The sequence below is a fragment of the Ranitomeya variabilis genome, chromosome 2 (genome assembly GCF_051348905.1).
Source record: "Ranitomeya variabilis isolate aRanVar5 chromosome 2, aRanVar5.hap1, whole genome shotgun sequence".
NCBI classification, from domain to species: Eukaryota; Metazoa; Chordata; class Amphibia; order Anura; family Dendrobatidae; genus Ranitomeya; species Ranitomeya variabilis.
In genome coordinates this window covers 111,973,162-112,261,519 of record NC_135233.1, presented here as the reverse complement: position 1 = coordinate 112,261,519, position 288,358 = coordinate 111,973,162, and the positions used below count along the sequence as shown (strand labels likewise).

The 288,358-nt window shown below is 44.8% G+C and overlaps 3 protein-coding genes and 1 long non-coding RNA gene across 8 annotated transcripts in view; 2 read left to right on the top strand and 2 right to left on the bottom strand.

Moving 5' to 3' along the window:
• Nucleotides 1-3,789, top strand: part of LOC143809159 (cystatin-like) — a 14,959-nt gene extending 11,170 nt beyond the window's left edge. Inside the window, exons 3-4 of the mRNA XM_077292299.1 lie at nt 824-940; nt 3,689-3,789. Coding sequence (XP_077148414.1) covers nt 824-940; nt 3,689-3,775 — 204 coding nt within the window. The 3' untranslated portion in view covers nt 3,776-3,789. The remainder of the gene's footprint in view (nt 1-823; nt 941-3,688) is intronic.
• Nucleotides 3,790-57,359: 53,570 nt separating this feature from the next.
• On the bottom strand, nt 57,360-167,745 carry DSTN (destrin, actin depolymerizing factor). The gene is made up of 4 exons (XM_077282840.1): nt 167,573-167,745; nt 109,270-109,541; nt 61,279-61,355; nt 57,360-58,006 (listed from the first exon to the last, which is right to left on the bottom strand). Exons 1-4 carry the CDS (start codon nt 167,573-167,575, stop codon nt 57,897-57,899), a joined length of 462 nt encoding a protein of 153 aa, XP_077138955.1. The 5' UTR covers nt 167,576-167,745; the 3' UTR covers nt 57,360-57,896.
• Nucleotides 167,223-182,559, top strand: LOC143804598 (uncharacterized). The gene is made up of 3 exons (XR_013221065.1): nt 167,223-167,310; nt 167,605-167,647; nt 181,701-182,559. It is a non-coding gene; the product is annotated as an uncharacterized LOC143804598 (long non-coding RNA).
• A 14,504-nt stretch (nt 182,560-197,063) lies between these two features.
• RRBP1 (ribosome binding protein 1) lies at nt 197,064-276,156 on the bottom strand. Of its 5 annotated transcripts, XM_077282836.1 has the most exons (26): nt 276,038-276,156; nt 249,801-251,282; nt 249,494-249,758; nt 240,697-240,845; nt 239,049-239,171; nt 237,862-238,014; nt 235,870-235,988; nt 234,454-234,607; nt 232,592-232,730; nt 229,829-230,016; nt 228,542-228,579; nt 227,435-227,525; nt 226,002-226,094; nt 224,947-225,039; nt 224,345-224,434; nt 222,528-222,617; nt 206,488-206,580; nt 205,063-205,134; nt 204,369-204,464; nt 203,609-203,692; nt 203,337-203,402; nt 202,628-202,696; nt 201,769-201,858; nt 200,055-200,198; nt 199,133-199,180; nt 197,064-197,548 (listed from the first exon to the last, which is right to left on the bottom strand). In XM_077282836.1, exons 2-25 carry the CDS (start codon nt 251,259-251,261, stop codon nt 199,136-199,138), a joined length of 4,005 nt encoding a protein of 1,334 aa, XP_077138951.1. In that variant the 5' UTR covers nt 251,262-251,282; nt 276,038-276,156; the 3' UTR covers nt 197,064-197,548; nt 199,133-199,135. The 5 variants fall into 5 exon arrangements, with proteins under 5 accessions (XP_077138951.1, XP_077138949.1, XP_077138952.1 ...); XM_077282834.1 differs by having other exon boundaries at nt 249,494-251,282; XM_077282837.1 differs by lacking the exon at nt 200,055-200,198 and having other exon boundaries at nt 249,494-251,282.
• Between the last annotated feature and the right edge of the window lie 12,202 nt (nt 276,157-288,358).

Genomic DNA, 288,358 nt, shown 5'->3' with positions numbered 1-288,358 from the left:
GGTTCCTGGCAGCTTCACATGACTGACAAGTCTCTCTATATGCTCACACAGGGTGAGACCTGTCACTCTACGGCATTTGGAGGGAGAAGCCACCAAAAACCGCCTGTCCGATTAGTTTCCCATTAGGGGCTTTTAAAGTATGTGTTTTTTTTCTGAAACTCAGCAGCGTCAAACATACCAGTCTAAAATTGTGCAGCTAGTGCCTGATACATGCTGCCTGAGGATTAGGCAGCTTCTATTAGATATCAAGCTCCCTTTTTTTTTAAAGTATCCCTCTCTCTGCATATCAATTAAAGGAGTTTTCCAGTTTTGGAAAACTCTTGTCCCTTATCTGTGTTTCGATTTTGAAAAACAAACTGCCCTTCACACCCCTTCTCCAGGTCCAGCGCTGTGTTTCCGTCACTGTTCTCATTGTTTTTTTGCCTCCAGTCTTGATATCATGTTGACTGCTCTGTAGCCAATAAGTGAGTTCAGCGGCTCGTGCCGTTCACTGCAGCGCTGGAGACTTAGCGCTGGACCCAGGGAGGCTGTGTAAAGTTTGTTTTTTATATATATAAACTACAGCCAAGGGGCAGGGGTATTTCCAAATAGGAAAGCCATTGAAACAGTTAATGTCTAGCATTAATATGTATTTCTGTGCTGTGAGCTGTAATTCACTGGAACAGTAAAGAACATAGATACAGTAGGGGATTGGAAGGCAGAAAGAAAGAAAATAAAGTTATAGGTTTACATGGGAATGCAATGATCTGGTGATCTAAACATATCAGGCTCAATATACTCATTTTTATTTAAACTTTTAAACCTGTAAGTTTTCATTTTCCAGATCGTCGCTGGTGTTCGCTATGTTTTGAATGTAGAAATTGGTAGAACAGCGTGCAACAGCGTCTCAACAAGCGAGAAGGGTTCCTGCGACTTCTTACAAGACTCAAACCTGTTCAAGGTCATTACTTTTGTATACTTATTTTTCAATTTTAATTGGGTTCATTGTTTTACTTTTGTTTATGTTATAGGGGGGAAGGTACCAAAATTATATAAATGAGAATGGTTCATGAATGCGCTGTTAAGATCTGATGTTCCTCCTTATAACTTGGGGAGTGTAACTTCTGCCAATGCTGATACACTCTCTCTGTCCCTCCTCACCGCACTTCTTCCTCCCGAAAAAGTGATCACTTATGGCTGTGTCTGCTGCAGTGGCTTTGTTAAGATTTAGCCCCAGCGGAGGCATAGCTAGGGGTTCAGCTCAGGGGGGCCAATCATCCTGATTACAACTATGGTGACGCAGCCTAATGATAGGTATGGGGTAAAAAAAACACCGACCAACACTGATATTACCGCCATAAGGTGATCATTTAATGGTAGATACCAGTCCTGCAGAACATGTAAGAGATTATAGTACAGTTATATTCAGTATAGTGATTTATAGTTTATGTTCTGTATGATGGAGTCGTTCATTTTTCTGGCCTTTTCCATCTTGCCAAGACCGGTATGACAAGTTTTCCGACCACGACTTGTCTGCAAAAATTACAACAAAGACACATTTGACTTCTCATAATTCCAGCACCGTCCCCATCTATCCACAACCTGCACAAACTCGTCATCCTGCTGCTGCCGTATGTGTCACTAATCATTGCACCTTCTGTATTGTGCAAAATCAGGGATCCTCTTACTGTCCCGCATAGTAATGCCACCACTGTGCACCTTGCATAGTAATAATGCCTCCTTTGTGCCCTCTAGATGGTAAAATTGCCTCCTAGAAAATGTTAATGCCCTGTGCAAGTGCACTAGAAAACAATGCCCTCATTTTCACCCTTTGAAGGCCACAATACTCTGACTGCCCCTATAACAATTATGCTTCTTAAGAGCCCACTTAACATTTAATAATGTCTGCTGAGTTCGCCAATGTACAACTCCCCTATACACGGTATGTTAGACTCACAGTTCCCTTATACACAGTATGGTGGGCCCATAGCTCCCCTACACACAGCATGGTGGACCAACAGCTCTGCTATAAGCAGTATACTAACCCCCCACACAGTATGATTGCCCCCACAGTAAACCCCAAACTGTATAATGGGCCCCCATATTAGTTCTCATACTGTATAATGGCCTCCACAGTAGTCCACACAGTCTTTGATTGCCCCCACAGTAGACCCCAAAATGTATAATTGCCCCCATTTTGGGTCCCACACTGTATAATGGCCTCCACAGTAGTCCCCTCACTGTATAATTGCCCCATGATAGAACTCAAACTGTATAATTGCCCCCACATTAGCCTCAAAGCTCTATACTAGCCACAGCATTAGCCCCCAGACTATAATAGCCACTGTATTCACCCCCCAAACTGCATAATGGCCCCTGCATTAGCCCCCAAACTGTATAATGGTCCCCACATTAGCTCCTAAACTGTATAGTGGCCCCCCATTAGCCCCCAAACTTTATATTGGTCCCTGCATTAGTGCCCAAACTGGGAAAATTGTTATGACCTGGTGGTTAAGAGGCCACACTGATATGACCTGGTGGCTAAAACGCAACATGGGACGAGCTCTGAGGAGGGGGTATCTCTACTGACCGCAGTTCCTAATCCTAACAACAACACTAGTAATAGCCGTGGGATGTTCCTGACTCTCCCTAGACACCTTGTCACAGCCTAAGAGCTAACTACCCCTAAAGTAGGAAATAGAAAGCTATCTTGCCTCAGAGAAAACCCCCAAAGGAAAGACAGCCCCCCACAAATATTGACGGTGAGTGGAGAGGGAAATGACGTACACAGAAATGAAATCAGATTTCAGCAAAGGAGGCCAATACTAAACTTGATAGACAGAGAGAAAAGGATACTGTGCGGTCAGTATTAAAAACTACAAAATCCACGCAGAGTTTACAAAAATGAACTCCACACCGACTCACGGTGTGGAGGGGCAAATCTGCTTCCCCAGAGCTTCCAGCTAGCCTGAATATGACATAGTGACAAGCTGGACAAAAAGAGACATATTTGCAGAGCAAAAGAGTCCAAACAAATGGACAAACAAGAACTAGCAAAAACTTATCTTTTGCTGACAAGGACAGGCCATATGAGAAATCCAAGGAGAGAACCAAATCCAACCAAGAATATTGACAGCTGGCATGAACTAAAGCCCAGAGCAGGTTTAAATAACAAACCCAGGCAAGGCGATCAGTGGAGGCAGCTGCTACAGCTACCTAAAGGAGCAGCAGTTCCACTCGAAACCACCAGAGGGAGCCCAAGGGCAAAACTCGCAAAAATACCATTAGCAACCACAGGAGGGAGCTCCAGAACGGAATTCACAACAGAAAATATCCTGGGTATTTTGCTCAATGTCATGGGTCTCTTAGCAAATTAACACATTAAGCTGTATATTTATATGCTGTAAGTGCCAATAGTGCCCCAGAGATTTTCCGGGTATACAGAATATTTGAGTGATTAAAATATAGGTTTCATGTTTGTAGGTTAATGGTAGGGGAGGTATAGTTTGGCCCATTGAAAACAACATCTCTTTGTCCATGAAAACTAATACCCTGTAATTCCCGTTTCTATTTGTCCAGGACTTGAGAATAAATAATGTAGATGTTAAATATAGTGAAGGATGCTTCAGGAATATAGAAAGGGCCACTTGTGAATTCTTTAAACAATATGTAAGTTCCACAGAGCTAATGAATTTCTGTTACTTTGCAGACATTGCTGTGCACGTTTACAGTTCTGGATGTGCCCTGGGAGAATGAGGAAAGCCTTCTGTCATGGTCCTGCAGAGTCATACAATAAACATGCTAAGAATACTTTCTTGTCCTTTATTGCCTATAAAAAATATAACCACAAAACCACTAGATACGGAAAGATCTGTGACAAGACAACCTGTGTGTCTAACCCAATATTGGCTATGCTTAAAGGGAGTCTGATCACCTCGAAAACAATATTTAAAGTGAACCTGATTAACCCTTTAAGGACCATGCAACTTTGTAGGTTAATGACTGAGCCTCATTTTTTAAATCTGACCAGTGTCACTTATTGAGGTAATAACTCTGTAATGCTTCAACAGGTCCCACTGATTTTGAGATAGGTTTTTTTAGTGACATATTGTACTTCATGATAGTTTTAAAAATTTGCTCGATATGACTTGCGTTTATTTGTAAAATTATCAGAAATTTAGCGGAAAATTTTCAAAATTTTAATTCTTATGTCAATAGTTCGACCATACTTAGAATACTGTGCACAGTTCTGGTCTCCGGTGTATAAGAAAGACGTAGCTGAACTAGAGCGGGTGCAGAGAAGAGCGACCAAGGTTATTAGAGGACTGGGGGGTCTGCAATACCAAGATAGATTATTACACTTGGGGCTATTTAGTTTGGAAAAACGAAGACTAAGGGGTGATCTTATTTTAATGTATAAATATGAGGGGACAGTACAAAGACCTTTCTGATGATCTTTTTAATCATAGACCGGTGACAGGGACAAGGGGGCATCCTCTACGTCTGGAGGAAAGAAGGTTTAAGCATAATAACAGATGCGGATTCTTTACTGTAAGAGCAGTGAGACTATGGAACTCTCTGCCGTATGATGTTGTAATGAGTGATTCATTACTTAAATTTAAGAGGGGACTGGATACCTTTCTGGAAAAGTATAATGTTACAGGGTATATACACTAGATTCCTTGATAGGGCGTTGATCCAGGGAACTAGTCTGACTGCCGTATGTGGAGTCGGGAAGGAATTTTTTTCCCCAATGTGGAGCTTACTCTTTGCCACATGGTTTTTTTTTGCCTTCCTCTGGATCAACATGTTAGGGCATGTTAGGTTAGGCTATGGGTTGAACTAGATGGACTTAAAGTCTTCCTTCAACCTTAATAACTATGTTACTATGTTATGTCCCACAAAATAGTTAATAAATAACATTTGCCACATGTCTACTTTACATCACCACAATTTTTGAAACTTTTCTTTGTTAGTAAGTTAGAAAGGTTAAAAGTTGATCAAGATTTCTCATTTTTACAATAAAACTTACAAAACCATTTTTTTTAGTGACCACATCACATTTCAAGTGACTTTGGGGGGCCTATATGACAGAAAATACCCCAAATGTCACCACTCTAAAAACTGCACACCTCAAACACTTTAAAAGCACATTCAAGAAGTTTATTAACCCTTCAGGTGCTACATTGGAACTAATGGAATGTGGAAGGAAAAAAATGAACATTTAACTTTTTTTGACAAAAAATTTGTTTTTGCCCCCAATATTTTATTTTCACAAGGGTAACAGGAGAAAATGAACCTCAAAATTCGTTGTGCAATTCCTCCTAAGTATGCCGATACCCCAAATGTGGGTTAAAACTAGTGTTTGGGTGGATGGTAGGCCTAGAAAGGAAGGGAAGGACCATCTTTTGACTTTTTGAACAAAAAAATGGATGGAATCGAGAGCAGATGCCATGTCGCATTTGAAGATCTCCTGATGTTCCTAAACAATGAAAAACCCCCACAGGTGACCATATTTTGGAAACTAGACATCGTAAGGACCATATCCAGATGTGTGGTGAGCACCTTGAATCCCCAGGTGCTTCACAGAAGTTTATAATGTAGAGCCAAGAAAATAAAAAATCTAATTTTTCACAAAAATAATCGTTTAGCCCCATATTTTTTATTTTCACAAGGGTAACACAAAGAAATGGACCATTTAATTTGTTGTGCAATTGCTCCTGAGTAAGCTGATACCCCATATGTGGGTGAATACTATTGTTTGGGTGCATGGCAGGGCTCGGAAGGGAAGAAGCAACTTTTGACTTTTTGAACCCAAAAATCGATGGAATCGTTAGCAGATGCCCCGTTGCGTTTAAAAAGCCCCTGATGTGCCTCAACAGTGGAAACCCCCATAAGTGACTCCATTTTAGAAACTAGACCCCTTAAGGAATATATCTAGATGTGTGGTGAGCACCTTGAACCCCAGGATAAATGGACCCCAAAATTTGTTGTGCAATTTCTCCTGAGTACGCCAGTACCCCATATGTGGTCAAAAACTACTTTTGAGGCACAGTGCCAAGCTCAGAAGGGAAGAAGCTCAATATTCAGATATTGCTGGAATGGTTTGAGGGTGCCATGTCACATTGGTAGAGCCCCTGGGGAACCAGAATAACCATATGTGACCTCATTGTACAAACTACACTTTTCAATGATTTCATCTAGGGGTGCAGTGAGCATATTGACACAATCTGTGCCTCACATAAATTTATACAATTGGGAGGAGAAGAAAGCATAATTAAAAATTTTACAGCTAAAATTATATTTTAGCCATACATTTTTAAGTTTTATAAGGGCTAAAATGAAAAAATGGACCTAACAGTGTGTTGTGAAATTTCTCATGATTGAGACAATACCCTGCATGTAATCGGGAACTACTTTTGAGACACAGTGGAAAGTACAGAAGGGTATGAGTGCAATATGATAGTGCAGATTTTACTGTTGTGGTTCCATGACCCACCGGGAGAGCCCCTGAGGTGCCATAACCAAAAAACCCCCATAAGTGATCACATTTTACAAACTACACCTGTCAGTAAATTCACCTAAGGGTGCAGTGATCATATTGACACCACAGGTGTGTCACAGAAATTGATACCATTGAGCAATGAAGAAAACAATAATTGCATTTTATCCAAGAAAAATTTGATTTAGCACCAGATTTTACATCGCAACGATTTTATGCTCGCACCGACGTCATGTAGGTGAAGTGAGTTCATTAGCCGTGAATTCACGGGACCTGTCAGACCGCACCGCAAGCAGGAGAACTTTCTCACACTCGCGGTGCCATCAGACAGGGAATAGCAGTTCACATAGAGACACTGAGCACAAGGTGCTCAGTAGGGTGCCAAGGAAATGCATGGTAAAAATTAAGTAGCAAGTTTTTGAAGGTCTTACCTCCTAATTTTGTTCCTTTTTGGTCATAGATATTTTGTAATTTTCTTTTTTTAAGATTAGTTATCATTTACTGGTTGCTCAATGGCACATCATATTGCAGTTTTAAATGTTTATTTAGTATTTATCGTCATGCATACGTTATGTATGGTATGTTATGCCGTTTACCGATCAGATTAATTGATTTTATATTTTGATAGATCGGGCGTTTCTGAATGCGACGATACCAAATGTGTGTTTTGGTTTTTTTTTAACCCTTTAATTTTCAATGGGGTGAAAGGGGGGTGATTTGAAATTTTAGGTTTTTTTTAGTTTTTTTTTATATCCAGTATATCCAGTTAAAGATATGATGACAAACTGAGTGGTTATTGTGTGTACAATATTGTGGATCATGAGAAACATGGAATAATTCACATGCCTTGAGCAAGGGGTAAATCTAAATTTAATGTCAACATATTTTACATGGTGAATCCTTATGCCAAAAGGAACAAATCTGAGGGGTAAGGCTTACCAATTTGCAAAGTTCATTTTTCCTTGGCATTCTAGTGCTCAGTGTGTCTGCTGGATGACAGGCTGCATGGTCGCATCATGCAGCCTGCCATCTAGATGTGGCAGAGTTGGACCCGTCATGGGACAAATGGATTAAAAGTATCTCTGCGGAAAGGTGAGGAATACTGTTGTTTGTTTTTTTATCTCTTTTGCAGATGATGAGGGCATTGGGGGAATGGGCGAGGTCGTAAGTATGGTTTACCGTATATACTCGAGTATAAGCCGACCCGAGTATAAGCCGACCCCCCTAATTTTGCCACAAAAAACTGGGAAAACTTAATGACTCGAGTATAAGCCTAGGGTGGAAAATGCAGCAGCTACCGGTAAATTTCAAAAGTAACAATAGATACCAATAAAAGTAAAATTAATTGAGACATCAGTAGGTTAAGTGTTTTTGAATATCCATATTGAATCAGGAGCCCCATATAATGCTCCATAAAGTTTGATGGGCCCCATTAGATGCTCCATATTAAAATATGCCCCATATAATCCTGCATAAAGGGTAATAAGGGCCCCATAAGATGCTCCATACAGACACTTGCCCCATATAATGCTGCACAAACGTTATGGCCCCATAAGATCATCCATACAGTCACTTGCCCCATATAATGCTGCACAAGCGTTATGGCCCCAAAAGATGCTCCATACAGTCACTTGCCCCATATAGTGCTGCACAATGGTTATGGCCCCATAAGATGCTCCATACAGTCACTTGCCCCATATAGTGCTGCACAATGGTTATGGCCCCATAAGATGCTCCGTACAGTCGCTTGCCCCATATAGTGCTGCACAATGGTTATGGCCCCATAAGATGCTCCGTACAGTCACTGCCCCTTATAGTGCTGCACAATCGTTATGGCCCCATAAGATGCTCCGTACAGTCACTGCCCCATATGCTTTTGCTGCGATAAAAAAAATCACATACTCACCTCTCTTCTCTCAGGACCCCCGGCACTTTCAATATTTACCTGCTCCTCATGCGGCTCCGTCTTCAGCACTGACGTTGAGCAGAGGGCGCGCACTGACTAGGTCACCGCGCCCTCTGACCTGAGCGTCACAGCCAGAGGACGCTGATGACGGAGCCGCACCGGAATGAGGAGCGGTAAATATCGCGCAGCGCTGTATACTCACCTACTGCTGGCGCGGTCCCTGCGCATCCCTGCTTCTTCCAGCGCTGCATCTTCTTCCTGTATTGAACAGTCACAGTTACCGCTCATTACCGAAATGAATATGCGGCTCCACCTCTATGGGAGGTGGAGCCGCATATTCATTTCGGTAATGAGCGGAACCATGTGACCACTCAGTACAGGAAGAATATGCAGCGCTGGAAGAAGCAGGGACGCGCAGGGACCGCGCCAGCAGTAGGTGAGTATAATTAGATAGCCCCCGCCCCCCTCCCCTGCCGACCCCAGGGTATGACTCGAGTATAAGCCAAGAGGGGGACTTTCAGCCCCAAAAAATGGGCTGAAAATCTCGGCTTATACTCGAGTATATACGGTAATTAAGAATATTAAAGAGTCTGTGTCATTCTTTCATTAAATTACTTTTTTCTGGGTGTCTGTGTTTTCTTACAATGTGACTATGGGGTTAGTAATGGGGCGTCTCATTGACGCCTCTCCATTACAAATCTCGGGGCTTGATGTCACCTGACGGTGACATCAACCCCCCAACTATCACCCCACTTGCCACCGCTACAGGGCTACTAGCAGCCACCGCTACTAGACCTCAAGCAGCTTGGATTGTGTGCCTCTCCACTCTATCTTCAGACTCTGGTACCTTGATTTCCAAGGTCTAGTTTGAAGTATCCACAGTCAGTGATGGTTTGGGGAGCCATGTCCTCTGCTGGTGTAGGTCCACTGTGTTTTATCAAGACCAAAGTCAGTGCAGCCGTCTACCAGTAAATTTTACAGCGCTTCATGATTCCCTCTGCCAACAAGCTTTTTGGAGATGGAAATTTCATTCTCCAGCAGGACTTGGCACCTGTCCACACTGCCAAAAGTACCAACACCTGGTTTAAAAACAACAGTATCATTGTGCTTGATTGACCAGCAAACTCGCATGACCTTAACTCCATAGAGAATCTCTGGGGTATTGTCAAGAGGAAGATGAAGATGAGAGACAACAGACTCAGCAATAACGGGCGATCAAAAGATCGTATCTGCACAAAAATTGTATAATTAAAAACGTCATCTCTGCATGCAAAAAATAAGCTATTACCCACCCCGAGATCACAAAAAAATTGAGACGCTACGGGTATAGGAAAATTGCACAATTTGGGTTATTTTTAGCAAACTTTGGAATTTTTTTCACCACTTAGATAAAAAAGACCTATACATGTTTGATGTCTATGAACTCATAATGACCTGGAGAATCATAATGGCTGGTAAGTTTTAGCATTTAGTGAGCCTAGCAAAAAAGCCAAACAAAAAACATGTGTGAGATTGCACTTTTATTGCATTTTCACCGCACTTGGAATTTTTTTCTTGTTTTCTGTTACATGACATTGTAAAACTAATGATATCGTTCAAAAGTACAACTTGTCCCGCAAAAAATAAGACCTCTCATGGCCATATTGACGGAAAAAAAAAAAAGTTATGGCTCTGGGAATAAGGGGAGAGCAAAAAGAAAACACAAAACCGAAAAAAGCTCCGTTCATGAAGGGGTTAACAGAAATAAACACTTGAAATACGTCACTCTGTTTGTAATGACTAGTGTTGAGCATTCCGATACTGCAAGTATCGGGTATCGGCCGATATTTGCTGTATCGGAATTCCGATACCGAGTTCCGATATTTTTGCGATATTCTAATTTTGTGATATGCACCTGTGTATGTGTGTGTCACTGACATCTATTTATCTATGTATTCTATGTGTATATATCCATTCTATCTATTCTATTCTAACCTGTCAGTGGACAGGTTTTACTGTTCGTGGACATGAATTGATGACTTTTCAAAGGACATTAATGCATAAAAATCGGACAGCACTCACTTGGTCCGAGTGCTGTGCGATTTTTTTTCTCTCACTCATAGGCTTGCATTGGCGAGTCTCGAACGATATAAGCATAAAATCGCAGCATGCTGCGATTTTACACTCAGGTCGCATACGCCTGAGAAAAATACGGTGATGTGAGCTGCCCCTATTAACACTGGTTCGAGTGCTATGCGATGTTTTCTCGCATAGCACTCGTCCATATTCTATGCTAGTGTGACCCCGGCCTAACACTGTTAAAAAAAAATCTACTGAAACTCGGACCATTTTTGCATACAAGAAAAATCACTGACACCATAAGGCCTGAGGCCTTAGGCTGCCGTCACACTAGCAGTATTTGGTCAGTATTTTACATCAGTATTTGTAAGCCAAAACCAGGAGAGGAACAATTAGAGGAAAAGTATAACAGAAACATATGCACCACTTCTGCATTTATCACCCACTCCTGGTTTTGGCTTACAAATACTGATGTAAAATACTGACCAAATACTACTAGCGTGACGGCAGCCTTATTCTTATTTATACTTTTCCATCCCCTTATGTTATGAATAGTGATGAGCGAGTATACTCGTTGCACGGGCAACGGGTTTTCCCGAGCACGCTCGAGTGATCTCTGAGTATTTGTTATTGCTCGGAGATTTAGTTTTCATCGCCTCAGTTGCATGATTTACGGCTGCCAGGTAAGATGAATACATGTGAGGAATGCTTGTTTGTTAGGGAATTCCCACATGTATTCAGCCTGTCCAGCAGTCGTAAATCATGCTGCTGAGGTGATGAAAATTAAATCAATAACAAATACTTGGAGATCACCCGAGCAACGAGTACTCTCGCTCATCACTAGTTATGAACCATAAAAGCTTCATTAAACCTACAGTATTCAAGAGACTTTTCTTTTGTTATAGCAGGATGATAAATTAGCTTAAATACTGGAACCAGGTGTCAGATACGTGGCAAAAAAATCAAGTTTCTAGCCAATATGTCAGGAACATCACTTGGTTCGGATTACGATCACCGAATTTACAATATTCGCCGATGAATTCGTCAAATATTCGCCGAACATAACCGAATGCCATTCATGTCAATGGGAGGCAAAAATAAACGCATGCACTACACCTTATAATGGCCCTAAATACTGCCAAAACACATTAAATGAGGGACAGACACCTGGAAAGTGGCCTCAATTCACCCACAGTACAAATTGTAGCACTGCAGCAATCAGTCAGGCATGAGATATCGGGGTCTGGGACAGCATTTACAGCTTTCAATTGAAAGTCATAGTAAGACGAGGTGGGTGAGGGATCGATGTAGGCCTCCTTTGCTGGGAGCCCTGATAACACATGCAACACCTCTGCTTTCATGCTGAGCCACAGCCAAATATCAGTTTTGTAGACTACCATTGTCAGAAAAATTTAAGGATAGTAACACAGGTAGTTGAACCCAAGGAAGTGGAGGCCTGACGGTCTCAAAGGCCTACTGCTACAGCCAACACGCATGAAGGAGACCCAACCAGGAGTGGTCACATTTCCAAAAATTATTGGCAGGCACCACCAAGGTGGCATCAATTTCCCCACAGTAGAAATAGTATAATAGGGACTGACAGCTCTTCCACTGCGCACAATCCAGCAGATGGACACCCAACCAGAAGTGTTCACATTTCCAAAAATTATTAGCAGACAGTACCAAAGTGGCATCAATTTCACCACAGTAAAAATAGTATAATATTGACCGACGGGTCTTCCACTACGCCCAATCCAGCAGATGGACATCCAACCAGGAGTGTTCACATTTAAACAAATGAGGGCCTTACACCACATAAGTGGCATGCATTTCACGAGAGTAGAAGTAGTATAATAGGGACCGACAGGTCTTCCACTACACCCAATCCAGCAGATGGACACCCAACCAGGAGTATTCACATATCCAAACATTATTGGCAGGCACCACCAAAATGGCATCAATTTCACCACAGTATAGATAGCATAATAGGCACCGACAGGTTTTCCACTACACCCAATCCAACAGATGGACACCCAACCAGGAGTGTTCACATTTAAACAAATGAAGGCCTTACACCACAGAAGTAGCATAAATTACATGAGAGTAGAAATAGTATAATAGGGACCAACAGGTCTTCTACTACACCAAATCCAGAAGATGGACACCCAACCTGGAGTTTTCACATAAAAAAAAGGGCCCGACATCATTGAAGTAGAATAAATGTCATGAGAATAGAAACAGTATAATTGGGTCTTCCATACCAGCTAACCCAGCAGATGTATACTAACCATGACAGTTCATATTTCCACAAATTTGTGTTAACATCAGCAGCAGCAGCCACAGCAGGCATAGAAGCCACACTGAAGATATCACAGAGTGCAGTTATGTGACATTAATGCATCACACTAAAAAATACAATATCACCTAGTCTGTACAGTCTTCGATTGGGGTGCAAAAGTCCTTGGAGATCAATGACTTGTTCATCTTGATGACAGTTAGGCGGTCTACACTTTCAGGGGACAGCCGGCTGCGCTTATCCATCAGGACACCACCAGCAGCACTGAAGTCACTCTTCGCAAGGAGAAACTATACTTCTTGGATCCCGGTCAGACGCCTCTCAATCAGCCAAACCAGATCTCCACTGTGCACTGATGAGGGGCAGTACCCTGAAACACAGTGTCTGCAAATTGAGATTCTGGTTTGGCTATTATCCTAAGTCATGTGACAAGGCTCGTTAAAGGGTCGACATTGACTGTTACAATTGCTACTTCCAATAGGTGGCACTAGAGTTCTAGTCCTCTTCCTCTCTGAAGAGACAATTTGCATATTTCCCAGAGGAGCATTGCGGCTTTAAGTCTCCTCACCTCGACATGCTTATCATGTCACTCTCCACAAGGAGAAACGATACTTCTTGGATCCCGGTCAGACGCCTCTCAATCAGCCAAACCAGATCTCCACTTTGTACTGACGAGGGGCAGTACCCCGAAACACAGTGTCTGCAAATTGAGATTCTGATTTGGCTATTATCCTAAGTCATGTGACAAGGCTTGTTAAAGGGTCGACATTTACTGTTACAATTGCTACTTCCAATAGGTGGCACTAGAGTTCTAGTCCTCTTCCTCTCTGAAGAGACAATTTGCATATTTCCCAGAGGAGCATTGCGGCTTTAAGTCTCCTCACCTCGACATGCTTATCAAGTCACTCTCCGCAAGGAGAAACAAAACTTCTTGGATCACTATTAGCAGAAGAATTTTTTGGTGGCCTCTGGATCAGGCCTCTGTAACACTCTAGATGCTACAAACTATTTGAAAATCAGGTTCCCTACTGTATGACACTAGGAACAGAACAATTTTTTGTGGCCTCTAGATCAGGCCTTTATTACACACTAGATGCAACAAACTATTTGAATGTGAGATGTCCCCTACTGTATGACATTAGGAGCAGAAGAATATTTTGGTGGCCTCTGGATCAGGCCTCTATAACACACTAGATGCTACAAACTATTTGAGTGTGAGATGTTCCCTATTGTATGACACTAAGAACAGAATAATTTTTGGTGGCCTCTAGATCAGACCTCTATAACACACTAGATGCTACAAAATATTTGAAAGTCAGGTCCCCTACTTTATGACACTAGTGACAGAAGAATTTTTTGGTGGCCTCTGTATCAGGCCTCTATAACACACTAGATGCTACAAACTATTTGAATGTGAGATGTCCTCTACTGTATGACATTAGGAACAGAATAATTTTTTGGTGGCCTCTGGATCAGGCCTCTATAACACACTAGATGCTACAAACTATTTGAATGTGAGATGTCCTCTACTGTATGACATTAGGAACAGAAGAATTTTTTGGTGGCCTCTGGATCAGGCCTCTATAACACACTAGATGCTAAAAGCTAATTGAATGTGAGATGTCCCCTACTGTATGACACTAGGAACAGAATAATTTTTTGGTGGCCTCTGTATCAGACCTCTATGACACACTAGAAGCTACAAACTATTTCAATGTGAGATGTCCCCTACTGTATGACACAAGGAAGAGAATAATGTTTTGGTGGCCTCTGGATCAGGCCTCTATAACACACTAGATGCTACAAACTATTTAAAAGTCAGGTCTTCTACTGTATGACGTATAGCAACAGAAAACATTTTTTGTTTGGTTATGTGCGTGAGATCTGCAGACAGCTTAATTTCAACCCAACAAAATGACAAAGTTTGATACGACGGGCTGTCTAACTTTTTGCAACTGAAAAATTAGAATTATTTTTAATGTGTGTTAGGTCTGCAGACAGTTTCATATCACCACAGCACTAAATGACAAGGTGGGACACAGCAGGCTGTTTCACATTTAGCTAGTGAAAAAATATTATTTTGAATGCTATAGTCGTGCATGGAGCACAATAGAAGCAGTGCACAACACACTGGCTTTGCCTGGCCAAAATAAAATGCTGGAAGGTAAATTTAATAGCCACACTGGACACTAGCTAGTTACACTATCTGACTGATATATAACCGCCTAGCTAACTAGCTAAAATCTTGCTGCTAACAGTGCCAGTGTCAGGAGCACACTATCTGCGCTTACAGAGTGAAAATGGTGCTAAAACAAGATGTCCGCTCTTTATATGGAGAGGGACATGTGATTTCAGCAGCCAATGACATAAGCCGTTGTGTCAGGACATTGTGGATGTTTTCTGCGTCCTGATTGGCCAGCCGCAATATGAACACATAAAGTTAGGGGGAAAAAAATGCTGGTTACAAGAATGCCCCTCCTCTGAGGTCTGCAAACCCCCTCCCCTCATCAAACATGTACCAAACGCTCATAATATACCACTATTATTGTTCCTAAAGTGATGAAAATACTTTTGTGGTAACGCTAATATTTTCCCGCACTTATTACCGAATGTTGCCAATTTTTCCCAAATTTATAAAATTTTGCTAGTGTTTCTGATCAGAAATCCAAATGTGCCCATATCCGTGCTAAATTTATGTTTGGCAGTCATTTTCCAAACAAATTCGCTCATCACTACGACGCATGCGCCTTGGATGCCACCATAAAGTGGTACACTCACCTATCACAATATTCATGCAACACTTTATGCTGCCATCACTCGCAGGTTTACCAGTCAAGCAAGATGCCTGCACTGGGAAACACACTAGTACACCCACACACTCAGTTTTCACAAGCTCTTGAATGGTTTACTACTTGCACTCCATCTGCCCCAGCATCTACTGTCATGGACATGGCCCTAGCATCTACAGCGATGTATATATGAAGCCCTTGCCCCTCCTGTACTGCTTATATGTCCCCAAACAAAAACTTTAGTAATCTGAAGGACATTGTCAGTGTTCCTCAGGAAACCAGATACTCTCTAGACCAAAGGCTGAAGAAGACATTCAAGCCACACCCCCAGCCTCTCGAATACCAGAGACAATGGACTGCATAGGAGGAAGGGAAAGATTTTTTGGGATTTTTGTAAGGGCATACTGAATCAATGTAGTTAAATTATCTATTCTAAGTTACCCCGCATCCTTAGTGGAAAAGAAACTTAATGCCAAACCATCATCTATGAACGTGTAAAGGGACATTTTGCATAAATCAGTAGGGTTATTTCGCAATGGTTTTTAAATAGTCCTATCAAACAGTATATGTGTTACTCATTCAATATAATCATCAGTATGCATCATGACAACTGAACCTCCCTTATTAGACTTTTTTATAACAATTCTGTCATTATTTTTTTAGTTGGTATCAAGAATTATGTAACGAGTGAGTCATGTTGCCATGATGACGAGTATTTTTTGGAAAAGCCTCAGAGAGCATTTTGAGATCACTTTCCATTTTGTTTTGACAGATGTCCATGGCTTCATTGCAAGCCTGCACAGGATAAAACCGTGGGTTAGTAACTCTAGTTACTCGTGTCACTGTGTTTACAGCACAGATGGCCTTTTTTACCCTGTATTACTTTTGCATGTCTTTGTATCTATTTTTGTTAGCAACATGCATGCCCAGTCAGAGTTCAGAGTCAGTGCCCAGCTGCTTCTCCCTCTTTCACTTCCTTCTGGATTGCTGGGGGATGACGTATGTGGCAATGTTTTTCCTCTCAGTGTCTGAGGCGTAGCTATAAGCTGCTGATTCCTGAATAACCAGTTCTGCTTGCACACTGAGCACCTGATTCACATACAGCTACCTGCAGTTTGGAAACAAACCCCGGTGACACAAGAAGCGGTGGCTGTTGATGTGCGATCAGTAAGTAACAATTTCTATCTGAATGTAAATTGAAGCAAAATAATGTCATGTAGGCCCAAACTGCGGATGATATCAAACATGGTAACCAAAATGGAACAGTAGCAGATGGGATTCGTCTAGCCCCAGTAGAGTAACATAAGACCTGTTAATGGGTCTTGATCATACTGCAGTATAATCACAATGCATTAGCTTGCTGTGGAGAATAAACCCACATTTGCGAATAATAATGCTGTCATTGATGGCTGATCCCATTGTTCTATATTGGATGTTCATTTCATTGTACTCCTTGTGTTGTGATCTGGTCTATAGAAAAAATCAGTGCCAGTGATGAGCGAGCGTGCTTGCTGATACTCGATCGAGCATCGGGGTGCTTGGGTACGCTTGTTACTCGATCGACCGCCACACTCGAATCCTTGCCCCACATATTTTGCAGTTTTTAGAAAGCCAATAAATATATGTGGATTACCTGCCATACACAGTAATGCCGTAGCCATGATGACTACTGGCATTACTGTGATTGGCGAGCCACATTGTTTCACTGGGACTTATATAAGACTCGTTGACGTGATGCTCGGCGCACTGTCCTCTAGAATCAGTTCAGGGAGAGTTGTTAAAGGAGGGAGAGCTTATTTTAGAGTAGGCATATAGGCAGGGTTTAACCCCTTCACGAACTTTGACATATCCACACGTCCAAGTTGGGAATTACTTCTCGCCCTTGGGCATATAAATACAGCATGGCGATTGTCGATGGGTGTTCAGCGATTCTGACAGCTGACACCCAGCACTCACTGCCAGCTCACTGCCCACTAAATGCTGTGATCGATATCGAACGCATCATTTAGAAGGCAGATAGATGGAGGGGGCTCCCATCCAATAGGCGCCCCCTCAATGTCACTGTGAGGGGCCGATCGATGCCATGGTGATGAAATCCAGGTCAACAGTCCTAGCAAAATTAGTTAGATCATGCGCAGTGCATAATCTAACAAGCTTGTGTCAGTGCAGCACTGACAGTTTATAGAGCACTTCAATGCTCATGCATTGTAATGCTTTATAAAGTGATCAGACTGCAAAAAGTGAAAGTCCTGTCTAGAGGGACTAAGTGAAAAATGAAAAACAATTGGCGTACTCAGGAGAAATTGCTCATTAAACTGAGAGGTCCATTTTTATCTATTATAAAAATTTAGAGCTACAACAACATTTTAGCAGTAAAATTGTAATTTATTCTTTCTTCACCTCCCAATGTTATACATTTCTGTGAGGCACATGTGGTGCCAACATGCTCACTGCACCCCTAAATGAATTCACCAAGTGGTGTAGTTTGTAAAATGGTGTCATACATGGGGGAGTTTGTGCTGTTCTGGCACCTCAGGGGCTCTGCCAATATGACATGACATCCTTAAACCATTCCAGCAAAATCTGAACTCCAATATGGCGCTTCTTCCCTTCTGAGCTTTGCGCTGTACCACAAAAGTAGGTTTTGACCACATATGTTGTATTATATGGTGAAATTTCTCCTGTTACCCTTGCGAAAATAAAAAAAATGGGGCTAAAAGAACATTTTTGTGGGAAAATGTAATTTTTATTATATTCCTAGGCTAATGTTATAAACTTCTGTGAAGTACATGTGGGTTCAAGGTGCTCACCACACATCTACATACATTCCTTGAATGCACCTGGGCCACACATCACTTATCCCAATTGACTCATCACTTGCTGTAAGTCCAATATTTGATTTTGCTAGTACAGTCTCTTCTTCAAAATCATAGGGATATACAGTACCTTAGAGAGATTAGGATTTCTGTACTCAATTCACTTTTATATTATGTCTTTATATACAGTACTTGCTGGTTGTGGCCCTCCATATGGTACTCTGCTATATTTGTTATTTATTGTTGTTAAATTATATATTTTCTTTAATAACGCATATTATTATTGAAACCTTATAACACAATTTTTATCTGGAGGCATTTACATTCTTTGAGTATTCTAGTTTCCAAAATGGGGTAACTTATGGGGGGTTTCCTCTGTTTAGGCACATCAGGGCCTCTCCAAACGTCCAAATGTGATATGTTGTCTGTTAATGATTCCAGCCAATTTTGTACTTAAAGTCATATGGCAGTCTTTCCCTTCCAAGCCCTGCCATGCGCCTAAACAGCAGTTTTCACCCACATATGGGGTATCAACGTACTCAGGTACTCAGGAGAAATTGCATAACAAATTGTATGGTGCAATTTCTCTTGTTACCCTTGTGAAATAAAAAAAATTGGGGCTAAAAGAAGGTTTTTGTGGAAAAAATGTGATTTCTTTTTATTTTCATGGGTTTACGTTATAAAATTTTGCAAATCACCTGGGGAGTCAAGGTGCTCGCCATATAGCTAGATACACTCCTTCAGGGGTCTAATTTCCAAAATGGCATCACTTGTGAGGGATTTACATTGTTTAGGCACATCAACGGCTCTCCATTGCGTTCAAAAATTCAGATAGCACTCCTTCCCTTCTGAGCCCTGCCGTGCACCCAAACAGTAGTTTTCGCCAAAATATGGGGTATCAGCATTCTCAGAAGAAATTGTTCAACAATTTTTGGGGTCCATTTTGCCCTGTTACCCTTGTAAAAATAAAAAAATTGGGTCTAAAGTAACATTTTTATGAAAAAAAGTTAAATGTTCACTTTTTCCTTGCACATTCCATTAATTCCTGGCAAGCACCTGAAGGGTTAATACATTTCTTGAATGTGGTTTTGTGCACCTTGAGGGGTGCAGTTTTTAGAATGGTGTCTATTTTGGACATTTTCGGTTATATAGGCCCTCCTAAGATCTCCTTATACTTTGCCTAACAATGGTGCCGGCTGGATGTGCTGGGTTACTGAGGACGTGCTTGCCACTGCAAGGGTCTTCTAAAGACATCTTGGCTTTTAGAAAATACCCCCTGATGAACCCACCATGTGGAGGGAGAAACGCGTTGGGCTGATAATATAACCCTAGGGGCATTAACTAGGTTTACACTAGGGGAGCGCCTTTATTAGGGCGGCAGCCAAGCAGGGGCATGACAATGAGTGGTAATGATAGAATATACCCCCCTTGCTTGCATAATTTTGTTCCTTTCCCCCTCATTGTTTGACTATCTGGGAGAAGGGATCCTTTAACCCTATGGCAAGCTAGCTAACAGAGATAAAGGAAGGACAAATTTGGTGAGATCATACCAGTTTTCTATCTTGAACACTGTTTATTTGGAGCACTTGCACTTTAACTGTTGGTTTGATTGTATGCATTATGGCCTGTGGCCTTTTATTTATGTAATATTATTAAAGGTTACGTCTTATTCTAATTGCCTACCCTGCTGCTACTGCTGAAATATATTTGGGAAGGTGCTGAGGCTCAGATCATATCTGAGCACAGGTTGCTATTATTCTGGTATATAGGCCCCTCAAAGTGAGTGACTTCAAATGTGATGTGGTCCCTAAAAAATGGTTTTGTAAATTTTGTTGGAAAAATGAGAAATTGCTGGTCAACTTTTAACTCTATTAACGTCCTAACAAAAAAATGTTTCAAAAATTGTGCTGATGTAAAGTGGACATGTGGTAAATATTATTTATTAACTATTGTGTGTGACATAATTCTCTGGTTTAAGGGCATAAAAATTGAAAGTTTGAAAATTGCAAAAATTTCAAAATTGTCCAATTTTTTCCCAAACAAACGCAAGTCATATCTAACAAACTATCATTACATACAATATGTCATGAAAAAGCAATTTCAGAATTACTGTGATCCATTGAAGCGTTCCAGGGTTATTACCACATAAAATGATACTGGTCAGAATTGTAAAGTTTGGCTTTGTCATGAAAGTGAAAACTGGCTTGAGGGGGTGAAGGGATTAATATTGCTATTGCAGTACTTGTTTACCGTTGTTGCACCATTAAAAGAAGAGTCCTTTTCAATGCTACATACTGTCCTTTCTCTATTAAAACCGCTGTGACCTGCATTCAGTGTAGGGATAGCGGGTGGAGGAGGGATAGTTTTGGAGTAGAGGCATATAGGTAGGGTTTAATATTGCTATTGCAGTACTTGTGTACTGCCTCATCATTAACCCCTTCCCGACATGTGACGGAATAGTACGTCACATGTCGGGACCCCCGCTTTGATGTGCGCTCCGGCGGTGAGCGCACATCAAAGTCGCGACATGTCAGCTGTTTTTTACAGCTGACATGTGCGCGCAATAGCGGCGGGTGAAATCGCGATCACCCGCCGCTATTAACTAGTTAAATGCCGCTGTCAAACACAGACAGCGGCATTTAACTACCGCATCCGGCCGTGCGGCCGGATATGAGCGCATCGCCGACCCCCGTCACATGATCGGGGGTCGGCGATGCTTGTGCATTGTAACCATAGAGGTCCTGGAGACCTCTATGGTTACTGATCGCCGGTGGCTGTGAGCGCCCCCCTGTGGTCGGCGCTCACAGCACACCTGCAAATCTGCTGTGTAACAGCGATCTTATGATCGCTGCTGCATAGCAGAGGCGATCGAGTTGTGCCTGCTTCTAGCCTCCCATGGAGGCTATAGAAGCATGGCAAAAGTAAAAAAAAAAAGTAAAAAAAAATGTGAAAAAAATAAAAAAAATATAAAAGTTTAAATCACCCCCCTTTCGCCCCAATCAAAATAAATCAATAAAAAAAAAACCCAACCTACACATATTTGGTATCGCCGCGTTCAGAATCGCCCGATCTATCAATAAAAAAAAAGCATTAACCTGATCGCTAAACGGCGTAATGAGAAAAAAAATCGAAACGCCAGATTTACGTTTTTTTGGTCGCCACGACATTGCATTAAAATGCAATAACGGGCGATCAAAAGAACGTATCTGCACCAAAATGCTATCATTAAAAATGCCAGCTCGACATGCAAAAAATAAGCCCTCACCTGACCCCAGATCACGAAAAATGGAGACGCTGCGAATATCGGAAAATGGCGCAATTTTGTTTTGTTTCGTTTTTTGCAAAGTTTGGAATTTTTTTTCACCACTTAGGTGAAAAATAACCTAGTCATGTTAGGTGTCTATGAACTCGTAGTGACCTGGAGAATCATAATGGCAGGTCAGTTTTAGCATTTAGTGAACCTAGCAAAAAAGCCAAACAAAAAACCAGTGTGGGATTGCACTTTTTTTGCAATTTCACTGCACTTGGAATTTTTTTCCCGTTTTCTAGTACACGACATGCTAAAACCAATGATGTCGTTCAAAAGTACAACTCGTCCCGCAAAAAATAAGCCCTCACATGGCCAAATTGACGGAAAAATAAAAAAGTTATGGCTCTGGGAAGGAGGGGAGCGAAAAACGAAAACTGAAAAACGGAAAAAGCTCCGGGGGTGAAGGGGTTAAAAGAAAAGTCCTTTTTAATTATACATACTATCCTCTCTTTAGTATAACCGCTGTTACCTGCATTCAGTGTAGGGATAGCTGGTGGAGGTAAGTACATATCAGAAAACTTTTCAAAACATTCCGAACTGAAGTCTTGTTCTAGACGTCTTCCACTCGCTGGATGCCCGGCCTGTCTCGGTTAAGGGCCCTGGAACAATAAATGACGCAGTCCATAACCTTTTCTTAAAATTCCCACAGCATCCCTCCTTCTTGGTAAGTTAGTTGATCTGGTTAGTTGTGCATTGTATCTTTTCTACCAGTCATGCCAGGAGGACCCATTAAGAACGCCACATAGAACAGTAAAACAGGCTCAGCAAGTAGGAGAGGGAAGCTTCCCACTTGATTCCAGAGAGATGGTCTGTGGAGCAGAGACAGCCTGCAGGGAAAGTGATGCCTCGGACTGTGGACCCCCAAACTCAGGGGTAGAACCATGACTTTGGAGTAATCCTAGGCCCAAATTTGTGTTTGTAAGCAGAGTCTTTTGAGGGGGAACATTAGGTGGAGAAAGGCAAAGAATGGGGTTATAGGGCTTTGATTGGTGGCTAGGCGAGTCTAATCTGAGGATATATATGAAGGGTCACCCAAAAGGTCATCCATCTTCTGTTGGCGGACTTTGTATCCACAACAAACTAGCTGTGAAGCTAGCCAGCGTGTTTCACACTTAGAAAGAGGGATTGGATATAATCACCAGGTGCAATGCCATTTTAGGCATTTGTGCTGGTGTTATGTGCAACCCTCTATTTGAGGTATGCTCATGGTCCACTGCATGTGGCACAGCCAAGAAATCTAACAAACTGCTTTCAAGAGTCCTTGTTGGCAAGTGATGAATTTCCTGACTGTTGATGTGAATCAGGTGTCCTACACCCGTCAAGCTGGGATGACCTTTCAAGCAGAGGCCCAGCATGTAAGAGAGGCAGGTTCCCACTTGATGTCTGAGAAACTGATGCTGAGATGGGTAAGCTAGTAGCTTGATGAAGTTGCTTTGTTTGCCCTGTTCTGTGCATCCTTCCCACTGTGAGATGAGCTAAGTAATGGCTGGAGAGTTAAAAGTAAGTGATGCAAAAATAACAGAAGTGATATGTGCTGTGGTCGCACTATGCTTGTAGACATGAAAATAATAAGGAACGTGTATGATCTCTATGGTGGCTGCAGCCATATACCGGGCCAAAAAACACATTGTCCATTCCTACAATGCATAACATTGATGAAGTGAAGCAACAAGGGACTGTTACAGGAAACTACTATGTGAATTTTGCCTCCTTTTTGGCTAAAGGTCAAAATGGATTGTTGACTTGAAGTGCCCTCACATTGAGAGATTGTGACTACATGTGTTGTGCTCTGTAAAAATGTTTTCATGGAAGTACCATGTGTAGTGCCTTGCAAATATCAAATGGGCTGCATTACACTACATGGGGGTTGCATTATACTATTTGGGGGCTGCATTATACTATATGGGGTGTGCATTATATTATATTATATGGGGATGCATTATACTATACAGTATGTACTATATGGGGGCTGTATTATACCATATGGGGGCTACATAATACTATCTGGGGGCTGCATTATACTATATGTACTATATGGGGGCTGCATTATAATATATGGGGGCTGCATTATACCACATGGGGTCTGCATTATACTCTATGAAGGACTATGGGGAGTGCATTATACTATATGTACTAAATGAGGGCTGCATTATACTCTATGGAGGGCTATGAGGTGCATTATACTGTATGGAGGACTAGGGGGTGTGCATTATACTATGTGTACTGTATGAGGGCTGCATTATACTCTATTGAAGACTACAGGGTGCATTATACTGCATGGAGGACTATGGGGTGTGCATTATACTATGTGTATTGTATGAGGGCAGCATTATACCCTATTGAGGACTATGGGGTACATTATACTGTATGGAGGACTATGAGCTGTGCATTATGCTACATGGAGGAGTATGGGTGTATTATACAATGTGGAGGACTATGGGGTGTGCATTATGCTATGTGGAGGACTATGGGGTGCATTATGCTAAACAAGTAAAATGCTGCCTGCTCATCAAGTGATTGGATTTTTTATGTCGGAACAAAAATCATTGTTTTCAGCAGCACATGGCCCAATGTAAAATGCAGAAGTGCTGTTGATAGCATGGTACTGTATGGAGACAGATTGATCTACTAGTGATCGTTCTGTGCCCATCATTCTTCCTCAGCCGGGTTAAAGAGGCCAGGAAACAAGAGTCAAAGGACTTCAATATTGTCCATCACACTTGTTTAGCGGTCTGAACTAATCACATGTAAATACAACGGAAATGTTTCTGTGTGATGGTGCAATCTGTTGTTTAATCTGTTGGCTAAAATCGGCCTGACTAAACATACCGTATGGTTCACCCAATCCCCAAATTTTTTACTTTATTTCAATTTTCCTTTTTTAAAGCCTAACTATTAAGGACCCATTTCATATTGCATTTGCATCTGTTTTTAGTGTGTTGCACCTTTGTCTTTGTTTGTTTGCACCAAATTCATCTTTCTATTTAACCTTTTTTAAGTCTAATTTATATGTCCTCCTGTTTTGTTTTATTTGTTTGCTTTTTTCCAAACTTGCAAATGTTTCCTTTTCTATGTCACAAAAAAGTTAGAAAAATATTTAGAATTGAGAGTCCTCAGTGGTTGATACCTTTTAATACCACTGAGGACTCTCAATTCTAAATATTTTTCTATCTACTGGCTAACACGGTACCAAGATATATTTCTTTCCTGTAACAAAAAAGTTAAGGACAGGAAAAAAAAAGACCTTTTCACTTTGAGCAAATCATGATTTTGATGAATTTGGCACAAAAAAAGTGTGCTTATATCACAAGATGAAATAAGAAAGTGACTTTAAAAAAGCTCAAATGATTAATCTAGCCCCACTTCCGCTGCTGATCATGTTAAAGTGCAATCTAGATTTTATTAATCTACAATCCTCAGCATTGAAATTCTAGCACTTAGGCTGTGTGCACACGTAGCATATTTTTCGCGTTTTTTTCACGGTTTTTCGCTATAAAACTGCGAAAAAAACGCTACCATTAAGCATCCTATGTAATAGAATGCATTCCGCATTTTTTGTGCACATACTGCATTTTTTTCCTGAGCGGAATCGCATTCCAGAAAAAAACACAGCATGTTCATTAAAATTGCGGAATCGCGGCGATTCTGCACCCATAAGAGTGCATTGATCTGCTTACTTCCCGCACGGGGCTGTGCACACCATGCGGGAAGTAAGCAGATCATGTGCAGTTGGTACCCAGGGTGGAGGAGAGGAGACTCTCCTCCACGGACTGGGCACCATATAATTGGTAAAAAATAAAGAATTAAAATAAAAAATAGTCCTATACTCACCCTCTGATGGCCCCCGAAGTGTTCCCGCCTCTCCGGTGCATGATCTTTCTTCCGTTCCTATAGATGATGTGGTTCAGGACCTGTGATGACGTCACTGTCTTGTGATTGGTCGCGTGACCGCTCATGTGACTCACGCGACCAATCACAAAACAGTGACATCATCGCAGGCCCTTCACTGCACTCCAGCTATAGGAACGGACGCCGCTGAGGTCTGCAGGTGAGTATAACCATGTTTTTTATTTTTTTTATTATTTTTAAACATTCGATCTTTTACTATAGATGCTGCATAAGCTGCATCTATAGTAAAAAGTTGGTCACACTTGTCAAACACTATGTTTGACAAGTGTGACCAACCTGTCAGTCAGTTTTCCAAGCGATGCTACAGATCGCTTGGAAAACTCTAGCATTCTGCAAGCTAATTATGCTTGCAAAACGCTAGTTTTCTGCGGGTATATGCATGCTAATTCTACATGCGATATACCCGCGGCAGGAGGCGCAGAATTGCCGCGGAAATTTCTGCCGCAATTCTGCAACGTGTGAACTTAGCCTAAGAAGGAAAAGTTGTGCAAATAAGAAAATCACTGGATTGCTAGACATGATAATAAAATGCTAATGATGGGAAAAATGGAGACAAAACTTTCTAAACATCTTGATTTATTCAGAACCAAGTATGAGTATCACTTGCAGAAATACATGTACAAACACATCTTGGTATGATATCAATGAGGTTATTAACTTCTTTACCCCCCAAGGTGGTTTGCAAATTAATGACAGGGCCAATTATTACAATTCTGACCACTGTCCCTTTATAAGGTAAGAACTCTAGAACGCTTCAACGGATTGCACTTCATCAAAGTGCTTAAATTTCTTCTATGTGACTTGCATTTATTTGTGGAAAAAAATGAAAATTTGGCTAAAATTTAAAATATTTTGCAATTTGCAAACTTTTAATTCTTATGCCTTTAAATCAGAAAGATATGTCAGACAAAGTAGTGAATAAATAACAGTTCCCACATGTCTACTTTACATCAGCACAATTTTTAAAACCATTTTTTTTCTTAGGAAGCTATAAGGGTTAAAAGTTGACCAGTGATTTCACACTTTTCGAACAAAATTTACAAAACCATTTTTTTAGGGATCACATTACATTTGAAGTGACTTTGAGGGGTCTATATGATATAAAATACCCAAAAGTGGCACTACTTTAAAAACTTGACCCCTTCAAGGTGCTCAAAACCATATTCTAGAAGTTTATTAAACCTTCAGGTGCTTCACAGGAATTTTTGGAATGTGGAAAAAAAATGAACATTTAACTTTTTTTAAAAATTTTTTACTTTAGAACTAAGTTTTTTTATTTTCGCAAAGGTAACAAGAAAAATGGACCCAAAAATTGGTTGTGCAATTTCTCCTGAGCATGCCTATACCCCATATATGGGTGAAAACCACAGTTTGGGCACACGGCAGAGCTTGGAATGGAGGGAGTGCCATTTGACTTTTTGAATGCAAAATTTGCTGGAACAATTAGTGGACTCCATGTCGCGTTTGGAAAGCCCCTGATGTGCCTAAAATCTCCTACAAGTGACACCATTTAGGAAGCTAGATGTCTCAGGGACCTAATCTAGATGTATGGTGAGCACATTGAACCCCCAGGTGTTTCACAAAAGTTTATACCACTGAGCCGTGAAAATAAAAAAAAATCACAGTTTCCTCACAAAAATGTTATTTTAGCCCTCCAATTTTTTTATTTTCACAAGGGTAACAGGAGAAATTGCACCATACAATTTGTAGTGCAATTTCTCCTAAGCCAAAATCCCATATTATGGCAAAACTACGTTTTATACCCAGTGCAAAGCTGAGAAGGGAAAAAGCACCATATTGGAGTTCAGATTTTGCTGGAATGGTTTGAGGGTGCCATGTCACATTGGCAGAGCCCCTGAGGCGCCAGATCAATAGAAACCCCCTATATGTGAACTTATTTTACAAACTACACTCCCCAATGAATTCATCTAGGAGTGCAATGATCATATTGATACCACATGTGCCTCACAGAATTTTATACCATTGAGCAGTGAAGAAAAAATTAATTACTTAATTAGTTGCTTTAGCCCCAAGTTTTTAGTTTTTCTAAGGGTTAATAGGATTTTTTTTTACAAAAAAATGGTCAATTTTTTCCTGAGTGTGCCCTACATGTAATTGAGAAATATTTTTCAGGCACAGTGCAAAGCTCAGAAGAGAAGAAGTGCCATATAGGAGTTCAGATTTTGCTGGAATGGTTTAAGGATGTCATGTCATATTGGCAGAGCCCCTGAGGTGCCAGAACAGCACAAACCCCCACATATGACATCATTTTACAAACTACAACCTCTTGATAAATTCATCTAGGGGTGCAGTGAGCATGTTGGCACCACATTTGCCTCACAGAAATGCATACCACTGGGAGGCGAAGAAAGAATAATTACATTTTTCCGCTAAAATGTTGTTGTAGCCCCAGATTTTACATTTTTATAAGGGCTAATAGACAAAAATGGACCTCTCAGTTTGTTCAGCAATTTCTCCTGAGTACGCCTATTGTTTTTCATTGTTCACTTAGTCCCTCTACGGGACTTTCACTTTTTGCAGTTTGATCGCTTTATAAAGCATTCTATAGTGCAGATTTTCCTGTTATGGTTTGCGGGTGCTATGACCAACTGGGAGAGCCCCTGATTTGCCAGAACAGCGAAATCCCCCCGTAAGTGACCCCATTTTACAAACTACACCTCTCAATGAATTGATATAGGGGTGCAGTGGTCATATTGACACTACAGGTATGTCACAGAAGTTTATACCACTGTGCAGTAAAGAAAAAATAATTACATTTCTACCACCAAAATTTTGTTTTAGCCTCAGATTTTATATTTTCACATAAGAAGTAGGTAAAAATGGCACTATGATTTGTCCCACAATTTATACTAAATGTGACAATGCCCCATATGTGGCTGTATAGTACTGCTTAGCCACACGGTGAGACTCGGGATGAACGAAGCGCTATTTGCCTCCTGGAGCTCAGCTTTTCCTAGAATAGTTTGCAGACTCCACATACAGAGCCCCTAAGTGCTAGAATTTCAAGTGACCCAATTTTGGAAATTATACAACTTTGGGAATTTATCTACAGGTGTAGTGACGATTTTGACTCCATGGGTGTTTTCCAGAAACAAGCAGCAGAAGATGTTGTTGAGTGAAAATTGCAAACTGCCATTGTAGTGACCAGTACGATGGAGTGACCATACATTGTAGTGACCAGTACCTTATAGTGACCAGTACATTATCCCCGTCTCATGCTTCTGGAGATACGCACCCGTAAATTAAGCTGGCTCTCATTGCTTCAGAAATGCCAAACATGTGGATGCATTTTGATTTGGGAGAGCAGAAATTGCTGAATTTCTTTTGGAGGATGAGGAGCCATTTTGCTTTTCCAGAGCCTTTGTGTCACTCGGTTACTGCGACAGAGAGGAGCCAGAAGACTGCAGCGTCTGATTGCTCCTACTCCTGTGCTTAAAAGTAGCACTTCACCTTCTTTTTAAATGGTGTAAATTTATTTTAGCAGTACAGGGGTTAATCGGTCATGTTGAGAGCTCTGGGAGCTAGAGCTCTCAGCTGAGCATGGTTAGCCACTTCTATCCCCTATATAATCAGGGTGCTGACTGACACACAATTGTCAGAGCAATTTTTTTCTGCTTGGCTGGGAGGATAGTTGTTAGTGATTATATGAGAAGGCATTTGGTGGATTTATCTGTGACTGTTGCTTGGCTTAGTAAATGTGATAATTCCCTTTCCTTTTCCTACTTTGTTTTTTCCCCAGTGCATTCCTCTGTTATATGTGGGTGAATATTTGTATGCCTGGTATTTCCATTGCTCCTGTTCGTGTTACCTTGTTCGTCTGGTTGGTGTGGTACAGTGCACAACTACTCCCCTCTTCCCTGGGTGGGGAAAGGGTACAGACAGAGGGCAGATTCAGGAGATAAGGCAGGGTGCTCCCTAGCATTAGGGTGTTGTGAATTCCGTTCTTGGGCTCCATCCTGTGGTTGCGAATGGTATTTTTGGGAGTTCTGCTCTTGGGCTCCCTCTGGTGGTTTCAAGTGGAACTTAGCAGCTGCGTTCACTAATCGGTTCCCTGGCCTTTGTTATTTAACTGGGCTTTTGGCTGTAGTGGATGCCAGCTGTCAATGTATTTCCTGTGGATTCAGTTCTTTCCTGGAAGTTCTCTGTTGGCCAGTCCATTTTCAGCTTAAGATAAGTCTGCTAGTTTTTGGGTGTTTCCCTGCTTATGACCTTCTGTTCAGTTTAATTTTGTCTCTTTTGTCCAGCTTGTCATTATGAAATATTCCGGCTAGTTGGAAGCTCTGGGGTCGCAGATTTGCCCCTCCACACCGTGAGTCGGTGTGGTGGTTATTTTTTGTAAACTCTGCGTGGACTTTTTAGTTTTTATACTGACCGCACAGTAGCCTTTCCTATCTCTGTCTATTTAGATAGTATTGGCCTCCTTTGCTAAAAAATCTAGTTTTATTTCTGAGTTTGTCATTTCCCTCTCCACTCACCGTCAATATTTGTGGGGGGCTGTCTTCCTTTGGGGGTTTCTCTGAGGCGAGATAGTTTTCTGTTTCCATCTTCAGGGATAGCTAGTTCTTAGGCTGTGCAGAGGCATCTAGGCAGAGTTAGGTACGCTCCACGGCTATTTCTAGTGTTGGTGTTAGGAGTAGGGATTGCGGTCAGTAGAGTTACCACCTCTTCAGAGCTAGTACATTATTTGTTTTACCCACCAGGTCATTTCAGTGCTGCTCCGTATTCACTAGGTCATATCAGTGATTACTGTCTGTGGAGCTGCTACCTCCTCTAAGTTTGTCCATGATTGGTTTTACCCACCAGGTCATCTCAGTACCGCTCCGTAACCACCAGGTCATAACATAGGGATAGTGAAAGTGCCCCTGGTCCCAGGTCACCCAACAACTGAGTTGTGACACTTTTTGCTACTAGGAACATGGAAGCCCCCTATATTTCTGTTAACAGATGATGGACCTGAGTGGGGACTTACTTTTTTTGTGGATTGATTTGGTTTCACATTTATCCTTTGCTCTATGCTGAGCACTTACATCTGGATTTTCATCTAAATCTCTGAGTGACGTGATTCAGATTAAACTCCTGAGAGATCCTTTCACTATAATGTAGCAGCAGAGTAACTCTGGACTCAGTTTGGCCTCTGTACAACTGTGTCCTTCTTTTCAGAAGTGCACAAAACTGTGGCCGACTGCACTTTTATGCTTGATTAAAAAGACGGACACCTCTGGATCACAGGTCCTATGGTGTCCACAGTCACTCCATCTGCCTCATAGGGAATCTTCCGACAAGGGTTCCATCTGAATCACATATTTCAAAGCTTTACACGGAATAAACAAATCAACAGCAGATGAAGAATTGGTTTTATTTATGTTTTATGCCGTTCCTCATGTGGTATAAGTAATTAGGCGATATTATTCTTCGGGTGGGTGCGATTACAGAGATAACAGATTTAATTCTTTTTTATGTTTGGCTACTGTCACTCACTAAAAGACGCTTTTTATTGTAAAAACTAGTTTTTACGTCACCATATTTTGAGAGCTATAATTTTCCCATATTTCAGCCGACAGAGTCATGTGAGGGCTTGTTTTTTGCAGGACGAGTTGATATTTTTATTGGCTCCATTTTCAGACACATGACATTTTTGGGGAGGCAGAATGAACAAAAACCAGCAATTCAGGAATTGTTTTGGGTTTTTTTATGTTGTTCCACTTGTGGTAAAATTGATAAGGCAGTTTTATTCTTCGGGTCAGTACGATTACAGCAATACCACATTTATTTTTTTTTCTGTTTTGGCACATTTTACACAATGAAAATTATTTTATAGGAAAAATAATTATTGCTTTATTCTGAGACCTATAACTTTTTTATTTTTCCGCTGATGGAGCTGAGTGTCAGCTTGTTTTTTGGGGGACAAGATGATGTTTTCAGCGGTACCATGTTTATTTATATTTGTTTTCTTGATTGCGTTTTATTCCACTTTTCTTCAGCGGTATAATGATAAAGCATTGGTTTTTGCCTTGTTTTTTATTTATTTTCATGATGTTCACTAAAGGGGTTAACTAGTGGGACAGTTTTATAGGTCGGGTTGTTCCAGATGTAGTGATACCAATGATGTGTACTTTTATTGTTTATATTTTTTTTCATAAAAATATTTATTTATGGGTACAATATATTTTTTTTATATATTTTTACAATTTTTTTTCTTTTTTCACCTTTATACTTTGTCCTACTATGGACTTTCATATTTTGCAGGCTGATCGCTTGTATAGCATAGCACATATGCTATGCAAGTTGTCATCGCTGCACTGACAGTTGAACTTGTTTCATCATGTTCTGAGCATGATCAAGCAATTTTTCTAGCTCTGGTGACCCGGAAATCATCATGACGACATTGGGTAACCATGGCAATGATCCGATCCAAGGGCAGAGGGGCTTTCTTCCCTCTACCTGCTTCCGCAATGCAGCAGCATTTTAAGGGTTAGCCCCTTACCGACCAGAGGTATTTTTGGTTTTGCATTTTCATTTTTTGCTCCTCTTCTTCCCAGAGCCATAACTTTGTTATTGTTTGGTCAAAATGGCCTTGTGAGGGCTTGTTTTTGCGGGACAAGTTGTACTTTTGAACTACATCATTGGTTTTAACATATCATGTACTGGAAAATGGGGAAAAAAATTCAAGTGCGGTGAAATTACAAAGAAAGTGCAATTCTACAATAGTTTTTTTGTTTTGCTTTTTTTACTATATTCACTAAATGCTAAAACCTGCCATTATGATTCTCCAGGTCATTACAAGTTCATAGACACCAAACATGTCTAGGTTCTTTTTTATCTAAGTGGTGAAGAAAATTCCAAAATTTGTTTAAAAAAAAATACGCCATTTTCCGATATCCGTAACGTCTCCATTTTTCATGATCTCGGGTTGGGTGAGGACTTATCTTTTGTGCTCCGAGCTGTCATTTGTAATTATACCATTTTGGTGAAGATATGATCTTTAGATTGCCCTTTATTGCATTTAAGGGAGGTGATTTGAACTTTTATATTTTTTTTACGTTTTTAATATTTTTAAAAACATTTTTTTACATTTGGCATGCTTCAATAGTCTCTATGGGAGACTTGAAGCTGCCATAACCCGATTGGCTCTGGTTGTTATGCCAACCCATCGGCGACCAGCGGTCATGTGACACTGGCGCCAATGGGCGAGATTTCCAGTGCGCTTGCCGGAAGCCTGTGTTAAATGCCGCTGTCAGAGTTTGACAGCAGCAGTTAACTAGTTCGCAATTCCACCTGCGGCTGTTAGAGGCACATGTCAGCTGTTCAAAACAGCTGACATGTGCTGGAAAAGATGTAGGCTTAATACCGGAGCCCACATCAAAGGGAGGGAGTCCGACATCGGCATACTATTACGCCCGATGTCAGAAAGGAGTTAAAGTGCCGGGAGCGGTGCAGGACAGTGCTGAGTGTCAGCTGTCAGAATCAGCTGACATCTGGCAATGATCAGGTGCGCAAAATTGCGTGGATGTATCCATATGTCAAAAGTCAGTAAGTACCAGGCAACCTGGACGTATGGATACGTCTAAAGTCAGAAAGAGGTTAATGGTTGTATGAGGAATGTTCTGCCACACTCAAAGCACACAAATCTGCTGCTAGTAGCTCCCTTTACAGTTGACCAATGACATCTCAGATGTGCTTGATGGGAGACTAGTTCAGAGATGCTGCAGGCCATGGTAGCACGTTTGAGCCACACATGATGCTCACAGTAGCACAAGTAACATGCAACATTCATTGTCATGTTGAAAAATGGCTGCTGGAACAGTTTGAGAAATGATCGTACCACTGGTGCCATGACCAAATTAATGTAATGCTGAATATAACAGGAAAGAAGGCTCGAGGGTTCTGAACATCCTCAAACCACCATTAATAACATCACGGATAGCAGCCAATGCATGTAAATGTGTGTATTTCTGCATGTGGTAATTATACTCGATACTGAATAAATAAAGACTTTTTTCCTCATATCCATATCATTACCATGCCTTTTGATCCTGTGATTTCTATAATTCCACTACTTTTCCTTCTTAGTGTGGGCCACACTACTCCTTGAAGATATGCAATGTTAAACATTATGATGTTTGTATGTTTAGTAATTTGTATTGCTAGTGATAAAATTGTGCTCAGCCCAGCAGGTTATATGACGGGTTATATGTTCCTACAAAAGAAGCAACAACGAGAAGGAAGTGACTAGTATCAGGAATTAGTTAAGAGTGAGAGGAAAGGAAGAAGTTTCCTGGGGAAAGAAGCCTACTGGGACAGTAATGAGTTGCCAGGCAACTGTTGCCTGTTAGTCAGGTAATGGGACAGAGAAGGGAGGATAAGTTAAACTAGGAGAAAATGCCCCGCATGGTACTCCAGAGGTGTCAATAAAGCGAAAAGCTAAGTAGCGTCCATATTCACATTTAAAACTCCCTTAAAGGGAGAAGGATGCGGAACCGCAGGTGGATGTATATGGCTCTTGCTTGCTGGGCTGTAGTGCCATTATTGGGGACGAGGAGGATAGTGTCTGGTCTGTGTTGAGGCAGAAGAGCTAAGCAAACTAGAAAGTGAGAGTGGCTTCTGGTAAGAGAAGGGAAAGTGCATGATAATGTTTCATGTCAAAACAGAATAGTCCACGAAGACGAATGCCTACTATCTGCTACTCATAAGTTATTCTTCGGTAAAAAATATGTTTATGGGCTATGGTCTCTCTCACTGAACACTGTATCATCTGGTCCTGGCGGGCCGAATACAACAGCACAATGCAGTTTGCAAGGGCATAGCGCCATCACAGATAAAGTCCACACGTCCAGCCTGGACTCCTATTTTCATGTAGCGTGCCACAGCAAGAAGCACGAGTAGGTCGCCACAATATGTTACACACGGAGTGTTTAATTGTCAAGGTTTGGGTGCTGTTTTCGGTGAAATGTGACTAAGCAATTAAGCAAAGTCTTTAGGCGATTACTGGATGACGTTGTATTATGTTATGCGGATGACTGATCCCTCAAGAAACGTTATGTGATTCATGTTAGCAAAAGGTTTCAGAGATAAATAGCAAAGAGTGATATTGTTCCATGTCAGAAAAGTAGACGATGCAGTTGCCAGAAGTTTTTGTTCTGTGGAAGTCTAATAGCTATTTAAAAAAAAATCCTGAATGCCAGTAAATAGCTGCAATAAAGTCTGGTTGCCCTAGATCCTGGGCTTTATCCTGGTAGTGCTGACATGAGCTAAACTGGACTGAATGCAGTAAACAGTGAAAGGGGTATAATAAGATAAGGGTCATCCATTGTATGTTCAGATTAGAGAAAAAATGTATTGTGAATTCAATTTGTGTCAAATTTTGGGGACTTTGCGGAACCTGACAAACTCAAATAATTTTCAGTTTGTTATGTTATCCATGAATACTAAAATGCCGGTCTCAATTTAAGGCAATATAGGAGAGTGCATGTCACAGACAACAGTACATAATTACAATGCTGATTTTAGATGTGAAGCTACCATGTCTTGTTCATTCTTCTTGAGAATGGGGAAATAACTATGTATAAAAAATGCTAAAGAGAATTATAAAAATACAGACCACAATTGTGCTCTCTACCCGATAAAGTGTTCATATCACAAACTACTTCTTTTTTTTGCACACCAATTTAATTTGTCAAATTTGACATCCATATACTTAAGCATACCTGCTGCTGTTTTGTTGGACGTGTACCTAGCATTTCTTGAGAGGGAGAATTTGGTTGAAGGCTGGAAACCGAAATCTCCAGGTAGCTAATTCTACATCCACAAATGAGTGCTGGAAGAAGTTAAAGGGGTTGTCCCCTTTCAGAAAATGTTCGGCATCAGCTGCAGTTTGTTATAAACCAATTCTCCGATGATTCTCCCAGTATTTGGTGTTGGCTGCGGCACTGACATCAAGTGTGAGTTCGTCAGTGCACCGGACCATAACACACAGTGGCCGCGTCAGGTATGTGATCGGAGACGCGGCCACTGTGTGTTATGGTCCGGTGCACTGACATTTTTTACTCTGCGATGTCTCCCAGGGTTCCACATGCTCTCTCCCTGCCTTGTGTATATTGGTAAAATCCGTCACTTTTTAGCCATGTGTTCTGCCATTCATCTTTTGTAAATTATTAATAAATACCTTTTGCATATATTTTTGCAACTCTTGTACTTTATTACACTGAATTATGTTTGTGGTGTTTTCCAGTTGGATTTCAGTGTGTCAGGATATGTCCTGAGATACACTATGGGTTATACATATATTTGTGGTTTTTAATTACAATATGCTGCAGCCCCATAGTTGTGTGTGTTTTTCCGTTTATTATTAAACTGAACATTTTGTAGTGGTCTCTTAATTTTTGCCAGAGCTGTATAATCAGTCACTAGTTATATGGTTATATCTTAAAATTAATAATAATAATAATAATAATAATAATACACCCATTCTTTCAAGGAGGAGCTGATAATTAAACTAGGGTGTTAAAAAGTTGAAAAATGACTTTGAAGCTTCCTTCTATAAGAATAGTCTGGCCAATTGCTACAAGTGTGGGCCTAGTATATACAGTAATTGAATTCTGATTTTCAGTAATCTTGGTTAGACTGATCCAGCAATGCTTGAAGATCTCTACGTCTGACCTATCATCTTTTCTGACTGTGGATGCGCCTGCTTGTATGCTTTGTATTGGAACGCCTTCTCAAGTACACGAGCTTAGATCCATGTGGGTCACTCTGTTACTGACATAGTGCCAGCAGGTCATTTAACAAATACTATTGTCAGTAAGAATTTTTTCAATTCAAATGAGCCTTTATATGTATTCTTCTGTCCATGAGTTGACGTTTATAGATTTACTCTTTCTTTCAGGTAAAACAATGGCTGTATACTTGTACCTGTGCGTTATTGCCATCTCGTTCCTCGCGATTGCTGTCACTGGTGGCGGTATGTTAGTGGGAGGTTATGCACCTATTGATCCCAATAGGGAAGATGTGCAAAAGGCTGCGAACTTTGCTGTTGGGGAGTACAATAAAGGAACGAATGATGCACACCACTACAAACTAATCCACGTTAGGTCAGCTCAAAGTCAGGTAATTGAAAGAAGTTAATATTACTATGAGAGATTCATGTAAATGTGCAAATCACACTACGAGAATAATGTCAATCTGTTCATTAGCACCAATAGATTTAGCTAGTTTGCATAGAATACATTCTCTTGATTCCCCATACAAAATAATGTATTTTCCTTCTCCATGCAAGATCTGAATAGCCTCCCGCATTTTAACTGAACCCAGTCTCCGATCACCATGGAGCCCAGTGTTGGTCTAGAGCCCCCATACACATTAGAATAATGTCTGCTAAACCCGCTAATATTGATGAGTTCAGATGACAGTCTACAGTGTAGAGGGGGCCTTGAACAACTGATCATCAGGGAATGTGTTGATTGAGCATGTCCGATTTCAGACCACCGATAGCTTTCTTGTCTAGCACAGAAGACACATCCAATGACAGTTTTCTCATAGAGAATGCATGCCAGCTTACGTTCAGCCTAATATAACTATAGGGTGACTGCAGAAGCCCCATAATGATCATGCGCCATAATAAAACTGGTGTCTGTTCTGAGGGGCTCAGTAGTGATTATGAATTCTGCACCCCCTATAATTATGTCGCTAGAGGTCTTGGTGTTATGTCTTTATTTCATTGTCTGTAAGAAGCCTATTGCCAGATTCATAGGTCACTAGTGATTGCAATCGTGCGTGACAGTGCTTGATACTCGATGGAGCATTGGGGTGGACAATCGAGTATTGAGCATTGCTGGTTAAATGGTGCTCGTGAGCTTGGGTCCCAGTAAGAAGCTCATATGAATCATCTGAGCCGCACTGAAGTGGAGTATTTCTCTGTCAGCCAGACTCTTATAGAGAGAGAGAGAAACCGACCATCCCCCAGAAAAATGCTCGAGTTTCACATTCCCTTCCATTATGATCGCTTTTCGAGTCAAACACGTCCAACGTGGTAAATTAGAGTACAGAGCACGCAAGCATTTCTGTGCTTGATCATCAATAAAGGTTATCTGTTAAGTTGCTAGTAATGTCTGGGAACTTTGAAGAAACCAAGACAATTATCCCTTAAAGGGTTAATCCATCTCAACCTTTCATAGCTGAGACTGGATTTCTTCAATACAGCTCCAATCGCTCAAATTGGAGCTACAGGATCTGACTAACTTGCAGTGCTACGCCACTGTTTCGGTAACTTCTGCTAAATTCAAGGGATTTATTGAACCAGAATAGCTTAAGATTTTTTTCAGCTTTTTCTGTAGCTGCAAAGTTAGTGGTTGGACTTTGATGGAGTATTTCCATCCTTGGAAAGACTAAAATAGGAACTCTTTCGGCTCTATTCATCATTTCCATTTTTTAAACACATTTTTGTCTTGTGGTATTAGTTCCTGTATTTAGTAGCAAAATCTTTCAGACATTTTTAAAATGGGCACACCATTCATAAATGAATGTAGAAAATGAAAAATGCTTTTTCTAGCAAAAAATATGTTCTGCTAAAATGTCACAAACATTTGGACCCAAGAAATTCAGAAGGCGGAAAAATCACTCTGGAGGAGGAGGATTGAGGGGGGGAGTTAGAGTACATGTTTGCAAAACTTTTTGCAACGTCTTAAAAATTCACAATTGATGAATCAGCAGAAAGCATCTGGAAACTCCAAACCTGGTCCACAATGAATAACATAGAGGAAAAATTAAAAATGAAGCTATAAAAGGCGCAATTGAAAACTGGCCAAAAAACACAGAGAACTAGACAAAAAAGTACAAATGCAATAATGAATTAACGGGCAGCATGTATACGACTCTGGCTGCATGATTCCAGAGACCAAGCTGCACTGCATAACAGATTAGTCAAAAAAGGGGGTCCTGGTGGAATCTCCCCGCCCACTCCCCTGGTATGACATGTCTCTCCCTACATGCACATACAGTGCCTACAAGTAGTATTCAACCCCCTGCAGATTTAGCAGGTTTACACATTTGGAATTAACTTGGCATTGTGACATTTGGACTGTAGATCAGCCTGGAAGTGTGAAATGCACTGCAGCAAAAAAGAATGTTATTTCTTTGCTTATTTTTTTTTTAAATTGTGAAAAGTTGTTTCAGAGGGTCATTTATTATTCAACCCCTCAACCCACCAGAATTCTGTTTGGTTCCCCTAAAGTATTAAGAAGTAGTTCAGGCACAAAGAACAATGAGCTTCACATGTTTGGATTAATTATCTCTTTTTCCAGCCTTTTCTGACTATTTAAGACCCTCCCCAAACTTGTGAACAGCACTCATACATGGTCAACATGAGAAAGACAAAGGAGCATTCAAAGGCCATCAGAGACAAGATTGTGGAGGGTCACAAGGCTGGCAAGGGGTACAAAACCCTTTCCAAGGAGTTGGGCCTACCTGTCTCCACTGTTGGGAGCATCATCCGGAAGTGGAAGGCTTATGGAACTACTGTTAGCCTTCCACGGCCTGGACAGCCTTTGAAAGTTTCCTCTCGTGCCGAGGCCAGGCTTGTCCGAAAAGGCAAGGCTAACCCAAGGACAAAAAGGAAGGAGCTCCGGGAAGATCTCATGGCAGTGGGGACATTGGTTTCAGTCAATACCATAAGTAACGTACTCCACCGCAATGGTCTCCGTTCCAGACGAGCTCGTAAGGTACCTTTACTTTCAAAGCGTCATGTCAAGGCTCGTCTACAGTTTGCTCATGATCAGTTGGAGGACTCTGAGACTGACTGGTTCAAGGTTCTCTGGTCTGATGAGACCAAGATCGAGATCTTTGGTGCCAACCACACACGTGACGTTTGGAGACTGGATGGCACTGCATACGACCCCAAGAATACCATCCCTACAGTCAAGCATGGTGGTGGCAGCATCATGCTGTGGGGCTGTTTCTCAGCCAAGGGGCCTGGCCATCTGGTCTGCATCCATGGGAAGATGGATAGCACGGCCTACCTGGAGATTTTGGCCAAGAACCTCCGCTCCTCCATCAAGGATCTTAAGATGGGTCATCATTTCATCTTCCAACAAGACAACGACCCAAAGCACACAGCCAAGAAAACCAAGGCCTGGTTCAAGAGGCAAAAAATCAAGGTGTTGCAGTGGCCTAGTCAGTCTCCTGACCTTAACCCAATTGAAAACTTGTGGAAGGAGCTCAAGATTAAAGTCCACATGAGACACCCAAAGAACCTAGATAACTTGGAGAAGATCTGCACGGAGGAGTGGGCCAAGATAACTCCAGAGACCTGTGCCGGCCTGATCAGGTCTTATAAAAGACGATTATTAGCTGTAATTGCAAACAAAGGTTATTCCACAAAATATTAAACCTAGGGGTTGAATAATAGTTGACCCACACTTTTATGTTTAAAATTTATAAAAATTTAACTGAGCAACAAAACGTTTTGGTTTGTAAGATTTATGCATCTGTTAATAAATCCTGCTCTTGTTTGAAGTTTGAAGGCTCTAACTTATTTGCATCTTATTAAACCTGCTAAATCTGCAGGGGGTTGAATACTACTTGTAGGCACTGTACAGGCAGAGACCAGTCCATCACTGGTAATGGGCAGGGAGAAGTCACCTGCTGGTTTTAAACTGTTTTGTCTCTTAAATACTGCAGCGTTTCAGAGTAAACCTACATAGGTGAAATCATGCAGCCAGTGTCTGATGCATGCTGCCCGTAGATCAGGCATCATGTATCAGCTGTCACATTCCCTTTAAAGTGAACCTGTCAGCAGTATTGCGCTCAATAAACTACATCAACTGTCAGGTGGGCGCCGTTATGCTGATTACAATGATACCTGGGTTGATGAAATCTGTCTTGTGGTTGTTGTTTAATCTTTATTGGCACTTTTCAGTTAATGATATGCTCGTGCTCTGGGGCGGCCTGTTGGCGGGGCTTTATGTGGTGCTCTGCTTACATATTCTTCTCTATGGCTTATGACAGGTCACTGATCCTTCAGTGACCTGCTCCCTATTTTACATACTGCATAGAATATTGTGTGGAAAAAAAATTAACATTCATCACTGCACAGGCGCTGCCAAAGCCATCTTGATGGAGCCAATTTTTTTTCTATAGCAGAATGGCACCGGTGGCAGTGCTTGTACAGTATCATCTATCGAAAAGTGATAGAAGCCACTGTGCAGCGGTGGCCGCCGGCCCCATTTTGACTAAAATATATATTTTTTACAACAAAACTACTGTATGTGACTAAATCAAATGAATACATGAATATCATCCACTGTATCAAAATGGAACGCCCGCCAGGGCCGTGGGGTACTCTCTACCGGGTCCGGTACTTAAAGGGATGTGTCACGGTGGCGGTGACCCAGTCCGTGACCCTGGGCACCCATGTTAAGGGAAAAGTTTTTAAAGGGGTTTGTGAAATAATAAATGTGTGGTATTCAGTCAGGCAGCCACAGTCCAGGGTACCGGATCACAGGTGCTGGTGGTGGTCCGGCTGGCTTGGAAGCGTCTCAGGAATCCCCCTAGCCAGGTGGAGTTGGAAGTCTTCCTTCTAGCGCTGTGTTGTAGTCCCTTGCTGCCTTAGGCCTCACACAAGTTCCTCACGTTCTCTCTCTGTCCCCCTTTAGGTAGGACACTAACCCGTACGACGGGTTACTCAAGGCTTTTTACAGGATCTCTATCACGACCCGGGCTGTATCTGTTACTGTGTCCTCGGGTGTTAATGGTGGACAGGTAACTTGAAATCTAGCTGTCCACTGGTTTCTGCCATGGGGCATGAAGTTACCCCCACAACCTCGGTCTTCCACCTACCAGCGTGGATGAAGTTCAGTCACAACTTCTCTCTCCAGCTCTTCACTTCGCCTTTGCTCCTTCCTCCTTTCAGTCTTTTTACAAGTTGCTCTGCTCTCTTTTTCCTTCCCAGGAGCTGCAGAAACACTCATCTGCATGACCCCAGCTTTCCTTCCTCACTCCTTGCTCTCCTCTCACCAACTGACTAACTCTCCCCAGCTGCCTAGCAACTGCCTAGCAATTGACTGCTCTTCCCGACCAGAGAGAGCAGCTCCCCTGATGTTGGGTGTAGAGCTCCACCTTCTGGCCTGGAGTCAGAACGGTGTTGTATGTGCTGAATACCTGTTAAAGGGATCCTTCCATGCTTCCAAGCATGATATCACTCTCCCCATGAGGAAAGCACTGCCTCTGTAACAACCGGTTACCTGGGGTGTTACATAGGTAAAATAGGGGCAGGTCAGGGAAGGATCAGTGACCTGTCATAAGCACATACAGATGAATATCTAAGCAGAGAACCACATAGAGCCCTGCCGGCAGTCCTACCCACAGACCGCCCCGGAGAACAAGAATCTCATTAACTGAAAACTGCAAATAAAGATTAAACAACAACCACAAGACGGCTTTAATCACCCAATGTATCATTTTAATAAGTATAATGGCACCATCCCAAGAGTATCTGTAGTTTACTAAGCATAATCCTGCTGACAGGTTCACTTTAAGTTTATTCTGACACCACTACCATACACAATATACAGTATCTATATAATAATAATAATAATAATTTTATTTATATAGCGCCAACATATTCCGCAGCGCTTTACACATTATAGAGGGGACTTGTACAGACAATAGACATTACAGCATAACAAATCACAGTTTGAAATAGATACCAGGAGGAGTGAGGGCCCTGCTTGCGAGCTTACAATCTATGAGGAAAAGGGGGAGACACGAGAGGTGGATGGTAACAATTGCTTTAGTTATTTGGTCCAGCCATAGTGTAAGGCTCGGGTGTTCATGTAAAGCTGCATGAACCAGTTAACTGCCTAAGTATGTAGCAGTACAGACACAGAGGCTATTAACTGCATAAAATGTATGAGAACATGATGCGAGGAACCTGATTATGTTTGTTTTTTTATTAATAGGCCACACAGAGATAATTAGGTTAATGCGTTGAGGCGGTAGGCCAATCTGAACAAATATATAAGAGGCATCGTGATTACTCGCTAATCCTGCCCCTGCACAGTAGCTCCGCCCCCCACCACATCAACACACATAATCCCGCCCCCCACCCCATTACCACACACAATCCCGCCCCCCACCCCATTACCACACACAATCCCGCCCCCCACCCCATTACCACACACAATCCCGCCCCCCACCCCATTACCACACACAATCCCGCCCCCCACCCCATTACCACACACAATCCCGCTCCCACCACATTACCACACACAATCCCGCCCCCCCACCACATTACCACACACAATCCCGCCCCAACCACATTACCACACACAATCCCGCCCCCCCACCGCATTACCACATGCAATCCCGCCCCCCACCACATTACCACACACAATCCCGCCCCCCACCATATTACCACACACAATCCCACCCCAACCACATTACCACACAAAATCCTGCCCCCCCACCACATTACCACACACAATCCCGCCCCCCACCACATTACCACACACAATCCCGCCCCTCCACCACATTACCACACACAATCCGCACCACATCACCACACATAATCCCGCCCCCCCACCACATCACCACACATAATCCCGCCTGCCCACCACATCACCACACATAATCCCACCCCCATCACATTACCACACACAATTCCGCCCCCACCACATTGCCACACATAATCCCGCCCCTCACCACATTACCACACATAATCCCGCCCCCCACCACATCACCACACATAACCCCGCCTGCACCACATTACCACATATAATCCTGCCCCCCACCACATTACCACACATAATCCCTCCCCCTCCACATTACCACACAAGGCTCCGTCCCCACACATTACCACACGAGGCTCCGTCCCCACACATTACCACACGAGGCTCCGTCCCCACAAATTACTACACGAGGCTCCGTCCCCACACATTACCACACGAGGCTCCGTCCTCACATATTACCACACGAGGCTGCGTCCCCACACATTACCACACAAGGCTACGTCCCCACACATTACCACACGAGGCTCTGTCCCCACACATTACCACACGAGGCTGTGTCCCCACACATTACCACACGAGGCTGCGTCCCCACACATTACCATACGAGGCTCCATCCTCACACATTACCACACGAGGCTCTGTCCCCACACATTACCACAAGAGGCTCCGTCCCCACACATTACCACACGAGGCTCCGTCCCCACACATTACCACACAAGGCTCCGTCCCCACACATTACCACACGAGGCTCCGTCCTCACACATTACCACACGAGACTCCGTCCCTCCACATTACCACATGAGGCTCCGTCCCCACACATTACCACACGAGGCTCCGTCCCCACACATTACCACACGAGGCTCCGTCCCCACACATTACCACACGAGGCTCCGTCCCCACACATTACCACACGAGGCTCCGTCCCCACACATTACCACCCGAGGCTCCGTCCCCACACATTACCACACGAGGTTCCGTCCCCACACATTACCACACGAGGCTTCGTCCCCACACATGATTATTATTGTTATTAACTTCATTTTAAGTTAGTTTACCACCTGCATAAGCGCTATTGAATGTTGTCATTATTTAATTTAGTTTAATCACTAGCAGCGTTAATTAGATAGCAATGAGCGTGCCGAGCGTTAGCTGGCTGGAAACATCTAGTTTATTACTAATGGAATTCTTGAATTTCTCATAATATGCACCAGCAGTATACATGTAATTACTTGTACATTTTTTTAATTGTAATTATTTTTTATGTAGGTTGTTGCTGGAACAAATTACAAACTTGGCTTAGATATTGGGAGGTCGTCATGCACAAAAAATCATGCTGGTAACTGTAATTTGGCCAACTCACCAGTATCACAGGTAAAATCTATTATAACCCTTAGCTTGTTCAGTATTTTCATTGTTTACTTCTACGAGATAAAATTAACTTACTGTCCCATCGCTTATGAATTTATTTTTAAAGAGGTTGTCCCACGAACAAAGTACACTATAATCAACAGATCTTGGAATAATAATACATTCCACAATTGGATGTGTTTAACCCATTAGTGACCAAGCCAATTATTGACAGTAATGGCCAAGCAGAATTTTATAATTCTGACCAGTGTCGCTTTATGGCCAGGGTCACACTTGCCAGTGTGATACGAGAAACTCGCGCGAGTCTCTCGCATCAATACCCAGCGCTGCCACCGGCACTCGGGATCGGAGTGTGCGGCTGCATAGAAATACATGCGGCGGCAGGGGCGGGTATTAATGCGAGAGACTCGCGCCACACTCGCAAGTGTGACCCCGGCCTATGTGGCAATAACTCTGGAATGCTTCAACGTATCCTACTGATTCTGAGAATTTTTTTTGTGACATATTGTACTTCATGATAGTGGTAAAATTTTGTCGATATAACTTGCGTTTATACATGAAAAACACAAAAATTTGGCAAACATTTTGAACATTTAGCATTTTTCAACCTTTAATTTTTGTGTCCTTAAATAGGAGAGTTATGTCAAACAAAATAGTTAATAAATAACATTTCTCACATATCTATTTTACATCAGCAAAATTTTGGAAACAGAATTTATTTTTGTTAGGAACTTAGAAGGGTTAAAAGTTGACCAGCGATTTCTCATTTTTCCAACAAAATTTACAAAACCATTTTTTTAGGGACCACATCACATTTGAAGTGACTTTGAGGGGCCTGCATGTGGTGGAAATCCACTGTTTGGCACAGGGCTCAAAAGGGAAGCAGCACCATTTGACTTTTTGAACACAAAATTGGCTGGAATCAAGAATGGTCGCGTTTGGAGAGCCCCTGATGTGCCTAAACAGTAGAAACCCCCCACAGGTGACCCCATTTTGAAAACCACACCCCTCAAGGATTTTATCAAGGTTTTTAGTGAGCATTTTGAACCCACAGATACGACACAGAATTTGATTACATTAGGCTGTCATATTGAATATGTTGTCATTAGTGTTCAGCTCAAGTGCTCGCTACTCCAGTTTGCACCGGGTGCTCGGGTATGCACCGAATTTCGCGGGTGTTCGAGTGACATGTTCAAGTCCCTGGCCCCCATGTTTTGTGACTGTTAGACATGTTTGCGACTGTTAGATATGTTTTGCAACTGTCAGTGATAAGACCATAAAAAATGTCCATGATCATGTTCTCCAAGGTCTCGGCTACCCACAGATTTTCCTACGCCTGGAGGCGCTAGACCCTTGTTTCTCAGTGCCACTGAGGAATAAGTACCCGAAACTGCCACCATTAAAAGGCGTATCGGCGGTCATTAAGGGATTAAATAAAATGTTCCTGTGCTGAGATAATCTTATGTATGTGTCCTTTCTGTGTGCTGTGTAATGGCTGTGTCTGACTGTGCGGGAACATGGTGTGATCATACCACAGCTCCCGGGCAGGGGAGGAAGCAAAAGAGAATATACAGACAGAACAGTATGGGATCGCAGTGGATTCTTTTTGTGAGTCAAAACATTTCACTGCTTGTTTTTAAGCAATGCTTTACCTCACAGAAAAACTTATTTGTGATCCTATTATGTCCTGTCTGTTTACTCTTTTGCTTCCTCCCCTGCCCAGGAGCTGTGGTGTGATCAGACCATATCCCTGCATGGTCAGACACAGCCATTACACAGAACACAGCAGGAGCACATGTATAAGATCATCTCAGCACAGGAACATTTTTTAAAACATATCCAATTGAGGAACTTTATTTGAAGATCCATTGATTAAAGTGTTCTTAGAAGACGGTTTAGTCCAGACCTAAGAATAAGTTCCCATGATATGTTTTTGGCACTGCGTATTTTCACTGTGCAAAAAAACACAGCACCTTACAGTTCCAGGAAAGTACATGTGATTTAAAGAAATCTCATACTCACTGTGTGTTGTTTTTTGCTAGTTTTTTTTTACTCCATGTATAAACTGACCTGCTGTGCGTTTTTGAAATCAGCACTTTTGTGAAGCACCTGTAGGTTCAAGATGGTCCTCACACCCATACATGAATTCCTTGCTGGGAGTAGATTTTAAAATGTGGTCACCTTCCATTTTGAGCCTTGTTATGTGCCCAAACTGAAGGTTCAAACCACATGTGCGGTATCTGTGTAGTCAGGAATAATTGCAAAACAAATCGTTGTCCATTTTTTCCTTTTATCCATGTGAAAAAAATTAGGTCTAAAGCAACATTTTAATTCTTGTTAAGCCCCTAAACATTTTAACTTAGGTTATGAATATGCTGAGAGGGTGAAGATTTTAAAATGAGGTCTTGTTTGTTGATTTTCTGATCTATAGACCCTTCAAAGTTACTTCAAAAGTGAAGTGATCCCTAAAAATGTTGGTTTTGTAAATTCCATTGAAAAAAATAAAAAATTGCTGCAAAACTTTTAACCCTTCGAACATCATTCTGTAAAAAAAATATTTCAAGTATGATGCTGATGTAAAATGGACGTGTGTTATTTATCAAATATTTTGTGTGGTGTAACTATCTGTTTTAAGGGCCTAAAAATCCATAGTTTTAAAATTGCAAAATTTTTCAAAATTTGTTCTATATATATTTTTATCATACTTTCATCATATCGCCCCAAATTTACCACTGTCATGAAGTACAAAATGTCGCAAAAAAACATTCTCAGATTCAGTGGGATCCATTGAAGCGTTCCAGAGTTATTACCACAAAAGTGACACTGGTCAGAATTGAAAAATTTGACCTCGTCAGGAAGGTGAAAAAGGGTTTCAGCATTTTATGTATAAAACATGACATACCAAGGAGAAAAAAACTAGAGTTAAAAAAGCACAAGTAAAAAACACAAGTAACCTAATCTAGCTAATATGTGCAGAAAATCCTCAACTTCAAAAACTCACCAAATACTCTTTATGGGAACATAGCCTGAATGGAACCTGACACCAGGAAAATGTAGTCAGATCTGTAGCCAATATGCTATAGAGCAGGGCGTGCTTAGCACATTGATATATGTATAGTTTTATGGGGCAAGAATCTGTAAATCGGGGTTACAAAATTCTGTAAAATCGCTTATGAGCTTTTCAGTCAAGGGACGAGAGTGAGATCTGCATTATACGAAGGAGTTGGTCAATCACTGACTATGACCAAATACGTAAATAAACACAGGTTATAGTGAATCGTTTCCCACAAAACTGTATATCAATCTGATCGGCTCCCCTGCTCTATGTCAAGCCGCCATCGGTTTGGGCTGGATTTTCATGGTGACTGATTTTTTTTTAGCGAGAGTTGTAAAAATCCCTGTGCAGCGGGCTCCCCCTAATGCCAGCTACATAGAGACATACTATATATATCACAAGACGGTGTGATCAAGACGTCACCGCTGTGCTGTGCTTTCATTTTACGGCCGGCAGTCAGTCAGTGCGGGAAGCAGACGGCAAGGGACCTGACGGACACCGGAATATGAGTATGTACTGTTTGTTTTTTTTACATTTACGACGGTAACCAGGGTAAACATCGGGTTACTAAGCGTGGCCCTGCGCTTAGTAACCCGATGTTTTCCCTGGTTACAAGCGAACGCATCGTTGGATCGGTGTCACACACACCGATCCAACGATGACAGCGGGAGATCCAGCGACGAAAGAAAGTTCCAAACGAGCTGCTACGACGTACGATTCTCAGCAGGGTCCCTGATCGCTGCTGCGTGTCAGACACAGCGATATCGTATGGATATCGCTGGAACGTCACGGATCGTACCGTCGTAGTGACAAAAGTGCCACTGTGAGACGGTACCCTAAGCTTCCACTGAAGATAAGGAGGTGCTTTGCAAATAGAGTAGATAATCCAAGTGTAAACATGAGAACAAAAGAATGCAGCACTCACCCGATTTCTTCAATTGTGTGAATATCCTTTATTCCACATAACAACTCATTCCAGACGTTGTGCGGCACAGGCGAGGGCATGAGAGGGGAGTGGGAGCATGCAGAGACAAGACAGACGACGGCCGTTTCGCGCACAGGCGCTTCTACGGGTCCATGTGAGTTGTGCAGGTGATGTCATTTCCTTTTGTAGGATTTAGACACACCACATGTAACACATACAAATGTAATCAATTAAAAACAACATCACTATCTCTGAATTTCATACGGATTAAATGAAAATTGCCATGTCAAGTTTGTCATTCAGATCCCATGGCCCTTGTGCATCTGTTTTAAGAATCCATCTAGCTTCGCATTGTAAAAGCAATTTATTATGATCGCCACCTTGCTGGGGAAATTTAACTACCTCTAGGCCGGCGTATCTCAATAAATTGGGATTGCCATGTGCATCTTGTATGTGCTTTACCAGGCGCACTCGCCCCTTACCTGTGAGCACAGAATTATAATGCTCGCGAAACCGGACCATAAGGGGTCTTATTGTTTTCCCAATGTAAAACCGATTACATGGACAAAAAATTACGTACACTAAGAATATGCTTTTACATGTCACAAAATCTCTCACAGTATGATACACCGTCCCACTCCCCACTTTTAACAGGTTGTCAATTTGATGGAGATGACACATACTGCAGCTGCCGCATTTAAAATTACCTTGCGGTAGGGATTTTTTTATCCAATTATTATTGTTTGCCGAAAGGCGATTTTTTTATCACCAAATCTCCTATATTCACCGAGCGTTTATACGCAAAACGCAGAATACAGACTGCTAGATTACGGAAATCCATATCATTTTTAAGCACATGCCAATTTTTACGTACGGCGGCATGAATGTCATCATCGAGTGGACTGTGTCTAAACGTGAAGGTAAATATACCGTTTTCATTACGGTTTTCTGTCCTATTTCCTCTTTTTAAATTTTTATTCATACCCTTTTTCAATAGATCCATCTGAGATAGACTAGCCGCCCGTAATTCAGCTCGTTGCAAGATGTGATTTGGGTAACCTCTGTTTTTAAAACGCGATTTTAATTCCTGCACTTGGTTTTTATAACTTTCATCACTATTATTAATTTTTCTCAACCGTACCATCTGGCTGTACGGTATACTGTTTTTAGTATGGTCAGGGTGGGCACTGTGGAAGTGTAAAACATTATTTGTCGCAGTGCTCTTTCTGTGGACACTAGTTTTTATTAATCCCTCTCTGATCTCTATCTTTACGTCTAAAAAATCTAGATCTTTTTCACCAAAGACAGACGTAAATCTCATATTCTCGTTATTTACACTATGGATGTATAAAGTAAACCAGGGGATTTTACAAAAATAATCTGTTTACTGTTTGCCCTCAGTAAAATAACAACACTAGTGATGAGCGAGTGTACTCCTTGCTCAGGTTTTCCCGAGCACGCTCGGGTGACCTCCGAGTATTTATGCCTTCTCGGAGATTTCGTTTTCATCGTAGCAGCTGAATGATTTACAGCTACTAGCCAGGCTGAGTACATGTGGGGGTTGCTTGGTTGCTAGGGAATCCTCACATGTAATCAAGCAGGTTAATAGCTGTAAATCATGCTGCTGCTACGATGAAAACTAAATCTCTGAGCAGTCATAAATACTCGGAGGTCACCCGAGCGTGCTCGGGAAAACCCAAGCAATGAGTATACTCGCTCATCACTAAGCAACACTTATCTGATGTCGGCGCTGTTTCAGTGGTGTTGGCACTCGCTCTCCCAGGGATCATGCCACACTGTAATGTCACGCGATCCCTACACCCAATTATGGCTGGCATCACTCTCCCCGCCTTTGAACGTATCAGACATCAAGAGAAAGTGAGTGGCCAACCTCTTGATGTCTGCTTCATCCAAAGGTGGGAGAGAGCTATGATTGGGCACAGGGCTCACGTGGCATAACAATCTCACGTAAGCCCCGGGACAGCAAGTGCTAACACCAGTGGAATGGCGCTGGCACAGGAGGTGAGATTGAGAAGGGGATGTCCCCATAGAGGACAACCCCGTTAACACTGTAATATTCTAGTACAATTGCAATGAATTGTTAAGGAGGACCTTTCACCACGTTTTCTCTTATAACCTGTACATTTATACTTTTTTATGCCACTTTATTATGGAGCTAAAGGGCAACAAATTTATTGGCATGGTCATTCGAGACACACTCTGCCTCCATCCTGGCTCTTCCTGTTGTTAAAGTATTGGGAGAGGAGGCGGACAGCAGCATCATAGTGAGGAGGGTCATGGGAGGACCGAGGGCAATTATTAGGCTATGCTTACACATTGCATTTTTGCAGCATGGGTTTTGTTTAATGCAAATTAGAAGCTGCTTTTTACAGTGCCAGTAATATCTATATGATTTCAGAAATCTCATACGCAGATTTTTTTTTTTTTGCTTTACTGAAATGGTAAACTGCACAGTCTTTGAAATTTGCGGAAGGTCAATTCTTTCAGCGTTTATTCAGCATTTTTCCACCTAAAGAAAGCAATGAAAGTGCAAAAAATGCAACCATGTGTTTTTGATGACTTTGCGGCATTTTTGGTGAATAAAACTAACTATAATAAACATGAACTGTAGAAAAACTGCACATATAATCTGCACCAAAAAAATCTGGAAAACCTGCTTTTTGTAAGCATCTTCTTTCCTGCCAAGAGAATAGGTTTTGCCTACATAAAATAGCACTTCAAAAACACAACGTGTGAAAATAGCCTTGACTTCCATTAGGAAGGACATGTTGGCACAATTCCTGTCCACATGGGCATTTTATTTAGGTCAAAACTGTGGGCGCCTATTTTATTCTCTCCACCCTGCTCCAAGCGATTCACAAATCTCTCTATGTACACAAATGAGAATAAATCACACAGAGCAAGGTAGGGAGAAGCCACCTCAGACTCATCGCATCTCTCCCGGAAGGGTTTTTAAACTGTGTCTCAGAGAAAAATATACCTGGCTGCAATCATGCACTTAGGCTCTGATTTATTCTGCTCACAGTTTGGTTTACAGAACTAAAAAAACCATGCTCCTGAACCAGCATTGCTCCTCCACACTCCATACCAGGTCCCTCACTGGTCTCTTGTCATCATCTGTTGGGGAATGTCACATGACTGACAGCTGCATCTAGTCAGTTGCCACTAATCAGCTGAAGCCTTACCATTTCATCCAAACAGGAAGAAACTGGCAGGATAGAATCAGATCATTGCCCACTGATTGGTTTCAGCAGTCATGTAATATCTAAGAGAATATGTCAACAAGTTTTTGCTATGTATTCTAAGGGCAGAATAAGGTAGGGGGCTACAAAACTGATTTCAGTTATGTGTCACTTATTAGGCTGTGTGCTGTAGTTTCAATACAATCAGTGATTTATTACCAGGAGATTAACGTTGCTGAACTGGTCCAACCACGCCCTCACCACTGATTAGCAGCTTACTGTCAATATACAATGTGCATAAAAGCTGTTAATCAGTGGTGGGGGTTAGCTTTCTGAGCACTGCTTTTTCTACAGCAGAGATTGTATCATTACTGCAGCACCCAGTAAACTAAGTGATACATCGCTGAAATCAGGGTCTCGTTCCCTACATTATGCTGCTTGCAGATGAAGTAGCAAAAACCTGGAGAAAAATTTCCTTTAATGCCAGGAGGCCGGCAGAAAAAAAAAATAAGTGTCAAGTTTTATAGTGTTTTGTTTTTTTTAATAGGCCCATTAAGGTAACCTTGTTTAATAGTGGGAAACTCCTTTTTTAAACTTTTGGAATTTATAAGGAACAGTTATATACAGTGTGGCTAGTGCTACATTAAAGAGTCAGAGTTTTCATAGCTATCACCCCCACTGATAATAAGCTTATATGTGGCTGAAGAACAATTGGATTGTCTTGCTTGGCACTGTTAGCTATAGGAATCAACAAGCGGGGGTGCAATCTGAGCTAGGATCCCCACAAAGACTAGGCACATAATGTCAGAACATAAAGATGATCTTACATTGCCATATTGAGCTATACAAATCTAAAAAAAGAGGGGCTAATTCTAACTTTGACCACACTAAGACCCCAAATATTCAGCGTCCCCTACTAATTTGATGGGTCATCCTTCTTGGCTATGACGAATTATACAGATATAGAACCTTTATCAAGATCAATTAAGCTCTGACGATATGTACCTAAAGTCAATATATCTCCATTCTAGGGTATGATGAGCTACTGAAAGCAAATAAGGGGCTAATCAGAGGTGAAGGGCCAGTGACCCGATACTAACACTTCATTCCAGAAGAATCTCTCAAAATGTTTTCAAGTGAAGATATTAATTATAAAATTACGTTCACTATACTTTTTTAGCTTTTGAGGTTGCATTTATCTAACATATCTTTTATGTTTGTTTTGCAGGTGAAGAATTGTGAATGTATAGTTTTTAAAAGCCTCCCACCTCATCCGACATGCAGTCTCACTAAGTTTTCCTGTCACCCTTAAAAACGCAATTCAGTGAGACCGGCTCCTGTTTCGTAATACTCCGCAGAAGAATAAAGTCTTACACTATAATTTGGGTTTACATTACTAAGGGTATTACAAATGGATTGATCTACTTCTATTTAAATGTGTCACTGTTATAGTAATGTACAAATAAACATGGGAAAAAAGTCTTCTACTGAACTTGCGCATTTAGTGACGTATTACCATTCACACAAGCACCTTTTTAATGAACAGAAATCCAACATTAAATCTTTATCTGTATTTGATTTAATCTCTTGTCCATTGTCGTTACTGCTCTTGTGTAAGTTATGTAGATGTGTTTTATGCAGAAGAAAAAAATAACCATATAGTATGCAATGTTTTGTTAAACTATTCTAGATAAAAGTTTGGGAAGCAATAACATTCAAAAAATGGACATTGTGTAAGATATGGAAGCAAAGATCAATCTTTAACCACGTCTAATAATTATGCTATTCTTACCTACTCAGTTTCTCTTTGGCTTTTTTTTTTAGGGGTTTCACTGTACTCTTGTGAAACAGTATTGCCGGCGACCCTGCGTGTTCCTCACCCTCTTCGATGTAGGGTGGCCAGAATTCTCATTGCTTCGGCCGTATGGTGTGCTCTATCCCTGCTTCCTGGTCTGTGCACAGGTTTCCGGTGGCGCACCTAGTGCACGCGTATGATCCCCTATTCTGAAAGGGGCTGTGTTCGCACTCTGAAAATGCCGCCAGCCATTAGCTGGGAGGCATCTTGTAAATGAAGCACCCTGCCCAATAGGGAGGTGCCTGAGCAATCCCTGTAGTTTCTTGTATTGTGTGTGTGCACCTGTATATTGCCAGGTTCCCATCCCAGTTTCCTGTGTAATTTATTTGTGTTCCCGTAAACCTGTTTAGTCTGAACATCACCCTGCATCCTGAGTTTTCTGAACCAGAACCTAGAGCTGCTCTAGTGGTACCTGAGCCTGAACCAGTTCCAGAAACCTTTGTTGGCTGAACTTGAACCTATCCCAGTATTCCATGTTAGCCATACTTTGATACCAGTATCCGAATCCTGCCTGTCAGTGACTCCGAGTCCTTGTACATGACTGATATCCTAACCCCTGGGTCAGCAGCTGCAGTGCCAAGGACTGGCCAGGAGTGGTACCTGGTGGCTACCTGCAACGCCAGTCTAACTCCACCATCAGGAGCTCTAGCAAAGGCAAGGTAGCTGCTTAGTCATGCCCCTCCTGGGTAAGCCCAACCTGTGGCACAGTAGGTCCATGATCCACTTGTGTGACAGCGTGACACCTGGTAATCTATAAAAGTCTACCACTAGCAGAATCTCGCTTCACTTTCCCAAAGTATGTGTTTCTATGATACTTGCTCCTCTGGTTTCATGATACTCTGCTGAATAATTCAAATCTCGCACTTTTTGGGTTAATGCTACTGAGGGGTTAGACTTTTCTACATTTCTATTCGCATGGAAAGTTTTTCTTTTGTTAGTATATTGTGTGGTTTTGACTACATAAAATATGTATCTAAAGATGAGAGTGAATATTTCCTCAGTGGATGAATAGACATTACCAAATAATGTGACACGTGTTTGGCTCAGTCTTCTTGTGTTATAGGATTTTTTTTTTTCATTGACTTAAGATTAACACACCAACACAGTTGTAACATAACAGAAATCTAAAATTGAATATTTTATTCTGTCTTTTATTCTACTTACAATCTTTCATCTTTTGACCATTGTCAGTAATATACATGTTCATATGGAGGCTGTAAATGGTAATATTATACATTATAAATAAGAAATTACAGTAAAACTGTTCTCTCTAGGACTGATTTAGAAGACTCTTAGCTGAAAATGTAAAGCTAGAAAATTCCAAAAGTGGATATTAGGAAAGGTATAAACTCATATCAAAGATCAATATCCAACCATATCCAATAACTACATAGTTTTTAATTTTTTTACCTACTTTGTTTGGCGTACATCGAAAAGGTGGTCCGCTACATTGTATAGTTCGTCCATCGAGTTTACGCTAGACATTTTTGCAGCATTTTTTATTGCATTTTCATGCTAATTTTCAGCTGCGTTTTACAGTACCGGCAAAGCCTATGAGATTTCTGAAATCTCATCCACACACATTGGTTTGTTTGTCATCAGTATTTTGTGCTTTCATGTTTTTTTTTTTTGTACATAGAGCATGGCACGTATTTAAGCATTCTCAGTGTTCTTTTCAGCGTTTTTTACCCATTGACTTGAATGGGTGGTGAAGAAACGCTGAAAAAAATGCAGGTATCATGTTTTGCTGCATTGTTTGTGCCAAAACCTGATTCTATGAAATAAGATTATTTTTTGCAACACTAAAATATCAGCATGCACAAGAGACAAAGCTAGCTTGTCTAAACCGCCGCAAAAAAACGCAAGAAAAACATTGAAAAAACGCCTAGTGTGAACTTACCCTTAGTCTTTTTGAAAATACCTTCTGTTATATATGTCTGTAAGCCGGACTGTTGCTGCTCACTCAGTCCGCATCACGTGACCCCGGCTGCAGCAGATGTCACATCAATTTCCGTATTCCCTGGATTCCCCCAGGAGTGACGCGCACCCCCTCTGATTGGCTGGCATTTCACCACATCTCACAGCCCATTATCCTCTCAGTGGCATGGTAGGAATAGACCTAAGAAGTCTCGAAAGCTTACATTGTAACATGTATTTTCCTTTTGTTAGCCAATAAAAGGTATAATAACTACAAGATTATCTTGTTTTTCCCACTGAGAGCATTTTTTTTGGCTAACACGGTACCAAACCCTTTTTTTCTTTTAGCCCAGTATCCAGCATGCACTTATAGCCAATGAAAACAGCGGAGAGAGGGAAAGCGCTGGATACTGGGCTGTCACGTGCGGTGAAACGTCGCCCACAGCTAAGTCAATCAGAGGGGGTGTGCATGACCGGGTCACTCCTGGATGGATCCAGAAAGTCTGGAAGTTGACTTGACATCAGCGGATGTCAGCGGCGGCTGCAGTCTGGGTCACGTGATACGGACTGAGCGAGCAGCAATAGCGCCACTCACAGGCACATATAACAACAGAAGGTATTCACAAACAGACTTATTTAGAAGATGTAAATCGATGGGTGAATTATACAAGGTAGTGGACCACCTCTTTAATTCAAGTGTAAATAAGTTTCCAGATTGTCTACACTACAAGACATCTACAGATGAGGGAACCAAAAAGCTAGGTATTTGCAAATGAATCACTTATTCTCAAGTTGCACACTACCATCATTACCATAAGAATTTAATTTGCATCCATTGTTTACCTGTATTACTAACAATTGTAAAATATAAAAATCTGTAAGATTTATAGGAAAATATCTGAACCAGCCTATAATACACAAGGCCTAATGTGGAGCTAAACCCTAAAATATTTTATATATATACTGAATAATAAGATCCATTCACCGTCTGCCTATGATATGCCTCAGCACATGGATCGATTGTCACTATATGGCTATGTGCAAACTAATCAGGAGATCTCAAGCAGTTGTTTCTACATCAAATAATGGTCATATGTTAGGGAGTCTGTCACCAGAAAATACCGTAAGTCTTAACACCAAGCATGGGCTCTGTGTACCGAATGGAGCCAAACAGTTGAGTGTACCTTCTCGAACAGTTGTTTTACATTCGTCTCCGCCATCCTCTTCCTTGATTGACAGCTCTGGCTTTACAGGACGCAAAGCAGGGCTTAGACAAATGGGTGGAAAAGTGCACAGAACTGTTCCGCCACACCAAGGGTACACTTATCATTTTTACAATCTATGGGCTACCATGATCTATCACATAGGTTCTCAAGCTGTGCTGCTGTATCACGCTTCATCCCCGAGGGATAGTAGCACTGTCCTTGTGTGGTCCCTTTTAAAGGTGAAGCAGGCAGTGTATATGTTTATGTGTATATAATATACAGATATACTAGAATAGTATTACAATTTGGCAGTATGTTTAAATATTGCCTGAGAACTTTATGGTACCAATCTCCTGGCTTTATTACATAGGATATCATGCAAAACTCCAATGATCTATGGAAGCTGAAGTAGTCAATAACATCATATTTTTGTAGACCCGGTTTGCATGAAAGTTTTACTCTAAACAATAAAAACAGAGGCTGTACTGTTCGGATGTAAGACCCTGTGCCCATATTACCCTACACACGTAACATATGTAATCACAGCTGTAGCAACATATACAGGGCAGCATAGTTGACACCTTTTTGCAGAAATGTCAGCCCATGCAAGCATTCTTTTAAAGCCGGGGTCACACTTGCAAGTGTGTTGCGAGAAACTCGCATCAATACCCAGCACTGCCACCGACACTCGGGATCGGAGTGTGTGGCTGCATAGAAATACATGCAGCCATACGCTCCGGCCCCGAGCGCCATGGTTGTGCCAGGTATTGATGCGAGAGACTCACATCACACTTGCAAATGTGACCCCGGCCTAAAGCTCATATCAGTTAGAAAAAAACTACTACCAATTCCCCAGGAAGACCCTGTAAAGAGGTTGTCTACTACTTTAATATTGATGACCTATCCTTAAAGATACATAATCAATGTCTGATTGGTGGGGGTGCAATCATTTGGAGATGGATGAGCAGTACACAACAGTGGACACTATCAGTAGATGGAGCAGCTCTGTAACTGAGTACCTCCAGTTGCCGCTGACACCCGGAACAGCTAATCAGTGGGGTGGCGGGTATCGCACCCCCCACTGATCAGACATTGTTGACATGGGTCATTTATGTTAAAGCAATGGACAACCTCTTTAACTATGGACGTGGTATGGCATTTAAACCATTAAGGAGACAAGTGTTCTGATATTTGTTGGGAAAAAAAATTGAGACTATTATTTATTTTTTGTCAATGGGACTCAGATCCACTTTAAGCAGCGAGTGTGTTACTGGCACTAATTATCTATAAAATATGTCCCTCCAAAGATTTAATTTTGCCACTAGTGAGTTTCTGCGCCAGCTGATCAACAGTCAGGTCATCTTGACAGTGAAGTTCCCACTGTTTATTGACTCCTAAAAAAAAATATAAGGAAAAGACTTGTCATTACTATGCAAAAATTCATTTTGTTTATCGTAACTATGCGGAATGTGGTAGAGTAACTAAACTATTACATTCTTTTTTGTTAATTTTCACAGTGTCCTTCATAAGCACTGCATCATCATGTGTGTCCTGCACAGTGCCATCAACAGTAACGCGTCCAGCACAGTTGTATATAGCACTAATGAGATTAGGCAGCATTGCTGTGCCCATTCATGAAACCCATAGAGTCGGAACGGCAGCAGCACTGACTAATTTGACTGGCAGTGTACAGTGGCAGACTGGGCAGCCAAGGGCCCAAAAGTAATATATATTACATTATCCTAATTCACAAATGTAACTATGTTTCTATAAAATTATAAATTAGTGGCTCTGTCTGTATACAGCAAATCAAGAGTTTTATACCAACTACTGTTTACACAATGTGTTGGAGGACTCAATCCAGCAGAGGGGCCATGAAAATCTGTTTTCCTGTGGGCCAGTCCGAGTCTGCTTATGTTGACCACACAGCACAATCCTCCTGAGCGAAGAGAGGAAGCTTCCTGCATTTAATACCTTGCAGGGGAGTGAGCACACTCTTAGGGTTCCCCCCTCTACTGCCAGACTTTGTATTCCCAGTGCATAGTAACGAATTGCAGAAAAGCCAGACAAGTGAACTAAAAATTAAGCAATGGTTTTGAGGCCACTTAGATGGAAGTTTTTCACAGGACCAAAGTTAAATCGCTAATAAAGTAATTTGCAAAATTAAATGACTTTCTATACTGCATATAATTAGCAGAGGAAATTAAAGTTTAGTTATTCTTTAAGTGTAAAATGTAACGTAAAAAAGTAAGACTTGAAGTAGAACTGATAAACTGTGTTATGCCTAGTGCAGTACCTGAGACGGTAATTATTACAGTAGGGAAAAAAGTTTTTCGTCAGCCACCAATTGTGCAAGTTCTCCCACTTAAAGGGAACCTGTCACCCCCAAAATCGAAGATGAGCTATGGCCACCAGCATCAGGGGCTTATCTACAGCATTCTGCTCCATGCCCAAGAATGCGGTCTCTGAGAATCTGCCCGGGGGCCTGATAAAAGGTCATTGAAGGCCGTAAATGGCCCTGGGGACTGAGGTTCCCCACCCCTGACCTAAAAACATGCAAGATTTCATGCTCTCATAGGCCTGTAACTTCCTCTTAAAGAGGCTCCTCTGTCCTCCACTCATTACCTGTAGTAATGGCTCCTGTTTGAACTTATCAGTATAAAAGACACCTGTCCACAACCTCAAACACTCACACTCCAAACTCCACTATGGTGAAGACCAAAGAGCTGCCGAAGGACACCAGAAACAAAATTGTAGCCCTGAACCAAGCTGGGAAGACTGAATCTGCTATAGGCAAGCAGCTTGGTGTGATGAAATCAACTGTGGGAGCCATAATAAGAAAAAGTAAGACATACAAGACCACTGATAATCTCCCTCGATCTGGGGCTCCATGCAAGATCTCACCCCGTGGGGTCAAAATGATCATAAGAACAGTGAGCAAAAGTCCCAGAACCACATGGGGGGACCTGGTGAATGACCTGCATAGAGCTGGGACCACCATAACAAAGGCTACCCTCAGTAACACACTATGCCACCAGGGACTCAAATCCTGCAATGCCAGATGTGTCCCCCTGCTTAAGCCAGCACATGTCCGGGCCTGTCTGAAGTTTGCTAGAGAGCATTTGGATTATTCAGAAGAGTATTGGGAGAATGTCATATGGTCTGATGAAACCAATGTAGAACTGTTTGGTAGAAACAAAACTCATTGTGTTTGGAGGAGACAGAATGCTGAGATGCATCCAAAGAACACCATACCTGTGAAGCATGGGGGTGGCAACATCATGTTTTGGGCATGTTTCTCTGCAAAGGGACCAGGATGACTGATCCGTGTACATGAAAGAATAAATGGGGCCATGTATTGTGAGATTTTAAGTGCAAACCTCCTTCCATCAACATGGGCATTGAAGATGAAACGTGGATTTGCCTTTCAGCATGATCATGATCCCAAGCACACCGCCAGGTCAATGAAGGAGTGGCTTCGTAAGAAGCATATGAAGGTCCTGGAGTGGCCTAGCCAGTCTCCAGATCTCAACCCCATAGAAAACCTTCGGAGGGAGTTGAAAGTCCATGTTGCCCAGTGACAGGCCAAAAACATCACTGCTCTAGAGGAGATCTGCATGGAGGAATGGGCCAACATACCACCAAATGTGTGTGCCAACCTTGTGAAGACTTACAGAAAACTTTGACCTCTGTCATTGCCAATAAAGGATATATAACAAAATATTGAGATGAACTTTGTTAATGACCAAATACTTATTTTCCACCATGATTTGCAAAATAAATCTTGCCAAATCAGACAAGGTGATTCTCTGGATTTGTTTTCTCATTTTGACTCTCATAGTTGTGGTCTACCTGTGATGTCAATTACAGGCCTCTGACATTTTTTTAAGTGGGAGAACTTGCACAATTGGTGGCTGACTAAATACTTTTTTTCCCCACTGTACATAAGAATTCACGGCCTGATTCATCAAGACTGGCGTTGTGGATACCAGGCTTCGTAATTGGCATGTGGGATTAAGGAGCGCTTAATTATTAATGGATTAGATAAAGCAAATCCAGCATCTCAATCCTCTAAAACAGGTATCTTTTGAAGCCAGAGAAACAAATACCAGTGAAATTGGCAAACGCATTTCAGACAAAGTTTTTAGTAATTGCAATGACTAAAGACTGAAACTCGTTTGCCAATTATTTTAGTGTTGGATTTCGTGGCTTTTTCTTATATCTTCAATAAATGTCTGAAAGAATCTGGATGCTGGATTTACTTTACCTATTCCTTCTAAGACTTGCAGTACTATGAGATCTCTAGGTATTTCTGATTACTGCTTGATGAGCTGACTGTTGCCGATTTACTAATTACTAAATTAATTAGGCGCCTCCACCAGAAAAACAAATGCTAAAAGTTGCAACATTTTTGTGCAACTTCATGTTGTGCATAAATTTTGCGACATTTGAAAGTGTTTTACACCAGAAAATGTGCAAAAACACTTTCAAGAACCAGACACTCTCTCTTTTCTATTATTAATCGAAATCCTGTTTCTTGCAGAATCATATGCAGACCACCCATTTATTTTAAGACATTCATCCATCTCTGAGTAGTATTTTTATATTTAGGTATAGTGCATTTTCTGTTCATACAGAACTTTTGACCCAATGACGCTAGGCATACCTGAAAATGCTTGCTTTAAGTATGGTTTTGAGCTTGCAAACAACAGCTTCTCTTTGATAGGTGCATCCTCTGGAGCCCTATGTAAAAAATATAACATGTTTATCACTTCATATCAAAAGCAAAAGTTCAGAAAAGATGTAAGACATCGGGAACCTAGATCAATATTTTCCATATCTATCATTAAGGAAACCAAACTTGTCATGATGTTTTCAGAATTTTGTGTAGAGCTGGGGACTGCCACCTGCAGCCTTGGGGGGAGGGAGAGGTAGCCCTCCATGTGTTCCACTATCTCCATTCTAGTTTTATGGTAGTAGTGAAATACAGAGCAGTTCCATCCATTCAGTGCAAGAGTCATATAAGAGCATCGTCTTTTGTTCTCTTTCTACAGCACAAATAAGAAAGAATATGAAATCCTCCCATTTCCCCCATTATTTCATTAGATGTGCGTTCGAGATAGGATCAGCACTAGTGATTAGCGGATGTACTCGTTGCTCAGGTGTCCTCCGACTATTTGTTAGTGTTCGGAGATTTAGTTTTCATCACAGCAGCTGAATGATTTACAGCTATTAGCCAGGCTGAGTACATGTGGAGGTTGTCTGGTTGCTAAGGAATCCCCACATGTAATCAAGCAGGCTAGTAGCTGTAAATCATACTGCTGAGGCGATGAAAACTAAATCTCTGAGCAGTCATAAATACTCGGAAACCTCCCGAGCGTGCTTGGGAAAACCCGAGCAACGAGTACACTCGCTCATCACTAATCAGCACCTATCATACATTTATGGCATATACTTTTTATATGGCATCAATGTTCCAAAGAAAATTGGATGAGTGCAAGACTTAGAATGATGAAAATAATATTATTTTAGAATATAATACATTTATTGATTAATTTAAAAAAGATGTGATAACAAAATAATAAGATAAATTCCACATACGAAATAAAACATATAAAAAAATCTAAAAGAGGAAAAATTAGAGGATGTAGGCTTCATGCATAGGGAGAATACTGTCCAGAAAAATTCTATGAAAGTAAGTATCTAGATGTCAGAGGAACAAGTCACAAAATTGACTGCTCAAAAAAATAAAGGGAACACTTAAACAACACAATGTAACTCCAAGTCATTCCACTTCTGTGAAATCAACCTATCCAGTTATGATTATGAAGCAACGCTGACCGTGAATTAATTATAGTGCTTTGGAACAAAGCACTATACTGTTATTCCACCGTGGATAACTTCTTCTTCTTATTATTCTTATTATAGTGCTTTGGAACAAAGCACTATACTGTTATTCCACCGTGGTAAACTTCTTCTTATTATTATAGTGCTTTGGAACAAAGCACTATACTGTTATTCCACCGTGGTAAACTTCTTCTTATTATTATAGTGCTTTGGAACAAAGCACTATACTGTTATTCCACCGTGGTAAACTTCTTCTTATTCTTATTATTCAGTCCGCACGTAATGCGGCCCGAACCGCTAAACTCACAGACTCCAGTGAGGTGTCATTTCGAAGCCAGCGTTCCTGAGAGGTGTGCTAAGTATTTTTCGTGTCGATCGGATTTGTAGTTTTTGCGCAATTTGTGTTTGAAAAAAGTCTTTCAATGCGTTTCAATGGAGAAATTTTCCTATACGTTTATAATGGGCTGGTTTCTGAGGCAATTTCTAAAAATAACTGCCACCTGGCTGATTAGCTCATTGATATGCGCAGTCAGACACAGTTACTATGCCAACGCCTATGAAATCTACATCAGCTCACCAGGTCACAAGTTTTGTCAGATAATATCAGCTCTTAAAGTGACAGTACAGCACAATTCCAAACCACTATCCGTAGTCTTATGATTATTAGACTGTGGCCCGATTCTAACTCATCGGGTATTCTAGAATATGCATGTCCACGTAGTATATTGCACAGCCACGCAGTATACAGTGCAGAGCCGTGCAGTACACAGCGCAGAGCCGCGCAGTACACAGCGCAGAGCCGCGCAGTACACAGCGCAGAGCCGCGCAGTATAAAGCGCAGAGCCGCGCAGTACACAGCGCAGAGCCGCGCAGTACACAGCGCAGAGCCGTGCAGTACACAGCGCAGAGCCGCGCAGTATAAAGCGCAGAGCCGTGCAGTACACAGCGCAGAGCCGCGCAGTACACAGTGCAGAGCCGTGCAGTACAGAGCGCAGAGCCGCGCAGTATAAAGCGCAGAGCCGTGCAGTACACAGCGCAGAGCCGCGCAGTACACAGCGCAGAGCCGCGCAGTACACAGCGCAGAGCTGCGCAGTATAAAGCGCAGAGCCGCGCAGTACACAGCGCAGAGCCACGCAGTACACAGCGCAGAGCCGCGCAGTATAAAGCGCAGAGCCGTGCAGTACACAGCGCAGAGCCGCGCAGTACACAGCGCAGAGCCGCGCAGTACACAGCGCAGAGCCGCGCAGTATAAAGCGCAGAGCCGCGCAGTATAAAGCGCAGAGCCGCGCAGTACACAGCGCAGAGCCGCGCAGTACACAGCGCAGAGCCGTGCAGTACACAGCGCAGAGCCGCGCAGTATAAAGCGCAGAGCCGTGCAGTACACAGCGCAGAGCCGTGCAGTACACAGCGCAGAGCCGCGCAGTACACAGCGCAGAGCCATGCAGTACACAGCGCAAAGCCGCGCAGTATAAAGCGCAGAGCCGCGCAGTATAAAGCGGAGAGCCGCGCAGAGCCGAGCAGTACACAGCGCAGAGCCGCGCAGTAGACAGCGCAGAGCCGTGCAGTACAGAGCGCAGAGCCGCACAGTATAAAGCGCAGAGCCGCGCAGTATACCGCGCAGAGCCGTGCAGTACACAGCGCAGAGCCGCGCAGTACACAGCGCAGAGCCGCGCAGTACACAGCGCAGAGCCGCGCAGTACACAGCGCAGAGCCGCGCAGTACACAGCGCAGAGCCGCGCAGTACACAGCGCAGAGCCGAGCAGTACACAGCGCAGAGCCGCGCAGTACACAGCGCAGAGCCGCGCAGTACACAGCGCAGAGCCGCGCAGTATACAGCGCAGAGCTGCGCAGTACACAGCGCAGAGCCGCGCAGTACAGAGCGCAGAGCCGCACAGTATAAAGCGCAGAGCCGCGCAGTACACAGCGCAGAGCCGCGCAGTACACAGCGCAGAGCCGCGCAGTACACAGTGCAGAGCCGCACAGTACACAGCACAGAGCCGCGCAGTACACAGCGCAGAGCCACCCAGTATACAGCGCAGAGCCGCGCAGTACGCAGCGTAGAGCCACGCAGTATGCAGCGCAGAGCCGCGCAGTATACAGCGCTGAGCCGCGTAGTATACAGCGCAGAGCCCCGCAGTATACAGTGCAGAGCCCCGCAGTATACAGCGCAGACACGCGCAGTACACAGCACGGACACGCGCAGTACACAGCGCAGAGCCACGCAGTACACAGCGCAGAGCCGCGTAGTATACAGCGAAGAGCCACGCAGTATATAGCGCAGAGCCGCGCAGTACAAAGCGCAGAGCTGCGCAGAGCTGCGCAGTATACAGCGCAGAGCCGCGCAGTATACAGCGCAGAACGCGCAGTACACAGTGCAGAGCCGCGCAGTACACAGCGCAGAGCCGTGCAGTACACAGCGCAGAGCCGCGCAGTACACAGCACAGAGCCACGCAGTATACAGCGCAGAGCCGCGTAGTATACAGCGCAGAGCCGCGTAGTATACAGCGCAGAGCCACGCAGTATACAGCACAGAGCCACGCAGTATACAGCGCAGAGCCACGTAGTTATACTGCCCAGTCACGTAGTATATTGTCCAGTCACATAGTATACTGCATATCCCTGTTAAAAAAAAAAAGAATTAAAATAAAAAAGTTACATACTCACCTCCTGGAGCGGCCGGTATCTGATGGTTGTTGCACCTCCTAGAGCGGCCGGTACACGATGCTTGTTGCACCTGGAGTGGCCGGTACCCGATGCTTGTTGCGCGCTCCGGTCCCAAGAGTGCATTGCGGTCTCACGAGATGATGACGTAGCGGTGTTGTGAGACAGAAAGACGGAAGTGCCCTTAGATAATTAGATAGTAGATTACCCCGCTCACCAATTCGGAACCCGAGAGGCCCGGCCCACCAAATCGGACCCCGAGGGGCCCGGCCCACCAAATCGGACCCAGAGTGACCCCGCCCCCTAAATCAGACCCAGAGTGACCCCGCCCACCAAATCGGACCCAGAGTGGCTCCGCCCACCAAATCGGACCCAGAGTGACCCCTTCCACCAAATCAGACCCAGAGTGACCCCTTCCACCAAATCGGACCCAGAGTGACCCCTTCCACCAAATCGGGCCCAGAGTGACCCCGCCCACCAAATCGGACCCAGAGTGACCCCACCCACCAAATCGGACCCTGAGGTGCCCAGCCCACCAAATCAGACCCTGAGGTGCCCAGCCCACCAAATCGGACCGAGTGACCCCACCCACCAAATTGGTCCCTAAGGTGCCCCGCCCACCAAATCGGACCCAGAGTGGCTCCGCCCACCGAATCGGACCCAGAGTGGCCGCGCTCACAGAATCGGACCAAAAGTGACCCCGCCCACCGAATCGGACCTAGATTTACCCCGCCCACAAAATCAGACCCAGATTGACCCAACCCACCAAATCGGACCGCCTGAGGGGCACCCAAGTGTGAAAGTCTTGCAGGGGCAGCCCGGGCACCATTCCAAAGCACTATCTGTATTTCCTTCAGGAAATACCCATCTAGTTATAGTGCTTTGGAACAAAGCACTATACTGTTATTCCACCGTGGTAAACTTCTTCTTATTCTTATTATTCAGTCCGCACGTAATGCGGCCCGAACCGCTAAACTCACAGACTCCAGTGAGGTGTCATTTCGAAGCCAGCGTTCCTGAGAGGTGTGCTAAGTATTTTTCGTGCCGATCGGATTTGTAGTTTTTGCGCAATTTGTGTTTGAAAAAAGTCTTTCAATGCGTTTCAATAGGGAAATTGTCCCATACGTTTATAATGGGCTGGTTTCTGAGGCAATTTCTAAAAATAACTGCCACCTGGCTGATTAGCTCATTGATATGCGCAGTCAGACACAGTTACTATGCCAACGCCTATGAAGTCTACATCAGCTCACCAGGTCACAAGTTTTGTCAGATAATATCAGCTCTTAAAGTGACAGTACAGCACAATTCCAAACCACTATCTGTAGTCTTATAATTATTAGACTGTGGCCCGATTCTAACTCATCGGGTATTCTAGAATATGCATGTCCACGTAGTATATTGCACAGCCACGCAGTATACAGTGCAGAGCCGCGCAGTACACAGCGCAGAGCCGCACAGTACACAGCGCAGAGCCGCGCAGTACACAGCGCAGAGCCGCGCAGTACACAGCGCAGAGCCGCACAGTACACAGCGCAGAGCCGCGCAGTACAAAGCGCAGAGTCGCGCAGTATAAAGCGCAGAGCCGCGCAGTACACAGCGCAGAGCCGCGCAGTACACAGCGCAGAGCCGCGCAGTACACAGCGCAGAGCCGCGCAGTACAAAGCGCAGAGTCGCGCAGTATAAAGCGCAGAGCCACGCAGTACACAGCGCAGAGCCGCGCAGTACACAGAGCAGAGCCGCGCAGTATACAGCGCAGAGCCGCGCAGTACACAGCGCAGAGCCGCGCAGTACACAGCGCAGAGCCGCGCAGTACACAGCGCAGAGCCGCGCAGTACAAAGCGCAGAGTCGCGCAGTAGAAAGCGCAGAGCCGCGCAGTACACAGCGCAGAGCCGCGCAGTACACAGCGCAGAGCCGCGCAGTACACAGCGCAGAGCCGCGCAGTACACAGCGCAGAGCCGCGCAGTACACAGCGCAGAGCCGCGCAGTACACAGCGCAGAGCCGCGCAGTACACAGCGCAGAGCCGCGCAGTATACAGCGCAGAGCCGCGCAGTACACAGCGCAGAGCCGCGCAGTACAGAGCGCAGAGCCGCGCAGTATACCGCGCAGAGCCGTGCAGTGCACAGCGCAGAGCCGCGCAGTACACAGCGCAGAGCCGCGCAGTATAAAGCGCAGAGCCGCGCAGTGTAAAGCGCAGAGCCGCGCAGTACACAGCGCAGAGCCGCGCAGTACACAGCGCAGAGCCGCGCAGTACACAGCGCAGAGCCGCGCAGTACACAGCGCAGAGCCGCGCAGCATACAGCGCAGAGCCGCGCAGTATACAGCGCAGAGCCCCGCAGTATACAGCGCAGAGCCCCGCAGTATACAGCGCCCACCAAATCGGCCCCTGAGGGGCCCCACCCACCAAATCGGACCCAGAGTGACCCGGGCCACCAAATCGGACCCAGAGTGACCCGGGCCACCAAATCGGACCCAGAGTGACCCGGGCCACCAAATCGGACCCAGAGTGACCCGGCCCACCAAATCGGACCCAGAGTGACCCAGCCCACCAAATCGGACCCAGAGTGACCCGGGCCACCAAATCGGACCCAGAGTGACCCGGGCCACCAAATCGGACCCAGAGTGACCCGGGCCACCAAATCGGACCCAGAGTGACCCAGGCCACCAAATCGGACCCAGAGTGACCCGGGCCACCAAATCGGACCCAGAGTGACCCGGGCCACCAAATCGGACCCAGAGTGACCCGGGCCACCAAATCGGACCCAGAGTGACCCGGCCCACCAAATCGGACCCAGAGTGACCCGGGCCACCAAAACGGACCCAGAGTGACCCGGGCCACCAAATCGGACCCAGAGTGACCCAGCCCACCAAATCGGACCCAGAGTGGCTCCACCCCCCAAATCGGACCCAGAGTTGCCCCGCCCACCAAATCCTCAACCCTGAGGGGCTACAACTACCAAACCAGCATCTGAGGGGCACCCAAGTGTGAAAGTCTTGCAGGGGCAGCCCGGGCACCATTCCAAAGCACTATCTGTAGTTCCTTCAGGAAATACCCATCTAGTTATTATTATTATTCAGTCCGCACGTAATGCGGCCCGAACCGCTTCACTCACAGACTCCAGTGAGGTGGCATTTCGAAGCCAGCGTCCCCAAGAGGTGTGCTAAGTATTTTTCGTGTCGATCGGATTTGTAGTTTTGGCGCAATTTGCGTTTGAAAATGTTTTTTCCCCTCATTGTAATGCATTTCAATAGGGAAATTTTCCCATAGATTATAATGGCCGGGTTTCTGAGGCAATTTGAAATGTACCTGCCACCTGGCTGATTAGCTCATTGATATGTGCAGTCAGGCCCAGTTACTATGCCAACGCCTGCGAACTGTACATGACCCCAGCACAGTTTTGCCAGATAATATCAGCTCTTAAAGTGATAGCACAGCACAATTTCAAAGCACTATCTGTAGTCTTATTATAATTATTGCCCCGCTCACGAAATCGGACCCAGAGTGGCGCCGCCTGCCAAATCGGACCCAGAGTGGCGCCGCCCGCAAAATCGGACCCAGAGTGGCGCCGCCCGCAAAATCGGACTCAGAGTGGCGCCGCCCGCCAAATCGGACCCAGAGTGGCGCCGAACGCCAAATCGGACCCAGAGTGGCGCCGCCCGCCAAATCGGACCCAGAGTGGCGCCGCCCGCCAAATCGGACCCAGAGTGGTGCCGCCCGCCAAATCGGACCCAGAGTGGCGCCGCCCGCCAAATCGGACCCAGAGTGGCGCCGCCCGCCAAATCGGACCCAGAGTGGCGCCGCCCGCCAAATCGGACCCAGAGTGGCGCCGCCCGCCAAATCGGACCCAGAGTGGCGCCGCCCGCCAAATCGGACCCAGAGTGGCGCCGCCCGCCAAATCGGACCCAGAGTGGCGCCGCCCGCCAAATCGGACCCAGAGTGACCCGGGCCACCAACTCGGACCCAGAGTGACCCGGGCCACCAAATCGGACCTAGAGTGACCCGAGCCACCAAATCGGACCCAGAGTGACCCGGCCCACCAAATCGGACCCAGAGTGACCCGGGCCACCAAATCGGACCCAGAGTGACCCGGGCCACCAAATCGGACCCAGAGTGACCCGGGCCACCAAATCGGACCCAGAGTGACCCGGGCCACCAAATCGGACCCAGAGTGACCCGGCCCACCAAATCGGACCCAGAGTGACCCGGCCCACCAAATCGGACCCAGAGTGACCCGGCCCACCAAATCGGACCCAGAGTGACCCGGCCCACCAAATCGGATCCAGAGTGACCCGGCCCACCAAATCGGACCCAGAGTGACCCGGCCCACCAAATCGGACCCAGAGTGACCCGGCCCACCAAATCGGACCCAGAGTGACTCGGGCCCACCAAATCGGACCCAGAGTGACCCGGGCCACCAAATCGGACCCAGAGTGACCCGGGCCACCAAATCGGACCCAGAGTGACCCGGGCCACCAAATCGGACCCAGAGTGGTGCCGCCCGCAAAATCGGACCCAGAGTGGCGCCGCCCGCCAAATCGGACCCAGAGTGGCGCCGCCCGCCAAATCGGACCCAGAGTGGCGCCGCCCGCCAAATCGGACCCAGTGTGGCGCCGCCCGCCAAATCGGACCCAGAGTGGTGCCGCCCGCCAAATCGGACCCAGAGTGGCGCCGCCCGCCAAATCGGACCCAGAGTGGCGCCGCCCACCAAATCGGACCCAGAGTGGCGCCGCCCGCCAATTGGGACCCAGAGTGGCGCCGCCCGCCAAATCGGACCCAGAGTGGCGCCGCCCGCCAAATCGGACCCAGAGTGGCGCCGCCCGCCAAATCGGACCCAGAGTGACCCGGGCCACCAACTCGGACCCAGAGTGACCCGGGCCACCAACTCGAACCCAGAGTGACCCGGGCCACCAAATCGGACCCAGAGTGACCCGGGCCACCAAATCGGACCCAGAGTGACCCGGGCCACCAAATCGGACCCAGAGTGACCCGGCCCACCAAATCGGACCCAGAGTGACCCGGCCCACCAAATCGGACCCAGAGTGACCCGGCCCAGCAAATCGGACCCAGAGTGGTGCCGCCCGCCAAATCGGACCCAGAGTGGCGCCGCCCACCAAATCGGACCCAGAGTGGCGCCGCCCGCCAAATCGGACCCAGAGTGGCGCCGCCCGCCAAATCGGACCCAGAGTGGCGCCGCCCGCCAATTTGGACCCAGAGTGGCGCCGCCCGCCAAATCGGACCCAGAGTGGCGCCGCCCGCCAAATCGGACCCAGAGTGGCGCCGCCCGCCAAATCGGACCCAGAGTGGCGCCGCCCGCCAAATCGGACCCAGAGTGACCCGGGCCACCAACTCGGACCCAGAGTGACCCGGGCCACCAAATCGGACCCAGAGTGACCCGGGCCACCAAATCGGACCCAGAGTGACCCGGGCCACCAAATCGGACCCAGAGTGACCCGGGCCACCAAATCGGACCCAGAGTGACCTGGCCCACCAAATCGGACCCAGAGTGACCCGGGCCACCAAATCGGACCCAGAGTGACCCGGCCCACCAAATCGGACCCAGAGTGACCCGGCCCACCAAATCGGACCCAGAGTGACCCGGCCCACCAAATCGGACCCAGAGTGACCCGGCCCACCAAATCGGACCCAGAGTGACCCGGCCCACCAAATCGGACCCAGAGTGACCCGGCCCACCAAATCGGACCCAGAGTGACCCGGGCCACCAAATCGGACCCAGAGTGACCCGGGCCACCAAATCGGACCCAGAGTGACCCGGGCCACCAAATCGGACCCAGAGTGACCCGGGCCACCAAGTCGGACCCAGAGTGACCCGGGCCACCAAATCGGACCCAGAGTGACCCGGGCCACCAAATCGGACCCAGAGTGACCCGGGCCACCAAATCGGACCCAGAGTGACCCGGGCCACCAAATCGGACCCAGAGTGACCCGGGCCACCAAATCGGACCCAGAGTGACCCGGGCCACCAAATCGGACCCAGAGTGACCCGGGCCACCAAATCGGACCCAGAGTGGCCTCAACCCTGAGGGGCTACAACTACCAAACCAGCGCCTGAGGGGCACCCAAGTGTGAAAGTCTTGCAGGGGCAGCCCGGGCACCATTCCAAAGCACTATCTGTAGTTCCTTCAGGAAATACCCATCTAGTTATTATTATTATTCAGTCCGCACGTAATGCGGCCCGAACCGCTTCACTCACAGACTCCAGTGAGGTGTCATTTCGAAGCCAGCGTCCCCAAGAGGTGTGCTAAGTATTTTTCATGTCGATCGGATTTGTAGTTTTGGCGCAATTTGCGTTTGAAAATGTTTTTTCCCCTCATTGTAATGCATTTCAATAGGGAAATTTTCCCATAGGATATAATGGCCGGGTTTCTGAGGCAATTTGAAATGTACCTGCCACTTGCCACCTGGCTGATTAGCTTATTGATATGTGCAGTCAGGCCCAGTTACTATGCCAACGCCTGCGAACTGTACATGACCCCAGCACAGTTTTGCCAGATAATATCAGCTCTTAAAGTGATAGCACAGCACAATTTCAAAGCGCTATCTGTAGTCTTATTATAATTATTGCCCCGCTCACCAAATCGGACCCAGAGTGGCGCCGCCCGCCAAATCGGACCCAGAGTGGCGCCGCCCGCCAAATCGGACCCAGAGTGGCGCCGCCCGCCCAATCGGACCCAGAGTGGCGCCGCCCGCCAAATCGGACCCAGAGTGGCGCCGCCCGCCAAATCGGACCCAGAGTGGCGCCGCCCGCCAAATCGGACCCAGAGTGGCGCCGCCCGCCAAATCGGACCCAGAGTGGCGCCGCCCGCCAAATCGGACCCAGAGTGGCGCCGCCCGCCAAATCGGACCCAGAGTGGCGCCGCCCGCCAAATCGGACCCAGAGTGGCGCCGCCCGCCAAATCGGACCCAGAGTGGCGCCGCCCACCAAATCGGACCCAGAGTGGCGCCGCCCGCCAAATCGGACCCAGTGTGGCGCCGCCCGCCAAATCGGACCCAGAGTGGCGCCGCCCGCCAAATCGGACCCAGAGTGGCGTCGCCCGCCAAATCGGACCCAGAGTGGCTCCGCCCGCCAAATCGGACCCAGAGTGGCGTCGCCCGCCAAATCGGACCCAGAGTGGCGCCGCCCACCAAATCGGACCCAGAGTGGCGCCGCCCGCCAAATCGGACCCAGAGTGGCGCCGCCCGCCAAATCGGACCCAGAGTGGCGCCGCCCGCCAAATCGGACCCAGAGTGGCGCCGCCCGCCAAATCGGACCCGGAGTGGCACCGCCCGCCAAATCGGACCCGGAGTGGCGCCGCCCGCCAGGGTGGTGCCGCCCGCCAAATCGGACCCAGAGTGGCGCCGCCCGCCAAATCGGACCCAGAGTGGCGCCGCCCGCCAAATCGGACCCAGAGTGGCGCCGCCCGCCAAATCGGACCCAGAGTCGCGCCGCCCGCCAAATCGGACCCAGAGTGGCGCCGCCCACCAAATCGGACCCAGAGTGGCGCCGCCCGCCAAATCGGACCCAGTGTGGCGCCGCCCGCCAAATCGGACCCAGTGTGGCGCCGCCCGCCAAATCGGACCCAGAGTGGCGCCGCCCGCCAAATCGGACCCAGAGTGGAGCCGCCCCCCAAATCGGACCCAGAGTGGCGCCGCCCGCCAAATCGGACCCAGAGTGGCGCCGCCCGCCAAATCGGACCCAGAGTGGCGCCGCCCGCCAAATCGGACCCAGAGTGGCGCCGCCCACCGAATCGGACCCAGAGTGGCGCCGAACGCCAAATCGGACCCAGAGTGGCGCCGCCCGCCAAATCGGACCCAGAGTGGCGCCGCCCGCCAAATCGGACCCAGAGTGACCCAGTCCACCAAATCGGACCCAGAGTGGCTCCACCCACCAAATCGGACCCAGAGTGGCCCCGCCCACCAAATCCTCAACCCTGAGGGGCTACAACTACCAAACCAGCATCTGAGGGGCACCCAAGTGTGAAAGTCTTGCAGGGGCAGCCCGGGCACCATTCCAAAGCACTATCTGTAGTTCCTTCAGGAAATACCCATCTAGTTATAGTGCTTTGGAACAAAGCACTATACTGTTATTCCACCGTGGTAAACTTCTTCTTATTCTTATTATTCAGTCCGCACGTAATGCGGCCCGAACCGCTAAACTCACAGACTCCAGTGAGGTGTCATTTCGAAGCCAGCGTTCCTGAGAGGTGTGCTAAGTATTTTTCGTGTCGATCGGATTTGTAGTTTTTGCGCAATTTGTGTTTGAAAAAAGTCTTTCAATGCGTTTCAATGGAGAAATTTTCCTATACGTTTATAATGGGCTGGTTTCTGAGGCAATTTCTAAAAATAACTGCCACCTGGCTGATTAGCTCATTGATATGCGCAGTCAGACACAGTTACTATGCCAACGCCTATGAAGTCTACATCAGCTCACCAGGTCACAAGTTTTGTCAGATAATATCAGCTCTTAAAGTGACAGTACAGCACAATTCCAAACCACTATCCGTAGTCTTATGATTATTAGACTGTGGCCCGATTCTAACTCATCGGGTATTCTAGAATATGCATGTCCACGTAGTATATTGCACAGCCACGCAGTATACAGTGCAGAGCCGTGCAGTACACAGCGCAGAGCCGCGCAGTACACAGCGCAGAGCCGCGCAGTACACAGCGCAGAGCCGCGCAGTATACAGCGCAGAGCCGCGCAGTACACAGCGCAGAGCCGGGTAGTACACAGCGCAGAGCCGCGCAGTATAAAGCGCAGAGCCGCGCAGTACACAGCGCAGAGCCGCGCAGTACACAGCGCAGAGCCGCGCAGTACACAGCGCAGAGCCGCGCAGTACACAGCGCAGAGCCGCACAGTATAAAGAGCAGAGCCGCGCAGTACACAGTGCAGAGCCGCACAGTACACAGCGCAGAGCCGCGCAGTACACAGCGCAGAGCCGCGCAGTACACAGCGCAGAGCGGCGCAGTGCAAAGCGCAGAGCCGCGCAGTACACAGCGCAGAGCCGCGCAGTACACAGCGCAGAGTCACGCAGTACACAGCGCAGAGCCGTGCAGTACACAGCGCAGAGCCGCGCAGTACACAGCGCAGAGCCGCGCAGTACACAGCGCAGAGCCGCGCAGTATAAAGTGCAGAGCCGTGCAGTACACAGCGCAGAGCCGCGCAGTATACCGCGCAGAGCCGCGCAGTACACAGCGCAGAGCCGCGCAGTACACAGCGCAGAGCCGGGCAGTACACAGCGCAGAGCCGCGCAGTACAGAGCGCAGAGCCGCACAGTATAAAGAGCAGAGCCGCGCAGTATACCGCGCAGAGCGGCGCAGTGCAAAGCGCAGAGCCGCGCAGTATACAGCGCAGAGCCGCGCAGTACACAGCGCAGAGCGGCGCAGTGCAAAGCGCAGAGCCGCGCAGTACACAGCGCAGAGCCGCGCAGTACACAGCGCAGAGCCGCACAGTACACAGCGCAGAGCCGCGCAGTACACAGCGCAGAGCCGCACAGTATAAAGAGCAGAGCCGCGCAGTATACCGCGCAGAGCCGCGCAGTACACAGTGCAGAGCCGCGCAGTACACAGCGCAGAGCCGCGCAGTACACAGCGCAGAGCGGCACAGGGCAAAGCGCAGAGCCACGCAGTACACAGCGCAGAGCCGCGCAGTACACAGCGCAGAGCCGCGCAGTACACAGCGCAGAGCCGCGCAGTACACAGCGCAGAGCCGCGCAGTATAAAGCGCAGAGCCGTGCAGTACACAGCGCAGAGCCGCGCAGTATACCGTGCAGAGCCGCGCAGTACACAGCGCAGAGCCGCGCAGTACACAGCGCAGAGCCGGGCAGTACACAGCGCAGAGCCGCGCAGTACAGAGCGCAGAGCCGCACAGTATAAAGAGCAGAGCCGCGCAGTATACCGCACAGAGCCGCGCAGTACACAGTGCAGAGCCGTGCAGTACACAGCACAGAGCCGCGCAGTATACAGCGCAGACACGCGCAGTACACAGCACGGACACGCGCATTACACAGCGCAGAGCCGCGCAGTACACAGCGCAGAGCCGCGTAGTATACAGCGAAGAGCCACGCAGTATATAGCGCAGAGCCGCACAGTACAAAGCGCAGAGCCGCGCAGTATACAGCGCAGAGCCGCGCAGTATACAGCGCAGAACGCGCAGTATACAGCGCAGAGCCGCGTAGTATACAGCGCAGAGCCGCGTAGTATACAGCGCAGAGCCACGCAGTATACAGCGCAGAGCCACGCAGTATACAGCGCAGAGCCACGTAGTTATACTGCCCAGTCACGTAGTAAATTGTCCAGTCACATAGTATACTGCATATCCCTGTTAAAAAAAAAAAAAAGAATTAAAATAAAAAAGTTACATACTCACCTCCTGGAGCGGCCGGTATCTGATGGTTGTTGCACCTCCTAGAGCGGCCGGTACACGATGCTTGTTGCACCTGGAGTGGCCGGTACCCGATGCTTGTTGCGCGCTCCGGTCCCAAGAGTGCATTGCGGTCTCACGAGATGATGACGTAGCGGTGTTGTGAGACAGAAAGACGGAAGTGCCCTTAGACAATTATATAGTAGATTATCCCGCTCACCAATTCGGAACCCGAGGGGCCCGGCCCACCAAATCGGACCCCGAGGGGCCCGGCCCACCAAATCGGACCCAGAGTGACCCCGCCCACCAAATCGGACCCAGAGTGACCCCGCCCACCAAATCGGACCCAGAGTGGCTCCGCCCACCAAATCGGACCCAGAGTGACCCCTTCCACCAAATCAGACCCAGAGTGACCCCTTCCACCAAATCAGACCCAGAGTGACCCCGTCCACCAAATCAGACCCAGAGTGACCCCGCCCACCAAATCGGACCCAGAGTGACCCCACCCACCAAATCGGACCCTGAGGTGCCCAGCCCACCAAATCAGACCCTGAGGTGCCCAGCCCACCAAATCGGACCGAGTGACCCCACCCACCAAATTGGTCCCTAAGGTGCCCCGCCCACCAAATCGGACCCAGAGTGGCTCCGCCCACCGAATCGGACCCAGAGTGGCCGCGCCCACAGAATCGGACCAAAAGTGACCCCGCCCACCGAATCGGACCTAGATTTACCCCGCCCACAAAATCAGACCCAGATTGACCCAACCCACCAAATCGGACCGCCTGAGGGGCACCCAAGTGTGAAAGTCTTGCAGGGGCAGCCCGGGCACCATTCCAAAGCACTATCTGTAGTTCCTTCAGGAAATACCCATCTAGTTATAGTGCTTTGGAACAAAGCACTATACTGTTATTCCACCGTGGTAAACTTCTTCTTATTCTTATTATTCAGTCCGCACGTAATGCGGCCCGAACCGCTAAACTCACAGACTCCAGTGAGGTGTCATTTCGAAGCCAGCGTCCCCAAGAGGTGTGCTAAGTATTTTTCGTGCCGATCGGATTTGTAGTTTTTGCGCAATTTGTGTTTGAAAAAAGTCTTTCAATGCGTTTCAATAGGGAAATTGTCCCATACGTTTATAATGGGCTGGTTTCTGAGGCAATTTCTAAAAATAACTGCCACCTGGCTGATTAGCTCATTGATATGCGCAGTCAGACACAGTTACTATGCCAACGCCTATGAACTCTACATCAGCTCACAAGTTTTGTCAGATAATATCAGCTCTTAAAGTGACAGTACAGCACAATTCCAAACCACTATCTGTAGTCTTATGATTATTAGATGGAGGCCCGATTCTAACTCATCGGGTATTCTAGAATATGCATGTCCACGTAGTATATTGCACAGCCACGCAGTATACAGTGCAGAGCCGCGCAGTACACAGCGCAGAGCCGCGCACTACACAGCGCAGAGCCGCGCAGTATAAAGCGCAGAGCCGCGCAGTACACAGCGCAGAGCCGCGCAGTACACAGCGCAGAGCCGTGCAGTACACAGCGCAGAGCCGCGCAGTATAAAGCGCAGAGCCGTGCAGTACACAGCGCAGAGCCGCGCAGTACACAGCGCAGAGCCGTGCAGTACACAGCGCAGAGCCGCGCAGTATAAAGCGCAGAGCCGTGCAGTTCAAAGCGCAGAGCCGTGCAGTTCACAGCGCAGAGCCGCGCAGTACACAGCGCAGAGCCCCGCAGCATACAGCGCAGAGCCCCGCAGTATACAGCGCAGAGCCCCGCAGTATACAGCGCAGAGCCCCGCAGTATACAGCGCCCACCAAATCGGCCCCTGAGGGGCCCCACCCACCAAATCGGACCCAGAGTGGCTACAACTACCAAACCAGCGCCTGAGGGGCACCCAAGTGTGAAAGTCTTGCTGGGGCAACCCGGGCACCATTCCAAAGCACTATCTGTAGTTCCTTCAGGAAATACCCATCTATTTCTCTCTGTTATCAGCCATTCCCCATACTGCTGTCAGTCTATTTCTCTCTGTTATCAGCCATTCCCCTGTCCTGCTGTCAGTCTATTCTCTCTGTTATCAGCCATTCCCCGTCCTGCTGTCAGTCTATTCTCTCTGTTATCAGCCATTCCCCTGTCCTGCTGTCAGTCTATTCTCTCTGTTATCAGCCATTCCCCTGTCCTGCTGTCAGTCTATTCTCTCTGTTATCAGCCATTCCCCGTCCTGCTGTCAGTCTATTTCTCTCTGTTATCAGCAATTCCCCTGTCCTGCTGTCAGTCTATTCTCTCTGTTATCAGCCATTCCCTTGTCCTGCTGTCAGTCTATTCTCTGTTATCAGCCATTCCCTTATCCTGCTGTCAGTCAGAGTGACCCGGCCCACCAAATCGGACCCAGAGTGACCCGGCCCACCAAATCGGACCCAGAGTGACCCGGCCCACCAAATCGGACCCAGAGTGACCCGGCCCACCAAATCGGACCCAGAGTGACCCGGCCCACCAAATCGGACCCAGAGTGACCCGGGCCACCAAATCGGACCCAGAGTGACCCGGGCCACCAAATCGGACCCAGAGTGACCCGGCCCACCAAATCGGACCCAGAGTGACCCGGGCCACCAAATCGGACCCAGAGTGACCCGGCCCACCAAATCGCACCCAGAGTGACCCGGGCCACCAAATCAAACCCAGAGTGACCCGGGCCACCAAATCGGACCCAGAGTGACCCGGGCCACCAAATCGGACCCAGAGTGACCCGGGCCACCAAATCGGACCCAGAGTGACCCGGGCCACCAAATCGGACCCAGAGTGACCCGGGCCACCAAATCGGACCCAGAGTGACCCGGGCCACCAAATCGGACCCAGAGTGACCCGGGCCACCAAATCGGACCCAGAGTGACCCGGGCCACCAAATCGGACCCAGAGTGACCCGGGCCACCAAATCGGACCCAGAGTGACCCGGGCCACCAAATCGGACCCAGAGTGACCCGGGCCACCAAATCGGACCCAGAGTGACCCGGGCCACCAAATCGGACCCAGAGTGACCCGGGCCACCAAATCGGACCCAGAGTGACCCGGGCCACCAAATCGGACCCAGAGTGACCCGGGCCACCAAATCGGACCCAGAGTGACCCGGGCCACCAAATCGGACCCAGAGTGACCCGGGCCACCAAATCGGGCCCAGAGTGACCCGGCCCACCAAATCGGACCCAGAGTGACCCGGCCCACCAAATCGGACCCAGAGTGACCCGGCCCACCAAATCGGACCCAGAGTGACCCGGGCCACCAAATCGGACCCAGAGTGACCCGGGCCACCAAATCGGACCCAGAGTGACCCGGGCCACCAAATCGGACCCAGAGTGACCCGGGCCACCAAATCGGACCCAGAGTGACCCGGGCCACCAAATCGGACCCAGAGTGACCCGGGCCACCAAATCGGACCCAGAGTGACCCGGGCCACCAAATCGGACCCAGAGTGACCCGGGCCACCAAATCGGACCCAGAGTGACCCGGCCCACCAAATCGGACCCAGAGTGACCCGGCCCACCAAATCGGACCCAGAGTGACCCGGCCCACCAAATCGGACCCAGAGTGACCCGGCCCACCAAATCGGACCCAGAGTGACCCGGCCCACCAAATCGGACCCAGAGTGACCCGGCCCACCAAATCGGACCCAGAGTGACCCGGCCCACCAAATCGGACCCAGAGTGACCCGGCCCACCAAATCGGACCCAGAGTGACCCGGCCCACCAAATCGGACCCAGAGTGACCCGGCCCTCCAAATCGGACCCAGAGTGACCCGGCCCGCCAAATCGGACCCAGAGTGACCCGGCCCGCCAAATCGGACCCAGAGTGACCCGGCCCGCCAAATCGGACCCAGAGTGGCGCCGCCCGCCAAATCGGACCCAGAGTGGCGCCGCCCGCCAAATCGGACCCAGAGTGGCGCCGCCCGCCAAATCGGACCCAGAGTGGCGCCGCCCGCCAAATCGGACCCAGAGTGGCGCCGCCCGCCAAATCGGACCCAGAGTGGCGCCGCCCGCCAAATCGGACCCAGAGTGGCGCCGCCCGCCAAATCGGACCCAGAGTGGCGCCGCCCGCCAAATCGGACCCAGAGTGGCGCCGCCCGCCAAATCGGACCCAGAGTGGCGCCGCCCGCCAAATCGGACCCAGAGTGGCGCCGCCCGCCAAATCGGACCCAGAGTGGTGCCGCCCGCCAAATCGGTCCCAGAGTGACCCCGCCCACCAAATTGGTCCCAGAGTGACCCCGCCCACCAAATTGGTCCCAGAGTGACCCCGCCCACCAAATTGGTCCCAGAGTGACCCCGCCCACCAAATCGGACCCATAGTGGCCTCACCCCTTTAGGGGCTACAACTACCAAGCCAGCGCCTGAGGGGCACCCAAGTGTGAAAGTCTTGCTGGGGCAACCCGGGCACCATTCCAAAGCACTATCTGTAGTTCCTTCAGGAAATACCCATCTAGTATTATTATTGTAATCCGAACTTGGCAAACTTATTCAGTTTTTTTCCGCAATTAATGCGGCCCAAACCCCTGCATGCACAGACTCCAGTGAGGCGTCATTTCGAAGCCAGCATCCACGAGAGGTGTGCTAAGTATTTTTCGTGTCAATCCGATTTGTAGTTTTTTTTTTAAATTGCATTTAAAAAAAAAAATTTCCCATAGGAAATAATGGCGAACTTTCCATTACCCCCAACTTGACCTTCCAAAGATGGCAGCTATGCAAATGTACGATGTCAATTTTAGGACATGATAATTTATCAAAGTCAAACATCAGAATAAAGTGACTATGACACCCTCTCGTCCCGTGTGTGAAAAGTAAGTGCACCCCAATCCCGTGGGTGAAAAGTGCACCGAGTGGCCCCGCCCCCCAAACCTGTCCCCGAGTGGCCCCGCCCCCCAAATCGGACCCAGAGTGATCCCGCCCACCAAATCGGACCCAGAGGGGCCCTGCCCACCAAATGGGACCCCGAGTTGCCCCGCCCACCAAATGGGACCCAGTGACCCCACCCACCAAATCGGACCCTGAGGTGCCCCGCCCACCAAATCGGACCCCGAGGTGCCCCGCCCACCAAATCGGACCCCGAGGTGCCCCGCCCACCAAATCGGACCCCGAGGTGCCCCGCCCACCAAATCGGACCCCGAGTGACCCCTCCCACCAAATCAGACCCCGAGGGGCCCCGCCCCCCCAATCAGACCCCAAGTGGCCCCACCCACCAAATCCTCAACCCTGAGGGGCTACAACTACCAAGCCAGCGCCTGAGGGGCACCCAAGTGTGAATGTCTTGCAGTGGCAGCCCGGGCACCATTCCAAAGCACTATCTGTAGTTCCTTCAGGAAATACCCATCTAGTTATAATTATTGCCCCGCTCACCAAATCGGACCCAGCCCGCCAAATCGGACCCAGAGTGGCGCCGCCCGCCAAATCGGACCCAGAGTGGCGCCACCCGCCAAATCGGACCCAGAGTGGCGCCGCCCGCCAAATCGGACCCAGAGTGGTGCCGCCCGCCAAATCGGACCCAGAGTGGCACCGCCCGCCAAATCGGACCCAGAGTGGCGCCGTTCGGCCAAATCGGACCCAGAGTGGCGCCGCCCGCCAAATCGGACCCAGAGTGGCGCCGCCCGCCAAATCGGACCCAGAGTGGCGCCGCCCGCCAAATCGGACCCAGAGTGGCGCCGCCCGCCAAATCGGACCCAGAGTGGCGCCGCTCGCCAAATGGGACCCAGAGTGGCGCCGCCCGCCAAATCGGACCCAGAGTGGCGCCGCCCGCCAAATCGGACCCAGAGTGGCGCCGCCCGCCAAATCGGACCCAGAGTGGCGCCGCCCGCCAAATCGGACCCAGAGTGGCGCCGCCCGCCAAATCGGACCCAGAGTGGCGCCGCCCGCCAAATCGGACCCAGAGTGGCGCCGGCTGCCAAATCGGACCCAGAGTGGCGCCGGCCGCCAAATCGGACTCAGAGTGGCGCCGCCCGCCAAATCGGACCGCCTGAGGGGATCCCAAGTGTGAAAGTCTTGCTGGGGCAACCCGGGCACCATTCCAAAGCACTATCTGTAGTTCCTTCAGGAAATACCCATCTAGTTTATTCTGCTGTTGTGCAAATGGAACAGACAGCAGGTAGAAATGATTGGCAATTAGCATGACAACCCCCATTAAGGAGTGGTTCTGCAGGCGGTGACCACAGACGATTTTTCTGTTTTCATCCTTTTTGGCTATTGTTTTCGTCACTTTTTTGGGCTTTAGGAAGGCAACAATCCAGCAGCAGGACCGCTACCTCCTCTTTTGTGCAAGGATGAACAAAAGGAGCAGTGCCAGAGCTCTGCAAAATGACCTCCAGCAGGCCACTACCAATCGTGTGTCTGCTCAAACTGTCAGAAACAGACTCCATGAGAGTGCTATGAGGGTCCAGTGTCCGCAAGTGTTTGTTGTCCTTACAGTCCAACACTGTACAGGGCGATTGACATTTGCCAGAGAACACCAAGTTAGGCAGATTTCATACTGACACCCTGTGCTCTTCACGGATCAGAACAGGTTCACACTGGGCACATGTGACAGACGTGACAGAGTCTGGAGACATTGCGGAGAAAGTTCTGCTGCCTGCAACATCCTCCAGCATGACCCGTTTGGCAGTGGGTGAGTAATGGTGTTAGAAGGTATTTTTTTGAAGGGCCACATGGCTCTCTCCATGTGCTAGTTAGAGGTATCTATACTGCCATTAGGTACTGGAATGAGATGCTCAGAACCATAGTGAGATCATATGCAGGCGCAGTGGACCCTGGATTCCTTTTGATGCATGACAATGCTAGGCCTCATGTGGCTGAAGTTTGTTAGCAGTTAATGCATGATAAAGGCATTGATGCTATGGACTGGCCTGCCTGTTCCCCAGATCTGAATCCAGTCAAGCACATCTGGGACATCATGTCTTGTCCAATCCACCAATGTCACATTGCACCACAGACTGTCCAGGAGTTGACTGATGCTTTAATCCAGGTCAGGGGGGCGATCCATCATGAGAACATCCGCCGCCTCATTAGGAGCATGTCCAAACATTGTAGGGAAGTCATACAAGCACGTGGTGGCTACACACAATACTGAGCATTATGGCCATGTTATGAGGCACTTTCACTGAAGTTGGATCAGCCTGTAATTTGATTTTCCACTTTGATTTTGAGTATCATTCCAAATCCAGACCTCCATGGGATATTAATTTTGATTTACATTGATCACTTTTATGTTTTATTGTACTCAACATTTTCCACTATGTAATGAATAAAGACTTGCAACTGGAATATTTGATTCAGTGATATCTAGAATGTGGTGTTTTAGTGTTCCCATTATTATTTTTTTAACAGTGTAGTAATGGACCTCTGAGGATCCCCAATCTCAGTATACAGCGCAAATGTGACCAACATCAAGGAAGACAAGACAATATGACCGCAAAGATTCCTATTATGTAGGCAGCCGCCCTCACCAACTGCATGTTTCATGATTACAGTTTCCTTTTTCTTTGGTCCTAGCTAAAGTCTTTATACAGTGAGCAGTTCATGTGGTTAATGCTTCAAATGGTGATACCCATCTAAATTTTATTGTAGTCATAGGAAATGTTCAATCTGGCAGAGTAGCCCTCAGAACAAAATAAGTAATTATTGATATAATGAACCACTTCTGTAATTTTAAGGAAATTGTTATGATTGGATCTTTGTTTCCTGAATATGAAAATTACAACTCCCGACATAGTCTAAGTGCTCATTCAGATGTCCGTTTTGCACTTACAAGTTCCACAATTAGCACTCATACCTATTGTTGTCTATGGGGAGCTTTTCACAAATCTGAGTATTTTTGCTGACCACACAAAATCATTGAGTTATGTCCGATATTAAGCAGATTTTTGGATCAAAGTCACCAATGCAAACCTATGGGCCTGTGAAAAAATAGAACAGTAGTTTTTTCTTAAAACTGACACACTGACTGAAAATCGGATCAATAACGCTGATGAAACACAGAATGTTTTTTTGCATATGAGAAAAATAACTGACATCTGAATGAGCCCTAACAGATGCAAGCTGTCAAGAGATGCATCAGATTGAAGGTTTAATACAACTCACCGGAATTTAAGGGGTTGTTCCTTCCTAAAGTTTTTTTTAACTTATACATAATGCCTGAAAAGAATAAAAGTATGCTTAGCTTACATACAGTGCCTTGCGAAAGTATTCGGCTCCCTGGAACTTTTCAACCTTTTCCCACATATCATGCTTCAAACATAAAGATACCAAATTTAAATTTTTGGTGAAGAATCAACAACAAGTTGAACACAATTGTGAAGTTGAACGAAATTTATTGGTTATTTTAAATTTTTGTGGAAATTCACAGTCCTCAGTGGTTGCTACCTTTTAATGGCTAACTAAAAAGATGGTAACAAATTGCAAGCTTTCGAGACTACACAGGTCTCTTCATCAGGCATAGACTAATACAAATTCTGAAGAATCACATATTAATGCACAACATAGCACAGAAAAAAAAAACATGGATAAGACAGGTGACATGAAGCAGAATTACCATGAGTGATAAACAGTTATGTCCATAAATATTGGACCACTTCTTAGATAAGGAATGTTTTATTGTCCTCTGATTGGGGTCTGGGTCTGTTGTGATGACCCCCTCATAGTCTGAGGGTCAAGTTCCTTAGTTGATGTAAAAAGACATAAATCCATGCGACACATTCATTCCACCACTAAGACAGTCAAAGGTCATCATCAGTTTATATTCCCAGACTCTTCTGTCTCTCTGAGTTTTGAAGTTACCTTTTAACACAAGTAATTTCATGTCCATAATGTTATGATTTGGGAGACAAAAATGTATTGCCACAGGTAGATCCATTCTTTTTTCTCTTATTGTGTGGCGTTGAGAATTCATTCTTGTTCTCAGTTTCTGCCCTGTCTCCCCTACATATAGACCCCCAGTTGGACATTTAGTACAAATAATTAGGTGTATCACATTAGAAGTGATGCAGCTGAATGCACCTGGTATCTTGTAGTCCTGATGTGAATTGGGGATCTTTATCTTGTCCGTGGTCATTATAAATGGACAGGTTTTACATTTTTTCTGATTGCAAGCAAAGGTTCCTGCAGCTGTTGGAGAGGACAGGGAGCTGTTGTGAATTCCATTCTTGGGCTCCATCCTGTGGTCATGAATGTTATTTTTGGGAGTTCTGCTCTTGGGCTCCCTCTGGTGGTTTCAAGTGGAACTTAGCAGCTGCTTTCACTAATCGGTGCCCTGGCCTTGTTATTTAACTGGGCTTTAGGCTGTAGTTGATGCCAGCTGTCAATGTTCCTTCCTGTGGATTCAGTCCTTTCCTGGAAGTTCTCTGTTGGCCAGTCCATTTCAGCTTAAGATAAGTTCTGCTAGTTTTGGGGTGTTTCCCTGCCTATGACCTTTTGTTCAGTTTAAGTTATGTCTCTTTTGTCCAGCTTGTCATCATGAAATATTCCGGCTAGTTGGAAGCTCTGGGGTTGCAGATTTGCCCCTCCACACCGTGAGTCGGTGTGGAGATTATTTTTGTAAACTCTGCGGGGACATTTCGTTTTTATACTGACCGCACAGTAGCCTTTTCTTTCTCTTTCTATTTAGATAGTAGTGGCCTCCTTTGCTAAAATCTAGTTTCATTTCTGAGTTTGTCATTTCCCTCTTCACTCACCGTCAATATTTGTGGGGGGCTATCTTTCCTTTGGGGGTTTCTCTGAGGCAAGATAGTTTTCCGTTTCCATCTTCAGGGGTAGCTAGTTCTTAGGCTGTGAAGAGGCGTCTAGGCAGAGATAGGAACGCTCCACGGCTATTTCTAGTGTTGGTGTTAGGAGTTGGGATTGCGGTCAGTAAAGTTACCACCTCCTCAGAGCTAGTACATTATTTGTTTACTCACTAGGTCATTTCAGTGCTGCTCCGTAATCACTAGGTCATATAGGTGATTACTGTCTGTAGAGCTGTCACCTCCTCTGAGCTTGTCCATGATTGGTTTTACCCACCAGGTCATCTCAGTACCACTCCGTAACCACCAGGTCATAACAGGGAGCTCTTGACAATGATGCTTCTTAAATTTGGGGGCTGTCTAAAACACAGTAGTGGGGGGTCTGTAAAAATGGATTGTAATCCGGCATCTTTTTGTAGTAAAGGTTGTAATTTCCGTGCAGCTCCCCTTAGCACCTCCAGATTTGGATTGTAGGTAACTACTAGAGGTTATTTTCTTCTTCAGCTTTGTAATGTAGCAGGTGATTCCTTGATATTCTGGTGGCTCTTGTAATCTGGTTTTCAATTGTTCTTGGATGGTAGCCCTGATTCAAAAAGGTCTTTCTGAGGCGACCAAGGTGTTCATCCCTATCCATTGGGTTGGAACATATACGATTGTATCTGATGGCTTGGCTGTAGACAATGGAGTTTTTTATGTGTTTTGGATAGAAACTGTCCCATTTAAGGTATGTTGGACGGTCGAGTGGCTTCTGATACAGGGATGTCTCTATTTTATTGTTCTGCAGCTTAATGATGGTGTCCAAAAAGTTAATTTCAGTACAGGAGTAGTTGAGTGTCAAGTTGATGGTAGGATGAAATTGATTAAACTGTCCATGGAACGTCTTTAGCTGTGGTTCAGACTCCGTCCAGATGATTAAAATGTCATCAATGTAGCGGTAGTACGCCAGAGGCCTGATCGGACATGAGGACAAAAAGTCGCTTTCAAGCTTGGCCATGAAAAGATTTGCATACTGTGGGGCCATTTTACTTCCCATCGCTGTGCCCATCTCCTGTAGATAGATCTTCTTGTCAAATTCAAAGTAATTGTGGGTGAGGATGAATTTTATAAGTTTCACCACAGAATTTGCATCAGTCCCTGTGTTTTCCAGGAAGAATTTGCAGGCAGTTAATCCATCCTGGTGTGGGATATTGGAGTGCAAAGATTCCACATCCATGGTGGCCAGGATGGTTCCTTCTGGTAGAGGACCTATTGCTGATAGTTTATTCAACAGGTCAGTTGTGTCCTGAATGAAGCTGGGTGTATCCTTTACCAGGGGTTTAAGAATACCCTCTCTACCCATCCAGATACCTGCTCAGTAAGGGTGCCCACACATGAAATAATTGGTCTTCCTGGATTTCCAGATTTGTGGATTTTGGGAAGCATGTAGAATGTCCCTGTTCTTGGACTTTCTGGTATCAGGTCATTGGCTCTTATGGATTCGTCGGTCAGACAAGATACCAACTTGTTTAGTTCCTTGTAATAGTCCTGTGTAGGATCCGACTCCAATTTTTTGTAGTAGCGTGTGTCCATAAGTTGTGTGTTTGCTTGCTTCATATAGTCTGATGTGTTCATCATGACTATTGCACCTCCCTTGTCAGCAGGTTTGATGATGATTTCTTTGTTGGTTTTCAGAGACTGTATGGCCTTGCTCTCCTGGGCACTGATGTTGGGTGCTTGTCTCCTGTTAGTGTCTATGATGGTGGATTTTATCAAATGTCTGAAGGAGTCTATATATTTATCCAAATGAGGGTTGCTGTTGTGAATTCTGCTCTTGGGCTCCCTCCGGTGGTTGTTGGTGGTAGTGCAGTTGTCTCTGGGTTGTAATCCAGGGCAGGTGTTTCTGCTGATTGCAGCTCTACTAGGTATTTAGGTGTGCAGGATCCATTAGTCCTTGCCAGTTGACCATTGTTCTTGGAGGGATTGCATCTCTGTCTGGCTCCTCATGCCCTGCTGTCAATTCAGCTAAGATAAGTGTCTGGTTTTTGTCTCTGCAGCACACATGCAGTGTGCTTTACATTTCAGTGCAATTCATTGTGTTTTTGTCCAGCTTAGACTTTGTTTGGATTTTTCAGTCATGCTGGATTCTCTGGAGATGCAGATATACATTCTATGTCTTTAGTTACATGTAGAATATTTTATTATCTGCTGTGGATATTTTTAGGGTTTTAATACTGACCGCTTAGAATTCTGTCCTATCCTTTTCTATTTAGCTAGAAGTGCCTCTTTTGCTAAATCCTGTTTTCTGCCTGCGTGTCTCTTTCCTCTTATACTCACAGTCAATATTTGTGGGGGACTGCCTATCCTTTGGGGTTCTGCTCTGAGGCAAGATAGAAATTCCCATTTCCATCTATAGGGGTATTTAGTCCTCCGGCTGTGTTGAGGTGTCTAGGACGCGTTAGGTACACCCCACGGATACTTCTAGTTGTGGTGTCAGTTTAGGGTTTGCGGTCAGTACAGGTACCACCTACTCCAGAGAAAGTCTCATGCGGCTCCAAGGTCACCAGATCATAACAGTACAACTGGCCAACAATGAGTTAAATGCATCTCAGAAGGGAAGAAAGGCGTTGAGCCATTTTTTTTCTGTAGCCTGTTTTGTCTTTCCTTCCCTCTTTTCCTCTGGGTGACTGAGGAGTCTTGTGCTAGCATTGATGTTCAGGGATTAGCTTCTCGTTTAGACCAGCTTGCTGCTAGGGTACAGGGTATTTCTGATTATATTGTTCAGACTCCGGTTTTAGAGCCTAGGATTCCTACTCCTGATTTGTTTTTTGGGGACAGGTCCAAATTTTTGAGTTTTAAAAACAACTGTAAACTGTTTTTTGCTCTGAAAACTCGTTCCTCTGGTGATCCCATTCAGCAGGTTAAAATTGTCATCTCCCTGCTGCATGGCGATCCTCAGGATTGGGCATTATCCCTGGAATCTGGGAATCCGGCCTTGCTTAATGTAGACACCTTTTTTCAGGCTCTAGGATTATTATATGATGAACCAAATTCTGTGGATCAAGCGGAGAAGACCTTGTTGGCCTTGTTTCAGGGTCAAGAAGCGGCAGAATTGTATTGTCAGAAATTTAGAAAATGGTCTGTGCTGACTAAATGGAATGAGGATGCTTTGGCAACAATTTTCAGAAAGGGTCTTTCTGAATCTGTTAAAGATGTTATGGTGGGGTTTCCCACGCTTGTTGGTCTGAGTGATTCTATGTCTCTGGCCATTCAGATTGATCGGCGCTTGCGGGAGCGCAGAACTGTGTGCGCTGTGGCGTTGTCCTCAGGACAGATGCCTGAGCCTATGCAGTGTGATGGGATTCTGTCTAGAACGGAACAACAGGGATTCAGACGTCAGAATAGGTTGTGTTTTTATTGTGGCGATGCTTCTCATGTCATTTCAGTCTGCCCTAAGCGTACAAAGAGAATCTCTAGTTCAGTTACCATCAGTACTGTACAACCTAAATTTCTGTTATCTGTGACCTTGATCTGCTCATTGTCGTCATTTTCTGTCATGGCGTTTGTGGATTCAGGCGCCGCTTTGAACTTAATGGACTTTGAATTTGCCAGGCGTTGTGGTTTCCCCTTGCAGTCTTTGCAGAACCCTATTCCTTTAAGGGTCATTGATGCTACACCTTTGGCTAAAAATAAGCCCCAGTTTTGGACACAGGTGACCATGCGCATGGCGCCAGCCCATCAGGAAGATTGTCGTTTTCTGGTGTTGCATAATTTGCATGATGCTATTGTGCTGAGTTTTCCATGGTTGCAGGTACATAATCCGGTGTTGGATTGGAAGTCTATGTCTGTGACTAGTTGGGGTTGTCAGGGGGTTCATAATGACGTTCCTTTGATGTCAATCTCCTCTTCCTCCTCTTCTGAAATTCCAGAGTTTCTGTCTGATTTTCAGGATGTATTCGATGAGCCCAAGTCTAGTTCCCTTCCACCGCATAGGGACTGTGATTGTGCTATTGACTTGATTCCAGGCTGTAAGTTTCCTAAGGGCCGACTTTTCAACCTGTCTGTGCCTGAACATACCGCCATGCGGAGTTATGTTAAGGAGTCTTTGGAGAAAGGGCACATTTGGCCATCTTCTTCACCGTTGGGAGCGGGAATTTTTTTTGTTGCTAAGAAGGATGGCTCCTTGAAACCCTGTATTGATTATCGCCTCTTGAATAAGATCACGGTCAAGTTTCAATTGCCTTTGCTTTCCGATTTGTTTGCTAGGATTAAGGGGGCTAGTTGGTTTACTAAGATTGACCTTCAGGGGGCATATAATCTTGTTCGTATTAAGCAGGGTGATTAATGGAAAACTGCGTTTAATACGCCCGAAGGCCATTTTGAATACCTTGTGATGCCATTCGGGCTCTCTAATGCTCCATCTGTTTTTCAGTCCTTCATGCATGATATCTTCCGGAATTATCTTGATAAATTCATGATTGTATATTTGGATGACATTTTAATTTTTTCCGATGATTGGGAGTCTCATGTGAAACAGGTCAGGATGGTATTTCAAATCCTTCGTGATAATGCTTTATTTGTGAAGGGGTCTAAGTGTCTCTTTGGAGTGCAGAAGGTTTCTTTTTTGGGCTTCATTTTTTCTCCCTCATCTATAGAGATGGATCCGGTTAAGGTTCAGGCCATTCATGATTGGATCCAGCCCACATCCGTGAAGAGCCTTCAGAAATTTTTGGGCTTTGCTAATTTTTATCGCCGTTTCATTGCTAACTTCTCCAGTGTGGTTAAACCCCTGACCGATTTGACGAAGAAAGGTGCTGATGTGACGAATTGGTCCTCTGCGGCTGTCTCTGCCTTTCAGGAGCTTAAACGCCGATTTACTTCTGCCCCGGTGTTGCGTCAGCCAGATGTTTCTCTTCCGTTTCAGGTTGAGGTTGACGCTTCTGAGATTGGGGCAGGGGCCGTTTTGTCTCAGAGGAATTCTGATGGTTCCTTGATGAAACCATGTGCCTTCTTTTCCCGTAAGTTTTCGCCTGCTGAACGCAATTATGATGTCGGCAATCGGGAGTTGTTGGCTATGAAGTGGGCATTTGAGGAATGGCGACATTGGCTTGAGGGAGCCAAGCACCGTATTGAGGTCTTGACCGATCATAAAAATCTGATTTACCTCGAGTCTGCCAAACGGCTGAATCCTAGACAGGCTCGATGGTCCCTGTTTTTCTCCCGTTTTGATTTCGTGGTCACGTATCTTCCGGGTTCTAAGAATATTAAGGCTGATGCCCTCTCTAGGAGTTTTTTGCCTGATTCTCCTGAGGTCCTTGAACCGGTCGGCATTCTGAAGGAAGGGATGGTCCTTTCTGCCATTTCCCCTGATTTACGACGGGTTCTTCAGGAATTTCAGGCTGACACACCTGACCGCTGTCCAGTGGGGAAACTGTTTGTTCCTGATAGATGGACTAGTAGAGTGATTTCTGAGGTTCATTGTTCTGTGCTTGCTGGCCATCCTGGTATTTTTGGTACCAGAGATTTGGTTGGTAGGTCCTTTTGGTGGCCTTCTTTGTCGCGTGATGTGCGTTCTTTTGTGCAGTCCTGTGGGACTTGTGCGCGGGCCAAGCCTTGTTGTTCCCGTGCTAGTGGGTTGCTTTTGCATTTGCCGGTCCCTGAGAGGCCCTGGATGCATATTTCTATGGATTTTATTTCAGATCTTCCGGTTTCCCAGAGGATGTCGGTTATCTGGGTGGTTTGTGACCGGTTCTCTAAGATGGTTCATTTGGTGCCTTTGCCTAAATTGTCTTCCTCTGGTTCCCGGCTTCGGGTTGGGGATTTGGTCTGGTTGTCTTCCCGTCATGTTCCTATGAAGGTTTCTTCCCCTAAGTTTAGCCTTGGTTTATTGGTCCTTATAGGATTTCTAAGATTATCAATCCGGTGTCTTTTCGTTTGGCCCTTCCGGCCTCTTTTGCCATCCATAATGTTTTCCATAGATCTTTATTGCGGAAATATGTGGTGCCCGTTGTTCCCTCTGTTGATCCTCCTGCCCCTGTGTTGGTTGATGGGGAGTTGGAGTATGTGGTTGAGAAAATGTTGGATTCTCGTTTTTCGAGGTGGAAGCTTCAGTACCTTGTCAAATGGAAGGGTTATGGCAAGGAGGATAATTCTTGGGTTTTTGCCTCCGATGTCCATGCTGCTGATTTGGTCCGTGCCTTTCATCTGGCTCGTCCTGATCGGCCTGGGGGCTCTGGTGAGGGTTCGGTGTCCCCTCTTCAAGGGGGGGGTACTGTTGTGTATTCTGCTCTTGGGCTCCCTCCGGTGGTTGTTGGTGGTAGTGCAGGATCCATTAGTCCTTGCCAGTTGACCATTGTTCTTGGATGGATTGCATCTCTGTCTGGCTCCTCATGCCCTGCTGTCAATTCAGCTAAGATAAGTGTCTGGTTTTTGTCTCTGCAGCACACATGCAGTGTGCTTTACATTTCAGTGCAATTCATTGTGTTTTTGTCCAGCTTAGACTTTGTTTGGATTTTTCAGTCATGCTGGATTCTCTAGAGATGCAAATATACATTCTATGTCTTTAGTTACATGTAGAATATTTTTATTATCTGCTGTGGATATTTTTAGGGTTTTAATACTGACCGCTTAGAATTCTGTCCTATCCTTTTCTATTTAGCTAGAAGTGCCTCTTTTGCTAAATCCTGTTTTCTGCCTGCGTGTCTCTTTCCTCTTATACTCACAGTCAATATTTGTGGGGGACTGCCTATCCTTTGGGGTTCTGCTCTGAGGCAAGATAGAAATTCCCATTTCCATCTATAGGGGTATTTAGTCCTCCGGCTGTGTCGAGGTGTCTAGAACGTGTTAGGTACACTGTTGTGAATTAGACTTTTTTGGCTCCCTCTTGTGGTCACTAGTGATATGACTCTGGGATTGTCTTTCCTCAGTTTGGCACCCACCTGGGTCGTTAGTCCAGGGGTGTTGCTATATAAACTTCCTGGTTTCTCAGTCCAGTGCCTGGCATCGTTGTAATCAGTTCCTTTCTGTTTGCTCCTGTCTGCTGGTCTTGGATCTTGCAAAATTAAGCTAAGTCCTGCTTCCTTGTTTTTTGGTTATTTGCTTGCTCTTATTTTTTGCCCAGCTTGTACTAAATGTGATTCCTGATTTTGCTGGAAGCTCTAGGGGGCTGGTGTTCTCCCCCCGGGCCGTTAGACGGTTCGGGGGTTCTTGAATATCCAGCGTGGAAATTTTGATAGGGTTTTTGCTGACCATATAAGTCATCTTACTATATTCTGCTATTAGTCAGTGGGCCTCTCTTTGCTAAATATCTAGTTCATTCTTACGTTTGTCTTTTCTCCTTACCTCACCGTTATTATTTGTTGGGGGCTTGTATCCAACTTTTGGGGTCTTTTCTCTGGAGGCAAGAAAGGTCTATCTTTTCCCTTCTATGGTTAGTTAGTTCTCCGGCTGGCGCGAGACGTCTAGAACCAACGTAGGCACGTTCCCCGGCTGCTGCTATTTGTGGTGCTAGGATTAGATATATGGTCAGCCCAGTTACCACTACCCTATGAGCTGGTTTTTTGTGTTTGCAGACTTGGTATGTACTTTTGAGACCCTCTGCCATTGGGGTCATAACAGTATGCCAGGCCCAGGTTGAATGTTTAATGCATTGCAGAAGTGGGATTACAAGAAAGGAAAGTCTGAGTTGTTTTTTTTTTTTTTTTCTTTCCTCTCTTTTTTCCTCCCCTTTACCCCTGAGTGGCTTGTGCTTGCTGCAGACATGAATGTCCAGACTTTGATTACAAGTGTGGATCAGCTTGCTGCTCGTGTGCAGGGCATACAAGATTTTGTTACCAGTAGTCCAATGTCTGAACCTAAAATACCTATTCCTGAACTGTTCTCTGGAGATCGATTTAAGTTTAGGAATTTCAGGAATAATTGTAAATTGTTTCTATCTCTGAGACCCCGTTCATCTGGAGACTCAGCTCAGCAAGTAAAAATTGTTATCTCTTTCTTACGGGGCGACCCTCAGGATTGGGCCTTCTCGCTAGCGCCAGGAGATCCGGCATTGGCAAATATTGATGCGTTTTTTCTGGCGCTCGGATTGCTTTACGAGGAACCCAATCTTGAAATTCAGGCAGAAAAAGCCTTGCTGGCTATTTCTCAGGGTCAGGATGAAGCTGAAGTGTATTGCCAAAAATTTCGGAAATGGTCCGTGCTTACTCAGTGGAATGAGTGTGCTCTGGCCGCAAATTTCAGAAATGGCCTTTCTGAAGCCATTAAGAATGTGATGGTGGGTTTCTCCATTCCTACAGGTCTGAATGATTCCATGGCGCTGGCTATTCAAATTGACCGGCGTTTGCGGGAGCGCAAAGCCGCGAATCCTCTGGTGGTGTTGTCTGAACAAACACCTGATTTAATGCAATGTGGTAGAATTCAGACTAGAAATGAATGGAAAAATCATAGACGTCAGAATGGGTTGTGTTTTTACTGTGGTGATTCTACACATGTTATATCAGCATGCTCTAAACGCCTAACTAGGGTGGTTAGTCCTGTCGCCATTGTTAATTTGCAACCTAAATTTATTTTGTCTGTGACTTTAATTTGCTCATTGTCCTCCTACCCTGTTATGGCGTTTGTGGATTCAGGTGCTGCCCTGAGTCTTATGGATCTGTCGTTTGCCAAGCGCTGTGGTTTTGTTCTTGAGCCGTTGGTAAATCCTATCCCTCTTAGAGGTATTGATGCTATGCCATTGGCGGAAAATAAACCGCAGTTTTGGACACAGGTAACCATGTGCATGACTCCTGAACATCGGGAGGTGATTCGTTTTCTTGTTCTGCATAAAATGCATGATTTGGTCGTTTTGGGTCTGCCATGGTTACAGACCCATAATCCAGTCTTGGATTGGAAGGCAATGTCTGTGTCAAGTTGGGGCTGTCAGGGAATTCATGGTGATTCCCCGCCGGTGTCTATTGCTTCCTCTACTCCTTCAGAAGTTCCTGAGTATTTGTCTGATTACCAGGATGTATTCAGCGAGTCCAGGTCCAGTGCTCTTCCTCCTCATAGGGACTGTGACTGCGCTATAGATTTGATTCCAGGTAGTAAATTTCCTAAGGGAAGATTATTTAATCTGTCTGTACCTGAGCATACCGCAATGCGTTCGTATATAAAGGAATCTCTGGAGAAGGGGCATATCCGTCCATCCTCTTCCCCTCTTGGTGCGGGATTCTTTTTTGTGGCCAAGAAGGACGGATCTTTGAGACCTTGTATTGACTATCGGCTTCTGAATAAAATCACTGTTAAATTTCAGTATCCTTTGCCTCTGTTGTCGGACTTGTTTGCCCGGATTAAAGGTGCCAAGTGGTTCACCAAGATAGATCTTCGTGGTGCGTACAACCTTGTGCGCATTAAGCAAGGAGATGAATGGAAAACTGCATTTAATACGCCCGAAGGTCATTTTGAGTACTTGGTGATGCCATTCGGGCTCTCTAATGCTCCTTCAGTGTTTCAGTCCTTTATGCATGATATTTTCCGGAAGTATCTGGATAAATTTATGATTGTTTATCTGGATGATATTCTGGTTTTTTCTGATGATTGGGACTCGCATGTAGAGCAGGTCAGGATGGTGTTTCAGGTTTTGCATGAGAATGCTTTGTTTGTTAAGGGCTCAAAGTGTCTCTTTGGAGTACAGAAGGTTCCCTTTTTGGGTTTTATTTTTTCCCCTTCTGCGGTGGAGATGGACCCAGTCAAGGTCCGAGCTATTCATGATTGGACTCAACCCACGTCACTTAAGAGTCTTCAGAAGTTCTTGGGTTTTGCTAACTTCTACCGTCGTTTTATCGCTAATTTTTCTAGCGTTGTTAAACCTTTGACGGATATGACCAAGAAAGGTTCTGATGTTGCTAACTGGGCTCCTGCAGCCGTGGAAGCCTTTCAAGAGTTGAAGCGCCGGTTTACTTCGGCGCCTGTTTTGTGCCAGCCTGATGTCTGTTGTGAATTAGACTTTTTTGCTCCCTCTTGTGGTCACTAGTGATATGACTCTGGGATTGTCTTTCCTCAGTTTGGCACCCACCTGGGTCGTTAGTCCAGGGGTGTTGCTATATTAACTTCCTGGTTTCTCAGTCCAGTGCCTGGCATCGTTGTAATCAGTTCCTTTCTGTTTGCTCCTGTCTGCTGGTCTTGGATCTTGCAAAATTAAGCTAAGTCCTGCTCCCTTGTTTTTTGGTTATTTGCTTTGCTCTTATTTTTTTTGTCCAGCTTGTACTAAATGTGATTCCTGATTTTGCTGGAAGCTCTAGGGGGCTGGTGTTCTCCCCCCGGCCGTTAGACGGTTCGGGGGTTCTTGAATATCCAGCGTGGAAATTTTGATAGGGTTTTTGCTGACCATATAAGTCATCTTACTATATTCTGCTATTAGTCAGTGGGCCTCTCTTTGCTAAATATCTAGTTCATTCTTACGTTTGTCTTTTCTCCTTACCTCACCGTTATTATTTGTTGGGGGCTTGTATCCAACTTTTGGGGTCTTTTCTCTGGAGGCAAGAAAGGTCTATCTTTTCCCTTCTAGGGTTAGTTAGTTCTCCGGCTGGCGCGAGACGTCTAGAACCAACGTAGGCACGTTCCCCGGCTGCTGCTATTTGTGGTGCTAGGATTAGATATATGGTCAGCCCAGTTACCACTGCCCTATGAGTTGGTTTTTTGTGTTTGCAGACTTAGAATTTATTTCTGAGACCCTCTGCCATTGGGGTCATAACAGATGTCTCACTTCCCTTTCAGGTTGAAGTGGATGCTTCTGAGATTGGGGCAGGGGCCGTTTTGTCGCAGAGAGGCCCTGGTTGCTCTGTAATGAGACCATGTGCTTTTTTCTCTAGGAAGTTTTCGCCTGCTGAGCGGAATTATGATGTTGGCAATCCCTTGTTTTTTGGTTATTTGCTTTGCTCTTATTTTTTTTGTCCAGCTTGTACTAAATGTGATTCCTGATTTTGCTGGAAGCTCTAGGGGGCTGGTGTTCTCCCGCCGGGCCGTTAGACGGTTCGGGGGTTCTTGAATATCCAGCGTGGAAATTTTGATAGGGTTTTTGCTGACCATATAAGTCATCTTACTATATTCTGCTATTAGTCAGTGGGCCTCTCTTTGCTAAATATCTAGTTCATTCTTACGTTTGTCTTTTCTCCTTACCTCACCGTTATTATTTGTTGGGGGCTTGTATCCAACTTTTGGGGTCTTTTCTCTGGAGGCAAGAAAGGTCTATCTTTTCCCTTCTAGGGTTAGTTAGTTCTCCGGCTGGTGCAAGACGTCTAGAACCAACGTAGGCACGTTCCCCGGCTGCTGCTATTTGTGGTGCTAGGATTAGATATATGGTCAGCCCAGTTACCACTGCCCTATGAGCTGGTTTTTTGTGTTTGCAGACTTAGAATTTATTTCTGAGACCCTCTGCCATTGGGGTCATAACAGATGTCTCACTTCCCTTTCAGGTTGAAGTGGATGCTTCTGAGATTGGGGCAGGGGCCGTTTTGTCGCAGAGAGGCCCTGGTTGCTCTGTAATGAGACCATGTGCTTTTTTCTCTAGGAAGTTTTCGCCTGCTGAGCGGAATTATGATGTTGGCAATCGGGAGTTGTTAGCCATGAAGTGGGCATTTGAGGAGTGGCGTCATTGGCTCGAGGGTGCTAAGCATCGTGTGGTGGTCTTGACTGATCACAAAAATCTGATGTATTTCGAGTCTGCTAAACGCCTGAATCCTAGACAGGCCCGCTGGTCATTGTTTTTCTCCCGTTTTGACTTTGTGGTCTCGTATTTACCAGGTTCAAAGAATGTGAAGGCTGATGCTCTTTCAAGGAGCTTTGTGCCTGACTCTCCTGGAGTCGCAGAACCAGTTGGTATTCTCAAAGAGGGAGTTATCCTGTCAGCCATTTCTCCGGATTTGCGACGTGTGTTGCAGAGATTTCAGGCTGGTAGACCTGACTCTTGTCCACCTGACAGACTGTTTGTTCCTGATAAGTGGACCAGCAGAGTCATTTCCGAGGTTCATTCCTCGGTGTTGGCAGGGCATCCGGGAATTTTTGGCACCAGAGATCTGGTGGCTAGGTCCTTTTGGTGGCCTTCCTTGTCACGGGATGTGCGGTCATTTGTGCAGTCCTGTGGGACTTGTGCTCGAGCTAAGCCTTGCTGTTCTCGTGCCAGCGGGTTGCTCTTGCCCTTGCCTGTCCCGAAGAGGCCTTGGACACACATTTCCATGGATTTCATTTCAGATCTTCCGGTGTCTCAGGGCATGTCTGTCATCTGGGTGGTATGTGATCGCTTTTCCAAGATGGTCCATTTGGTATCTTTGCCTAAGCTGCCTTCCTCTTCCGATCTGGTTTCTTTGTTCTTTCAGAATGTGGTTCGTTTACATGGCATTCCTGAGAATATTGTGTCTGACAGAGGATCCCAGTTTGTTTCCAGGTTCTGGCGATCCTTTTGTGCTAAGATGGGCATTGATTTGTCGTTTTCGTCTGCCTTTCATCCTCAGACTAATGGACAAACGGAGCGAACTAATCAGACTCTGGAGGCTTATTTGAGGTGTTTTGTTTCTGCAGATCAGGATGATTGGGTGACCTTCTTGCCGTTGGCTGAGTTTGCCCTTAATAATCGGGCTAGTTCCGCTACTTTGGTTTCGCCATTTTTTTGCAACTCTGGTTTCCATCCTCGTTTTTCCTCGGGACATGTGGAGCCTTCTGACTGTCCTGGGGTAGATTCCATGGTGGATAGGTTGCAGCGGATCTGGAATCATGTGGTGGACAACTTGAAGTTGTCACAGGAGAAGGCTCAGCGTTTTGCCAACCGCCGCCGCGGTGTGGGTCCCCGACTTCGTGTTGGGGATTTGGTATGGCTGTCTTCTCGATTTGTTCCTATGAAGGTCTCCTCTCCTAAATTTAAGCCTCGCTTCATCGGTCCTTACAAGATATTGGAAATCCTTAATCCTGTGTCCTTTCGCTTGGATCTTCCGGTGTCGTTTGCCATTCACAACGTGTTCCATAGGTCTTTGTTGCGGCGGTACGTTGTACCTGTGGTTCCTTCTGTTGAGCCTCCTGCTCCGGTGTTGGTTGAGGGCGAGTTGGAGTACGTGATGGAGAAGATCTTGGATTCTCGTCTCTCCAGGCGGAGGCTTCAGTATCTGGTCAAGTGGAAGGGCTATGGTCAGGAGGATAATTCCTGGGTGGTTGCCTCTGATGTGCATGCGGCCGATTTAGTTCGTGCCTTTCACGCTGCTCATCCTGATCGCCCTGGTGGTCTTGGTGAGGGTTCGGTGACCCCTCCTTAAAGGGGGGGTACTGTTGTGAATTAGACTTTTTTGGCTCCCTCTTGTGGTCACTAGTGATATGTGTCATGGTTCCCAATGGCAAGGGAACGTCAGAAACATATAAATAACGGACGAGCTCTGGGTGATGGAATCTCGAGCTGACCGTGAGCTAAATCTACCACACAACTAATAGCAGCCAGGGAGCATACCTACGACTTCCTAGATGCCACGCGCCAGCCGGAGGACTAACTACGCCTGGTAGAGGAAGGAACAGACCTGGCTTACCTCTAGGGAAATACCCCAAAAGATGATAGCAGCCCCCCACATGTAATAACGGTGAGTTCAAGAGGAAAAGACATACACAGTATGAAAGTAGATTTAGCAAAGAGAGGTCCACTTACTAGATAGCAGAAGGATACAAAAGAGGACTTCACGGTCAACTGAAAACCCTTTCAAAAAACCATCCTGAAATTACTTTAAGACTCCTGTGTCAACTCATGACACAGGAGTGGCAATTTCAGCCCGCAAGAGCTTCCAGCTACAGAGAATAACAAAAACTGCAAACTGGACAAAAGATACAAAAACAAAAGGACAAAGTCCACTTAGCTGATCATCAGACTAGTAGCAGGAACATGCAACCGAAGGCTCTGGTTACAATGATGACCGGCAAGGAAATGACTGGAGAGCAAGGCTAAATAGGAAACTCCCAAACACTGATGGAAGCAGGTGAACAGAAGCAGCAAAGTGCAAACAAGTCACCAGTACCACCAGCAACCACCAGGGGAGCCCAAAAAGCGGATACACAACAGTACCCTCCCCTTAAGGAGGGGGCACCGAACCCTCACAAGAACCGCCAGGGCGATCTGGATGAGCCCTATGAAAGGCACGAACCAAATCCGAGGCATTAACATCAGAGGCAGTTACCCAAGAATTATCTTCCTGACCATAGCCCTTCCACTTAACCAGTCTCCGTCTGGAAATACGGGAGTCCAAGATCTTCTCTACCACGTACTCCAATTCACCCTCCACCAGCACAGGAGCAGGAGGTTCAGTAGAAGGAACCACCGGTACCTCATATCTCCGCAACAACGACCGATGGAACACATTATGGATAGCGAAAGATGCCGGGAGGTCCAAACGAAAGGAAACAGGGTTAAGAATCTCCAAAATCCTATAAGGACCGATGAACCGAGGCTTAAATTTAGGAGAAGAAACCCTCATAGGGACAAAACGGGAAGACAACCACACCAAGTCCCCAACACGAAGGTGGGGACCAACACGACGGCGGCGGTTAGCAAACTGCTGAGTCCTCTCCTGGGACAATTCCAAATTATCCACCACTTGTCCCCAAATCCGATGCAACCGATCCACTACCGCATCCACTCCAGGACAATCCGAAGATTCAACCTGACCAGATGAAAAACGCGGATGAAACCCTGAATTGCAAAAGAAAGGAGACACCAAAGTGGCAGAACTAGCCCGATTATTAAGAGCAAACTCCGCCAACGGCAGAAAGGCAACCCAATCGTCCTGATCCGCAGACACAAAACACCTCAAATAAGTCTCCAAAGTTTGATTAGTTCGCTCCGTCTGGCCATTGGTCTGAGGATGGAATGCAGACGAAAAAGACAAATCAATGCCCAACCTGGCACAGACTGCCTGCCAAAATCTAGACACGAACTGGGTACCCCTGTCAGAAACGATGTTTTCCGGAATACCATGCAAGCGAACCACATTTTGAAAAAACAAAGGGACCAACTCAGATGAGGAAGGCAACTTAGGCAATGGCACCAAATGAACCATTTTAGAAAAACGGTCACACACCACCCAGATGACAGACATCTTCTGAGAAACAGGGAGGTCCGAGATAAAGTCCATAGAGATGTGCGTCCAAGGCCTCTTCGGAATAGGCAAGGGCAACAACAACCCACTAGCCCTAGAACAACAAGGTTTGGCCCGAGCACACACATCGCAAGACTGCACAAAAACACGCACATCTCGAGACAGAGAAGGCCACCAGAAGGATCTAGCCACCAAATCTCTGGTGCCAAAAATTCCCGGATGACCTGCCAGAGTAGAAGAATGAACTTCCGAGATGACTCTAGTGGTCCAATCGTCAGGAACAAACAGTCGACCAGACGGACAACGATCAGGTCTATCCGCCTGAAATTCTTGCAAAGCACGTCGCAGATCTGGAGAGACAGCAGACAAAACCACCCCATCCTTAAGGACACCAGCAGGTTCAGAATTCCCAGGAGAGTCAGGCTCAAAACTCCTAGAAAGAGCATCTGCCTTCACATTCCTAGAACCCGGTAAGTACGAGACCACAAAATTAAACCGGGAAAAGAACAACGACCAACGTGCCTGTCTAGGATTCAGGCGCCTGGCAGACTCCAAATAAATTAAATTCTTGTGATCAGTCAAAACTACCACCTGATGTCTGGCACCCTCAAGCCAATGACGCCACTCCTCAAATGCCCACTTCATGGCCAAAAGCTCCCGATTACCAACATCATAGTTTCGCTCGGCGGCCGAAAATTTTCGCGAAAAGAACGCACAAGGTCTCATCACTGAGCAGTCGGAACTTTTCTGCGACAAAACCGCCCCCGCTCCGATCTCGGAAGCATCGACCTCAACCTGAAAGGGAAGAGAAACATCAGGCTGGCGCAACACAGGGGCAGACAAAAAGCGGCGCTTAAGCTCCCGAAAGGCCTCCACAGCAGCAGGAGACCAATTGGCAACATCAGCACCCCTTTTAGTCAAATCCGTCAGAGGTTTAGCAACGCCAGAAAAACCAGCTATAAATCGACGATAAAAATTAGCAAAGCCCAAGAATTTCTGAAGACTCTTCAGAGAAGTAGGCTGCGTCCAGTCGTAAATAGCCCGAACCTTGACAGGGTCCATCTCAATAGAAGAAGGGGAAAAAATATACCCCAAAAAGGAAATTTTTTGAACCCCAAAAACACACTTTGAACCCTTTACACACAAAGAATTCTCCCGCAAAACCTGAAAAACCCTCCTGACCTGCTGAACATGAGACTCCCAGTCATCAGAAAAAATCAAAATATCATCCAAGTACACAATCATAAATTTATCCAAATATTCACGGAAAATATCATGCATTAAGGACTGAAAGACCGAAGGTGCATTAGAAAGGCCGAAAGGCATTACCAAATACTCAAAATGGCCCTCAGGCGTATTAAATGCGGTTTTCCACTCATCCCCCTGCTTAATTCGCACCAAATTATACGCCCCACGAAGATCAATCTTAGAGAACCACTTAGCCCCCCTTATGCGAGCAAACAAATCAGTCAGCAAAGGCAACGGATACTGATATTTGACTGTAATTTTATTCAGGAGTCGATAATCAATACAAGGCCTCAGAGAGCCATCCTTTTTAGAGACAAAGAAAAAACCGGCTCCTAAAGGTGATGAAGAAGGATGAATATGTCCCTTTTCCAGGGACTCCTTAATATAGTCGCGCATAGCAGCATGTTCAGGTACAGATAGGTTAAACAAACGACCCTTTGGAAATTTACTGCCAGGAATCAGATCTATGGCGCAATCACAATCCCTGTGAGGAGGGAGTGAACCAATCTTAGGCTCTTCAAAAATATCACGATAATCAGACAAAAATGCCGGAATCTCAGATGGAATAGATGACGAAATGGACACCAAAGGAGTGTCCCCATGAGCCCCCCGACATCCCCAGCTTAACACAGACATAGCTTTCCAGTCAAGGACTGGGTTATGAGACTGTAACCATGGTAATCCAAGCACCAAAACATCATGTAAATTGTACAACACAAGGAAGCGAATCACCTCCTGATGGTCTGGAGTCATACGCATAGTCACTTGCGTCCAGAACTGTGGTTTATTACAAGCCAAAGGTGTAGAATCAATACCCTTCAGAGGTATAGGGACTTCCAGAGGCTCTAAATCAAACCCACAGCGCCTGGCAAAGGACCAGTCCATAAGACTCAGAGCGGCGCCAGAGTCCACATAGGCATCCACGGTAATAACTGATAATGAACAAATCAAGGTTACAGACAAAATAAATTTGGACTGTAAAGTGCCAATTGAAATAGACTTGTCAACCTTCCTAGTATGTTTAGAGCATGCCGATATAACATGAGCAGAATCACCACAATAGAAGCATAACCCATTTTTACGCCTATAATTCTGCCGCTCGCTTCTGGACATAATTCTGTCACATTGCATTTTCTCTGGCGTCTCTTCAGAAGATACCGCCAAATGGTGCACGGGTTTGCGCTCCCACAAACGCCGATCAATCTGAATTGCCATTGTCATGGACTCGTTCAGACCTGTAGGCGCAGGGAACCCGACCATAACATCTTTCACGGCATCAGAAAGGCCCTCTCTGAAATTTGCCGCTAAGGCGCACTCATTCCACTGAGTAAGCACAGACCATTTACTAAATTTTTGGCAGTATATCTCAGCTTCATCTTGCCCTTGAGATAGGGCTATCAAAGCTTTTTCAGCTTGAATCTCCAAATTAGGTTCCTCATAAAACAACCCTAAAGCCAGGAAAAACGCATCCACATTGAGCAACGCAGGATCCCCTGGTGCCAATGAAAATGCCCAATTTTGAGGGTCACTTCGCAGCAAAGAAATTACAATCTTAACCTGCTGGACAGGATCTCCTGAGGAGTGAGGTCTGAGAGAAAGGAATAATTTACAATTATATTTGAAATTCAGAAACCGAGATCAATTTCCGGAAAACACCTCTGGTGTAGGGATTTTAGGTTCAGAAATAGGAGTATGTATAACAAAATCTTGTAAATTTTGAACCTTCGTAGCAAGATTATTTAAACCTGCAGCCAAACTCTGAGGATCCATCTTTAAACAGGTGAGCTCAGAGCCATTCAAGGATTATAAGGAGAGAAAGGCAAAGGCTGTAATTAGAGCTGAAATACAACTGATCCAACTATGGAGCAAGCATAGGGGAAAAAGAAAAAAAAAAAATTTTACAGACTTCCTTTTTCTCTCCTTTCTTCTGCCAATAAGTTTAACACTGGCCGGTCATACTGTCATGGTTCCCAATGGCAAGGGAACGTCAGAAACATATAAATAACGGACGAGCTCTGGGTGATGGAATCTCGAGCTGACCGTGAGCTAAATCTACCACACAACTAATAGCAGCCAGGGAGCATACCTACGACTTCCTAGATGCCACGCGCCAGCCGGAGGACTAACTACGCCTGGTAGAGGAAGGAACAGACCTGGCTTACCTCTAGGGAAATACCCCAAAAGATGATAGCAGCCCCCCACATGTAATAACGGTGAGTTCAAGAGGAAAAGACATACACAGTATGAAAGTAGATTTAGCAAAGAGAGGTCCACTTACTAGATAGCAGAAGGATACAAAAGAGGACTTCACGGTCAACTGAAAACCCTTTCAAAAAACCATCCTGAAATTACTTTAAGACTCCTGTGTCAACTCATGACACAGGAGTGGCAATTTCAGCCCGCAAGAGCTTCCAGCTACAGAGAATAACAAAAACTGCAAACTGGACAAAAGATACAAAAACAAAAGGACAAAGTCCACTTAGCTGATCATCAGACTAGTAGCAGGAACATGCAACCGAAGGCTCTGGTTACAATGATGACCGGCAAGGAAATGACTGGAGAGCAAGGCTAAATAGGAAACTCCCAAACACTGATGGAAGCAGGTGAACAGAAGCAGCAAAGTGCAAACAAGTCACCAGTACCACCAGCAACCACCAGGGGAGCCCAAAAAGCAGATACACAACAGATATGACTCTGGGATTGTCTTTCCTCAGTTTGGCACCCACCTGGGTCGTTAGTCCAGGGGTGTTGCTATATAAACTTCCTGGTTTCTCAGTCCAGTGCCTGGCATCGTTGTAATCAGTTCCTTTCTGTTTGCTCCTGTCTGCTGGTCTTGGATCTTGCAAAATTAAGCTAAGTCCTGCTTCCTTGTTTTTTGGTTATTTGCTTGCTCTTATTTTTTGCCCAGCTTGTACTAAATGTGATTCCTGATTTTGCTGGAAGCTCTAGGGGGATGGTGTTCTCCCCCTGGGCCGTTAGACGGTTCGGGGGTTCTTGAATATCCAGCGTGGAAATTTTGATAGGGTTTTTGCTGACCATATAAGTCATCTTACTATATTCTGCTATTAGTCAGTGGGCCTCTCTTTGCTAAATATCTAGTTCATTCTTACGTTTGTCTTTTCTCCTTACCTCACCGTTATTATTTGTTGGTTGCTTGTATCCAACTTTTGGGGTCTTTTCTCTGGAGGCAAGAAAGGTCTATCTTTTCCCTTCTAGGGTTAGTTAGTTCTCCGGCTGGCGCGAGACGTCTAGAACCAACGTAGGCACGTTCCCCGGCTGCTGCTATTTGTGGTGCTAGGATTAGATATATGGTCAGCCCAGTTACCACTACCCTATGAGCTGGTTTTTTGTGTTTGCAGACTTGGTATGTACTTTTGAGACCCTCTGCCATTGGGGTCATAACAGTACACCCCACGGCTACTTCTAGTTGTGGTGTCAGTTTAGGGTTTGCGGTCAGTACAGGTACCACCTACTCCAGAGAAAGTCTCATGCGGCTCCAAGGTCACCGGATCATAACAGGTTGCGTCCAGGTGGAGGTGTCCAGTCTGACCCCTTCTTTGTTGTTAGGATCCCTTTTTCTTCAGTCTAGGGGGGGGTCATCACAACAGACCCAGACCCCAATCAGAGGACAATAAAACATTCCTTATCTAAGAAGTGGTCCAATATTTATGGACATAACTGTTTATCACTCATGGTAATTCTGCTTCATGTCACCTGTCTTATCCATGTTTTTTTTGTTTTTTGTTTTTTTTTCTGTGCTATGTTGTGCATTAATATGTGATTCTTCAGAATTTGTATTAGTTTATGCCTGATGAAGAGACCTGTGTAGTCTCGAAAGCTTGCAATTTGTTACCATCTTTTCAGTTAGCCATTAAAAGGTATCAACCACTGAGGACTCTCAATTCTAAATATTTTTCTATCTACTGGTTAACACGGTACCAAGATATATATCTTTCCTGTGTGGAAATTCAAAAACTGAAAAGTGGGGCGTGCAATATTATTCGTCCCCTTTACTTTCAGTGCAGCAAACTCATGCCAGAAGTTCATTGTGGATCTCTGAATGATCCAATGTTGTCCTAAATGCCTAATGATGATAAATATAATCCACCTGTGTGTAATCAAGTCTCCGTATAAAGGCACCTGCTCTGTGATAGTCCCACGGTTCTGCTTGAAGCACAGAGAGCATCATGAAGACCAAGGAACACAACAAGCAGGTCCGTGATACTGTTGTGGAGAAGTTTAAAGCTGGATTTGGATACAAAATGATTTCCAAAACTTTAAACATCCCAAGGAGCACTGTGCAAGCAATCATGTTGAAAGGGAAAGGGAAGGAATACCACTGCAAATCTACCAAGACCCGGCCGTCCCTCTAAACTTTCATCTCAAACAAGGAGAAGACTGATCAGAGATGCAGCCAAGAGGCCCATGATCATTCTGGACAGGGGCGGACACAGACTGCAGAGGGCCCCTGTGCAAGAAATTTTCCTGGGCCCCCCCCCCCCCATACTGCAACAAAGTTATGTAAACATAGATGCTCCATATAACGCTGTGCCTGTGCCGCCACATATAATGCTCCATACAATTCATTATGGCCCCATAGATGCTCCATATAACTCTGTGCCTGTGCCGCCACATATAATGCTCCATACAATTCATTATGGCCCCATAGATGCTCCATATAACGCTGTGCCTGTGCCGCCACATATAATGCTCCATACAATTCATTATAGCCCCATAGATGCTCCATATAACGCTGTGCCTGTGCCGCCACATATAATGCTCCATAGTCCATACAATTCATTATGGCCCAGCCCAGATGCTCCATATAATACTGTGCCGCCACATATAATGCTCCATACAATTCATTATTACCCCATAGATGCTCCAGCCATAATATGGATGGAGCATCTATGGGGCCATAATGAGTAATGGAGCATTATATGTGGCGGCACAGCTTTATATGGACTCCCTCCCTATAAAGCTGTGCCGCCAGATATAATGCTCCAATTCATTATGGCCCCCATAGATAGATGCTGAGTGTCTGATGCTCCATATATAACGCCTGTGCCGCTCAATTCATTATGGCCCCGGGCCCGGCCCCCAGGGCCCCATAGATAGATGCTGAGTGTCTGATGAAGCTCCATATATAACGCCTGTGCCGCTCAATTCATTATGGCCTCGGGCCCGGCCCCCAGGGCCCCATAGATAGATGCTGAGTGAGTGATGCTGCTCCGTCCATATATAACGCCTGTGCCGCCGGCGCCACATATAAATGCTGCAATAAAAAAAAAAAGACATAGTCACCTCGGCTCGACTCTCGTCTCTGCCCGCCCGCTGGTCCTCACCGTCCCGTCTCTCCGCACTGACTGATCAGGCAGAGGGCGGCGCGCACACTATACGTCATCCGCGTGCCCTCTGACCTGAACAGTCAGAGCGCAGAGACGGGACGGGATTGGAAGATGGAGCGGCGCGTGGATCGTGGACAGGTAAATATACTCACCTCCTGCTCCTGGCTCCTTCTCCCAGACCCGGACTGTGGACAGATCATGGTCTCCGCAGACTCCGGGCAGTGGCGGGCGCCGGGCACGGCAGCTTCTGAGGCTGCTCCAGCGGTCATGTCACTCGCTGGGTACCGCGGCGCCGGCCCGGCGCTCATTACAGCAGGCTGAGCAGGAAATTCAGGAATGATGATCCACGCGTCGCAGCGGCAGGCAGGCTGCAGTGCAGCAGCACACTGAGTCACGACTCACGAGGAGTCACAACAATTGTCGATTGCCGACGTGCCGTGCATGTCCGTCGGGTCGGGCCCCCTCCCCGCTCTGGGCCCCGGTGCGGCTGCACCGGTTGAACCGGCGGTATGTCCGCCCCTGATTCTGGATCAACTGCAGAGATCTACAGCTGAGGTGGGGCAGTCTGTCCATAGGACAACAATCAGTCGTACACTGCACAAATCTGGCCTTTATGGAAGAGTGGCAAGAAGAAAGCCATTTCTCAAAGATATCCATAAAAAGCATTGCTTAAAGTTTGCAACAAGCCACCTGGGAGACACACCAAACATGTGGAAGAAGGTGGTCTGGTCAGATGAAACCAAAATCAAACTTTTTGGCAACAATGCAAAACGATATGTTTGGTGTAAAGGCAACACAGCTCATCACCCTGAACACACCATCCCCACTGTCAAACATGGTGGTGGCAGCATCATGGTTTGGGCCTGCTTTTCTTCATCAGGGACAGGGAAGATGGATGGAGCCAAATACAGGACCATTGTTAAAGAAAACCTGCTAGAGTCTGCAAAATACCAGTAATCCCAGTAATATTGACTGTGGGGGCCCACTGTTCCCACTGATGAAATGCTACCTTTGTATGTACATAGTAAATCAAGTGTATTGTGCCAAGTACTGCTGATATAAGGGGGTAAATGGCCCATTCATGAACTCGACATGCGAAACTTACCCCTCGTGGCCTTAACTTATTGACTCCTATGTATATATTGACGGCAGCCTGTCACAGTGAAGCAACAGACGAGGGACAGTAGTCCTTTCTTCATAAGTCTGTGTCTTCCAATATTTATTCTGCGACACAGGACAATATTTTGTGCCACTTTGGCACATAGTATTATAGATTTACATTTATAATATGCTGTCCTTACGCTCCAGCCACTGGAGGAAACAGAAGATTTGTACACGTTGGGATTGACTGACCATCTGACATGTATGGAGGCCTCTTGACTCTCCCAGAAGTGATTGTGTCAAGGGGCCTAAGGATCAGGCGGTTTTAATTCAATTATCCGATCCTTTTATTTTTGGGGGGAGATAAGCTACTGCCAGATCTCTCTGCCATTGGCGTACTCCGCTTCTCCCCATAAAGAACAGATGGACAAGAATGGCTGAGCTAAGCATTTCTGTATATGGAGGATTCAGGAGAAATAACAATCTCCCAAATCACTGTTGGACTAACAGTTACTGTATCTAATATACATTGCCAGCTTTAGGCCAGGTTCACATGAGTGTATTTCACAGCCTGTGTACAGACCACAACGAATGAAGTCACTGACATATGAGATTGAAACTTCAGGATCCGCAGTCAGTTCTGGCCATTGTGGTCCATATACGAACTGTGAAATGTGCTCGTATGAACCCAGCCATAGATATATCCCAGGAAAAAGGGCTCAGATTTAATGGCTGCTTTATTGTTACAGTACTGTTGTGTCCCATGAATGGAAACAACTTATTATGCATTTCTATGTTATGCATTGCATTCTGTTGTTGCTAGGGAGAAGCCCTGCTCTTTGAAGTTTGTCCCTTCTTCCCTTCTGTAGTTGATTATGTTAGCCCTTGTTCCTCCCTTCATCTTCATTATAAGTTTGCTGTAGCCATCTTTGGATGCACATATATACTTCTCTGTTTGGAATTACTCTTTCCACCTGCTGCATTGTACTTAATACCTGGACTCTTATTACAAGTCATTGCTGGCTGAGTTGGCACTATCTGTGGACGCCTGGCATGTGAGTACAACAATCATACTGTTATCTAAGGAATTGATGGCTAAGGATTTAGAGACTCATACTGCCTTGAAGAGTCAGAATAAGTACTATTTCATACCTAGAATTATCCACAAAATTGATGTAAAGATAGACAACTGTGAGAATAGCCATTATAAAGTCCCTCCGAGAGAAATAATTATCTATAACTCCCCATTCTTGGAACCCTCAACTTACCACATAACAAAAATCAGGTCCTGTTTTTTTGATTCTCCGGTAATATAGTGAATATCCAGCAAGGCATAACAACATTTGTTTTCAGGGAATAATGCTTTTAAACGTGGAAAAAAATTAGCAGAGTCATCCGACAAAATTTCTTTCCCCTCTTGCACAATGATGTATTTCTCATCACTACTGAAGCCAAAGAAAACAGCTTTCTTCCCAGACTTTTTGAGCTTCATTTCTTGGAATAAAAAGACAACTGAGTCATCAACTTGGACCCCGGATGCCTGTATAAAAAGCAAAATGCACAATTACTAATGTTCCGTAATGCTGGACAAAGAACCTATTCACCCATATGGGTTCAGAGACCAGAAGAAGAAAGAATAAGTCCCCAGCTAATTACTTGGGTGTTTCAGCGATGGTTAAAGTAAATCAAACTTAGAGGAAATGTACATGTAAGTGAACACATACATGAAATGATTTATTTAAAAAAAAATTACCCTAAAAATTAAAGCCTCCCATACATGTTAGACTAATATCAGCCAAAAACACCAATATTGACAGGTTCGGCGATGGTCTATTGTGCATGTGGCACTGGCCATCAGGAAAGATGTCAATTGGGCATGTTCAGTTTCACACTGCCAATCGCATTGGTCTCCCAGAGATAGCATTGGTCTCATAGAGAGAACACGGGAGATCTTGGCCAATCGAGCGCTCTGGTGTATGAGAGAGATGACTGAATCGTACAGGTGACAGCCATCTAATGTGTATGGGAGCCTTTACAGCTGACATGTTAATAAGCATACAATGCCCACAGAACTTTGAGATTGAGATAAAAGACTGCCGGTAAAGAGCCAGGGAAAGCTGATGCCAGCCAAACATTTTTTCTGAAACAGGTGCTAAAGTGGGCATGTAGCATTATAATAAAATTTTAATTATCAAAAGGGTTGTCCAACATGTAAAAATAAAAAAAATAAATAAGAAAACACTGGCATACTTTAAAGCAGTGTTCAATAACTCCAGTCCTCAAGAGCTACTAAGATATTGTCTTTTCAGGATTTCCTTAGAATTGCACAGGTAATCGAATTATTGTCTGTTCAAAATACTAAGGTAAAACTGGAAACTTGATTTGTTAGTGGCTCTTGATGACTGAAGTTGGGGAACACTGCTTTAAAGCAATAAACTAGGACATATTCACTCACCTCCGTGGATCCGACGCAGAATGCTCCGCTGTGACCAGATGCGATGACGTCCTATTCTTCTAATCACTGATGCTTGTGAATGGCAGGAATGGTGGAAGTGCATATCATCGGATGTGACTCTAATGATGTACCATTCCAGTCACCTAACTATGGCAGCCATGTAACCAGTGAACAAGACTTCATCATTAACCACCAGAGTGCACCCTGTACAAGAAGTGACTATGCCTCAGTTTATTATTTTAAGAGTGGAGTCAGACTGCTATATAACATGTACGACGACTGCATCGCTGTGCACGGATTTGCCACTAGCTCTCCGGACCCGAATGTGACAGCTACATAGACATACATGCTCTCATGCTCAGGTCAGGAGAGCCACAGGCCAGTGCAAGCATTGTGATGCAGTCATCGTCCGTGTTATATGGCCGTCTTACTGTGCCCTAAAAGTAAGCCTTTAGCTCCCAAAATTTTTCTCTGATGGACAACTCCTTTTATGCCAGAGAAAACATTAAAAGCAGTTTTTCAGGCTAAAAATACATAAGCTAATAATATATTCCATTCGCCAAAAGTAGAAATACAATGGAAAGGGATCTAAAATCCACTTTTTGTTATTACTGTATTGTTAAAGAACTCAGTACAGAGAAGCCTATTCACAAGGACTAGAGAGTAATTTAAAACCAATTGACTAGGTCACTCTCCTTGAATAGACTGAATACTTTCCTAGGCTTTGAGCCAATGTTTTATATTCCTTCAAGATCACCTATTGAAGGTTGGATTGCACATGCTGTACTTATGCTCTGAGCTTTGTGTACTTAAAAAATGCCGTCTTTGTGCCATTATCATATTGCCAACAAAGTGGAGATCATTACAGGAGAGGAGATATCCCTCAAGAGTTGCCTTGTGAATGGTATCAGACTGAAAACGCCAATATCAGTGAGTCCAAGGAAAATAACTTCGGCCCCTATTCATCATTTGCATTTTAAAGTCACTTTTTTTGTCTTACTGTATTACCTTAGCTGTTGTTTTTGGTGCTAAATTCATCAAAATGAAGAACACAATTCATGAATTTGGCACAAAGTTAAAAATGGGCTTTTCTTTGTCTTGAACTGATTTTGCGACTTTTGGCCACAAAAATCAAACATTAGTATAAAAAGTCTCAAAGTATGCACACAATCTTGACATACGCAAAAATACATTGAAGGGACTGGAGTGAACTTGTGTCAAATTTTGATTCATGGATGAGTTAAGCTAAACCATCTGGAATTGCTAGATTCCTCCCAAAAAGCAAAAAAAAAGGCAAGCAAATCTAAAATAGACTTAAAAATTCACAACTAGAATAATGAATTGGGTGCAAACAAACAAAAGATACAAAATACAGAAAACCAGAGAAAAAATGTCACAAAAGCAATGATGAATCGGGATGTATGAGTCCAATTCATCATTTGCATTTTTTAAGTCACCTTTCTTTTTTTTTTGTCGCACCTCCGAACACGACCAGCAGCTACCTGCTAGATCATATCAGAGGTGAGAGAAATGAATTGAAAACCGGACTTTTTTTGTAATTGTCGTTATTCAAAAATAACTGCGATTACACGTGACAGGGGACTGTAAAAACCGGCCCTGGTCATATTCTCCAGGTTCTCTCTGGTAGCTGAAACCCCAGAGATTTTCTGACGCTGGGGGCGCTATACCCTTATTTCTCAGCACTCTTAATAAGCAGCGCTGAGGAATAAATACCCATAACTGTCGCAGTTAAAAGGTGTATCGGCGGTCATTAAGGGACTAAGTGCGTCTCTGCAGCCTAAACACATCAAGAACTCATGTAACCCAAACCTAAGAAGGTAAATAAAGTTTTGTCAAAACCAAATACCAAGAAGTATCAAAAACAAAACAGCTTTGACACAACAACAAGAGACAAAAGCCGCAGCATCAATGATGTGACAAAAACGCATGTGAAGAAAACGCAGGTGCAGAAATGGTGCAGAAATTCTGCAACATCAATTTCTCACCAAAAGCTCATCATGTGGGGGGTGGTATGGTACTTCTTCTTCTCTTGCTACTCATCCCCACATGTGTGTTCTAATATACTGCAAATGTGTTGTGCATGTGAGTGAATGTTGTGACAGGACGACCACTAGGAGGGAACAGCAGAAGGCACTAGAAGGAGAGCAGTTGTAGACTACAAGCAGGCGTAAGTTAACTGGGAGAAAGAAGCAAGTAGATAAGGGAACAGCAGAGGAGAGCCCCAGCAGCCATGTCCCAGGCAAGAAGTGAATAGAGTGCAGTGCCTGGGTGGCCATGCCCCAGACAAGGAGTAAATAGAAGCTGTGTTGCAGAGACGGGGCAAGAGTAGGAAGATTCCAGACCTCTATGACCAGAGTCAGCAGTTGGGAGTATCATCCTGAGGACACCCCATACAGGCAAAGCAGCAGCACAGAAACAGTGTGGACCAGCGATGGTGGTAACACGCTCAAACAAGAGGCCAGTACATGCTGAGTTAAGGGTCCACATGAGTACAAGAGTCCGGCAGCCTGAGACCAAGACAGGGTCAAGATGGTGCGTGGGCTAGGGTACTAGAAAAGAGTCCGGCAGCCTGAGACCAAGACAGGGTCAAGGCGATGCACGGGCTAGGGTACTAGAAGAGAGTCCATCAGCCTGAGACCAAGACAGGGCAAGACGGAGCGTGGACTAGTGCGCAAAAAGAAAGTCAGCAGCTGAGGCTGAGGACTGAATAGAGGCTGTGGAGAAGGGATAGAATTCATATCTGAGTAGCACGGCTTCCCAGGACCAGAGTAGAGGTTCATCAACTAGGACAGAGTGTGTGCTGAATGTGAAGGACTGCCTGCTGCTTATAACCTGTGCCTGAAGATACTGATACTGCTAAACCTTCTTGCAATCTGTGCCTGAAGACATCTATTCTGCAAGTAAATGTTTTTGTTATAAAAAGCATTGGACGTGTCATTGTCTGTCTCTCCACCACCCCGATAGTCCAGTCAAAATACGAAAAAAAAAAATACTTTACCCTGAACAAATTCCAAGAAAGCGTTTTATTATTTTTTTTTGTAGTATTACATGTAGGGAAAAACATACTAAAAGTTTACCAAGATAGGGTTACCACAAAGGGTCCAAATGTGACATCAAAGAATATGGCCGCCAAAGCTGTAAAATGTTAAATGCGACTCGCCTTTCAGTGTCTATCATATTTCTTTTACAATTACTACTATTATTATATTTATTATTTAACGATTTATCTTCTTTTACAGAGCTGAGAATGATGGAAAGTCAAGAAACTTGCCCCTTATGCAGCCATGAAGTAGAAGATGACGGAGAAAGAGTGGTGATTGGTGCGAAAGGAGCTGTAGGGATCAATAAAGCCAGTGTTGAGAGGGGCGTTAGCACTGTGGTAGCTGCTGGAGCAGTGGTGCACAAGAGATGTCGTATGAACTACATAAACAAGAAGCAAATAGACTTGCATAAGAAAGCTACTTACGTTCATCGTTCACCTGCCAAGAGAGGTACACGGGTGTCTACTGGATCCTATGATAGCACGACGCAGTGCTTGGTCTGTGGACGTGAAGATAAGATCTAGTAGTGATTTCGATGACTATAGCTTTGTTAAAACGGGTGGATTTGTAAGGTCCAGCATGTCACATTGCAAACAGCGTAATGATGACTGGGCAATCACCATTTAAGGGAGAATCGCGTACTTTTTAAAGGACTTACATGCTGCAGACTGTCTGTATCATCGTTCATGTGACATTAACTTTTGGACAAATTACGGAATTCCTATGCGTCATGGTGGTGGATCTACTACAAAGAAACCGCAGAAGGTAGGGAGGCTGATGAACATGGACCAAGAGCAAGTGTTCTTGAGAATGTGTGCATTTCTCGAGGACAACGATGAAGAGCAACTGACTGTCACAGATCTTGCAAAGAAAATGACGGAGTATCTTGTAGAAGGAGACAGTGCTGCCTATAGTAATAAATGACTGAGGTATAGGCTGGAGGAGAGGTATGGCGATTCGCTATTCATAGCAGAGTGTGAAGGGTTGCCTAACATTGTAACGTTCCGTGAAAGACCAGAATAATCCTGAGGGACTATTTTCGTAGTCAGGAAACGGATGAAGAAACCCAGAAGATAGCCATCATAGAGACTGCGGCCAAACTAATCAAGAGCGATATCAAGTCTAAGATCCCATCTTCAACCGATGAATATCCGAAGACTTCTTCGCTTGAATATCAATCTGCCTTAGATTATCTCCCCCTGAGTTTGCTTTGCTTGCTTGAAACCCTCTTCGTTGGAAAGGACATTCACAGGAAGGTAGCAAGCATTGGACAATCAGTTGTTCAGGCTGTACGTCCCAGGGCTGTAGTAGCTCCATTGCAACTTGGGTTAGCAGTCCACTCCATCATCATTTCAGGTCTCGATTTCTTGTAGACAGTATCTCAGCCATGGGATATTGTTCATCATATTCGGAAGTTCAGCGATTAGAGGAAAATGCTGCCACTTCTGTTGGCCAGGATGTACTCGGTGGTACCATAGACAGACTGGATACAGCACTGCTGTTCGCTGCGGACGTCGATCATAATATCATCATGTTAGATGGGAAGGGGACTTTCCACGGCATGGGGATGGTAGCTACTGTGACTCCATGACGGAAGGTCAGTCGCACTGTTCTCAGACGGAAGACTGCGGACTTGGAGATAGTTGAACAAAGCAGAGTTGATGTAAGGGAATACCGTTACGCAAAACACACTCGCCGAAACATAAAATTCAAGCCCTTGCCATTTCTCGATGCCATTGACCATCGTGTTGATGTATTGTGGGAGATGTCTTTACGCTTCAAACAGCCTGCACCGTGCTGGAATGGAATGATGCACATGCTACATAAAGAAGGTGATCATCCGGGGTCGTCTTTGGTAATCTTCCTGCCCATCATTGACATGTATTCCGGAGACAAGTCATGCATCTTCTCTACTCTTGAGTATCTGTGCAACCTTGCTGATAAACACTGATCCGCTGCAGTTGTTACATTCGATCAGCCACTCTACTGGAAAGCGTCAGAAATCAAACACAAGGTGCCTGAAGACAGCCCGGTTCAAGATGTTGTCCTGATGCTCAGGAGCTTCCACACATTGATGAATCTTATGGGTGCCATAGGAACATTGATGGATGGGAGTGGAATCAAAGAGATCTTGGGAACAATTTACGGTGACAATGCTGTGCAACACATCATGACTGGAAAGGCCCACCATCCCTCTTTGAGGCAAAACATCTCTTACGCAAACCAAACAAAGCACAACTGATGGCTGCTATAAAAGAACAGAGTTCAGATGACGCAGTACTCAAGGATGTACCAGAAGTGGAACATTATGCTCTTGACGGAGGTTCTCTTCTCCATCGACTGAAGTGGTCAGAAGGAAAGACATATTGTTCAATTGCTGAAGACTATGCATCTTTCACACTAAAGCACTATGGTAAGGCTACGATAGTATTTGATGGTTACATGGGAGGACCAAACACTAAGGACATTACCCATCAGCGACGGCGCAAAAAAACGAACAAGTAACAAAGTGAACATTGCTGAAGGAAAAAAATTTGTCGGGAAAAAGGAGGACTTCCTTTCAAATGTGGAGAACAAACAGTCTCTTATCAATCTCGTTTCACAGAGCATGAATGACAGAGGTTGCCTTGTAAGGCTACTTTCACATTAGCGTCGTGCACTGCACGTCGCTATGCGTCGTTCTGTAGAAAAAACGCATCCTGCAAAATTGCTTGCAGGATGCGTTTTTTCTCCATAGACTTGAATTAGCGACGCAGTGTGACGCATTGCCACACGTCGCAACCGTCGTGCGACGGTTGCGTCGTGTTGCGTCGGACCGTCGGCACAAAAAAAACTATGCATGTAACGTTTTTTGTGCGTTGATAGCGTCTTTTCCGACCGCGCATGCGCGGCCGGAACTCCGCCCCCGCCTCACCGCACATCACAATGGGGCAGCGGATGCGATGTAAAACAGCATCCGCTGCCCCCGTTGTGCAGCACTTCCACACTATGCGTCGGTGCGCTGCAACGTCGCATAGCGACGTGCAGTGCATGACGCTACTGTGAAAGTAGCCTAATTCAATCAGAGGGGGATGCAGATGTGGAGATTGTTAAGGCAGCAGTGTCAATGTCATCCAAAAAGTACTAGTCTCATTGGCGAAGATACAGATCTTTTGATGTTGTTACTTCATCACGCGTCAACCAGCGATGGCAACAAGCTTTATTTCTACTCGGATAAAGGGAGTCCTGCAACAGTATACGACATTTAGGTTATGAAGAAGTTCCTGGCAAACCATGTCTGCAGCAGTCTTCTGTTCCTTCATGCATTCACGGGTTGCGATGCCACTTCCGTGGTTTTTGAAATCGAAAAAATCTTGGTCTACACAAGGTTTTGAAGGGAGACTCGGTCTTAAATAGCTGTGCTAAAATATTTTCCACACCTAACAAAAACAGAGCTGAGATTAAAGACGCTGGGTGTAAAGCGATGGTGGCATTGTTCCGGGACAAACCTGGAGACAATCTGTCTGCAATGAGGTATTCTACTCTCTGCAAAAAAATTGTTTCAGCCAAAATCTTTGTTACACCTGAACGACTGCCACCGACCTCCTCTGCAACCAAGTATCATGCCCTTCGGAGTTACCTCCAAGTGATGCTTTGGATGGACAATGGTGAGGCCATGGACACTACTGAATGGGGATGGGAATTGCAGAACAACAGTCTAGTTCCAGTGATGATGGATACTTCACCCGCGCCAGAAACACTTCTGAAAATAATTCACTGCAATTGTTCTCGTGGTTGTAGTACACTTCGGTGCACTTGCAAAAGACACAGACTTACCTGTTCACGGGTATGCGGACCATGTCAAGAAGGGTATTGTGACAATATGAGTGAGGAAGCAGTGTCTGATGATGAAAATAGTGACTATTGACCTGACACGCTTATTCAGTGATGAAGTAGGTCTAAAATGCACTGTGTATTAATTCTATAATTTCTAGAAATGTACATATATGTCATGACGTCACTGATGACATCATGACCTCGCCTGTCCATGTAGTTAGTATAAAACTTTGTATAAAAATTGTTATATGAAAATATATAGTATACAAAATGCAAACTCTTCTGTAACCTAAAGCTACAGCTTTGAAATAGGGAAATATTCATTATTTTTAGTGCAATGGCTGTCATCGTCTTATGACGTCATAGTTAGGACCTTTGTGGTGATCAATTTTTGGAAAGCTTTTAATATGTTGTTCCCCACATATAATAGTAATAAAAAAAATCATAAAACGCTTTCTTGGAATTTGTTCCACATCAAACCGTATTTTGACTGGACTATGAGAAGGAGAAGTGAACGTGGAATGGAGGTAATCAACTGTATAGCAGTACTGGGACTTTATCTTTTCATTCACAAGGTGCCAGGGTGCTCACTGACTGTTGCTGAGTGAACTCGCCCACGACTACCACCCCGTGCCACCTTGTTACAGGAACATAGGCTTAAGCTCAAATGAAAGACTGTTGAAAAACACCAAAAACTAGACAAAAAAAATGAACAAATGAATGAGGCCTTATATTTTCCTACTAAACAATTGTAAGATGATCAAGAGGATATATACTCTCTCATAATGGTATTTATTATATCACTTCACCCAATGCTCGGCAGGCCCGGATTTAGGGGTGGGCCCAAGGGGCCTGGGCTCTGGGCCACCCATTAAGGGGGGCCTCCCACCAATATAGGGATAAATATCTCAAAACATGTAAAGTACACATCTCTTTGCTGTGAACTGTTTCTAAGGATAAGGAACATTTAACAAAAGAGAAACTATTGAAAGTGTAGAAACCAGGCTACAGTCCTACATCTCAGTGGCTGGCGCAGAGCGGCAGAGTCATGGCACCTGACCTGCATCAGCATCCACTGAGCTGGCTAGTCTAGCCAGACTTCCTTAGTACCCTCCCTGTACCTAATGCTTAGCTTATGGCATGCGGCAGCCTTCTCTGATCCCAACAGAAGCTTCTAGCCACTACCTATTCAGCTATATGATCGCTCCCTCGGATTAGATCAGATAAGAGTTTGTTCAGCTACCTTCGAGGAAGGAGGTGGAGCCACGATGTCGGCGAGAGAAGAGGCTTCACTGCGGAGCGTGGCATGACTTCTCTCTGGATCTTCAGTCACTGAAGATCCAGAAGTGAAGTGGTTCAGTCTTCACAGTGTCGCTGTGGGTGAGTATGATCTGTGTGTGTCTGTCTGTGTGTGTGTGTGTCTGTCTGTGTGTGTGTCTGTCTGTGTGTGTGTCTATGTGTGTCTGTGTATCTTTCTTGCAGCTCCTGTCCTACACAGTACCATACTGTATATACAGGTTCACACTATATCCTGCATTGCAGTGTGTCTGTGTATACTGTATGTATATAGTGTGGACCAGTTTACAGTACAGTGCTGTGTATACACTTTATACAGCCCCTCAGCCTCTATTCTATATACAGCCAGCACTGCAACAGCCTCTGATATATACAGCCCGGCAGCAGCCCCTCATATATATACAGCCCAACAGCAACTTCTAATATATACAGCCCAGCAGCAGCCCCTCATATATATATATATATATATATATATATATATATATATATATATATATATATACAGCTCAGAAGAAGCCCCTCATACATACAACCCAGCAGAAGCCTCTCATACATATACAGCTCAGCAGAAGCCTCTCATACATATACAGCCAGCACAGCAACAGCCTCTGATATAAATAGCCCAGAAGCAGCCCCTCATATATATATACAGCCCAGCAGAAGCCTCTCATACATATACAGCCAGCACAGCAACAGCCTCTGATATAAATAGCCCAGAAGCAGCCCCTCATATATATATACAGCCCAGCAGCAGCCCCTCATATATATACAGCCCAGCAGAAGCCTCTCATACATATACAGCCTAGCAGAAGCCCCACATATATTTACAGCCCAGCAGAAGCCTCTCATACATATAGAGCCCAGCAGAAGCCTCTGACATATAGAGCCCAGCAGAAGTCCCTCATATATATATACAACCCAGCAGAAGCTTCTCATACATATACAGCCCAGCAGAAGCCTCTTATACATATACAGCCCAGCAGAAGCCTCTCATACATATACAGCCCAGCAGAAGCCTCTCATACATATACAGCCAAGCCGAAGCCTCTCATATACAGTACAGCCCAGCAGAAGCCTCTGACATATAGAGCCCAGCAGAAGCCCCTCATATATATACAGCCCAGCAGAAGCCTCTCATACATATACAGCCCAGCAGAAGCCTCTCATACATATAGAGCCCAGCAGAAGCCCCTCATATATATACAGCCCAGCAGAAGCCTCTCATACATATACAGCCCAGCAGAAGCCTCTCATACATATAGAGCCCAGCAGAAGCCTCTGACATATAGAGCCCAGCAGAAGTCCCTCATATATATACAGCCCAACAGAAGCCTCTCATACATATACAGCCCAGCAGAAGCCTCTCATACATATAAAGCCAGCACAGCAACATCCTTTGTTATATACAGGTAAACAGCCTTTGACATATACAGCCCGGCAGCAGCCCCATATATATATATATATATATATATATATATATATATGTATACAGCCCAGCAGAAGCCCCTCATATATATACAACCCAGCAGAAGCCCCTTTTATAATATATATATATATATATATATATATATATATATACAGCCCAGCAGAAGCCCCTCATTTATATACAACCCAGCAGAAGCCCCTTTTATAATATATATATATATATATATATATACAGCTCAGCAGAAGCCCCTTATATATATAGAGCTCAGCAGAAGCCCCTCATACATATACAGCCCAGCAGGAGCCTCTGACATATAGAGCCCAGCAGAAGTCCCTCATATATATACAGCCCAACAGAAGCCTCTCATACATATACAGCCCAGCAGAAACCTCTGACATATAGAGCCCAGCAGAAGTCCCTCATATATATACAGCCCAACAGAAGCCTCTCATACATATACAGCCCAGCAGAAGCCTCTCATACATATAAATCCAGCACAGCAACATCCTTTGTTATATACAGGTAAACAGCCTTTGACATATACAGCCCGGCAGCAGCCCCTCATATATATATATATATATATATATACAGCCCAGCAGAAGCCCCTCATTTATATACAACCCAGCAGAAGCCCCTTTTATAATATATATATATATATATATATATATATATACAGCTCAGCAGAAGCCCCTTATATATATATAGAGCTCAGCAGAAGCCCCTCATACATATACAGCCCAGCAGGAGCCTCTGACATATAGAGCCCAGCAGCAGTCTTTGATATAGACAGCCCACATTTCTACAATATACATACATATATATGTACATATTTAAATCTTTTACGCCCTTTCAGGACTTCAAGGGTTGACAAGGTCAGATATACTGCGTGAATTGGACTTCAGTGACATCATTAGTGATTTTGCAGCACGAAAATCAAGGAAAGTGCCCGGATTGTAAAAAATGAATGATTTTACTTGAATTACTCTGCGTAAATGATTTTTGTAAATAAACTTGTTTCATTTGGTGTTTTTGCATTACATATTGCAGCACCTTGAAAAATGGGCCTCCCTCCAAAATGGGCCCCGGGCTACCCATCACTTAAATCCGGCCCTGATGCTCGGATATTTACTGTCACACTAAACCGTAACCCTTCTTAAATTAATGCGCTATAATGGGTAACGGGGGATACCCTCTTCAATGTACAGTAAAAATGACATTATTGAGGCTTAAGGTTAAGAAAACCACCGCAAAAGGGTTGTTTCTTTCAATTAAATTTGTCCCTTGGCTGCATGCTGTGCTAACCTACCAACCTACCGTTTACACTCCTGCTCCCAGTGTCTGGCATTGGATACAGCGCTGACATCTTGCTGTCAGCACAGCAGCTAACCAATGAGCTCAACGGCTCTGAACGGAATGTTTCATCTAAATGGGAATGCCCGCTGAGCTCACTGACTGACTGCTGTACTGTCAAGGTGATGGCAACACTGCAGCCAATCACAAACACAGTGAGCAGTGGGGGAAACTTGCTGGTGGATTCAGGACATGTGAATAGGCCGGCTTCACTGAATTTTCCCTGTAAATTTGATTTATGGTGAAGAAATTTGTGCAAATTTCAATACTGGATTAGCTTGCAATTGCTTGGAAAATACACACAAAAAATTGCTCAGAAAATACATAGAAAATCATAGAAGCCTACAATTTACAAGAGAGAGAAGACCCTGCCGATCATAAGAACTTACACTTTACAGGCATGAGAGAGGACCCTGCTGACGACAAGAGCTTACACTCTACAGAAGAGAGAAAACTCAGCTGATCATAAGAACTTACACATTATAGGCACGAGAGAGAGGACCTTGCTGACCATAAAAGAGATTACACTCTACAGAAGAGAGAGACTTACCCAGTGATTCTGGTAATGGAAAATGACTCTGCTGTACAAACTGTGCTCCACTGGAAAACGCTGATGTGTAATGTCCCAAGTACTGACTACCACTGTACAACGTATGAGAATTATAATCCATAAGATGTCACAGCTGCAGGGCATTATGGGGATAGTCCAGTCAAAATACGAAAAAAAAATACTTAACCCTGAACAAATTCCAAGAAAGCGTTTTATAGTTTTTTTTCGTAGTATTACATGTAGGGAAAAACATACTAAAAGTTTACCAAGATAGGGTTACCACAAAGGGTCCAAATGTGACGTCAAAGAATATGGCCGCCAAAGCTGTAAAATGTTAAATGCGACTCGCCTTTCAGTGTCTATCATATTTCTTTTACAATTACTACTATTATTATATTTATTATTTAACGATTTATTTATCTTCTTTTACAGAGCTGAGAATGATGGAAAGTCAAGAAACTTGCCCCTGATGCAGCCATGAAGTAGAAGATGACGGAGAAAGAGTGGTGATTGGTGCGAAAGGAGCTGAAGGGATCAATAAAACCAGTATTGAGAGGGGCGTTAGCACTGTGGTAGCTGCTGGAGCAGTGGTGCACAAGAGATGTCGTATGAACTACATAAACAAGAAGCAAATAGACTTGCATAAGAAAGCTACTTACGTTCATCGTTCACCTGCCAAGAAAGGTACACGGGTGTCTACTGGATCCTATGATAGCACGACGCAGTGTTTGTTCTGTGGACATGAAGTGGTGAAGACAAGATCTAGCAGTGATTTCGATGACTACAGCTTTGTTAAAACGGATGGATTTGTAAGGTCCATCATATCACATTGCAAACAGCATAATGATGACTGGGCAATCACCATTCAAGGGAGAATCGCGTACTTTGGGAAGGACTTACATGCTGCAGACTGTCTGTATCATCGTTCATGTGACATGAACTTTCGGACAAATTACGGAATTCCTATGCGTCATGGTTGTGGATCTACTACAAAGAAACCGTGGAAGGTAGGGAGGCTGATGAACATGGACCACGAGCAAGCGTTCTTGAGAATGTGTGCATTTCTCGAGGACAACGATGAAGAGCAACTGACTGTCACAGATCTTGCAAAGAAAATGATGGAGTATCTTGTCGAAGGAGACAGTGCTGCCTATAGTAATAAATGGCTGAGGTATAGGCTGGAGGAGAGGTATGGCGATTCGCTATTCATAGCAGAGTGTGAAGGGTTGCCTAACATTGTAACGTTCCGTGAAAAGACCAGAATAATCCGGAGGGACTATTTCCGTAGTCAGGAAACGGATGAAGAAGCCCACAAGAGAGACATCAGAGACTGCGGCCAACTAATCAAAAGCGATATCAAGTCTAAGATCCCATCTTCAACCGATGAATATCCGAAGACTTCTTCGCTTGAATGTCAGTCTGCCTTAGATTATCTCCCCCCGAGTTTGCTTTGCTTGCTTGAAACCCTCTTCATTGGAAAGGACATTCAGAGGAAAGTCGCAAGCATTGGACAATCAGTTGTTCAGGCTGTACGTCCCAGGGCTGTAGTAGCTCCATTGCAGCTTTGGTTAGCAGTCCAGCTCCATCATCATCATTTCAGGTCTCGATTTCTTGTAGACAGTCTCTCAGCCATGGGATATTGTTCATCATATTCGGAAGTTCAGCGATTCAAGGAAAACGCTGCCGCTTCTGTTGGCCAGGATGAACTCGGTGGTACCATAGACAAACTGGATACGGCACTGCTGTTAGTTGTGGACAACGTCGATCATAATATCATCAAGTTAGATGGGAAGGGGACTTTCCACGGCATGGGGATGGTAGCTACTGTGACTCCAGGAAGGAAGGTCAGTCGCACTGTTCTCAGACGGAAGACTGCGGACTTGGAGATGAACAAAGCAGAGTTGATGCAAGGGAATACCGTTTCGCAAAACACACTCGCCGAAACATAAAATTCAAGCCCTTGCCATTTCTCGATGCCATTGACCATCGTGTTGATGTATTGTGGGAGATGTCTTTACGCTTCAAACAGCCTGCACCGAGCTGGAATGGAATGATGCACATGCTACATAAAGACTGTGATCATCCGGGGTCGTCTTCGGTAATCTTCCTGCCCATCATTGACATGTATTCCGGAGACAAGTCATGCATCTTCTCTACTCTTGAGTATCTGTGCAACCTTGCTGATAAACACCGATCCGCTGCAGTTGTTACATTTGATCAGCCACTCTACTGGAAAGCGTCAGAAATCAAACACAAGGTGCCTGAAGACAGCCCTTTCAAGATGTTGTCCTGATGCTCGGGAGCTTCCACACATTGATGAATCTTATAGGTGCCATAGGAACGTTGATGGATGGGAGTGGAATCAAAGAGATCTTGGGAACAATTTACGGTGACAATGCTGTGCAACACATCATGACTGGAAAGGCAGTTCAGCGTGCAGTTCGTGGCCATCTCCTCCTTGATCAGTGTCTTACTCAGCAAGTTGCAGACAAAGTACTTTGCAACCATCCCGGTTTTGCAGGCCTGTTGCAAGAAGTTGAGCAGTTGTATGCTCGGACACTGACAACTGACAGGGGAGAGTGACTTGAATTCGGTCATCACTTCTACCTTAGTGAAATTTTCCACCTCTTGTACACCAAAAGAAATGGATTATCCACTCACTCTCGCACCAGTAAACTATGGCTGAATTACCAACAGATGGTTGGAATTGAAAGGGAGCTTATCGAGGCCGATCGTACAGGATCCTGGCTGATGCACCTTCATGCTGTAGCCGAACATTTGCCCATTCTTGCAGCTACTGGGCATGGGAACTATGTGAAGGCAGCCTACCTTTACCTCCAGTCTATAACCACTCTGGAAGATGATATGCCATCAGTCTTCCATAGATTTATGAATGGCTTGCATGTTGTAAGGCGGACTGATCAGTACTGGGCAGGCCTGGGTTGCAACCTAGTTATCGAGCAAGCTCTGATGCGCTCCCTAAAAACTGCAGGAGGACTCACCAGAGGAAGTGGAATGTTCGAACATCAGAGGGCCTTGTGGACTCTGTCTGTGCCAGTGTCCTCTTCCTACAGTGATGCAATGCAGGGTTTCACTCGCCAGAGCTTTGTCACCAGTGAACAACACAAGGAGGCAAGAACGTCAAGGACGAGAAGAGATCGTGAAGACCTGGAGAAAATTGCAGATAAACTCAAGACCTTTTCACCTTTCTCTGATGAAGTGTCTCTTCGCAACATTATCACCGGTGTCAGTGCAAATAAGGATGTGAATGTCCATAACCTGTTCACCATTGGCAGAGAAATAGTGGAAACAATGGAGGGTCAATCACTGTTTTCAGTTAAGTACAAGCGGTCAATGAAAGCCAAGACCCTGGCATCCAGTGAGGCTATTGACGTTGCTAAGGACAAAACAATAGACCCCGCTATAGACCCCCCGGATACTTCACCCGTGCCAGAAACACTTCTGAAAATAATTCACTGCATTTGTTCTCGTGGTTGTAGTACACTTCGGTGCACTTGCAAAAGACACGGACTTACCTGTTCACGGGTATGCGGACCATGTCAAGAAGGGCATTGTGACAATGAGTGAGGAAGCAGTGTCTGATGATGAAAATAGTGACTATTGACCTGACACGCTTATTCAGTGATGAAGTAGGTCTTAAAATGCACTGTGTATTAATTCTATAATTTCTAGAAATGTACATACCGTATATGTCATGACGTCATTGATGACGTCATGACCTCGCCTGTCCATGTAGTTAGTATAAAACTTTGTATAAAAATTGTTATATGAAAATATATTATACAAAATGCAAACTCTTCTGTAACCTAAAGCTACAGCTTTGAAATAGGGAAATATTCGTTATTTTTAGTGCGATGGCTGTCATCGTATTATGACGTCATAATTAGGACCTTTGTGGTGATCAATTTTTGGAAAACTTTTAATATGTTGTTCCCCACATATAATAGTAATAAATAAAATAATAAAACGCTTTCTTGGAATTTATTCCGGGTCAAACTGTAGTTTGACTGGACTAGGAAGCCCGTGCGGCAATACAAATTGACATTTGCCTGCTCTCCAATGATTCAGCAGCATGGGAAATAGTGCTGAACCCATTTTTTTGGGCAAACCATGAAATTAGCAATTTCAGGAGATTCGGCGCAAGCTCCATCCTACACAGATCAATCTGCTCATCTCTAGTGGCTACAGAGTGGAATAAAACAGATTGTTTTTTTAATTCTTTGATTTCGCCTCCGTAACAAAGATATTAGCAATCAAAGTATTGGTACCTAATAAGATAAAAAACATTTAAGCTTCAATGGGTGTTATCGGCTAGATTTCAAAGAGGTCGTTAACTTTTTTCCTGTTCAAGTTACCCAATCATAAGCAGGCAGAAACACAGCAGAAAAAGAACACACCCCGCGATATCTTAGGCTTCTCAGTGTGGGATGTATTTCAGCATCTCCTGTTCTAACCTTCTGCATGATTAGGCAATGTTGGGTATAGGGCACAGATGGCTCACACCTCTCAGATAGGGTCATTGTGGGGGGAAGGGAAGCACAACTGAGTTTAGCTGTATCACATTACAAACCCTTCTATTAGCTCTACTCCTCTCATAACACTGTCAGCTCAGCTTTATTCTACTCTGCAGCCCTCTTACATCATGTGTCCAGTTTTGGTAAAAGGATATCTATAAATGCAGTGTGTATATAAAATTTCATGAAATCACATCCAGTCTGGTTAAATAGATAAATATAGTACATTTTCTGCACAATAAAATGCAACAGAGTAAGGGTATGTGCACACGTCCGGAATGCATGCAGAATTTTCCTAACATAAACCTGAGGTTTTCCGCAGGAATTCTGCATGCGCTTTTTTCGCTTTTTATTCGCGTTTTTTTGCACGATTTTTTGCGTTTTTATCCTGACACTCCAAAACAATGGGAAATCCGCAAAAAATCAACAAAAAGAATGAACATGATGCTTCTTTTTCTGCAATGTGTTTTTTTTGCGGAAAAAAAACGCATCATGTGCACAAAAATTGCAGGATGCATTCTAAATGATAGGATGCATATCTATGCGTTTTTATGCGTTTTTATAGCATTTTAACTGCGAAAAAACACGCAAAAGATGCGAAAATTCCTGAACGTGTGCACATACCCTAAACGCTGTGTTTATGCTATGTGGGAACATGGACTAAACAAGTATTCACATGTCAGACATTTATTTATTCATGTCCACAGACTATGGTCCCAGAATTTGTACCTGCAAATTGCTCAAGAATGAAGCCCGTACTGGGCAGCTTAGAATGGACAAGCAGTAAGTGTCCATTGCTATTTTTGAACCTCCTATAGAAGTGGATAGAGAGAACTGTGCAGCTGAACAGTTCTCTCCTTTCCATTCACAGCAGTACAAAACGATGCCCCATTCTCAAATTATGTGTGAGATATATCAGACATCCTGTGAATATGTGGCACCCCACGAGTTCAGGTACCACAGTGATATTGCCTTCCTCCTGCGGAGGGTGATGCCATGCCTGGAAATGAGGAGGATCCCCTTTGACAGGTAATCTGTACATTCAACAGGTTCTGACTCCAGGCCAGAAGGGGGAGCTCGGAACTTCCCTATACAGTCTGGTTTGGAGGAGGAGTGAGGTTGGTCTGTAGAGACAGTGAAAGAGGAAGGAGCACAGGAGAATTGAGGAGCTGGAAGGGAGCTGTGACTGGGCTCCTTTCCAAGCTGAAGCACAGTAACCGGGCACCGGGAGCCTGAGGCTGTGAGGGACTGTATGCCCCACAGCAGAAACCGGAGGGTAGGATATTGAAAGTAACTTGCCCACATCTACCCCCTGAGGTACAGCGACATACAGAGCCTGGAGTCACCGTGGAAAGAGATCCCTATAAAACGGCTCGTGTCGCCTACCATGCAGGAACGGTCTCAGGAGAGAGAGTAAGAGAGGACCTTGGAAGAGGTCATAGGCAGCAAGGGACTATTATACAGCGCATAGTGGAAGGCTTCCAATCTGACCTGACAAGGGGATATCAACTCGTTTTCAGGCTGCCTGGACTCCACCATCACCTGTTGCTGGTACCCTGGACTGTGGCCGTAAACCATCAGTAAATCAGGTAAAGAGACTGCAATCTTGTGTCCTCCACACCATCCTTGCCAAATACACTGGGAGCCCTGGAGACCCAGCTTCACCTGTGGGAAGACATACCACCCTTGCTGCAGTGCCACCATTCCCCAGAGGACCCCTTTAAGCAGCGTCAGTCACCCCTGACCAAATACCACAGGTGGCGTCACGAATATCCTTGTTTCAATAACCCCTTTAAAGATAATTCCTTTAATTTGGACTCCCAGGGCCACAGACCGGGTCGGTGCCACTGTGACTTCCCCTTTAATGACCACCGGACCCGGTACCGAGTACCCCTAGGCCCTGCGGGCATTCCAAATACGGCATTAAAGTCTGAAATGGGAAACACTTCTAAATCTTTTGTATTTTTTACCCATTCCTGAAAACTCACCAAATACTCAATTTGTGCATGTGGCCTTATAAATGCAGTTGTGTGGCAGAAGGTGTATACTATGTGCAGCATATAAAGAACGACTCACACCTGAGGTGTACCTGCCAAGACACAGCTTTTAAAATTGCTATGGGACAACAAATTCCCTGAACATAAGAAATCCTGTGGGTATAAGTAGCTAAACAACTCTGTTCTTTAACTGCTTATAAGGGCTTATTCCATGTAAGAAGCAGGAATCAAGACATTTTGTTTGGCCCTGAGACTGTTGTCCATTTTATGGTATCAATTTAAAGTACCAAAAAGTCAATATGTTTAAAGGGTTTGGCCACTTTACCTTTAACTTAACAAATGTGTTGGGAACACAATTTTGTGGCACTAATATATACATATTACAGGTAGAGATGATTGAGCCTTCCAATATTGAAATCTGCCAAATCACCAGAGTTTTACAGAGAAATGGTATTCTCAGCGAATTGAATGGCATTTATTAAGCTTCGGAGTACCTCCAGACCCCAGATCATAAAATATGTAGGCCTCTGATGTCACTTAGCACCTTGTTGCAAGGTCAGGTGTAACATCATGACGTTATAACATGAACTGCAACAAAATGGCGCACAGTCAGAGGCTTAGTACCCAGGAAGCCATAGCCTGGAGTGAAGTGTGACGCCCCAGGGTCCTGGTTGTCACAGTGGCATTGCTTTCCTCTCGGGGAGAGTGATGTCACGCATGAAAGCGATGGAAAATTCCTTTTAACAGGTAATCAGCACATACAACGCCGTTCTGGCTCCAGGCCAGAAGGGGGAGCTCTACACCCGACTTCACAGGAGCTGCTCTCTCTGTTTAGGAGGAGTGTTATGATCCTAGTGGCTGAGGATCACAAATCTAACCAGCTAAGTAGAAGAAAATAGGACGAGCTCTGGGGATGTGGTAACTGGACTGACCGCAAACCTGATCCTAACCACAACACTATAGGCAGCCGTGGAACGTTTCCTGAAATCCTAGACGTCTCTTCACGGCCTGAGAAACTGACTACCCCTAAAGAGAAAGTAAAGACCTCACTTGCCTCAGAGAAATAACCCCAGAGATATAGAAGCCCCCCACAAATAATAACGGTGAGTTAAGAGGAAAAGACAAACGCAGAGATGAAACAGGTTAAGCAAATGAGGCCCGCTAACGCTAGATAGCAGAAAATAGCAAGGGATCTGTGTGGTCAGTAAAAAACCCTATGCAAAAATATCCACGCAGAGAATGCGAGAACCCCCACACCAACTAACGATGTGGGGGGAGCAACTCAGCACCCCAGAGCACCAGCAAGCTGGGAAATCACATATTAGCAAGCTGGACAAAACTCATCATATACTAGGAAACATATTGAACACAGATGAGCAAAAATAAGCAAACAAAACTTAGCTTCTCTTGGAGAGACTGATAACGGATGTAGACAGGAGCAATCAGAATAGCACTGAATACAACGACAACAGGCAAGGAATGAAGGACCAGCTGGATTAAATAGGAAACCTAACTAGCAGATGACAAGACAGCTGATCCCAGCCAGAAACCTGCAAAATAACAAAAAGAGCCACCAGGGGGAGCCCAAAGAGAGAACTCACACAGTACCACTCACGACCACAGGAGGGAGCCCGGAAACAGAGTTCACAACAGTACCCCCCCCTTGAGGAGGGGTCACCGAACCCTCACCAGAACCCCCAGGGCGATCAGGGTGAGCCACATGGAAGGCACGAACCAAATCGGCCGCATGAACATCAGAGGCGACAACCCAGGAATTATCCTCCTGACCATACCCCTTCCACTTAACCAAATACTGAAGCCTCCGTCTTGAAATACGAGAATCCAAGATCTTCTCCACCACGTATTCCAATTCTCCCTCAACCAGCACCGGAGCAGGAGGCTCAACAGAAGGAACCACAGGCACCACATACCTCCGCAACAAAGACCTATGGAACACATTATGGATGGTAAACGATGCCGGGAGGGCCAAACGAAATGACACAGGGTTGAGGATTTCCAAAATTTTATAAGGACCGATAAAACGAGGTTTAAACTTAGGAGAAGAAACCTTCATAGGAACATAACGAGAAGACAACCACACCAAATCCCCCACACAAAGTCGGGGACCCACACAGCGACGACGTTTAGCAAAGCGCTGAGCCTTCTCTTGTGACAACGTCAAATTGTCCACCACATGGTTCCAAATCTGCTGCAACCTATCCACCACAGAATCCACCCCAGGACAGTCAGAAGACTCAACCTGACCCAAGGAAAAACGAGGATGAAAACCAGAATTAGAAAAAAAAAGGTGAAACCAAAGTAGCCGAACTAGCCCGATTATTAAGGGCAAACTCGGCCAATGGCAAAAAAGTCACCCAATCATGCTGGTCAGCAGAAACAAAACATCTCAAATAAGTTTCCAAGGTCTGGTTAGTTCGCTCGGTTTGGCCATTCGTCTGAGGATGGAAGGCCGACGAAAAAGACAAATCAATGCCCATCTTAGCACAAAAGGACCGCCAAAATCTGGACACAAACTGGGATCCTCTGTCAGACACAATGTTTTCAGGGATGCCGTGCAGACGAACCACATTCTGAAAAAATAACGGAACCAAATCGGAGGAAGAAGGCAACTTAGGCAAGGGTGTTGTGAATTGACTTTTTGGCTCCCTCTTGTGGTCACTAGTGGTATGACTCTGGGATTGTCTTTCTTCAGTTTGGAACTCACCTGGGTCGTTAGTCCAGGGGTGTCGCTATATTAACTTCCTGGATCCTTAGTCCAGTGCCTGGCATCGTTGTAATCAGATCCTTCTGTTGCTCCTGTCTGCTGGTCCTGGCTCTTGCAAAATTAAGCTAAGTCGTGCTTCTTTGTTTTTTGAGTTATTTGCTTGCTCCTATTTTTGTCCAGCTTGTACTAAATGTGATTTCTGACCTTGCTGGAAGTTCTAGGGGGCTGGTGTTCTCCCCCCGGCCGTTAGTCGGTTCGGGGGTTCTTGAATATCCAGCGTGGATATTTTAATAGGGTTTTTGCTGACCATATAAGTCTTCTTACTATATTCTGCTATTAGCTAGTGGGCCTCTCTTTGCTAAATACCTAGCTCATGCTTATGTTTGTCTTTTCCTCTTACCTCGCCGTTATTATTTGTTGGGGGCTTGTATCCAACTTTTGGGGTCTTTTCTCTGGAGGCAAGAAAGGTCTTTCTTTTCCCTTCTAGGGTTAGTTAGTTCTCCGGCTGGCGCGAGACGTCTAGAACCAACGTAGGCACGTTCCCCGGCTGCTTCTATTTGTGGTGCTAGGATTAGATATATGGTCAGCCCAGTTACCACTGCCCTATGAGCTGGTTTTTTGTGTTTGCAGACTTGGTCTTTATTCCTGAGACCCTCTGCCATTGGGGTCATAACAGTATGCAAGGCCAACATTGAATGTTTAATGCATTGCAGAAGTGGGATAATAAGAAAGGAAATTCTGAGTTTTTTTGTTTTTTTTTCCTCTCTTCCTCCCCTTTACCTCTGAGTGGCTTGAGCTTGCTGCAGACATGAATATCCAGACCTTGATTACAAGTGTGGACCAGCTTGCTGCTCGTGTGCAAAGCATACAAGATTTTGTTACCAGTAGTCCTATGTCTGAACCTAAAATACCTATTCCTGAACTGTTTTCTGGAGACCGATTTAAGTTTAGGAATTTCAGGGATAATTGTAAATTGTTTCTATCTCTGAGACCCCGTTCATCTGGAGACTCAGCTCAGCAAGTTAAAATTGTTATCTCTTTTTTATGGGGCGACCCTCAGGATTGGGCCTTCTCGCTAGCGCCAGGAGATCCGGCATTGGCAAATATTGATGCGTTTTTTCTGGTGCTCGGATTGCTTTACGAGGAACCCAATCTTGAGGTTCAGGCAGAAAAAGCCTTGCTGGCTATTTCTCAGGGCCAGGATGAAGCTGAAGTGTATTGCCAAAAATTTCGGAAATGGTCCGTGCTTACTCAGTGGAATGAGTGCGCTTTGGCCGCAAACTTCAGAAATGGCCTTTCTGAAGCCATTAAGAATGTGATGGTGGGTTTCTCCATTCCTACAAGTCTGAATGATTCCATGGCGCTGGCTATTCAAATTGACCGGCGTTTGCGGGAGCGCAAAACCGCTAATCCTCTGGTGGTGTTGTCTAGTGTTGAGCGATACCGTCCGATACTTGAAAGTATCGGTATCGGAAAGTATCGGCCGATACCGGCAAAGTATCGGATCCAATCCGATACCGATACCCGATACCAATACAAGTCAATGGGACTCAGGTATCGGACGGTATTCCTGATGGTTCCCAGGGTCTGAAGGAGAGGAAACTCTCCTTCAGGCCCTGGGAACCATATAAATGTGTAAAAGAAAGAATTAAAATAAAAAATATCGCTATACTCACCTGTCCGACGCAGCCGGGACTTCAGCGAGGGAACCGGCAGCGTTGTTTGTTTAAAATTCGCGCTATTACTTGGTTACGTGAATTCCCGGCTTGTGATTGGTCAGGTCGGCCATGTTGCCGGGACGCGGACCAATCACAGCAAGCCGTGACGAAATTACGTCACGGCTTGCTGTGATTGGTCCGCGTCCCGGCAATATGGCCGCCCTGACCAATCACAAGCCGTGACGTCACGGGAGGCTGGACACGCGCTCATTTTAAAATGGGCGCGTGTCCAGCCTCCCGTGACGTCACGGCTTGTGATTGGTTGCGCCGCGGTCAACCAATCACAAGCCGGGAGGCTGGACGCGCTCATTTTAAAATGGGCGCGTGTCCAGCCTCCCGTGACGTCACGGCTTGTGATTGGTTGCGCCGCGGTCAACCAATCACAAGCCGGGAGGCTGGACGCGCTCATTTTAAAATGGGCGCGTGTCCAGCCTCCCGTGACGTCACGGCTTGTGATTGGTTGCGCCGCGGTCAACCAATCACAAGCCGGGAGGCTGGACGCGCTCATTTTAAAATGGGCGCGTGTCCAGCCTCCCGTGACGTCACGGCTTGTGATTGGTTGCGCCGCGGTCAACCAATCACAAGCCGGGAGGCTGGACGCGCTCATTTTAAAATGGGCGCGTGTCCAGCCTCCCGTGACGTCACGGCTTGTGATTGGTCAGGGCGGCCATATTGCCGGGACGCGGACCAATCACAGCAAGCCGTGACGTAATTTCGTCACGGCTTGCTGTGATTGGTCCGCGTCCCGGCAACGTGGCCGACCTGACCAATCACAAGCCGGGAATTCACGTAACCAAGTAATAGCGCGAATTTTAAACAAACAACGCTGCCGGTTCCCTCGCTGAAGTCCCGGCTGCGTCGGACAGGTGAGTATAGCGATATTTTTTATTTTAATTCTCTCTTTTACACATTTTAACATTAATGTTGTTGCGATACCCGATACCCGATACCACAAGAGTATCGGAATCCCGGTATCGGAATTCCGATACAGCAAGTATCGGCCGATACCCGATACTTGCAGCATCGGAATGCTCAACACTAGTGTTGTCTAAACAAACACCTGATTTGATGCAATGTGATAGAATTCAGACCAGAAATGAGCGGAAAAATCATAGACGTCAGAATGGGTTGTGTTTTTACTGTGGTGATTCTACACATGTTATATCAGCATGCTCTAAACGCCTAACAAGGGTTGTTAGTCCTGTCGCCATTGGTAATTTGCAACCTAAATTTATTTTGTCTGTAACTTTAATTTGCTCATTGTCCTCTTACCCTGTTATGGCGTTTGTGGATTCAGGTGCTGCCCTGAGTCTTATGGATCTGTCATTTGCCAAGCGCTGTGGTTTTGTTCTTGAGCCGTTGGTTAATCCTATCCCTCTGAGGGGTATTGATGCTACGCCATTGGCGGAAAATAAACCGCAGTTTTGGACACAGGTAACCATGTGCATGACTCCTGAACATCGGGAGGTGATTCGTTTTCTTGTTCTGTATAAAATGCATGATTTTGTCGTTTTGGGTTTGCCATGGTTACAGACTCATAATCCAGTCTTGGATTGGAAGGCAATGTCTGTGTCAAGTTGGGGCTGTCAGGGTATTCATGGTGATTCCTCGCCGGTGTCTATTGCTTCCTCTACTCCTTCGGAAGTTCCTGAGTATTTGTCTGATTATCAGGATGTGTTCAGCGAGTCCAGGTCCAGTGTTCTGACTCCTCATAGGGACTGTGACTGTGCCATAGATTTGATCCCAGGTAGCAAATTTCCTAAGGGAAGATTATTTAATCTGTCTGTACCTGAGCATACCGCAATGCGTTCGTATATCAAGGAATCTCTGGAGAAGGGGCATATCCGTCCTTCCTCTTCCCCTCTTGGTGCGGGATTCTTTTTTGTGGCCAAGAAGGACGGATCTTTGAGACCTTGTATTGACTATCGGCTTTTGAATAAAATCACTGTTAAATTTCAGTATCCTTTGCCTCTGTTGTCAGACTTGTTTGCTCGAATTAAAGGTGCCAAGTGGTTCACCAAGATAGATCTTCGTGGTGCGTACAACCTTGTGCGCATTAAGCGAGGAGATGAATGGAAAACCGCGTTTAATACGCCAGAAGGTCATTTTGAGTACTTGGTGATGCCTTTTGGGCTCTCTAATGCTCCTTCAGTGTTTCAGTCCTTTATGCATGATATTTTCCGGAAGTATCTGGATAAATTTATGATCGTTTATCTGGATGATATTCTGTTTTTTTCTGATGACTGGGACTCGCATGTAGAGCAGGTCAGGATGGTGTTTCAGGTTTTGCGTGAGAATGCTTTATTTGTTAAGGGCTCAAAGTGTCTCTTTGGAGTACAGAAGGTTCCCTTTTTGGGGTTTATTTTTTCCCCTTCTGCGGTGGAGATGGACCCAGTCAAGGTCCGTGCTATTCATGATTGGACTCAACCCACGTCAGTTAAGAGTCTTCAGAAGTTCTTGGGTTTTGCTAACTTCTACCGTCGTTTTATTGCTAATTTTTCTAGCATTGCTAAACCTTTGACGGATATGACCAAGAAAGGTTCTGATGTTGCTAACTGGGCTCCTGCAGCCGTGGAGGCTTTCCAGGAGTTGAAGCGCTGGTTTACTTCGGCGCCTGTTTTGTGCCAGCCTGATGTCTCACTTCCCTTTCAGGTTGAAGTGGATGCTTCTGAGATTGGGGCAGGGGCCGTTTTGTCGCAGAGAGGCCCTGGTTGCTCTGTGATGAGACCTTGTGCCTTTTTCTCGAGGAAGTTTTCGCCTGCTGAGCGGAATTATGATGTTGGCAATCGGGAGTTGTTGGCCATGAAGTGGGCATTTGAGGAGTGGCGTCATTGGCTCGAGGGTGCTAAGCATCGTGTGGTGGTCTTGACTGATCACAAAAATTTAATGTATCTCGAGTCTGCTAAACGCCTGAATCCTAGACAGGCCCGCTGGTCATTGTTTTTCTCCCGTTTTGACTTTGTGGTCTCGTATTTACCAGGTTCAAAGAATGTGAAGGCTGATGCTCTTTCAAGGAGCTTTGTGCCTGACTCTCCGGGAGTCGCAGAACCTGTTGGTATTCTTAAAGAGGGAGTTATCTTGTCAGCCATTTCTCCAGATTTGCGACGTGTGTTGCAGAGATTTCAGGCTGGTAGACCTGACTCTTGTCCACCTGACAGACTGTTTGTTCCTGATAAGTGGACCAGCAGAGTCATTTCCGAGGTTCATTCCTCGGTGTTGGCAGGGCATCCGGGAATTTTTGGCACCAGAGATCTGGTGGCTAGGTCCTTTTGGTGGCCTTCCTTGTCACGGGATGTGCGGTCATTTGTGCAGTCCTGTGGGACTTGTGCTCGAGCTAAGCCTTGCTGTTCGCATGCCAGCGGGTTGCTCTTGCCCTTGCCTGTCCCGAAGAGGCCTTGGACACACATTTCCATGGATTTCATTTCAGATCTCCCGGTGTCTCAGGGCATGTCTGTCATCTGGGTGGTATGTGATCGCTTTTCTAAGATGGTCCATTTGGTACCTTTGCCTAAGCTGCCTTCCTCTTCCGATCTGGTTCCTGTGTTCTTTCAGAATGTGGTTCGTTTACACGGCATTCCTGAGAATATTGTGTCTGACAGAGGATCCCAGTTTGTTTCCAGGTTCTGGCGATCCTTTTGTGCTAGGATGGGCATTGAGTTGTCGTTTTCGTCTGCCTTTCATCCTCAGACTAATGGACAAACGGAGCGAACTAATCAGACTCTGGAGGCTTATTTGAGGTGTTTTGTTTCTGCGGATCAGGATGATTGGGTGACCTTCTTGCCATTGGCTGAGTTTGCCCTTAATAATCGGGCTAGTTCCGCTACATTGGTTTCGCCATTTTTCTGCAACTCTGGTTTCCATCCTCGTTTTTCCTCGGGACATGTGGAGCCTTCTGACTGTCCTGGGGTGGATTCTGTGGTGGATAGGTTGCAGCAGATCTGGAATCATGTGGTGGACAACTTAAAGTTGTCACAAGAGAAGGCTCAGCGTTTTGCCAACCGCCGCCGCGGTGTGGGTCCCCGACTTCGTGTTGGGGATTTGGTATGGCTGTCTTCTCGATTTGTTCCTATGAAGGTCTCCTCTCCTAAATTTAAGCCTCGCTTCATCGGTCCTTACAAGATATTGAAAATCCTTAATCCTGTGTCCTTTCGCTTGGATCTTCCGGTGTCGTTTGCCATTCACAACGTGTTCCATAGGTCTTTGTTGCGGCGGTACGTTGTACCTGTGGTTCCTTCTGTTGAGCCTCCTGCTCCGGTGTTGGTTGAGGGCGAGTTGGAGTACGTGGTGGAGAAGATCTTGGATTCTCATCTCTCCAGGCGGAGGCTTCAGTATCTGGTCAAGTGGAACGGCTATGGTCAGGAGGATAATTCCTGGGTGGTTGCCTCTGATGTGCATGCGGCCGATTTAGTTTGTGCCTTTCACGCTGCTCATCCTGATCGCCTTGGTGGTCTTGGTGAGGGTTCGGTGACCCCTCCTTAAGGGGGGGGTACTGTTGTGAATTGACTTTTTGGCTCTCTCTTGTGGTCACTAGTGGTATGACTCTGGGATTGTCTTTCTTCAGTTTGGAACTCACCTGGGTCGTTAGTCCAGGGGTGTCGCTATATTAACTTCCTGGATCCTTAGTCCAGTGCCTGGCATCGTTGTAATCAGATCCTTCTGTTGCTCCTGTCTGCTGGTCCTGGCTCTTGCAAAATTAAGCTAAGTCGTGCTTCTTTGTTTTTTGAGTTATTTTCTTGCTCCTATTTTTGTCCAGCTTGTACTAAATGTGATTTCTGACCTTGCTGGAAGCTCTAGGGGGCTGGTGTTCTCCCCCCGGCCGTTAGTCGGTTCGGGGGTTCTTGAATATCCAGCGTGGATATTTTAATAGGGTTTTTGCTGACCATATAAGTCTTCTTACTATATTCTGCTATTAGCTAGTGGGCCTCTCTTTGCTAAATACCTAGCTCATGCTTATGTTTGTCTTTTCCTCTTACCTCACCGTTATTATTTGTTGGGGGCTTGTATCCAACTTTTGGGGTCTTTTCTCTGGAGGCAAGAAAGGTCTTTCTTTTCCCTTCTAGGGTTAGTTAGTTCTCCGGCTGGCGCGAGACGTCTAGAACCAACATAGGCACGTTCCCCGGCTGCTTCTATTTGTGGTGCTAGGATTAGATATATGGTCAGCCCAGTTACCACTGCCCTATGAGCTGGTTTTTTGTGTTTTCAGACTTGGTCTTTATTCCTGAGACCCTCTGCCATTGTGGTCATAACACAAGGGCACCAAATGGACCATTTTAGAAAAACGATCACAAACCACCCAGATGACAGACATTCTCTGAGAGACCGGAAGATCCGAAATAAAATCCATGGAAATATGCGTCCATGGCCTCTTAGGAACCGGCAAAGGCAAAAGCAAACCACTGGCACGAGAACAGCAAGGCTTAGCCCGAGCACAAATCCCACAGGACTGCACAAAGGAACGCACATCCCGCGACAAGGAAGGCCACCAGAAGGATCTATGTTGTGAATTTGGATTCTGGGCTCCCCCGGTGGCTACTGGTGGAATTGAACTGGTGTCTTCATCTTCTCTGTTCACCTGTTCCCATCAAGATGTGGGAGTCGCTATATAACCTTGCTGCTCTGTTAGTTGCTTGCCGGTCAACAATGTTATCAGAAGCCTCTCTGTGCTTGTTCCTGCTCCTAGACAACTACTAGATAAGTTGGACTCTTGTCCATGTTTGTTTTTGCATTTTTGTTCCAGTTCACAGCTGTAGTTTCGTTACTGTGTCTGGAAAGCTCTTGTGAACAGGAATTGCCACTCTGGTGTTATGAGTTAATGCCAGAGTTTTAAAGTAATTTCTGGATGGTGTTTTGATAGGGTTTTCAGCTGACCATGAAAGTGTCCTTTCTGTCTTCTGCTATGTAGTAAGTGGACCTCAAATTTGCTAAACCTATTTTCATACTACGTTTGTTATTTCATCTTAATTCACCGCCAATACATGTGGGGGGCCTCTGTCTCCTTTCGGGGTATTTCTCTAGAGGTGAGCTAGGACTAATATTTTCCTCTGCTAGCATTATTTAGTCCTCCGGCTGGTGCTGGGCATCTAGAATCAACGTAGGCATGCTACCCGGCCACTGCTAGTTGTGCGTTAGGTTTAGTTCATGGTCAGCTCAGTTCCCATCTTCCAAGAGCTAGTTCCTATATATGCTGATGCTATGTTCTCTTGCCATTGAGAACATGACAGTTTGACCGGCCCACTAAAGGGTTAAAATCCTTGGCTGAGAAAGGAGAGAAATAAGAAGTCTGCTGAGATTTTTTTTTTTTTTTTTTTTTTTTTTTCTCCTAATCTTTGAATGGCTCTGTGTCCACCTGTTGTAATGGATCTTCAGAGTGTAACTGCAGGTTTGAATAATCTCGCCACGAAGGTACAAAATTTGCAAGACTTTGTTTGTCATGCACCTGTATCTGAGCCGAGAATTCCTTTGCCGGAATTTTTCTCGGGGAATAGATCTGGGTTTCAGAATTTTCGAAATAATTGCAAATTATTTTTGTCCCTGAAATTTCGCTCTGCCGGAGACCCTGCACAGCAGGTCAGGATTGTGATTTCCTTGCTCCGGGGCGACCCTCAAGACTGGGCTTTCTCATTGACACCAGGGGATCCTGCGTTGCTCAATGTGGATGCGTTTTTTCTGGCCTTGGGGTTGCTTTATGACGAACCTCATTTGGAGCTTCAGGCAGAAAAAACTTTGATGTCCCTATCTCAGGGGCAAGATGAAGCGGAAATTTACTGCCAAAGATTCCGTAAATGGTCTGTGCTTACTCAGTGGAATGAGTGCGCCCTGGCGGCGACTTTCAGAGAGGGTCTCTCTGATGCCATTAAGGATGTTATGGTGGGGTTCCCTGTGCCTGCGGGTCTGAATAAGTCCATGACAATGGCTATTCAGATCGATAGGCGTTTGCGGGAGCGCAAACCAGTGCACCATCTGGCGGTGTCCACTGAGAAGTCGCCAGAGAGTATGCAGTGTGATAGAATTCTGTCCCGAAGCGAGCGGCAGAATTTTAGACGGAAAAATGGGTTGTGTTTCTATTGTGGTGATTCTACTCATGTTATATCAGCATGCTCTAAGCGCACTAAAAAGCTTGATAAATCTGTTTCCATTTGCACCTTACCGTCTAAGTTTATTCTATCTGTGACCCTGATTTGCTCTTTGTCATCTATTACCACGGACGCCTATGTCGACTCTGGCGCCGCTTTGAGTCTTATGGATTGGTCCTTTGCCAAACGCTGTGGGTATGATTTAGAGCCTTTGGAGACTCCTATTCCTCTGAAGGGGATTGACTCCACCCCATTGGCTAATAATAAACCACAATACTGGACACAAGTAACTATGCGTATTAATCCGGATCACCAGGAGATTGTTCGCTTTCTGGTGCTGTATAATCTACATGATGATTTGGTGCTAGGATTGCCTTGGCTGCAATCTCACAACCCAGTCCTCGACTGGAGAGCTATGTCTGTGTTGAGCTGGGGATGTAAGGGGGCTCATGGGGATGTACCTGTGGTCTCCATTTCATCATCTATTCCCTCTGAAATTCCTGAGTTCCTGTCTGACTATCGTGACGTCTTTGAAGAATCCAAGCTTGGTTCGTTACCTCCGCACCGAGAGTGCGATTGTGCCATAGATTTAATCCCGGGTAGTAAATACCCAAAGGGTCGTTTGTTTAATCTGTCTGTGCCTGAACATGCTGCTATGCGAGAATATATAAAGGAGTCCTTGGAAAAGGGACATATTCGTCCATCGTCATCTCCCTTAGGAGCCGGTTTTTTCTTTGTGTCAAAAAAAGACGGCTCTTTGAGACCATGTATCGATTATCGGCTTTTGAACAAAATCACTGTTAAATATCAATACCCATTGCCGTTGCTGACTGATTTGTTTGCTCGCATAAAGGGGGCCAAGTGGTTCTCTAAGATTGACCTTCGTGGGGCGTATAATTTGGTGCGAATCAGGCAGGTGGATGAGTGGAAGACCGCATTTAATACGCCCGAGGGCCACTTTGAGTATTTAGTGATGCCATTTGGTCTTTCAAATGCTCCGTCAGTTTTCCAGTCCTTTATGCATGATATTTTTCGCGATTATTTGGATAAATTTATGATTGTGTATCTGGATGATATTCTGATTTTTTCGGATGACTGGGACTCTCATGTCCAGCAAGTCAGGAGGGTTTTCCAGGTTTTGCGGTCTAATTCTTTGTGTGTGAAGGGTTCTAAGTGTGTTTTTGGGGTACAGAGGATTTCCTTTTTGGGATATATTTTTTCTCCCTCTTCCATTGAAATGGATCCTGTCAAGGTTCAAGCTATTTGTGATTGGACGCAGCCCTCTTCTCTTAAGAGTCTTCAGAAATTTTTGGGCTTTGCTAACTTTTATCGTCGATTTATTGCTGGTTTTTCGGATATTGCTAAGCCATTGACCGATTTGACTAAGAAGGGTGCTGATGTTGCTGATTGGTCCCCTGACGCTGTGGAGGCCTTTCGGGAGCTTAAGCGCCGTTTTTCCTCTGCCCCTGTGTTGCGTCAGCCTGATGTTGCTCTACCTTTTCAGGTTGAGGTCGACGCTTCTGAGATCGGAGCTGGGGCAGTGTTGTCGCAGAAAAGTTCTGACTGCTCCGTGATGAGGCCTTGTGCCTTCTTTTCCCGTAAATTTTCGCCCGCTGAGCGGAATTATGATGTTGGGAATCGGGAGCTTTTGGCCATGAAGTGGGCTTTTGAGGAGTGGCGCCATTGGCTTGAGGGGGCCAGACATCAGGTGGTGGTACTGACTGACCACAAAAATTTGATTTATCTTGAGACCGCCAGGCGCCTGAATCCTAGACAGGCGCGCTGGTCATTATTTTTCTCTCGGTTTAATTTTGTGGTGTCATACCTACCGGGTTCTAAGAATGTTAAGGCGGATGCCCTTTCTAGGAGTTTTGAGCCTGACTCGCCTGGTAACTCTGAGCCCACAGGTATCCTTAAGGATGGAGTGGTATTGTCAGCCGTTTCTCCAGACCTGCGGCGGGCCTTGCAGGAATTTCAGGCGGATAGACCGGATCGTTGCCCACCTGATAAACTGTTTGTTCCTGATGATTGGACCAGTAGAGTCATCTCTGAGGTTCATTCTTCTGCGTTGGCAGGTCATCCTGGCATTTTTGGTACCAGGGATTTGGTGGCAAGGTCCTTCTGGTGGCCTTCCCTGTCACGAGATGTGCGAGGCTTTGTGCAGTCTTGTGACGTTTGTGCTCGGGCCAAGCCTTGTTGTTCTCGGGCTAGTGGATTATTGTTGCCCTTGCCTATTCCTAAGAGGCCTTGGACGCACATCTCGATGGATTTTATTTCAGATCTGCCTGTTTCTCAGAAGATGTCTGTCATCTGGGTGGTGTGTGACCGTTTCTCTAAGATGGTCCATTTGGTTCCTCTGCCCAAGTTGCCTTCTTCTTCCGAGTTGGTTCCTCTGTTTTTTCAAAATGTTGTTCGTTTGCATGGTATTCCTGAGAATATCATTTCTGACAGAGGGACCCAATTCGTGTCTAGATTTTGGCGGGCATTCTGTGCTAGGATGGGCATAGATTTATCTTTTTCGTCCGCTTTCCATCCTCAGACGAATGGCCAGACCGAGCGGACTAATCAGACCCTGGAGACATATCTGAGGTGTTTTGTGTCTGCTGACCAGGATGATTGGGTTGCTTTTTTGCCATTGGCAGAGTTCGCTCTCAATAATCGGGCCAGCTCTGCCACTTTGGTGTCCCCGTTTTTCTGTAATTCCGGGTTTCATCCTCGATTTTCCTCTGGTCAGGTGGAATCTTCGGATTGTCCTGGAGTGGATGCTGTGGTGGAGAGATTGCATCAGATCTGGGGGCAGGTGGTGGACAATTTGAGGTTGTCCCAGGAGAAGACTCAGCTTTTTGCCAACCGCCACCGTCGTGTTGGTCCTCGGCTTTGTGTTGGGGATTTGGTGTGGTTGTCTTCTCGTTTTGTCCCTATGAGGGTCTCTTCTCCTAAGTTTAAGCCTCGGTTCATCGGCCCGTATAAGATATTGGAGATTCTTAACCCTGTTTCCTTCCGTTTGGACCTCCCTGCATCCTTTTCTATTCATAACGTTTTTCATCGGTCATTATTGCGCAGGTATGAGGTACCGGTTGTGCCTTCCGTTGAGCCTCCTGCTCCGGTGTTGGTTGAGGGTGAGTTGGAGTACGTTGTGGAGAAAATCTTAGACTCTCGTGTTTCCAGACGGAGACTCCAGTATCTGGTCAAGTGGAAGGGATACGGCCAGGAGGATAATTCTTGGGTGAATGCATCTGATGTTCATGCCTCTGATTTGGTTCGTGCCTTTCATAGGGCCCATCCTGATCGCCCTGGTGGTTCTGGTGAGGGTTCGGTGCCCCCTCCTTGAGGGGGGGGTACTGTTGTGAATTTGGATTCTGGGCTCCCCCGGTGGCTACTGGTGGAATTGAACTGGTGTCTTCATCTTCTCTGTTCACCTGTTCCCATCAAGATGTGGGAGTCGCTATATAACCTTGCTGCTCTGTTAGTTGCTTGCCGGTCAACAATGTTATCAGAAGCCTCTCTGTGCTTGTTCCTGCTCCTAGACAACTACTAGATAAGTTGGACTCTTGTCCATGTTTGTTTTTGCATTTTTGTTCCAGTTCACAGCTGTAGTTTCGTTACTGTGTCTGGAAAGCTCTTGTGAACAGGAATTGCCACTCTGGTGTTATAAGTTAATGCCAGAGTTTTAAAGTAATTTCTGGATGGTGTTTTGATAGGGTTTTCAGCTGACCATGAAAGTGTCCTTTCTGTCTTCTGCTATGTAGTAAGTGGACCTCAAATTTGCTAAACCTATTTTCATACTACGTTTGTTATTTCATCTTAATTCACCGCCAATACATGTGGGGGGCCTCTGTCTCCTTTCGGGGTATTTCTCTAGAGGTGAGCTAGGACTAATATTTTCCTCTGCTAGCATTATTTAGTCCTCCGGCTGGTGCTGGGCATCTAGAATCAACGTAGGCATGCTACCCGGCCACTGCTAGTTGTGCGTTAGGTTTAGTTCATGGTCAGCTCAGTTCCCATCTTCCAAGAGCTAGTTCCTATATATGCTGATGCTATGTTCTCTTGCCATTGAGAACATGACAGATCTAGCCACCAAATCTCTGGTACCAAAAATCCCAGGATGACCCGCCAACACTGAAGAATGGACCTCGGAAATAACTCTGCTGGTCCATCTATCTGGGACAAACAGTCTCTCTGATGGACAACGGTCAGGTCTATCCGCCTGAAATTCCTGTAACACCCGTCGCAAATCTGGGGAAATGGCAGACAAAATTACCCCCTCTTTGAGGATACCAGCTGGCTCAGAAACTCCAGGGGAGTCAGGCACAAAACTCCTAGAAAGAGCATCAGCCTTCACGTTCTTCGAACCAGGAAGGTACGAGACCACGAAATCGAAACGTGAGAAAAACAACGACCAACGAGCCTGTCTAGGATTCAACCGCTTGGCCGACTCAAGATAAATCAAATTTTTATGATCAGTCAAGACCACCACACGATGCTTAGCTCCCTCTAGCCAGTGTCGCCACTCTTCAAATGCCCACTTCATTGCCAACAACTCCCGATTACCAACATCATAATTTCGCTCAGCCGGCGAAAATTTTCTTGAAAAGAAGGCACATGGCTTCATCACAGAGCAATCAGAGCTTCTCTGTGACAAAACAGCCCCTGCTCCAATTTCAGAAGCATCAACCTCGACCTGGAAGGGAAGAGAGACATCTGGCTGACATAAAACTGGAGCCGAAGAAAACCGGCGCTTCAGCTCCTGAAGGGCCTCAACCGCCGCAGGAGACCAGTTAGTCACATCAGAACCCTTCTTGGTCAAATCCGTCAAAGGTTTAACCACACCAGAAAAATTAGCAATGAAGCGACGGTAAAAATTAGCAAAACCCAAGAACTTCTGAAGACTCTTAACCGATGTAGGTTGAGTCCAATCATGAATAGCCTGGACCTTGACTGGGTCCATCTCAATAGAAGAAGGAGAAAAAATAAAGCCCAAAAAGGACACTTTCTGGACTCCGAAGAGACATTTGGAACCCTTCACAAATAAGGCATTGGCACGCAGGACCTGAAATACCATCCTGACCTGCTTCACATGGGATTCCCAATCATCTGAAAAGACCAAAATATCATCCAGATACACAATCATAAATTTATCCAGATATTCTCGGAAGATATCGTGCATGAAGGACTGAAACACAGAAGGGGCATTAGAAAGTCCAAAAGGCATCACCAAGTACTCAAAATGGCCTTCGGGCGTATTAAATGCTGTTTTCCATTCATCGCCCTGTTTTATACCCACAAGATTATACGCACCGCGAAGATCTATCTTGGTGAGCTAACTAGACCCCCTAATCCGAGCAAACAGATCAGACAACAATGGCAAGGGATACTGGAATTTGACCGTGATTTTATTTAGAAGGCGATAATCTATACAGGGTCTCAACGAACCATCCTTCTTGGCCACAAAAAAGAATCCCGCACCAAGAGGGGACAAGGAGGGGCGAATATGTCCCTTCTCCAAAGACTCTTTTACATAGCTCCGCATAGCGGCATGCTCTGGTACAGACAAATTAAACAGTCGTCCCTTAGGGAACTTACTACCAGGAATCAAATTTATAGCACAATCACAATCCCTATGAGGAGGTAGGGCACTGGATTTGGGCTCATCAAATACATCCTGGTAGTCCGACAAAAACTCAGGGACTTCAGAAGGAGTAGAGGAAGCAATTGATACCAAGGGAGCATCGCCATGAATTCCCTGGCAACCCCAACTCAACACAGACATAGCTTTCCAATCCAGGACTGGATTATGAGCCTGCAACCATGGCAGACCCAACACGACAACGTCATGCAAATTATATAACACAAGAAAGCGAATCACCTCCTGATGTACAGGAGTCATGCACATGGTCACTTGGGTCCAGTACTGAGGTTTATTCTTGGCCAATGGCGTAGCATCAATTCCCTTCAATGGAATAGGGAACTGTAATGGCTCAAGGATAAAACCACAGCGCTTGGAAAATGACAAATCCATCAGATTCAGGGCGGCACCTGAATCTACAAAAGCCATAACTGAGTAGGATGACAGAGAGCAAATCAAAGTAACAGACAAAATGAATTTAGGCTGTACAGTACCAATGGTGACAGATCTAGCGAAGTTTTTTGTGCGTTTAGAGCATGCTGAGATAACATGAGCTGAATCACCACAGTAAAAGCACAACCCATTCTGACATCTATGATTTTGCCGTTCAATTCTGGTCAGAATCCTATCACATTGCATAGACTCAGGTTTCTGTTCAGAAAACACCGCCAGATGGTGCGCAGGTTTGCGCTCCCGCAAACGCCGATCAATCTGAATGGCCAAAGCCATTGACTCATTCAGACTCGCAGGCGTGGGGAACCCCACCATAACATTCTTAAAGGCTTCAGAAAGACCTTCTCTGAAATTTGCAGCCAGGGCACACTCATTCCATTGAGTAAGCACCGACCATTTCCGAAATTTTTGACAATACACCTCAGCTTCATCCTGGCCCTGAGAGAGAGCCAGCAAGGCCTTTTCTGCCTGGTTCTCAAGATTAGGTTCCTCATAAAGCAATCCAAGCGCCAGAAAAAACGCATCCACATTCAGCAATGCAGGATCTCCTGGCGCCAGGGAGAAAGCCCAATCTTGAGGGTCGCCACGTAACAGGGAGATAACAATTCTAACTTGCTGAGCGGAATCACCAGAGGAACGAGGTCTCAAAGAAAGAAATAATTTACAATTATTCTTAAAATTCAGAAACCTAGATCTATCTCCAGAAAAAAACTCAGGAATAGGTACTTTTGGCTCAGACATAGGACTGTGAACAACAAAATCCTGAATGCTTTGCACCCTTGCAGCAAGATGATCCACACTAGAAGTCAGACTCTGAATATCCATGTCTGCAGCTGAACTCAAAGCCACCCAAAGATTAAGGGGAGGAGAGAAGCAGGACACACTGCAGAGCAGAAAAAAAAAATTGAACTCAGGATTTCTCTTATCCCACTTTTGCGATGCATTTAACACTTTTGGGCCTGTTGTACTGTTATGATCCTAGTGGCTGAGGATCACAAATCTAACCAGCTAAGTAGAAGAAAATAGGACGAGCTCTGGGGATGTGGTAACTGGACTGACCGCAAACCTGATCCTAACCACAACACTATAGGCAGCCGTGGAACGTTTCCTGAAATCCTAGACGTCTCTTCACGGCCTGAGAAACTGACTACCCCTAAAGAGAAAGTAAAGACCTCACTTGCCTCAGAGAAATAACCCCAGAGATATAGAAGCCCCCCACAAATAATAACGGTGAGTTAAGAGGAAAAGACAAACGCAGAGATGAAACAGGTTAAGCAAATGAGGCCCGCTAACGCTAGATAGCAGAAAATAGCAAGGGATCTGTGCGGTCAGTAAAAAACCCTATGCAAAAATATCCACGCAGAGAATGCGAGAACCCCCACACCAACTAACGATGTGGGGGGAGCAACTCAGCACCCCAGAGCACCAGCAAGCTGGGAAATCACATATTAGCAAGCTGGACAAAACTCATCATATACTAGGAAACATATTGAACACAGATGAGCAAAAATAAGCAAACAAAACTTAGCTTCTCTTGGAGAGACTGATAACGGATGTAGACAGGAGCAATCAGAATAGCACTGAATACAACGACAACAGGCAAGGAATGAAGGACCAGCTGGATTAAATAGGAAACCTAACTAGCAGATGACAAGACAGCTGATCCCAGCCAGAAACCTGCAAAATAACAAAAAGAGCCACCAGGGGGAGCCCAAAGAGAGAACTCACACAGTACCACTCACGACCACAGGAGGGAGCCCGGAAACAGAGTTCACAACAGAGGAGGAGTTAGTTGCTGGGCAGTTGCTAGGCAGTTGGGAAGGATTAGACAGTTGGTGCCGGACAGCAGACTGGAGCAGTCTGAGGCAGAAGGACGGGTGAGGGGCCGTACAGCCTTAGGTGCTGTAGCTCCTAGATAGCGAGATAGAGAAGAAAGAACAGCTTTTAGCTAACATGCCAAAGAGCGAACCACAGGAGAGCGACAACAAGGGAGAATAGCAGTGACTGGGCTACCTCCCTGACAGAGCGCAGATACTGGTAACCGGAAGACCGAGGTTGTGTCATACTCTAGGAGGCACAGCAGAAACTGGTAGGACAGCTAGACTACACATAACTTGTCCGCCCTAACACCCAGGAGACAGTGACACATAGTGCCTGGGTCTTGATAGAAACCTTGTAAAAAGGCTCGAGTCACCTGTCATATGGGTTTGAGTCCTACCTAAAGGGGGACAGAGAGAACTGAGACCTTGCCAGAAGCCTTAGGCAGTAAGGGACTACAATACCACAGCGCTCAAAGGAAGATTTTTAACTCCACCTGATTAAAGGGAATTCTGAACTCGCTTCCAAGCCGGCCGGACCCTGTGATCTGGTACCCTGGACTGGGGCTGCCTGCTACCATCAGTAAACCAGGTAAAGAGACTGCAAACCTGTGTCCTCCATTCTTTATCGCACCACTCACCATCTTCATCTACTACACCGGGAGCCCTGGGGACCAAGCTTCATCTGTGGGAAGCTACACCATCCCAGCTGCCATAACATCACCCCAGTGGACCCCTTAAAGCAGCGTCGGTCATCCCTGACCAAATACCACAGGTGGCGTCACAAACTATCTTTATTTCAAAAACCCCTTTAAAGACCTTTCCTTTAACATGGGTGCCCAGGGCCACAGACCGGGTCACTGTTGCCGTGACACGTCCCTTTAGGTACCGGACCAGGTACCGAGGACTCCACGGCCCTGGCGGGCATTCCAGAAGCGACCAAATAGATTGTGCTCGATGAAGTATGGGGAAAAGATAAAAAACAGAGAACCAGATGGTGGGCTGCAGGGGTATTTAACTGTTTGCCTGACCCTTTATGATTCTGTATTCTGGAGTTTTGCAAAATTTGATGAGAATTTGATTCCACTTTAAGAAATTACTTATCTCTAATTACAGGTCCTTATATGCTTGTTAGTGCAGCCCACCCAACAGACTGCACAGCTCTCCTGTGTACAAAATGGCTGCTGATGGAGGAGCATGGGGACATTCCTCCTCCAACTGAAAACATATTTTTCAATTGGGGAAGACTGATGGACTGGTTAGTCACTCACTCATCCAACAGCTGCCATTATGTGGACAGAAGGTCTGTGTACTGTGTGAGGAAGGCTAAACTAACAAGTGCAGGAGAAAAATCTAAATTACTTATTATTATATAAGTGCCACAAAATCAAGCGCTCAACACTCATCATTTGCATACCCCAATGTAGTCTCAGTCTGAGTATCAGTTCTACTTCAGACATTCTGGGAAATAAGGTCTCTATAAATCAAACAGGAATTGAAGAACTTTGAGGTCAATTTTTTCAGCGAAAAATTAAAGTGACACATCTATCAAATTTTTTAAACAGCTGACTATATATTTCTCTGCCCTCACTTTCATGCTATCAGAGAGAAGAAAATGTAAGACTTTCTAGTGGTAATATCCATTAACTCAAGATACTGATGAAGAGTAATCTGATGAATTGCAAAAAAATTGCAGTCATTAATCACAAAACCATATTTTACACTGTTTTTTAATTCTGCCTCTAAATGACCTTCTTACGTTACTACAGCGGCCTTCTCATTAGCTCAGGAGAATGTGTTAGGGCTCATGTAGATGTTCGTGAATCTCGGTCTGATCTTGGACCACAATGCATAGGCTGGCTGCGGGACTCCCATCCCATGCATGACTGCTTCACAGAAATACATGAAGCTGGCATGTTTCAGTTCCGGGACCCACGGCCAGCCCATGCATTAGCGATCCATCCTTGGACGGATTTGACAAGACGACTTTATGAGCCCTTAATAAGAACAAATCAGCTAATATCACTTTGTCATGCTGACTGAATTAGAGCAGACTTGTTACTTTACAATGTTTGAAATTATTGTCTTCTGTTAACCATGGTTTTCCTCCCATAGTAAACACATGCAGTCATCATTACTTTGCAGCTAAAGGGCTTTACATGCAAGAACATTTCTGCTTGTAAGATTACCCTAAATCAGTTATCGGATCATCAAAATTTTTTAGAGGTGTTCAACTGCTGTGAAGAAAACTTTACGGAGCCCAAGAAAGGTTAGTAAGTGCAGCAAACATCTACTAAAGAGGACATAACTACGGTATCGATTCAATCCCACCAAGGGAAACATCTACAATGAGTATGATGTTCTCCTTGTGCTTGCGTGGTGTGAGAGAACAGATGCTATATTGTTGTGAGGATGGCGTTCCACTGACAGCTCCTGATGTTTTATATGTGTGAAAATATACTGAGTTTTATCGACATCCTCCTGTTAGGCTGCAGTTCCTCCTAGTCAGATACGACAAGGGTTAACTGTAGGGCCAGCCCAGGGGTGGGGAGGAGCAATGTGGATCTATGTGTCAGTTTCAGTTTCTGTGGTAAGTTAGGAAAGAAAGAGAAAGAAAGAGAGAGAAAGAAGTTAGGACACCCTCAGAAAAGGTGTGTGTGTGGACAAAGAGGGCAGGAAGCTCAAGAAACACCGAGAGAAGAACCAAACAGTGGCAACAGTCTTCTGTAAGCAGGAGTGTCTGAGAAATAGTCAGACAGGAGCTCTTGGGAGATCCCTAAGGCTACTTTCACACTAGCGTCGGGCTCGGCCCGTCGCTGTGCGTCGGGCCGACGTTCCCGACGCTAGCGTTGTATCCGCCGCACAACGGGGGCAGCGGATGCATTTTTCCAGCGCATCCGCTGCCCCATTGTGAGGTGCGAGGAAGTGCGGGGAGGTGGGGGCGGAGTTCCGGCCGCGCATGCGCGGTCGGAAAAAGCGGACCGTCGTAAGCAAAAAACGTTACATGTAGCGTTTTTTGCTCCCGACGGTCCGCCACTGCACGACGCATCCGTCGCACGACGGGTGCGATGTGTGGCAGTCCGTCACAATGCGTCGCTTCATGTTAATCAATGGTGAAAAAACGCATCCTGCAAACACTTTTGCAGGATGCGTTTTTTCGGCAAAACGACGCATTGTGATGGAATGCAGTTAACGCTAGTGTGAAAGTAGCCTAAGGGACTCTTGGAAGCTGGAAGCTAAGGGAGGTCTTGGAAGCTGCAGTCAGGAAGACAGAGTTCACAAGGTTGGGGGCACGCAGAGTAAGGTGACAGCAAGTGACGGATCGTTCCTCGGTTTCCAAGAACTGGGCAGAAGGATAGTGGCAATAGGAGTAAGCACAGCTTAAAGTAGCGCCAACCAGGAAAATAATTGAGGTCTGGGCTTAACCTGCGGTACTGTATTAGTCCCTATTTCAGCAATGATGACACTGTTCGAATCCATTTGAAATATACCATTGTTCTGTGTAAAGGTACATGAAAATGTTATCTCCTGTTACTCTTTGGGCACACGCCTGAATGCTAGTAAAAAGGACTTTGTTGTCTTGGATTGGTCTGGTCTCCTTGTCGTGGGATGTCAGTAAGCCGACGCTGCACTCTGCATGGCCGACCAGAGCTGGAAGCAGTTCTTAACTGAAACATTGCTGAGCACACACACACTGAAACTGGACCCTGTTTTTCTGTAGTTGGACGAGGTGCAGAAAACAAGTTCCTTGCCCATGGCTACCACCCCAAGCTCCATTACATTTTTTCTGTTGTATACATTTTGTCACATAACTCTTGATTTATGATCAAATAACACTGCTGGGTGAAAATGTTTCAAATTTCTGCTCCAAAATTCCTATTGGCTACATCTTTCGACAGGAAGTTTTCTTTGTGTGTGAAACTATTTAAACTTGAGCAGTTCATTAATAAACCAGAAACCCTGCTTAGTACACCATGCCAAGGCTGTGTTGTTTGATTTCCCAAGCGCTCGTTAAACATTTTACTATAGGAAGTTCAAAAGGCATATAAGAGCAATGAATTCACTCACAGTTGTTTTCCTATAGATGCTCCAGTTTCCTCCAACTCTGCGGTCATGATGCTGATGTCTGTAAAGTGCTGTGGAATTAATGGCGCTATATAAGCAAGTACAAAAAAAAAATACCAGTGCAGATGTCATTGAATCTGTACACACAGTGAGTTGAAAGCTTTTTCAGGCTGGCCTGGTATCAAAAAGGACAGCAAAGAAGCCACTTCTCTCCAAAAAAAGCATAAAAGACAAACTGTCATACTACAAGAAGTACAGGGATTGCACTACAGAGAAATGGTATAAGGTATTTTCTTTCTCTCACGAAGCCCCTGCCAGGCTATTTGGGACATCTGGAAGAATAACTATCTCGAGAAGAAAAGGTGTGCGTCACACCATGAGTCCTGTGTTATGCCAAGAGTAAAGCATCCTGAGACCTTCATGTTTGGGGTTGCTTTTCATCCCAGAGACTGAGCTCACTCACAATTTTGCCATAAATAAAAAATGAAATTTAAACATCCTCAAAGAGCAACTTCCCCCAATGATACAGGAGCAATTTAGTTATGAACAATGCTGTTTCCTGCATGATGGAGTACCATGACACGAGGCAAAAGTTATAATATAATGAAGTAGAGTTAATGGCCAGGAAACTCCCCACATCTCAATCCAATTGTGAACCTGTTATCAATCTTCAAAAAGCAGATGACAAATACAAACACAGAAATTATGATAAGCTCCGAGTACTGATCAAGCAAGCATGTATTGCCATCAGTCAGGATTTGGCCCTGAAGCTGATACCCAGCATGCCAGAGAGAAGAGCAGTTTGGTAAAATAAAAGTCAACACTGTAAATATTGAGTTTTTGCATAAACTTGATGCGTTTGTCAAAATGTTAAAACTTATGAAATGCTTATAACTGTACCTCAGTACTTCAGTAACCATAGAAACATCTGACCACAAGAACAAAAACACCAAAGCAGAAAACTTTGTGAATACCAAAATTTGTGTTAATTTGTATATTACTCACAATAAGTTAGGGATATTTGGATTTCGGGTGAAATTTCAGGATGATGCTAAAATGCACTTCAACATTTTCAGGTGAAGTAAATGTGATTGTCTCTAAACTTTTGAATGCCCAACATGTCCATCTGTTCAATGTTTCAGTACTTTTTGAACAACTTGCTGTTTTCAAACAAGAAGCTTAATGGCAAAATTTGCAACAGGTGTTTGATCCATGAATCGACAAAAACATTTCTCTGTTTAATTAGAATTTGTATTAATCAGTCCTCCACATCATGCTGTTCACATTCTGACATCATGAGACCAAGATGACACCCAACAATTGATCAACAGGACCTCGCCATTGCCTTTGGAACCGTTTCCATCAGCATGGCCTGCGTATTACACAATCTGCAAGGGTACCTGTCCACACCATCAGGCACAAGTATCATCATCTTGCATAGGCCAGGGAGCATCTACGCTGAATGATGGACTAATTGGACTCAGTGCTATTCACTGATAAAAATGGATTGATGCTGACCAGAAATAATAGCCGCCAACGATGTTGGAGATGTCAAGGAGAACGCTATGTTGTCTCCAGGAGTGCCTTTGGTGGGGCTGGTGTTACAGTGTGGACAGGTATGTGTAATCAATAGAGAACTGCCCTACTCTTGTAACAAGCCCCAACTACTTAAATACAATCATTAATCCATTCACTGTGCCTCTACATGATAAAAGCAGGCCTAATTTCATCTTCATGGATTACAATGCTCCAGTGAATCATGGTTGTATTATTAGGAAACGGCTGCTGGACACTGTACCCCAGAACCTCAATGACATAAGGGACACCAGCAGGCAATAACTCGACTTGTGAACATGAGATGTCGTTGTCAAGCTGTAATTGATGCTCAAGGCCACATAAGTTATTGAGACATTAACATTTTTTGTTGGGGTATACCTACCACTGTTGTTGGCTTTTGTTTCAATAAATTGATTGAGATGATGAAATCACTGATGATGCTCAAAATCAAAGTGGAAAATTAAGTTACAGGCTGATCCAACTTCAGTGGAAATGCCTCAAGACAAGGAAATGATGCTCAGTAATGTGTGTGGCCTCCACGTGCCTGTATGATCTCCCTACAATGCCTGGGCATGCTCCTGATGAGGCGGCGGATGGTCTCCTGAGGGATCTCCTCCCAGACCTGGACTAAAGCATCCGCCAACTCCTGGACAGTCTGTGGTGCAACGTGACGTTGGTGGATGGTGCGAGACATGATGTCCCAGATGTGTTCAATCGGATTCAGGTCTGGGGAATGGGCAGGCCAGTCTATTGCGTCAATGCCTTCATCTTGCAGGAACTGCTGACACACTCCAGCCACATGAGGTCTGGCATTGTCCTGCATTAGGAGGAGCCCAGCCTCTGGACACTACGCTGACAGACACAGCAAATCTTCTTGCCACAACTCGCATTGATGTGCCATCCTGGATGGGCTGCACTACCTGAGCCACTTGAGTGGGTTGTAGAGTCCGTTTTATGCTACCACGAGTGTGAAAGCACAACCAAAATTCAAAAGTGACCAAAACATCAGCCAGAAAGCATTGGCACTGAGATGTGGTCTGTGGTCCCCACCTGCAGAACCACTTCTTTATTGAGGGTGTCTTGATAATTGCCAATAATTTCCATCTGTTGTCTATTCCATTTGCACAACAGCATGTGAAATTGATTGTCAAACAGTGTTGCTTCCTAAGTGGACAGTTTGATTTCACAGAAGTTTGATTTACTTGGAGTTATATTCTGTTGTTTAAGTATTCCCTTTATTTTTTTGAGCGGTTTATATATATATATATATATATATATATACAGTATATATATATATATATCTACTATATAATTGTCTAAGGGTCACATCCATCTTTCTGTCTGTCCTTCTGTCTGTCTTTCTTTCTTTCTGTCTGTCACGGATATTCATTGGTCGCCGCCTCTGTCTGTCATGGAAATCCAAACCGCTGATTGGTCGTGGCAAAACGCCCACGACCATTGCCACGACCAATCAGCGACGGGCACAGTCCGGCGGCAAAATGGCTGCTCCTTCCTCCCCGCAGTCAGTGCCCGCTCCATAATCCCCTCCAGTCAGCCCTCACACAGGGTTAATGGCAGCCTTAACGGACCGCGTTATGCCGCGGTGTAACGCACTCCGTTAACGCAGCTATTAACCCTGTGTGACCAACTTTTTACTATTGATGCTGCGTATGCAGCATCAATAGTAAAAATATCTAATGTTACAAATAATAATAATAAAAAAAAAGGTTATTCTCACCTTCTGACGTCTCGGCAGTGCAAGCAGCAGGTTCTGGTGCCAAGGATGCTATGCGAGAAGGACCTGCCATGACGTCACGGTCATGTGACCACGACGTCATCACAGGTCCTGCGCTCATACCAACCCTGGGATCGGGAGCTGCCGCGTGCACCGCACACAGCCGCCAGGACTTCAAGGGGCCTTCGGAAGGTGAGTATATGTTTATTTTTTATTTTAACTCTTTTTAACCACGCATATAGTGCCCACATTGCTATATACTATGTGGGCTGTGTTACATACTGCGTGGCTGCTATATACTACATCTCTGTGCTATATCCTATGTAGCTGGGCAATATACAATGTGACTGTGCAATATAGAACATGACTGTCCAATATACTACGTGGCTGTGCAATATACTACGTGCTCTGTGTTATATACTACGTAGCTGTGCAATATACTATGTGGCTGTGTTGGTTCTGTCATATACTACATTGACTGTGCAATATACTACGTAGCTATGCAATATACTACGTGCCTCTACAATATACTACGTGGCTATGTTATATACTACGTGGCTCTGCTATATATGTAGTGCCCCCACTGCCGAAGGGCCGAGGGGTACCCGATACCGGGCCTCTGAGTCTCTGTTCTGGGGTTGTCACGGTGGCTAGGCCCGATCCGTGACCCTGCTGAGGGGCGCCCAATAAAGGAATGACGGTTCGGTGTGTAGTGCAGGACGCAATCACTCACAAGGAACCAGGGGTGCAGTCTCTTTACCTCTTTACTGATGGTTACAGAGTCCTCAGTCCGGAGCACTGTTAACAGGGCTGTCTGAGACCGGCCGGTCCAAAAGCACATCAGGAGTTCCCTTTGCAGGTGAGAATCAGTGTCTACCTTCTAGCGCCTGTGTGTTGTAGTCCTTCCCTGCTGAGCACCCCGGGATAGTCCTCACAACTGCTGTGTCTGTCTCTGATGTTCGTTCTCTCCGTCCCCAGATAATATGGCTAGGACGCACCCGTATGACGGGGTAGGCCTGGAGTTCTTCCGGGACCCTAGAGTCGCCCCTCTCCCACAGCTGCCTCCGTTGTCTGCTTAGGTGTTTAGTGAGACAGCCAACCTATAATTGGCTGTCCGGCCGTGGTTTGAAGTAATGCTTGTAGTCTCTTACTTGCTCGGCGTTCCGGCCACCGACTGTCTGCTCCTCAGAAGGATGTTGCCTTGTTCTTACAGCACGACTCCTTCTGGTCCTATTGCCCCTTTGCTGTATTCCCGTTGCTCACTGGTTTGTGCTGCTCTTAGGAGTCTGCCAGGATCCCATCCCTGACAGGTCCTCTCTCTAGCTCTCCCCAGTTACTTCTCACTGTCTTCCTGTCCAACCCCCAGTTTTACCAGAGTGTGAGGAGTGGCCTACTAGATAGAACCACCCCCCCTGGTGGCCGGAGTGTGAAGTGTAGTTTGAGTGTTACCTGGTCAGGTGAACTCCTTTAGTGCAGTCAGACATAACATCACTCCCCTTAGTGGCAGAGCGACATTACTGCAACGACCAGGACTCTGGGGCGCTGCATATACTACGTCACTGACCAATATACTACATAGCTGTGCAATACACTACGTAGCTGTGCAATACACTACGTGACTGTGTTATATACTACGTGTCTGTGCTCTGCTATATACTACGTGGCTGACCAATATACTACATACCTGTGCAATACACTACGTGGCTATGTTATATGCTACGTGGCTGTGTTATATACTATGTAGCTCTGCTATATACTACGTACGCTGTGTTACATACTACGTAGGTCTGTTATATATATATATATATACACTCTCTTTAATTTTTTTTTTAGTATTTGATTTTCTGGATGTGATTTGTGAAAAGGCTGTCAGGTTCAGTAGTTCCTTTCCAGTGTCTTGAATGTTGTCTCTATGAGTGCTGCTACCACGACAGTGAGGATAACTCACCAGGGCCTTTCATTTCTGCATTTTTGCAGATGGGAGTCACTGCTGATGTGGCATTGTTGGCCGCTTTTCAGTCTCATTTTTCTCTTGCAATTAATTTTCAGTCTCATTTTTCTCTTGCAATTAATAGGAGTTCCTGCTGGAAACATGTGCTGATACATGACATCATGTAGCAGTGCCTCTTACCTCCCACTGTGGAAACAATCCCTGGATAATCCCTTTAAGTAGTAGAGCAAACACATATAAGGTTATCTCTACTGAAGTCCTTATATGCACACACAAGGGCCACAAATTACATAGAGTAGACAACATTACACTATGGGTCCATATGTTAGATCTATATGGAAAATAGTTTCAATTCTTATAACCTGAGAGGGTGAGAACTGTATCACTACACTGTGCACAAACCCTGTAAGCTGTACACTCCCGGATCTAGTTCTGCATCATCTTTACTTGTGCCTTGTAGATATAAATCCTGGTCATTATAGTACATTTAGGGGTGATGTTCCTGAGTATACAATGAGTTTACATGTTTTTTTACATATTTTCCCTCCTAAATTATGCAGATGCTTTCTTTGTTTCACACGGATGATGCACCTGGTGCTGTGATAAATTATTCACTCTGTAGTTTGTTCCCCTCCTTATACTCATGTGATGTGCTCCATGAATTTAAATATTTTTTATTATTTCCTTTTTACAAGTCTGTAGTTAACCTTCAGTCTAAATAACAGTGCAACGGTATATGAGGCAATAGTGTATAAAGGTAACTGAGTAACGGTGGCCATGGAATGCCACAATGTGGCACATGTAGAGGACGCAGACATGTATGGTATGGATATATTTTGTAATGAGAGGGAATATACATTTTTGCCACCAATTTCTCTCATTCCTAAAAAGAGTGTAAAATATAAGGTGAAACAATTATGTCTTGAAAAAAATCCAACTATTTTTCATTTATAGTTTTTGTGCACTTTTTCACGTTTTCAGACTACGGTATGTAAAAACACTGTATATTCCGATGCTGTAGTCATGTGTTACTTTGACACATTCTCTTATGCATGAAGACAGTAAAAAAACGGATCTAACACTTTTTGCTTATTTTAATAATTGTAACGGGGGGCATGATTTTGTGGCACTTACTAATATATCAGTTTCAGGGTGCTTGTTAGTACAGTCTGCACAGTCCCTGACCACATAGTGGCTGCTGATATGGGAGCATGTGACCAGACCTATCCATCAGTCTCCTCCAATTGAAAAACAGCTTTCCCGTAGACAGTGTTTTTTAATTTAAAATATTTAAAATAACCAATAAATTTCGTTCAACTTCACAATTGTGTTCCACTTGTTGATTCTTCACCAAAAATGTACATTTGGTATCTTTATGTTTGAAGCATGATATGTGGGAAAAGGTTGAAAAGTTCCAGGGAGCCAAATACTTTCGCAAAGCACTGTATATACATTTGTAAGGTGCCGCATGTCATTTACTTAACACATGTGCTAAAATAAAGATGAAGTGGTCAGCCCTTTTAAGGGAATTTTGAATGTAATATTATACTGTGGACATAGTATGTTTGTGGTCTGTCACCATGGAGATATTTATGTCTGCACTAGATGGCAGCCCGATTCTAAAGAATCGGGAGTCTAGAATCCATATATACTTTATTTATTCAAATGTAAGAATAATACAATTAATAAATAATAGTAAGAAAGAACAAAAAATGGCTGCACTCACCAGCTCTTGACAATTCTTGACAGTACGGCACATTTCTGATTGGTCGCTCGCGGCAGGCGGCAACCAATCAGAAAAGTGCCGCGCACCACGAAGGCATATATCTTTGTCCACCCTGAGCGGGTGTAGGACGCTGGTGACGTCACTTATCTCCGGACATTATCTCCGGACAAAGCCACGGAAGTTGGCACAAATTGCCGGAAGTAGTATTCTAGGCAATTATATATTAGATTTTAAGTGTTTACCTTTGAACGTTTATATTGTATTGTCCTGTCACCAGCCATGGGCAGAAAGCCTCTCTGGAACCAATAATCACCCCATGTAATGGTATCTTTATAAGTTAAAGATTCAGAATACTATGACTTTTATCATATCCTGAACAGTCAAGTTTTTTATGAACCGTTAAGGTTTTCTGGTTGAAGTAAAAAAAACTCTGAGTGTTTACAGTTTGAAACCATAAAATGTTGAAAAATTATGTCATTCTTGAGTATATCACTCAATGGTGCTCATAAACGTGTCAAATTTGATCTATAATATACTTTAATATACGTTACTTTAATCTTTAATATACTTAAGAACAGGGCCCCAGACATCACACAGGGGGTCTGAAACACCGCACAGTGGTCCAAAATATCGCTGTGCTCTGCCTGGGGCCCCATATGCTGCCTGGGGCCCCTGAGCTCTGCCTGGGGCCCCATATGCTGCCTGGGGCCCCTGTGCTCTGCCTGGGGCCCCATGTTCTGCCTGGGGCCCCTGTGCTCTGCCTGGGGCCACTGTGCTCTGCCTGGGGCCCCATATGCTGCCTGGGGCCCCTGTGCTCTGCCTGGGGCCCCATAGGCTGCCTGGGGCCCCTGTGCTCTACCTGGGACCACTGTGCTCTGCCTGGGGCCCCATATGCTGCCTGGGGTCCCTGTGCTCTGCCTGGGGCCCCATGTTCTGCCTGGGGCCACTGTGCTCTGCCTGGGGCCCCATAGGCTGCCTGGGGCCCCTGTGCTCTGCCTGGGGCCACTGTGCTCTGCCTGGGGCCCCATATGCTGCCTGGGGCCCCTGTGCTCTGCCTGGGGCCCCATATGCTGCCTGGGGCCCCTGTGCTCTGCCTGGGGCCCCTGTGCTCTGCCTGGGGCCACTGTGCTCTGCCTGGGGCCCCATATGCTGCCTGGGGCCACTGTGCTCTGCCTGGGGCCCCATAAGCTGCCTGGGGCCCCTGTGCTCTGCCTGGGGCCCCATATCCTGCCTGGGGCCCCTGTACTCTGCCTGGGGCCACTGTGCTCTGCCTGGGGCCCCATATGCTGCCTGGGGCCACTGTGCCCTGCCTGGGGCCCCATATGCTGCCTGGGGCCCCTGTGCTCTGCCTGGGGCCCCATATGCTGCCTGGGGCCCCTGTGCTCTGCCTGGGGCCCCTGTGCTCTGCCTGGGGCCCCATGTTCTGCCTGGGGCCCCTGTGCTCTGCCTGGGGCCACTGTGCTCTGCCTGGGGCCCCATATGCTGCCTGGGGCCCCTGTGCTCTGCCTGGGGCCCCATATGCTGCCTGGGGCCCCTGTGCTCTGCCTGGGGCCCCTGTGCTCTGCCTGGGGCCCCTGTGCTCTGCCTGGGGCCCCATGTTCTGCCTGGGGCCCCTGTGCTCTGCCTGGGGCCACTGTGCTCTGCCTGGGGCCCCATATGCTGCCTGGGGCCCCTGTGCTCTGCCTGGGGCCCCATATGCTGCCTGGGGCCCCTGTGCTCTGCCTGGGGCCACTGTGCTCTGCCTGGGGCCCCATAGGCTGCCTGGGACCACTGTGCTCTGCCTGGGGCCCCATATGCTGCCTGGGGCCCCTGTGCTCTGCCTGGGGCCACTGTGCTCTGCCTGGGGCCCCATATGCTGCCTGGGGCCCCTGTGCTCTGCCTGGGTGTAGGACACTGGTGACGTCACTTATCTCCGGACATTAGCTCCGGACATTAGCTCCGGACATTATCTCCGGACATTAGCTCCGGACATTATCTCCGGACATTAGCTCCGGACAAAGCCACGGAAGTTGGCACAAATTGCAGGAAGTAGTATTCTAGGCAATTATATATTAGATGGGCATTTCCTGAAGGAAATACATGGTGCTTGAACAGCGCTACCAGCTTTACAGCAGCACTTTTCACACACGGGACTGGGGGCGCGCTTACTTTTGCACCCGGGGCCGGGGGCGCGCTTACTTTTGCACCCGGGGGCGCACTTACTTTTGCACCCGGAGGCGCACTTACTTTTGCACCCGGGGGCGCACTTAATTTTGCACCCGGGGCGCACTTACTTTTGCACCCGGGGGCGCACTTACTTTTGCACCCGGGGGCGCACTTACTTTTGCACCCGGGGGCGCACTTACTTTTGCACCCGGGGGCGCACTTACTTTTGGGGCCGCACTTACTTTTGGTGGGCAGGGACCCTCGGCCTCCGATTTGGTGGGCGGGGACCCTCGGCCTCCGATTTGGTGGGCGGGGACCCTCGGCCTCCAATTTGGTGGGCGGGGACCCTCGGCCTCCGATTTGGTGGGCGGGGACCTCGGCCTCCGATTTGGTGGGTGGGGACCCTCGGCCTCCGATTTGGTGGGCGGGGCCCCTCGGCCTCCGATGTGGTGGGCGGGGCCCCTCGGCCTCTGCTTTGGTGGGCGGGGCCGGGCCCCTCGGCCTCTGCTTTGGTGGGCGGGGCCGCTCGGCCTTCGATTTGGTGGGCGGGGCTCCTCGGCCTCCGATTTGGTTGGCGGGGCCCCTCGGCCTCCGATTTGGTTGGCGGGGCCCCTCGGCCTCCGATTTGGTGGGCGGGGACTCTCGGCCTCCGATTTGGTGGGTGGGGACCCTTGGCCTCCGATTTGGTGGGCGGGGACCCTCGGCCTCCGATTTGGTGGGCAGGGACCCTCGGCCTCCGATTTGGTGGTCGGGGACCCTCGGCCTCCGCTTTGGTGGGCGGGGCCCCTCGGCCTCCGATTTGGTGGGCGGGGTCCCTCTGCCTCCGATTTGGTGTGCGGGGACCCTCGGCCTCCGCTTTGGTGGGCGGGGCCCCTCGGCCTTCGATTTGGTGGGCGGGGCCCCTCGGCCTATGATTTGGTTGGTGTGGACCCTCGGCCTCCGATTTGGTGGGCGGGGACCCTCGGCCTCCGATTTGGTGGGCGGGGACCCTCGGCCTCCGATTTGGTGGGCGGGGACCCTCGGCCTCCGATTTGGTGTGTGCTCTGCCTGGGGCCACTGTGCTCTGTTTGGGGCCCCATATGCTGCCTGGGGCCCCTGTGCTCTGCCTGGGGCCCCATATGCTGCCTGGGGCCCCTGTGCTCTGCCTGGGGCCCCTGTGCTCTGCCTGGGGCCCCATGTTCTGCCTGGGGCCCCTGTGCTCTGCCTGGGGCCACTGTGCTCTGCCTGGGTGTAGGACACTGGTGACGTCACTTATCTCCGGACATTAGCTCCGGACATTAGCTACGGACATTAGCTCCGGACAATAGCTCCGGACAAAGCCACGGAAGTTGGCACAAATTGCAGGAAGTAGTATTCTAGGCAATTATATATTAGATAGGAGCTGTATACACAAAATGCTAGCATTTTTTTTATCAAGACTTTGTAAAAAACACATTTTTGTTGTTGCGACAGTGTATTTGGTACCTGAAACCTGTGTTGATGCCATTGCTTTAAGCTACATTTTCAAAATAGCCTTTAATCATAGAGATCAATGTGTTATAGAAAAATTTCCCCCATGTGAATTGTGTTCTTCAGATGTTCAACTTCATTATATTGGTAAAATATTGAACCAAAATAAATGTTGTTTCATTGTCCCCTTGTGTGAAGTTTAGCTAGCACGCTGTGGTACAGAGTAACAACCACTGGTGTGTATCAGTACGAGGCTCAAGTGGGAAGTTACACAGATTTTCACAGTCTCCAGTGTCCTATTTTGCTGCTTTGTTCTGCTTGATTTTATCCACCTGCACCTATGGCAGATGTGCGCAGACGGTCAGATGAATATGACCAGTGGCATTAGGGTGCAGGCACAGTGTTGGGACTGACTCACCAGTCGCACAGTCTCCCCTGAGGAATCTTACCTAAGAGGAAATGCGTAGGGAGCAACGGACCTCGTTTTTCTACAGACCCGGGCATGGCAGTGTCGTACAGGACTGTCATGGGACCAGGACTATCATGCGGATCTGACTCCGGTCACATTATATGGTGAGATCGTTCCTGTATTTATTGAGAGAGTTAAGTGGAAGATCTTTACCTTTATAGGAGCAGTTCTACCCATTATATTTTGTCATTATCTAGCCACAGATTATGATAAAAAAGACTGGTTATTATATTTGATGTTGAGACAGGACTAAACATACCCTGTATGAATCCACTGGGTGTGCGATTGACTCTGTTATGGATGACCCCTTAGTGGATTTTCTTTTCTGCCAGTGCACTTTATGTTCCTAGGGGCATTTTAATAATTGTGTGTAAGGCTTTAATAGGATTAATTAAAGGTTACACTTTTTTTACCACTTGGTGCTGGTCTATATTGAATTTTGGTGGTTTCTCTTAATACCCAATTTGCATATATGACCTTACCTATGTATTAATGATCATAATCAATTTACTGTACTATTTATGAACCAGGAAGGGCAGATGAACAGTGCTATTTTATTGCATGAAACTGTTGGAGGACATATTTTAATGAAATATACAATTATTCTTATTAATAAGGAATAAGAATCCCTGAATCTGTGGATCTAACCTGTAATGTCTTCCTGGAACACATGCTTAAAAGATACACCCACCCCTTAAACCTTTTATGTCTTCTACACAGCATCTAAAAAATGATCTAGTGTATACAGCTCCTATACAGACCAATGTGTCTCTATGGTAACAGACTACAAACAAAGCCTGATTATAAAATCAGATTTCCTTCTTGTAGTTCTGTAATTTACAAGAAGTACAATATAGATGGAAAGGAGTATCACTGATCAGACTACAGGGGGTTTGTAAGGTCATTTGTTCCCTTTAAGGTAGGCAGGACATATAGTGGCTGCAGACTCAAAGTAGTCATGCAAAAGGGGTATTCAAGTCTTATAAAGAGGTGAAATCTCATATATCATCATTTTACAATCAGTGGGGGTCTACATTTGGGACCTCCACCAATTCTAAGAATGAGGGGAACGCGGAAGTGATTTAGTACTGCATGTGCTTTAGGTCGCGCTCACACGTTGAGCATTTGGTGAGGTTTTTACCTCAGTGTTTGTAAGCCAAAACCAGGAGTGGAGCAGTCAGAGGAAAAGTATAATACACTATGTTCCAAATTATTATGCAAATGACATTTTTCTCGGATCTTCCTAAATGGTCGGTGCAAATGACAGTCAGTCTAATAAAAGTCATCACCCGTTAGAGTATACATCGAATTTTATTGAAGAAACCTCCCAATATTAACAGTATAATCTCCAAAATGAATAAAAACTCAAAATGCACTGTTCCAAATTATTAGGCACAGTAGTATTTCAACACATTTAATATGTTTTAAAGAACTGAAAATGCTCATTTGTGGAATTTGCAGCATTGGAGGTCACATTCACTGAACAAAAAAGCTATTTAACTCCAAAACATCCTAACAGGCCAAGTTACATGTTAACATAGGAGCCCTTCATTGATATCACCTTCACAATTCTTGCATCCATTGAACTTGTGAGTTTTTGGAGAGTTTCTGCTTGTATTTCTTTGCATGAAGTCAGAATAGCCTCCCAGAGCTGCTGTTTTGGTGTGAACGGCCTCCCACCCTCATAGATCTTTTGCTTGATGATACTCCAAAGGTTCTCTATAGGGTTGTGGTCAGGGGAAGATGGCGGCCACACCATGAGTTTATCTCCTTTTATGCCCATAGCAGCCAATTACTCAGAGGTATTCATTGTCATGCATGAAGATGATTTTGTTCCTGAAGGCACGTTTCTGCTTTTTAGACCATGGAAGAAAGTTGTCAGTCAGAAACTCTATTTACTTTGCTGAGGTCATTTTCACACTTCCAGGAACCTTAAAGGGCCCTACCAGCTGGTTCCCCATGATTCCAGCCCAAATCATGACTCCTCCACCTCCTTGCTGACATCGCAGCCTTGTTGGGACATGGTGGCCATCCACCAACCATCCACTACTCCATCCATCTGGACCATCCAGGGTTGCTCGACACTCATCAGTAAACAAGACTGTTTGAAAATTAGTCTTCATGTATGTCTGGGCCCACTGCAACCGTTTCTGCTTGTGAACACTGTTTAGGAGTGGCCGAATAGTAGGTTTATGCACCACAGCAAGCCTTTGAAGGATCCTACACCTTGAGGTTCGAGGGACTCCAGACGCACCAGCAGCTTCAAATAACTGTTTACTGTTTTGTAATGGTATTTTGGTAGCTGCTTTCTTAATCCAATGAATTTGTCTGGCAAAAAACTTCCTCATTATGCCTTTATTTGCATGAACTCTGTCTGTGCTCTGCTTCAGCCACAAATCTCTTCAAAGTATGATGATCACTCTTAAGTTTTCATGAAATATCTAATTTTTTCATACCTTGTCCAAGGCATTGCACTATTTAACGCTTTTCAGCAGCAGAGAGATCCTTTTTATTTCCCATATTGCTTGAAACCTGTGACCTGCATAATAATGTGGAACATCATTTTTGAGTAGTTTTCCTTTAATTAGAATCACCTGGAAAACTAATTATCACATGTGTTTAAGATTGATTTCAGTGATTCATTGAGCCCTGAGACACAATACCATCCACGAGTTTATTTGAAAAACAAAACAATTACATCTTTATGACACTTAAATCCAATTTGCATAATAATTTGGAACACAGTGTAGAAACATGTCACCACTTCTGTATTTTTTTACCCACTCCTAGTTTTGGCTTACAAATGATGGTTATAAAACTCACCAAATTGCTCAATGTGTGAACATGACCTTAGCATTATTTTCCTGTATAGCTTTACCCTTTCCACCTGCTATGCAGGGAGCCAGACCTGATTCAAAAAATGGGGCCTGCTGCCGTTCTCTGCACAGCTGATGACCAAAGAACTACTGTGCAGAAGAAAACGTTCCCTTCAAGCACCACGTCACATCAGCGTTTGTTTTTTGGATCTGCGCTGGAGAGGTGCCATTAATCTAAGCTCACTGACCCTAGTATTCCTAGTATTACACTTACCAGCCAATGTCTTAATCTGTTCCAGGCGCCGCCCTGCTCCCGTATCGCCATCTTTTTACCATAACATCTGACTGACCAGAAGTCAGAGGTAATGGTCACAAGCTCTCAGTCTAAGTCTATGAGAACCTCGTTCTGGCCGCGTTCTGGCTCCCATAGACTTACACTGAGTTATGTCTTACGGCTCACCCAGCAAACACTGGAGCGATCCGGCCGGGCACAACCTGAGAGAAGACGAGCGGAGCGGTGCTGGTAAAAGACGAAGACGGTGGCTGGTAGGTATGAAAGGTGCAGGCAAAGGAGATTAGTGGCACGACTCTAGAGGTAAAATTAAAAGTGGTGCTTTCATGGAAGACTCAGAGGTTGGACCCCATCCATCATAGACTGTGAAGCCACTTTAATGATGTGCTTTTAATTTATAAGATGGGTAAACCATCTAGTGACGACTTCTTGTAAATGTCCTTTATCATTTTAGATGATATTCAGACACGGCAACTTTGTGTAAATTTATAATATTAATCATATTGATGAGTGTTCCCAAAACCCCATTCACACATAGAGGAAAAATTTAAAAAAAATCAGCTGTAAATTCTGGCAAAATTTGCAACACAAGCTGCATTTAACACTTGCAGATCTGTAAAGAATATGCTACATGTAATGGTGTAAATATCTTATAACAAAGTGAAGCAAATATTAAGAACTTTAATTATATCTTCTGAATAGATTATGTCGTACTACTCCAAAATCGTATTTCAAAACCAAAAAGGTCTTTGTTCTTGGTGCCTGAGAAGACCGCCTGCTGCTCACTTTCTGCTTTAACTTCTGGTTCTTTTACAAACATTTGGAACTTAACATTTTTTAACTCAGAGGAAAGATAAAATATTTAATGAAAACAGATCTTACATCATTTTTAATGTATAGCCTTTTACCTTTAAGGAAGAATAATATTTCACTTATTCATTGCTAAGGCATAGGTAACGAAATGTCACTGGTCCTAACAGAATGCATCAACTCAGCGCGCAGGTATATTTGCATAAACACAAATTCTATATAATGGTCTAATGCAAATAGAAATAGGTAATAGATTTTTGTTAGCTTCGTAATTGCCACTGTTTCTTAAAATGTTTTTTGGGCTTCTACAGATAAAATAGAAAGGAAAGCACTTTACATCATTTGGCCCCATTGTACAATATCGGAGCTGCCCAGCACTCATATTTTCCTTTTACGTGAGTATTTACCATTCTACCATACTATCATTATAATTTTTTTACAATTTTACATTTTTTTTTTAATTCTATAAACCAATCAAGCATTACATTATTATAAACAAGCACTGAAATTTTAAAAAAAACAAGTAAGCAATATGTTTAAATTATTCTTCTAGAAATATATATATAATAAAAAATATTAAATTAAATTAAAATTCTACATTACAAATCATAAAATGAGACATAAATGTATTTGATTTTTTCTTTTCCCTTTACTCACCATGTTGGCTGTGGTTTAGTGCTATCTCACAGAGTCTAGGATGAACTTGGAAGGAACTGGAGCGGTACTGGAGAGGTAGGACTTTCTTTGTGTTCGCACCTGTCGATGCTGGCCAGGTGAAGTGTTCTGGAGGGTCTCAGAATATCACTGATGACAGCCTATCCCTGGGCGTAGCTTTTAGTGGTGGCACTGGCTTACAGGTTATTCAGAGCAGAAGAGGAGGAGACGCTGCTGTACAAAGGCTGAATGTGGTGTTTTACCTGAGATGCTTTTTATTGCTTTTTTTTAAAGTCTGATTTTTGAGACGCGTTGACTTTGATCTAAGCTGTAGAGTGTAGCTTCTCCCATTCTCGTAAGTTAAGGACTTGTCAAAGACTGGTTGCTTAATTTGAAGCTCCACAAATTATTGCAAGGTATCAGGAAACATATAAAATATACAGTGTATTTAATTGACTTGTAAAACAATACTTTATATGTACACACGGGACGAATTCATGCATTTTTTTTTCTTTCGCTTAAAGAAAAACTGATTGCTTTTGATCAGTTTTGCATTCGATTTTCATTTGTTTTTATCTTTAATGTGTCAACCAATTTACATGTATTCAAAAGAAAAAAATGACGGTTTCAAAGCATTTGGGTGCCGTCCGTGTGCTGTCCAGTTTTATTGTTTAATAGGAGAAGCTTCAGAAAACTTTGCATGCTCAAATAAAAAATTGATAACAGTTTGATAATAAAAATGGACCAAACACTGAAGGAGTCTGATCCAAAACACTGATGATGAATGAGCCCCTAGCATCGACATTGAAAAATTGATGGCATCCATAGACATTGAAAAATTGATGGCATCCATAGACATTGAAAAATTGATGGCATCCATAGACATTGAAAAATTCATGGCATCCATAGACATTGAAAAATTGATGGCATCCATAGACATTGAAAATTCATGGCATCCATAGACATTGAAAAATTCATTGCGTCCATAGACATTGAAAAATTGATGGCATCCATAGACATTGAAAAATTGATGGCATCCATAGACATTGAAAAATTCATGGCATCCATAGACATTGAAAAATTGATGGCATCCATAGACATTGAAAATTCATGGCATCCATAGACATTGAAAAATTCATTGCGTCCATAGACATTGAAAATTCATGGCATCCATAGACATTGAAAAATGTATGGCATCTTTGGGCTGTCTGATTTTTTTCATAGGCCCATTAACTTGAATGGGTGGTTTCGCTCCACAAACAGGATCAAACTCAGACATGGCTGCAGAAAAGGATGATGGTCGCAAAAGAAAGAATGTGCAATTGAAAAAGGCCATAGAATATAATGAATACTTGTTCTATGTGTGAAAAATGCATTTACATTTAAAACAATTAGGTGTTAAAAAATGTCAGCTGCCATGTAAGTAGTGGATGTGCTCACTTTTTTTAATATACAAGTCAAAGAGGCTAAGAGTGATTTTCTTCACATATCTAGGTACATTTTCACATATCTCATTCATATAACAATTAAAGGGGTTGTCTGGGACTACCATATTTTATTTTTTTCTCATGGGGCTCAGAACTGACATACAGGTAGTTGCTAACTACCTGCCTGTTCTGCCCGGCACCAATTCAGAGCAATCACAGACCGCTAGTGCTGGCTATTCTGCTGCTTCATTTGGCCTCAAGTCAACAGAGCAGCTCGACCACTTCCAGGCTTCTCTGTTGACTGGGTTAAAAATACTAAGGAGAAAGAAAGAGTGCAAAATAGAGTTTTATGTACACAAACATCCAGGGAGATGTATCAGATGCTCTCCAGGTGTAGGTATTTTAATCGCTTGTAGTATATACTTAACAGCTGCTGCAGATCCACGGGTCCCGCCGTGACCAGTAGATATCCGTATCCGAAGAGTTTTTGTGGAGATTCTCCACTCAGCTGGATGGTGGAAAGATATCAGTCCGAGGTGCGGTTTAATAAATTAATAGTGGTTTTTATTCATTTATTTATCTTTATTTTATTTATTTAATAAAAAAACACTTTTAATTTATTAAACAGCATCTTGGACTGATATCTTTCCACCATCCAGCAGCACGGAGAATCTCCACAAAAACTGTTCTGATACTGTTGACTGGGTATCACTGCTGATGTCATGCTGATTGACAGCTGGCTCCGCGCACTTAGGCTGCAGGGAGCTGGCTGTCACTCAGCATGACGTCAGCAGTTACACCCTGCCAACAGAGCAGAGCGGATAAGAAGCAGCTGCTTTTTTGACGTGACACCACAGAAAGCTGTAGAGTCGCCGGCAAAGATTGGTGCCGGGTAGAATGAATTGAAAACTAGCCATTTTTCTTAACCCTCTCCCCACTGCAAATGACACACAAAGAAACACTAAATACACAAATCCTGTGCATATGGAATTTATTATCGAAGGTTGGCATTTATGGAAAGACTGAACCCCCAACCCCGTCTTTGAATGTGAGCAGTGCAGCTTTTTTACAGCACATTCGCAGCTTACATTACAGACCCGTATTTCTACGCTGTAGATAGTGATGGCTTATCCAGCTATGTCCTGTACATATCATTAATATTTTATGAGTTATTGGAGAGTGCCTTCATTCTAGTCACTACAATGCATCTCTAAGAAGTCTGGACAGAAAGGAACACAACTGACTACAATGCACACAAAGAAGCCACTGTGAGAACTTCTTTGGGGAGATACAGTACCACATTGGTTGCATCCTGCCCATTAACCACTCACTACTAATGTGTTTACGTGTTTGCTTAGTGATGTGAGTAAGGCCTCAGTCAGGCATCTTTTACTGTAGGGAGGGGAGGCTGGAATGTTGGAGATATCGTGGCAACAAATGGGTTGTTATGTAGATTTATGTATTTATGTTATTTGTGTGATAAAAAGTAATGTATTTTATCCCTATGGCCGGTATTGTGTGTTCGGTTCTCCTACAGGCTATACCTAATGCCGTCCCTGGGAATGCGGGAGGTCGGTCCACTTGGGGAACCATACTGTAGATAAGAGTACAGTTCGCACTACACCAGGGATTGGATGGTTAATAGTGTTGGGATTAGCTCCCAGTCTGGGAGGGGTTAGATTAGGTTAGAGCAGTCAGACTGTAGAATGCCTGACCACAAGAGATAGTAATGGCACACACTATATCATGTGAACATATTTTCCCTTTAAAAACAACCGTTAAAGGGAATCTTGTCACCTCATTTTGGCCCTATAAACTGCGGCCACCGCCATCAGGGGCTTATCTACAGCATTCTGTAATGCTGTAGATAAGCCCCTGATGTAACCTGAATGATAAGAAAAGATAAATTATACTCACCCAGGGGCAGTCCCTGTTCGGGTCCGATGGGCGTCACAGGTCCGGGTCCGGCACCTCCCATCTTCATACGATGTCTTCATCCTCCTTGCTTCTTGTCACGCTCCTGCGCAGGCGTACTGATTTTCCCTGTTGAAGGCAGAGCAAAGTACTACAGTGCGCAGGCGCCGAGCCTCACTGACCTTTCCCGACACCTGCGCACTGCAGTACTTTACGCTGCCTTCAACAGGGCAGATCAGTACGCCTGCGCAGGAGCCGCGACAGAAGCAAGGATGAAGACATCATTGCATGAAGATGGGAGGCGCCAGCCCCGGACCTGCGACGCCCATCGGACCCGGACCGCCCCTGGGTGAGTATAATCTAACTTGTTTTTCTTATCTTTAAGGTTACATCGGGGGCTTATCTACAGCATTACAGAATGTTGTAGATAAGCCCCTGATGGTGGTGGTCGCAGTTTATAGGGCCAAAATGAGGTGACAGATTCCCTTTAATAATATTTTTTGGCGCCCCCACTCAACGTGGACAATCCCTCACTTCTCTATCAATATAGGCGAGAAAACAATATTTATAGAACATAGCTGAAATAAAGATTTCATGTAGGTATCTTGTAGAGCAAAAATAGATAATAAATTCCCAACCAAAATCATGACCAAAACTCCACAGATGCAAAACATAACAACATGCACTTAGCCTGCTAGATGATAGTCCAGGCTGAGTAAGCCTAAACTCTGATAGACATAAAATGATATATAAAATATGGAGCATAACTTAGCATGAGTCAGATGCATCCCAACGCGTTTCCCTGCTTTCACGGTTCATCAGGAGGTAGCATAGATGTCCAGGATGCCGGATGCCATGATGATAAATGGCAGGCTAAGTGCATGATGTTATGTTTTGCATCTGTGGAGTTTTGGTCATAATTTTGGATGGGAATGTATTATCTATTTTTTCTCTAGATACCTACATGAAATCCAGCCTATATTGATAGAGCTGTTACAGAGAAGAGAGGGATTGTCCGCATTGAGTGGGGGCACCAAAAAATCGTATTTAGAGTGCCAACCTCCACAGCCAGGTAGGAGCAATATCAGGCCTATTGTAGGGTTTTTGTAGGCAATTGTATGGTCATTTGTATCTTTTGTATTTACCCCCAAAAAGTTTTTCACTGGGTTGGTGTCTTTTAGAATCATATTATTAAAGGTTGTATTTAAAGGGAAGATACGTTCACATTTTAATTTAGATTTCCTTAAGCTATTTGATTCGGTACGATTATCAGACACTATATCAGCATTCAAAAAATGGCTGGATGATATTCTCTCAACAAATGGCCTTGGGGGTTATAAATAATCTAGTGATAGATAATATATAACTGGTGCAGAAAGTTTGAACTGAAGGGACCGATGTCTTTTTTCAACCTCCATAATTAAAGGGACTGTCAGCAGGTTTTTGCTATGGAATCTAAGAACAGCTCGATGTAGGGACAGAGAGCCCGACTCCAGCGATGTGTCACTTCCTGGACTGCTTGGTGTAGTTTTAATAAACTTCCTGTTTTCCTATTTTCTCTGGTGTAAATCTAGCAGTGCTCACACTAATGAGCTGTCAATAACCCCTATTGGCAGCTTCCTGTGTACACTGTACATTGTAAGTAAGGCTACTTTCACACTGGTCCGTCGGTACGGGCCGTCACAATGCATCGGGCCGACGTACCGACGGAACCTGTGAAAAAACTGCAAGACGTGGGCAGCGGATGCAGTTTTACAACGCATCCGCTGCCCATTCTGCAGCCCGGGGAGGAGGGGGTGGAGTTTTGGCCGCGCATGCGCGGTCGAAAATGACGGACGCGACGCACAAAAAAAGTTACATGGAACTTTTTTATGCCGACGGTGCGCCAAAACATGACGTATCCGTCGCACGACGGATGCGATGTGTGGCAATCCATCGCAAGGTGTCGCTAATGCAAGTCTATGGAGAAACTTTGCAGGATGCGTTTTTTTCTCCAAAACGACGCATTGTGACATACGTCACACGACGCTAGTGTGAAAGTAGTTTAAGCTGTCAATAAGTGATGGGGGCGGGGTTACACAGATTACCCTGACTGGCTTGCACGTGACACCTAGTCCAGCAGTGATAATCTCCTGCTGATAAAACACTGATTACATTAACACCACAGAAAGCTTAGCAAGAAGAAATTTTCACCAAATCAAATTTGTATCATGTTTATACCTTGTGAAATGTTGTGTCTGCATTGTCCAGGTATATTTTTTATATTTTTCTTTTGCTAACCACTAAAAAAAACTCTGTCCAAACAAGTATCTATTAGTCATAGCAAAAAATGTCTCAAGGATCCATCCAGGTGAGGGACGTCATTGTATAAAATATATTATTTTTTTTAGACCGGTGTCTCTGCGTAATGTGTATATTAAGAGATAGGGGCCTTGCCTTGTGCAGCCCCTAACTCCGAGATTCATACCTGTGGACCATGGACTTTGGCAAGCAAATGTTTATATTTTGGGCATTGGTAAATTCAGTAGGTTTTCCTGCAGTTGTGTGGCATAACTTTGTGACTTCATAGTACATCTAGTCTAATGACCAATTCAGCACTGCTACATCTACATGTAAGAAAGCTGAGACTGTGACTAGGGATAGTGTTGTGTAGTGTAGTGCTCGTCTGTAGTGAGCTACTCTAAATTATTGCTTTGTCCCCATACGTCAGATGTAGCAGCCCCGAGAGCTGGCTAATATATCCGCTGCCAGCTTCTAATATTACACCTGTTGCTGGTGTTACGCTTCGGCTTCCAACTGTTTCACAACTGAATTATTCATACCCATTGAAACCACTTGTTCATTTAACTGCACAGAACATTAGAACACAAGCTTCATCCCTAGACATCCAGACAGTATTGGATTTGTTTTCTTTCATTAATATTGTGGCAATGTTTAATATAATTCAATCATTTCTTAGTAGAATCAATTTTCTTTTGTAAAGACCATCTAGTCGGGTTATCAATAAAGAAAGTAACAGTGACGTCCTCAATTCATAAGACGAACAAATGCGTGTAAAGTGGTCACACATGTCAGATTATGGACAGCTATGACTTCTGACCCCCACCTTCCCGTGCATACTGTACTGTATGCTCTCAAAAGGGACACCTTTGGCAGCAGCGTATCTTCCTTGGAAACACAGGACAGGGCATGTTAAATTTAGCTATGCCCGACCCTTCTTTCTCAGATGAAAGTTGACACTATGGATGTTTATTTGAGTATATGGCCACTTTCTGAGTTTATATTAGAGTGATACTAAAGCAACAAAGCTTTCTATGGACCTAAAATGATTTAGATCACATAAAAATACATCTGGCTAGACAATACTCGCTTATCAGAAAAATTACCGCTGCGGCAATTGTTCTTTTTGTCAATTACGCATAACAGTTAAAAATGTTGATATTTCTTCTTCTCCTTAAAAGTTTAATATATGTTTTGGATCTTGCAGCACCCTGAAAATTTCTGTGCATGAAGACGTGAAATAGCAATATGGGTCCTTCAGACACTAAAAAAAGGCTTCATTTGTTCCCTGATATTCTTCTTTGCGAATTCCATCATCCTGATTGTTAAAAAAGTGGTCTTCCTCCTGAGTAATTTTTCAGCAGCCATGCAGCTTGCTAAAACCTAAGAATGTGTGATATTCACATGATTAGGTTTCGTTTTTGCTTGCCGGTTCCAGCAGGCCTCATGTAACTGGTAGTATTCGATTTGCAGTCACATGCCTACTAGAGTCTTGGCCACTTTGCGCAATGTGCCAAGACTCTAGTCTGCATGTCACCTCAAGTCTGCAAATCATGTACTTGCAGTCACATAGTGATCACTGGAACTGGCAAGTAAAGTGAAATCCTAACGGTGTGCATATTACAAAAACCTAGAGAGATGAACTGCAATATAAGTTGGTGTGCATGCAACATGTAGGTGCATGTTCACACTGGCCACTAAACAGACAAAACCCAAGATATAAACAAAAAGAGAAAATACCCTGCAGTATATAAATAGCAATAATGTATAAAAATAATATAGGGTACTTAGTCAACATAATTTTGATTTTAAAAAAAATGTAAAGCCATCCCACCACATCAAGGTGACCCAATTTTGGACAGTCCTAACCTTTAGTATTAAAACCTTACCATATGTCAAATGACATAAATGTGAATAAGGGTAGAGTAGGACCAAGGCCCCGACTAATGGACACCCAGCCATTGGAAGCTATATATAATGTCCAGCTCAAAGAAAAGGAAGACAACACCTTTATTTGCACAGAGCGCAAAAACCTGAAACAAAAACCTAAAGAAATTAACTGGAATGTAAGTTAGTTTGTATGCAACGTGTATGCGCACGTTTACACTGGCTACTAAACAGACAAAATTTCAAGTTACGAACTATTTATTACGTAACACTACACATAATATATGATGCCACATGCTCCTGCAAATTGATATATGTAGGTCGCACCTCATGAAAATTACGTGTACATACGAGGGAGCATGTTGAGATATATTGGCAGCAGGCAAAAGTGATGAATTTTACCACAAGTCCTTTCATGGACATGATACTTCAAAGTACGGGGCATTGACAGACTTCGTTGTGGCATCAGAGGAGGTGACTTTAATCATCTTTTGGCCTAATTACAATGCCGTTGGATAGTGATTTTTGGCACAAGGACACCACATGTGCTCAATGAGAAATTTAGTTTTACTTTATTTAAGCTCCTCATTCCTCATTTTCTCTTTTTAGTTCTACTAATTGTTGCAGTGTTGTTTTTCTTTTTTTTTTTTGCAGTATTAATTGTATTCTTGTTGATATTGGATCCTCATCCCTGCCAGTCAAGATACCAGGAGCATCACAGTTCTTTGTCCAATAGGTTGCAATTGATTTTTTTTTTAATTTCTTTTCATTTTTCATGCTAGTGTATTGTCATCACAGCGAGGTAGGGGTAGGTGTGTGTGTGTGTGTGTGTGTGTGTGTGTGTATCTCTTTATTTTACAACTTTTTATTCACATCATGTGCATACAATGCACTTTACATTCACTTTATATGGTAGAATACCGACATGGCAGCCCCCATCGAGCTTCATGAAAGCGGAGTCAGTGGTGCACATGCCCCATGAGTCCATGCGCCTTGGGCTCTGCTCTGTGTTCATATGGTGTGCGTACCCTCTGACCTGTGTGTCACCTGATTTGCTGAACACAACACTATTCTGGCGCGGCGTGTGTGACAAAATAATGGCTCCATGACACCTGGTGTAGGTGTTATATATGAACACAACACTCACACTTAATTCTTTTTCACAGGTCAGTATTTGGTCAGTATTTCGCACCAGTGTTTATATGCCAAAACCAGGAGTGGAACTTACAGAGAAAACCAATAATTGAAAGACTGACAGCGGTTCTGTGCTTTGGAGACGCTCCAGGTTTTGGCATACAAATACTGATGAAATACTGATCAAAATTACTGGTGTGTGAAAATGGACTTGGACAGCTCTACCCCTCCCCCCCAAAGAAGCCCACGCAAAACGTGTGTTGGGGTATTGTGAAGTACACACTGGGACATGGGTGAGGGGCTTCAACCTCTTCACATCACATGTAACATATTGATTGAGTGTCTACACTATTATAGCCATATGTAACATTGTAGGTATTTATACATACATATGATGTCATGCTAAATATATGCCTTCCTACTTCTTTTTGAACCCATAACATTGAGAGGGATTTGTCTACATACATCTTGCTTATGTTTGGCAGTAAATCCCTAATACACTGTACATAGCTGCATATATATCTACTGACGACCCTCAGTGTATGAGTCCATGATTTAAGATTCCACTAATAAATATTATTTATATATATATATATATATATATATATATATATATATATATATATATATATATATATATACACTGCTCAAAAAAATAAAGGGAACACTAAAATCCCACATCCTAGATATCACTGAATTAAATATTCCAGTTGTAAATCTTTATTCATTACATAGTGGAATGTGTTGAGAACAATAAAACCTAAAAATGATCAGCGTAAATCACAGCTAATATCCCATGGAGGTCTGGAGTTGGAATGATGCTCAAAATCAAAGTGGAAAATGAAGTTACAGGCTGATCCAACTTCAGTGCAAATGCCTCAAGACAAGGAAATGATGCTCAGTAGTGTGTGTGGCCTCCATGTGCCTGTATGACCTTCCTACGACGACTGGGCATGCTCCTGATGAGGCGGCGGATGGTCTCCTAAGGGATCTCCTCCCAGACCTGGACTAAAGTATCCGCCAACTCCTGGACAGTCTGTGGTGCAACGTGACGTTGGTGGATGGTGTGAGACATGATGTCCCAGATGTGTTCAATTGGATTCAGGTCTGGGGAACGGGCAGGCCAGTCCATAGCTTCAATGCCTTCATCTTGCAGGAACTGCTGACACGCCAGCCACATGAGGTCTGGCATTGTCCTGCATTAGGAGGAACCCAAGGCCAACCGCACCAGCATATGGTCTCACAAGGGGTCTGAGGATCTCATCTTGGTACCTAATGGCAGTCGGGCTACCTCTGGCAAGCACATGGAGGGTCGTGCAGCCCTACAAAGAAATGTCACCCCACACCATTACTGACCCACTGCCACACCATCGTCATGCTGAAGGATGTTGCAGGCAGCAGATTGCTCTCCACGGCATCTCCAGACTCTGTCACATGTGCTCAGTGTGAACCTGCTTTCATCTGTGAAGAGCACAGGGCGCCAGTGGTGAATTTGCCAATCCTGGTGTTCTGTGGCAAATGCCAAGCGTCCTGCACAGTGTTGGGCTGTGAGCACAACCCCTATCTGTGGACGTCGGGCACTCAGACCATCCTCATGGAGTCGGTTTCTAAGCGTTTGTGCAGACACATGCACATTTGTAGCCTGCTGGAGGTCATTTTGCAGGGCTCTGGCAGGGCTCCTCCTGTTCCTCTTTGCACAAAGGCTGAGGTAGCGGTCCTGATACTGGGTTGCTGCCCTCCTACGGCCCCCTCCATGTCTCCTGGTGTACTGGCCTGTCTCCTGGTAGCGCCTCCAGCCTCTGGACACTACGCTGGCAGACACAGCAAACATTCTTGCCACAGCTCGCATTGATGTGCCATCCTGGATGAGCTGCACTACCTGAGCCCCTTGTGTGGGTTGTAGAGTCCGTCTCACGCTACCATGAGTGTGACATCACAACCAACATTCAAAAGTGACCAAAACATCAGCCAGAAAGCATTGGTACTGAGATGTGGTCTGTGGTCCCCACTTGCAGAACCACTCCTTTATTGAGTGTGTCTTGATAATTGCCAATAATTTCCATCTGTTGTCTATTCCATTTGCACAACAGCATGTGAAATTGATTGTCAAACAGTGTTGCTTCCTAAGCGGACAGTTTGATTTCACAGAAGTTTGATTTAGGGCTCATTTCCACTGGCGAGGAAAACGGACGAGTGCAATCCGATAAAAAATCGGATTGCACTCGGACCAATGTTATTCAATAGGTGTCTTTTCATTTGCGATTTTTTTCTCAGCCGAAATCGGACGGAGAAAAAAATCGCAGCATGCTGCGTATTGCTGCGATTCTCGGACGAGACTCGCCAATGCAAGTCAATGGGTGCGAGAAAAAAAATCGCACAGCACTCGCACCATGCGAGTTCTGTCCGATTTTTACGCACCAGAGTCCTTTGAAAAGCCGGCAAATCAGTGCTGTGTACAGTAAAATCACACTGACAGGTTAGAATAGAGTAGATATATACACATAGAATAGGTATATATACATATATATATATGTCAGTGAGACACCTATATATGTATATTTATATTTAATGCAGCGCAAGATAGCATAAAAGCCGCTAATTCAATTGCCGGCTTTTCATTTCTCCTTCCCATACCCGACAGGATATGAGACATGGTTTACATACAGTAAACCATGTCATATCCCCCTTTTTTTTGCATATTCCACACTACTAATGTTAGTAGTGTGTATGTGCAAAATTTCGGCGCTGTAGCTATTAAATTTAAGGGTTAATTCGCGGAAAAAATTGGCGTGGGCTCCCGCGCAATTTTCTCCGCCAGAGTAGTAAAGCCAGTGACTAAGGGCAGATATTAATAGCCAGGAGAGGGTCCATGGTTATTGGCCCCCCGTGGCTAAAAACATCTGCCCCCAGCCACCCAAGAAAAGGCACATCTGGAAGATGCGCCTATTCTGGCACTTGGCCACTCTCTTCCCACTCCCTGTAGCGGTGGGATATGGGGTAATGAAGGGTTAATGCCACCTTGCTATTGTAAGGTGACATTAAGCCAGATTAGTAATGGAGAGGCGTCAATTATGACACCTATCCATTAATAATCCAATTGTATGAAAGGGTTAAAAACACACACACACATGATTAAAAAGTATTTTAATGAAATAAACACACAGGTTTTTTTAATATTTTATTGCTCTCTCAATCCATGTGAAGACCCTCGCTTTGAAAAATAATAAACCAACAATATACATACCCTCTCTGATGAACTGTCACGTCCCACGAGGTAATCCATCTGAAGGGGTTAAAATATTTTACAAGCAGGAGCCCTGCTAATGCAGCTGTGCTCGTGTCTGTAAGCCCCGGCGAATGAAGGAAATGTAGGTCAATGACCTATAGTTACCTTCAGTCGCGGTGATGCGCCCCCTGCTGGCTGTCCTCATGAACAGCAGCCTGGGAACTTTTTCCCACGCTCGAGGTCATATGAGGACAACCACCAGGGGGCGCATCACCGCGACTGAAGGTAACTATAGGTCATTGACCTACATTTCCTTCATTCCCCGGGGCTTACAGGCACGGAGCACAGCTGCATTAGCAGGGCTCCTGCTTGTAAAATATTTTAACCCCTTCAGATGGATTACCTCGTGGGACGTGACAGGTCATCTGAAGTATGTATATTGTTGGTTTATTATTTTTCCAAGCGAGGGTCTTCACATGGATTGAGAGAGCAATAAAATATTAAAACAACCTGTGTGTTTATTTCATTAAAATACTTTTTAATCATGTGTGTGTGTTTTTAACCCTTTCATACAATTGGATTAATAATGGATAGGTGACATAATTGACGCCTCTCCATTACTAATCTGGCTTAATGTCACCTTACAATAGCAAGGTGGCATTAACCCTTCATTACCCCATATCCCACCGCTACACGGGAGTGGGAAGAGAGTGGCCAAGTGCCAGAATTGGCGCATCTTCCAGATGTGCCTTTTCTGGGGTGGCTGGGGGCAGATGTTTTTAGCCACGGGGGGGCCAATAACCATGGACCCTCTCCTGGCTATTAATATCTGCCCTCAGTCAGTGGCTTTACCGCTCTGGCGGAGAAAATTGCGCGGGAGCCCACGCGAATTAACCCTTAAATTTAATAGCTACAGCGCCGAAATTTTGCACATACACACTACTAACATTAGTAGTGTGGAATATGCAAAAAAAGGGGGATATGAGATGGTTTACTGTATGTAAACCATGTCTCGTATCATGTCGGGTATGGGAAGGAGAAATGAAAAGCCGGCAATTGAATTAGCGGCTTTAATGCTATCTTGCGCTGCATTAAATATAAATATACATATATAGGTGTCTCACTGACATATATATATATGTATATATACCTATTCTATGTGTATATATCTACTCTATTCTAACCTGTCAGTGTGATTTTACTGTACACAGCACTGATTTGCCGGCTTTTCAAAGGACACCGGTGCGTACAAATCGGACAGTAATACGGATGTCATACAGATGAAGCGATTAAAAATCGCATTGCACTCGCATGACAATCGCATACGTTACATCCGTTTTTTCGGTCCAGATTACGGACCGATTTGTCTCTCGCAAGTGGAAATGAGCCCTTACTTGGAGTTATATTCTGTTGTTTAAGTGTTCCCTTTATTTTTTTGAGCAGTGTATATACACACACACACACTTTTTCACCTTTTATATCCATGTACCCTTTTTTGGGTCTCCTCCATTTGAGCTCTGCCTGTGAACCTCATCTATTAATATAATAATAATATATTAACAATTGTGTGGACTTTTTCCTATATTCATTATGCCATATGCTAGCTGGCATGGCATTTTTATAGTGTTTTCTGGTTTCATGTTGGGAGCTGTTGCAAATAGATAACACTGAAGTCCTGGGGCAAGTGACTACTGGGCTCAATAAACCAGGGTGTCCAATCATCCAGAAATTCCTGGAAAGTGTATAAAAATAAGGAATTATTTTGTTTTGCCCATAAAAAAAATAAAAAAAAATATTGAGGCATCTGTGAATTTTTTGAAGCTGAAGAAATGTATACTGATTATTTTGACTTATTATCATTATGATTTCTTCATATCAGAATTATGTATGGGCTGTAGACATGAATGAATCATGTTTCATAATGATTTACTATGGTTTTCCAATGTGTTCTTAAAACATTTTTTGGCATTTTGACCAGAAAATTTATAAAAAAAAAAAAAGTTGGCAACCAGCTATAGACTGCTATGCCAGGTAATGGCGAAGACATATCAAGCCCCTCGTGTCTGACTACTGATTGGCATGTGTGTGTTACACATGTAAGTGGCTTTTGTATGAGGCTGGTAGCACTGAAAATCATGTGATATGGGGTAGTACATGTAGAGTGCGGGTATAATTCTTTATTTTCTAACAGTAAATATAAATGCAATGTGCCGTTTTTTAAGATCTAACAATTTTTAAATTTTAATTCTTTATCTTTAAACAGGCATAATCAACTCCCGGAAACTTCTCTGGAGTTCTTGAAGGACACCTGAGGAGCAGAGATTACTATGAATGCCTGTTCCTAAGTGTTGGCTGCATAAACTGTGAACAATCTAATGGAATAAATGGCATTGAGGGTACCGGTAATTAGTATAGCAAATTTAGCACTGGATACATCTGCAAAAAAAAAAAAAAAAAGATTTATCAGTTTCAGCACCCCAAGTGTGATAGTGCTGTGCTGCTTGACCAAGTGCTGATGTCACTTTTTTATATTGAGCCATCTACCTGCTCTGTCCTTGCAGATATTGTCCTCAGTGGGATTTGATTCCAGGACCCACAGTGCTAACCACCAAGCCACCATGATAACCACTGAGCCGCCGTGCTGCCCATCGTTCTTAGGTAGAGGTGCTGTCTAATTTGTACTGGAGCGTTAACTTCTGGAAATGAAAGAGACCATGCTGCAATAATCTCCACTGCAGCGGTAGATCCCACCAGTCTAATATGGATGGTATATACCAGCGATCGGCTACCAATATTCTGGAAAATTAATTTTAAATATGGTGAACAGTTTTTTTTGTTTGTTTTTTTTTCAACCCAAGTAACTATAACATTTCAATCTTCGAACACAAAGCAGATGAATGTCCAGTCAGAAATGGTGTTATGCCAAGAAAGATGACCCCTGTCGTCAAGGTTCTGAGTTACACGCACCAGCAATGTGGCTTATGGTTATGGAGATACAACAGCTGTCTGAAGGGGAAACAGACTGCAGTGTGAATTGGAGTTTGGTAATTATATTCTGTATGACCCCTATGATATGTTGGGTTTACTTCTCTTCCAGTAGTTCGCCTTATTGTGATGATAAAAGATAATGGTTGAAGTAGGTTTCAAGCAAAACAGTTTTTCCCACCATGATATCAGTGATTATTCATGCTGCAACTGACGTCTGCAACAACTTTGTGCCAATAAACTATTTCATGCGTGAGCTGGATCTGTCACTCTTTACTTATCCTTCATGTGCAAGTGCGCGATCTGTCACTCTCCCTTCAGTATGGGGTCTGGCACTCGGAACCTGCTCTCCATGTATAGTGCAGGATTTGTCAGTCCCTACCCATCCTCCATATGATCTGTACTGAGGACACCGTTACCTTTTAGCTGCCCTCCATTTATTGTGCGGGGGGGGGGGTGTTCTATCATGTTCCATCTACCCTACCCATGAGTTGTGCACTTTTAACCTACCACCCAATGTGTATTATGGGGTCTTCCGCGCTCTACCTGCCCTCCAAGTATAATGTGGGGCCCATTACTTTACCTGCCCCATCTGTGGTAACCCAGCATGTGAGGAAGTGGAGGCGACACTGATATAGCCCAGTCAGCATGGTCATCATTAGCTACTCAGCCAGCCCAACAAGAGAAGGCAGAGGCTGAAAGCAGCCCATGCTTGGGCTAGTTCTGCACACTATGTGCCCGGCCCACATCCAGGCCGGCTACTATCTGGATGTTGTGTGGTAGGACCATATGATGTTAAACAGTTGTCCTCTGGCAGCTCCTGCAGCTTTGACCTGCTGCTTTGGTCTCACTGCCCATCCTTATTATTATTCATTTTTATAGCGCCATTTATTCCATGGCGCTTTACATGTGAAATACGGGGCAAATATAGACAAATACATTAAACATGAGCAAAAACAAGGCACACGGGTACATAAGGAGAGAGGACCCTGCCCGCGAGTGCTCACAGTCTGCAGGGGATGGGTGATGATACACTAGGAGAAAGCAGAGCTGGTTGTGCGGCGGTTCAGTAGGTTCAGGATCACTGCAGGCTGTAGGCTTGTCGGAAGAGGTGAGTCTTCAGGTTCTTTTTGAAAGTTTCTATGGTAGGCGAGAGTCTGATGTGCTGGGGTAGAGAGTTCCAGAGTATGGGGGAAGCACGGGAGAAGTCTTGGATGCGGTTGTGGGAAGAAGAGATGAGAGGGGAGTAGAGAAGGAGGTCTTGAGAGGATCGGAGGTTGCGTGTTGGTAGGTACCGGGAGATCATGTCACAGATGTATGGAGGAGATAGGTTGTGGATGGCTTTGTAGGTCATTGTGAGGGTTTTTTTTTTTTTTTTAACCAATAAATTTTTATTGAAAGATTGCATATTAACAACATATCAAAAAAAAACATCAGGAGGGGGAGAGGGAGGAAGGAAGGGGGGGGGAGGACAGGGAAAGGAGGACAACAAGGAACCCAGTACATAATACAAGAGGACCACAATGTAGTCAAAGCAAAACACAAAAATTCCACAAACACAGGGTCAGTCATGGCGAGAAAGGCAGTAACAAAAGCAAGGCTTAAAAAAACTTTAAATGAGGGCGAGTGCAGACTGAGATATGTGTGCGGAGGAAACCCATGGATCCCACCACGAGAGGACCCTAGATTTCCTTGACAAATCCTGCGCCATAATAACCTCGTAGCAAAAATGTAAGTCAATTTTCGCAATCAGCTCGGCTCTGGAGGGGAGGGCCGGGGACTTCCAATATTTTGCAATACATTGTCTGGCGGCAACAAGGACATTAGAGATCACGGGCCGGAGAGGAGAGGGGAGGTCAATGAGGGAAATACCCAGAATAGCGAGCTGACCACTCAGCAGCAGGGGGAGCCGGGTCAGATCAGTAATCAGTGCCTCCACCTCACGCCAAAAAGCCCGGATCTGCGGACATAACCACCAGACATGAGAAGCAGACCCCACAGAGCCACAACCCTTCCAACAGAGGGGGGAGGAAGATGGAGAGAACCTCGCCAGACGGGACGGAGTAATATACCAATGTAATTGTATCTTTTTCACCTGTTCCAAGTGACCGATACATGAAGAAAATTTAGAGGGATGAATCATTGCGAACTGCCAATCCTCCAAGGAAGCCTCAAAACCCAATGAGGACTCCCAGGAAGTCATAAATTGAAATTTGTCAGTGACGCCACAGGATAGGAGGGCTTTGTAAATAATGGAGATGCCATGGGGCAATACAGTGGAAGGTCTGAAGAACCTATGGACCGGGTCCTCTGTCAAAGGCGGGGGGGCCCCGAACGAGCGACGAGACCTGAGGAAACTACGGAGTTGGAAATATTGGAAAAAGTCAGAGGCGGTCAGGGAGAACCTCCCGGAGAGCTCCTCAAATGACAGAAGGCCATCTGAGCCGAATAGATCCGCCACCCGGAGCACCCCGCACCTCCTCCAGGAGGAGAGAGAGATGTGCCCGATGGCATACTCCAAGGCCCGTAGCGAGACATAATCATGCATGAACCCCAGAATAGAGGGAATAAGCAACGCCCAAAGTTTCGTAGCAGTCCTAACAGAGCGGAGACACTTGCCCACAAGGGGAACCCGGAGAAACTGAAGCTCTAAGAGCAATTTTAGCGAGTTTTGGGGAGCAAAGTGAGATTCGATAAGGAACCAGGGTAGACACGAGTCCCCTTCCCACCATATTTTAAGAGGCTCAAGGATCGCCGCTCTATAATAAGATTGGACCGCCGGGACGCCCAGACCCCCCATTGAGTATGGTAGACACATAATCCGACGCCTGACCCTATGAGGTTTCTTGTTCCAGATGAACCGATCTATAAGCGATTGGAAAGCAGAGATAAACTTCGAGGGGATAAAGAGGGGAAGACAACGGAAGAGGTACATAATTTTAGGCAGGAATAACATTTTAGCAGTTTGTATACGTGCCATCCATGATAGAGTCGTATTCGATAAATGATCCATACCTCTTCTGACCTCTGTAAGAGTTCCCTCACAGTTTGCACGGACTATGTTGTCTAACCTAGTTATCTTGATGCCCAGGTACGTGAATCCCAGGGGAGCCCAGATGAACGCATATTTCGATTGGATTTGGACCTGAAGGGAAGCCGGGAGAAACAGGGGAAAAATTGTGGATTTAGTCAAATTAAGCTTATAATACGAAACCGCTGAAAATTCAGTTAGAATGGAGGTGATGGCATTCAACGAGGTTAAGGGTGAAGTGCAAGTTAATACTACGTCGTCGGCATAGAGACCGATTTTGTGTTCCGATCCCCCCACCACAATACCCTTTATATCCGTCGACTGTCTAACTCTTGCAGCCAGGGGCTCCATGACCAGAGCGAAGATAATCGGAGAGAGGGGGCAGCCCTGACGCGTACCATTACGAATAGGGAATGTCCGAGAATTAAAACCCGCCGAACGAACCGACGCACAGGGGTTGGAGTACAATGCCATAACTGCTCTACCAATTTGGCCAGTAAGCCCAAATTTCCCCAGAGTGAGTTCAATATAGTCCCAGTGTACCCTGTCGAACGCTTTTTCGGCGTCGAGCGACAGAAATACACTGGGGAGGCCCCTCCCCTCCACCACATCCAAAAGGTCTATCAGGCGCCTGGTGCCATCCCTGGTCATTGTGAGGGTTTTGAACTGGAGTCTCTGGGCGATAGGAAGCCAGTGAAGGGCTTGGCATAGGGGAGAGGCTGGGGAATAGCGGGGAGACAAGTAGATTAGTCGAGCAGCAGAGTGTAGGATGGATTGGAGTGGTGCCAGAGTGCTAGAGGGGAGTCCAGAGAGTAGGAGGTTGCAGTAGTCGAGGCGGGAGATGATAAGGGCATGCACTAGTGTTTTTGTGGTGTCACGGTCAAGGAATGCGCGGATCCGGGAAATGTTTTTGAGTTTGAGGTGGCAAGGTCTTGGATATGTGGCTTGAAAGAGAGGGCAGAGTCGAGGATCACCCCGAGGCACCGGGCGTGTGGGACTGGGGAAAGTGAGCAGCCATTGACATTGATGGATAGGTCTGGTGGAGGGGTAGAGTGAGATGGGGGAAAGATGATGAATTCTGTTTTGTCCATGTTCAGTTGTAGAAAGCGAGCAGAAAAGAAGGCTAAAATAGCAGACAGACAGTGCGGGATTTTGGTAAGTAAGGAGGTGAGGTCAGGTCCGGATAGGTAGATCTGCGTGTCATCAGCATAGAGATGGTACTGCATACCGTGGGATTCTATGAGCTGTCCCAGACCGAAGGTGTAGATGGAGAAGAGTAGGGGTCCTAGAACAGAGCCTTGAGGAACACCGACCAACAAGGGGCGAGGTGAGGAGGTGGTGTGGTGGAGGGAGACACTGAATGTCCGATCTGTCAGATATGATGAGATCCAGGAAAGGGCCAAGTCTGTGATGCCAAGAGATGAGAGGATTTGTAGCAGAAGGGAGTGGTCCACAGTGTCAAAGGCAGAAGACAGGTCCAGGAGAAGGAGGACAGAGTAGTGTCGCTTGTTCCTGGCAGTTAGTAGGTCATTGGTGACTTTAGTTAGGGCAGTTTCAGTTGAGTGATGGGAACGGAAGCCAGATTGTAATCGATCAAAGAGGGAGCAGGAGGAGAGGTGAGAGGACAGTTCAAGATGGATGTGTTGCTCCAGCAATTTGGAGGCATAAGGAAGAAGAGATATCGGGCGATAGCTAGACACAGAGGATGAGTCGAGGCAGGGCTTTTTGAGGATGGGTGTGATCTTGGCATGCTTGAAGGATGAGGGGAAGACACCTGTTGTGAGTGAGAGGTTGAAGAGGTGCGTTAGGGTTGGGATGAAGACCGTGGAAAGGTTGGGGATGAGGTGGGATGGGAGCGGGTCGAGCGTGCAGGTGGGGAGGTGTGATCTTGACAGGAGGGTGGAGAGCTGATCTTCTGCCATGGTGGAGAAGCTGGTTTTGGAGGAGCAGGGGTGATCAGCTAAGAGGGGCAGTGGGCGCTGTGGGCCAAAGCTTTCTCTGATTGCCTCTTTCTTTAAACAGAAGATCGATACGAAGTCTTCAGCAGAAATGAGAGGGGAGTGAGGGGGTGCAGGGGGACGGAGTAGAGAATTGAAAGTGTTGAAAAGCTGTTTAGGGTTGTGAGACAGGGAGGATATGAGAGATAAGTATATCACTGTCCTGAGGTTACAAAAGCTATCTGTACAAGAAAGTAGATTTAACCCTTTTGTGGCTTACCTGTAGCCAACTCGGAGAATGGTTTTTAGCAAGGCAGTGAAATGGTTTAATCTTGGTCCTTGTGTAAATGACTTTTACAAACACAGGACATTGATAAGATGTGGGGAGGGTCAGTGCCGTTCCATCTGCGAAGCAGTTCAACAGAGTCCTGCTCCCAAAAGCCCCCAATACATATACTAGAGGAAACCTTTCCGCTGCCCTAGCCCCCTAAAAACAGCCACCGTGTCAATATTGCACTTTTTTTCCCTACATTCTAATAAGCCCTTTTTTGATTCATAGAGAGACGTTTTTGGCCCTGAGACTTTCCGATTTGGTCTCTGCAATTTTGCACACACTGTGGAAAATAATGGCAAACAACCCCATTCAATATTCTGAAAAACAAAGAGAACAGTTGGACACAAAAAATAGAAGCCTAAAGAAGAACAAGGTGTCCAAGAAGAGATTATTTGACCCCAGAGAGACCTTAACTCAACATCGAGTCTGTGTAAGAATACATGAAGAGACAGAAGGATTTGTACAAGCCTAGATGTTCTCCAAGATGTTTGGAGCAACCTCATTATCAAGTTCTTTCAAAAACAGCGTGTAAGTGTACCTTGAAGGACTGATGCTTTGATGAGGTTTTGGAAGCAAAGTGTGGCCACACAAAATGAAGATTTGATTTATAGGTCTCATAACTTCATCCACTTTGTATTTTGTTAATAGTTTATATGTTGTATTCACAATATACAGTTAGATGAAAAAGTTTGGGCACCCCTATTAATCTTAAGCTTAATGTTTTATAAAAAATGTTTTTTTTTGCAACAGCTATTTCAGTGTCATATCTAATAACTGTTGGACACAGTAATGTTTCTGCCTTGAAATGAGGTTTATTGTACTAACAGAAAATGTGCAATCTGCATTCAAACAAAATTTGACAGGTGCATAAGTATGGGCACCCTTATCATTTTCTTGTTTAAAATACTCCTACCTACTTTTTACTGACTTACTAAAGCACTTTTTTTGGTTTTGTAACCTCATTGAGCTTTGAACTTCATAGCCAGGTGTATGCAATCATGAGAAAAGCTACTTAAGGGCTGTCCCACACGTCCAGATAATTCCGGTACCGGAATAAATCGGTACCGGAGTTATCCGTGTCCGTGTGCCTGGGAACTCACGGAGGCCATACCTGCGGCACACGTGTGCCGCCCGTATGGCGAGTGGGTACCACACGGAGCGTGTGGTACCCACTCTGCATGGTGCTGAAGCTGCGATTCATATCCTCTCTGCAGTAACGTTTGCTGCAGAGAAAATATGAAGAATAGTGTTAAAAAAGGAGATTTTTGTGTACTCACCGTAAAATCTTTTTCTCCGAGTCATCATTGGGGGACACAGGACGAATGGGGTGTTATGCTGCTGCCACCAGGAGGACACTAAGTTAAACACACACAAAAGATTAACTCCTCCCCTGCAGTATACACCCACAGGCTGGACAATCCAGAGCCAGTTCGGTAACAAAGCAGTAGGAGTAAGCCAGTTAACAAACAGAAAACATGTCATAGTCAAAACACAGACTGAAAAGAACAATTGAGCCAACTAGGCTAACAGGGAGGGTGCTGTGTCCCCCAATGATGACTCGGAGAAAAAGATTTTACGGTGAGTACACAAAAATCTCCTTTTCTCCTACGTATCATTGGGGGACACAGGACGAATGGGACGTCCCAAAGCAGTCCCTGGGTGGGCCAACAAGAAGTTATAAATGCTGTGCGTGCCTACGAGCTACAGATGAGACACTGCCGCTTGTAGGATTCGCCTACCGACGGACGCGTCTGCCGAGGCCTGAGAGTGCACATGGTAGTGCTTCGTGAATGTATGCAGGCTGGACCATGTAGCAGCCTTGCAGACCTGCGCTGCCGATGCCTGGTGCCGGATGGCCCAGGACGCGCCGACTGACCGGGTAGAATGAGCCTTGATCCCCGGAGGTGCGGCGTGACCCTTGACACGGTAGGACTCTTGGATGGCGGAACGAATCCACTTGGCAATGGAGGCCTTGGAAGCAGGTAGTCCCTTCCGTGGCCCCTGCGGAAGAACGAACAAGGCGTCTGACCTACGGAGAGACGCAGTTCTGGAGACGTAACGTCTAAGACCCCTCACTAAGTCCAGAGTGTGGAGCGCCCTTTCCGTGCGGTGGGAAGGAGCAGGGCACAGTGAGGGAAGGACAATCTCCTCATTAAGATGGAAGGAGGAAACGACCTTCGGAAGAAAAGTCGGACATGTCCGCAGAACCACCTTGTCCTGGTGGAACACGAGGAAAGGAGGTCGGCACGACAGAGCTGCCAGCTCAGAGACACGTCTAATAGACGTGACAGCCACGAGGAAGGCAATCTTCCAAGACAAGAACAGCAAAGACACTTCATGCAAGGGCTCAAAGGGGGGCTCTTGAAGAGCACGGAGAACTAGGTTCAGGTCCCATGGTTCCAAGGGCATCTTGTAAGGCGGAGCCATATGAGAAACACCCTGGATGAAGGTCCTGACCTGCAATCTGTTTGCAATCTTTCTCTGAAAAAGAACCGAGAGAGCAGAAATTTGGCCCTTAAGAGAGCTGAGAGCAAGACCCAAGTCTACGCCTGATTGGAGGAATTCCAAAATGTGAGGGATAGAAAAACGGAGGGGGAAACGTCCCCGCTTCCTGCACCAGGCGAAGTATACCTTCCAGGCGCGGTGGTAGATGCGCATAGAAGAAGGCTTGCGTGCGCGGAGCATGGTAGATATCACCGTCTGGGGCAACCCCTTCTGCCTCAGTACCCAGGACTCAACGGCCACACCGTTAAACACAGGGCCTCTGAGTTCGGGTGGTAAATAGGCCCTTGAGACAGGAGGTCTGCGCGACTCGGCAGCCTCCAAGGTACGTCTGAGACCAGTTAAACCATCTCGGCATACCATGTCCTGCGCGGCCAGTCCGGAGCGATGAGAAGTACTGGGATCCGTTCTGCCTTGATCTTCCTGATCACCTTTGTCAGAAGAGGAATTGGGGGAAAGATGTATGGGAGTCTGAAACCCTGCCATGAGAGGACGAGAGCGTCGGCTCCGAAGGCTGAGGGGTCGTGAGACCTGGCCATGAAGACGGGAACCTGGCAATTGAGGCGAGATGCCATTAGGTCCACGTCCGGGGTCCCCCATCGAGAGCATATCTGGTGAAAGATTGCGGGATGGAGAGACCACTCTCCGGGATCGAGGCTGTGGCGACTGAGAAAGTCCGCTTCCCAGTTTTCCACGCCTGGGATAAAAACTGCTTAGAGTATGGAATGATGTGTCTCGGCCCAGCGGAGAATTAGCGTCACCTCGACCATGGCCGCCTTGCTGCGAGTGCCCCCTTGGCGGTTGATGTAGGCTACCGCAGTGGCGTTGTCGGACTGGACTCTGACCGCACGGCCGGAGAGGAACGGCTGAAAGTGATGGAGAGCCAGTCTGATTGCCCGAATCTCTAGGATATTGATGGGCAGCTGGGACTCCTGCGGAGACCAGCGACCCTGAGTCGAGTGACGCTGGAACACTGCACCCCAGCCGAAGAGACTGGCGTCCGTTGTGACAACCAGCCAGTGCACCGGAAGGAAAGACTTCCCCCGAGTCAGGGAGGACCTCTTGGTCCACCACCTGAGGGACTGTCTGATTGGGCGAGAGAGAAGGAGACAGCGGTCGAGCGAGGCGGGATTCCTGTCCCATACTGCCAGAATGGCATGTTGTAAGGGACGGAGGTGAAAAACCGCAAAGGGCACTGCCTCCATTGCCGCCACCATCCTGCCGAGTACCCTCATGGAGAAGCGTAGGGAGTGAGAGCGAGGTTGAGTAAGCTTCCGGACTTCTCTCTGAAGAGTGGATACCTTTTCCGGAGGCAAAAGTACTAGACCCTGAGAGGAGTCTAAGATCATTCCCAGGTAGGATATGGTTTGGGCCGGGACTGGGGAAGATTTTTTGAAATTGATTTTCCAGCCCAGGCGCAAAAAGGTATTTATAGTGACGTCTACCGCTTCTGAACAGGACCGGAAAGAGGGGCCTTTTATGAGGATGTCGTCCAAGTAGGGCAACACCACTATGCCTCGAGCATGTAGAATGGCCACGGCAGCTGCCATGACCTTGGTGAACACCCGAAGAGCAGTGGCCAGCCCGAAAGGTAGGGCGACAAACTGAAAATGGTGCCCCTGGACCGCGAAGCGGAGGAAGCGCTGATGAGACGGTAGGATGGGAATGTGCAAGTAAGCGTCTTGAACATCTAGAGACGCAAGGAACTCGCCCTCTTCCAGAGAGGCAATTACCGAGCGGAGGGACTCCATACGGAATTGACGTACACGGACGTACTTGTTGAGGAGCTTGAGGTCCAATATTGGACGTACTGAGCCGTCCTTCTTTGGTACAATGAAAAGATTTGAATAGAAACCTTGGTACCTCTCGTTCTGAGGTACCGGGATGATGACCCCGTCTTCCCATAGCGATCTTATGGCCTGAAAATACTGACGGACCCTTGCTCTGGGAGGAGGGGACTGAAAGAAACGAGATGGGGGAAGAGAAACAAACTCTATCTTGTAACCGAAGGATACCAGTTCGCGGACCCATCGGTCGGGAACTACCGAGAGCCACGCGTCCCGAAAGAAGAGTAGGCGGCCGCCAACTCTGTCGGTGTCCTTTGGCGTCTGCCAAGAGTCATTGAGGTGGAGACCTGTTGGGTCTGGGCCCCCTGGACCCCTGTTGTCTGGGTCTGCCTCTCCAAGAGGGAGAAGGTTTGAAAGATGGCTGGGAGGTTCTGTCCTTGCGCTGACCTCTCCCGGCGCCGGGTGGCGCGGAGGGAGAATTGGACCAATTGGAGCCGAAACGGAAATATCGGCCTCGGCCCTGTTGGTTGCGAAAGGGACGAAAGGTCCGTTGCTGGGGAAGGAATTTGCTCTTTCCCCCTGTGGAGTCTGCGATAATTTTATCTAGTTTGTCCCCAAAAAGGCGTTCGCCCTGGTATGGAAGGGACGTGAGAGATTTTTTGGATCCTGAGTCCGCTTTCCAGTCCCTGAGCCAAAGGGATCTGCGGATCGTGACAGCATTGGCCGCTGCCTGTGAGGCACAATTGGCCGCGTCTAAGGATGCGGAAACTACAAAGTCCCCCGCTCTGGCAATCTGAGTGGCCAGGTGTGAAACCTCGGGGGGGTAAGTCGGCGTGTAGAGCTGTAGAGGCTAAAGACTCGGCCCAATGGGTCATGGTTTTTGCAACCCATGTGGCGGCAAAAGAAGGGAAGAGAGAAGCCGAGGAAGCTTCAAAAGCCGAGCGAGCCATCTGGTCAATTTGTCTATCAGTGGGATGCTTGATGGACGCGCCCTCGGAGGAGGATAGAACCGCCTTGGTGGCTAGCCGCGACACTGGCGGGTCCACGGAGGGTGACTGAGACCACTCCTTAGCAAGGTCCTGAGCAAACGGATACTTCAATTGCATAGCCTTCTGACCTGAGAAGCGTTTATCCGGACGGACCCTGTGGAGATCGACAATGTCCTTAAGTTGAGGATGCGTAGGAAAAAATCTATGAGCCTTTGTGGTTCGCCCGAATGACACGGGATGAACCGCCTTGGACGGGGTTTCCTCCTCTAACTGTAGCGTCTGACTTACCGAGTCTATGAGAGAATCTAGGGTCTCTTGGTCGTGACGATAGTCTGGGGAACAGGACACGCTGGATGCGTCGTCCAGAAAGGATTCCCTGCTATGAGCTGGGGATGAGTGACGAGAGACTTCGCTCTCTGAGCCGGAGGGCTGATCACGGACCGGAGATATTACCCTGGACTTCTTTCTAGATGAGAGAGGGCTTCTGGAAACGGTACGACCTCTAGGCCGAGAGGGGTTTTTAGGCCGCGTTACATCATCCGTGATAGCGCCCTGGGTAAGGGACGGGTCACGGAGGGACTGTATCGTCCTTTCCAAGGATGCCACAGATCGAGCAAGGGAGGACGCCCATGCGGGGGTACTAGGCTCACTACATTCCGGGTCAGAGGCCGGAGTATCCTGTGCCGCAGACATTTCGCAGGCGGAGCACAGCGGGGTAGTGTGACCTCGGGGCAGAGATACCTTGCAGGAGGTGCACACAGCAAAAATAACAGAGTGGGTCTTTCCAGTCCGTTTTTGCCTAGACTGTGACATCTTTGCCATAAAGTGAGCGTACTGGCAGGGGAAGAGACAATCCTACTGAGTGCGTCTCACCAAGTTCCGCGGTGCTTGGCAGAGAGAGATCCTGAAGTCCTGTGCGCTGTGGTGCTGCAGAGCCGCCAGCGCACTTCCTGGTCCAAGATGGCCGCCGAGATGTGAGAAGGGCGCTTCTCGGGAACGAGAAGCGCCCAGAGAGGGAGAGAGAGAGGGAGGGGGGCGTGTCGTGGGCGGGCGGTGGATTCCCTGCTATGCGCGTCGCAAGGATGCCACTGCCACAGATTGTCCGTGGTGGAATCTGGACCAGGGACGGTAAACTGTGCCACCGCCCTAACAGAGCGCCGGATTGCCCGTGCCCCGCGGCTGCAGCGCCGCATTAGGAGTGGATCCCTGAACGGGCGGTCCCCAGTCAGCTGGTCGGCCCCCGCACTTACCTTGTGCGATGGGGCCGATGCTCCATCCACCTTCACCTTAGTAGGGAGAGGGTGGAGAGCTTCTGCCGCCGTGCAACATCCGCTATGTTCAGTGGTGATGCAGTGGGCGGCTGCACGGACGCCATGGCATTCTGTCCGGCTGTGCCCTGGCTCCAGGAAACTTAGGTGGATGATTAGTCCCCGTGGTCGCCTGACAGGGAGGGAGGGAGATCGGAACGCTAGGGAACCGTCGCCACACTGGAAAGTGAGCCAGGGCTGGCATCCATCGTCGCGGGAAAGGATACAGGAGGAACGCTCCATGTACTTGCCCGTTGTTGGTGCGGGAGAGATCAGAGCTGAAAATTTGCCTGTCGCTCCCTTCCGTTAAAAACAAAAATTAGTGGGGTCCTGAGGACCCAAGTGCCTCCTGAGACACTAAGTAAGAACTGGCTCTGGATTGTCCAGCCTGTGGGTGTATACTGCAGGGGAGGAGTTAATCTTTTGTGTGTGTTTAACTTAGTGTCCTCCTGGTGGCAGCAGCATAACACCCCATTCGTCCTGTGTCCCCCAATGATACGTAGGAGAAATAAAGATTTAGGTGTCCGCCGCCCCCCCACCGGTCAGAAAATACTTACCCGGGTCCCCCGTCGGCTGTCGCTCCTTCTTGGTCTTGCCGCGGCTTCTCCTGCATGCGGTCACGTGGGCCCGATCATTTACAGTCATGAATATGTGGCTCCACCTCCCATAGGGGCGGAGCCGACTATTCATGATTGTAATTGATCGGCCCCACGTGACCGCATACAGTAGGAGGCGCGGCCAGACCAGGAAGGAGCGACAGCCGACGGGGGACCCGGATAAGTATTTTCTGACCAGCGGGGGGGCGCACAGGGGGTGGGGGGGCGGCGGACACATGGATCTTTATTTTTAACACTATTCTTCATATTTTCTCTATAGCAAACGCTGCTACAGGGAAGATATGAATACCGGCTTCAGCACCATGTGGGGGGGACAGCGCTTACTGTAGCGCTGTCTCCTGCACGCACACGGACCCCAGACGGAGAATGTCCGTGTGAGGTGCGTGTTTTACGCGGACCCATTGACTCTATTGGGTCCGTGTAAAACGTGCGCTCCCACGAACACTGACATGTCTCCGTGTTTGGCACACGGAGACACGGTCCGCAAAAAATCAATGACATCTGCACAGATGCATTGATTTTTATGGGTCTACGTGTGTCAGTGTCTCCGGTACGTGAGGAAACTGTCACCTCACGTACCGGAGCCACTGACGTGTGAAACCGGCCTAAAGTGGCCACTTGCAAGTTGTTCTCCTGTTTGAATCTCCTCTGAAGAGTGGCATCATGGGCTCCTCAAAACAACTGTCAAATGATCTGAAAACAAAGATTATTCAACATAGTTATTCAGAGGAAGGATACAAAAAGCTGCCTAAGAGATTTAACCTGTCAATTTCCACTGTGAGGAACATAGTAAGGAAATGGAAGAACACAGTTACAGTTCTTGTTAAGGCCAGAAGTGGCAGGCCAAGAAAAACATCAGAAAGGCAGAGAAGAAAACTGGTGAGATCAGTCAAGGACAATCTTCAGACCACCTCCAGAGAGCTGCAGCATCAACTTGCTGCAGATGGTGTCACTGTGCATCGGTCAACTATACAACGCACTTTGCACAAGAAGCTGTATGGGAGAGTGATGCAAAAGAAGCTTCTGCAAGCACGCCACAAACAGAGTCGGCTGAGGTATGCAAAAGCACATTTGGAGAAGCCAATTTCTTTTTGGAAGAAGGTCCTGTGGACTGATGAAACCAAGATTGAGTTGTTTGGTCATACAAAAAGGCGTTATGCATGGCGGCAAAAAAACACAGCATTCCAAGAAAAACACTTGCTACCCACAGTAAAATTTGGTGGAGGTTCCATCATGCTTTGGGGCTGTGTGGCCAATGCCAGCATCAGGAATCTTGTTAAAGTTGAGGGACGCATGGATTCCTCTCAGTATCAGCAGATTCTTGACAATAATGTTCATGAATCAGTGACAAAGTTGAAGTTACGCAGGGGATGGATCTTTCAGCAAGACAATGATCCAAAACACCGCTCCAAATGTACTCAGGCATTCATGCAGAGGAACATTACACTGTTCTGGAATGGCCATCCCAGTCCCCAGACCTGAATATCATTGAACATCTGTGGGATCATTTGAAGAGGGCTGTCCATGCTCAGCGACCATCAAACTTAACTGAACTGGAATTGTTTTGTAAAGAGGAATGGTCAAAAATACCTTCATCCAGGAACTCATTAAAAGCTACAGGAAGCAACTAGAGGCTGTTATTATTGCAAAAGGAGGATCTACTAAATATTAATGTCACTTTTCTGGTGAGGTGCCCATACTTATGCACCTGTCAAATTTTGTTTGAATGCAGATTGAACATTTTCTGTTAGTACAATAAACCTCATTTCAAGGCAGAAACATTACTGTGTCCAACAGTTATTAGATATATGAAACTGAAATAGCTGTTGCAAAAAAACCAATTTTTATAAAACATTGAGCTTAAGATTAATAGGGGTGCCCAAACTTTTTCATATAACTGTATCATTTTGTACAGTCAAACACTAGGCTTAATTTAATGTTATGAGTGCATAGGAACATGAGCATCAAGATGTCAGTGTTGTACTAAGCCCCGGTCATCCAACATGGCACCAATTTTGTTGGCATGCAGGATTATTAGGATTTCTAAATCAGGTGTTAAGTTTCACAGTAACAGCATAATCTCATTAAAACAGTTTGCATACAATTTGATGGTGGGAAAAAGGAGGCAGAAAAATGGTTTTCATGGCCACATCAATATTTTAATGTCATTTCAGCAACCATCAAGTCACATGATTTTATACTGGAGACCAGTTACAATACGGCATTTTCAGCTTATTTACTTGCCCTTTCGTCCATAAATTGTTCAATAAACAAAGAAATTGCACTGATTTGCATACAGAGTACACAGTCTGTCCCTTTTCATAGGCCAAAAAAAAACTGTTTAGTCCATTGGTCTGGAAGGTAGATGTGAAGATATGGCATACTGACACAGTCAGTGGTTTCATCGTGGAATGTTTCCCCATCAGATTAACACGATGTGGATATTATGTTAACTAAAACATTTGGAAGTATTTTGGCTTGCTAAAATATTATTTCAATCTCAAAAAAAAAAAAAAAAAAAAAAAAAAAGGAATGTTTAAGGCTTTTCGGTAACAAAATAAAAAAAATTAAAATAAAATAGGATCAAACGGATGTTCCACTAGGGATGATGGAATCTTGGTCCTAAAAGAAAGAAAAGAAAAAAAAAATTAACATCAAGACCCCAAAGGGAAGAAAAAAAAAAAAAAAGTTACGCAAGCCATTCTTTATAGAATATTCCTGATTGAGCCACATGGGTCAAATGACCAGGAAACATTGCGCCATCTAGTAATATAATATAGTAAAGGGGAATAGAGATCAATTAGCTGCAGTGTAGAGCAGAGCCTCTCGGGAGGACCCAGAGATAATCCACTGATGGCCAACCTGTAATCCTCTATTTCCCCTGTGTTGGTGCTGTAAGGAAATAACACTTCTTTAAACCCTCCACAGATTGCATTTTATTCCTCTGCTGGATTCGCCATGATCAGATGTAATCAGGTTATTTTCATGGGACCTCTGCCCATAGCTTACAACTACCTTAATGGTGTTCTTCATTTTAAGTGCAATTGTAATTTTATAAGAGTTTTTATATATTAAAAGGGGCTACATAGGTGTTTCTGATCAGTGGGGTCTGGGTCTTGAGATGCCCACCGCACATTCAAAACACCACTCTGTTCATGCAGCTCATGTAGGAGCTACCCACTTCAGAGTGGTGTGCGTGCCCTCAATAGTAAGTCTATGGGTCCGTACAATCACTCGAAGACATGTATAGACCCATAGACTCATCATGAGGTAGTACGCCATTCTGTGCACGCACCTAGTGCAGGAACTGCCCACTTCAGAGCGGTGATTTGTGCAGTAAGTGGGGGTCTCAGGACAAGGACCAACAATGATCAGAAACATTATGCAGTGCCCGTAATCTAGAAAAAAAAACTGTTATATAATGACAATTACACTATCAAATTTTTGTGGAGATTTCAGAATGAATTAAAAAAGCATGCGTCATCTGAAAGTGATCTATTGTTTAAATCAGGTTTTTATGCTAAATGTATTTATTTTTCTATATCACAATATGCATTAAAAATCTAAAATTCAAATGTTACCAGAACAGGCTAAAAAAACAAACAAAAAAACAACAAAAAAACACACATTTAAAAATTGGCTGTGCTGCTGGGAAGAAGTCTCTTGCTGCAATATTCTTTGAAGGTTCTTTATTATCCACTAAGCATTTCAATGTAGTGGATTATAAAGAACGGTCAAAGAATAAGACTTTGTCCAGTGTGTAATGTGATTCTATCCTGTTTTGGTCATTTCCATCTGTACGATTTTTTTCCCCCCGAGCCACGGGCCAGTGGCAGCCGGCTATCTAAACCTGTTTTGTGGTTGTGCCTTCACACAACCACCCCAAGGTGAGCAAACCTATAATTTATACCATCCCCTATATTATGATTGCACCCTATTGTGCACTTCCCCCTTCACAGTCACCGCTTCCTCAAAATCTTGCAATTTTCACACAGGCCACTGGTGCTTTTTTAGACCCGAACTTTCTAGGAGACTTATGTACAATAACCATAATGAACAGATACTGAACCTCTCTTATATACTAAAGCATCTAATGTGAGTGTGCACATGAAGGTCGTTGTGAAGGGAGGGGGGAGCAGGTCAGCTGTGACATCACCCATTGTGATTGGTGCATCCACAGTTATCAGCTGTGTATAGAGGTGTTACCTGTCATTGTAATCCTGCCTCTGATAAGGAAACTGCTGTAAACTCTTCCTGAAAAGACAAAGTATAAAAAAGCACCGATGTTCACTATGAAAACTGCGAGATTATTACATATGAATATTTATTTAAAAAACAAAACAATAATAATAATGTAATAAAAAAAAAAAAACACAGCCCAAAATATTTAAATACAAGGAACACAAATACCTGATGTAAACAATAAGTAATTTTCTGATGATAATTCTATTGTTAGAGAGGACCTTTCATCAAATTGTTCATGCTGAACTGCACATGATATAATAGTGGCTACAAGACGGTATACAGGAGCTTTTTTTAATTTCTCCTCCCTGTTGTGGAAATATTAGCAGTGAAATATTTGACACCTAATGAGTTACTTTTACTTAAGCCCAAGTGGGTGTTTAGAGAGTTTTCAATGGGGGCGTGTACTTCTGCCTCCTGTAGGATGCTGACCAATCAAAAGCAGGCAGCAATGTAGAAGAGCAGAAGAACCTGTGATGATGCTATCATGGTCACTTGACCAGAGGCCACTGGTCTTGTCAGCTGCAGTGAGCAGCCTAAATGAGCACTGAAGATATAATACACAGCACTGAAGAAGTGTGGAGCTAATAACTCTAGTTAATATTTTCATACGTCTGTGTTTGTACAGTGCAACATGAAGAATTTAGTGAAATGTCTTCGTTGGTATTTAGGGGAACAGTATTGAGCTCTATGGAGTTTCTCCAAAAAGTTATCCCTGGACTAACAGTTAACACATTGATGTTAAACGCTGTTGAAGAATGAACATATGCAGCAGAGTTACAGATAGATAAAGAATAAAGATAGATGGGAGATAAAGATAGATAGAAGTTAGTGACTTTGGTCAGTTTAAGGACTAAACAGACGAAAGAGTGATGAGAGTTAGTACCGGTGACTGTAGTCTGTTTTGCAGCAGCTTATTTTGTTCTTTCTCCTTATTTAGTTGTTCCTGAGAAGCCTTCAAGAGCTGTAACAATTTGTTAGCTGCTTGACCCAAATCCCGTGTTAGTTTTTTTTCCTTGTCAAGTCTCTCCTACAATATTTCCAGTAGAAGGACAATGTCAGTTATATCAGATATATAGGACATCCATAGGGGAGTAACTTTGCGAACATCTTGTTTTACTCATATTGTTCCAATGTAGAGTTACATGCCCTACAGCGTCTTTGAATCAGCCAAGAGAGCAAATAACGACAGATGCCGCCGTCACCACCACGCACATTTCGTGGCTTGAGTTCTGGAACCATTTTCTATTTAGTGTGACAAGTTATACATAGTTAATACTAGGCTGGCATGTTACATGTGTTCCAGCAGCGGCACTATACCGGTATTCGTTTTCAAGGAAAATTAGCAGGATTACAGAATATACGTAGACTAAAAATCAATCAGTAAAACAAGATCGTTGCAAAGATCTTTATATTGCAGATTTAAGGTGTTAATAGAGCAGAATTAAAAAAAAAAAAAAACTTTAAAAAGTTTCTAAAGTTTTCAAGAAAATATAAAAGATTGGAAAGAGAAATTAGAAGTCCCCATGAAAAGGTTTTTTCTTTTCAACATTGGTTTTGCAATTTAGTCATATCGAGTGGGTTATGTGGCAATAACAGAACCAAGTGTGGAGGGGTCATTTATAAGAAAAAAAACAAAACCCTCCTACACCAGCTTTAACCATTTAATTTTGTCAGACCCCCCCCAGCATAGACAACAATCTGGATCTTGTGCTTATGCAAATTACTTCTAACCTATCCACATCGCTGATCTACTCAAAGTGAACGAAGCTATTTGAGCAGTTAAGATCGTTACTTCGGGGGAAAAAAAAAAAAAAAGGTTAGTATACAACCAAGTATGGCGTTTTATTAGCAATGTGTCATGGGAAAAACTCATAAAATTAGTTCTCCTTCGAAGGAAAGAAAAATATCTTGCAAGTCCCTGTTCTAGCAACTAGTTACCATGCAAATCAATGTCTGACTCTTTAAGGAACCTTGGCTAATATTCCTCATCATAATGTAGGGCTTGGAAAAACGGCCTCAGTGCACTGCATAAAATAAAAAAGGCAATTTGCTTCCCAGACTTGCATCACTCTTTCTGTCGGTCTCTAATGGAATTGTGAAGGCTGCAGCCAATCAGCAGCTGCTGATCGACTGTAGTGGTCATGTCATGTGACATTTCATTTCACAAGGTTTCCGAGGGACCCAGGGCTCAGAGCAGAGGAGTGGAGCTAATCCAGGAGGCAAGTATAATTTTACGTATCACTCTGGGGCCATCAATAGGGGGGTATCCAGTAGTGGACAACCTCTATAAAAGAGCTTAACATTGACTTAGACGGTAGTCATCTCCTAAAAGTGGCACATCTCGAGTACATTGATATATTTTCATGAAGGGGAAAAAAAAAAAAAATTATCTAGAAAGCGAGGAACTCATCTGCCCGAGAACAGATATGACAAGATTTTGGTAATGCCAGTGGTTCCCAGCAGGTTGTATAACTGGCCTCCCATGCTGTGGCTAGATGACCGGTTCGGTTCACTGTACATTAGAGGCATATAGGAATTTATTCATAAGAGATCAGTACACATCAATAAAATCATAGAACAACATGGCCCATCCTGACCTTTAGCTGCTGGGCTTCCTCCGGTCCAGTTGACGCCTCTTCCGCAGTTTTCAGTTTCTCCAACTCTTGTTGCAAACTGTACACCGATCTCTGTTCAACAGGAAATTATCAGATTTTTACAGTTAAAGAGAACCTTGCAGCTGGTTTTTGTACCATAAACCAAACATGTACGTGAGGTCACTGGAATTCCGATTAAATATATAATTTTTTATTATTAATCTTGCTTCTGTTCCAAAGCAATAACTGGTCCTGGACTTACAGCTCTCCATCCTCTTTCGATCTTTCCCAAACCACCACCTTCCAAAGCTCCCTGATGGACAGGTCACTTCTGAGTCGGCGATGCATGGGCTTTGGAGTCCTGATGGCAGGTGAGATCAGGACTATGCATCTGCACATGAACCGACAACTCTGCCCCGCTGAGATCACAACTAGCGTGAGATTTGATGGTGCCTCTACAATATTTTGGATGGGGGGAGGCAAGTCACTCAGGAAAGAGTAACCTGTCGGAGATTAGGATGCTGGGGTGTAATGAAAGATGCAAAGAGTTCCGAGAGCTGTAAGTGCAGCGCCAAGCTCCCTGCACTTGTGCCTCATTTGCAGAAAAATTGAATAAAAAAAGATTATTTTAAAATGGAAGGATTACAAAGAAGAAGGTATAGATATAATCTGAATTACAATGACCTAACAGAGGAGTTGGGTTTATGGTACAACAACCTGCTGACAGGTTCCCGTAAGATAGCATTTGAGTTGTATCGCATTACAACACTGTGTAGCCCACCTCATTAGCAAGTTACAATAACTATCTGAGCTTTCATATACTTGCCACAAAAAAAAAAACACTACACGTAGACATATTCACCTCTTCTAGTCCTTCTGATATATTCTGCTCTTCATTCTGTTCATCCCGACTTGACTGTGGAGCTTTCAGCTAGGAGACAAGAATTAAAGAACATCGATAGAAGGAGTGTTTCTTACACTAACACAATACTGCCAAGTTCTTTTCTAAAAAAACGCTTTCCAAAAGATGAGTCGATCACCATTGTCAGGCTCCAGGACCCCCTAAGGATCGCCTGCTTGCAAAGGGACATGTTGCTACACATGGCGCAGTCAGGTCCACCAGAAAGATGCTCTAACTTAGTCCTCTGCTTCTTAATGGGAGAGGACCAAGCAGAGGACCTCACTCCAGGATGTCAAACTACTCTACCTTGAACACTTATGAAATACTCACACTGTACGCCATAGATGTGTGATTAATTCAGGTAACATCTGCACCTAAATAAATCCCCATTGGCCCCATCTTTTGTCATTATGCCATACCAAAAAGATTTAATTTTAGTTAAATGTACTTTATAAATCAAAATCTGAACTGGTTGACAGGAAAAAAAAAGTCATCCAGTCTTTAATTTATTCTGATCCATGAAATGCTTGAGGGAAGAAAAACGCCAAGCAAAATGGAATACGAGCAGCTATGAGAATCCATAACCAAGAGGCTGCCAAAGTAGAAGTAAAAAAAAAATATGGCGGTGAAGGCAGATGAAGGGCTGTTTAATTCTTTATGGTTTACGAACCTGGTGACCGTCTGAGCCATGGGAGTCTTGGACGTGATTTTGCATTTCACTTAGCTGCTGCCTGAGCTGTAAAAAAAAAAAAGAGATCCAGTTTATGGATTTGTGTGAAACTACAGGCCATCACTCTATACTATAATGAGACGCCATGAAAGGACGTAAACCTCGCAGGGTAGGATGACCACAGCGGCTGAGACCCCCATACCAGCCATGGGAATAGAGTATAGCTATAGACTGGTCACTGCAAACCTCATTAAAGGACATGGTGATCTTACCAGAGAAAGCTCTTTGCTCTGTTTTCTGGCTTCTGTTTTCGTAGATTCCAGCGCTTCTTGTGACTCCGACAAAAGCTGCTGCAACTATAGTGGCGGAAATACAAAAAAAATAAAAATTAGGATATGCATCCAAACAATATATGTACTTGCATAAGAAAAAAAAAGAGATGAAGGCACTCACCGATCTAAAACCTTCTTGCTTTATTGAAACTTCTTTAAAAATTCACGGCCGGGAGAACGGAAACAGGAGCCCCTGTGAGCAGGTGTGAACAACGATGGCAGTTTCGCGTTATACCAGCGCTTTTACGGGTCAGTATTGGTATAGCGCGAAACGGCCGTCGTTGTTCACACTTGCTCACAGGGGCTCCTGTTTCCGTTCTCCCGGCCATGAATTTTTAAAGAAGTTTCAATAAAGCAAGAAAGTTTTAGATCGGTGAGTGCCTTCCTCTTTTTTCTTATGCAAGTGGATTTACCTGTTTCTAAGAAGAGCACCCGTGATCTTTTTGGTATAGCATACAGTCGCGCAGGCTGATTGTACCACCTGTGGACTGTATCAGCTTATGGTCACAAATGTGCAGCAGTGCCGTCTATTTTTTCTTTTGTGTACATCCAAACAATATATGTGCCATAGGCTAAATGTACATGAATTCTGTGTATATATAGGATATGCAATCTTAGATTTAAATGAGCGGTTTAGGATAGAATAATCTTTATGAAGAAACGCAAGCATGACGGCACTTTCTATAAGTGGGATACATACACTCTCCACCTCTTTAGAGTACGTCTGACACTCTGTGCTGGATGTATTCATCTGGGTTTCCAGCTGGGCCTCCATAAGAGCAATACATTCCTTCAACTAAAAGACAGAAACCGTATGTTACCTGGAGCAACGGAAAAGGTATCCAAACTGTGTATTACTGGTGAAACTGTTAAGCCCCCAAAACACATTAGATTGAACTCTGCTGGTCGGGATTTTTCCCATAGGTGGTGGATTTCGGAAATCGGATTGTGCGGACATGATGCAATGTAAGGTGCTTAAAGGGGTCCAGGATGTAACCATTAATGAACTGCAGCTGGACGCACAGCACTGAAACCGCACAGATCCATACACTGTCATTAATAGCAGCTGAACTGCAGGACCCGAGAGCGGCCACTACACAGTCTACGAGACGGAGCTGTGCGGTGCCGGTTCTGTACATTGAGAACATGAGACTGCAGTGGGAGCTGCAAACAGCTGATCGGTGGGGCGCTGGGTGTCGGACTCCCACCTGGCACCCGATTTATGGAGTCATCTATAGTGAGCCTGTACAGCTGAACACAGTAACAATAGGAGGTCTACACTACAAAACACATATACAAGTTAGAAATAATATTCACAAATGCTACATGTGAAAAAATGTCTGTCTGATGGTGTGACAACATCCAGGGCTTAGTGTCCCATATACCAGGCATACCTGCTCCGTACTCTGCACTTCTGATTTCAATCTTTCCAAAGATTCTTCTAAAGATTTTACTTGAATTTGTGACTGTTAAAAAATAAAAAAAAATAAAGAATGGAACGATCTGTAATAATCGTGACATTTCTAAGCTTTAATGATCAATTTTGTTCAATCTATTCACTAAATAAGACATCACAGCAACAATCCGGAAATAAGAACAGGAGTGATCTGACCAGTCACTATTGCTTTTTTTGATGCTTTGTTAAAAACATAACCGCTATCGTGTTTGAACAAGAAAAAAAAAAAAAAATCAATGTGGAGGCCTCATAACAGACCACAGATGAGAAGCAGTAGATACAGACAGTAGGCAGCGTCTCGGAATAGTTATAGAGAAGCCAAAAGAAACAGCGGGGTTGAGGCCATTAGACGCTGCGTTTTTGTGATTATTTACAAAGCAATCACTTGATTTTGAAGGGAAACCAGTGTTTCATTCTAAAAACTGTAAATTTGTCTCTTCAGAGAGGAAGACGACTAAAACTCTAGTGCCACCTATTAGAATTAACAATCCTAAAAGTCAATGTCGACCCTTTAACGAGCCTTGTCACATGACTTCGGATAAAAGCCAAACCAGAATCTCAGTTTGAAGACACATGTTTCACGGTGTTGCCCCCTCCTCAGTGCAAAACATGAGATCTAGTTTGGCTGTATGAGATGCCTCTGACTGAGGTCTCTCCTTATGGACAGGCATGTCACTTGCAATTGCCAGTCAATTTTGAGGGTGTAACTGATGTTCCCCTGCAAAAATCAAGTAATTGATTAATGTGCAATCTGAAACTCAGCCTTGATTTAGCGTATACTGATATTTCAAGAATATATGATAAACAAAAAAAATGTATAATAGATCTTATTAGAAAAATGTTTCCCCACTTATGAGCCACTTCTTTCCCTGTTGAACTCATCATTTACTATGAAAAACTACTGAAATTCATCTTGGTCAAAGCAAGATGTATCAGGGGCTTGCTAACAGAAGTATCAAGTTACAGCTCCCATTAAATTCTACGAACAGGAAAAAGGGAAGAGCAGCAGTGAGGAGAATTCAGCACACCGAGAGATGCATTGGGATCTGCCTGTTCTTTCAGCTAATTTATTTTACTTCAGTGCTGGATTCACAGCCACACAGCTCAGTATCTCTGTATAATGTTCTCCATACTGCTGCTGCTTGTGCTACAGAGAAAAAAAAAAAAAAGAACAGAAATCCCTAATGTCTGTGTGTACGGTGTACAACTGAAAAGAAGAGAAAGCGGGAGAAAGTAAGAGTTTGCAAAGGGGAAAGCTGGCGAAGTATGAGGGATGAGTCATATAATGGCCATAAATAAGTGTTATTTCTAATGTTCAGACAAGACAGCTTGTTCTGAAAACTTACAACCGGTATGCACTTACCTTCTTGAACTCTTCTTCAGATGCTTCTAGCTTGGCTTTCCACACCTGTTCTTCCTCTTCAACGCTCTTTTGTAGGTCTTTCAGCATTCCTTCCTGTCATAATAACAACAGAAGATATAGTATCCTATTAGTTACATACAGTATGTAAGGCAGGGCTTCCCAAAGTGCGAGACGCAGGCTCACATCTGTGCCAGGAAATGGCAGCTCAGTAGGAGAACTAAACCAAATGCAGGAGAGGTCCTCGGACCCGTGTGCTTCTGTAACCACAAATGCAGGGGCTGCTGAGCGCTTCAATGGCAGCAGCCAGACGCACATTAAAGACCTGTCACCAGGTCATAAGTGGGCCGCTTTTGCTCTTAATTTATTCCTGCTCCCCTGGGTAATCTGTTATAAATCCACACAGTTGCAGAGATAGGGGCCTTTTTATTCGGTGCTAATCTTCATGGTCTTTCCAAAGAGGTGTGGCTCACAGGGTAAAAATGAAAAGCATCCTTATAGACACGCCCCAGAGGATCCTGTGAGCCACACCCCCTTGTAAAGAGCATAAAAATTAGCGCTAAATAATCTCTGAAACTCTGTGGTGTATCAAAAAAAATAAAATAAAAACTTAGCCACTTTCAACCTAGGGACAGGCGATCTTTAGAGCAGTGATCAGTGTTTCCCAAACTCCGTCCTCACAACCCCCAACAGATCAGGTTTTCAGGATTTCCTTACTATTGCTCAGGTCGGAGAACCTGTGGAAGCTTTTGATACCTTAATAATAATTCCATCACCGGTGCAATACTAAGGAAATCCTGACATGTTGGGGCCATGAGGACTGGAGTTTGGGCAGCATTGCTCTAGATGAAGCATACTAAAGGATCCGTGAGATAAAGCTAGGGCAATCTATATAGCGACCCAATAGAATTGTACCAGATATGGCCAAAATTGGTATTTAAAAAATAACCTTTATTATTATTTACATTAAGGCTATGTGCACACGATCAGGATTTCTTGCAGAAATTTCCTGAGCAAAACAGGACATTTTCTGCCGTTTTTCTTGCGTTTTTGATGCATTTTTTTTTTGCGGATTTTTCAGGAGGTTCCCAACGCAATAATATAGTGGGGAAATCCACAAAAAATCCGCAAAATTAATGAACATTATGCGTTTTTTACCGCGATGCGTTTTTAGCGGAAAAATACGCATCATGTGGACAAAAATTGCGGAATGCATTCTAAATGATGGGATACATAATGTATGCGGGGTTTTTTTGCGTTTTTATAGCGAAAAAAACGCGAAAAATCTGCTACGTGTGCACACAGCCTAAAAATACTCTATTAAAGTGCAGAATAATGCCGTGAGTAAATCAAAAGTAAATGGTGATCTGCGGATACCGAAATGCAAATCCGATTGGACCAGTCCTGTCTAAAGCTCTATAAAAGGACCATGCTTATATAAAGGAACAACTTATGTACTTTAGGTATATGGAGACCATTAATTTGCACAGCACTCTTGTATCCACGTATACAACATATATCACGGTGCTTCCAAAACCACAGTCCAGTCTCCATCATCATCATACAAGACAACTCATCACAAGCACAGATAACACATCTAACAACCCGTATATCAATGACATTGGGATAATGCTTCATTCACAGTGCTGGAGATCAAGACCTAATTCTCTATAATATACATACCGGTACATATATAACTCTCCCCTCCAGTGTGTGCGTGTGAGATCGTGGGATCATACATCAACTCCCAGATATTAACCCCTTCATGACCCAGCCTATTTTGACCTTAATGACCTGGCCATTTTTTGCAATTCTGACCAGTGTCTCTTGATGAGGTAATAACTCAGGAACGCTTCAACGGATCCTAGCAATTCTACGATTGTTTTTTCGTGACATATTGGGCTTCATGTTAGTGGTAAATTTAGGCCGATAAACGCAAAAATTTGTGAGAAAAAAAAACAAAGACGGAAATTTGGCGAAAATGCTGATTTTGAATTTTTATTCGGTTAAACCAGAGAGTTATGTGACACAAAATAGGTAATAAATAACCCCAACCAAAAAATAAAAATAAATATATTTTGCTTATTTCATTATTTTCCCTACCTGTGGGGGTGATAAAGGGGCAGTTATTTACTATTTTTTTATTTTGATCACTGTGATAGAACCTATCACAGTGATAAAAATGTACCTGGAATGAAGGAATGAATCTGCTGGACGGCAGATTCGGTGGGCGCACTGCGCATGCGCCCACCATTTTGGAAGATGGCGGCGCCCATCGGAGAAGACGGACGGACACCAGGACTCGGGAGCTACAGGGGGTGAGATCGGAGTGCGAGGGGAGCGGAGGACAGGATGGCAGTGGAGGACAGGACGGAGGGGAGGAAAGACTGATGGCGGCGTCAGATGGCCGCTGTCAGTCGGTGGCGGGGGCAGATCGCAGTCTCCAGCCGTGGCCGATGATATTGCAGCATCGGCCATGGCTGGATTGCAATATTTCACCAAGTTTCGCTGGTGAAATATTACCATTACTCTGATTGACTGTTTCACGTTCAACATCCAATCTGAGCGATCGTAGCCACGGGGGGAGGGCCCCCTGGGCTCAAGTACAAGCCCCCCCGTACCTACAGGTCGGGTGAAATTTCAGTTAACCCCTTCACCCGACCTGCAGGAACGCAATCATTCTGTGACATAGCATATGCGTCACAAGTCGGATTGGCACCAACTTTCATGACGCATACGCTGCGTCACAGGTCGGGAAGGAGTTAAACATGCAACAACAGGTACCCCAGTGTGTTTTGAGGGTTCATATCTCCTCTACAAAATGCAGCATATAGGTACTCAAAACATTAACCCCTTCACCCCAAAGCCTGTTTTCACCTAAGTGACACGGCCAATTTTTACAATTCTGACCACTGTCACTTTATGAGGTCATAACTCTGAAACGCTTCAACGGATCCTGGTGATTCTGAGATTGTTTTCTCGTGACATATTGTACTTTATGATAGTGGTAAAACTTCTTCGATATGACTTGCATTTATTTGTGAAAAAAACAGAAATTTGTCGAAAATTATGAAAATTTAGCAATTTTCAAATTTTTCGTTTTTATGCCCTTAAATTAGAGAGTTATATCACATAATATAGTTAATAAACAACGTTTCCCACATGTCTGCTTTACATCAGCACAATTTTGGAAACATAATTTTTTTTTGTTAGGGAGTTATAAGGGTTAAAAGTTGACCAGCGATTTCTCATTTTTGCAACAAAATTTGCAAAACCATTTTTTTTACGGACCACCTCACACTTGAAGTGACTTTGAGGGGTCTATATGACAGAAAATGTCCAAAAGTGACACCATTCTAAAAACTGCACCCCTCAAGGTACTCTAAACCACATTCAAAAAGTTTATTAACCCTTCAGGTGCTTCACAGGAATTTTTGGAATGTTTAAAAAAAATTGAACATTTAACTTTTTTTTCACAAAATTTTTACTTCAGATCCAATTTGTTTTATTTTACCAAGGGTAACAGGAGAAATTGGACCAAAAAAGTCGTTGTACAATTTGTCCTGAGTACGCCGATACCCCACATGTTGGGGTAAACCATTGATTGGGCACATGGCAGAGCTCGGAAGGGAAGGAGCGCCATTTGACTTTTCAATGCAAGATTTGCTGGAATTGAGATCGGAGCCCATGTCGCGATTGGAGAGCCCCTGACGTGCCTAAACAGTGGAAAGCCCCACAAGTGACACCATTTTGGAAAGTAGACCCTCTAAGGAACTAATCTAGATGTGTGGTGAGCACTTTGAACCTCCAAGTGCTTCACAGAAGTTTATAATGTAGAGCCGTAAAAAAAATTAATATTAATTTTCACAAAAAATGATCTTTTTGCCCCAAATTTTTTATTTTCCCAAGGGTAGCAGGATAAATTGGACCCCAAAAGTTGTTGTGCAATTTGTCCTGAGTACGCTGATACCCCATATGTGGGGGTAAACCACTGTTTGGGCGCATGGCAGAGCTCGGAAGGGAAGGAGCGCCATTTGACTTTTCAATGCAAAATTGGCTGGAATTGAGATTGGAACCCATGTCGTGTTTGGAGAGCCCCTGACGTGCCTAAACAGTGGAAACCCCCACAAGTGACACCATTTTGGAAAGAAGACCCCCTAAGGAACTTATCTAGATGTGTGGTGAGCACTTTGAACCTCCAAGTGCTTCACAGAAGTTTATAATGTAGAGCCGTAAAAAAAAATTAATATTAATTTTCACAAAAAATGATCTTTTTGCCCCAAATTTTTTATTTTCCCAAGGGTAGCAGGATAAATTGGATGCCAAAAGTTGTTGTGCAATTTGTCCTGAGTACGCTGATACTTCATATATGGGGATAAACCACTGTTTGGGCGCATGGCAGAGCTCGGAAGGGAAGGAGCGCCATTTGACTTTTCAATGCAAAATTGGCTGGAATTGAGATCGGAACCCATGTCGTGTTTGGAGAGCCCCTGACGTGCCTAAACAGTGGAAACCCCCACAAGTGACACCATTTTGGAAAGAAGACCCCCTAAGGAACTTATTTAGATGTGTGGTGAGCACTTTTAACCCCCAGTTGTTTCACTAAAGTTTAGAATGTAGCGCTGTGAAAATCAAAAAATCATTTTTTCTTTCCACAAAATGATGTTTTAGCCCACAATTTTTTTTCCCCCAAGGGTAACAGGAGAAATTGGACCACAAAAGTTATTGTCCAATTTGTCCTGAGTACGCTGATACCCCATACATTGGGGGGAACCACTGTTTGGGCGCACGGCAGAGCTCGGAAGGGAAGGAGCGCCGTTTGAAATGCAGACTTAGATGGATTGGTCTGCAGGTGTCATGTTGCATTTGCAGAGCCCCTGATGTACCTAAACAGTAGAAACCCCCCACAAGTGACCCCATATTGGAAACTAGACCCCCCACGGAACTTATCTAGATGTGTTGTGAGAACTTTGAACCAACAAGTGTTTCACTACAGTTTATCACGCAGAGCCATGAAAATAAAAAAAATTTTTTTTTCCACGAAAATTATATTTTAGCCCCCACATTTTTATTTTCCCAAGGGTAACAGGAGAAATTGGACAACAAAAGTTGTTGTCCAATTTGTCCTGAGTACGCTGATACTTCATATATGGGGATAAACCACTGTTTGGGCGCACGGCAGAGCTCGGAAGGGAAGGAGCGCCGTTTGAAATGCAGACTTAGATGGATTGGTCTGCAGGTGTCATGTTGCATTTGCAGAGCCCCTGATGTACCTAAACAGTAGAAACCCCCCACAAGTGACCCAATATTGGAAACTAGACCCCCCACGGAACTTATCTAGATGTGTTGTGAGAACTTTGAACCCCCAAGTGCTTCACTACAGTTTATAACGCAGAGCCGCGAAAATAAAAAATATATTTTTTTCCACGAAAATTATATTTTAGCCCCCATGTTTTTATTTTCCCAAGGATAAGGCTGGTTTCACACTTGCGTTTTTTTAAAAAACGCATGTGTGAAAAAACGCATGTAATCGCGGTAAAACGCATGCGTTTTTTTAGACGCATGCGTTTTTATAGAAAAACACAAGAAAACAAGAAAAAAACAAAAAACCCTAACCCTACCCCTAACCCTACCCCTACCCCTAACCTGAAATACGTGGCACTGAAATACGTGGCACTGAAATACGTTTATATACGTATATACGTATATACGTATATAAGTGCCACGATATTTCAGTGGCCACGTATATAAGTGCCACGTATATAAGTGCCACGTATATAAGTGCCACGTATATAAGTGCCACGTATATAAGTGCCACGTATATAAGTGCCACGTATATAAGTGCCACGTATATAAGTGCCACGTATTTCATGTACATGCCACGATATTTAAGTGCCACGTATTTAAGTGCCACGTATTTAAGTGCCACGTATTTAAGTGCCACGTATTTAAGTGCCACGTATTTAAGTGCCACGTATTTAAGTGCCACGTATTTCACGTAAATGCCACGATATTTCAGTGCCACGTATTTCACTGAAATACCGTGGCACTTAAATACGTGGCACTGAAATATCGTGGCACTGAAATATCGTGGCACTGAAATAACGTGGCACTGAAATAACGTGGCACTGAAATAACGTGGCACTGAAATACGTGGCACTGAAATACGTGGCACTATGACTGTCAGAAAATGTTCATTAAACGGTTAGGGATGAGTTTAGGGGTAGGGTTAGGGTTTGGATCCCTTTATCACCTTGATGGTGGTGGGTGACTTTTCAGTGTGTTCTGTTTTTTTTCTATAAAAACGCATGCGTTTTTAACGCAAACAAACGCGTTGAGATCGGACGCCATGTCGCATTTGGAGAGCCCCTGATGTGCCTAAACAGTGAAAACTCCCCAATTCTAACTGAAACCCTAACCCCAACCCTAACCCTAGTCCTAACCCCAACCCTAACCCTAGCCCTAACCCTAGTCCTAACCCTAGCGCTACTTTCACACTAGCGTTTTTTTGCATACGTCGCAATGCGTCGTTTTGGCGAAAAAACGCATCCTGCAAAGTCATCTGCAGGATGCGTTTTTTCCCCATAGACTAACATTAGCGACGTATTGACACACGTCGCAAGCGTCGTGCGACGGTTGCGTCGTGTTGTGGCGGACAGCCGGCAGCAACAAACGTTACATGTAACTTTTTTTGTGCCGACGGTCCACCATTTCCGACCGCGCATGCGCGGCTGGAACTCCGCCCCCACCTCCCCGCACCTCACAATGGGGCAGCGGATGCGTGGAAAAACAGCATCCGCTGCCCCCGTTGTGCGGCGCTTGCACAGTGTGCGTCGGTATGTCGGGCCGACGCAGCGCGACGGCCCCGTACCGACGCTAGTGTGAAAGTAGCCTAACGGGAAAATGGAAATAAATATATTTTTTTTAAATTTTATTATTTTTCCTAACTAAGGGGGTGATGAAGGGGGATTTGATTTACTTATATAGCGTTTTTTGGGCGGATTTTTACGGTTGGCAGCCGTCACACACTAAAAGACGCTTTTTATTGCAAACAATAGTTTTTGCATCACCACATTTTGAGAGCTATAATTTTTCCATATTTTGGTCCACAGAGTCATGTGAGATCTTGTTTTTTGCGGGACGAGTTGACGTTTTTGCTGGTACCATTTTCGGGTACATGACATTTTTTGATCGCTTTTTATTCCGATTTTTGGGAGGCGGAATGAACAAAAACCAGCAATTCCTGAAATTCTTTTAGGGGGTGCGTTTATACCGTTCCGCGTTTGGTAAAAAGGATAAAGCAGTTTTATTCTTCGGGTCAGTACGATTACAGCGATAACTCATTTATATAATTTTTTTATGTTTTGGCGCTTTTACACAATAAAAACTATTTTATATAAAAAATAATTGTTTTTGCATCGCTTTATTCTGAGAGCTATAACTTTTTTATTTTTCTGCTGATGATGCTGTATGGCGGCTTTTTTTTTGCGGGACAAGATGACGTTTTCAGCGGTACCATGGTTATTTATATCCGTCTTTTTGATCGCGTGTTATTCCACTTTTTGTTTGGCGGTATGAGAATAAAGCGTTGTTTTTTGCCTCGTTTTTTTTTTTCTTTTTTTACGGTGTTCACTGAAGGGGTTAACTAGTGATATAGTTTTATAGGTGGGGTTGTTACGGACGCGGCGATACTAAATATGTGTACTTTTATTGTGTGGTGTTTTTTTTATTTAGATAAAGAAATGTATTTATGGGAATATATTTATATTTTTTTTCTTTATTTAGGAAGTTTTTTTTTTTTTTTTTTTACACATTTGGAAAATTTTTTTTTTTACTTTTTTACTTTGTCCCAGGAGGGGACATCACAGATCGGTGATCAGACCGTGTGCATAGCACTCGGTCTGATCACCGATGTGACAGGCACGTAACAGAGGCTTGCCGGCGCCTGCTATGAGGATTCTCAGCAGACGCCGGCAAGCAGGGTCATCTTATGACCCGGAAGGAGTCCCGCGGCCATCTTGGATCCGGGGACTCCTTCCAGGTCACCGGAGCAGCGCGATCTCATCGCATTGCTCCGGTGGGAGAGCGCAGGGAGCCCCCGTCCCTGCGCGATCCCCCTCTATGCCGCTGTCACTATTGACAGCGGCATCAGAGGGGTTAAATGCCCGCGATCGGCGACAGCGCCGATCGTGGGCATTGCTGCGGGGTGTCAGCTGTCATATACAGCTGACACCCGCACCCGATCACCGCGGCGCTCAGCGTGAGACCGCGGTGATCGAGGCGCCGTACTAGTACTGCGGCTGGCACTAATGCAGTGCCGGCAGCGCCGTACTAGTACGGCGCATGTCACGAAGGGGTTAATGGACAAATAAATATTTTTTATGCACTGACTACTGTTCAAAATTATTAGTCCAACTGTCTGTCCATTACATGTAGAGCTATATAGACACCATAAACTGAAACAAATGGCGATCTTAATCTACTATATAATTGTCTAAGGGTCACTTCCGTCCTTTTGTCTGTCTGTCTGTCTGTCACGGATATTCATTGGTCGCGGCCTCTGTCTGTCATGGAATCCAAGTCACTGATCGGTCGTGGCAAAAAGCCCACGACCATTGCCACGACCAATCAGCGACGGCCACAGTCCGGCGGCAATTTGGCCGCTCTTTCCTCCCCGCAGTCAGTGCCCGCTCCATACTCCCCTCCAGTCATCCAGTCAGCCCTCACACAGGGTTAATGCCAGCGTTACCGGAGAGCGGTGTAACGCACTCCGGTTACGCAGCTATTAACCCTGTGTGACCAAATTTTTACTATTGATGCTGCGTATGCTGCATCAATAGTAAAAAGATCTAATGTTACAAATAATAATAATAATAATAATAATAAAAAAAACCTTATTCTCACCCTCCGACGTCGCGTCCTGTCCGCCGGCAGGTTCCGCTGCTAAGGGAGAAGGACCTGCCATGACGTCACGGTCATGTGACCGCGACGTCATCACATGTCCTGCGCGCCTGCGCGAGAAGGACCTGCCATAACGTCACGGTCATGGTACACGGTATATGTTTATTTTTTATTTTATGTCACTGGGCAATATACTACGTGGCTGACTAATATACTACATACTACGTGGCTGGGCAATACACTACGTGGCTGGGCAATACACTACGTGGCTGGGCAATACACTACGTGGCTGGGCAATACACTACGTGGCTGGGCAATACACTACGTGGCTGGGCAATACACTACGTGGCTGGGCAATACACTACGTGGCTGGGCAATACACTACGTGGCTGGGCAATACGCTACGTGGCTGGGCAATACGCTACGTGGCTGGGCAATACGCTACGTGGCTGGGCAATACGCTACGTAACTGGGCAATACGCTACGTAACTGGGCAATACGCTACGTAGCTGGGCAACATGCTACGTAGCTGGGCAATATACTACGTAGCTGGGCAATATACTACGTAGCTGGGCAATATACTACATACTACGTGGCTGTGCAATATACTACGTTGCTGGGCAATATACTACGCGGCTGTGCAATATATATACGTGGCTGGGCAATATACTACGTGGCTGGGCAATATACTACATACTACGTGGCTGGGCAATATACTACATACTACGTGGCTGGGCAATATACTACATACTACGTGGCTGGGCAATATACTACATACTACGTGGCTGGGCAATATACTACATACTACGTGGCTGGGCAATATACTACATACTACGTGGCTGGGCAATATACTACATACTACGTGGCTGGGCAATATACTACATACTACGTGGCTGGGCAATATACTACATACTACGTGGCTGGGCAATATACTACATACTACGTGGCTGGGCAATATACTACGTGGCTGGGCAATATACTACGTGGCTGGGCAATATACTACGTGGCTGGGCAATATACTACGTGGCTGGGCAATATACTACGTGGCTGGGCAATATACTACATACTACGTGGCTGGGCAATATACTACATACTACGTGGCTGGGCAATATACTACATACTACGTGGCTGGGCAGTATACTACGTGGCTGGGCAGTATACTACGTTGCTGGGCAATATACTACGTGGCTGACCAATATACTACATACTACGTGGCTGGGCAATATACTACGTAGCTGGGCAATATACTACATACTACGTGGCTGTGCAATATACTACGTTGCTGGGCAATATACTACGCGGCTGTGCAATATATATACGTGGCTGGGCAATATACTACGTGGCTGGGCAATATACTACATACTACGTGGCTGGGCAATATACTACATACTACGTGGCTGGGCAATATACTACATACTACGTGGCTGGGCAATATACTACATACTACGTGGCTGTGCAATATACTACATACTACGTGGCTGGGCAATATACTACATACTACGTGGCTGGGCAATATACTACATACTACGTGGCTGGGCAATATACTACATACTACGTGGCTGGGCAATATACTACGTGGCTGGGCAATATACTACGTGGCTGGGCAATATACTACGTGGCTGGGCAATATACTACGTGGCTGGGCAATATACTACGTGGCTGGGCAATATACTACATACTACGTGGCTGGGCAATATACTACATACTACGTGGCTGGGCAATATACTACATACTACGTGGCTGGGCAGTATACTACGTGGCTGGGCAGTATACTACGTTGCTGGGCAATATACTACGTGGCTGACCAATATACTACATACTACGTGGCTGGGCAATATACTACATGGCTGGGCAATATATTACGTAGCTGGGCAATATACTACGTAGCTGGGCAATATACTACGTGGCTGTGCAATATACTACGTTGCTGGGCAATATACTACATACTACGTGGCTGGGCAATATACTACGTGGCTGGGCAATATACTACGTGGCTGGGCAATATACTACGTGGCTGGGCAATATACTACGTGGCTGGGCAATATACTACGTGGCTGGGCAATATACTACGTGGCTGGGCAATATACTACATACTACGTGGCTGGGCAATATACTACATACTACGTGGCTGGGCAATATACTACATACTACGTGGCTGGGCAATATACTACATACTACGTGGCTGGGCAATATACTACATACTACGTGGCTGGGCAATATACTACATACTACGTGGCTGGGCAGTATACTACATACTACGTGGCTGGGCAGTATACTACGTTGCTGGGCAATATACTACGCGGCTGACCAATATACTACATACTACGTGGCTGGGCAATATACTACATGGCTGGGCAATATATTACGTAGCTGGGCAATATACTACGTAGCTGGGCAATATACTACGTGGCTGTGCAATATACTACGTTGCTGGGCAATATACTACGTAACTGGGCAATATACTACATACTACGTGGCTGGGCAATATACTACGTAACTGGGCAATATACTACATACTACGTGGCTGGGCAATACACTACGTGGCTGGGCAATATACTACGTGGCTGGGCAATATACTACGTGGCTGTGCAATATACTACGTTGCTGGGCAATATACTACGTAACTGGGCAATATACTACATACTACGTGGCTGGGCAATATACTACGTGGCTGACCAATATACTACATACTACGTGGCTGGGCAATACACTACGTGGCTGGGCAATATACTACGTGGCTGGGCAATATACTACGTGGCTGGGCAATATACTACGTGGCTGGGCAATATACTACGTGGCTGGGCAATATACTACGTGGCTGGGCAATATACTACGTGGCTGGGCAATATACTACGCGGCTGGGCAATATACTACATACTACGTGGCTGGGCAATATACTACATGGCTGGGCAATATACTACGTGGCTGGGCAATATACTACGTGGCTGGGAAATATACTACGTGGCTGGGCAATATACATATACTACGTGGCTGGGCAATATACATATACTACATGGCTGGGCAATATACATATACTACATGGCTGGGCAATATACTACGCGGCTGACCAATATACTACGTGGCTGACCAATATACTACATACTACGTGGCTGGGCAATATACTACGCGGCTGACCAATATACTATGTGGCTGACCAATATACTACATACTACGTGGCTGGGCAATATACTACGTGGCTGACCAATATACTACATACTACGTGGCTGGGCAATATACTACGTGGCTGGGCAATATACTATGTAACTGGGCAGTATACTACGTGGTTGACCAATATACTACATACTACGCGGCTGTGCAATATACTACGTGGCTGGGCAATATACTACGTGGCTGACCAATATACTACGTGCAATATACTACGTTGCTGGGCAATATACTACGTGGCTGACCAATATACTACATACTACGTGGCTGTGCAATATACTACGCGGCTGGGCAATATACTACGTGGCTGGGCAATATACTACATACTACGTGGCTGGGCAATATACTACGTGGCTGGGCAATATATTATGTGGCTGGGCAATATACTACGCACTACGTGGCTGGGCAATATACTATGTAACTGGGCAATATACTACGTGGCTGACCAATATACTACATACTACGCGGCTGTGCAATATACTACGTGGCTGGGCAATATACTACGTGGCTGGGCAATACTACATACTACTTGGCTGTGCAATATACTACGTTGCTGGGCAATATACTACGTAACTGGGCAATATACTACGTAACTGGGCAATACACTACATACTACACGGCTGGGCAATATACTACGCGGCTGACCAATATACTACGCGGCTGACCAATATACTACGTGGCTGACCAATATACTACATACTACGTGGCTGGGCAATATACTACGTGGCTGACCAATATACTACATACTACGTGGCTGGGCAATACACTACGTGGCTGGGCAATATACTACGTGGCTGGGCAATATACTACGTGGCTGGGCAATATACTACGTGGCTGGGCAATATACTACGTGGCTGGGCAATATACTACGTGGCTGGGCAATATACTACGTGGCTGGGCAATATACTATGTGGCTGGGCAATATACTACGTGAACATGCATATTCTAGAATACCCGATGCGTTAGAATCGGCCCACCATCTAGTAGTTAATAAAGAGGATTGATCGCACCCAAAGTAACCAGAGGTCTTCAAGGATAAATATATACAAAGTGTGTGTGTGTGTGTGTGTGTGTGTGTGTGTGTAATATATATATCTACTGTATAATTGTCTAAGGGTCACTTCCGTCTGTCTGTCCTTCTGTCTGTCTGTCACGGATATTCATTGGTCGCGGCCTCTGTCTGTCATGGAATCCCAGTCGCTGATTGGTTGTGGCTGTTTTGCCACGACCAATCAGCGACAGGCACAGTCCGGCGGAAAAATGGCCGTTCCTTCCTCCCGTTCCGTACTCCCCTCCAGTCTGCCCTCACACAGGGTTAATGGCAGCGGTATCGGACCGCGTTATGCCGCGGTGTAATGCACTCCGTTACCGCTGCTATTAACCCTGTGTGACCTACTTTTTACTATTGATGCTGCCTATGCAGCATGAATAGTAAAACGATCTAATGTTAATAATAATAATTAAAAAAAATAAAAATAAAATAAATAAAATCGGCCCCCGGATCGACAACAGGCCTTTTCCGCTTGCGACGCTCCGGTAACCGGTCCATGCTGCGATCTCACAAGATGATGACGTAGCGATCTCGCGAGACCGCTATGTCATCATCTCGCGACACCGCAATGCACTCTTGAGACCGGAGCGCATGAGCAGCGTCGGTAACCGCTTCGCCTGGATCCGGGGGTCCGGAAGGTGAGTATATAACCATTTTTTATTTAATTTTTTTTTTTTTTTTTTTTAACAGGGATATGATGCCCACATTGCTATATACTACGTGGGCTGGGCAATATACTACGTGGCTGTGCAATATACTACATGGGCTGTGCTATATACTACATATGGGCTGTGCTATATACTACATGGGCTGTGCTATATACTACATGGGCTGTGCTATATACTACATGGCTGGGCAATATACTACTTTGGCTGTGCTATTTTCTACGCGGCTGGGCAATATACTACGTGACTATACAACGTGGGCGGCGCAATGTACTACGTGGGCGGCGCAATGTACTACGTGGGCGGCGCAATGTACTACGTGGGCGGCGCAATACACTACGTGGGCGGCGCAATACACTACGTGGGCGGCGCAATACACTACGTGGGCGGCGCAATACACTACGTGGGCGGCGCAATACACTACGTGGGCGGCGCAATACACTACGTGGCTGTGCAGCTCATCAAGAGAATGCCAAGAGTGTGCAAAGCAGTCATCAAAGCAAAAGGTGGCTACTTTGAAGAACCTAGAATATAAGACATATTTTCAGTTTCACACTTTTTTGTTAAATATATAATTCCACATGTGTTAATTCATAGTTTTGATGCCTTCAGTGTGAATGTACAATTTTCATAGTCATGAAAATACAGGAAAATCTTTAAATGAGAAGGTGTGTTCAAACTTTTGGTCTGTACTGTACATATACTGCAGCTAGGAATGGTTTAGTAAGCACCATAGGTCCTCACATGGGGTCACCTATCATAGAAGCTCCCGTGATGAGCCAATTCGGAGGAAACGCGCCAGGAGGTCTTCGGAGGCTGACACCCTCCCTGCTGTGGGCAGAGTTACCTATATATGGTCCTTGAAAATCTATGGATAATTTGGGTGAGATCAATCCTCTTTATTAACTATTAAGATCACCATTTGTTTGTTTATGGTGTCTATATAGCTCTACATGTAATGGACAGGCAACTGGACTAATCATTTTGAACAGTGGTCACTGAATAAAAAAAAATATATTTGTCCATTAATGTTTTTGAGAACCTATATGCTGCATTTTTTTTTAGAGAAGATAGGGACCCTCAAAACACACTGGGGTACCTGTAGTTGAATGTTTAATATCTGGGAGTTGATGTATGATCCCACCATTGCGCACACACTGGAGGGGAGAGGTATAGGGGGCTCTGTATGTATATTATAGATAATTTGGTCTTGATCTTCAGCACTGTGAATGAAGCATTATCCCAATGTCATGGATATATGGGTTGTTAGATGTGTTATCCGTTCAATACTTCCATAGGCCTGATCCTGTATGGAGCTTTAGACAGGACTGGACCAATCAGATTTGCATTTAGGTACCAGCAGATTCACCATTTGCTTCTGATTTACTCACGTCAATATTCTGCACTTTAAGTAATACAGTATTTTTAATTAAAATAATAAAGGTTATTTTTTTTTTTTAAATTAACCCAAATTTTGGCTATATCTGGTCAAGCATCTCTGTGCTGGCAGCTCAATATGAACCAGAAAAAAAAAAAAAGCAGTAAATAGACTGTCTAGCATATATGGCACTAATGGGAGCAAGGTGGCGCTGACCGCTGGGGTGTACTGTGTGCTTCATTGTGGTGTGTGGTACTACAGGGGAGGCATGTTGTGCCGCAATGGGGGCTGGATGGATATTTTCCACTGCATTGTGTCACTTGTCTGGTGCTGCCAGGGTGGGTGCGCTATTCTGAATTATTATGCTGCTAGATGGTATTACAAGGGCACTATGGTATTATACGGGCAGCACACTGATATTGCTTTGTTGGTACCCATTGATGTGAATTGGCTTGAAAGGCAGTAGAAAAATTGAGAAACTCAGATTGACGGGAATTAATGTCAGGGATCGGAGTGAACCCTGAACCAGGTTATCAGGTCAGTGTGCTGGCTGCATATTACAGGCCACAATGTCAGTGCTGCGCAATAGCATGTTGCATCATAAAAATGGACATAAAAAAAAAAAAAATTGAAGGTCCCTGGGCCACTGGTAGTCCATGACACTGGACTAGAGCACTGCGAACATCCTACCTCCCGCCAGCATGCTCGGCACCTCTGCTAATTAGCAGGACCCACAACATCATGGGGCCTACTAATCAGAAGAGGCACAGAGGCCGCCGCCAGGTAGAAGGAAATTTGCAGTGTTTTGGTCCGGCTGCTCATCTGTAGTGACTACACCATTTGTACGATTGTAGGGATAAATGGAATAAAAACCACAGCTCACAGTTTCACCAAGAATCGTCCTATATTGTTCACATTCTGCCTGCAATGAGACCTGGGCTTCTTCTGCTTCTTTTAATTTCAGTATTGAATCCTGAACAGAAAAGTAAAAAAAAATAAAAATAATAATTTGTGTTAAAATTATCTCAATACATAAACCTTACTAATATTCAGATTGCCTCTTCTGAGAAAAAGAGGACTTAACTCTATAGCGCCACCTGTTGGAAGTAGCGATCCTACAAGTCACAATCAACCCTTTAATGAGTCGTGCAATATGACTTAGGATAAAAGCCACATCAGTATCTCAATTCGCAGACACGGTGTTTCGAGCTGTTGGCCCTCGTCAGTGCGAAGCATGAGAACTGATTTGGCAAGGTGAGAGGCTCTGGACTGGGTCTAAGGGGTAACGTTTCTCCTTATGGAGAGTGACATACGAGCTCTGGCTTGCCAAGGTAAGGAGGCTTATTCGCCGTGCAATGAGTAGTAACTTATGTGAATTCTGTGCATAGGGCGCCACCTGCTGTCTGAAATGTAGTTCATTTCATTTTTTTCGGTGGGTTGGCGGTCGTGGAAACTTGCTGGTCACTGGTTCCGACCGTTGGGACCCCCGAACATTTGTTGTAATACTCCTATTGAGCGAACAGGATTCCATAGCCTCATCTTGAGTTGGGTAGAGGTTTGTCAGTCAGTGACCTTAGTCTAGGATTAAACTAGTATAAAGCACCTCGGGGGAGGGGGGGGGAATAAATAAAAATGAAGTAGGACAGCACTAGGAATCCCTTTCTGAGGAAGCACCATGCGAAGCTTGTGTAAGAGGGTCTAAAAGGTGTTAAATATGATAAGTTTATTTGTCCTATGAGGCATATTTAATGTATAACTTTGGTCTCCTATAGGTCTTGATAATCATGTACCTGGGTTGTGAGTGCTCCCATTAACACTAAAGCACTTACACTTTTACTTTTGTAACTCTTGATAATCGGGCACCCCCTGATCCAGGACTATCTTGCCAGTCTGTCTGTTCCTGTACCTACTAACCTGAACAGAACTATGCTCTTAATAATATCACCACTTGCACTTTAGAATTTACTGTATTAATTTAATATGTTTACCTTTCTCTTTGACAAACCAGATTGACTTATTCTGAAATATCATAAAACCAGGAGGTGTCATGTACATGTTTGACCCCTAGGTGGAGACATCATACTATCTGCACCGGATAATATCATTTCTTTAAATGTTTTCTGACCCATTTTTCTCCATAGGGGTCACTGATTGTTGGCATATCCATGCTCCATGAATTTGGATTGATTTACACCTTCTAGGACGAACATAAAAAATTCTTACTTACCGGTCATCTCTGCAGTTTCTTTTAAATTTTTTTAACGTATACCATTGTTTATTTGTATATTTAATAAAGATTGATTGTTTTTGAACATGGGAATTTTTTTTGTCGGCTATAGTACTAGGTATCGGTCTGATTGATAGAAGTTTGAGAATCCTTTTCATACACAAAACCTGATGAAAAAGTAAGTTTCTGCATACAAGAAGGGAAAAAAAAACAACAAAAAAACCCGCTAACATCTGAATGAGCCATCACCAATTTGGCAAGAAAAAGCCAAGATAGAAGGTAAAGTAGCTATAGGGTCAGACTGCACAGGGTTTGTTTACAGTCTGGTACTTTGGAGACATTCTTCGCTTTTACAGACCTTCCTATGTAACAATTGGGTATGTAAAAATCGGAATTTCAATCACCCAAAACCCCTTATAAAATGATCATATTCTGCACTGATCCATATCTACAGCAGTTGGTAAAGGACTTACTGAAGAATCCGTCTGGTCTGGCGGCTGGCTCAGCTGCTTCAGTATATCGGAGGATTTCTCGCGGAACTCCTGAAGCCATTCACTGTATAACTGGAAAGGAAGACGTTGCAGAGCCATTACATAGGTCACATCATTTTCCAGTGATTTTCTCCTATCCTGCATCTGTTACCAGGATTCAGAGATGTGCAATGCTAAACATACTTCATTGCTCAGAATCATTACTTGTAGTGTTTGAGCTCATCTACTCTAATTAGTGGAAAATATTGGATGTTTGGGATCTTCGATCCATTTGCCTACACAGTTTTATGGTTAAGCCAAATTTATGAACGGTTTATGCCATTTCTATCATTTTAGCACTTGCGCCAAAAAGTCAAATAAATGACAAGAGAAGGGGGCATGGTTATCCCTATAGTGTTAAGTACACCTGAATTATTTGCATTTCTAAAAAAAATTAATTATTTATAATCATTAGATCTGAGATTTGATAAATAAGGGGTGGCAGAGATTAAAATGATGACACTAAAGATTTGGGGCGTATGACATCCCTCTTGATAAAATGTCGGCCACAATATCTAAACATACGGAAGAATCTTGACGTGTACCTGGTGAGACTCTACGGACACCTGCGGAAAAAGGGTCATCAATGCTTCTTTGGCCTGAGTCTGAACACCACTGAGCTGCTGTTCCAGATCATCCTGTAAAACAGCAAAGAATAGGTCATGTGACAAAAAAAAAAAAAAAAAAATGAAAATGTACGTGGGGTGCATGCTTCAAAGTTAAAGGGAATTTGTCAGCAGGTTTATGCTATGTAATCTGAGGACAGCATGAGGAAGGGTTAAAACACAGAATTCAATGATGTGCCCCATGTCCAGCTGTGTGCTGTTCTTTACATAGACTGCAAGTTTCATCACCTGGTGAGCGAGTATCGTTGTCCGGACTACAGACGTTACAGCAACACACGTATGCTAGTCAGACTCCTTCCACTTCTGTGATAAGCAGCTCACTGTCTATAGACTATGCACATTCAGAGCCTGGGTTAGCTTTCTCAGCTCTGCTGCATTGCTAAATCTAAAAGCTCTGATTGTATCAGAACGGCTGTACAATAATCGAAACGATGCATCGTTGTATTCAGGGTCTGTGCCTACATCATGCGGCTCTCAGGTGAGGTGGCAAAAACCTGACAGATTTCCTTTAAAAGGAGTATCACAATCTCAACAAATGCAATTACAGTAGCTTCATTATTTGTTTCTACCTGAATAAAATCTGCACACACACAAACACTAAAATTTGCTTTTTTATTTGTTTTTTTCCTTTTTGTTTTGCTTCTTTTTTTTTTTTTTTCGGCCACTGCACTTTTCCTCCAAAAATGCAAAGAGCTACGAAAATGTCTTATGTACGCCAAAATTGGACCAACAAAAACTAAATCGCTCGCCAAAGAATGGTATCATACAAAACTAACTTGTCCCACCAAAGAAAAAAAAGAAAAGTCCTCACAGTTATGTTGACAGAAAAACGTCATGGCTCATAAAGAGGTGCCGGGGACGACGACACACAAGCGCAAACACAAAAATTGCCCAGATGGGAATGGGTTAATGGCTGAACAAACATTTTATTCATAGTGGGGATTTACGAGATTTGTGGACTTTGTGGGCGATACCTTGGCTTTCCTCTCGGAGGTCAATTTCTCATCACATGTTTTTTCGGCTTTGCCCAAGGCGTCCATAGCCTGCCAGTTTTTCTCTCGAAGCTCCTGCAGGAAACAATCCACAGGGACTAGTCTTTATTTTTTTTAGTGCTGGATATTAGAATACAAGTCCTCGTCTTTTTACTAATCCATGCAGAAATATTACTACAGACATTACAAAAATTCCGCACATAAAGCCATCAAACAAAGCCTCAGGGCTGGGTCTAAGAAGGGTAAATCATTTAGGTACAATTTTGTGCCTGCGTCCATAAGCATAAATCTGCTTACAACGGTTAGACAAGGGCCCTTTCCCCACCCCCGCACACAGGACATGGGGGAATGTTAGCCATCCCCATCACTTGGAGCGCTCTCCCTCTTCACACCAGCATTACATTTTACACAACCCTTTTGAAGTGCCGGCTGATGTATGAGGTAAGGTTAGTGAATTACACAAGGATCTCGGATATGTTCAGCTGACAGGAAGAACACATCCAAATAAGGTGACCAAAATCTTGCAAAACCCCAACAGCCTTGTAATGTGTCAGTTTAATACTCGTGAAGATGACTAATTCAGGAAGACTTGTGGTTTTCTAAGCTCTCATTTGGCATAATTGTGCTGCACCTGCCCAATAAAAGTGACCAGACAAATCGCAAACACTGAAAACCAATGTTAGCCCATAAAATAAATGTCTGAGTGGCCCAGCTCCCCCCAGCGGAGTTCTGGTTTGCCGCTCTGTTCCTGTGACTCCCAGTCTCTTAAAAGTATAAGCTTTTTTTATTTTATCAGGGCCAAACATTTAGAACAAGAAGGGGTTGTCCTAGTAGTTGACAACCCCTTTGAAACAATGGACAGCGTTTGGCCACAGGCTTATTTGGGCAACATATCCTTCCTGCCTCCCTTATACACATGCAGGCATGACTAGGATGAACATGTATTTTCCATGAGAAGACTGCAGTTGGCCACAGCCAGACACATCGTGCGGCAACTTTTTCTTGAAGAAACAAAAGGATCAAACATTACGGTCTTTCCTCCAATATCACCAGATGCATTCGATGGGACGGCCCTTTCACATTAAATTCATGTGCATGGATAGCCTTTAGACTCCCTGGTTTAACCCTACATCAAGTCAGACAACAACCCAATGGGTTTACATCTCCTTTTGTGCCCATAATCATTTATCTGCTCGGTATTTTAAGTCCTCATCTAGCAGACAATCAATATGGCTCCCACAGCATCCACACTGGTATTCAATCTAGCAGACAATCAATATGGCTCCCACAGCATCCACACTGGTAATCGCCCAACCTATATGACTCTTGAAGAGACTACACCTGCTCAGTCCCTGCATCACTAAGAGTACATTTAATCTCAGAACCCAACACCTGAACAGTACAAGGAGGCTTACATTATTTTTATTTTTCTGTTGTTCAATTGTCTCCTTTAACTCGACAGCCTCTTTCTCTAGTAGAGAAATCTGTCCTTCTTTTTCTTTAAGTCTGAGAAGAAAAAAAAAAAAAAAAAAAAGAAAGAATAAAGTATCAAGAACTTCACATATAAGTAGCCGCTCTTTATGGGACTTCTGTCTCCTCTCAGTGTAATGTAGTAGTATGTAGAATTACATTAATGCGATGCGTCAGCCATACTATCAAAGAACACAGACTCCGAGATACAGAAGTGCAGTGCTGGAAGCGTTCAGAGACTGGAGTCATTAAGTAACGGAAGTATTACGAAACATTCGGGAAAAATTACAGGTTATTAGTTGTAAATGCTGTTTCATAACAGCTTTCATTAAAAGTTTTTTTCCCCACGAACAAAGTTAATTTTAGATCTCTGAATAATAATAAGTTTCCACAATTGAATGAGTTTAAATAGACATAGGACATCCCAGGATCACAGATTATTTTTCTTTCCGGTAAAACATTGCTTAAAAATAGGGCGAAAAAGGTTTTGAATCACAAAAAAAACAAAAAAAAAAAAACACACAACACAGCTGTGATCCCGTTGTCAGGTCTGTATCCTTCCTTTTTCTTCCTCCCCTGCCCAGGAGCTGTGGTATGATCAGACCATGTCCCTGTACGGTCAGACACGGCCATTACACAGCACACAGCAGGGGCACATTTATAGGATTATCTCAGCAGAGGAACATTTTTTCTAATTGTGGAACTAATTATTATTCAAAGATCTATTGGTTACAATGTACTTGTTTCATGGGAAAATACCTTTAAAGTTACTTACAGTTTTGCATATTTTCTTCTTTATTAAGTATCAGAAGGCAGTATGTTTCCTCAATATTATAAATTATACACTGTGTACATCTGGCTGTATTTGGTGCATTGGTCGTGGTAGGTACAAAGCAAGTACATACACTAGACAATATGGGGGTCTGCCAATTTCACTCCGAAAAAATACTAAACACAACGCCATGACTAACGCACTCCAAAAGACTACTCTGATATACACAGGGCACGAGACAGAGACACATACACACACTTGGCCATCTTCGTTTCCTTACCTGGCATGTAACTGTGTAATTTCTACATCTTTACATTCCTAGAAAATAAGAAGATTACGTCATCAACACCAGTTTGCCAAAAACTATTTCTGGGGGAAAGGAAAAAAAAATAAAATATGGAGATTTGCTTCTTGCCCCTTGGCAAGAGAATGAAGTTGACGTTTTGTCTACAAGGAGCTAACTGTGCCACTGTTAGGAACAATGCATGTTAAGGATAGTCCCACAAATGATAATGTATCACCTAGTTCCCACAAAATGTAACAATCTTTCACCATGGCGTGATAGTCGCCAGGCCCCACCTTGTGTCTTTATGTTCTCAGAACATCCACCCACTTTGTCCAATGTTTTGACTGCAGTAGAAGTGGCTTCTCCTAACCAGCACTGAACACTTTGGGTGGACGTTCTGAGAAGGACTCAACAGAACCACAGGGGGGCGCTATAACAATATGAATCCACTATATCTAGACTGAGGAGCATGCACATAATGACTGATGGTGAAAACCTGCTGGGTTTAGCATGTCTCACCAGCCTGAACCATCTCAGACAACATCACCAGGCTGATCCATCTCAGACAACATCACCAGCCTGAACCATCTCAGACAACATCACCAGGCTGATCCATCTCAGACAACATCACCAGCCTGAACCATCTCAGACAACATCACCAGCCTGAACCATCTCAGACAACATCACCAGGCTGATCCATCTCAGACAACATCACCAGGCTGATCCATCTCAGACAACATCACCAGCCTGAACCATCTCAGACAACATCACCAGGCTGATCCATCTCAGACAACATCACCAGCCTGAACCATCTCAGACAACATCACCAGGCTGATCCATCTCAGACAACATCACCAGCCTGAACCATCTCAGACAACATCACCAGCCTGAACCATCTCAGACAACATCACCAGGCTGATCCATCTCAGACAACATCACCAGGCTGATCCATCTCAGACAACATCACCAGGCTGATCCATCTCAGACAACATCACCAGCCTGAACCATCTCAGACAACATCACCAGCCTGAACCATCTCAGACAACATCACCAGGCTGATCCATCTCAGACAACATCACCAGGCTGATCCATCTCAGACAACATCACCAGCCTGAACCATCTCAGACAACATCACCAGGCTGATCCATCTCAGACAACATCACCAGGCTGATCCATCTCAGACAACATCACCAGGCTGATCCATCTCAGACAACATCACCAGGCTGATCCATCTCAGACAACATCACCAGGCTGATCCATCTCAGACAACATCTCACCAACCTGTTGCTGTTTCCCTTTCTCTGCATCGTTGCTCTGTCCTGCCTCCATCAAAACTTCAATGGATTTTATCCTTTCTAACAGCTGTACGTTTTCTCCGGTGACCTCCTGTAGTTTTTGGTTTAGTCTGTCCAACTCTTCGGATTTATGTTTGCCTTCAGCTTCATAGGACATCAATTTAGTCTGAAGATCTTGGGGAACATTAAATATACAAACGCTGTGACATACATAATTAGGCAGACAATTGGTTGCGGGTCATTGTCAACAACCAAGTTTATTTTAATTTCTATGCATCACATTTATTTTTTTTTTCCATAATGTGATCCCTACATGGGACCTGGATCCATTTATGTAACCATACTAACCAATATGTCCTTAATTATAATAAAATATTACTAGCGGCATACCCAATAGTGGCAGACCACGCAACCGCTATGGGGCCCGTGAGTCAAAGGGGAGCAGTGCCGGAAGCCCCCGTGTGGCCTCGCACTTTCAGGTGCATATGCGTCCTGGATGCAGATACAACTGAAAGCAATGATGGAAGCAGTCAGCTCCCCCTACATTATTCTCCCTGTATGTCCGACATCTCAGCGCAGCGGGTGCGATAATGTCACTACATCGTGCTCACGGTGCAGAGCTTCAGACCACACACTGCAGAGACAGGAGCAGCAGAGGAACAAGGAAGTGTGAGGGGTTTTCTGGGTTTTTTTTTCATTTTATTTTATTTTTTTAAATCAATCAATACTTTGTGGGGGCCATCATACTATTGTGAGGACTATAGGGTCATATGGTGGCTAATATACTGCATGCGGCCCATTATATATAGTGTGGAGGGTTGTGTGCAGTCCATTATACTATGTGGTGGGTTGTGCAGGGGCCTCTATACTGTGTGGAGGGCTAGTGGGGGTCATTATATGGTGTGTGCGGGCCATCATACTGGGTGGAGGACAGTGGGGGGAAGTTATACAGTATGTAGTGCCATTATTCTGTAGAGAGAACTGTGGGGGTATCTTACGGTGTTTGGTGGACACATTTGATGGCATCACACATTCAGGGAACCAAGAAAGAGGTATCTTAGTGCGTAAGAACACTAAGGAGCAGAATTACATTGGGTGGGGGAGGGGCGCCCAAATAAGACTTCTGCTATGGGGTCCCACAATCACCATGTACATTCCTTTATCATACCCACATTGTTGCGTAGTCTAAACGAATAACAAAAACCAAGGCTCATTAATTACACACCCACATTAATATACTATTCTCTATTTAAATACGTGACTAACAACATATAGATCAAAGTCTGATCTATACATCACTCATGTAATACATAGGTGTGGTTACTAAATGTAAATCCATATTACTCCACCTCGGCTACTGTTATAGTTAATTCAGCATAACATATATACATATACAGTTGGTACAGAAAGTATTCAGACCCCTTTACCAAATGGCTGCAATGAAACAGCGGAAAATGTAAATTCAAAAAAGTTAATTTTTTTCTCATTAATGTACACTCTGCACCCCATCGCGACTGAAGAAAAAAAACACAAAACAGAAATGTAGAAATTTTTGCAAATGTATTAAAAAAGAAAAACTGAAATATCACATGGTCATAAGTATTCAGACCCTTTGCTCAGTATTGAGTAGAAGCACCTTTTGAGCTCGTACAGCCATGAGTCTTCTTGGGAATGATGCAACAAGTTTTTCCCACCTGGATTTGGGGATCCTCTGCCATTCTTCCTTGCAGATCCTCTCCAGTTCCGTCAGGTTGGATAGTGAACGTTGGTGGCCAGCCATTTTTAGGTCTCTCCAGAGATGCTCAATTGGGTTTAGGTCAGGGCTCTGGCTTGGTCAAGAATGGTCACAGAGTTGTTCTGAAGCCACTCCTTTGTTATTTTAGCTGTGTGCTTAGGGTCATTGTCTTGTTGGAAGGTGAACCTTCAGCCAAGTCTGAGGTCCAGAGCACTCTGGAAGAGGTTTTCATCCAGGATATCTCTGTACTTGGTCGCATTAATGTTTCCTTCAATTGCAACCAGTTGTCCTATCCCTGCAGCTGAAAAACACCCCCATAGCATGATGCTGCTGCCACCACCATGTTTCACTGTTGGGATTGTATTGGGCAGGTGAGTAGCTGTGCCTGGTTTTCTCCACACATACCGCTTAGAATTATCACCAAAAAGGTCTATCTTCATCTCATCAGACCAGAGAATCTTATTTCTCATAGTCTGGAAGTCCTTCATGTGTTTTTTGTTTTTTTTAAGCAAACTCCATGCGGGCTTTCACATGTCTTGAGAAAACAAATGAACTTTATGAATTTACCAAATGGCTGCAATGAAACAGAGTGAAAAATTTAATGGGGTATGAATACTTTCCGTACCCACTGTATACACACACATAGATGTACACGCTAAGCCCTGATGAAGCCACTGAATGTAGGAGCAATCACTGTGAACCCAATCTAACGAAAAAAAAAAAATCAGATACAGAAATTTTGGGGGTGGAGCAATACCCAACACCTTGAGCAATGTTTTACATTTTTCCTGTAGTGTATCTAAAAATCAATGAAAACTAATGTAATTAATTTTGAAAAAAAAGGGAATACTAAGAAAGTCTTTGTTTAAATTTATTGTGTGGATCCTTTATCTCCAGGACTTTACTGTGAACAAAAGGCAGAAATTTGAAAATGTACATAAAAAAGAAGGGAACATTTGGGATGAACATTAAATGCAATATCCATGCAAGTGGTTCATACACTTTAGCCAATACCTGCCACGTTCAGCTGTTCTCCTTTGGCCTTTTCGGTGTCTGCGAGTAGTGTTTTGTACGTATTCTGAGACTTGCGCAGCTCTTCGCTGACTTCATCCAGTCTTTTCTGTAGTGAAGCTTCACTCTCCTGCTGTAGAGTCTAAAAATAATAATAATAATAATATTATTATATAATAAAAAAAAAAAAAAAAAAAAAACATAGTACACAACTCTATACCATTGTCTCAAGCCCAAAAATGTAAAATTATATGATAAAATAATTGACATTGCAGGTGTTGTAACTTGCACAACATGTCAATTTCCAGGCTTAATTTTCCGCAAGGTTTAGAGGAGATATGTGGAAACCTAATCCACTTTACTGGTAACTTATTAGTCTTAAGATTTTTTTATTTATTTTTTTACAGAAAAGCCACAGCAAATACGTTAACGTTTTAACAACCCCAATGTCTACCATACCGGCTACTGCAACCTCACTCCTTCCGACAAAAGAGCATGGCACCCAGAAAGTGAGGTAAGCCACGAATACACACAACAATATAGGGTGACCCTTGGACTAATAATATTACACCTAAGCACATCACATACTAGCAAGATATGATCCAAGAGGATGTCATGGCGGCTTTACCCTTCCTAAAAAGCATCCTGTGGCTGAGCTTCATGGGGAGACCAAGATGGCAGTTAAGGGTGGGGGAGGGGGTTCAGCAGGTCACTGGTAATAGATCTTTGTATAAAATCAACAGTATAGGCAATTGTAAGAATATTTGTAATGTATCCTAGAAATCAGCTTCCTTCCCCACTTATCAGACACTTCTTCTCCTCCCCATGCCTCCTGAACTCCCCACCCACTGTGGAAGTAGCAGCTCAGTAGATGGACAGCAGGTGTCATGTGACATCCCATTATCCTGTATGGAGAGGGAGGAGGAGGAGGAGGAGAAGTGAGGAGAAGGGAAGGGAAGACTGAAAACCATTGTGCAGAGCTCTGTAACAAGCGTTTTACCTCACCTCAGAGGTTGATTTAGATCAAGACCACTCAGCTCTGCTGTATAACGTCATCACGTTGCTGCAGCTGGCCTCTGTGAGCTAAACCGTGAATACACAGCAGGCGTTCCCTTCTCTCTGTGTGGTCTATGGGAAAGATTATGCCAGCTCTCCTCCTCCCACAGCAACCAGTGGCTTACAAGTTAAAGAGAGAGCATGGAAAGGGGAAAACTGGGGAGAATGCAGGACAGAAGTCACAGAATGGCCAAAAATTGTGTTATTCCTCATGTTATTAGTCACACAGAACCCCTTATTTTGAGTAGTTACTTGAAAGCTGAGGTACCCTTTAAGCTTTATTGCGACCTTTGGGATGGCTGTAATCTGACGATAAGGCCCATAGAGCAGAAAAGAATGTGCACCCCTGACATAAGCCATATTAGTATTATAAAGCATGATAAGTGGTAATATGTTGTGTTTTCATAGGCTTCTTTCACACTTCCGACGGTACGGGGCCGGCGCAACGTACCGACGGAAGTGTTTTCTTTCACATTTCCGTCTGCGTTGCCCAGCAGGAAAGATCGTGAGAGCGATATTTCCTGATGGGCATGCGCAGTGTGAAACACTGGATGCGACGTACGTAAAAACGTTCCCTTGAACGTTTTTCCGAGACGACGGGCCGCCAAAACCCGACGCATGCAGTGCAAGACGGACGCGACGTGTGACCATACGTCGCGATCCGTCGGCAATACAAGTCTATGGGAAAAAAACGCATCCTGCGTGCAAATTTGCAGGATGCGTTTTTTTACCAAAACGATGCATTGTGACGGATCCAAACGGAAATGTGAAAGTAGCCTCAGAGGTTGCTGGACTGGACTCGGTTGTACCTCCAATTGGGACACTTGTTTTTCGTAGGCAGAGAGTTTTCCATCCACACTCTTCCTCTTCTGCTCCTCCTGCTGCAGCGCTTCTGACTTTTCAGACAGTTCTTTGGACAGTTTACTGCATTCTTGACGAAGCTTAGCCAGTTCTGCATTCTGCCTAAAAGAGTAAAATATCAATATCATTGTTTTAATTTCCCAGCACGAAGCTTTTAGACAAATATGAATTAAAAAAAAAGTGTTTGAAGAACGGATTCCAGGTGGAGATGGACAACGATTTACTGATTGTGAGCATGTGATGGTTTATTGCGTCCAACCTTTTTTTTGTTGGGCCACTTGTGTTGTTTATGTGGCTTTTTTCCCCCTTACACATAAGGCTGCCTCTGCTTTTAGACGAACTTTAAAGAAATCTGTCAGTAGGGTCAACCTTCCTAAGCCATCTATATGGGTACGCAAGTCATAGTAAATTGAATAAAAATGACACCTTGATATCGCTGATCCAATGTTTTACTCCAGAAAACATTTTTTTTTTATTTTATTTTTTTTTAATATTTAACTGATCTGTAAGATCTATGGGCTGGACACTGATCTCCCTGAGTAGGAGGAGTTACCAGTGTGAGACATGTAGATCAGGAGAGCAGCCTGTCAGCCATTACATGTCTCACACTGGTAACTCTTCCCTTGTATTTAAAATAATCTCTGGAGGCAGATCCTCATGCAGATCAGTGTCCAGCTCAAAGATAAGAATAGCTCATTAACATTTTTTTAAAAACGTGGGTTTCCTGGAATAGGACATTATATGACCTATCTTCCCATCGAGATAACTTAGCAGCGTTGATCCTACTGACAGATTCCCTTTAAATGGAGTGATTTATTTTATTCAAAGGATATAAAAAGGATTTTTTTTAAAAAATGAGAATGTAAAGAATAACCAATATAAAATGTATACAAATACACTAAAATAAATGTATTAAAATTCGTTCACCATTTTGTCACCGTAGTTTTGATATGGAACATGTATTATCACAAATGAGAGGGCGGCACAACAATTTGGTTTGCTGGCAAAGTGTTTGGGTTTATTTTGTATTGCCAGGAGAAAATTAAACCCTGCCATATTATGATGAACTGGGTCTACCAACAGCACCAGAGCAACGCTGGAGGCACCAGGTAACCGGCGGCACTGCCACTCCCTCTCTTCACTACATAACGCTCATCAAGCTCTTGGAAAAAGAGAAGCAATGCCATAATTATCCAATAATTGCCTGCTTTGTAGTGACTGCTCTGTCCGATGCCAGATGGGTCCCACGTGGGGAAAATCGGGAACACTATCATATCTACTGTCCCTAGCACTGAAAGTGGATCATCATCTAAAATACAGAGATCTCTTCTATATACTGTATTCATAGATCACTAAATACCTACTTGCTCTCAGTTTGGCTTGTTGCTTGGTTTAGTGCATCTCTGAGAATAGAGTTTTCCTGCTGTAAACGAGCAAGTTGTGCTTTGGGGCCATTTTCAAGTTCATCTTGCAGAGCTCGAATCTACAAACACAGAAAAAAATACATAAATAAATAATAATTAATTATTATTATTATTTACAATTATTAATAAATAATTTTTTTATTTTTTTTTATCTGTATCCGCTCTTTTGCGTCCCCCGTACTCAGAAGCTGTGGTATGATCAGACCATGTTCCTGCACGGTCAGACACAGCCATTACACAGTACACAGCAGGGGCACATTTATAAGATTATCTCAGCACAGGAACATTTTATTTAAACACATCCAATTGTGGAACTTATTATTATTCTAAGAAATAAATTAAAATCTACTGGGAAAACGCTTTTAAGATCAGGAAGGTGACAGTTCGGATGCTGTTGAACGCTTCTTAGCACCTATACAGCAACTGGTTACACCTGTCTATAAGTATATTGATTATTCTTCTTATTTCATCACGGACCCTGGGTGCGGCTTGCATGCTTTATGATGACTCACTGCTCAAACATCTCACATAGGTAACTTTGCACCGCTTGCATTTCCTTGACATGCACCTGTCTTCAGCTCACAGATTTGCATAAATGCCCGGACTTTCTACCCCACCCAGACTGGAAAGCAGTGCAGGGAAGCGAGAACTGAAACTTACAGCCACGTACCGGCTGTACTACACGGAGGGCAGCCCCTGGTGTCACAGTTGGGTGGGCATAGTGATCTTCCATACTGAAATCAAACTTTCTATTACATCTTTTAAGCTTATACATAGATGCATTTGGCACATAATAATTATTATATGGTTATTAATAATTATTATTACTATTATTATTATGCACGGATTAAAGCTGATCTGTCCCCAGATTCACAATTCCCATAATCAGAGTAGAACTAGCAGTAGTGTATTTAATAATGTGTTTCTCTCTAATAGTTGTGCCATAGCCGAAAACATTTCATAGTATAGTCGGAGTACAGAAGATGGTGTAGAAGGGTGAATGATTAAATGTCTGAATGGGCCAATACTTGGTAAATGAGATTTAATGTTGATAAACGTAGAGGAATGCACCCAGGATGCGATAAGCTTATTGGTGTGTGTGTGTGTGTGTGTGTGTGTGTGTGTGTGTGTGTGTGTGTGTGTGTGTGTGTGTGTGTGTGTGTGTGTGTGTGTGTGTGTGTGTACATAATTATAATATATATATATACACACATATACATACTCATGAGTACAGAACAAGGGAAGGACTTTGGTATTCTGGTTACAAGTAAGCTGATCAGCAGTCCTCAATGTCAAGCAGGAGCCACAAAAGCAATCGAGATTAGGGTGTGTAAAAAGATAAAAGCCCGCAATCCCAACATATTGTTACCCCTTTATAAATCACTGGTGAGGCTACATCTGGAATATGGGATCCAGTTTTGGGCTCCGCATTTTCAAAAGGATATTCAGAAGTTAAGAGTCCATTTAAAGGCGACAACTAGATTATTACAAGGGTTGGAAGGCCTCTCATATGATGAGAGGTTGGAAAGTTGGGCTTGTTTAGCTTAGAAAAAAAAAAGACACCTCAGGGGAGATGTCATTTACATGTATAAATATATGTGTGGCCAGTATAGAGGAGGACACATGGCTCAGTCCTTCCAAACACCGTACTTAGGACCAGGGGTCACTGACTACAGGTGAAAAAGGCGATTCAGGCAGCCAAATAAGAAAGGCTTCTTTACAGTTAGAGCAGTCAGACTGTGGAATGCCGACCACAAGAGGTAGTAATGGCCGACACTAACAGCTTTAAAGAAGGGCTGGATGATTTCCTCAACACATAACATTGCATGTTATAGTTAATTTTCTGACAAAATCTACAATTGGTGGAGAAAGGTTGAACTTGATGAACCTGGGTCTTTTTTCAACCTATGTAACTACATAACAATACTTCACCTTTCCTTGTTGCTGCTGGATCTCTACCAAGTGATCCTTGTAGCTGGCTTGCATTCGGGCTTGCAGAGCATTGATCTCCTGGTCCCGAGATAAGATCTGCTCTTTGAATTTGGCTTCAACACTTGTAACTTTGGTTCTCTCTGTTGACAATTCCTGACGGAAAATGATACAAAAATTATAATGCAAATTGTACATACATACATACATACATACATACATATTATATCTTTTCACTCTGTGTTTTGCAAATAGAGAGCACAGAACATAGGGCAAATCCGTAATGGGGGAGGACACAGAATTGATGGCGCTCACTTGGTGGGGTTGTTAGACAACTACTGATGAGTATCCTCTCCCAGCCTGGTGCTGCTGCCCTGCGGCTGGGGGAGGACATCAGCCAGAAGAAAATTGAACAAGGTGGATGAAATAATACGGCTATTAATAACATTCTCTTCACATGATTGAAAATTATTAAAATTAAAAATTCTAGACAGAATAAAAGGTTTTCATTTTACTTTTACCAAGCACTCTGCTTCAACGCTAAACCGGGGTCTCGCTCAAAAAAAACCCCAAAAAAAACAAACAAAAAAAAAAAACAACAAACTATGTTGGAATGTAGCTTTATTTCCACACACACACAAAAAAAAAAAACGGTGACTAGGGGGTCGGAGCTTTTAGTGATAAAATCTTCTATTCTATTATGTCTCAATGTTGCAGAACAGCTGCAGCAATCTCATGCTGCAGGGAAAAAAAAAAAACAAAAACAAATTGTAACCCCTGACGGAAGTCAAAAGAATGGTCTTTAGGCCTCTGATGGGTGAACGGGTTTATTTGATTCCTGGTGCATATGTAAGCAGGCACTTCAGTACCGTAATTCTTCTGGGGGGCACTGTATCCAAACAACCACTAGATGTCACTGTTCTACTAGTTCTACTATAATTATTTCCAATTACAAAAAAAAAAAATCATCAGCTGAAAAATTATTTCATACAAAGCTTCAAGAAACAAATCAAGTGTTAATAGATCCAATATTTCTTTGCAGACAGGGAAAGCGCGGGACAGGCAGTTGTCTGACAAAGGATCCCCACCTTCTTATGGATTCCCTGAAGTCCAGAAGCCCCATTACATATGACAAGAATCTTTCTATAGCCCCAAAATTTGGAGTTGTCCATGCGATCCATCTAGCTCACCTTGTTAACCTCACGCAGCTTGTTTTTAGCAGCGGCTGCGTTTTCTTGTTCTGATGACAGCAATTTATCCTTCTCCTCCAACTGCTTTCTCAGAGCTGCAACTGGATCTCCCTTTTGAGAGGCCTAAAAATCAGAGCAAAAGACATTAGTCCGCTTAGCTTTATCCTTGGCCATAACTTTGTGAGAGTTGGAGGATATTAAACAAGCTGCGAGAAAGGTAATGGCATCTGATGCACAAGCAGAACCACCGGGGTTCAATCTGCAAATCTGCAGCAAAAACCAGACGCTCAACCTTGGATTTCTGATGCAGCTTGCAATGCAATTTGCAGATATAGCCGTAAAGAGGACCTGTCACCACATAAAACCTGGCCAGTTCTTGTGCTTATTTTATTCCTGCTACTCCCTGAGTATTCTGCTTTTTTTCTTTTTTTTTCCTGCCACACTGTTTGAGATGTGCGCCTTTTTAACACTAGAATATTCAGGGTATTAGCGGGAAGAAGCAAAAAAAAAAAAAAAATCACATCTTCCTTAAAGGAATGACTTTTTTTTTTTAAAACAATTTTGTATTATTTCCTCTGGGATGAAGAGGAAGATTATAAGGGTATGTGCACAGAGTATTTGGAGAGGGGCGCACAACCACTTTGCTTTTCGGCCTTTTAGCGTTTTTCACTTCTCACAAAAAAGCTTAAGAAAATGAAAAACTCCTCCAAATACAGAACATTTCCAAAAGAATAACTAGTCTTTACTTTCCCCCAGAGGGGAGAGGAGAAAAACACACACACACACACACACACACCCCTGACCACATACTCATAGCAGACAACTAGTAAATGGAGGAGGGGGAAGGGTCAAGATTTCTTATTATGACACTAATAATATCTCGTGGATAGATTTTGCACAAGAAAGGCTTAAAAGCTTTCCTTCTCCTGGCACATTCACACTGGCCAATAACCAGGAAATTGATAGTCTGGTTACCAAGCAGAATACTAGTTCTGGGGGTGAAATAATTTTTAAGACGGCTTAAAAATAAATTATAAATATAGATATTTCTTGGCAGCGCATAGTCCTGTGCAAGCAGATGACGTGCTGCCGAGAACAATAATATTCTAGGCGCACAGAACAATCGTCTTAACAATTGTCCTGTGTACATGTAAGTGCAGTCTGTCTGAACAGGTAAATAGACAGTTGGCATGTCGCCAGTCATCTATATGACAAACGCAGCCAAAGAGAATGTAATATAACATTAACCAAAATACAAATTGTCCAGAAGCCTTCTGTATTATCGTATATTAGTGACACAGTATGGATATTAGGCTAGGGTCACAAGACCGGTCTGCTTTCATCTGAGAAAATCAGTCCGATTATGTCAGTCACACGCAGAGTTTTATCAGAGTGGGATCAGATATCCTACAATTAGCCTGTCGGTGAAAATCGGAATATAGTCCAATGGTTACCATGGACCCACAGGCTTGAATGGTCGAGTACCATCTGATCTCGGAGGAAAATAGTGCACACTGAGATTTTTTTTTTTTCAAAGAAAAGAGGAAAAAAAAGTCACCATGAGCGCTGCTCCACTGAACAACAATGGTCAGAGTGAGATCCGATATTGTCACCGATCGAAACCACAGTCATCTCCACGAGCCCTTACCATGTGCCACGTATCCTGCTTGATGCCGTTTCTCTCGGTCAGGATTTCAATGAGCTTCAGCGCTTCTCCTTCACTCAAAACCATACTGCTGACGGTAGAAACAAGGGTCTTGTACGGGAGGTAGACAGCACCGTCCAATTCACTGGAGACTGCAAGACCAGATCAGAAGAAAAGTCAGATGGATGCAAATCACAAAACACAACTTCCATCTTATTTAAAGAAGTTATCAGGTTCTTTAAAACTGATGGGCCATAGATACCAGATCAGTGGAGGTCCGATTCTAGGAACCCCCCACCGATCGTTATTTGATGGTCGGCTACCATAATGCAGTTTGGTCCCATTCGTTTCCATAGGATGACGTTGTAATACCAGACAGAACGGCTCCTACACTATGGTGCTGTATCCTGCAATCAGCTGATCGACAGGGCCGAGCGTCAGCCCTCCACCGATCAAATACAGCCTTTTAAAAAAAAAAACTACAATACTGTACTTGTGCTCCCAACCCTAGATTCCCATCTGTTGGTCCACAGCAACAACTCACACATAGGTTTCGTGGAGAAGTTTCTGCAACAAATCTGCCATGTGTGAAAATACAGTAAGGATAGCACACAGTTCTATACAGACCTCTGGGCCAGAAAAATAATAATAATGGAAAACTTTATACCCTTACCCTAGACTTCTTTGAGAGAGGAATGGAGGTAGTGGAGCCCCAGAGGAGGCAAAATGGTCAGTGGTTCCCATGTAATATAAAGTTTGGGAATTAATGGCCTTTAGAGTTGGCCAAGCTTAGGCTAGATGGCACCCTGTGCAGGATGCGTTTGGTGCTAATTTGTCCCCCGGCCAACAGGTTTCATGGTCAGGATTACAGGGAATCTGGCAGTAGGATCAAACATCCCAAGTCGTCTATATGGGCATATAGGTCAAAGAAAGCTGAGTAAGGAGATACCTTGTTTCATTTATATATGTAAAGGAGTTGTTTAGATCTATGGGCCGGACACTGATCTGAGAACCTGCACTAGAGATTATTTTAAATTAAAGGGGGAGTTACCAGTGTGAGACCTGTAATGGCTGACAGTCTGCAGTACATGTCTCATGCTATTAACAACCCCTTTTATTTACAATAATCTCTGGATTCTCAGGGAGATCAGTGTCCGGCTCATAGATCTTAACTGTTCACTTACATATAAGAAAGACGTGGATTTTTCTGAATTAAGACATCAGATTAGAAATATCAAAGTATGATTTTATTCAACTTTCTATGACCTACATGCCCATTCAGAATTTCTTAGGAGGTGTGATCATACTGAGATTCCCTTTAAGAAGGTTTAGGCTCAAGGTCACCATTCCGAGTGTCCCCATAAATATGTGTAATCAGTGTAGATCATGATAGCGATTTATAGGAAAAAACTCCACAGCTTAGATTGAGAATAGGCAGACTCTCCTCACCAATGCTTGGCGAGAGCCCATCTTGCTCCAAGTTTCTATCTGGTCTGCTACCTAAGGGGAAAAACGCTGCCAGGCTCCACTCATCTCTGCGAGAACAAAGGGTTCAGCAATCCAAGATCAAAAATAAAAAAAATAAAGGGAACACTAAATCCACATCTTAGATATCACTGAATGAAATATTCCAGTTGTAAATCTTTATTCATTACATAGTGGAATGTTCTGAGAACAATAAAACCTAAAAATTATTAACATAAATCACAACTAATATCCCACGGCGGTCTGGAGTTGGAATGATGCTTAAAATCAAAGTGGAAAATGAAGTTACGGGCTGATCCAACATCAGTGCCTCAAGACAAGGAAATGATGCTCAGTAGTGTGTGTGGCCTCCACGTGCCTGTATGACCTCCCTACAACGCCTCGGCAGGCTCCTGATGAAGCGGCAGATGGTCTGCCAACTCCTGGACAGTCTGTGGTGCAATGTGACGTTGGTGGATGGTGCGAGACATGATGTCCCAGATGTGTTCAATCGGATTCAGGTCTGGGGAATGGGCGGGTCAGTCCATAGCTTCAATGCCTTCATCTTGCAGGAACTGCTGACACACTCCAGCCACGAGGTCTAGCATTGCCCTGCATTAGGAGGAACCCAAGGCCAACTGCACCAGAATATGGTCTCACAAGGGGCCTGAGGATCTCATCTTGGTACCTAATGGTAGTCAGGCTACCTCTGGCAAGCACATACAGGGCTGTGGGGCCCTCCAAAGAAATGCCACCCCACACCATTACTGACCCACTGCCAAACCGGTCATGCTGAAGGATGATGCAGGCACCAGATCGCTCTCCACGGCGTCTCCAGACTCCATCACATCTGTCACATGTGCTCAGTGTGAACCTGATTACATCTGTGAAGGCCACAGGGCGCCAGTGGCGAATTTGCCAATCCTGGTGTTCTGTGGCAAATGCAAAGCGTCCTGCATGGTGTTGGGCTGTCAGCACAACCCCCATCTGTGGACATCGGGCACTCAGACCATCCTCATGGAGTCTGTTTATAACCGTTTGTGCAGACACATGCACATTTGTGGCCAGCTGGAGGTCATTTGCAGGGCTCTGGCAGTGCTCCTCTTGTTCCTCCTTGCACAAAGGCGGAGGTAGCGGTCCTGCTGCTGGGTTTTTGCCCTCCTACGGCCCCCCTCCACGTCTCCTGGTTTACTGGCCTGTCTCCTCGTAGCGCCTCCAGCCTCTGGACACTACGCTGACAGACACAGCAAACCTTGCCACAGCTCGTATTGATGTGCCATCCTGGATGAGCTGCACTACCTGAGCCACTTGTGTGGGTTGTAGAGTCCGTCTCATGCTACCATGAGTGTGAAAGCACAACCAACATTCAAAAGTGACCAAAACATCAGCCAGAAAGCATTGGTACTGAGATGTGGTCTGTGGTCCCCACCTGCAGAACCACTTCTTTATTGAGGGTGTCTTGATAATTGGCAATAATTTCCATCTGTTGTCTATTCCATTTGCACAACAGCATGTGAAATTGATTGTCAAACAGTGTTGCTTCCTAAGTGGACAGTTTGACTTCACAGAAGTTTGATTTACTTGGAGTTAGATTCTGTTGTTTAAGTGTTCCCTTTATTTTTTTGAGCAGTGTATAAATTGGTATTTTACGTTTTTATTTCAGAAATCAAAAATGCATATGAAAATAAGCAACTTTAATATATCTTATTAGAGAATTTTACCCCTGAACTGATCATTCAAACTCAATTCAGACAAAATCTAAATTGAAACAGATTTCCCCCATTATTGATATAGGAGATGGCAGTGGTGCTATGAGACGTCTATGAAAAGAGGAGCAGCATGAGGCGGATGCAGACATTCTGCTGCAAGTTCTCCTGAAATGATAGTTACAGTTCTCCATAGAACTTTATGAGCACCAACTGCCATCTCCTATCTCAGCAATGGGAGAGTCTGTATTCAATGTAGGCAGATTTAACCATGAACTGAGAATGAAAATGTCAGTTCTGGCAGCGATAGAGTAGGATTTCTCTGAAAAAAAATATGTTACAAAGTTTATTATTTTTCCTCATGTACTATTAATGTTGCATTGCAAAATTAATTTCCATGTCTTGGAAAAGGATGTAAAACAACTTGGTTTGAAAAAGTCTTGTGTGGTGACCAAGTGGTGAAATTAAGACCTCCGTCTGGTTACCAAGCGCAATGTTTTGACTACTTGGAGACTTGTTTAGCTGAGCAGGTAGTAAATAAAAGGAGCATGGAGCACACATGGTGCTGGAGGAACATTACAATGCGACACTGAAAATAGCTGGACGGTAATTACAGTGTCAGAAATATTACACTCCACGTCTCACTTGGGATTTCTCGGTAATGAAAGGCTTCTATGTTTTTGCAAAACCATGAATTATTGTCTAGGTAACACGTGAAATCTTATATGCTGCACAAGACATCCAGGAAACAGGGGGTGGGGGGGCATTCTCTGCAATGTAGGGACACAATGCGACTCATTTTGCCCTGTGATTTAAAGGAAAAAAAATATTTTCAGGAATCTTCTAGATGCCCCTTACTAGATTCCACCTATACGTTCAGGATCGTAATATACATTTAATTCTCAATGACAATGTAGTATATTACTTTCTGTCTTCCGATTCCCTCCAATGTCATAAAGGTCGCTGCCAGAGCGCTTTTCCTTCACAAAGCCTTATGGGACAATTGCAATGAAATCCAATTAGCACAAATACAGAGTAAAATGAATATGTGCTTGTAATTCTGTACCTAAATAGCTTTCATTTATGTTAGGAAAGAACATTGTGGGCCGAGGCTTTCAGAAAGCGACCGCGTGGCTGACCCGTCATTACCGGCCCTGAAAGGGAGCGCCCACTCGTCCAAGTGTGTACTTACTCCCAATAAAATAGATTTAAAAAAATAAAAAATTAAAAATGAAGAAATGGATGAAAAAGACGACTTTTTTTTTGGAGTTTGACACTATAAACTAGGCGTAAGTCCCCAAATTGCACCTTTAGGCCATGTGCTTATGATACGCAAGTAGCAGTGTCTTGGATGCAGCGCATTTTTGCTGTGTCCTATTGAACGCAGGTAAATCCGCATGTGTTCACTGAACCGTGCGTATTTACCGCGTCCATTACATTCTATTGATATACTGGGGTCCGGAATTATGCCACATGTCAGTTTCCGCGTGTAATCCGCAGGTGCGAATAGACGTATAGCGGACATGCGATTTCATCCAATCCCATCCACTATGCTGTAACATCTGGCGGCGGCGGGTTTGACGCTGCATAAGTACGCAGCGTCCAACCCGCAGCAATACTGACCGTGGGCTCATACCCTTAGATTTCTAAATTGCTACTGCGGTTCTGCAGAAACTAGAGAACTATCAAATATGCCAAGTAGGCGGATCAGAGCATTGGGGGCGGGGTCAGTGCACAATTCTTCCTGCTAGTTGTGCACGGCCCCGCCTCCCGCACTGGTGATTGGCAGAGTTTGTGTATCTGAGCTCTCTGTAGACAGAGCTCGCTACAGGCAAACCATTACTGTCAATTAGGGTTGAGCGAAACGGATCGTTCATTTTCATAAGTCGCCGACTTTTGGTAAAGTCGGCGTCTCATGAAACCCGACCTGATCCCTGTATGGGGTCGGCTATGCGGTACGCGATCTTGGCGCCAAAGTCGCGTTTCGTATGACGCGTGTAGCGCCATTTTTACAGCCAATGAAGGAGCGTGGGCAGAGTCTGTGCTGGGACGGAGAGAGAGAGAGAGAGCGCGAGAGAGAGCGCGAGAGAGAGCGCGAGAGAGAGCGCGAGAGAGAGCGCGAGAGAGAGCGCGAGAGAGAGCGAAAAAATAAAAATAAAAAAAAAATAAATGGCTGTGTATTACAGCTATGACCTGCCACTAACCATCTGTTAACCTGTTAGGCTACGTTCACATTTGCGTTGTGCGCTGCAGCGTCGGCGCCGCAGCGCACAACGCAAACAAAAACGCGGCAAAACGCACGCTAAAACGCTGCGTTTTGCGCCGCATGGGTCGTTTTTGGCCGAAAGTTGGACGCAAAAAAAATGCAACTTGATGCGTTTCTTGCGTCCAACGCTTGCGGCCATGCGGCGCAAAACGCAGCACAACGCATGTCCATGCGCCCCCATGTTAAATATAGGGGCGCATGACGCATGCGGCGCCGCTGCGGCGCCCGACGCTGCGGCGCTGACCGCAAATGTGAACGTAGCCTTATTGCCGCTGTCAATCTCTGACAGTGGCATTTAACTTCGGCCGACGACATGATCGTGGGTCTCGACAGCCAGAGGTCAGATGATGACCACCGTGATTGTCATTGTGGAGCTCCTCTGAAATCCTGCCTGTGACAGAGCTTAAAAAGGAGACTGATTTCTGCTATATGCAGCGATGCTGAAGCATAGCGATGCGGATTATCGCATCTTCAATCCCGCTAAGGGGCGCTATCAAGATCAGTAAAAAATTAAATAAATTAAAAAAATAAGTTCAAATCAACCCGCTTTTCCACCAAAAAAACAAAACACATTTGGCATCACCACATTCAGAAAAGTCCTATCAAAATGTAAAAACAATTAACCCAATGTCCCGCAAAAAATAAGCCATGATACAGCTCCATCGGACGAAAAATAAAAATGTTATGGGTCTCGGAAAATGGTGACAACTTCATTAAAAAAAAAATTTAAAAAAATATTTATTTTTATTATTATTTTAGTGGTGAAAAAAAATCTGGACATGTTTGAGAGAATCATACGGCATGGTCATTTACCACAATTTGTACACCGTAAAAACAAATTCCCAAAAAACAATATCAGAATTGTGTTTGTTTTTTTTTTTTCCCCCTCACAATTTCACCACATTTGGAATACTTTTTTTACTACACTATGTGGTAAAATGAATGGCGTCATTCAAAAGCACAACTCATCCCGAATTAAAACAAGCCCTCATAGGTCTATGTGGACTGAAAAATAAAAGTTGTCGAAACTGAAAGAATTTTAACGCAGCAATTCATGGCTGGACCTTGGATTTCTGCTGCAAATTTGTGCAGAAACACAGCCATGGATCCGCATACTGTTCTATCCTATTCGATGGGGCTAGTCTGCATGTGTCTGCATGTGGCTATCCATCATAGGTTTTGATGCAGAAAAAAAAAGGCCTAAAAAAAAAAATTTTTACAGGTCAATTCCCCCCCCCCCCCCTCATGAAGTGAATTATAAACTCCCACATGAAACAACGTCATTGTATCAACTACAGCCCAATTTCCTATTAAAAACAACGAGTCAGAATTCAAGTTTACTAGTGTGGATTTTGTGATGAAAAACAGGCACGAAACATCGACTGTGTGAACAAGCCCTTTAAGTATCAAATTGGATAACAAGAACGCAAAATGTACAAAAAAAATTAAGAAAAATAAGAGCGATATTTAAAAAAAAATAAAAATCTGAAAAATAAAAACATCTTCCGTTACTCGCCCTCCCCAGGTACAGAGACGCTGCTCTGGTGACTGTCAGTCACTGTGCTCAGCTGTATACAGCACAAGCTGCCGAGCTCAGCGATTATAGGGTCAATAGTGCTGAAGCCAGACTGTAGGCAACAATCCGAACAGTGCGGGAGGGTGAGTAATAGCTGATATTTTTTAAGTCAAGCTCAATAATTTAGTAAAGGAAGTTCAAAAGGAGAAAAAAAAAAAAAAACTGCTTTAAAGTCACCAAAATTAAAAACTTATTAATCCGTTAATCAACGCGCTCTACAGTAGTCATGCATAGGCTAATATCAGAATTAACTTCACATACACACGAACAGTAGAACACTTCATTGATAAATCAGATGAATAATCTGTTATAATGTCAGCAATACTATTGAGCTCCATCTGTACTGGAAAGCACAAGGTACAATTTCATAAATGTCAATAATGTTAATGTCTCAGACAACGTCTCCTAGTAATTAAAGCCTGAAAAGTGATATTAAACGATACTCCATGTATAAAATGGATATGTATACACAGATATCAAATCAAATATTTAAGTCTATAAGACAGAAGCACAACAAGAAAAAAAACAACTTTTGTTTACACCATCCTCAACACTGGTTACCAACCCAATGAAACTCCTGTATAGCAAGTAAAAAAAAAAAAAAAAAGATTGTTTTAATCATTAAATGTGTGTATGCGTAGTGTACCTATATAGTGTGAGTGTATTAATATGCTCTACTACTGCCATTTTCTCCATGATCTAGGGCAGTTCTGCTCCTCTTCTCAGTGACGTCACTGCTCTGTGTGCCCCGGAAGCGGCTTCTGCAATGCAAGTCTATGGAGTGTCAGAACACGGGTCCATAGGTGGTCATAATAATAATAATAATAATATAAAAAAGGACTTCCAGCTCACAAACGCAGTGTATAGTGAGCTGGAGAGATTCTGAATTGTAACGATGTCACTGAGAAGAGTAGCGGGACAGCTCTAGATTACTGAAAAAGAGTCAGTAAATGAGTACAGTAATACACCCACACTACATGCCATACACATTTCATGAAAACAAATGTTCTTAGGAGCGCTATCCTATGAAGTCTTTTTATTTACTAAATGTATGTATGTATGTATGTATGTATGTATGTATGTATGTATGTATGTATGTATGTATGTATGTAGTGTACGGTCAGTGTATTGATTAAGTACTGACGCCTTTTCTTGGATCCAGCGCCATTCTGCTCCTCTTCTCAGACTCACTCTGAAGTCGGAAGTCTCTTTACAATAGAAGGCTACAAAGCCTCATTCTGGTGCTCCACCGGCTTACATTGGAAAGGCCACTTCTGGGTCACGATGCATGCACTGTCAATCTGAAGCTAATCTGAACAACTGTGATGTCACTGAGAAGAGGAGCAGAACAGCGCTGGATACCAGAAAAGCAGTAGTAGGCAAGTATATTAACCAACACACTGCACTACATATACACAGATAGTGGGTAAAAACCCATCAAGCATCAACTCCTTCTTAATTATTTTACAGTTCATAGTGAACGTGGCTAGTCTCTTCATGTCAGAATTAGTGGCTGTAGTCAAGCATCACCTATAATGAATTATTTGCTATGATTTTCCAATATGTCAATTAAAAAAGGTCAGGTTGTCCAGAAAAAATAAATAAAATAACTTAAAGGTGGCAACCCTGATCTACAGGGTTTACCCAACACATCCAATAATGAGGGGCCTACAGCACTTCAAGAGAGTTGTATCAGTGGGAAAGTGGGAAGTAGCAAATGACTACATAAGCAATACCCACAGAAAAATGTACCATTTTAATAAAAAGAATCAAGATACCACCACTCACCGGGCTCAGATTTCTTCTTTGGCACGCTCTTCTTTTTTGGAGCCGCTTCTTGCATATGGTCTTCATTGCTCACAACAGATTCAGCTTTATTAGGAGGTTGAGTCTGAGTATTAGTGACTGTGGTGTTTTGCTTTGCGCTAGGTTTAGCAACAACTGTAGAAGCTTGCTTGTTAAGTTTTGCTTCAACCATAGGAGCCTGATTGTTTCCTGGCTTTGCTTCAGCCTGGGAAGACTTATTGCCCGCCTTGGCTTCAGCTTGCGCAGCCTGGGGAGACTTATTGCCCGCCTTGGCTTCAGTTTGTGCAGCCTGGGGAGACTTATTGCTGGCCTTGGCCTCAGCAGCCTGCTTGTTGCCCGCCTTGACGTCACCCTGAGCAGCCTGCTTGTTGCTTGCCTTGGCGTCTCCCTGAGCAGCCTGCTTGTTGCCCGCCTTGGCGTCTCCCTGAGCAGCCTGCTTGTTGCCCGCCTTGGCGTCTCCCTGAGCAGCCTGCTTGTTGCCCGCCTTGGCGTCTCCCTGAGCAGCCTGCTTGTTGCCCGCCTTGGCGTCTCCCTGAGCAGCCTGCTTGTTGCCCGCCTTGGCGTCTCCCTGAGCAGCCTGCTTGTTGCCCGCCTTGGCGTCTCCCTGAGCAGCCTGCTTGTTGCCCGCCTTGGCGTCTCCCTGAGCAGCCTGCTTGTTGCCCGCCTTGGCGTCACCCTGAGCAGCCTGCTTGATGCCCGCCCTGGCGTCACCCTGAGCAGCCTGCTTGTTGCCCGCCTTGGCGTCACCCTGAGCAGCCTGCTTGTTGCCCACCTTGGCATCACCCTGAGCAGCCTGCTTGTTGCCCGCCTTGGCGTCACCCTGAGCAGCCTGCTTGTTGCCCGCCTTGGCGTCACCCTGAGCAGCCTGCTTGTTGCTCGCCTTGGCGTCACCCTGAGCAGCCTGCTTGCTGCCCGCCTTGGCGTCACCCTGAGCAGCCTGCTTGCTGCCCGCCTTGGCGTCACCCTGAGCAGCCTGCTTGCTGCCCGCCTTGGCGTCAGCCTGTTTGTTGCCCGCCTTGGCGTCAGGCTGAGCCGCCTGCTTGTTGCCTGCCTTAGCATCAGCCTGAGCAGCCTGCTTGTTGGCGGGCTTAGCTTCAGCCTGTGAAGACTGCTTATTGCCCGGCTTAGCTTCAGCTCGTGGAGACTGCTTGTTGGCCGGCTTAGCTTCAGCCTGTGGAGCCTGTTTGTTGCTCTGCTTTGCTCCCAAAGGAGTAAGTTTTGTGCTTTGCTTTGCTCCAACTGGAGGAACAGCAACCACAGGCAATTCTTTGGCAGGGGCTTCCAAAACTGGAGATTTTGAAACAGTCTTGGTCACAGCCGCAACTTGAGTCTGAGATGGTTCAGCTTTCTGGACCTTCTCCTGCTTTTTCTTTCTGTCTTTTGGAGAAGGCACAACCTTTTCAAGAGCTGGAGACACAATTGGTGTTACAGAGCTCACAGTTTCCTGAGGTTCCCTTTCAACTTTTTTCTGCTTGTTAGTTTCTGCAGTCAGTTGATGCTCTGCTAAATTTCCATTGGGCTTGTCCTCCTTTTTCTTTGGCTTAGTTTTCTTTTCTGTGAGTTTATCTTTCCTCCTTTTATCAACTTTGGGTTGGCCCTTCTCATACTCTTTACGTTGCTTAGCCAAAGCTTCTTCATAAGAGGTTTCCTTCATAGAAAAGCTTGACACCAGAACAATGCCGATGGCTGATATAACCATGAAACCTCCAAACACCATCACTCCTAACGTCTGAGGATCATATATATCCATTTTGGCTTTCTTTTAAAATACCTGAAAAAAGAAAAGTGTGTCCGTTTAGTAAAACACCAAAAAAAGATAAAAAAAGAAAAAAATAAAAATAAATAAGTCAGCGCATGCTTATGCAAAATTTTAGTCTGAATTCTCATTTTTAAACATTCCAAGACCCAGAGCAAACTGTATGTCAGGAAATTAAACTGATCCACAAAAGGTTATGTGCAGGTTGCAATTTTATTAGTATTTACCATTCCCAGGAGAAAGCATCCAGTACAAGATGCCTCCTATTAAAAAGAACACAACATTTAGTAACTATGTAAATTGGTGAGTTTTGTATGTTTAATTTTAAAGGACCATCACCAAGAGAACAAATTGACTATATTGGGGTCTATCATGTTTGTTATAGTGTCTGTGATTCTACCTGACAAAACATGTGAGAACAATGTGCCATTTTGTTTGCCATTATACACAATACAGCTACTAATGCAGCCTCCAGATTAGATGTGAATCAAAATGAGTTGGCTATTTAAAAAAAAAAAAAAAAAAAGAAGAGAACATTTCGAGCATATTGACAAGAGTACAATGAGTATTAAATGGGGTTTCCGATTTCGGTGAAGAAAGCCTTATATTGCTGAAAGAGCTTTTGTTTTACATAGTGTACAGCAGGTTTAGAAGTAGCTCAGCCATCAAAACCTGGCCAAGTATGTAGTCACATTCCAGACTGAGCAGCTTATTCCCGAGATCCCAGCCACCTAACCTTCAGTCTATTGATTTCTATACTGCAGATAGCTGCAAACCACACCCTCCTTCCTGTCAGCTGCAGTCCTTTTATCTATCCTGCAAAAATCACCAGCCCTAACACGTTCCCCCACTGCATTTTCAGAACAGTTTTCCTAAAATCACTGCTCTCACTTTTCTAAGTCGTGTGTTTGCTCAAAGGCACTACCATCTCTAAACAAATAGTGATCATGATGTACACTTCAGAACAAGCAATGACAGACCCAAGTGTATTACAGTGGCAGGATAACTAGAGTAGGAAGAGGACACTACTGAACCATAACAGTCACCTAAAGAGGAGTGCCCACACCACAGCCCCAATTAAGTGAAGGGGTGTGCAGCTAAACACAAAAAGTTTAGAAAAACCCTTTAAAAAGAGTAGGTCAATTTACTGTAACTTTATCGTGTGACAGTTTCCAATTAATACAGCAACAAAGATCGTACTACAAAAGTTGTGTATGAAAAGATGACCTCTATTTGTCACTTTTAATACTATTTTGCAATTAGACTTTAGATAAGGTACTTCTGATGACGGTGGGTGTGGTCCCACGGTGCTACAGGCCGGGTTCATCCTGGAGGGGCATGGCTAAGTGACTACCTGTTATTCACTAGCATCTTAGTTGGTGAGGATAGGCTTAGGCCGCAGGTAGTCACCAGGTGCCACTCCAGGGTAGTCCCCGCACCTGAAGCAGCTGATGTGTAGGTCAAGGCAGGAATGCGGAGTACTGGAGGATGAAGAAAGCAGTGTAGTCAGACAGTCCAAGGTCAAGTCAAGAAGAACGGGTTCACAGTACAAAGCCAGAGTCAGGAGCAGAAGTCAGACAGAACAGGTAAACGAGCCGGGTTGGTAACAGGAGAGTCTAGGCAAAATAACCCAGAACTGGTTGCTGAGACTGTCAGGAACCTTAGTTCAGGTAGAGAACAGGAGGAAAAGCTGCCAAATATATCGCCTGCTGGCAGTGGATAGGCTGGGGAAATTAAACCCTGCATGATACAGAAGGGTTAAATTCCTGCCGGATCAGGCCGCAGACCCCATATCCAGGATAAGACAGCAAGAATATGCACCAGAGCAGGAAGTGCTGTATGAGGTACTCAGAGCGGTGGCCTGACACGGGACGGAGCAGAGTGGCGACACAAGGAGTAGCACAGCGCTGGGAACCTGTGCGAGTTACCACCACGACAGTACGCATACAGAAAAATACAAAAGTTAATCTGATACTTTTAGAACAACCTGGCTTCAAACCCAATGGTCCAATAAAAGGGGAAAAAAATAAAAATAAAAAAATAAAAATCGATGCTGGGAATCAAATGGTGTGGCTAGTTTCACACCTATAAGTCACATTCCTCCCAACATCACTTCAGGTTTAACTTTCTAGGCATAAACACGGCAGTGTGCATCGGCTCACATGTTCTTCCAGCTGAAGTGGTAATGCTGTGGAAACCTCACATTTGCATGAAGATACTAATGACTCGTATTGCTATGTAAGCCGAGGGCTAGAGTATAATGACCAGACATCTGCAAGTCATTTCAATAGGTAAACATGTAAATGTCATGTACAAAAGTGGATGTAAAAATAACCAGAGTACCAGTTTCATCTAATATCATACTGTACATTGCAGAGGCGGACATATCATTGGTGCAACCTGTGCGGCTGCACAGGGGCCCATTTCTACCTCCAAAGCAAGTGTAAGTTTGCATTTATATGAGCTTTTGGTCTGGAAAGGGCCCATATATTGCTCTTGTACAGGGGCCCTTTTCTGTCTGTGTCCGCCAGTGGTACATTGGTCCATTGCTAGATATGGGCCAACTGGTTATGTGAACATCACGGACGATTGACATGATGAGGACTTAGAAAAAGACTCATCAGTAGAAGAAAAAGAAAAAAAAAAAAAAAAAAAAGGTTTTCAGTGAGTCATGCTGTACATGAATGTTTTGTTTGCAAAACTTACTACAATTTTAAAATTTGGCGCAATTAAAGAGGGGGCGGTCATCAGGAAGAGATTAAAAAAAATATATATAATAAATATATTCAATGAGCAAATCATACTGGTTTTGGTAGGAGGTTCATCACTGTACATTACAATAGCCGTTGTCTTTTAACATTGAAAAAAAAAATTGTCCTAGAATGTTAATAGGACCGATGCCTGTGAGCATGTGTAGTCGGAGGATCAGTTGCGGTAATCTGGAGGTGGCTTGACAGTACGGTATATAGGCGCTCTCAAGGTTAAAGCAGCAGAGCCTCCTACCGCACCTGCTCACAGGCTCCCATAACATTTACATTCTAGGAACATGACTTGCTATTTAAAAAGTATGACATTATATTTATGCGTTAATATTTTTCTTTATTACTAGTGAACCCCTTCAATTAAGGCGTGAAAATAAATTATTACCTATACACAGAATAGATGAGAACTTACATACCCATGGGTAGGGGTGTAAGGACCGCGGTCAGACGTCATGACAGCAACCAGACCCATGCAGGTTGGAGCCCGCCAATGCCAGCATAATATCCAACTGGATTTGCAACGCACATAGAGCAGTGCATAGACCCATTGGGCCAGCGTGCGACAATACACACAGAGGCCAAAAGCTGACGTCAGAGTGCACGTGACTGTGGGCGCATGGCAGGGACGTCATTAGCTCCTATCCCTTGTGCATTGAAATCAGCTGCCAGCTTCAGAATAGGACACCACGCAATGGGGAAGCAGAGGGAAGGCGAGTACAATGGTCTATACATCACATCCCAACTGGGATGTGGGGGGACCAGGTCTGAATCCTGCACTGGCGGGTCCATCGGACTCTAGTTATGCCACTGCCTGTGGTCAAACAGTCGAGACCTCTACCAGTTGGCACTTTTATTCTGTCCAGAATAGAGCAGCAGTATATGCCCGACTTCATTCTCTATGGGCCACTGGATAAAGCAGAGTACTCAGGAGTCCATAGGAAAAGAATGGAGCCTATGGCTACTTTCACACATCAGGTTTTTGTCATTAGTAGTGATGAGCGAATATACTCGTTACTCGAGATTTCCCGAGCACACTCGGGGGTCCTCCGAGTATTTTTTAGTGCTCGGAGATTTAGTTTTTCTTGCCGCAGCTGAATGATTTAGATCTGTTACTCAGCATAAGTACATGTGGGGGTTGCCTGGTTGTTAGGGAACCCCCACATGTATTTACACTGGATAACAGATGTAAATCATTCAGCTGCAGCAAGAAAAACTAAATCTCCGAGCACTAAAAAAATACTCGGAGGACCCCCGAGCGTGCTCGGGAAATCTTGAGTAACAAGTATATTCGCTCATCACTAGTCGTTAGGCATAATCCGGATAATTTTGAAAAACTGATGCGACAGATCTGTATTTTCGCCAGTTTAGAAAGGGAGAGGGAGAGAAAACAACTTTTGCAGGATCTGTTTTTTCCAAAATTCGCCAGATTCACCTGATGTGTGAAAGTAGCCTTAGTCGGGCATTCTCACTGCAGCGCTATTCTAACATGGACAAAAAATAAAAAGTGTCCGATTAGCGCAGGGTCCCAGAGGTCAGACCTCGTCAATCTATAAGATTACATAACAAAATGAATAGTTGATAAAGTGATTCTCTAGAGACAATAAGTTAAGAACAAGGTGTATATTAAAAATAATATATCTTGCTGTAGATACAATTCATTAAGCGGACTTAAAGGGGAATCACCAAAAAGTAAAAACAGCCACCCGAAAGATACAGTAATAAGTTTGATAAAGAGCAAAAATGGTGGAAATATTTGTTTTCTTAGAATAAAATCTATTTGGCCCTTTTGTGCTTTATGAAATAAGGAGGGTGTTATCACAGAGATGTGCATTGTCAAGACCCGAAAAGAATATCAACTCATTTTCACATTCTTGTCACAAAATATTAAAGTAGCAATTTAGTAATTCATAGTAAACTGTAATTAAAGATATATGCACAGACCCCAGACTAGAAGCTTTCTATGTCAGCGACCTGAAGTTGCTTCTACACATCTGATATTTTCAGGTTGGACGCTACATCAGTCTCTCCACTTTGAAGACTGTTTTTTTTTCCTGGACAGTGCAGCGTTGACCTATACGGGAAAAGCCAGGAAATTTTCCTGAAAATGGAAACACTAGCTGCACTGTGCCCTGTCTGGAGGCAGACATGTCTGCCAACACTCGGGCTGCTTTAGCATGCAGCCAAGACGGACACGTGCTAGTTTACATAGACCTCTATCTGCCACTCAATCTGTACAAATTTCATGGCAAAAAAAGAAAAAATATATATTTTGCAGGCTTGGAATGAAATAATATAAAGTGCAGCCTCCTCCGCATTAAGTTTGATCTATTAAGTCTTAGATTCTCATGTTGCAGAGATTATAGATATTCTACATATTTTCCACTTTCAGCAGCGGTTACCTTGCCCCTGGGTGGCCAAATAAGAACAAATATTCAGGAAAGAACAGTTAAAAAAAAAAAAAAAAGAAAGAAAGAAATAATACGTTTTATAAGATCACGGAGGACTGCACTGCAAGAAAGTTATAGGTTCTGACTTTACAAGGTCCTGTGAGCACACAAGTACATCTCACAATGCTTCACCATGAAATATACACTTGTCAGTCACATACAGTAAGTGGTAAAGCCGAGAAGGATAAATAAATTAAAAAAATATATATCTATATATCCATGTTACAGGATGTCCTGCCACTGGAAAATCAGAGATACGATTCTGATTGTGGACCATGATGCACGGACTGGCTGCTGTTCTCCAGACCTTAACTCAACTACTACTAGGCATGTAGGACACGGCCAAGTTCGAGTCAGGAGACCTGCAGCCAGTTCATGCATCACGGTCCATGCCCTGAATCTGGCCATAGACTGTGAGAGAACTTAGCAGCAAGTGCCCAATTCTCCTGCACCACAGGGGAAATAAAACATTGCACAGTTGCCAATATATGTTCTCGGTAGATACTCAGTCCCAGCTAATTTGTCGTGGTCCTAGTAATTCTAGTAAGTACACATGCAAAATTTTAGAAGGAACTCAGCAAGGAGGATGGACCAGACATCTTGGAGAACTAACCATAGATCTTCTGTGGATGTAGGCTTGTGTAATAGTAATGGGTTGTTCGCGACTGATTCAAGACAAAAGAGTCGGCTATCAAAATAGAGCAGACCACACGTAGTTTTTATTTATAGTGCAGGCGCCAGCTGATGAAAACTCCCATCAGCGGCACCTGCTTTCGCTGTGATCAGCAACAGCAGGCATAGGCTGATGGAAGTAGTACTCAAACATTAAGGCCGGCGTCACACTAACGAGTTTTACGGACGTAAGAGCGCAGAAAATACGTCCGTAAAACTCGCCAAACAAACGGCACAATTATTCTCAATGGGGCTGCTCCTATCAGCCGTATATTACGGTTCAGTATTATACGGCTTTCTACGGCTGTACAAAATTGCAGCATGCTGCGTTTGTCAGCGTATTGCGCAAATAATACGCCAATGAAAGTCTATGGGGGCGAGAAAAATACGGATTCCACACGGACCAGCAGTGTGACTTGCGAGAAATACGCAGCGGTGTTAGTGAAAAGTCGGTAATTCAATTGCCGGCTTTTCATTTCTCCTGCCTAAACCTGACATGATATGAGACATGGTTTACATATAGTAAACCATCTCATATCCCCTTTTTTTTTGCATATTCCACACTACTAATGTTAGTAGTATGTATGTGCAAAATGCGGGCGCTGTAGCTGCGAAAATAAAGGGTTAAATGGCGGAAAAAATTGGCGTGGGCTCCCGCGCAATTTTCTCCGCCAGAATTGTAAAGCCAGTGACTGACCGCAGATATTAATAGCCTGGAGAGGGTCCACGGTTATTGGCCCCCCCTGGCTACAAACATCTGCCCCCAGCCACCCCAGAAAAGGCACATCTGGAAGATGCGCCTATTCTGGCACTTGGCCACTCTCTTCCCACTCCCGTGTAGCAGTGGGATATGGGGTAATGAAGGGTTAATGTCACCTTGCTATTGTAAGGTGACATTAAGCCAGATTAATAATGGAGAGGCGTCAATTATGACACCTATCCATTATTAATCCAATTGTCTGAAAGGGTTAAAAACACACACACACGTTATTAAAAAGTATTTTAATGAAATAAACAAACAGGTTGTTTTAGTATTTTATTGCTCTCTCAATCCATCCGGGACACCCTCGCTTGGCAAAATAATAAACCAACAATATACATACCTTCAGATGGTCTGTCACGTCCCACGAGGTAATCCATCTGAAGGGGTTAACTCAATTTACAGGCAGGAGCTGCGCTAAAGCACTTGCTCGTGCCTGTAATCCCCTGGGAATGAATGAAAGCTGAGTGATCTGTACTTACATTGAGTTGCGGTGAGGCGCCCTCTGGTGGATGTTCTCATGAACTGGAGCCTTGGAAAAGTTCCCACGCTCTAGTTCATATGAGTTCATCCACCAGAGGGCGCCTCACCGCAACTCACTGTAAGTACAGATCTCCCAGTTTTCCTTTCATCACCCGGGGATTACAGACACGAGCGAGTGCTTTAGCGCAGCTCCTGCCTGTAAATTGAGTTAACCCCTTCAGATGGATTACCTCGTGGGACGTGACAGACCATCTGAAGGTATGTATATTGTTGGTTTATTATTTTGCCAAGCGAGGGTGTCCCGGATGGATTGAGAGCGCAATAAAATACTAAAAAAACCTGTTTGTTTATTTCATTAAAATACTTTTTAATAACGTGTGTGTGTTTTTTAACCCTTTCAGACAATTGGATTAATAATGGATAGGTGTCATAATTGACGCCTCTCCATTATTAATCTGGCTTAATGTCACCTTACAATAGCAAGGTGGCATTAACCCTTCATTACCCCATATCCCACCGCTACACGGGAGTGGGAAGAGAGTGGCCAAGTGCCAGAATAGGCGCATCTTCCAGATGTGCCTTTTCTGGGGTGGCTGGGGGCAGATGTTTTTAGCCACGGGGGGGCCAATAACCATGGACCCTCTCCTGGCTATTAATATCTGCCGTCAGTCACTGGCTTTACCATTCTGGCGGAGAAAATTGTGCGGGAGCCCACGCCAATTTTTTCCGCCATTTAACCCTTTATTTTAGCAGCTACAGTGACCAAATTTTGCACATACACACTACTAACATTAGTAGTGTGGAATATGCAAAAAAAGGGGGATATGAGATGGTTTACTGTATGTAAACCATGTCTCATATCCTGTCGGGTTTGTGAAGGAGAAATGAAAAGCCGGCAATTGAATTGCCAGCTTTTCACAGATATCGTGCTGAATTAAATCTAAATACAGAATATAAATATATATATATATATATATATATATATATATATATATATATATATATATATATATACTGTATATATGTTTTAACGGACATTTGAGCACATAAATCCATTAGATGTCGGTTTTGCAAGCCTGCGAGAAAATATCGCAGTACGGATGCCATACGGATTACATATGGAGGATGCCATGCACAAAATACGCTGACACACCCTGCCTACGGATCACTATTTTGGGAACATTTCTCCGTATTACGGCCGTAAAAAACGGACCGTATTGTCTTACGCTGAGTGTGACGCCGGCCTAACACTGAGAAATTAGTGCTCGAACAGTAGGTGTTCGGTACAGACCCTGAACTTTTACTGTTCAGGTTCGCCCATCACAATCCAAGATCTATTGTTTAAAATACAGCTTATGTATTAAATATACAAAGTATATGTTTTTCCTTCTGCAGAATGTCTGATAATGAAGGTTAACGGCATTATGAAAAGTGTTGAACCCGGGAGAAAATTAACTTAATGTTCCTGGAACCCGACAGCTTTCAGTCATACTCCAGTCACCGATCGTTATACTGTAAGCGGTGTCTAAGTCTGCCGCAGTACTTTGTCAACCAGCACTGCTAACCCTTTCTCATACCCCACGCTGGGCCCCGATAAAATAAAAAAAGCTTATACTCGCTCCCTGTGCCGGCAGCATTCCAGTGGTGTCGGCACCCGCGGTTGTTATGACACGCAAGTCTGGTGCCTAATCAGCGTTGGCGTCACTGTCCCCACCTTTGTACGAACTCAACATGAAAAGGGAGAGCAGCCGCCACCCTGACTTCCTCTTAGGCCGGTTTCACACGTCAGTGGCTCCGGTACGTGAGGTGACAGTTTCCTCATGTACCGGAGCCACTGACACACGTAGACCCTTTAAAATCAATGCATCTGTGCAGATGTCATTGATTTTTTGCGGACCGTGTCTCCGTGTGCCAAACACGGAGACATGTCAGAGTTCGTGGGAGCGCACGTATTACACGGACCCATTAAAGTCAATGGGTCCGTGTAAAACACGTACCTCACACGGACGTTCTCCGTGTGGCGTGCAGGAGACAGCGCTACAGTAAGCGCTGTCCCCCCCACATGGTGCTGAAGCCGCGATTCATATCTTCCCTGCAGCAGCGTTCGCTGCATAGAAGATATGAATAATAGTGTTTAAAATAAAGATCTATCTTTCCGCCGACCTCCCACCCCCTGTGCGCCCCCCCCCCCCGCTGTTCTGAAAATACTCACCCGCTTCCCTCGTTGGCTGTCGATGCTTCCTGGTCTGGCCGCCCCTTCTACTGTATGCGGTCACGTGGGGCCGCAGATTAGAGTCATGAATATGTGGCTCCACCTCCCATAGGGGTGGAGCCGCCTATTCATGACTGTAAATGAGCGGCCCAACGTGACCGCATACAGGAGAAGATGGGGCCAGACCAGGAAGCAGCGACAGCCAACGAGGGAAGCGGGTGAGTATTTTCAGAACAGCGGGGGGGGGGCGCACAGATAGATCTTTATTTTAAACACTATTATTCATATCTTCTATGCAGCAAACGCTGCTGCACAGAAGATATGAATCGCAGCTTCAGCACGATGCAGTGTACCACACGCGTGGGTACCACATGCTCCGTGTGGTACCCACTCGGCACACGGGCGGCACACGTGTGCCGCACGTATGGCCTACGTGAGCTCACGGGCACGGATAACTCCGGTACCGATTTTTTCCGGTACCAGAATTATCTGGACGTGTGGGACAGCCCTTAGGGTATGTGTCCACGTTCAGGTTTGCATCAGGATTTGGTCAGGATTTTTCATCAGTATTTGTAAGCCAAAACCAGGAGTGGAACAATTAGAGGAAAAGTATAATAGAAACATATGCACCACTTCTGCATTTATCACCCACTCCTGGTTTTGGCTTACAAATACTGATGAAAAATCCTGACCAAATCCTGATGCAATCCTGAACGTGGACACATACCCTTAATGTTCGATTTGACTGAAGGTGCAGACAGTGACGCCACCACTGATTGGGCACCAGGCGCACGTGTCATAACATCTGCACGATAGCCCTGGGAACGCGAGTGCCGACACGGGAAAAGAGTTAAAGTTTTTTTTATTTTAAACTGGCGGCAAACATTTAGATTAAGAAGGGGTTGTCCTATTAGTGGTTGTTTTTACATGATAGTTTCTCAGTTTCCCAATGTATTTTGGCCAAATTTTTTTTTTTTTTTTTTTTTAACAACTGAAAACGTAAATGGCAGATTTACTACTATTCAAAATGTGCCTCAGTTCTTTCATACACACAAAGCGGCACATTAAAAAAGTGTTATCCTGGACCTCTATCATTTTTTAGCATGGGGCTAAGAACTAATAGGAAGGTAGTTACTAACTACCAGCCTTTTCTGCAGGGGGACAATCTAACGGCTTAGAGGGATCATGGACCGCTCCAGACGGCGATTCTGCATCTCCTGCTGACGTCACATCAACAGGGCAGACCAGTATAGGAAGAGCTGCTCAGTTGACAAGAGGCAAATTGAAGCAGGGGAATGGATGGCTGAGGCGGCAGGGATTGTCTACATACAGAACAGACATGTAGCAGCTATCCCCTTTAAGGCCTTGATTCATCAAAATGTTTACACCAAAAAAAAAATAAAAAAAAAATGGGGTAACAAACTTTGAATAAAAATTGCAAGATTTTTCAAACTTTTGGAGTTTTCTTGGAGAGTGCTGCCATTTAAGCCAGAAATATTGCTCCTGTACCTTACTGGTGTAACATATCTGGTGAGACTCAAAAGGCACAAGTCACGGATAAGGTACACTAAATTAATGCGCAGATAACTCTTCTCGACCCTCTTCAATCTGGCTTCCGCTCTTTACACTCTACTGAAACTGCCCTCACTAAAGTCTCTAATGACCTACTAACAGCTAAATCTAATGGTCACTACTCCATGCTAATTCTCTTGGATCTTTCCGCAGCATTCGACACTGTGGATCATCAGCTCCTCCTCACTATGCTCCGCTCCATCGGCATCAAGGACACCGTTCTCTCTTGGTTCTCCTCCTATCTCTCTGACCGATCCTTCACTGTATGTTTTGCTGGTTCCTCCTCCTCTCCCCTTCCCCTTACTGTTGGGGTTCCTCAAGGATCAGTCCTAGGCCCCCTCCTCTTCTCTTTGTATACTGCCCCTATTGGACAAACAATCAGTAGATTTGGTTTCCAGTACCATCTCTATGCTGACGACACCCAATTATACACCTCTTCTCCTGCTTTCACTCCGACCTTCTTAGAAAACACCAGTGATTGTCTTACCGCTGTCTCTAACATCATGTCCTCCCTCTATCTGAAACTGAACCTGTCAAAAACTGAACTCCTCGTGTTCTCTCCCTCTACTAACCTACCTTTGCCTGACATTGCCATCTCCGTGTGCGGTTCCACCATTACTCCCAAGCAACATGCCCGCTGTCTTGGGGTCATCCTTGATTTCGAGCTTTCATTCACCCCCCACATCCGATCACTGGCTCGCTCTTCTTATCTGCATCTCAAAAATATTTCTAGAATTCGCCCTTTTCTTACTTTTGACTCTGCAAAAACTCTTACTGTCTCACTTATTCATTCTCGTCTGGACTATTGTAACTCTCTACTAATCGGCCTCCCTCTTACCAAACTCTCCCCGCTCCAATCTGTCCTGAATGCTGCTGCCAGGATCACATTCCTCACCAACCGTTACACCGATGCCTCTACCTTGTGCCAGTCATTACACTGGCTACCCATCCACTCCAGAATCCAGTACAAAACTACTACCCTCATCCACAAAGCACTCCATGGCTCAGCACCACCCTACATCTCCTCTCTGGTCTCAGTCTACCACCCTACCCGTGCCCTCCGCTCCGCTAATGACCTCAGGTTAGCATCCTCAATAATCAGAACCTCCCATTCCCATCTCCAAGACTTTACACGTGCTGCGCGGATTCTTTGGAATGCACTACCTAGGTTAATACGATTAATCCCCACAGTTTTAAGCGTGCCCTAAAAACGCATTTGTTCAGACTGGCCTACCACCTCAACGCATTAACCTAACTATCCCTGTGTGATAAAAACATAATCAAGTTCCTCGCATCATGTTCTCATACACTTTATGCAGTTAATAGCACTCTGTGTCTGTACTGCTACATACTTAGGTAGTTAACTGGTTCATGCAGCTTTACATGAACACCCGAGCCTTACACTATGGCTGGTCCAAATAACTAAAGCAATTGTTACCATCCACCTCTCGTGTCTCCCCTTTTCCTCATAGATTGTAAGCTTGCGAGCAGGGCCCTCATTCCTCCTGGTATCTGTTTTGAACTGTGATTTCTGTTATGCTGTAATGTCTATTGTCAGTATAAGTCCCCTCTATAAGTTGTAAAGCGCTGCGGAATATGTTGGCGCTATATAAATAAAATTATTATTATTATTATTAATGAATTTGGTACATATTCTTGTGTGCCCCTCATTAAGACCAGCGTACTACATGCCAGTCTTAAAGTTTCGAGGCCGAAGTATTTTGCACTACTTGACCCGGTCAAAAGTGTAACTGAAGACGTAAAAATACTAGTTTAACGCAATTAAAACAAAAGGGTAGTATAAAGCAGACAATTTAGGATGGCAATAATAACACTACCACAATATCTTACACATTTCAACTTTTACAAAATTTTCGGTGTCAAACATCTGATAGCAACTTGTAAAAACTACATGCGGACTTAGAGTATTAGTCTTAAATACATCCCAGCACACGTGATAAAGCAGTACCCTTAAATGCATTAGTCGCTAAAAATAAAAGTATATATATTTTATTATTATGCATCATGCATTATAGGGACACGGTACTACGATTTGCGTTCCTACACGTGGCAGCGCATAATCACCAATTGTGAAGGGCTCCACAGAGGCCAGTAACAATAATGATGTGCGACTTATAAGGCTATTAAGTACCACTCGCTTTCGTTTTTATGATCTGGAGCGCAGTCTCTAAACTCTAGAGCATGTGCATGGCTGGTAATTAAGAGTCCCCCGTGATGTAGGCCGCTTTGTATTCCATTAGCCGCCTAGCTTTGTAAGCATTTCAAGGCTCCTTTGATCAAAGGAGAAAGCGCCAACTTCACAGAAAGACATCAACCAATTATAGAGCCACCACCGACTAAATAATATTGGACAAACTCTACAATGAGGCGGTGCTGCATACAACAGATCAAGATTAGTAATTTATGCTATAGTCACATATCCGTGTGTCGCTGTACCGGCTGCCTTTTTATTAAATATTAATTTGTGTGTAGTTACTAAGGGGCGTGGCTCACAGGATCCTCAGGGGTGGTGCCTTAAGGCTGCTTTGCATTATTACTCAGCCACGCAGCTTTGTAAAAATCATAAAAATTTGCACTACGAAAAAAGCCACATATTTCTGGATCGACATGGCAGATTAAAAAGAATGCAATACTCTAAGGGGTATGTGCACACGTATTTTTGAGGGCTGCGGATTTTTCCGCAGTGGATTTGAGAAATCCGCAGGTAAAAAGCACTGCGTTTTACCTGCGGATTTGCTGCGGAATTTGTGAGGTTTAGGCTACTTTCACACTAGCGTCGCTTGCTGTACGTCGCAATGCGTCGTTTTGGAGAAAAAATGCATCCCGCAAAGTGGCCCGCAGGATGCGTTTTTTCTCAATAGGCTTGCATTAGCGACGCATAGCCACACGTCGCATCTATCGTGCGACGGATGCGTCGTGTTTTGGCGGACCGTCGGCACAAAAAAAGTTACATGTAACGTTTTTTTGTGCGTCGTGTCAGCCATTTGCGACCGCACATGCGCGGCCGAAACTCCACCCCCTCCTCCCCGGACATCACAATGGGGCAGTGGATGCGTTAAAAAACTGCATCCGCTGCCCACGTTGTGCTACATAACACACTGTCCGTCGGGCCGACGGTTTGCGAAGGCCCGTACCGACGGACTAGTGTGAATGTAGCCTTACACCTGCGGATTCCTATAATGGAGCAGGTGTAATCCGCTGCGGAAAGAATTGACATGCTGCGGAATGTAAACCGCAGTGTTTCCGCGCGTTTTTTTCCGCAGCACAGGCACTGCGGATTGCGTTTTTCCATAGGTTTACATTGTACTGTAAACTCATGGAAAGCTGCTGCGGACCCGCACCTGCAGATCTGCAGCAAAATCCGCAACGTGTGCATATAGCCTAAAAGGAGTAACAGTGAGAAGATAAATTCAAGAGCTACTGTCAGATCTATCTATATCTCCTCTAATTTAATAAAGGGGATACCAGATTTTTTTTTTTTTTCGTTTATTCTTTACAGATGATCTTAGACAGCATACTAATGTGTAGCAAAAATGTTGAATGAATTTAATTAATCTTGGGGAAAGTGGGGGGAGCAGTTTAGATTCAAGCACACAAGAAGGAACTTTCAGATTTCCTTCCGTGACCAAAGTTCAGTTCAGGAGGTTCAAAGCAGTGTCATATCTCCCATTGTGACCAACTTACGCCTACTGGCGCAGATTATCTTTCAGAATGCTCTTCAAGGAACATTAGTTATGTGACAAGGGATCATTCATTCCTATGCAGTAGGATCACATTTATGCAACCCAGTCTCCAGCCATTCACTCCAAGGTGCTAAACTGGGACTTTAACACTATCATGATTATCTACACAACAGTATCTAACATTTATTTTACTCTTAAAAAATAAAAATAAAATTACATTTTTTTGCATAAAACAAAATGTTAGATACTGCTGTATAGATATTCCTGATAGTGTTAAAAATCATATAATTTTTTTCCCTCCATACATGTACACGCTTGTAAAACTTTGGACACCCCTGGTCAAAATAATTACTGTTACTGATAACAGTTAAGTAAGTTGAAGATTAAATTATCTCCAAAAGGCCTTAATGGGAACCTGTCAGAAGGATTTTGCTCAGTAACCTACAGACAGTGTCAGGTCGGCGCCATTATACGGATTAAAATGATACCCTGATTGATGAAATCCGTCTTCTGATTGTTGTTTAATCTTTATTTTCAGTTTTGAGTTAGGGTATGTGCACACGCTGCGGATTACTCTGCAGATTTTTCTGGACTGATTTTGGTAAATCCGCACTGCGGAATTACCGCGGGGTTTTTTTTGCATTTTTTGTGCGGATTTCACCTGTGGTTTTACACCTGCGGATTCCTATTATGGAGCAGGTGTAAACCGCTGCGGAATCCGCACAAAGAATTGACATGCTGCGGAACAAACAACGCTACGTTTCAGCGCGTTAATTTCTGCAGCATGTGCACTGCGGATTTTGTTTTCTATAGGTTTACATGGTACTGTAAACTCAGGGAAAACTGCTGCGAATCCGCAGCGGCCCATCCGCAGCAAAATCCGCAACGTGTGCACATACCCTTAATGATATGCCCATGCTCCGGGGCGGCCTGTGGGGACATCTTCATGTAGTGCTCTGATTAGGTTTTCATGTGTATGGCTTCTGCCCCTAGTTAACATAATGAATGTTATACAGTTTTGCTCAAAAGTTTACATACTCTGGCAGAATTTTTGCTTTCTTGGCCTTTTTTCAGAGAATATGAATGATAACATCAAAACTTTTTCTCCACTCATGATTAGTGGTTTGGTGAAGCCATGTATTGTCAATCTACTGTGTTTTCTCTTTTTAAATCATAATGACAACCCAAAATATCCAAATGACCCTGATCAAAAGTTCACATACCCTGGTGATTTTGGCCTGATAACATGCATAGAAGTAGACACAAATGGGTTTGAATGGCTGCTAAAGGTAACATCCTCACCTGTGACCTGTTTGCTTGTCATCAGTGTGTGTGTGCATAAAAGCTGAGAGAGTTTCTGGGATCCAGACAGACTCTTGCATCCTTCATCCAGCCACTGAGGTTTCTGGATTGTGAGTCATGGGGAAAACAAAACAATTGTCAACGGATCTATGGAAAAAAAAAGGTAGATGAACTGTAAAAAAAAAAAAAAAAAAAAAAAAAAAAAAAAAAAAAGGGAAAGGGATACAAAAAGATATCCAAGGAATTGAAAATGCCAGCCAGCAGCGTTCAAACTGAACAACAAGTGGAAAATCAGGGGCTCTGTAAAAACAAAACCATGGTCAGGTGTTGCTGTTTCAAGATGCACAATAAGGAGGCACTTGAAGAAAAATGGGCTGCATGGTCGACCTTTCACTGGCTACAGCAGGACAAAGTGAAAGTTCTGGAGTGGCCATCTCAGTCTCCTGACCTTAATATCATTGAGCCACTCTGGGGAGATCTCAAGCGCGCAGTTCATGCTAGGCAGCCCAGAAATTTACAGGTACTGGAGGCTTTTTGCCAAGAAGAGTGGGCAGCTTTACCATCTGAGAAAATAACATCCAAAACTACCACAAAAGACTTCAAGCTGTCATTGATGTTAGAGGGGGAAATACATGGTATTAAGAAATGGGGTATGTAAACTTTTGATCAGGGTCAATTGGATGTTTTGGGTTGACATTATGATTTAAAGAGATAAAACACAGTATTTTGACTTCACCCAGCCACTAACCATGAATTGAGATAACAGTTTTGGTGTCATCTTTCATATTCTCTGAAAAAAGGCCAAGAAAGCAAAAATTCTGCCTGGGTATGTAAACTTTTGACCACAACTGTATATACACACACATACACACACACACTGCCATTTATAAAAAAATAAAATAAAATAAAAAAATCCATTTGCATTAGCAGCTATCGGTGTATATAGAGGTGATCCAATAGGCGCCAGCGGCATCTTGCTTGCTAAAGAAGAAAAAAAAAAAATTTTTAAAAATTCCTCCTCCAAGATGGCACCGCAGAGCCTGTGCATCACTGATAGCTGCTAGTACACAGTAGCAGGTTTCTTTTTTTGTATTTTTCCCCCCATTTTCCAAGGCAGCAATGCAATTTCAATGTTCTAGACTAGAGTAATCATTCCTGGTATATTATGGTGCAACCTTACTGTTTTTTTACTTGTACGCTTTTTTTTTGGTCAGCACCTAGTCACACTAGCTTAGATGTGCTGGTCCTTTTCTATTTGTAGAAAAGCACGTAGTCTCGTTTCTGTGAATGATGTGCCAACTTCCAGATGGGCAGGCCTGTGCCTGATCCGTGGAGGCGCTGAAGGAGTATACAGACATTATTTTTAATCAAGGCTTTAAAAATATATAACTTGCCTAAATACATACCGTATAGCTCCTAAACAGCAGGTTCGCTGTCTTGGGGTTATAATTAACTTAGCTCTTTCCTTCACTCCCGATATCCGATCACTCGCTCAGGTCACCTGCACCTCAAACATTTCAGATTAATTCTCAACTGGACTATTACAACTCTACTTTTGAGGCCACGTTCATACATTCAGCATTTGGTAAGTATTTTAGTCATAGACTTAACAGTTGGAAGGGACCTCCAGGGTCGTGTCCAAGCCCCTGCTCATTGCAGGATTCATTACACCATCTCAGACAGATGTCTGTCCAGCCTCTGTTTGAAGAATTACATTGAAAGAGAACTCACCACCTCTTATGACAGCCTGTTCCACTCATTGATCACCCTCACTGTCAAAAAGCTTTTTCTAATATCTAATCTGTAACTTCTTCCTTGCAGTTTCATCCCATTGGTTCTTGGGTTGCCACGTGCAAATGAGAATGATGATCCCTCTACATTGTGACATCCCCTCAGATATTTGTAGACAGCTATTAAGTCTCCTCAAATTTAGCTCAACATCTCACCCTAACTAAATGAGTGAGATATATTAGATTGGGTTTGGCCAATTTTAGACTGTACCCAATTGTACAGAAAGGCGACCATACACAGGCGGCGCAATGCCCGAGCTCCCATTACACAGGCGTCGCAATGCCCGAGCTCCCATTACACAGGCGTCGCAATGCCCGAGCTCCCATTACACAGGCGGCGCAATGCCCGAGCTCCCATTACACAGGCGGCGCAATGCCCGAGCTCCCATTACACAGGCGGCGCAATGCCAGAGCTCCCATTACACGGGCGGCGCAATGCCAGAGCTCCCATTACACAGGCGGCGCAATGCCCGAGCTCCCATTACATAGGCTGCGCAATGTCCGAGCTCCCATTACACAGGCTGTGCAATGCCCGAGCTCCCATTACACAGGCTGTGCAATGCCTGGACTTCAAATTAGTACATTTAGGAATCAATGAACATTATTACATTGTAGGAAACACTGATATATTTGTGTTTCCATTGCCACATGTGATGCACAATGGACATATTTTCTGGGATGTAATCTAACAGGGAAGAAATAGGAGCAGACGACACTTGATAAATGAGAGTTCATAAAACTTGCTCACACTGCAGACACAGCAGAGTTTTCAATGATATACATTGAAAATAAAAATGTAACCTTCAATCAACATCATTTGCAATGCATGTGAACTGCTGCAGGGAGAGGAATAAGAAGTTTCCAAGCGCCTCCTTGTGACGCACAAACTTACGTGTCTCCTACCGGCCATATCAGCATGCTCAGAGTATATAGACATAAGGCGTTTCCCAGAGTCAGAGAACCGGCGGCTGAGCCCTAGGCCGGGCCACCATCATCTGGTTGTGATGGTCTGCCACTCGGCTTCCCCATCGAACAGCTGTTTAAGGCTGCTTTCACCATCAGTTTCTTGACGTCCAGCGAATTAAACAAAAAAAAAAAAAAACAGATCCGGCAACTTTTGCCGGATCTGTTTTTTTTCTCATAGACTCGTATTAGCGCCAGATGGCCTCACGTTTCATTAGTTTTTTGCCGGATCCGTCAAAAATTCGCTTTCCGGTGGCCAGAGAAAACGTACATAGGAACATTTTTCCTGTCCGTCAAAAAAAAGGACAGCGACTGATTCGGCGAAAAACAGAAGAAACGTGAGGCCAAATGATGGAATCCGGAGACGGATTACGTTTTTTTTAAAACAAATCCTGCATTTTCCATTCTGGATTTTCTCTCTCTCTCTCTCTCTCTCAACAGGGCAGATCAGTACACCTGTGCAGGAGCGCGACACGAGGCAAGCAGGATGACGGCATCGCATGAAGATGGGAGGCGCCGTACTAGGACCAGTGACACCCCTCGGACCGGACCGCCCCACAGGTGAGTATAATAGAACTTGTTTTTCCTTCTCTTTCAGGTCAGACCAGGAGCTTATCTGCAACATTATAGAATGCTGTAGATAAGCCCCTAAAGGCGGTGGTCCTATCTTATAGCGGCAAAACAAGGTGACAGGTTCCCTTTAACAGTGCGCAGTGTGCAAGCTGTGAGGATTCCCATGTCTGCAGTTACAGGGAAATGACTGCAGACTTGTAACCTTACAAAACCTACAAGAAGAAAAATTGATATAAACTCAGCTGTAAGTTCCGGTAAGTAAAAAAAGCAAAATTGCATCTAAATAACACAGGGTTCTCAGCAAGGTGACCCTGACCTGGATGGTCCTACGCCGTCTAATATTAAAACCTTACCATGTGTCAGAATTGACCTCAGTGTGGGAATAAGGGCAGACACTGAGGTCAACTCAAAAATCTTACCATGTGTCAGAATTGACCTCAGTGTGGGAATAAGGGCAGACACTGAGGTCAACTCAAAAACCTTACCATGTGTCAAATATTAGCAGCGTAGAACCGTCCCGATCAGAGTCACCTTAACAACGGTGGGATGGCTTTTATGCCATTTTTGATCAGAACAGTATTACTAAGAGCCCTTTGTTATTTAGATGCACTTTTGCTTTACTTATTTAGTTACAGCAGGGTTTATATTCATTTTTCTTCTCGTATGTTTTGTATGCTTTATTGCCAAAGTGAACATGTGTTTGTGTTGTATATATACCAACTTAAACCAAGCTCAATTTTTGTGTTAAGACTTGTAACCTTGAACGGACAACTCCTTTAAGAAGACATAATGTACCGTATTTTTTGGCATATAAGACGCACTTTTTTCCCCCCAAAAAAAGGGGGGAAAATGGGGGGTGCGTCTTATATTCGCAATGCAGGCTTACCGTGGACCGTGGCGGCAGAGGTGTGGCGGCAGAGGTGTGGAGATGAGGAGGCGCAGTGAGCGGGGTCCTTTTCCCCGGTGAGGTGATGCAGCAGCCCCGGTAATGCAGCAGAGCCGGGTGAATCCTGTTGTTATCGGTGCACGCGGCCATCTTCCTGAGGCCGCGCGTTCGCAGATGGAGCTCTGCTGCCCGGGGCTTCAGGAAAATGGCCGTGGGATGCCGCTCGTGCGCAGATGGGGGTCGCGGCGGCCATTTTCCTGAAGCCCCGGGCAGCAGAGCTCCATCTGCGAACGCGCGGCCTCAGGAAGATGGCCGCGCGCACCGATAACAACAGGATTCACCCGGCCCTGCTGCATTACCGGGGCTGCTGCATCACCTCACCGGGGAAAGGGACCCCGCTCACTGCGCCTCCTCATCTCCACACCTCTGCCACCACGGTAACAACAGGATTCACCCGGCTCTGCTGCATTACCGGGGCTGCTGCATCACCTCACCAGGGAAAGGGACCCCGCTCACTGCGCCTCCACACCTCTGCCACCACGGTAACAACAGGATTCACCCGGCTCTGCTGCATTACCGGGCTGCTGCATCACCTCACCGGGGAAAGGGACCCCTCTCACGCCATACCTCTCACTGTGCCTCCTCATCCCAACACCTCTGCCGGTAACCACTGCTGCCACCCTCCCATGGACACCAGGCCGTGGCGTCGCCCACCTAAGCAGGAAGGGACCCTGCTCAGGTGCACGCCGTACCGCCTCACCCCACCTCTGCCGACACCATGCCTCCTGTGACCCTGCTCTGCCACCACCAGCCCACAGGTAAGATACTGTAAATTCGGACAATAAGACGGACCCCCATCTTATAAAAAATCTTTTTTTCTGCAATTTTCACCCCAAATTTGGGGTGCGTCTTATGGTCCGGTGCGTCATAGTCCGCGAAATACGGTAATTTACTAAACCCCCTTCACCTCCAGGTCATTTTTTTGTGTTTATTTCATCTTTGATTTTTGCTTCCCATCTTCCCAGCCATAACTTGTTATTCTTTTGCCAATGTGGCCACGCGAGAGCTTGTTTTTGCGGTACACGTCATACTTTTGAACACCACCATTGATTTTACCATATAGTGTACTGGAAAACGAGAAAAAAAAAAAAATTTCAAGTGCGATCGAATTGGGGAAAAGAAAGGGGCAATTTCACAATGTTTTTTGCCTTTGTTCCTTTTTTTTTTTTTTTTTTTTTAAATCAGCTGTCATCTGCAGGAAAAGATGAGGGCTTAAGACCAGAGCCCGCACCAAATGGGGGGGAATATATGACGTATATGCACGTTATATCATGAAGGGGTTAAAAAGGAAATAAAATAAAAATAAATTCACCATTTATTGAAAAATCATATGACGTTTCATCTTTACAGACGGACCTTCATCAGACACCATACGCCATCTGAGGCCATTTCTTTCATCTTTTTTCCTGATCTACAATCTGTCTCTGATGAAGGTCTGACTGTAAAAATTAAACGACATACGATTTTTCAAAGTGTTTTTTTTTTTTTTTTAAAGAAATGACATTATTTCTACTTAAGGAGTGCAGAGTTCCTTGGCCTTCTGAAAACAGTCAGCTCTGACTTGCTGACTTGACAACCCCTTTAATCCTAAAAAACCGGAGCTCATTCAGAAAAAAAAAAAAAAAAGAAATTACGTAACACCAGGATCTAAACCAAGAAAGAAGGAAACGCTTTAGTAAGCGAAATGTTTTTCTTTCTACCTCTGCTGACACCTGTTCTTGGAAGTAAAAGGGGGAGGGAATACGGACACAAGAAGCAGTCGCGTGAATGACACTGACAGGAACTCACAGGGTTGGTCTTAGGGCGCGAGTGTCTCCCTGTTAGAGGCGAAAAGTGAACAACCCCTTTAAAAAGGGAGTCAGCCATGTGATTTTTGGGTAGTATAATAATAGTATCCTAAACTAGGGCAGCCCTTTCAGAATATGTAACTTATTGCTGTATCTGCCCCCGTTGTCTCACTAGAAGCTTTGAAAACTCATAGTCGAATATTCACCCCTTCCCTGGCCCACAATCCCACTCACCCCTCTGCGCAGACGTCAGTGATTGGTGCAGTCAGACGGACCGGAGGATGACCGCTGCATAGAAATACATGCTGAGAACTGAAGATGGGGGTATCTGTGATAAAAGTATATTTAAAGGGATTCTGCCACCACATGTGACCTATGTAAACTATTAATATGGGTACACGGGTCATAGACTGCGGGGGAGAGCGATCCTGTGTGTCTCATAGATCATCTTGCATCACTTTATATAAGTGACCTCCTCTTCCAGGCTCCGGGGAGGATGGTGCCCTGAAGATAACTCTGCCTCCAGAGCTTATTTTACATGAAAGAGGAGTTCAGCTGTGTGCCCACAATCAGGAACAGCAGAGTTTTGGACGCAGCGCATTTGTGGTGCGTTCTATATTACAAGCATAGTGGAGGGAATTTACAGAAATCCCATGCCCACTGTGCTTCTATTTAAAGTTACGCAAACCTCACCCGAGGTTCACGCTTATGAGGCGCGGCATGTCAATTTCTGTATTTTGACCAATTGAATGTCATTACATGCGGTAAATCCAGCGATCAAAATCACAGCGATCAAAATCACAGCGATCAAAATCACAGCGATCAAAATGAACCAATAGGAAAAATCTATTGTTGCCGGGTGCCAGCCGGCAGATCTCAGAGGGTGCACTGCACATGCGCCCGCCATTTTCTCCTGGAAGAGGACGCCTGCGGCCTGGGGACTTCAGGGGGGCATGAAACGGACACCAGAGGTACCGGGGGGGGGGGGGGGGGGGGGGGAGTGATCAGGGGACCCCATTTCTCTCTCCTCTGATGTGCGATCACATCAGAGGAGAGGGAAATTAAACGGAAAGTATGACCTTTATTTTTTGCAGTCGCCGTTATACCGTTAATAACGGCGAACGGTAAAAACCAACCCAAATCACGTTGTTCTCTGGGGTCTCAGTTACCCCAGGTAGCCAATACACCTGAGAAAATCCAACGCTGGGGGGCGCTATAACCTTTAACCTCAGCACCGTGGTTTAAATACCCTTAACTGCTGCCGTTAAAGGTGTATCGGTGGTCGTTAAGTGGTTAAAAAGGGTAAGATGTACAACTTAAGGGAATTTGTCAGTAGGATTGTCCCTCCTAAGCTGTCTATATGGGCATGTAGGTCATAGGAGGCTGAATACAATGACACCTTGATGTCTGCAACCTGATCTTTTATTCCAGAGAAATCCACATTTTTCTTACATGTAAACGAGCTGATAAGATCCATGGGCCAAACACAGATCTACATGAGAATCTGCCTCCAGAGATTATTATAGATGAGAGAGGGGAGTTACCAGTGTGAGACATGTAGAGCAGGAGAGCGGCCTGTCAGTCGTTACATGTCTCACACTGGTAACTCCCCTCTCTCATCTATAATAATCTCTGGAGGCAGATTCTCAGGAGATCAGGGTCCGGCCCATAGATCTTACTGCTTATTAACATATAAGAAAAAAATGGATTTCTCTGGAATAAGACATCGGATCCCATATAGCAAGGTGTCACTTTTCTCAGCTTCCTATGCCCTACGTGCCCATATAGACATTTCTTACTACTGACAGTTTCCATTGAAGATGTTTCAGGTATATTTTAAATAAACGCCTCTATTAAAAATAAATAATCAGATAAAATATTCTAAGCAACATAAAGAATGGCACAAAACAGGAAAAAAAAGAAATTGGATTGTTTCTGGAAGAAAGCTGCGGTGTTTTTTGATGTCGCCTGAAACTGTGAGGAAGGACAGGAGAGCCAGTGAGCGCCGGGAACTACTGCACATCAGGGGAAAGAAGAGCCGAGCCTGGGAGCAGCTGCAGCCAGCACAGGCCCCGCCCACACACAGGCCCCGCCCCCACCGGCCGAGGCCCCGCCCCCGGAGGATGCGGATCACCAGGAGCCTGCCAGACCGCTAGCTGTAAGCAGACGTGTCCCTCCAGGAGATGTGGACACGTAGCCTCTTCACTGTGGGGTCACAAGTCAGGACCTCCCCCTGCCTAATGCACAGACCCCCGAATCAGAACTATGGAACTTCCAGAAAACTTTTCTGAAACTTGTCCCCCGATCAATCTGTGCTGTGCAATGTGCTGGGCTCTCCCCAGACTGACACGTAGAGGGAGCAGACACCACCCCCTCCCCGACCCCAAATCCATCCAGGACCCCAGCCAGCAATAACGTCCCCCAATCTGTCACCGACCTAGCCAGCAACAGCAGGGGGACTACAACTCCCAGCATGCCGCTGCTCGCAGTCCCACGTGTCTAAATTACGCTGTAACGACCAGATCGATCGCAGATCGCAAGACACAGAAAACGGAGGGCAATCAAGTGTACAGATCGCGACAGATGTGATCGGAGCACGGCAGAGCTCTCTGCTTTACAGGATCGATCTGGCCGTGAACACATAGAAGATCGGCACGATCGTTCCCAATCAGATCGGTGCGCCGGCTCTCTAGGAAAGCTGCCCAGTCAGTAGCGCTGCAGTGTGCCGGTGCCCTCCTGCCCCAGCCGGTGCCCTCCTGCCCCAGCCGGCGCCCTCCTGCCCCAGCCGGCTCCTCACCTGCACTGTCCTGGACGCGGTGCTCCTCCCGGCAGCAGACTGTCTCCTCTCACTGAGCCGGCTTAGCCTCTCTACTGACTCTCTGGAGTCGTGGCACTTTTCTTTTCACTCCCTTTTTTTTTTCAATGAAACTTTATTGTACAAGAAGACAGCAGACAAAAGTTCAGTGCGGTCCCTTCTCCCTGTCCGCGGCGGCTTTGTGACAGACGAGACGTTACCGCGGTGTGAGGGGCTGCACGCCCACCGTCACCTCTTGTCGTGTACCAATCATTACTATCGCGATACAAATAAAATATTGCAGAAGTCTTGTGTAACAAAACACTTTCCATATGGTCCCTGACGTTATAGCGTTAACCTCTTCGTCACTGGGCAAATGTTTATTTTTTTCCTCCCTTGCCCTTTTTACAAGAGGTGTGTTTTTTATTTAAAAAAAAAATTCTGTGGGAGAGGTTGTCATTTTTATTCACAAGCTTCGTTATACCATATACTCTACTGGAAACGGGGGGGGGGGGACAAAAATGAGGCAAATTGCAGAAAAAAAGTAAAATGTCTCCATTTGTTATTTGCGTTTTGTTCCATTGAGTCATTCGGGTCAGAGCGATTACAGAGACCAAACTTGTGTAGTGTTTTTATTGTTATTGGCTTAAAACAAAAATCTGCACTTTGGAAAAAAAAGGTTTGTTTATGTCGCCATTTTCAGAGACAGGTTTTTTTGTTTTTGTCCATCATTTAGTGTCGTGAGGGTTTATTTTTCGGGTGGTGAGCGGATGTTTCAATCGCTAATAGTTCGGTGTTTTTACATTGTTTTACTCCATTTTTTTCCATTTTTGGCGAATGCAAAATGACTGAAAAACCCTCCAATTCAGGCATTTTGATGTTTTTTTCTTGTGGGTTAATTAAAGAAAAGGAATTAACATTATTATAATTATAGATGGAAATTTTATTTCTATAGCGCCAACATATTCCGCAGCAGTTTACATTTTAGAGGGGACCTGTACACACAATAAAGACATTACAGCATAATAATGAACACAGATCAAAACAGATACCAAGAGGAGTGAGGGCCCTGCTCGCAGGCTTACAATCTATGAGGAAAAGGGGGGACACAAGAGGTGGATGGTAACAAATGCTTGTATTGTACGGCCCAGCCATCAATGTAATAAATATGGTGTTCACGTAAAGCTGCATGATCTGGTCGCCAACCAGCAGGGGCTTAACTACAACAGGTGCAGGGGTTGCAATCGCATCCAGGCCCTGGATCCTAAGGGGCCCTAAAAGTCCCTTTGGCCTATAGAAAAAGACTATTGCTATTAAAGATTTAAAATATTTGGGGGCCCCGTTGGAGCTTTTGCATCGAGGCCCATGAGTTTCAAGTTACGCCACTGCCAACCAGTATGTGTAAGGGTACCGTCTCACTATACGATTTACCAACGATCACGACCTGCGATACGACCTGGCCGTGATCGTTGGTAAGTCGTTGTGTGGTCGCTGGGGAGCTGTCACACAGACCGCTCTCCAGCGACCAACGATGCCGAAGGCCCCGGGTAACCAGGGTAAACATCGGGTTACTAAGCGCAGGGCCGCGCTTAGTAACCCGATGTTTACCGTGGTTACCAGCGTAAAAGTAAAAAAAAAAAAACCGTACATACTCACCATCTGATGTCCGTCAGGTCCCTTGCCGTCTGCTTCCCGCTCTGACTGAGTGCCACCGTACAGTGAGAGCAGAGTGCAGCGGTGACGTCACCGCTGTGATCTGCTCTCACTTTCCGGCCGGCAGACAGTCAGAGCGGGAAGCAGACGGCAAGGGACCTGACGGACATCAGATGGTGAGTATGTACGTTTTTTTTTTTTTTACTTTTACGCTGGTAACCACAGTAAACATCGGGTTACTAAGCGCGGCCCTGCGCTTAGTAACCCGATGTTTACCCTGGTTACAAGCGAACGCATCGCTGGATCGCTGTCACACAACGATCCAGCGATGACAGCGGGAGATCCAGCGACGAAAGAAAGTTTCAAACGATCTGCTACGACGTACGATTCTCAGCAGGGTCCCTGATCGCAGTAGCGTGTCAGACACTGCGAGATCGTAACTATATCGCTAGAACGTCACGAATCGTGCCGTCGTAGCGATGAAAATGCCACTGTGTGACAGTACCCTAAAAGTACAGACACAGAGGGCTAATAAATGCATAAAGGGAGTGAGAACAGATGATACGAGGGTCCTGGTTTTGACAAAAATTTTATATGGGCAAAACAGAGATAGATTAGTATGTTGAAGCTGATAGGCCAGTCTGAAGAAATGTGTGTTTAGGCCACGCTTAAAACTGGGTATTGGGATTGATTGAAGTGTTCTGGGTAATGCATTCTAAAGAATTGGTGCAGCACATGAGAAGTCTTGGAGGCGGGAATGGGAGGTTCGGATAATGAGGATGTTAATCTTCGGTCATTAGCAACACAGAGGGCATGGGTAGAGTGGTAGACTGAGGCGAGGGAGGAAATGTAGGGTGGTGCAGAACTGTGGAGGGCTTTGTGGGACAGAGTGATCCTATCCCAATATGTAGTAGGTGTAGCAATAATATTCGTAGCTAATACCTCCAATTAGAAATGCTGTGTGGTTCTTCTGATTCGCTATGTCTCTTACCCCATGTGCAGGGAATTGCATTAGCTTAGATATCCATGGATATTACCACTCATACAGGGCTGCCACTAGAAATTTCGGGGCCCCATACTGGCAAAATTTTCGGGGCTCCCTTGAGACTCCGCCCAGGCTCCACCCCAGCCCCGCCTCCACGCTCCACCCCTCAAACTGTCCACAGTCCCACCGCTCTCTCTTGGAAAAACTCCACTTCTCACCTATCACACATTAACAGATCCCATCACCAGATCACACATATAGCCAGCAGCTTTTGTTTTGGCCAAAAGATTTTTTAAGCCGCCACCATAACACGGTAGACACTTTTGGCCGGGCCCAACTCTGCTGTAACCTATTAAATATTTGTTAAAATATGCAATACAATTTAGGTATATTTTTATTTAGTTTTAAATTTTTTAAATGACCAATAATATCACATACAAAGAACAAATACCGCTACACCATGACCAGATGACATATTACCACCACAGTGATCGAATAATATCACATACAAGGAACAAATACCACAACACCGTGTCCAGACCACATATTACCACCACAGTGTGACTGAATACTACAATTCTGATCAGTAATAAAAAAAAGCACCATACTATCACCATAAGTGCCATTATACACAGGAGATCTGTACTTAGTGTGCAGTGTCTGTGTACAGATAATACAGTGATCACCGGTGACATTATACACAGGAGCTCTGTATACAGTATACAGTGTATAGTGTCAGTGTATAGGTAACACACTGACTCACCAGTGACGTCTCTAGGTGAAGTCCTTCATCTTTCATCCAGCACAGACCGCCATCATTTCATCCAGCCAGGACTCGTCTCTGCAGGAAATAACATAGTTATCTCGAGCTCCGCTTGTAGAACACATTACTTAATTTTTCCCAACTTCTACATTACACCACATGAAGAAAAAGAGGCGACATAGTGTCACTCTACACAGTAACAGGACCGCCCCCTCATTTAAAACAGTGTCCTCAAAAAATAAAATAAATACATCACTGCAGTAATAATATCCCTAAATTAGTCCCTATGGTAATAATATTCCCCATCCTGGCCACCGTGTGTCTCATTCCTGGCGTCAGCCATATGTTCTCCCATTCTGCCCTCATGAGTATCCATTCTGCACCATATGATCTCCCCATCCTGCCCCATATGATCGCCCCATGTGATCTCTCCTTCCTGCCCCATCTGTCTCCATCATATCCATCCTGCCCCATGATCCTGCACGATCTGTCTCCAATTCTGCCCCCAGTGTCTCCAACCATGCCCCATGTCTCCATTCTGCCCCCTATGTCTCCAATCATGCCCCCATGTCTACAATCCTGCCACTTGTCTCCAATCATGTCCCCTGTGTCTCCATTCTGCCCCATCTGTCTCCAATCCTCCCCCATCTGTCTCCAGTCATGACCCCATGTCTTTCATCCTGCCCCGTGTCTCCAATCATGCCCCGTATCTCCATTCTGCCCCGTGTCTCGCATTCTGCCCCAATGTCCAGCATTCTGCCCCCGGGTCTCACAGTCTGCCCCTGTGTCCAGCATACTGCCCCCGTGTCCAGCATACTGCCCCCGTGTCCAGCATTCTGCCCCAGTGTGTCCAGCATACTGCCCCCGTGTCCAGCATTCTGCCCCCGTGTCCAGCATTCTGCCCCCGTGTCCAGCATTCTGCCCCAGTGTCCAGCATTCTGCCCCCGTGTCCAGCATTCTGCCCCAGTGTCCAGCATACTGCCCCCGTGTCCAGCATTCTGCCCCCGTGTCCAGCATTCTGCCCCCGTGTCCAGCATTCTGCCCCCGTGTCCAGCATTCTGCCCCCGTGTCCAGCATGCTGCCCCCGTGTCCAGCATTCTGCCCCCGACACGGGCCCGCACGTCAATAGCGTGCCGCAGCGCCTGCAGGGGGGGCCCGGTGAGCAGATGAGACGGGGCCCGATGCGGGCCCCCTCTGCCCACCGGTCCCCATACGCCAGTCATGGCTGTAATGCCCTGATGGCGGCCCTGCACTCATATAGTGACAGTTGCTAGTGGTCGTAACCATGGATACCTAAGCTATTCCAATGCCTGCTCTTGAGGTAAGCGACATAGCTTATCAGGAGAACTATACTACATTTCTAATTGGAGGAATGTGCTATTATTACACCTACTACATATTGGAATAGTATCTTGGAGATGGGCATACCCATTTAATTTTATAATTTTGTAGATCTGACTTTTAAGGACACGGTTATACTAAATAAGTTTATTTTTGGATTTGGAAAAAGGAGATGATTCAAACTTATACAGCTCTGGCAAATGTTCAGTTTGTCTGATTTTTCTCTTTATAGGTATATTTTTGAGTAAAATGTAAATTGTTCTTTTATTCTATAAACGTCTGACAACATGTGTCCGAATTACCAAGCAATAAGTTTTGTATTTTTTTTCTGACAAAGAAAAATGGTCAAAATTGAAAAAAAAACTGTGCTTTCAGACCTCAAATAATGCAAAGAAAACAAGTTCATAATCATTTAGAAACAACTATACTAATGTTTTAACTCAGGAAGAGTTCAGAAATTAATATTTTGCTTAATAACCATGATTTTTAATCACAGCTTTCATGCGTCTTGGCATGCTTTCCACAAGTTTTTCACACTGCTTCTGGCACAAAAAATGTAAGCAGTTCTATGTTTGATGGCTTGTGACTATCCATCATCCTCTTGATTACATTCCAGAGGTTTTCAATGGGGTTCAGTTCTGGAGATTGGGCTGCCTATGACAGAGTTTTGATGTGGTGGTCTCTTAATTTTTGCCAGAGCTGCCATTTTATATTTTTTTAAACTTTTTTTCTTCACTTTCACTGACTTTTTTAGTCTCCTAGGGAACATGTTTAATCGCTTGCACTATATACTGAAATACTTAAAGTTGTGGTCTAAAGGCTAAGTAATTTTCATTCTAAATCCCTATCTATGCTATAATCTAAACTATTTTCTAATATACCATATATACTCGAGTATAAGCCGACCCGAGTATAAGCCTAGACCCCTAATTTTGCCACAAAAAAATGGGAAAACTTAATGACTCGAGTATAAGCCTAGGGTGGAAAATGCAGCAGCTACTGGTAAATTTCAAAAATAAAAATAGATACCAATAAAAGTAAAATTAATTGAGACATCAGTAGGTTAAGTGTTTTTGAATATCCATATTGAATCAGGAGCCCCACAAGACGCTCCATACAAAATATGCTCCATATAATGCTGTATACAAAATATACTCCATATAATACTCCATAAAGTTTATGATGGGCCCAATAAGATGCTCCATACAAAAATATGCCCCACAAAATGCTGCACAAAGGTTGATTATGGTTCCATAAGATGCTTCATAGAAACATTTGCCCCATATAATGCTGCACAAAGGTTGATTATGGCCCCATAAGATGCTCCATAGAAACATTTGCCCCATACAATGCTCCATAAAGGTTGATTATGGCCCCATTAGATGCTCCATAGAAACATTTGCCCCATATAATGCTGCACAAAGGTTGATTATGGCCCCATTAGATGCTCCATAGAAACATTTGCCCCATATAATGCTGCACAAAGGTTGATTATGGCCCCATTAGATGCTCCATAGAAACATTTGCACCGTATGCTGCTGCTGCGATTTAAAATAAAAAATGACATACTCACCTCTTGTCCTGAGCAGGTGGGGACACCGGAACTTGCGATATTCACCTGTCCTCGTTCCACCGCCGTGTGACGCTCCGTCTTCCGGCTTTCTGCAGTGACTGTTCAGGCAGAGGACGTGCAGTAAGCACGTCATCGCGCCCTCTGACCTGAACGTCACAGCCAGAGTACGCGGAAGACAGAACGGCGTGCGGCGGTGGAACGGGGACAGGTGAATATCGCAATGCTCACCCTCCCCCGTCATACTCACCCTCCTGGCGTGGTCTGCACGTCCCTGCTTCTCTGAAGGGATGGTCTCTCCGACAGCTTGTTCCTGTGTTCAGAGGTCACATGGTACCGCTCATTAAAGTAATGACTATGCGCTCCACCCCTATGGGAGTGGAGATGCCCATATTCATTACTTTAATAAGCGGTACCACTTGACCGCTGAACACAGGAAGAGCTGCCGGCGCCAGAGACCATCAGAGAAGTAGGGACCGCCCCAGGAGCAGGTGAGTATGATGTGACGAGAGAGAGACAGACCGGTGGGGGTGACTCGAGTATAAGCTGAGAGGGGCACTTTCAGCCTAAAAAAATGGGCTGAAAATCTCGGCTTATACTCGAGTATATACAGTACAGGCGTTAAAAATTCCATGTTCTTTTCTAACTGCACTATCTAACTGCTTTTCTATTTTTTCCCTACTTCCTTTCTGATTATGCTTCTTTTGAGTATCTTTATGCATGTTGGAATTCTCAAAGTATCATCTGGGGGCAGAGGCTGTGGTCACTGCTGCAGCCTCTGCCCTCTCCCTGAAATGAAGGGTCATCAGCAATGCTGCTTTCATGGGCTGGGCTAGTCCCTTCTCTGTCCCTGCGTGTTGTTAATGTGCGATGTGCACAATCACAGCACACTCTGTGTTCTCAGCTCAGATCAGCAGTAATGAGCCAGCAACAGAGCTGTGTCACAATACCGGGCGTGCAGAGACAAGAGCGGTCCCCGCAAGTGACGTCACTGGTATCTGCATGCCGGCTATTGTAAAACGGCTCTGTTGTCAGTTCATTACTGCTGATCTGAGCAAGCAACAGTGAGCACATTGTCACCATGCATATTTCACAGCATGCAGGGAGAGAGCAGGGACTAGCCCAGCTATTGAAATAGAGGTCATTGATGCATTTTCAGCATGCACTGGGATACTCAAACTAAGCGTCATCAGAAAGGAAGTAGGAAAAAAATAGAATATCAGATGTACACCATGTTCCAAATTATTTTGCAAATGATATTTTTCTCAGATTTTCCTAAATGGTGGGTGCAAATGACAGTCGGTGTAATAAAAGTCATCACCCGTTAGAGCATACATCGAATTTTATTGAAGAAACCGCCCAATGATAACAGTATAATCTCCAAAATAAAAACTCAAAATGCACTGTTCCAAATTATTAGGCACAGTAGTATTTCTAAACATTTGATATGTTTTAAAAATCTGAAAATGCTCATTTGTGGAATTTGCAGCATTAGGAGGTCACATTCACTGAACAAAAAAGCTATTTAACTCCAAAACATCCTAACAGGCCAAGTTACATGTTAACATAGGAACCCTTCTTTGATATCATCTTCACAATTCTTGCATCCATTGAACTTGTGAGTTTTTGGAGAGTTTCTGCTTCTATTTCTTTGCATGAAGTCAGCATAGCCTCCCAGAGCTGCTGTTTTGATGTGAACTGCCTCCCACCCTCATAGATCTTTTGCTTGATGATACTCCAAAGGTTCTCTATAGGGTTGAGGTCAGGGGAAGATGATGGCCACACCATGAGTTTATCTCCTTTTATGCCCATAGCAGCCAATGACTCAGAGGTATTATTTGCAGCATGAGATGGTGCATTGTCATACATGAAGATGATTTTGCTCCTGAAGGCACGTTTCTGCTTTTTATACCATGGAAGAAAGTTGTCAGTCAGAAACTCTATATACTTTGCAGAGGTCATTTTCACACCTTCAGAAACCTTAAAGGGCCATACCAGCTGTTTCCCCTTGATTCTGGCCCAAAACATGACTCCTCCACCTCCTTGCTGTCGTCGCAGCCTTGTTGGGACATGGTGGCCATCCACCAACCATCCACTACTCCATCAATCTGGACCATCCAGGGTTGCTCGACACTCATCAGTAAACAAGACTGTTTGAAAATTTGTCTTCAAGTATGTCTGGGCCCACTGCGACTGTTTCTGCTTGTGATCACTGTTTAGGGGTGACTGAATAGTAAGCTTATGCACCACAGCAAGCCTTTGAAGGATCCTACACCTTGAGGTTCGAGGGACTCCAGAGGCACCAGCAGCTTCAAATTTAAGACCCAATCAACCAGCCAAAATCCGGGGTCCGGAAGAAAACTGGGTCAACAAATATCACATGTGTCAAACATAGAGACGGTACTACTCAGTAATGCCACTCTTTCAGAGTCTATGTACCTCTTGCAATAGCTACCATCTTTCCCTTTGTTTTAGATCATATATAAATCAAGGGAGTTAACACATGGCACAGTGCGCATCTTATAGGCAAAATTGGAAAGGTCTCACCCGCATTCATGTCACCACAGACATAACCTTCATCTGAATGTGCTGGTGGACCGCTTCATAAGCCCCCTCCCTGGTATTTTGGCCCACTCCTCCATACAAATCTTCTCCAGATCTTTCAGGTTTTGGTTCTATCGCTGGGTAACATTGAGTTTCATCTCCCTCCAAAGATTTTCTATTGTGTTCAGCTCTGGAGACTGGCTAGGTCACTCCAGGATCTTTAAATGCTTCATACGGATTCACTCCTTAGTTGCCCTGGCTGTGTGTTTTAGGTTATTATCATGCTGGAAGACCCAGTCATGACCCATCTTCAATGCTGTTACTGAGGGAAGGAGGTTGTTGGATAAAATCTCATAATACATGACCCCATCCATCCTCCCTTCAATACGGTGCAGTCGTCCTCTCCGCTTTGCAGAAAAGCACCCCCAAAGTATGATATCCCCCTCCATGCTTCACCCTTGGGATGGTGTTCTTTGGGTTGTACTCATCCTTCTTCCTTCAAACTCAGCGAGTGGAGTTGATACCAAAAAGTTCTATTTTGGTCTCATCTGACCACATAACCTCTCATGCCTCCTCTGGATCATCCAGATGGCCATTGGTGAACTTCAAACTGGCCTGGACATGTGCTGGTGTGAGCAGGGGGCCTTGTGTGCCCTGCAGAAATTTATTCCATTACGGCATTGTGTGTTACAGTAATGTTTGAGACTGTGGTCCCAGCTCTCTTCAGGTCACTGATCAAGTCCTCCCGTGTAGTTCTGGGCTGATTCCTAGCCCTTCTCAGAATCATCCTTACCCCAAGAGACGAGATTCTGCATAGAGCCCCAGACATAGGAAGATTGACAGTCATCTTGTATTTCTTCCATTTTTTAATAATTGTGCCAACAGTTGTTAGCTTCTCAACAAGCTGCTTTCCAATTGTCCCGTAGTCCATCCCAGCCTTGTGCAGGTCTTCAATTTTGTCCCTAGTGTCCTTACACAGCTCTTTGGTCTTGGCTATGGTGGATAGGTTGGTGTGTGATTGAGTGTGCGGACAGGTGTCTATTATACTGGTAACGAGTTCAAACAAGTGCAATTAATACAGGTAATGAGTGCAGAGAAACAAACAGGTCTGAGAGATCCAGAATTCTTGCTGGTTGGTAAGTGATCAAATACTTATTTCACGCAATAAAATTCAATTTAATTATTTAAAATTCATACAATGTGATTTTCATTTTTAGAATTTGTCTCTCACAGTTGAATTGTACCTACAATAAAAATTACAGACCTCTCCATTCTTTGTAGGTAGGAAAACTTGTAAAATCGTCAGTGTCAAAAATATGTATTTTCCCCACTATATGTCTACATGAAAGTATATATTGCACATTTATCTGTCAGGTTATACATTAGTTATGCCATAATAGATTCATACTCGATGTGGGGGCCTGTACTAGGTCCAGTCTTGTGACAATTTCCCTGGCAATTACATGGACATGGCAAAGGAAGACCCCTCAGAAATGGGTAAACTCCAATCTAATAAACTCAGAGCCATAAATGCCCGAGGTCAAACAAATTGTCAACTGCATGATTTGTGTTGGATTTTTTTAAAATCCATGAAACAAATGCATGTACCTACTCAAAGACCAATTTAACCAGTTACAAGATTCCATAAAATTTCTTTTACCCATTAGTATTAAAAAAACAATTATAATGTACCAGAATCTGGCAATGTCCTATTCATACACATTTCATTGTTTCATCCCAGTGGACAGTAGCTTGTGGCCTTCTGTGCCATCTATTACACATCAGCCCATGTGGAACCCCAGGATTGCTGCAGCCCTGTTTGCTTTGACTGCGCAGGCTCAAGGACTAGGGGCTCAACGGGTAAAACCGGAGACCGCCCGTTGCCGCCAGAAGACGGATCATCATTTGAGACACCCCATCTGTGGATATCTCCCCAGCTATTGCCTGTGCTACATCCCCCATGGGATCATCTGGGGTTGGGGAACATAAAGGAGAAAGTTTGATAGTTGGACTGTTATTATTCTGCACTTGCTTTTCACCATTTAACCATCTGCCTCCCTGCGAGGAGTTCATCTTCCCTGTTAATTAAATTGTTACAATTGTTAACCCTTACTCTACCTCCTTTGCATCACTGCATCCCGCAACCTGCTTACATAATCACTATCATTGAGGCCAGAGATTGACGGCAGCAATGAAGTGAATAAAGTATGACATCCATGTGACCGCTGTAGACCAGAGAGGTTAAGTCAAATGGTGTTAGGTATTTCTTTATCCTATTACATTCCTACTCTTGCACAAAACTCATACAATCACAGAGGAGAACAGATCAACTCCTTAGTGAGAATTTGACAGCAGGATTTCACACCCCCCCTACCACACACACTCACTATTGTGTAACAAGGTGGTCGAGCTGTTACGTTTCCAACCTGAAGACATCAGTGAGTTAATGTTAATGTGTTGAAATATGTCTTCTATGATGCTAAGTTATTGCAAAATATCTTCTTGACTGTGGTTTGTGTTAGGTTCCTGCAGGGTTAACTGCAAGGCCGGCTCTTAATGGGTAGTGGGGTGGTTTTGATTTTTTTTATGGGGTTTTTATCTCCAGGAGGTGAAAGTGAGGAGGACAGGAGTGGTAGAAGAAAAAAGAAAAGGAAAGGTGGAACTGGCGTGCTTGTTATTGGGCTCAGGATGAAGAGGAAATAGTTACAGAGGTGGCAGAGCATCTTAGGAAAGTGTGGATGTGATGGGGTATGCGACAGAGCAGAAAGATACACCAGGCCGATAAACAATCCAACAAGATTTATTGGAACAGGGAACTGGGACAATGCAAATGACAGTAATTCTGCAGCATCCACAATGAGTCCACAGAAAGGGAGTAGATCCGGGGGCGCCACCCCGCAATCCGACGCCAGGGAAATAGCAATAGTCCTTGAGTGAATTCAATAGATCCATCAGATGAGGGGCACGACACAGTCCCACGTGGCAGCTTCCAACAATACACACGGTCACAGGCAAGTCACCACACAATTGAATCAGCCAACAATTTGGCATAGAACTGTTCTTTTAGGATGACCTGGAGGAAGGCCTCCCAAGTTAAGGCCCCCTCTCCCTCCAGCCAGCGATGACACACTTGTTTGAGCCTGAGGGCATATATCTTGAAAGACACTTCCCCCTCACAGGCTAAGGAGCGGAACTGCGCTCTGTAAAGGTACCGTCACACTAAGCGACGCTGCAGCGATAGCGACAGCGATGCCGATCGCTGCAGCGTCGCTGTGTGGTCGCTGGAGAGCTGTCACACAGACCGCTCTCCAGCGACCAACGATGCCGAGGTCCCCGGGTAACCAGGGTAAACATCGGGTTGCTAAGCGCAGGGCCGCGCTTAGTAACCCGATGTTTACCCTGGTTACCAGCGTAAAATGTAAGTACATACTTACATGCGTCCCCCGGCGTCCGCTTCCTGTAATGACT

Bases quoted from the DNA above. Each gene is read 5' to 3' on its own strand.
- DSTN (XM_077282840.1), bottom strand. The intron at 61,356-109,269 runs GTAAGTTGAGGG...TTTTTTACATAG, and splicing joins GACCTGATTTTTGTTATGTG to GGCTCCAGAGGATGCACCTA. The intron at 58,007-61,278 runs GTATGCCTAGCG...ATTTTTTTTTAG, and splicing joins CTTAAAGCAAGCATTTTCAG to GAGTCAATAAACAGTGGGAA.
- RRBP1 (XM_077282834.1), bottom strand. From the start codon at position 251,261: ATGGATATATATGATCCTCAGACGTTAGGAGTGATGGTGTTTGGAGGT. The intron at 225,040-226,001 runs GTATCGCCCACA...GCTGTTTTACAG, and splicing joins CCTCCGAGAGGAAAGCCAAG to GATGATCTGGAACAGCAGCT. The intron at 205,135-206,487 runs GTAAGTGCATAC...ATTTTTTAACAG, and splicing joins CTGAAGAAGAGTTCAAGAAG to TCACAAATTCAAGTAAAATC.